The 208,342-nt window shown below is 43.9% G+C and overlaps 3 protein-coding genes across 11 annotated transcripts; all 3 read right to left on the reverse strand.

Annotated features, from left to right (window-relative positions):
- Nucleotides 1-4,633: 4,633 nt before the first annotated feature.
- On the reverse strand, nucleotides 4,634-144,504 carry KANSL1 (KAT8 regulatory NSL complex subunit 1). 5 transcript variants are annotated; one of them, XM_081886217.1, is made up of 16 exons: nucleotides 144,393-144,504; nucleotides 140,293-140,410; nucleotides 104,396-105,782; nucleotides 34,827-34,968; nucleotides 29,926-30,030; nucleotides 25,805-25,920; nucleotides 24,046-24,241; nucleotides 22,383-22,548; nucleotides 18,334-18,519; nucleotides 15,886-16,047; nucleotides 15,347-15,501; nucleotides 11,479-11,606; nucleotides 11,181-11,238; nucleotides 8,790-8,902; nucleotides 6,122-6,368; nucleotides 4,634-4,953 (listed from the first exon to the last, which is right to left on the reverse strand). In XM_081886217.1, exons 3-16 carry the CDS (start codon nucleotides 105,697-105,699, stop codon nucleotides 4,726-4,728), a joined length of 3,306 nt encoding a protein of 1,101 aa, XP_081742343.1. In that variant the 5' UTR covers nucleotides 105,700-105,782; nucleotides 140,293-140,410; nucleotides 144,393-144,504; the 3' UTR covers nucleotides 4,634-4,725. The 5 variants fall into 5 exon arrangements, with proteins under 5 accessions (XP_081742343.1, XP_081742345.1, XP_081742342.1 ...); XM_081886219.1 differs by lacking the exons at nucleotides 140,293-140,410; nucleotides 144,393-144,504 and adding an exon at nucleotides 126,485-127,248 and having other exon boundaries at nucleotides 6,122-6,359; XM_081886216.1 differs by lacking the exons at nucleotides 140,293-140,410; nucleotides 144,393-144,504 and adding an exon at nucleotides 126,485-127,247.
- An 8,538-nt stretch (nucleotides 144,505-153,042) lies between these two features.
- CDC27 (cell division cycle 27) lies at nucleotides 153,043-181,906 on the reverse strand. 4 transcript variants are annotated; one of them, XM_081886248.1, is made up of 20 exons: nucleotides 181,531-181,906; nucleotides 175,733-175,808; nucleotides 174,255-174,402; nucleotides 172,737-172,862; nucleotides 171,420-171,517; nucleotides 168,185-168,339; nucleotides 167,865-168,076; nucleotides 166,345-166,459; nucleotides 164,880-164,995; nucleotides 163,932-164,031; nucleotides 162,621-162,828; nucleotides 161,949-162,118; nucleotides 161,108-161,260; nucleotides 160,627-160,835; nucleotides 159,476-159,593; nucleotides 159,234-159,362; nucleotides 158,123-158,197; nucleotides 155,577-155,761; nucleotides 154,633-154,715; nucleotides 153,043-154,397 (listed from the first exon to the last, which is right to left on the reverse strand). In XM_081886248.1, the coding sequence occupies exons 1-20, from the start codon at nucleotides 181,555-181,557 to the stop codon at nucleotides 154,315-154,317; spliced, it is 2,586 nt and encodes an 861-aa protein (XP_081742374.1). In that variant the 5' UTR covers nucleotides 181,558-181,906; the 3' UTR covers nucleotides 153,043-154,314. The 4 variants fall into 4 exon arrangements, with proteins under 4 accessions (XP_081742374.1, XP_081742373.1, XP_081742376.1 ...); XM_081886247.1 differs by having other exon boundaries at nucleotides 161,949-162,121; XM_081886250.1 differs by lacking the exon at nucleotides 154,633-154,715 and having other exon boundaries at nucleotides 155,581-155,761; nucleotides 181,531-181,903.
- A 3,727-nt stretch (nucleotides 181,907-185,633) lies between these two features.
- Nucleotides 185,634-201,459, reverse strand: MYL4 (myosin light chain 4). Of its 2 annotated transcripts, XM_081885778.1 has the most exons (7): nucleotides 201,263-201,459; nucleotides 196,615-196,642; nucleotides 191,093-191,242; nucleotides 190,422-190,595; nucleotides 188,635-188,712; nucleotides 187,674-187,718; nucleotides 185,634-185,913 (listed from the first exon to the last, which is right to left on the reverse strand). In XM_081885778.1, exons 1-6 carry the CDS (start codon nucleotides 201,377-201,379, stop codon nucleotides 187,690-187,692), a joined length of 576 nt encoding a protein of 191 aa, XP_081741904.1. In that variant the 5' UTR covers nucleotides 201,380-201,459; the 3' UTR covers nucleotides 185,634-185,913; nucleotides 187,674-187,689. The 2 variants fall into 2 exon arrangements, with proteins under 2 accessions (XP_081741904.1, XP_081741903.1); XM_081885777.1 differs by lacking the exons at nucleotides 185,634-185,913; nucleotides 187,674-187,718; nucleotides 188,635-188,712; ... (1 more) ...; nucleotides 196,615-196,642; nucleotides 201,263-201,459 and adding an exon at nucleotides 193,179-193,915 and having other exon boundaries at nucleotides 191,061-191,242.
- Nucleotides 201,460-208,342: the final 6,883 nt, after the last annotated feature.

Here is a 208,342-nt window from a genome sequence, read left to right on the forward strand (position 1 = left end):
TTTACAGCATAGTATTTAAAGCTTGGCAAGGCGTATATTATCTGAGTTTGCCAAACTGATGGTGGTTGTTGGTGACTGGGTGGCAGCCTCTAAGTGAACCAGGTGTCTTGACATGGGTGTAGAAGATTCTGCAACAGATAAGGATCATAGCATGCAGAATTAGAATCACAGAACTGTAGAGTTGGGAGGACAGTGCTCATAGTGATTAAGAATTTCCTCTTCCTGTTCTCTCCATTTCCTCAAATAGTCTTGCTACCCAACTCGTGCATCTGTCTTTGTACTGAGGTGGGGAATCTGTGGCACTGGATGTGGTGCTAGTCCACAGCTCCCATCATCCTTGATCATTGACCATGTTGTTGGGGACTGGTAGGGAGTCAAGTCTACCTTCTTCTGAAAAGCTACTGGCTCTGCACCTCCATATGATGGTGGACTCAACTCTCCATCTGCCCAAGCCAGCAGAGTAAATGGTCAAGAATAATGGAAGCTGTAGACCAGCAGCAGCTGGAAGGCCACAGCCCCACTGCTACCACATAATTATTCCAAAACCCCACACCATTGTGAAACAAATCTTCTGTACCCTAGCCAGAGTAGCCTTTGTACAATGCCACAGACCTAGGCATTCAAGGATATTGGAGGAATGTTTGTGGAAACTGCAGCTGCTCAAAAATACCCCCAAAGTGGTAGAGAATATTTGGGGGGGAAACTTGCAAAGTGGGCTTCTATTTCTAAGTGGTGGTGAAAAGAAAAATCTTTAAAAACTTTCTTTGCATGTTTTTCTGAGAAAATGTCTGATGCGGTGTTCAAATTTCAAGCCAACGCCGGTTGCTAAACTTAATACATTCCTTGTGAGATAAGACACCTTGAAGATGGGCTGTGTGCTTGTGTTTTTGTCCTTGTTAGGCTGAGTCGGGACTAAGGCTTTCTGCTTTAGGAGTACCACCTTGCTGCCTTTGCTTGCTTATTGTTTTGAGCCATGGATAAAATCAGTTCAACTAATTGTTGGGAAGTACAGATTGTCCATTGTTTCTGTAAGCAAAAGTATTTTGTGGAATGAAGTAAAAAAAAAAAGTTGAGTAAGTTGTGACTAAAATGGAAGATGGGATAGCATGGGAGAGGAACCGATTGGGTTCAAGAATGTTACTTTGTTGGCTATATCACTGTACTGCAGTACCAATGTGGTAGGCAGGGTTCTTCAGACAGATCAGCATATTGGTCAACTTTCAACAATTTCCAGTAACTCTATGATATTGTATTTAAAAATAAAGCCTGCAGTTGTATTACTTTAGGATGTGAGGAAGCTTAATATGCCTGAAGTGAACAAATGTGAGATTTTTCCCACTGAGCGCATATACCATGTCACTGAGATTCTTTTCTGTTTGCATTAGGGGATTGAGCTAGGGCTGGAAAAACGTCATCTTTTGTCAGTTTTTGTATTGGCTTAAGCTGTAAATAAAACAATAGCCCTCTTTATTCAGTATGAAGCAACAAAAACAAACACAAAGTTATATTTGAGATCATTTGACTCCCTGATTCTCCTGAATATTAACAGCCCTTGCCTTCATCCATTTATTTCACTGCTCAAATCTTCCCCTTCCCCAAGCATAGGATCATTCTGAGTTATTTTCCCCCACCCCAAATTTAGCCATCTCCCTGTCATAATATCTGTTTTCAAACATGGGTTTTGATTGTCTTTATGGCTCATTTTAGGATGCATAATGGCATCAGTTTTATAGAGGGTTAGACCCATGAGGGTTCCAATCGAGGGCCATGTTGAATTGACTGGCTGGTGTCTTGTCTTGGTATATAAATATACATATCTAGGGGGTTGGAAAAGTGTTAAAATTTGACAGATGAAAATCATGGTTTTGAAAGTTAAAGAGGGAAAAAAATGGGCTTTTTGTCATGATCTTGAAAGTATGAAAAAGGGACAATGGAGTTTGGAAGACCCAACAAATTCCCTTTTAAGTTTCACGGGGGTGGGGAAACGGGGTGGGAGGGGGTGGGAAAGGAGTAAGATCTCCATATGATCATCCTAGCTTAGCTACCTGTCTGTGACTGTCCATATTGTACTTGTGTGTTATAACAACTGGTTTACACCGACTTGCTGTAAAAGTGAATTTGGAAATAAAGAATTCATTACTACAATATTAAACGAGCTTTGCCTTTGTTGGAGGGATATGGTGGAGACTGGGGTAGTGCAGAAGTCACACCGTTCTTGCTGGAACTAACAGACAGATGTTTGTTAGCGCTGTTCCAGTTTCATACACTTAGGCCTTTGTGAATTCTTACCACATCATTAAACTGAAAAATGTTCCTGTGAAGATGGTATTTCCAGAATTCCTGTTTTGCTTTCATTCATTTTAAGCTGAGTTCTCATCATCTGGACAAGACACTCATCCCCCTCTATGGGCATGGCAAGACCTTTTTGTATTGAGGGCTGTATTCACCCTTGGGTAATTCTCCAGGAATCATGTGGCAGTAATGAGCATAACAAAAAAGTGGCTTGCATCTTCACCAGGCTGCTGGGCTAGGCAGAAAGGTATCCACCTCAGCACCATGGCTACCACCATTTTATAATATTCTGGGGGAAAGCCTGTCTTTGAAAATGCTAGTTTCAAAAAAGAAATTTTAAAAATGGTGATTTAAAAGTTTAGTCACATTCTTAAAAGCCATTGCTTGCATTTATTCCTTGATAATTTCAATCGATACCTCTGCATCCTCAGTAATCTCTAATAATAGCACTCATCCAACTGTTATTTCCCAAAGAAGAGATTTAGCACACAGTTTTCTTAACTTTTTAATTTTTTTAATCTTTTTTTTTTTATAAGCACACATTTGTGCTTTGGCCAACAGAATCAAGACATTAAACAAAGATCAGCTTCTCTGAAGAAAAGCGTTTCTATATAACAAGGACATTACACAGCTTGAAGCAGGAAAAGAAATATTTACAAAATACAAGGTGGTTTTTTTCTGGATTTTTCCTTTATAACGCTAAGAGGGTTATTCAGAATTTTCAACCTTATAAATAGAAAAGCACTTAATGCAGAGGGATATGGTAGCATTGGGTTTTTCCTCTTCTTAAAAAGAAATTAACTAGAACAGAACCAAAAACAATAGGTAATGTTGAAAATTGTGAAAAAACCCCAACCATTAAGCAGTTTAGCTACTATTTCGTTACGATTACAAAATGAGAAAAAATGTATTTTTTTCCTTTTTTGGTGATGTGATTAATACAGAAGACAGGCGCAATGCTAACAACAGGACAGGGACCAACAGCCACACCGCTAGGGGTCAGAAAAACATTACAGATGGATCGGTGTGCAGAATCTGGGAGCCACTGGGGATGTGATGTGAACGGCCTCTTTAAATTAAAAAACAAAACAAAGTGATTTTTAAAATTTCCAAACCTGTTGAGCTTATCAATAGCCAGCCCAAGAAGTTATGAGAAAGAGGAAAGAAAACTTGACGGAGAAGTTTACTTTTGAACTAAGGGGTGTGTGGAAGTGGAGTTAAGCAGTAGTGGTGAAAAACAAAGTCCTATCTTTCTCCAGGAAAAAAAAGTTGAAAACAATTTAGATACTCAAACATAGCTTAAAATATAAGATGCAATCTCAAGCAATGCATAGACCATATATTTCTATATAGGGTGGGGGGAAAACAATGAATTTTACGACACTTGCTAAAATATGGCTTGTGAATCTGGGGTGGCAAGTTCCTGAATCCTGCTGACATCCCTCTCAGTATTTTAAGGCTTAACACTACTGTATTGCAACTGAGCAGCAGAAGAAATACAACCTACTGCAACTTTCAGACTAATGGGCAAAGTGCAAAATTAAAAAGGGAATACTGAAGTGTTAATAACTTGACAGCATTTAAAGGGGAGGGGAGAATGACACCCCCCCCCCAAAAAAAAAAATTCTAGATGGGCTGACAGCCTTTTCCCTGCTCCTAACTTGCTACTTGGGGAGGGATTAAGCAGCACAGTATGAGCTGAATAAAACTGATTTTTTAAAAAATAAAATCACATCCAGGGTACTGATAGGGAATTGCCTTTTCTTGTACAAATCTTTTAACATGGAGAGATGGTCTGAAAAGCAGCAACAAACAGCAGAATGGATTAATAAATGTAACACAGGGTGAAGGAACTGGAGGGGAAGAGCTTCTTCTTCTTCTTCTAGCCCACAAGCTTCAGGGAGAGTTTGCATTGCAAGTGCATTCTAGTGCCACTGCGGCCCAAGAGCTGAAACAGATAGTGAGGGAAGTTGTACTCAGAAGACGTCACTTTTCACCACTAATTTCACTCCACTAAAATCTTGGGGGAGGGGCACAGTGATGGTGGTAAGGTGAGGAGAACAGACACCGAACAGAAGAAAAAGAAAAAAAGGAGAGAGAAAGAAAGAAAAGCCTTTCACCAGAGAACCAATTCCAGGGGTCACTTGGCCAGCTTCACCCTCCTGTTTGTGGAGTGTACACCTAAAGCATGGGAAAGGGGAGACAAGTTTGCTCTCCTCATTAGACCACACAGCACTGGATAAAAGGTGTGCGTGACAAGGAAACATGGAAAGAAAGAAAGAAAAATAAAACAGTTTCTAAACTCCTTAAATTCACTAAAAACTGTGAAAATTCCCGGCAGGATGTTTGAATATCAAACGCAGATTTCAGAAGCTTTAATGCCAAGAGTTAGTTTGGTGGATTGCTTTTTGCTCTCATCTTCCTGTCCATCTCTTATCTGTGGGTCGGCCGCTGAACTGTGGCCACAGCCCCTGGATTCCGGCTCTTGAGGCAAGCGAGGGTGGGCGAGGTGGGAGCTCCGTCTGTTTCCCGGGAAGGCTTGCTACCGGAGGTGCGCCGTGTGGACCGTGAGGCCCGGTCGTGCGGATCCAACTGGTCCTCGCACTCTGTCTTGGGGTTGTAGGACAGTGGGAAGTGGCGTCGTTCCCAGGGCTGTACAGTCTGAAAAGCAACCGAAGAATGGTCAGGGGGGCTTCAACATCGATCTGCACGGTATCTGCACATCCTTTAGAATACATCAAACCATTATCTCTGTAGCTAAGTCCCAGACACACAGTTCACTACAGAAATCTGTACGGCAATATTAACTGAGCCGTTTTCCGAGAAACGTGTTGCCTGGTTGGGAAATGAACGGGAGTTGGGACAGTTAGCACCAACCCTGAATTGGGGCCTTTATAGAGTTCTTGCCTTGTCCAAATTTTTCTTGGAAATCTCCAGGAGGTATCCCTCAACTTCCCTGGGCAATGTATACATTCTCTTCCCATACACAAATCTTCCCAATATTTAACCTAAATCCTCCATCCCTGAATCTTCAGGCACTGACAGCAACCTGCTCTTCTTCCAATAAATGTGCAACAACCTTGCAACCTTCTCAAGAAATGTGCAACATCCTTGCAACCTTCTCAAAGGATGGGAGTTAAGTGTCTTGACTGAGGCACCCCTTGCCAACACCTGGAACCAGACTACTACCTATACATCTTTCCTAAATAGTTTTTATCTAGCAGGATAGCTGTATTCCACACTGCTGTGCTCCACTCCACCAGGCTTCAGTTACGCCCACTATATCTCATAGGCTCTTGTCCACAACTAAGCACTCCTATCTCCTCCTGGCGCATCTTGGTTCAGAAGTGTCTGGTAGACCCTTCTGGTACCCTGAAGATGTTGTTCTGCCATTATTTTCCATTGGCCATATTAGCTGGGGCTGAGAGCTGTTGTCCGAAACATGTGGTAACCCTGGCTGGGGAAGGTTGTTCCATTATTAGCATAAACAAGGGATGGAAGCTGTGGCCCTCCAGAGATTGGCCAAGCTGGCTGATGCAGAAGAGAGTTAAGTCTAACACCAGAAGGCCCCTGGCATAACCTCACCTGTGAACACTGACAGATAGCAGTTCCACTGAGAAATTGCGTCCAGTGCTTTTGTTAAGACAATTTTTGCACACAGATGGACTGGGGAAGGGGCCCCTACTTTCTGTCCAGAAAGTAAAAGCCCACTCTAACTACAGGCGCCCTGGAAACCCGTTATTGGAGTTATTGACTTGTCTGTCAACACAACTCATTAATATTACCACCTAGAACGCTAAGCAAAGCCGCAAAGAAACCCACCACCCACCTGTTCATCAAGGCCAGATTCCGGTGTGGAACATCGTGTGTCCTCACTGGACAGATGCCGCATGGAGTCCCGGGACAAAGGGGTGTGGGGACCAGAAAACATGTCTGGGCTGATGGGGCTGCGTGGCGAGTGGGTGTGGGAGACATCAGAATGCGCGTAGCAGTTGCCAACATCGGGTGATGCTGGTTGTGGGGTCGAGGGGTTCCCCAGCTGCGGCGTTGTCCGTCCATCTGTGGATCTGTAAGACCTGGAATGACGACAATGCATTTCTTTTCCCCCCTCTGCTTTAAAAAAGGAAGGTGCCAGCATCACATGTTGAAAGCCACACGTTCCCAATGGCTTACATTCGAAAGGCCACCAGAACCCACCCAATAGTATGCCCTCCCACCTCACTCAATCCAGATTAGTTTCAAGCAGAGCACAGCTGCAGTGCTGGGAAAGGGCCAGGAGAGCAGGTAGATGAAGACAAGCCCTTTCTTCTCCAAGTCTGACGTGCCCTTCCTCAACTGCTGCCACCTCTCTGCTCTCATATCCTGACAGATCCCTGCCTTCACCCTCAGGTCTCCAGCTCCCTCAAAGGGCTCTGCCCTTTCTCCCCTGCTGTCCCATCGGAACAGCCTTCAAATCCCTCCTACGACCTGCTGCCTCTGGCACAATTCCTTTGTCTTCAGATTCTCCTCCAGAAGTGAGGCACCTGCAGTCGGGGAGTCTAATGAGGCCCTTTGGTCTGCTAGGCTGTTTGTGCCAAGCCACACAGATCTGTCCGTCATCCGGTGTCAGGTACAGGGACAGGTTTGGTGCTGCAGCTTCAAACGCAGCACCAAATGCAAGCCGCGGCGGAACAATCCCTTGGGAGATGCAGGTTAAATGCAGCACTGTTTGAATTTGGTACTTTTCGCTGCTGTGCTGCTTCCAAAAGCAGCGCAACAGAAATGCATGAAATCCAAAAGCAAAAGCTCCCGATTCTTTTGTTGCAACTGTGGCTTAAATTCAAGTTGTGGCTGTACAAGGATCAGGAGCTAAGCAAATTCCCAATTCAAACAGTCTTGTCCACCTGGAGCAATAGTCCCGCAGAAGATTGACACCTTCCAGCTCCGGCGAGATCCATTTCCTCACCCCTGCCCTACTGTGCCAAAGCCCAAGCTAATTTAACTGTAATGAAACACCTGTCCTGTCCGTCCCCCGTCTAGCCATGCTGCAGTCTGCCTCCCTCATCTTTCTACTGTATTCCTTGTGTTGAAGTCCACATTGTAACCTCCTGCACGCTTCTACTTTGTTAAATGCCACAAGCCATGCATGCCTGTAAAATTGCAAAACTCGCAGAAATGTTGTGCCAACAATCCCAGGCAAATAATGCCAGTTGCCAGTGCCTGTTAATAACCTGGCTGCCATGTTCTAGGCCAGGAAAGAGGAGGTTGTGGCCTTCCAAATATTGTTGGATCAAAACTCCCATCAGCCCCAGTCAGGATGGTCCATTAAATGGTCTGAGATGATGGGAGCTGGAGTCTTAAAAACCTCTTAAGGGCTGAAAGTTCTTCAACCAGGCTCTGAATGAACCACAGTTCCTAAAGGCAGCCCCTCTTTCTAGCCTCAGACCATTGGTGCCTTGTATCTTCTTCCCACAAGCAAATACCAGAACATTGCCACACTTCCTGTGTGGCAATACAGAGGAACACTGAAAGTAAGTTGCCCACCACCAAGGCATTTGGGCTTGTAGAATCACAGAGCTGCAGAGTTGGAAGGGAGAGTCATCTAGTCCAACCCCCTAAAGAGTGAAACACTGCAAATTCACAATGAAAAGAATGAGCCATTCACTCAAAACCTTTCAGGGTGATTACTGGAACCAAGTTATGTAGAGGGGTAGTTCAGATTTAGCTTCCAAATTGTGGTTTGTAATTTGGTGCCCAAGCCTAGGGCTCAGGCACTCTGTCCTTCCTTTTGGGTGTGGCAGTTCCCCTTCTCATTTCCTGGTTTGAGACAAACCACAGGTTTGTTTTGTTCAAATGGGCAAGCTATAGTTAAACATTCTTCTGCAAACAAGGACTGGTTATCAGGATCAAACCCTGGTTTCCAAAGCAAGTTGCGGTTCAAATGGAATGGTAAACAATGGTTAGTGTCCAATCAGGGTAGGGGTTGAGCTGCACACAACCCAGAGGTTGCACTCACAACTGAGCCACCTCAGATTGTTTCAGCCCCTGTCCTGTTTCCTTCCTGTCTGCTGGCTAACACTGTGGGTTTTGTCTTTGACCTGTTAAGTTCTAAAAGGCTTTTGAATAGTGCTGGCATTCTCCTTTATTGGAGGGTGGCCAACTCTGAGCATCTGCTAGGACCCAGAATCACAGAATCGAAGAGTTGGAAGGGACCCTGAGGGCTGTCTAGTCCAACCTCTCGCAATGCAGGATTTTCAACTAAAGCATCCATGAGAGATGGTCATCCAGCCTCTGCTCAGAAACCTCCAAGGAAGGAGAACCCACCAGCTTCCAAGGCAGTCTGCTCCACTGTTGGAACAGCTCTTACTTTCAGAAAGTTCTTCCTGGTGTTTCGATCTCAGATCCTAGGCTGCAGAGAAGGAGAAAACAAGCTTGCTCCATCCTCCCCCCATGACAGCCTTTTAGATATCTGGAGGTATTTATAGGGACTGTGGTGCTGAAACAGCAGCTGGCCTTACCTGCTGCCCCGCCGCTGAGGCGGCACAGTTGTGCTCCAAAGCCACCTTGCCCGTTCCGACTCCTCACACTTGGCGTGGAGAGTGGCAAAGGCTGAGTCAGACAGATCCTCTATCTGGAAGAGAAATCATGTGAGGTTAGCACTGAGATAGTCTCCAAAGCGTCTCTGGTTTCAATGAAGGAGGCTGTACAAAACACCACCTGGCGCACCATAAAGGTGTCCAGGCACAGCAGCTGTTCTCTGCTCTTCCACCCTTAATTTTCTATCCATGAGCAGCTGGAAGGGACAGTTCAGACAATCCCGCTAGTTTCTGTGAGCACACATTTGAGGCAAGAGAAGTTGGGCGAGGGCTCATTTGTTCCCATTCAAAACTCACTTTGCCCATTCAACAAGCCCCACAGTTTGATCAGGAAACAGTCATACACAGCAAGACCCAATTTTAGGAGGTGATGAGCTTTGCTGCAGCAGAAAGACCCTCCTCCAGTTCTGAAAACTGATTTAGGTTTCTCAGGTGTGCTTTTTATCCGTATCCTGGCAGTGAGAGGCTGGAATGGCCTTCTTGCAAAGAACATCAGTATTCTACCTGGGACGGTACTTATGTAGGGCAAGGAGCACAGTAAGTCTTAATTTTTTAATTTGTAATGAAAGAGTGAATGAATGATGCCCCCCTCTGCTCAGTTATTCCACATACCAAACCCAAACTTCAGAAAGCTGCTATTTTTCAACTGGCAGACCACTTTTGGAAATGAAACGAAATTTTGATCCAAAGAAGGTCACATTCCATATATGAAATGTCTTTACAACATATGTCCTTGTTCGCAGGGAACAGGGAATGGAGAGAAGCCTGTAGCTGGAGTCCAGAACATTTAAAATGTTTTGGGCTCTAATATTTCTCTGTGCCTGGAGGCTCTGCCCTTCCCTGAAATTTGGTGCCTTCCCATTTTTCTCTTTTAAAATATTGTATTGAGTTAATTCATTTGGATTGTTGGTTTTTATTTTGGCAAAGAGCAGAATGTAGTGGCGAAAACAGAGAATAAATGAGGGGGCAATTTTATTTTTTTGCCACAGACAAAAGTTCTCTCCTCACTGCATGAATATTCTCAAACACTACATGAGGAAGAGAAACCTGGTAGGCGCTGGGCTTTATCTTGTTCCTTCTCTATAACAGGAGGTAAGTTTTCCCTCATCTTCTCCAGGAATCGGACTGTACATGCAAGGAACTCGGAAGACAAGAGGCTGAGTTGCTAAAGTAACTGACAACCACAAAATGCCATCACATGGTTTTTAAAAACCAGCTGCTATTCAGTAAAGAAAGCCTGCATGACACAGGCCTCACATGAGTAGACCTAGAACCAGCCATATCCTGAAGAATGTTCAATTTCTTAGGGTGAGGTTAAATATGCACCACCTGGGGGTAAAATCCCGTACGTGGGTAACTTTCCAACCATAAAACGATCACACCATCTGCCAAACACAGTGTCATTGCTTTAAGGAATGAATGTCTAAGCTGAAGGCTACGAAAGCTGCGCTGCCTGTTCACTTACTTCCAGACTCTACAAAGGCATATTAAAGAAATTACACTGTAGGTTTTGTGACCACATAAAAAGCCACTTAAAGGATGGCAGTCGAAGATTAAGGCAAGGCTGCCTTCTCCTTGCAAGAAGGCATTGTTTGCCAACCCGCCAGTATTCACTGCATGCAGCATTGTTTTCATTCTGCTGCAGTTCATCTTTCGAAACAGTTACTTGTCTCGCTCTCTGCTGTGGTGAAATTTATGTAGTTTATTACGTACGTTACACTGTCATTATGTTATTCCACCCTGTTCATTTCAGTGCAAAGAACACAAGGCAAACCAGGGGGGTGGGGAGGCAAGGCAAGGCAAGTCAGACTAATCTGGCGGCTATGTAACTGGACTTTACCTAGTACTTTCGCCGAAAAAGCACCAGACACCACAGAGGAAGTAAAACTCTGCTTTAAGTTCAAATCAATGGCGCGAATGTCCAAGGCAGGTGCTCCCCCTTGCAGTGGATATTCGAAATTGAGACACACACCAGCACAGAGCCGCCCAAGAAGAGAGCTCTGACTTAAGAGGAGCACTGTATGCCTCTCATGTGCACGCTTTATGACAGAAAGTCACCCACAGGACGGATTTTGCCATGCTCCTCTGATGAAAACTGCTTACATGGAATGCTGCCCTGGGCACAGAAGCTCCAGAAGGGCCTATTTATTTTATTACTTTATTTTGGTTAATCTATAACCAGTCTTTCATTAAAACCAATCGTAGAGTGGAATACAATAGGAAAATATGTAACACAAAATGAAATATTGTGGGGGTGGGGAGGGAGAGAGAATCAGTTTCACAGAGGCCATCGAGGAGAACCATTTGGATTACCTCTTCGTTGTCTTCATCGGGGTTCACCTTCAGGCCACCGATATCCACCACACGCCAGCTGCAACACAGGTCAGCAGAGAAGTCAGTCAACTGGGGAATGGGTGGTTATCCTCAATACTCTGGGTACTTTGTACAGCCAGCAAGAAACATGGGGCTTTTTTGGACCACCGTCAATGTCCCCCCCTTCCTCACGATGGGGAAAACCTAACTTTTGCACACTTGTGTCCTTGTGGGTCTAGGGCCCTCCCCTCCTGTGACCTGGAGGAGAGCAAGGGGGAAACGGCGTCCCTGCGCATACCTCGGCGTGAGGATTTCTTTGTACTGCAGTTTCTCTACGCGGGTCGTCGCAGCCACAGACATAGGGATGACAATGTTGTTAATATCGAAAGAGCTTTCACCTCTCCTTCTCCGCGGCTGCTGCTGCTGCAAAACACAAAAAGAAAAATGCTCAGGGAAGGAGGAGGAGGAGGAGGAAGCACTTCCAAGAGCAGGGAGCTGCACGAAGCAAGTAAGGCGATGCCCCCTTTTCGGTGTTAACTCTGCCTAGTGATGGCTGCCCAAAGAGATGGACCAAAAACACTCCAGGGTGGTTTGTTTTGTGCCACCAACCTTCAAACCAAGCCCCAGAAGCCATTTCCCTGTCAAGCTCATCCTATGGAGGTAGTTTGCGCATCTTCTCATTTCCTTATTTAGTATACCTTCATCCAGGGAATTTGGGCTATGGCCTTTAGATACCCACACACTCAAGTCTTCTCCACAATGGACAATTATGTTGCCACTTGTGCGTTTCTCTCTCCCCAACTCAAGTTCAGGCACACATGCTTGTGAATCTGTTTTACCCAGCTGCAAGGATCCTAGGATCAAGTGGTTTAAATATTCGGGGGGGGGGGATGAGAGGTCATTGAGAGTCAGCAACCACTGGAAAGCTCAGAGCTCCTGATTCATGCCTTTTCTCAACCTAGTGTATGTCACCCTGTGAGACAACAGCACAGCTGCCATCGCCGCCAGCCCAAGAAATTCACAGCCACAAAATGACCCACGAGGAAGGGCGTTTGGTCGGAATACATTGGAATTCCTTCCATGTGCAGAAAGCATTAACAGCCCTGCAGTGATTTCTGAAAGCTGACCGACTAAGGCAGCAGAGTGGCGCCTTACTACACTTGGAAGAGCGAGCAGGTAGCAGAGGGAAGGTGGGTGGAGGAGGGAGTAGATGCTTTGCACTACCTCTCAAGCAAAGACAATCCCATGGGAAGGATTACCTGGGCCTACTGTTGTTAAGGGTTAACACAGAGAGAATTACACCCTTTCCAATCTCTAGAATTCTTTTTGCCTGTCTCATAGCAGTGTACACGGGACATTATCAAAGTTCTGGGGGTATTTGAGAATAAATTCTGACTGCAGAAGGCATGGGGAATCTTTGGCTCTCCAACTCCCAAGGCCAAGACTATCAGTCATGTTAGCTGCCTGAAGCGAGAGACCATGAACATCTGAACTGGTTCCCCATCCATGACTGAGAGAGAGAGGGATAATTGATTTGGGGGAGGGGAGCCTCTTTGGCCTGCCCTCTGAACTTTCTGATTGGGTACCTGCCAGGCACAGGGCCACGCCCATTTCAGTCTTTCTGAACGACTAAAGCGCAGAGATGCAACCAAGCCTGAACACCGTGCGCTTCTAAAAATGCCTACCCTCCTCCAAGCACAAGTCGCCCTCTCCTTGAATCCCAACATTTGTGAATGTTCTCCGACACGTCTTCCTGAATATCCATAGCAACAAAGGGCTTTTTAGGTATTCAGCACATCTCACCCTCGCCAGCTTTATGCATTATCTTAGCAGCACATGCCTTGCACACCTGGGGGTGCCGCTTCTTCCCCGAGACGCCACTGCGAGCTTCAAAAAACATTTTTCGTGCACAAATGTGTGCTTAAAAATAAATAAAAAAAAACAAGGAAAAAATCTCTCTTTTTTGCAGCAAAGCCATATAGGGAGGCCTTCCTGGCAGCTTCCCCATAGCTCCCACTCTTCCCTGGCTTCATTCCTAAACAGCTTCCCAAAGTACTGGCATGGCTTGCTGTGTGTGCCACCTTTGCACTTCACCTGTTTGTCAGGGGGGTTGATCAGGATTCCAAGACCCCACCACCACCACCGCTGCCCCACGTGCAGAATTTCAAGACCTGTTCTATTGCCGCTCGGTTATTTTATCCTCTTCACTTAAGACCTGAGAATCTACAGTTTTTCCTCCTTCCCTATCCCTAAAGACACGGTGCAGATCGCAGTCTGTTCGGATCTTATCTCAGAATCGCAACAATCCAAGGAGTGGTTATCTTGCCCGTCTAGAAAAAGGGTCGTGGCTATACCAGGAAACCAGAATCCAAATCTTTGTAGACTTAAAAAAAAAACACACACGTTTGTACCCAAGCCCTTGGGATGGGACAGATTATAGACAAGCAAAACCAAACAAAAACAAATCTTGGCAGAAGCTGCCGCAATTTACCATCGTCTCAATGCTCTCCTTCCCACCCTCAGTGTGAAAAAAGGTGGATGAAACCTGAATACAAACATCTACTGTTGTTAAAACTACCCTTTAATCACAAGATGATTGAGGAGAGGTGATTAGTTGGGAGGGGTGCTGCTGCATAATCTAACTGGCCTCATTATAGCCCTGGTAATGTAGGAGAATAGGATTGTTACACACAGAGAAATCCTGACACTGATTGGCTTAAGCCAAAGTCACTAGATGTACATCAGTGGGCCCCTCTGTTATTTAGGCACCTGAAAGGTCCAATGAAGTATGAAGTAGTAAGAGCCAATCAGGGAGGAGGTACAAACTTCTCAATGGGTTCAGTAGCCTCCCTCTTGTATCTCTTTTTAATCCCCTCTCCTCATTTTTTTTTAAGGGGTGGTATAAAATCCCAAATAGCATGATCATGTGGCAACATGTGAAATAGAAGACTGTGTGAATGAGTTAGAGTGAACAAATTTATTTAATACCTCTGGCTTATTTAGATTTTTACATCTTGGCCTTCTTTGAGGGCCTTGTTTTTAGTATTGAATTTATCTTTTTAACAGTTCAACAGATACTGAGGTTTCCTTGCATGAAGTTCTTCTGCTCTTAGTCCAACAGGATCAACTTTCCATTCTCCTGTGCAGCTGCTTCAAGGCACAAGCACCTCCCTCGTGGATAGAGTAGCAACGGCACATTCAAAAACCCTTTGAAAAGGGGGCACCCTCTCCTGATTCGTGAGCCAAGCCTGCCTTTGCTCTCTTCAGCCCAGGCCTCACCAGTCTTAGAACCCCACCCCCTTTGCTAAAGTGCCTTCCATTGTCTGCTGCAGACTCAACACCATTTCTTGCTGTTCTGTCACACTTAACAACTTCACTCCGGAAACTGATGCCTGAGCAACCAGACTGACTTGGCCCAACAGCTGGCCCCAGGCTCCAAAACCTAGGTGGGAGACCGAACCTCAGGCCTACCCCTCATAAGAGTAAGGAGTTCAAGCAGTGAGAACCACAAAACCCACCTTTCGTATGAAAACTCTGGCACAAAAGCTTAGCTCCCATGCCATACAAGCAGGGAATGTGTCCGTTCCTCTCTATGAAGATGTTGCTGAACTACAACATCCTTGATCACTGACCGTGTTGGCTGGGTCTGATGGGAGTTGGGAGTCTAGTAGCACTGGGAGGGACACTCATTCCCCAACCCCTGGGGCCCTGCTGCAGCTCAGCCAGAAAGCCAGCCCAAGAAATTGCAACTGAAACAGCACATACTGCTTCCCTGTTTACCCTGACTCAGGCTTCCCTCCCCTTCCTTTGTCGATTCCTGTCAAATTCAGCTGGAAGCTCCTTTGGGGCAGGGACCTCTCCTCTTACACCAGGCATAGGCAAACTCGGCCCTCCAGATGTTTGGGGACCACAACTCCCATCATCCCTGACCACTGTAACGGGCCAATGGCTGTAATAAAGATCAATCCAATCCCTGACCACTGGTCCTGTTAGCTGGGGGTGATGGGAGTTGTAGTCCCAAAACACCTGGAGAGCTGAGTTTGCCTATGCCTGTCTTACACTCTGCAAAGCGCATTGTTTAGTGAAGGGGCAAGTATCACAATGGTGACCACAAGGCTTTGCTTTAATGCACTATGTTGGGGGACGGACTCCTGGGAGGTACTTACAGATGCACTGGAGGCTCCCAGTGAGCTCGTGCTGGCAGAAGGGATGGAGTTTTCCGAGGAGGTGGACAGCTGCCGCACAATGGGGCTGTGGGCCGCGGAGGCCATGTTGCTGGAGAGGTAGCTCGGGCCTCCGATATCTGCATGGTGCTTCAATACTGTGTGGGAAGGAAGCACAAAGAGAGGAGGAGAAGAGGAGGAGGTGAATCAAACAGTGCCTATTATCATCACCATCATTGCAAAGCTTTGCAGCAACCTGTAATCAAGCAATCCGTACCAAAAGGAACCAGAGAGCACACTAGAGAGAAAAGGAGAAGAACCTCATTGGGCAGGACTTACTTCCCCAAAGGAGGAAGTTTTAATGACTTCCTCCTTTAAAAAAAAAAAGTGCACAAGAAGACAGACTGCAGCATCTGACACTAGGTGCCCCCTTTAATTCCCCAGAAGCAGCAAGCACCCTTCTCCGAAGCTGGAGGGGAGGACGAGAACAGGAATGCGAAACCCAAGCTCTCCCTGGAAAGACCTGGCTGTGGCCAGCCTACCTTCGCTTCTCTCGGAGGAGCTGTCCCGCAATCGCTTTTTCTCATGAACTGGAGTCAGGATAAGCGAGCGCTCTGGCGCTCTCTCGGCCTTGGGGGCAGCCCTTAGATCGCCTAAGGGCTGCCTGTGTGCCTTGTCTGGCTCGGTTTTGTGATGCGAGCAAGCTGAGGAGTGGAACAGAAAGAGAGCCATGAAAACGCCCTGCTTTCACCTCTCTCTCCTGGCCCGCAGGGCGCAGCCGACACACACACACAAAAAGAGGCACGGGCGGGTGCCCCGCTGCCCAGCTCCAGACAAGACCCCAGGAGCTCACACCAAGCATTGCAGCCGGAAGAGGACAGGAGGCGCTCTTTGCAGAAATTCCCCCCAAGCCAACAGCTGAGTGACGACCCAAACAGGTCTACTCTTTCCCCGTGATGCAGCCTAGTTCATCTTGCGGGCACAGTGCAAACGCAGCTGCACTGCTCATAGCTGCCTGTCTCGACCAGTTCAAGGGAAGGAAAAGAGGCAGGGCGCTTTTCAGCCAGTGTGTTCGGTGTGGCTGGAGGAGCAGGAGGGTGAGTGGGCAGAGGGGAAGGTGAGCATCCACTGAAAGAAAAGGAGAACTGCAAGCCTAGCTACATAGTGCAGACCAATGTCCTTAGACACACCCAGGCCTTACAATGACTTTGAAAGGCCCAGCAGCTTCCGTTTTTGAGAGCTCCTTTGTGGCCCACATTTTTGGAACAGTCTACCAACAGATGCGGGAGAACTTGAAGCCCTCCCATTTGTCGGGGGACTCCAGCACCTGCCACCCCCAGCCAGCATGGCTTATGGGCCAGGATGATGGGAGTCAGGAGTCCAGCATCATTCGGACTCCATCCCCAAGTCTACCAGATGTATTCTTTAGTGGGTCTGAAAAGGCAGTTGCAGTTGGCATTGCGTGACCATAGCAAAACATTCTGGCAAATCAAGAACAGGGCTGTGCATCCTCCTTGATTTTAAGCAATAACCTACCTTTTCAACTGAATCGCCTATGCACAACGCTCCCGGTGCTCAGGCGGCATCCTCCAAACAAAAAGGGTGGAAGGGATATGCACACACTCTGTCCCAGTACATTTAGGGGCATGCAGCCGTGACTTAATCATCATTGTGGCGTATGAAAGATCAAGGGTCTGTGTGAGCATGTGCAAAGCAACTTTCCCATTGACCAACCATGACCAGCACACCCAGACTCCAGCACACATGTGGGGTTAGGGCGAAGGCTGTTCCAGGTCAGGCAGCTCAAGACCAAGCACACCCTCAAAGACCTGCTCTGCTCCTATCCTCTGTGGGGAGGGGGGAAAGCTCATGGTAGAACATAGGCTCTGTCTGCTGAAGGTATCCAATGCTTCCTATTGCCCTTTTAAAGGAGCAGAACGAAGGCCTCTGCTTGAAAGCTGTGGCAAGTTAGAATATGCAAAGGATCAGATCAGGAATGAGGAACCGGCAGCATTCCAAGTCCATCTGGACTACAACTTCCATCATCCCTGACTGCTAGCTAATGGGAGCTGGGAATCCAACACCTGGAGGGCCACAAATTCCCCACTCTTACTGCAAGTGGAATAACCATCTGGCTCAGAATGAAGAGAGGCCCTTGCATCTTTTGAGATGTGCCATTTCTTTCCGATCACCTTCCACTGTGCCGTGTGGCTGTTCAAGAACTGTTGCATTTTAAATCTCTTTAGCGCTTCATAAACTTGACTGTGGTTACCTTCTCAGTCACCCTGTCATCTTCCTAGCAACCCACTGAGGTTAAACTCCCTGTTCCTTACTGAGGGCCAGGGGCTTCCACAAGGCCAGGCAAGGGAGCCTATAGCAGGCAACGGGACTGGAAACCAAACGGCGAAAGTTGAAAGCTTCTCTGTCCCACAGACTGCAACTCTATGCTTTGTTGTCCCATGGCCTTAGTGCTGACTGCACACCTGAAAGAGTCTTTTAAAGTTGGTATTTAATATTTAAAAATTGTATTCTGAAGTCTCTTCTCTACAGTTGTACTGCATTGCAAAATGCTTTGTCAACTTTTTAAAAACCCCACATACTAAGGCTACACAGCCAGCCTCTAGTAAAGCTTATGTGAAACTGGACACATTGCTAGAGGCTGATTACTGAGAAAGAGAGGTTTTTTTCGGGGGTGGGGGAGGCCTGCCTTGGAATTATGTCCTCTAATCTGGAAGCCCAGCCTAAATTCAGAGATGTGGGGAGCCTGCTTGCTGATTGTTTAGGGAAGGGGAAAGTCGTTCACACATGCTCAAAGACACTCCCTTGTTTTCTATTTCACACGTTCCAGGGCTATCCATTCAAACCAGTTCCAAGGCAGAGCCCTGGGTTCACACGAAGCCCTGCATGCAGCTCACTCTGCTGTGGGACACAAGCAGGACCCATTTGGGTAGTTCTTGCCAACACACATCAATCAACAAGAGGACACTTACTGGCTGCAGCTAAGAAGGTGTTAACCAGCTTGTGGCGGTCCTTGCGCACGGAGTCAGGTAAACTGGTGGGAGGCATGGAGGGCCGATGCTTCAGCGTGAGCCTTTTGGGAGGCTTGATCTTCTCGCAGGGCTTGTTCTGCAGCTCGGATTTCAACATGCTCTGGAAATGCAAGCTCATTGGTACATCTGCGGGAGAAAGCAAGAGGGGAAGGCATTGCTACACGCTTGCATGTAATAATGTTGAATGCATGTTGAACGTCGAAGAGATCACAAATCACAGTCATAGGTTAGGGAGGGACCCTGAGCATCATCTAGTTTGACCCCCTGCAATGCAGGCATCTCAACTCGTGGTCCCCCATCCAATCTGAAACCATACTGGACCCTGCTTATCTTTGCAAAGGTGCTAGTGATTTTTTATTGCAGAAGCATCATCACGTACATTTGGTGGCTCACAGGAGACTGTAAAAAGAACTAGTGGTGCACATGGCTTTCAAAAAATGGAACAGGTAACTTCATGCCATCTCAATGCTACCACCACTCCCTATAGAGATGACATTTCTGCTCTGGCCAGAGGCAGCTTGAAATTCCTTCAAATAAGAGAACACCAGACTGCTTGAAAGAAAACCAAGAACAAGTTAATGGAGAAGAGCAGGGGTAAACAGGATTGTGGGTGTCTCACTGGCTGTGTCAGGAAGGGGCGCATGCTGCCTCAATCTAAAGATGGCCCCAATTTAAAGCTTCTGTGTTCTGTGAATGCCAAAAATGATCCCTTCCAAGTTCTGCACCAAGCAATCAAGATAAAGTGTGCTTGTAGAGTTCATGTGCAAAACCTATGCTGCTTCCAGCATACAGTGAGCCATGGGGAGTGCACATATGGAAGATGGGTATGGGAAATAGGCCACTGGGGAATAAGGCACTGTCTGTAGCAGCCAGCACCCTCCCTCCCTTTATAGACAACCAGTATTGCCCCTGCACTTCCCAAAAGGCAGAAGTAAGCAAATAAATATATATATATATTTTTCAACAATCTGCACACCACACTTAATCACAGTCATCTCTAAGAGGCGTAATGAAACTAAAACAGTAACTTCAGAATTCAATTTAAAAGGCCTGCTTGAAAAATAAAAAGGGCTGTTTCTGACGCAACCAGATGCAGAACTTCAGCTCACTCGAAAATCAAAACATTGAAAGTAAAGTGGAAAGGTGACATTTCAGGACACAAGTTGGCGTTCAAGAACAAGAAGGGGAGTTTGCAGTGCCTGCTGAACTACCAACTTCTACCTCTTAAGATGCTCACAAAGGGCTTGGTCCATATTAGACACTGAAAGTCCCCCTTTTATCTTCTGTATTATCTGCAGAAGGTATCTGACTGACGTGACCTGCAGCAGCCAGGTTTATAACTGTGGCTTCACTCCAATGCTATGCCAACCATATTGGCTACCTTTCATTTTTTCTGGGCCTAATTCAAGGTACCAGCTCATAATCTATACAGCCTGGCATCAGCCTTCACAAACTCAGTGCCCTTCAAATGTTTTGGCTCTTCAAGTGGGCTGTCGGATATGGGATGCTGCACTGCTTTCATTTATGATTAAGTGTTTGTATATTTCATGTGATTTTATTGTTACTTGTTTTTTGTTGCTGTGCTTATAAGTTCTGGGCAAGAAACAAATGGTGTTTGTGTGTGTGTGTGTGTGTGTGTGTGTGTGTCTTCAAAACTTGCCCTACTTCTGGCTAGGAGGCAGAGAGCATGCCTAGAGTAGTGGCTCTCAGAGCACAAGGAAAGCCTTTCTAGTCTCAAACTCCTCTATGGTTTCCATCCCACAATCTGTTTCATCTGGTAAGGAGCAACAGGAGCGCTAAGCCAGACAATGAGATCACTCACCAGTTGATAGGGGCAATGACCTCAAACGCTTGAACATTCAGACATGTGGGCATCTTACAGTGCCACTGAGTGATGCTCTATCCGTGTGTTGCTGCTGCTTCAATCTGCTTGCACCCTGCAGATGTTGACGGACTCCAACTCCCACCAGGCCCAGTCAGCATGGTTTAGAATGATGGGAGCTGTAGTCCGAAAACATCTGCTGGCTACCCCTGCCCATAAGCGAGAAGGAATGACTGCTGAAAGCTGAATTTACTTATTTTAGAAGGAGTTGTGTCATAAGACAGTTTTTCAACCCCTCTAACCCTTGATGCAGGGAGCCTGATGGAAGACCCCTGTATATATCTGCATAAAGGGTAAAGGGACCCCTGACCATTGGGTCCAGTCATGGCCAACTCTGGGGTTGCGGCTCTCATCTCGCTTTATTGGCCGAGGGAACCAGCGTACAGCTTCCGGGTCATGTGGCCAGCATGACTAAGCCGCTTCTGGAGAACCAGAGCAGTGCATGGAAACACCGTTTACCTTCCTATTTATCTACTTGCACTTTGACGTGCTTTCGAACTGCAAGGTTGGCAGGAGCAGGGACCGAGCCACGAGAGCTCACCCTGTCATGGGGATTTGAACCGCCGACCTTCTGATCGGCAAGTCCTAGGCTCTGTGGTTTAACCCACAGCGCCACCCGTGTCCCTATATATCTGCATAGATACCATGAAATACAAAGAAAGGGGATTTCATAGACTCATAGAATTGTAGTGTTGGAAGGGACCCTGAGGGTCATCCAATCCAACCCCCTGCAAAGCAGGAATATGCAGCTGCCCCATTCAGGGATCAAACCTGCAATCTCAGTGTTACCAGCACCACGCTCTAACCAACTGAGCTATCCAGGCTTTCCAAGTAGCACGCAGTCCCTCCTCAGGACCCAGCAGAGAAGGCTGAAGCAGAGGCTGCTATTCTGACACAGAGGTCAAGGGCAAAGGCTTAAGGGAGAAAGGCCAGTTGGGCAACCAGACAGCAGGTGAAGAAAGGGTGTGAGCTGGAGACATTAATAGAAAGACGCTTAGGTGCCAGGATGAAAAGGGTGGGGGAGAGAGAAACCACACAGAGCAAGTGTATCCATAACAAGCCGGCAATTACGGCCGTATGCTGAGAAACAAGGGGAGGGGGCAAGATGCGAGCTGTTGGATATACAGGTATCCAAGGGCTTTGCACTGTGGGGGTGCAAGGATTTTATGAATAGGTACAAGCAAGCGCATTGCTGATTAAGTCAAGTAATTCTCTCTGATCTGCCAAGCCCAGCTGAAAACGCAACCGTCTAAGTTTAGTCTTCCTCAAGCTCCCTGCTGCACTGCCAGCCAGCATCTGAATGCGCCAAAACGGCCTCGTCACCTGCCGACAGAGGGAGAGGAAGGGAGAACAGACAAGTTCTTCTCTATCTAGCCAAGTGCTTCCGAGCAGCAGCAGGTCTCCCCAGGGCCCGCAGAGGGCGCAGTTTTCAAAGCCCTGATTAACATCCTCTCTCAACAAGGTTGTTATGATGTTATTACGTCATCTGGAAATTTCCAGTCGGATACCAATTCGTCCAGACGAGGGCAGAACCTCTGACGAACCGACTCGTATGGTGGGGCGACAGAGCCCAGCGGAGGGAAGAGGGAAACAAGACGCCTGCTTTGCCTAAATGTTCAAATGATACCTACGGCTGCTCCAGCAGAGCATGCATGCCGTGCAGCTCAGAAGCCATCAGCAAACTAGGTCAGGAATGCCCGGAAATTGGTGCCAAAGCAGCTCAGCACCGCGGGAGAGCCAAAATCACAAATGCCATTCTCCAGGCCTCTCCCATCCAAAAAGATAAAGGGGTTTGTACTCTGCAACCCAGGTGGGCTGCGTGCCTATCTCTGTGGGCTCAAAAAGACAGGCAAAAACTTACACACACACCTGACCCACTATCATCCATGGCACATCACAGCTTCCACTTTCAAGGGATCACAGTACCAGGCAGAGCCAGCCAACCTCTTCTGGATATACAAAATGAACGCTTCTCTTGCAACCTGGATAGAGTTCCCCAAATTCAGCTGGAGGGAGGGCGAATTGGGGGGTAATCTCAATGTCGTCCTCTTTCCCCACTACCAACATTTAAACATGGTGCCCTTTTAACTGCACATGGTTTGCTTACCGTCTGGGAATGAAAGAACCGGGTGGATGCAGGAGTCCAGCTGAGAGAGGCGCTCCATCAAGGGGGCTTCGTACTGGATTTCCGGAGGCACTGAGCTCCGAGTGCCACAGAGGGCGCACAGGGGGTTCACGTCACAGCTGCACCGCCCCATGCTGTTGCGATGGACCTGGGCACAAGACGGGGATGGGAGGAGACGGTCATTTTTATTTCATTTGTTATGCTTGTATCCCACCTGTCCTCCATTTGACACCCCCCATCCCGTTTCATCCTTGTGAGGTAGGCCAGCTAGTCGCTTCAAAGCCAAGCGGGGATTTGAACCCTGGTCTCTCAGGTCCTAGGCCAACGTTCTTAACCACTGTGCCACACTGGCTATCGGAATGTTTTCAGAAACAAGAGAGCCAAGCACCTGCTCATTTCATGCTCAGCACACACCCTAGATTATCCCTTAAGAGATGGCAGGGCCTAATCCAATCTCATCAATTCTGGTAAACTAAATTCATCAATTTCATCTCCAGGCACACTCTGGGCTTAGGAGGCTCTCAAACATAAAGGCAGGGCACCCTGGACCGCTGCTCTTTGCCTCTGTGGAGGACACCGAAGCCAGTTTAACCTGTCTAGTGAGTAATTCTAATTAAAGAACCATTGTTATGCAAGAGTATAGGAGGCTGTGTGAGAGGCTGCAACTCCAGACTACTTCACCACCACCAATCCTTAACTGGGGAGGGAGGGTTGCTTCTCCTAAATCTCCATGACGACATCATGGACCCATATTAACAACTTTCAAAGGTTTAGCCTTTTTATTTCTTGTGTTTGTTAACAGTCTTTGAAAACACAGTACTTTCTCAAGGTAGCATAGACCATCTGATCAAATCAGTTTACAACATGTAACAAAGCCTTATTAAAATAGCAATACAAGAATGAAAGCAGAAAATAAGAAAGTTCTGGTTTTTATGCTCTTGTGGAAAGCCACCTTCACTCATTTCCTAGAATCAGGGAGCGAATAAAGGCAGGCATGAAGCATGCAGTCTCTATCTGGAGAAACAGTCAAAATTAGAGGGGCCCCATGAAATCAGCATAGGTCAGGAAATATGGTTTCAATATAGCTCCTTGTCTCGCTTTGTTGTAATGAGCAAATATAGAAAGCAGCACATACACGTGAGATCTGTTTAAAGTAGCAGTATTTTAAGAGTTCTTAAAATTCAAGGTGGGGTGCTTTTTTAAAATAATCTGGATAAACTTGGTACTGAATTTTTATTTTATTTTTAGACATAGCCAAGGGAGCGGAAAGCCCCTCCTTGCCCATTTGACCAGTCATCAGGCCAAGACAGCACAGGGCACTCTCTCCCTTCCCATCCACCCACACCCTGCACCTAAGAAGGAAAAGCAATGGAGGAGGAGGCTTATCAGAGTCTCACTGCCACCACCAAGTTTGACAACCTTTGCTTTATCTGCACATCACAGCGGCCCAGAGCACATACTTTACAGCGAGATGGGTACCGATATCAAAATGAAACATGGGCAAATTCTTGCATGGATCCATCCTGCATTCTTTTTTTGCTTCCTGCTGTCACTCCTCTCCCCTGCCACCCCAAATCACCAAAACCAGATTCCCGCCGCCAAGTGAAAGACAAGAGGCGACACACCCATCTTCTTCCACACTGACCTTTTTGGAGAGTGGCACCAGGCTGCTGGGTCGAACAAGCCGCCTCTTCTTGCAGCTGAGGACAGGGCGAGTGCGGGCTGCTACACAGGTTCCATCAGCCGCTGAAGAAGCCACGTTTAGCCTCTGCTTTTTGCGCAACAACTCATCGGCGTCTGAGCTGTCTCCCTGAGCGTGCTCTGTCAAGCCTGGCTGTAGACTGCCCAAGAAGGGGGAAAAACAGAGTGTTAGGTGTCTCTACCGCTTAACCACAACCCCACCATGAGTGAAATGTTTCCAAATCCCTGTTGTTTTAAAACAGAAAGCAAATCCCAGTAATGAGGAACTGAGACCCAGACTTTAATGCCCTAGGATAATATTCTGCTCTTGGCAAGCTAAGTTTCTCCAGCTCTGTTCGAAACGCAGGAAGGAGCCTTGTACCAAGACAGAGCACTGGGTCTCCTTAGCTCAACATTGCCCACCCCAGCCCTCCCCAACCTGGTGCCCGGCAGGTGGTATTGGGACTACAACTCCCACCAGCCCCAGTTAGCATGGCCACTAGTCAAGGGTTATGGGAATTGTAGTCCAAAAAAAGCACCTGGCGAGCACCAGATTGATAAAGACTGGCCTATCAGGGTATGTTGAATTTGTCAACTTTCAAGTTCCCCCAATGAGGGGTGCTAAAAAGTTGTAACATGACTTGGGAATTCAAAATATATTTTTGTTAAAACAATATAATTTAGTTTTGCTTGGTAGGTAAAATGTGTGTAAAACTGCACAGAAATAAATAAAAATGATTGCCAAGAACTTGCAGTTATATTTGTTGTTGCTAACGACGACAACATAGCATTCTGTTTTCCAAAAGCAGTTTATGTGCTTCTTCATCAAGCATAGACCTACCAAGCTAAATGTTATCCGATCACAAAAAATAAAAGCAGATTTGAATTCCTCGCACCCAAAAACATATTTGAAGACACTTCACTGAATTAAATTTGCAAGAATTTAGTTTCACCCCCTAAAATGACACTCCCTACTGGCCTTCACTGACAGGCAGCAGATCTTCAGCCAAGAGCTAATTCACATCTTTCCCAGGAGATGCTGGAGCCTCAACAATGTGGGTTTTGCATGCAAAATATGCCCTCTGCCACTTAGCCATGACCCTTCCCTTTGCCTCTCCTCTCCCACCTGCCCTTCCTACCTTCAACTTCTTGCTCTTTCCTCTGCAGAAGTCCACACCTCTCTCGCACACCCCTGCTGTGCTCCTCTTTCCTGCTATAGCTTTGCTCCTCCTTCAGTCAAAGCTGTGCCTGGGGCAGCACTGTCCTCTTTCACAACTTCCATTCTCCCCAGTCCTCACACAGCAGCACCCCCCCCCAAACTCCCTTCCATGCCAATCTTCCTCTCTAAGCCCTTAAGAATACCCTGGCTCCATTTGCTTGCCTCCAAAGCATTATACCTGACCTGCATAGCATTTCTAAGAAAGGTATGAATTGGCACTGAACAAAAGCTATAAACGTGGGCTGTGTTAATGTTTCTAGGAAAGGTACAGACTGGTGCTGGGAACAAATGCTATAAACTGTTCTATTTGGACCGTGCAACATTTCTCGGAAAGGTATAAACCGGTGCGGAATAAATGCTATACACTTCAGGAAGATTTTGACTCACACACAAGCTGCAGTACATCAAGAGGCAAATTCGTAACCGAGGATGCCCACTGAGGAGCATAAATGTTAGAGCATATATTATCATTGGGGTGGTGGGGTACACTGTGCAAGAGCCTTACGTGTTAATAACTCCATTGACCGGTCTCGGCACTCCACAAGTTTTGGCAGGTAGGGACTCTGGGGTATTGCCAACGGATGAACAAAGGTTCTCTGACGAATGGGAGAGGCATGTGCCCTATGGGTAGAGAAGGAAGGGGTGTGTGTGTCAAAAGTTGTACAATTCCAAAACAGCCAACATATCGTTTTTCTCCTGGTTCTCTTGACACGTCATGGCAGCAAAAATCACCCAGAGTTATTTGGCATTTAGATTATTGTCTTTGCAACTTCTGCATTTCTGCCTCTTAAACAACACAGAACATAACAGGCTGGAACACGGGCTGGCGACTTCAAAGCCCCTCTGACTCAGGGATGCCCAAGAAGAATTTCCTTCAACCTTTACAAATGCTCTTAAAAAGCGAAGGTTTTCTTTGGAACAAAAGGCAGCAAGGCAGGTTTGCCTGTTTTCAATGTCTAGCTTTCTATTATTCATCATGTGATCAGTCGCTTTCTTACAGAAGGTGCCTTGCACAGCTGAGGGCATCTCAGAAGGTATCAATGCACGCATCCCATGACATATCGCAACATACCCTGCAATTTCCTAGGAAAAAAATGTAACCCTCTTGAAGCTGATCGTGAGATTGAACATCTCAGCTTAGAAGTAAAAGTGTGTTACTTTTCCTTTTATTTTCACACATTTTAAAAGATTCTTACGTAGGTAACAAGCACAAAGAATTTAAACCAGAGCTGGGGAACTTCCCTCCAGATATTGCTGGACATCACCTCTGACATTTGGCTAGGCTGATGAAAGCAGGTCCAACACCATATAGAGGACCACAGGTTTAAATAAGGGTCAACAAGTCAATTCTGTATAAAACAGCTTCTTATCCCTTTATATAGCTGTATTGCAGGCAATAGTCCTTCAATTACTGGTGTGTGTGTGTCTAAATACATGCAGGGGGGCCCTTAATGAAATCCACCCTCCCAACTTCTAATTTTTAGCTGAAGCATGCCTCCCCCTTAGACTCCTAAAAGAGCAGACTGCGGGGTTGGGGTGGCCCCCTATCACCCGGTAATGTGAACACGAGTTGCTAGCCAGGGATCACAGAGGCATTTCAAGGACTGGCCCACGTTTCTCCAGAGTGGAGAGCGGCACTGTCAGATTAAGAAAACTGTATATTACATCCAGCTCCACTGCCAAATACAGTCTGCCCTGCATTTGTACTCAGCATTCTGCATGTATTATTGTGCAAATGACAACCTGCATGTTAATGGCCTGCGATCAGAAGCACACAATTAGCAACACCCCTTTGCCGATCACTGCTGTCCGCTCTAAGGAAAGAGGTGGACGGTTACCACCCTGCAAACTGCCTGGGCAAATGCAGCTGAGAGGTCCTATCATAGCACCTGCCACCTTTTCCCAGGCTAGGAAATAAAAAGCCGGCCTTGTACAGGAGCCAAAATGTGGGTATATAAAAAAATATTTTTATCTGCTCCGATTAGCAGGGCCTCTTTGTGGCTTCAAGCAGAGGCCTCTCCCAGCTCTGCTACCCAAAATGCCAGGGAATGAACCTGGGGCCTGTATGCATGCCAAGCAAATGCTCTCCCCACTGGACTATGGGCCCTGCCACACACATCAGAGTGCTCCCCTTCCCTGCCTCTACCCTTACAATAAATTCAGAGAGTGTAATGGTCACAGCATTTGCTTGCTTGCAAGTGCTACGAACTCCTACGCAGCATGGCTGGGAAGGTCTTGGGTTCCTGGGTCATTCACGTGCCTAAATGAAAGCACCTAGGAATCTTGACATTTCCGTCCAAAGACTGAACTGAAACACCTCTTGCATCTCTGAATCTGGGTCAGTCTAGGCCTGGCCAAGAGCAAGTTTGGAGCGTGCTGAAGAACTCTTGTGTACTACTCTGAGCCAACAGCTGAAAAGGTGGGATACAATTTCCCTGCCCATTCCTGGCACCACATTGGTCCTATAAATGTGCTTCTGGCTCCAAGAGTTCGCTGCTTCTCTCTTGTCAATTGCACTGCCGTTTAAACTGCCTAGTTACACTAACACTGTAGATGGTTCCATCTACTGTTATATACCACTGGTTCTGCTGTGAACGTAAATATGGTTTTTAATGACCTCGTTTTTGCAGGAAGGAGAAACAGAAATTCTAAAACATTAAAACAAACAAATAGAAGTTTGGTTCTTATGCCCTGGAATTTTGAAAACTGCCTCTGGCCCTGTGATGCAGTAAAATGTAACGCTGAGCTCACAATCACGCTAAAATCCTGGGAAATGTGTGTGTCCAACTTCTTGTTGACACTGCGCAGCCACAAGTGGAAAGTATGAGTCACAGAAACACAGCCATTCACGCCCACTTGGAAATGGGTTATTATTCACTTGTTCGGAGCCATAAAATTCCAGAAAAGAGGAAGCTTTAGGGGATGGGGTGGAGAACCTCTGGCCCAGCAGTCAAGTGCAGCCCTACAGGCCCTCAGGCCTTCTGCTTCTCAGCTGGCTCTACTTTGCAGCTTTCAATGAGTGGTTCCGCCTCACTGGAATGTGTCCTTAATGCCTCTTGATTAACTAGATCAATCTGTGTTTCCCAAACCTGGGACTGCAGCTGTTTTTGGACTACAATTCCCATCATCCCTAACCAGTGGTCCTGGCTAGCTAGGGATGATGGGAGTTGTAGTCCAAAAACAGCTGGAGACCCAATTTTGGGAAACTGTGAACTAGATGGAGAATGGAGAGGGGCGCTTGGTTATCTGAGCAGAAACTGGCCTACTACTGTATGATGGTAATATCCGCCGCTCTGCCCACTTTTGTCTCTAGCATCACACGCCAGTGGCATGTCCCCCCTCCTGTTGTTCGGAAGGGAATGTGGCCCCTGGACTGAAGAAGGTTCTTGATCCTTGCTTAAGGAAATGTGCCTACTCCTTGGAAAAGCTGGTTTCAGTCAACAATCTAACAGTGGGCGACGAAAGAAAAACGGAGATGGAACTTCCACAAAACATCAATGAAATTCTTAGGGCAGGTCTACCATCTGCACTTTCTGCACTACCTACAGAGTCTGAAGAAGGGGTGGGCCAACCTGTGGTTGGACTCCGGCCCCCATAGGCCCCAGCCAGCATGGCCCAATGACAGGGATTATGGAAGTTGTAGTTTAGCAACGTCCGGAAGGCTACAGCTTCCACAACCCTGGTTTTAAGAGGGGGGAAAAATCATATCTGAAACTGAGAGTCTATTAGTGAACCCTGGAGATTTCTGGATTCTCCGATGTGCTTTGGGTTTGTTAGCTTTTGAACTTCCCTTCAAAACCTTCCATGGAATTTCTTTTGCCTATGCCTTCAAAATTCTCAGAAATATGTACTGGTCTTTCCCACGTTTTGCAAGTGGTGAACGTATTCTGCATATGGAAATAGATTCCGTGCACAGATCTGTGGACAGGGAGAAGGCACTGAACAAGGAGCAGCAGACAGGGCAAAGTCATCTAGGAACATGCACGGAACCCAGAGGCTTCATGCTTCTCCCCATGCTGGAAGTCTGTGCTGCTCTGGGCTCAGCAAACTTGTACAGTGGTACCTCGGGTTAAGAACTTAATTCGTTCCGGAGGTCTGTTCTTAACCTGAAACTGTTCTTAACCTGAAGCACCACTTTAGCTAATGGGGACTCCTGCTGCCGCTGCACGATTTCTGTTCTCATCCTGAAGCAAAGTTCTTAACCCGAGGTACTATTTCTGGGTTAGCGGAGTCTGTAACCTGAAGAGTATGTAACCCAAGGTACTACTGTACCTGCAAGGTTTTGGCTGCTCCCGCAGTTCTCTATATAGATATGCAAAGTATGCAAATTGGGGTTTTCCTGAATGCTGGGTCAAAAACAACAGAAGGGAGAGAGATCCAACAAGCAGGAGATAGGTAGACAGACAGACAGACACACACACACACACACACACTACAGCCAAAGCCTGCCTACTTCTGTTTCTCTGCATGCAGGATAGTTTTTCCCCTGCACAGCGTACAAACAAAGGATCTGTTAAAAGCAAAGAGATTGACTGAAGTAGACAGAGCAATATAATGCTAGCAGAGGAACAGGGGACTGGAAGGAGCAAGAGCCCGACCAGCTCTTATAGCACCCTCAGCACTTACCAGTCTGTCAATCCCGGGCTCCGGCTTGACGTCAGCACTAAGAGTGTGGGATGAGTCACCTAATAAAGGGTCAGAGGGAGGCGCCTCACCAAGGAGTATCAGGCCCTGAAAGAGACAGGGAAGAGCAATTCAGTGGCATCTTTCTCAGGCGGCTTCTCCTTCACACAACTCCCAAGAAATTTCTTCTTTCCCCTTTCACTTTATCTGCAAAGCTTCTCAAGAGACATCAGTTCCTCCAATTTCTCCTACCAGTCAACAGTCCCTTTTCCATTCTTGCACCAATTTGCGCCTAAATGATGGAGAGCTTAAGGGATGAGAGTGAGGGAAGGAAAGCATCAAGGTGTGGTTTTTGTTCTGTTTAAGTTAGCTTAATGCTCCCAGAACAAGATTCTCCTTTTCATTCTCCTTTATTGTTCCGACACATGCTCTTTGTGATGTGTACAACAGCTGATGAAAAGGCAGCTTATGTAACACAGCCTTTGCTTTCCGTAGTTTATTCAAAGTCAGCAGATTTGTCTCTCCAATAAGAAACCTTGACTTTCCTTTTGGGGACAGAGAACTTCACGGACAGGAGCAAAGTGAGTTCAGTTGGAATCGGCATCCACACATCTTTTAAATCTGGATCTTCCATAGGACTTAAGCCTACATAGAGCTAAGATAGTGTCCAAGGTGTATTCTGCTACGGAAAGGTTCCCTTGAAGCTTCTGCAGTGACAGCCAAGGGAGAACTAAGCAAGGCTGTAGGAGCCACGCCCCCTTTGTTTATGTGTACAGAGGGTGGTCCAAGGTCCTGCCAAACTCTAGCCTAGAAAGATGTATTCCCCCAAATGAGGCTCTGTGCCAGCACAGAACCCATAGGCATGTGAGTCTATAGGGAGGGCAAAAGAAGAGTTATATTATTATTCTACATTCCAGATTCCCAAACTACTGACAAGTATCAAAGAATGCTCCTCTTTCAACTGCCTCCGAAAAAATTGTAAACTTATTCAAATGCTAGCAATTTAGAACCAGATGAATAACCAATAGAAATATGCTCAGTTGACATCACTGTTTTTCTGGAGGCCATAGCCTTTTTTTTTTTAAGCTACAGTGAAGAATGCATAAACCCTTTCATAATATATCATACTATGACTATATCTGGGTCTTCACCAACTCACTCTCACAGGGCATAAAACAAGAGTTAAGTTTTTTCTGCAATGATCAGGAAGTAGAAAGTGGGTGCCCAGGGACTCCAATTATTATAAAATTTGAACATGGGACACTTTCACAGCTCCTGCTAAAGGCTCATGACTTATAAGTTTACCTTACAATAGCAGGTGGCATTCTCGCAGAGAACAACTCAAGCCACATATTGGGCTGATTTGGGAGTCTCTTCTTCATAAACTTGAGCCAGCTTTAAATTAGGGGAAGTATACAATAGGCAGGTAGGGATATATGCGCCCTTGCAGAATGCAAGTTGTGCTTGCTAGGACATACTGTATTTTTCGCCCTATAGGACGCACTTTTCCCCCTCCAGAAATGAAGGGGAAATGTGTGTGTGTCCTATGGGGCGAATGCAGGCTTTCGCTGAAGCCTAGAGAGCAAGGGGGGGTCGGTGCGCACCAACCCCTCTCGCTCTCCAGGCTTCAGGAAGCTATCCGCTAGTCGTGGGAGACGCAGCTCTCCCACAGCTAGTGGAGAGCTTGCCTGCACCCAGAAGCTTGGGGCGCGCTGAGCTCAGCACGCCCCAAGCTTCGCGCAGCGCTCCGCTAGCCGTGGGAGAGCCACGCGAAGTCACATGGCTCTCCCACGGCTAGTGGATAGCAGCCTGTTCTGGGGGCTGGGGTCGGGGGTAGCTGGGGCTTCCCCCGCCCCAGTCCCGCACCTGGGAGGGGGAATAATTTTTTTTCTTTATTTCCCCCCAAAAGAACTAGGTGCGTCCTATGGACCAGTGTGTCCTATGGGGCGAAAAATATGGTACTTGTTTCATATCAGGTTAAGAATCTTAGCCAGCATTCAAGAACAACACACACACACACACACACAACGAGGCAATGCCTTTTATTTGGGTCATATGTCTACAAATAAAATAGGCAAGCTCTTCAGTTACACAGATCTATTCTCTTCCAACAAAAACAATGGGCATTATCATTTCTGGAGTACTTGCTGCATGCAACGTTATTTACAGCTCATATTCCACTAATCCTGCAACCCTAAAACGCAAGCCTCATTAGGGTTTGCCACTTTCAGGGCTGGTCAGGTTTTGCAAGCTTAATTAATGGGCTCTCATCTCTGAGACATCTCTGGGACACGGGTGGTGCTGTGGGTTAAACCACAGAGCCTAGGACTTGCCAATCAGAAGGTGGGCAGTTCGAATCCCTGCGACGGGGTGAGCTCCCGTTGCTTGGTCCCTGCTACTGCCCACCTAGCAGTTTGAAAGCACGTCAAAGTGCAAGAAGATAAATAAGTAGCACTCCGGCAGGAACGTAAACGGCGTTTCCGTGCACTGCTCTGGTTCGCCAGAAGTGGCTTAGTCATGCTGGCCACATGACCCGGAAGCTGTACACCGGCTCCCTCAGCCAATAAAGCAAGATGAGCGTCGCAACCCCAGAGTTGGCCACGACTGGACTTAATGGTCAGGGGTCCCTTTACCTTTTTATCTCTGAGACAGCCCACATAAACCTTGTCACTGTCACCCCACTACCCATTTGCTTGGCTTCCACCCCACCTGGACTCAGTCTACACATCCACGTACAGTGGTACCTCTGGTTGCAAATGGGATCCGTTCCAGAGTCCCATTCGCAACATGAGAATAACGCAACACACATCTGCACATGCATGTGACGTCATTTTGTGCGCCTGCGGCGAAAGCCGGAACCAACCCTTTCCTGGTACTTCTGGGACGCAACCTGAAAAAACGTATCATGAAGCAAACGCAACATGAGGTATGACTGTAGAGGGAAAGCTCAAGTCAACTGGAGCATGCTGCTCCTTCTCTTCATTCCTGGCACTCCTGGAAAAAGCATGTGAATCAGAATTGCAGAGCTGGAAGGGCCCCTGAGGATCAGCTTGTCCAACTCCTGCAATGCAGGAATATGCTGCTATCCCATACGGGGATCGAACCTGCAACCTTGGTGTTATCAGCACCGTGCTCCAATCAACTGGGCTGATGCTGGGCATAACATGAACATGCAGTGACAGCAAGGAGCAGGAGCAGCAGCCACCGGGACATGGAGATCCATGAGTTGCCAGTGGCACCTTGCGTAGGTGTGTGTTGTGGCGGCAGGTGCCCTGTGATCCTGACCCCTAAAATAGGCCCTGCCTATTTTACTACAGTAGAACTGCAGCTGGGACGGCACTCGCACCCCAGGCTCAAATAACTATGTGCAATTCACATGCACCTGCTCAGGCACCATTGGCAATAAGAACAAACTCTGCAGGTGTTTCTTCCTTGTGGTAAGGCATTTGGGTGAAGGGGTTTTCACCCCCTTGGGTACAAATATGCTTGACCCACACGAGCAACCACAGCACACAAAATGGCGAGCAAATCCCAGGAGGTATTCATAGCTAATAATGGTTTTTTTTAATCTTGTGAGTTTTAAATTTGGTATTCTATACTTTAAAAATTAAATTGAGTCGCTCCAAGACCATTTTTTGTAGTGACAAAATAAAATGCAAAATATAAAGATATAGAATGTCCACAGCCTTGCTACTTTGGCACAGGTGACCATTTTGGAACAAGCATTATTTAGCAAATGTTCAAATGCAGAAGCAGCCTAGAATTCTCATCTAGCAGAGTGCAATTTCCAACACTGCTCCTCCTGTTCAGGGCTCGGGTTTATGTCTGCCCTGGGACCATTTACACAAGACTCACATGCACCGCCACCCACAGAGTATTTCACCAAAGCAATGCTTCCTGCCTTTGCTCTCTGCAAGGTTCCCAGTTCTTTTGCCAATCTGATGAAGCCATAAAAGCTGGAATTGGACTGTTGCCAGTCTTCGGTCCATGTTTGCTCTTGCATAGTCCTCTCTGTTGTGCAGAATGCAGCTATCACAAGCACAGCTGTAGCTCAAATCCCAAGCCTCTCAGATGAACAGGACCAGGGTGGAGATTTTCCAAGGCACAGATGGAAAAGGATGCTTTGCCGTTATGGATGTGGTTGGGTCCCTATGTGCCAATCTTATTTTATTTTTCTGCATCACACAGAGGCCATGAGGAACCAGAAATATTGGCTAAACCAGTACAATATTATAGGATGGGCAGTTGCAAAGAGAAATCCGGGATACATCAGTCCAAGCTAGGGATGCTTGAGAAATTCAGTCTTCTGATACAAATAGGGCTATGCGTAGATCAACTCTTCAAAGCCCAGCACCATCTATTTCTGCATCCCCAACTCGTATTTTCAAAATGTTGAGCATCTGCAGTGGATGAAATGATAGAACGCTTTCCCACTCTGAGGACTAAAATCATGCTTTTGGATTTGATGTGTAATAATTAAAAGATTTCAGGCCACATCAGCTGGCCCCGAATGACTTGAGCTGTTTTGCATTGATATACTTGGGTTACCGTGAACTAGTCTACAGTTTCTTAATGTAAACCAGTACAGCCTTCAATATTATGTGCTTTATAAATTTGGAACGTGCTAAAAATGTGGTTACCCAAGAGGAATATAAAGCACTAGTGGCTTTTTTTTTTAAAGGTCACGTAAGCAACTTTGACTTACATCCGCCAGCTTCTGCTGATGCCTTTAATCAGCATTCATACACCATGCCAGATTAAGTCATACAATCACGACCCTATATCAAAGGTATTATTTTGCCTTTTAAACGTGTAATGCAAAAGGGAAACACTTGAGGAGATATTTTTTCAGGAGCAGGGACTGAATACCCGCAGGTGAAGACGTATCCTTTTACTTCCCTTACCTTATTGGCTCGGATCTGCTTGTAAATATCCGTTTGCTGCCGGATTCGGTACTCTAGATCCGAGACGTGCGCTTGAAGCCAGTTCCAGCGGCTGACAATGGCTGCTCTGTCTGCTGCCCACCGCCATTCTGACCTTCGCCTCCTGGAAAAAAGAGGGAAAGAAGCATTCTGTGTCAAGGAGTGGACGGACACACGTTGCCCCAGTTTGTGAGTCTCCCATTCTTGCCACTTTGTCTTATTTGTACCTCGGCTTTAGAAAAGGAGGACGGGGACAGGACTCAACCACCATGAATCATTATGGTCCCCCACACACACATCTGGAGGGCTGCCCTAAATGATGGCTGCATTCCATCTCTGATTCCAATTGGTCAGATCGCCCAGATCCACAGCAAAATACCCTACAACTCTAAAGCATCTACACCAGACACTTGTCCAAATTGCTTTTACAAATTTATAGACTTCACAGCCTCTCTAGCCTGCTTATTCCATGGATGAGCTCTTTTAAAACATTAGGAGCCTACCCTGCTCCCTATACATATTCCTAGGTAATGTCAATCTGCTGTTATAGTTTCGCCCCCAAACCCCAACAGAAACATTTGCCCTTGAGCCCTTTTCAGCCTTCTCAAACTTCTGCGCCAGGTTTCCTCAACATGATGCCCCCTCCAGTTGTTTTGCAATACAACTCCCACCATGCCTGGTCATAAGCCATACTAAGTAGGGCTGATTTGGAGTTCAACATGATCTGGAGCAGACTTCCTCAAACCTGCCCTCCAGATTTTTTGGCCTACAACTCCCATGATCCCTAGCTAGCAGGGCCAGTGGTCAGGGATGATGGGAACTGTAGTCTCAAAACATCTGGAGGGTCAAGTTTGAGGAAGCCTAATCTGGAGGGTATTAAGTAGGGGAAGGCTGTTCTACACTTTAAATCACCCCTGTAGCTCTCTTCCATAAATGGAATGGAAATTTCTAGAATGGACGTACAGGGGGGGAGAGAGAAATGCCTTAAGAGAACCAAATACAGGGGAGACTTTTACTCTTAGGAACTGTGTTTGTTAAAAACAGCATGTGTGGAAGGCATCACAATGACAACAGGACAGAGTTGAAACTGGGGAAGGGGCACTTTCCCCTGAAAAAAAGTGCACATATACTTTTGGCAAACTGGGGTGCTCCAGAACAGTAAGGGAAAAAATTGTCCGTAGTATTCCTCCCTGACCCCCATTCAGCACAGGGCAACAATTTCTGTCTCCAGTGACATAATCACAATGGCAAACCTGATTGGCTACATAGTGTCTTAACACTGGCTATGCAATCTGTGATTGGCTAGAACCACAGAGCTAGCAAGAAGAAATGCAATTTTAAAAAATCACACTTTTGCTGAAAAGGGCAGCAAACAGACACAAATAAGCACTTAGGGAATTTTCAGGGAACATTTTGTGGGTGGGTGTGAAAAAGTCCCCATTTTACGCCAAAAACGTTGGGAGAACATTTGGCGCAGCACTAATTGATTAGTCATGTGAAGCTAGGTCCCTATTTCAAAGCAGAAGGACAGCTTATTGTCCTACACCTAATACAGAAGAACAGGGTGGGTGAAGTGGCAAAAGACAAAATGGGGTCAAAGTATTTGTCCGAAACCAAGCAGCAGTGACACTACACTAAGGCAGGGGTCAGCAACCTTTTTCAGCCGTGGGCTGGTCCATCGTCCCTCAGATCATGTGGTGGGTCAGACTATATTTTGTAAAAAATAATAATGAATGAATTCCTATGCCCCACAAATAACCCAGGACACATTCTACTCATGTAAATAAATAAAAGGACACATTCTACTCATGTAAAAACATGCTGATTCCCGGGCCACTCACAGGCCAGATTGAAAAGGCAATTGGGCTGCATTCGGCCCCCGGGCCTTAGGTTGTCTACCCCTGCACGAACGCACCTAAGCCACAAACTGGAAAGAGACATTCACTCTGTAGAAGAAAGTTGTGAATGTGTACACTACAAGAACAACTCCCAACACCCTTTCCTTCAATGACTCAGCAAAGGTGGATCCTCCCTGCTTAAAATGAGAGGCATACTACCCATGCCCAATCAAATCAGTCAAAGGCTGCTTGATTTTTGCTTGAGGGCTGCCTAACCAAAGGTTTCCTGAAGGGGATAAATGCCATCCTAACATGAAAACATATGGAAATAAATATTATACAACACAAACACTCACATATACACTTCTGGCCCTTGACTCTACAATACAACATTACCAGCAGGAGAGACATCCACACTCCTACATTTATAAACAACTATTTTAGAAGGGGTGTGTGTGTGTTTTAAGCACCTCGTCAAGTATGGCTGTCGTCTACCTGAAAGAAAGACCTGTGTAGTGTGAGTGAGCCTGTTAAGATTGTCTTCTGCATTTCTCCAAGGTGTTTTCTTTTTATCCCTCCTCTTTTCGTTTCTCTTATTGTCTCTGTGAGATCTGTCCTGAGAGAAATGTGGGGGACAATCCAACAGGCTCTCTCACACCACACCAGATTTACACAGTTCCTTAGGTTTCTCAGAGAGACCTTGCTCTGGGGTACCATCATCATTGTGGCAGAGTTTAGCTACATCTTGGAGTAGAGGCCAGTCTTGGTAGCTGGTGATCTGGCTTTTCCAAAACATTTTAAATGGGTGCATTCCATCTGCATTGAGAAAGTTTCCATTTGTACTGGAAAACTTTCTGGTGGCCAAGAGCAGGGGTCACCAACATGGCACCGCACCCAGAGGCTTTCTCTGCTGCCAACAGGGAGCACCCCACCTCTCAAAATTAGGCTTGGAAGAAGCATTCTAATATGGGGTATTGACTAGGTTATAATTTCTTATCGACTACCATGAAAAATAGTCTCAAGGGAATTTACAGTTGTGGTGTATACATAGCAGCAGCACTTTGTGTGGGTGGGGGTAAAACCCTGCTTTGGAGGAGGACCTAATTCATAATGTTTAGTTTCATTTGTATTTCATAAACAAAGCTAAACACTTTTAAACTGCCCTGCTTGAAATTGGCATCCATTCATTGCTACTGGTGAACTTATGAAACGGATGTTTTTCCATGGAAAAACGAAGTACTAGATTTTTTTCTGTGGATGTTTTCCCACCTCACATCAGTGTTTGCCACATTTGTAGAACTCTTCAGAGAAAGGTCAGGCAGGATAGCAGAGTCATTTATTATTATTATACAAATTGGAGAAATGTGAAATGCAAATTTAGTGTTGTACAGTTCCATGCCATCCCACTTTAAATCTTGTTGTGATTTCATCGTTTTATCAATATTTTGCACTGCACTTTGTCCTTTATGTTTGCAGATAGCAATCAGACAGATAAAAGCATCCCAGAAGGGCAGGTGTGGACAAGTGATGTGCAGATATTGCCCATCAAGAAGCAGGATGCTTGGGGGATGGGGGCAGTCAGAAGAGATAAAGTAGCTTTACAAAACCCTAACTAAAATCTGGTGTTTTTAAATGACAAATTATGAAGAAGCAGCTCTTACCAGCTTCAACCAACATACATTAAGTCAAACAAAGTATTGCTATTTCTGCCAAATAAGTTCCTCCATCATTTCCTCTACACTCTTCTTTCCTCACCTCTAGGAGAGTGTGGTGGCTATTCTAAGTTCATCCCTTCTCTCTTTCTAAGAATACAGAGTTGCTTTTTTACTAAGCCAAACAACTGGCTTTCCTAGGCTGGTACTGTCAGCAGCAAGTCTTGACCTTAGCATGTTCAGGTCAAAGATCTGCTATTCACGGTCCTTTAAAACTGCAGGTGACAGGGATCAAATCCAGGGCCTTTGACATACACAGCACACATTCTACCAGTGCCTCTCCACTGCTGTATGTTCTGCCAAACTAAAAAAGGAAAAGAAAAAGACCATCTTTATTAGAAACAGCATTGGATTCAATTTCTACAATGGCTACAAACACAAAACTTTAAAGTTTCAGCTTGCTAACAATGAGCAGCCGCTTAAAGCAGATGTGGCCGGAGTGAAACAGAGGCAAACCACAACTGAGACTCAAGACAAGAAAGATGCAAATCATAGCAGCCGTGGCGTTCTAAGACTCTGGCAGCTGTCGCAATATCTGGGAATCATTCTTCCACACTGGAATTGCATGAAAAAAGAAAAACCCTGCATGAGGACTCATAATCTTTAATCCCAGCTGGATTTCCCCACAGCACCTGAGCAGCCCAGTTAGTATCCAAGGCTGAACCTAGGTTGTTGGGTTGGTTTGGTTTTTTAAAAAATCCCCTCTGCCGGTAGAAAAGTAGTGCAGAACAGATGAGTGGGTTAGGCCAGAATACCACCCCCTGCCCATGTACAGGTTAAAAAACAACAACTTTGCAAGGACTTTTAAAAACAACAACAGACCACAGAATGTTCCGAAATGTTGTCCCCCACCTGCATTCTTAATTAGTACTGGGTGGTAACATAGAAACAGAAGGGATAACGCTGACCTGTCTGCCAGCATCGAAGGCTGATCTTTCAATGTTTCTCTCCCCTCACTCCATTACTTGAAAGGTATTTATCTGCAAGTTTTCAATCCTCATTCCTTGTTTTAAACTCTGAAGCCCTGATATTTCATAGGTCTTGAAAGAAAGGGTACATACAGCAGCATCTATCATCTATCTATCTATCTATCTATCTATCTATCTATCTATCTATCTATCTATCTATCTATCATCTGTATCAATTCACTTTCCTTCTGACACACCTTCCCTCTCAGCCTCCAGGTTCTCACCCAGGGTTCAAACAAACTCTCAGCTCACCTACAAAATGTTCCTGGAAACTGTGAACACCACCCTAGTCTCTCACTAGAGGACTTGCTTTTGATAGGGAGGCCCAAGGTAGATGGCACTTCCTCAGGCTGCCCACAACTGTGTCCCGTTCAGCTGCACTCGACATGCCTAGCTGATGCAATTCTGATGCCAAGCAAATTGCCTTTTTATTTTCTCAGGCGTCTTTATCAGCAATAGCTTTCATTTATTTTATCACTGTTGTATATTTTTATGTTCCTTTTTTTTTTTACTGCATGCATTATATGTTGTGCTGACCTTTTTACTCTAATGAAGATGCCCCGAGAACCCAGTTATACAACAATCTATAAATATCAGAAATAAAAAAGCACACAGCCTTAAAACATGGAAGATAAAATTTCACATGGAAAATCAGAGCATTGTGGGAAGTGTAGTTTTGTACAAAGTACTGGAAGAAACCACATGTCCCCAGTTTTCTCCTTTGCTGAGATTTTATTGAGGATTTACTGGGATTTGTTGTTTGCATGCAGCAGGTACTGAAAGAGCATCAAGCTTAGAAATGAATGAAATGTAGGGAAATGGAAGTGCAGAAAAACAGGTGTCTGTCCTCACAAACAGCACCTCTTCCTACGGAAAAAGCACCTTTTCTTCCAAAACATTCTACAGTTCAACATTAACAATTGTAAGCCAGAACAAACTGTACAACCGTATTTCTACCAGCTGGAGACAGTGAGAGCAGACAGTCTTAGACCTGAAGTTCTAAAAAGATATTAGGTGGGAAATAAACATCGAATTCTATGCTACTCTTGCAAACTTTCCCTATCTTCCTTGGCATTTCAGAAATAATGTCTTCTAGATTTGGTTGTTAAAATGCTAAGAAGATAAATACCTTTCCCTGTTTATTATGTCTGAATCACAAGCATCACACACACACACACACACACCCCTTTGGCTTTTGCCAACATTTCTGAATGGCATATTCAACAGTGCTTTCCCACTCACCCATTATTTTTCAATAAAATCTAAGAGAGTGTTAAGTCAGGCTCCCTAAACATCCTCCCGACTTCTGCCCTGTTCATCATCTCATGACAGTTTAAGTCACCCATCAGTCAAGCCCATCACTCAGACTGCTTCCTTTCAACAGGATACACTAGAAGGTGCCTGTAGCTACCACCTTATTTTTAGCATTGGTAACTTTGAGGACTTCTTTCAGGGTAAACAGATCAAGCTGAAGAACTAAGCATCTTTACTCACCCTTCTTGGTTTTCCTCCTCACCAACCTGAAAGGGATTGACCAAATTGCACAACTTGTCTGAAAGACAAAGCCCAGTTCTAAAATGCCAGCGGCCTTCCTTTGTAGCCGGCGCAGAAAGACAGGATACTTACAAGTAAACTAAACAAACTGTGGAGAAGGAGGAAAGAGACCAGTCTCTGTTCTTCTAGCCAAGATTATCTACAGAAGCTAAAATATTTTTTATTGTGATTCTATCCAAAGATGATCAGTATTTTGGAAAATGAACCACCAATATCCTACTTTCTAGCATTAATATATCTTATTATCATGTTGGTTTCTTTGGGTCGAGTGTCTGGGTAGGAAAGAAGGAGATATTCTAATGCAATACTCACCATCTGTAGAGACAGAATCTGTAATCCTATACACACTAACCTGGCAGCTTGTTCCACTAAACTCAATGGGACAAGTAAATATGCTTTGGATTAGGTTGAGAGCATAGAAAATGCACTGGAGAGATTCAAAATCGTCTTGTAAAAGACTCCAGCAAGTTTCATGTTATCTGGTTCCCATTTAGATGTTCTCTATGTGTAGTGAAAGACAAGCACACATATACCTCCCCAATTTAATGTTTATTGCACTATCATGTTTCATTTCGTTTTGTTTACTTACTGTCAAATATAATCATGGAAAATAACACTACAAACGCATGTGTTTATTTTATGTGTGTACATATCCTACACACATATCCGTAAGCAAACAAATGTGTAGGTGGGCTTATAAAAGTTTGACTTTGTTTTCATCTGGAGAAATGATTTCTGCTTTAAAAGTTCGGTGCCTGCTCCTGAATATTTCCATGGAGCAGAATGCAGGGAATCACATGTGTGTATGCATATCTATTTACCTGCACACACGTGTGGCACTGTACACACATGCATGGCAAAGCACCAAAAACATTCAGAAGATGTGTTATCAAGCCTTCGCTGTTTCTAAACAGAGGGCTCCATTTGCTTTAGCTGTCTCTATGTAGGGTTCAGATTAAGAAAGATGACATCATGCTCAGGACACAGCCAGATGGCCTGGCAGGATCTGTGTCACTTTAAATGGGGCTCCGTGATCTACATGCGAAGACATGTCATCCCTGCTTGCAATGACTAACATGCCACGTCTTACTACTCAATAGTGCATGCTAAGAGGAGGCCACAGAAACACTACCGCGACTGCAATGTCAACCACTTGTAAGATCTACTACCCAAACCAAATCCTCCAAAGGGTACACAATCCACTGAGCTGTTTACACGGCAGAAACTGAAGGGAAGCAGACAGTATTCCACTTCTCAGCCCCAAGTTATTCGGAAGGCTCATCCCCATTTAGCAATACTCAACACTTCCTCAGGGTCAAGCAGCTGGCCTCACACTTCTTCCTGGATAGCTCAGTTGGTTAGTGCATGGTGCTGATAATGCCACAGTTGCAGGTTCAATTCCTGTATGGGGCAGCTGCATATTCCTGCATTGCGGGGGGCTGGATGAGATGATCCTCAGGGTCCCTTCCTACTCTACAATTCTATGAAAACAGGCCCGTGATTCTCAAACCAATATTTAGCTGTGGCTGGTGGTGTGGCCCCTGTACAGGTAAAGCAGGAGTCAGCAATCAAAACCAATCTGGGATGGTCCTTCTTGTCACCTGTTCCAAGAGGCAGGGGCAAGAATGTCTCTTCTCAAACTAATGGGTGGTTCAATTACTTTTCAGGGGCAGCTGCCCACTATCATCTCTTCTCTATTATATCTGCCCCCCCCCCCCCCCGGTCTCAGTCATCCCATGCCCTGCATTTGAGAAAGTATAGAAAATATAATCTTTGGTCAGGCTAACCTGGGAGCGTCAGTCTTCTAGTTGCGCAAGTGGCTTCAACCAGGCAACAGAAATAAAAAGCTAGTTGCACACTAAAGGATGTGTGTGTATAAGAGAAAAAAGTTATAAACCATGGTAACTTTAATTACAGATATAAAGGGACTAACACTTCCGCAAGTGTTCATCTGAAAACAATCCCCACCCCCCAAAAAAAACTTCAGCATAATAAGAGCGATGCCAGAGATGGCAACCTGATTAGCACCCGCATGGCAGACACTCACTGCCAGGGCCTCTGAAGTTTTGAGTTTCAGTATGTGGGTATGCTGCAACTTTCCCCTTGGAGAGACACAGCAAGCAGAACCAACACATCAAGCGGCAAAAGATGTGCCCTGAGCCTGCAAACCTATCCAGAGCCCAGAAGGCTGGAATCCTTCATTAGACTTCCAGGGCAGACCACATTCCAAAGGAGAATGTTATTCCCCCCACCTCCAGCTCCAAACAATAGGGCTTGCTAGCAGCCCACAGATCAGATTTTACATAAACAAAGCCAATCTGTGGCATCTTTTCTCATGGCCAACATCCCTCCCTTGAATTAGACACAGCAAAGGGAGCTAACGCGGCCAGCACTGCTTAAAAAAAGCTAAGAATGCAGACTGCTACAGGACCACAGAAGGCCGGGAAGGCACAGACAAATGCCAGGGACATTCTCAGCACCAGCACCAGCACCCAGTGACACACACATACACCCCACTGCCACATTTGCGTGCATGCCAAGCCAGCATCACAGGCTGCTTGACTGACAAGGACAACCTCCTGGAAATCTAAACAGATGGCGGTTGTTGCGAAAAGGGAGCTGCGTGCTCATGCGCACACCAGGAAGGTGGGGGGTGACGATTTATGCTTCTCTCCAATGTCGCATCACAGAGAGAGGAGGGAGGGAAGCGGCTGGGGGGCGGGCAGGGCGGGGAGAGAAATAAACAGATGTATGCTGGGAAGGTCTCAGCCCTTTTATTTATTTACAGAGAAGGGGAAAGCAGAGAAAAGGAATAACCAGGCTGAGGAGGAGGAGACTGGAATGTATGAGCTCAGCCTGGGAGGGTTATAAATACTGCAGCAGCCAAGCAAGCTAAATGGGGCCAACCTGCCCTGCTTCATTTCTTCGAGGGACAGGGCAGCAGGGAATACAGAGTTCCTCTTTTCTCCTCCACCCACGAAACACTGTTAGAATCTTGTGAATCTGAGCTAGGAATCAAAGCATTAAAGACACACAGAAACCCATTTTATTTTATTGCAAAAGTAACAAAAGGCTAAACTGCTACATGACTGGGAGCTGGCAAGCCGGGAGAAAGAAGGCAGAAGCATCAAGCAGCCAAGAATACCCTGCCTGAGTGAGAATGAAATCAGAAAGGCTGGCACAAATATACACATGCCTTCCCAAATATTGAACGGGAGTAGGACAATGCTGCTAGCGGAATAGCAAAAGGAGAAACAAAGGAAAAAGAAAGCCAGAGAGGCAAGCTCTCAGGATCCACCTAATAGCCAAAACAATAGGCCATAATAAATATTATTATGCAGAGGTGTCTAGACTCTGATCACCAACACTAGTAATAAATAGCAGCTCTTTTGGATGCTAAAATGGGAAGGGAATTTGGAGCCGAGTCAATGTGCACACAAATAGAAAGGAAAGTACAGTGGTATCTCGGGTTACATACACTTCAGGTTACATACGCTTCAGCTTACAGACACTTCAGGTTACAGCCTCCGCTAACCCAGGAATAGTACCTCGGGTTAAGAACTTTGCTTCAGGATGAGAACAGAAAATGTGCTCTGGCAGCGCAGCGCAGCAGGAGGCCCCATTAGCTAAAGTGGTGCTGCAGGTTAAGAACAGTTTCAGGTTAAGAACAGACCTCCAGAACGAATTAAGTACTTAACCCGAGGTACCACTGTATACACAAATATACATACACAGGGCAAAACCATGTTCCATTCCTGAATGGGGGGAATCCAAATCAAGAGGAGACATTAATGGAATGCCCAATGTATCCAAACCAAAGATTCAGCAGTCTGCAAGATCTGGTGCTAGTCAACGGAAGTTGAATCGCCATACCAAAGCCAGAGAGAAGGGGTTGAAACCAAATCAAGTGGTGTTACTTCTGTTTTTTTTTTTTTTTTTACAGTGAGTTTTTGGGATAGCTTCCCCACGCTCAGCAAACACAATAAATCATAATACCCACTACTTTTACTATGTATTTTAAAATTCCTATTATTAATTTAAAATAGGAATCTTAAGTGATGGTAAAACCAACAGTGGTTTGACTTTGGCGTATGATGGACACAACTGTTTTGCAGACACTTTCCAGCAAATAGGAACAGGATGTTCTGTGAATACTCTGGTGGTCTCTGGACTCTACAGCAGATGAATCAACTGCTCCACATATCTTCCAGGTGCCCCCTTCTTCCAGACTGACACTACTCAGCTCTTCATTTAAGAGGAAATGGGGGGCACTGGAACATTCGGGTAAGTTTCCCATTTCTTGAATTTATCAATAACAACAAATGGATACCAATTGCAAGCACAGTATTAGACAAGTTTGGCACCGCTCAAGTGTTGTTTTTTAATACAAGTAAACTAAGCATGCTATATTAGAATACTCTCTAGGGCATCGTAAACTTTTAGGTTTCATGATGCAAATTACTGTATGCAAATTACCCTGCTTTGCATAATGACAGCCCTTTCATCATTCATTTTCCCATTCAAAAATTCCCAGAAAGTCCACATCACTGGCTAGAACTCACATTAGCAATGTTATAATGGTGAACTGCCATTTCACCACCACCACCACACACTGCAACTGGACAGTGTTGTCTTGGATAATTTCATTCTGGCCATCTGGGAAGACAGTAGAGTCCTCAACATCCCACTATGACCAGTTGATGGTATACTCACAGTTCCAACTTGGGACACAATAATGAACAACATGGTTCTGAGCACACTTTCTGAACTAGCGCTTGAGACCAGTGATGGGACTGGGTGAGAGCAGAAAAGGCCAAAACTTAATCCAGACAGGGAGGAAGTACTGGGGGCTTCTCTAACCCTGCACTGGGTGTTTGAGCCAGGTCTGAATGGGGTTTAAACTGTCCCTTAACAAACAGGTACACAGCTTGCAAGAACTTCTGGATCCAGCACTGCTCCTGGTTGCCCAGATGACCCCTTTTTGGCAGCTTCAGGGAGGGTTCCAGGTGAGTTCCTTCCTTAGGAAATTGGGCCTGGCCGTGATCATTCATGCTCTGGTTACATCCAAATAAGATTATTGTAATGTGCTGTACATGGTGTTGTCTTTGAAGACTGTTCAAAAGCTTAAATTGGTTCAACTGCTGTCGGGGGGGGGGAGGGGGGAGAGGTATCCCAAATATATCATCTTAGTGTTGTTCCAGCTGCACTAATTGCCAATTTGCTTCCAGACCTGATTCAATGTTCTGCTCTTAACCTTTATGGCCCCAAATGGCCTAGGAACATACAAACCTGCCCAGATATTTCATTCAACAAAGCCCTTAGTTCTTCTTACTAAGTACTGGACTATGTATGTGCATGTGGGTTGGTACAAATGCAGATACAGCTGCAACGTAGGATGGTGGTTTGGTGGTGGGTTTTTTTTTTAAAAAAAAATCTTCACCATGAAAAGCACAGATACTCTCTGTATGCTGAAACAGGTATACAAGAACACTTTGTGAATAATTAGATACAGCCAAGCCATACGTAAAGGCGGGCAGGGGGGAGGGGGGACCACTTGGGTTACACAGGGCCTTCCTGTCATTTTCTATCTAGCCTACAGTGATGAAAGCTGCATTATATACCAGGAACTACATTATCGAAACATGTTCCTCCAGCTGCTTCTGCAGAGTTAACAAAGGCATTCCAGCCAACAAAGATATTATCTATGAAATTCCCCATTCTTCTTCCTCTGTTTTGAGCCTGGAGTGGAGGGAGGGGAAATTTCCACTTCATCTTCATTTCCCAAGCCAGAAATGTAAACGATGGGGGGGGGGGGGGAGAGAGAAAATCCCCTTAAAAGAGCAAATCCAAAAGTCAACTGTAGGAGAATGCCATTATTAGGACCAAGTAAAACAGCACAAGGGACGCGAGTAGCACTGTGGTCTAAACCACAGAGCCTAGGGCTTGCCGATCAGAAAGTCAGCAGTTCGAATCCCCGTGACGGGGTGAGCTCCCGTTGATGGGTTCCTGCTCCTGCCAACCTAGCAGTTCGAAAGCACGTCAAAGTGCAAGTAGATAAATAGGTACCGCTCCGGCGGGAAGGTAAACGGCATTTCCGTGCACTGCTCTGGTTTACCAGAAGCAGCTTAATCATGCTGGCCTCATGACCCGGAATCTGTACGCCGGCTCCCTCGGCCAATAAAGCGAGATGAGCGCCGCAACCCCAGAGTAGTCTGTGACTGGACCCAATGGTCAGGGGTCCCTTTACCTTTACAACGGCACAAGGGCAACACTTTCTAGGATCCTGTGACATTATTACAGTCTAAGGACAGGAAGCAAATGACCATGGTTCGACAGCATTTAGTAAGCAACCTTTTTATCTGTTAGCAGCAACATTCAAACCAGCAGGAGCAGCATTCTGTCAAAGCTGGATGGATGGATGGAATTGGTTTGAAATCAACTAATGTGGAATTAAAGACCACCCTGCCTCAATTTTCATCTTGGCTATCTCAGATTATAATTCCCAGTCCTATGCAGGTCAACTGAAAAGTAAACTCATTGGGATCACTTCTCTCGCAGAGGGTTTTTATTTTGTGTGTCAAGTATGACAGGCCAATACAGTAACCGTTCTGGAAAACAAATGAAAGTAATTGCTTCGTTACTTTAGTGCATTTACTATATACTCACAATCACATATATAAGCCTATCAAATTTGTCTGTGGGCAGCTTTTCCCTGAGCCATACAACCAGGGAAGAGGTAAATGCACCATGTCTGAGTATTTATATAAAATAAAACGTTATCCCTTCTGATTATTTTCAAACTGTATAAAAAGTGGGGAAACACACTTTAGAAGACCAGGAAAAATGAGGCGATGAACAGGAAGGTAGGAACTGTGGTAGATGAGTGTAGCGGTATCAGGGGATGTTGGGAGCTACATAAAACAAGTTTGGGGTGCAGGTTAGGTTGTCTTAAAAGTTCTCCCAACTACAGAGAAGGTTGTCAAGCGGGGAAACCCAAAATGTGCTACCACACCCACACACTGGATTCTTCAGCCTGATTTAGACAGTCAGTCCAGGGTTTTGGTCGAAAAGACAGACCCATTATCCACTGCCCGTTCTGCAACTGTCCAACATGGGACACCCATGTAGAGACTGTGGTGAAATCTACACACATAAAAAATGTTCTGAAAATGCTTTTTTTAAAGTGTTTTTAAAAATACATTGAATTTTCCATAAGGCTCACCATTGGCATCTAGTGTCACATTGTATATTGTACTTAAAACACACTTAAAATGTTTTATTTGCAGCTGTATGGCTGAGTCCTGTGAGTAAAGCACATTTGGAAGGAGGAGGAAGGGAAATGAGGGAAACAGTTGTATCTCTCACCCAGTCTGCTGAAAGACCTTTCTAGATCTCCCCGCATCTGAGAACCTGGAAAACTTATTCTTTTCTTCTCGCGGTGGACCGCATGGAAAGGTACAATGAGGGATACCAAGTCTGTTTTTTAGAAATATGCCTCTGTACACATTACCAAGAAGCAGTCTTGTGTAAATAAAAATATATTCAGTATTCCCCTTTGCATGAGCAAGCAGCCAGATAATGTTAAGTGGGAGCAATGAGAGACTTCCCTTACACTTTCTGCTGACACCATCTGTTTAACCTCTGTACCACACAGACTCCAATATTTTAAATTAAATAAATAACAAAACATTATTGGAGATTGCATCCATCTCAAGGGAGGGCAGCACAGAGAAGGCAAGTTCTTAAGACATTTGCTCTCGCATTGTTATGCTGCAATGTCGCAGAACCATCTGAAAAGGCCTAGCTTGAATTGAAAACTCCCAATAAGATCAAGGCCTATGCCCTAATATAGCTGAATAATCCTAGACTTACCATTCACATTCTGTGAGTGGCAATGAGTTGTTGTTTTGGGGTGGAGTGATTTTTTTTCCTTTAGAAAAAATATGGGGGTGGGAGATACTAATTTCCACATACCACCACTCTATAATCTGAAGAGAAACCAAGCTGGATTCTCAGCCAAGAGGTTGTTTCTTCACACCATTGTACAATGGTGAGAATTATAAATATTAATACCATCAGGCATAAGTTGCTACCTTATGTTCCTTCACAGTCAGCAACCATGGCACGGGACTGGTGATCAGAATGAACTACCTATGTGAGCACCATGGCACTCTGACCTGATACAAGAGGGAAGGCCTATCCTCAAAACATAGCTAACAAAATCATACATTCAAGGATTGCCATATGTCTGGAATCTCCCAGACATAGCTGGGATTTGGCCCTCGTAAGCAGTGTCTGGCAGGTATCACTGAAATGTCCAGGAAAATCCAGACATATGCAACCTATGTTGGTAGTGTAGATTTTGGCGAATTTTCTTAGAAATAGCTCAACAACTTTGCCCGCCACCCCAAGCAGCTCAACAACTTTTGTGTCCAGATTTTCACCTTTTGAAATATGGCAACCCTTATATATTCAGATGCTCAAATATGCCATCGTACATTCAAACCTTGGTTGTCGAACGTAACCCTTCTGGAAGACCATTCGACTTCTGAAACGTTTGACAACCGAGGATCAAAGGGCGGTTGGCAAAGTCAATGGTGAAAAAAGAAAAAAACTCCCCAGAAGCCATTCAACTTCCAAAAATCGTTTGAAAACTGGAGCAGTTCTGGGTTTTTGGCACTCGGGAGCTGAAACGTTCCAAAACGGAGGCGTTCGGGAGCCGAGGTTTGACTGTACCAGAAAAAACACTGCAGATCAGCAACACATCATGATTTAATGGCAACACATAAATTGATATACCTCTCAACCCCCGTTCATTTTATATATACTATGACTGTGCTTAATTGCTCCAAACCCAAACTCTAAAATCCAGAGTAGCTAACCTCCAACCTTAGGTTCACGATGGGAGTTGAGAATCCAACAACATCTGGAGGGCCACAGGTTAGCCACCCCTGCTCGAAAAATGGGCAATATGAGCAGATATAACAAGTCAAAATGAGTAAATGCACTTGGTTGGCAATGTCTCTGTACCTCAAATCAATCAATACATTGTGTTAGATCAAGACTACATGTTGTATCCAACTAAGTCATAATCACAATAGGCTTATTGAGATCAATGAGTTTAAGTGAGTTGTGTCCACTGATTTCAAAGTACAGGTATGACCAGTGTTTGATACAACCCTAAGTCAATTGCAGTAAGATCCTAATGAAATTAATGAGACAAGTTAATCAGGACTCGAATTATGACTCAGTGATTTCAGCGGAAATTAAGTGCAATTAATTTAATTCAAAGCATTGTATCTGATCACCACACCATCGCTGATACACTGATTTTAATTCAAAATCCTTTGGACAGGGTGTTTTATGTTATTTTTGTTTCTGGGTAGAATATTGGTAAAACTTAATACAGTGGTACTGCAGTTCCCAAACAGCTCCGTTGTCATAGATTTTGGCTCCCAAAACACCGAAAACCCAGAAGTAAATGCTTCCGTTTTTGAACGTTTTTCAGAAACCGAACATGCGACACAGCTTCCACTGAGTGCAAGAAGCTCTTGCAACTAATGGGAAGCTGAACCTCGGTTTTCAAACATTTTGGAAGCTGAATGGGCTTCTGGAATGGATTTCGTTCAAGAACCAAGGTACCACTGTACATGATTCCATTCATGTCCATATCAAGTATACACACCTCTCTCTCACACGCACAATGATTATTGTTTACCTCTACCCACTAACAACCCACACCCAATTTTTCTTCATTTCTAACTCACCTGATCAGATAAACTCAATAGGCAAATTTAATGTTTCTCAGACTTGGTTTTCCAATCAATAAAACTGGAAACAGCACTGACCTACCAACAGTATATTTACAGTATAGCCCCAGGCTGGGCAGTTATCACTCAACTAAAAGGGCTAGCATACTATTTACTGCAAAGGTTTTCCCCAGGGGGAGAAGCTTGGATCTTTTTTCTTTTAAACTACTGGGGGGTGGGGGAGTGGAGAAAAAAATACTGGACAAACCTAATATGTTGTTCAGTTATCATCTGGACTATCAGTCTCATTATGATGAAGAATGTGTAGGTTATTAATCTGAATTAAGATTAAGTACCAACTTCAATTTCTAAAAATCTGAATACAGGCCATTGAATACTCCCCCCCCCAACCGCCCCGATGCACCAGCACGCATAAGCATGCCCCAAAGCACTCCCGGGCTGAAAACGGTGTGTGTGTGTGGGGGGGTACACAACTCATGTTTCTAGGAACACAAAGAGTTTATCACTGTGAATAGCAATACAGTAGTAGGGGAATGGAGAACTTTGCTTCCCTTTGAATTCAAAACATCTGGAGGGCATCAGGTTGGGGAAGGGTAGGCTAAACTAAGAGACACCTTCCTCTTTCCTGATCCTATTAATTATGTGAGGCTGGCAATCTAAATGTTTGATGCTAGCATACAGGAATTAGGAAATATCTTTCTAGCTTCAAAAATAAAACAGCTAACATATGGTTCAGCCACGACCAATATTATCTGTTCAAATATAGGAGTTACTACAACTAAAATTTACTGTTTTACATCTCATAAAAGTACTTTGCAAATATATATACATACAGTATATTTTTAAATTAGATTTTAGAGGATCTCTGCTTTGTGATATTTATGCACAGAGGGGGGAAGGAACTAGAGTCCATTGGATCAGCCTGTCTGAGCCTGCCCATTTCGTCTTAACTCTTTTCCATGAAAGCTTTTTCTTTTAAACTGGTTCAATTGCTTCCCCTCCCTCTGCTGTTCCACGCTCCCTCACATAGCAAGGTTTCCACCCTCCCCCAAGTGTCCCAGCTCTTGGCCCCATAGATAAAAGGCAGGAGAACTCTATTGAACAAGTTTTCACAACAACCTCCAGCAGGGCAGGAGGGGGAATCGTTATTTAGAAATGATCTCATTAACAGATTATAATGTTTCTGCTTATGAAGAAACTGAATTGAACAATTTCTACAGCTGAACTCCCTTCCCCACCCTTGACAAAAAAGGAAAGTAATAAAATAAAATATGGCTCTGAAGGCCTCATCTGTGTGAAACGTTCAGCTTTTTCTTCAATGCAGCATCAGTATTATATTTCATAAGTTAATACAGTCAAGAGCACAAAACTCCAGTCCTATGAAGCCTGGAACCAAAGTCATTTCCCTCCCCCTCCACGCGCTATCAGTTCCCTAATGTAAAGTATGATTATAATGGTTGGAAGAAACCTTAAATGTGCAGTAATACTGGCATACTTACTCACCAGTCTGCTGAATGAGTCCAGCACATCCACATAAATAGAAGATTATGTTGAACTAATATTGTTTTGTCAACTCAAGTACACTTGAGGAAAGTGAATGGTACTTACCATGGTAAGTTCCTACCCTGTAGGGAGGAAGGGGAATGCAGCCCTACCAGGTACTGCTGTGCGCATGGGGGGCACAGAGCACAGAGGGTTGCCCAGGGGTCCTATCTTTCCTTCCCCTCCCCTTCCTCCTGCTTTTCAGCGCATATACACACACACACACACACACAATTCCTTCTCCCCATCACCAATTAAATTACACTTGAGGAAAGCTCAGAAAAATAATAATTATTACTATTATTATTTCTGGACTGTGGTCTAAACCACTAAGCCAGCTGGGCTTGCCGACTGGAAGGTTGGCAGTTTGAATCCACGCGACGGGGTGAGCTCCCGTTGCTCGGTCCCAGCTTCTGCCAACCTAGCAGTTTGAAAGCACACCAGTGCAAGTAGATAAATAGGTACCACTGCAGCGGGAAGGTAAAAGGCATTGCCATGTGTTCTGGCACTTGTCACAGTGTCCCACTGTGCCAGAAACAGTTTAGTTATACTGGCTATGTGACCCGGAAAGCTGCCTGTAGACAAACGCCGACTCCCTCGGCCTGAAACAAGATGAGCGCCGAAACCCCATAGTCGCCTTTGACTGGACTTAACCATCCAGGAGTCCTTCCTAAGAAGAAGAAGAAGAAGAAGAAGAAGAAGAAGAAGAAGAAGAAGAAGAAGAAGAAGAAGCAGCAGCAGCAGCTTTGCCTGATGTAATAAGCCTGCTCTACCTCCACTACAGCCTTTAAAAAGTTCCGAGACCTGGGAGAAGAGGTAGTGGAAGAGGACTGGAAAAAATTTAAGGACTATTTACAAAAACATTATAAGTTATGTGAATGTTGAGAATTTGTTAAGTTTTTAGACAACAAGCTTCAGATTTCAAATTTTTGATATTGCTGAATTTAAGTTCTGATGATGAAATGACTAAAGTCTAGGGTAAAGTTTCTATATTGAGGACTGTTGGAATTGTGAACTAACAATATTTCCCCTAAACCTAATATACAATTGAGGAAAGTACAAAACACAGGAAACAAGGTATTAATTTGCTGTAACTTTATTTTATTGAAAAAGATGCAGGGGATGGAAGATGTGGGGAAGTCCAGTAGATCATGAAAAATTGTTTTGTAAAGTAAGATCTCTTTTTTTGCTTATAACCTTTTTCCTTTTCTTTCTGTAAAACTGCCTTTGTTGAATAACTGACGATGTATCTGACCTTGGAAAAAAGCAAATAAAAACATTATTATAAAAAAAAAAAAAAATAAAAAGTTCCGCTGCCAACCTTGGGGCCACAATTCAAAATAAGAGCTAAACATACCCCTATATGCTTGTGGGACTCCAAATTCTCTCTCTTAAACGTTAAACTTAAGTACAGCATAATTATGCAGGCAGCTGGTCCCAAACAGCCTTGATAAGTAAAGCATTGCAGTAGGGCTACCAGCCACCTACCTTCCTCTTTCTCATAGGCAGCATTCTACCCCTCAAAATCTGCAACTTTTTGGAAGTGACTGGAAGGAATCACATGTGAAGACTGAGGACAGGCAGGTTGCAAGGTCAGTGACCAATAGGAGAGGTACTTATGAAGTGCCTATTCCCAACAGCAAGGTCTGGCGAACTGGGCTCCCTTGCCCACTTGCTTGCTTACTCTGAAGCCTCTTCAGTTCCTGGCAACCAGCACCCCCTGACCAGCCCAGAGGCAGCATTTGCCTGAGGAACTTGCAGCCAGGGCTGCTGCAACCAACAGCTGTGCAAGCCTTTGAGAGGCAGAGGTGTGAGAGGGCATCAGAGAGAGGGAAGGAAAGAGGGACAGAGGCCAGTGTTGTCCACAGCACCTCTGACTATCATTTAAGGCACCCCAGGGTGACAAGACACACTGGCTGAAAATAACTGAAGTTGTGCATCAATGTATTTTTTGAGCTTTACTAGGCAGCCTTAAGATCTAGAAGTCCCCTGCCCACCAGCACCACTCACCATCAGCTTAGTATCGTATGATGTGAAAGCCTGCACCAGTTATGCAATTCTATATACTGAATAGTACAGCTATGTGTTGCCTTGCACTATAATCCTTCTGGAAAGGGATCAAGTCACCCCTGTATACAAGCACACTGTTGGCAGTAGATAAATGCTTACTAGTAGTATAAACCACTCATCAACTTGTCAGATTTCTACAGAGATTTGTAAGAGAGACATACACAGATGTCCGTTGGGGAGGGGGGAGGACAAGCCAGGAAGTGCAACATGCCAGCACTCCTTTTTTAGAAAACCATAGCCTTATGCACCCTCTGCCAACTATTCATAAAGTTTCAAAACTAGTGTTCCCGTTCGTTAACTTATATCCTAAACAGCTGCAAGACTGAAGAACACAAGAGATACAGGCATTTGCTGCAAAGTTCAAGCTGTACAGCTCCCTCCTCGAAGAATGCTGAGTCATCCACAGCTTTGCCGGCATCACTTAAAAAAAAAAAAATCATATTCACAATCCCTAACCCAACACACACATGCCGGTGTGTATCACATGACTGCAAAAGTTGTGCCAATGCAAAAAAGCCATCATCTCAAAGTATCTATCCACTGCATGCTCCGCAAACAAACTCAAAACACAAACACAAATAGTTCCTGGTCTTGGGGTGGGGGTGGGAAGTGGAGAAACCTCCGCATAAAACCTCACATATTTTATAAATTTATATTGCTCCATTCCTTGTCATTTCCAGGAGGTAACAAAATCCAAAAATAGCAGAACAGTAATAAAAACGGCAAATAACAGCAAGATAAAAACAGCAGCATCAAAACAGTGCTCGTTAGGAACTAAAAAGCCAAGGAAAATAAAAGAGCTTGCCAAAAGAAAATAAATGTTAAGTGAATCTCCTCAGAGAGAGCACGTAAGAACAAGGCACCGTAACCAAAAAGGTCTTCCCCCGCGTTGCCACCAATCAGGTGGAACAGCTGATGGATCCCCAAAAGATGGTGGCAGGCTCCTGCTGGAGAAGACAATCCTTCATGTAATCAAGGCCCAAGTCATGTAGGATTGTTTGTCCTGAGATAGAATATAGGTGTGAATATTCTATTGAATTACATACCAGTCCTTTATAACCAGACAGAGTGACAATTCAAATGGCTTCTAGGAGCATTCATGGTGATTAAAGGTCTAATGCTTCAATACTAGAAAGGGAAGTCTACCTCGCCCCAACTGTGCAATGGGTAGAGGACATGACTCAGTTGGCAGCGTAGGAGAAGGTGATCTTACCTAGACACAAGCAAGATGGGAAATTATTTGATATCTGGATGCTTTATGCAGCTCTATTTGCTCGAATGTCTGAACATTCAATTGGACTGGACCACCAGCTACCCATCCCCGGACTACTGTCTTCTCTCTGACTTGCACTGCACAGAAGACATCCTGATTTATTACAATTTAGTTTGTATTGTTTGACTGTATTTGCTTTTGTTTCTTTCTTGAAAATTCAACAAAAAACTAGTAAGAAAAAAGAAAAAAACTTCTTCTGTAAAACAAAAAGAAGTATACATCAACATTTTGAATTGTGGTTAGACCAGGAGCCTGTGAAGCTGATTAAGCACATTGGCCTGGTTTATCGGGCAGAGATAGCAGATGTGTTTTTACTTACTGGAAGTTTTAAAGCACTCTTCAAAGGCAGACACTTGAAAGACGTCATAGTAGTCTAACCTGGAGGTCGTGAGCATGGCTAATGAAAGCGAAGTTATCCCTGTGCAAGAAGAGTTGCAGCTGGCTCATCAGCTTTAGCTGGTAGAAGGCACCCAGTATCACATACACACAATCAGAACATCATTTGTGCAAGTTTGTGCTTCTTCACTCCCTTCTGCTTGCAGCAGTGAACCAAAAAGTTAAGTCCTGCAGCAGAAATTAGAATTACAGAGTTGGAAGGGACCATGAGGGTCAATCTAATCCAACTCCCTGTAATGCCTGAATCTCCCCCCACCCCCAACTTGGGGCTCGAACCCACAAACATGAGATTAAGAGTCTCATGCTCTACCAACTGAACTATCCGAGGTCACTTATCACACATCCAGAGGGCTTTTTAGGTTACAAGGTATTTGCAAGAGCCCCCCTAGCACCCTTCTCATGCAGCAGAACTTGATAGCCCTAAAGCATGAGAAGCAACGCAGCAAGATACCAGATTGTATGATCTGGTATCTTGCTGCATTGCTCCTGGAAATTGATTCTACTTTGCTTAGAAATGCAATCGAAGCATATTCACGAAAAGAGCAACACAGAAGAAACGGGCAAAAGCCCATTAGCAGCAAGGGCATGATGTTAGCGGCATGTTTAAACAAGCTTGCTTAACCTTGCTTTTATGCCCTATAGGGCGCACTGGCCCACAGGACGCACCTCATTTTTTGGGGGGGCGAAATAAGTAAGAAAAATTTATTTCCCCCCCCCAGCCGCGGGGCTGGAGTGGGGGAAGCCCGAGCTTCCCCTGACCCCAGCCCCCAGAACAGGCTGCTATCCGCAAGTCTTGCGAGCCCCGTGGCAACTCCCGCCGGGCGCGCAAGGCTTGCGGACACCTGTGCGAAGCACGGGGCATCCTCCAGAGGGCTCCCCGTGCTCCAGGCTGCAGCCCGCAAGCCTTGCGTGCCCGGGGGAACTCCTGCCGGTCGCGCAAGGCTTGCGGATAGCTTCCTGAAGCCTGGAGAGCGGTAATTCGTTCTGGAGGTCCATTCTTAACCTGAAATACCACTTTAGCTAATGGGGTCTCCCGCTGCTGCCACCGCATGATTTCTGTTCTCATCCTGAAGCAAAGTTCTTAACCCAAGGTACTATTTCTGGGTTAGCAGCATCTGTAACCTGAAGCATCTGTAACCTGAGGTACCAATGTATTTTGGAAAAGTGGCTGCCACAGGGTATGGGGCTGGGATCACACCCATTTTCTGCTGAAATTTGCTCCCTCCTGGTTCCTTTTTAGCCCTGGAAATATTACAAACAGTACCTTCAACAGGAAGTAGCAGCCATTTAGGGGTCAATTTTCAGCAGGAAAAAAAAATCTCAAAATGCTTCATGTCTTTCCTGTCAAGGCATGTGTCTGTCTGTCTGTCTCTCTCTCTCTCTCTCTCTCTCTCACACACACACACACACACACACACACAAACAGAGAATATTGGGAAGCCCAGCAATAATGGCAATCAATAACAAAATCAGGAACACAATGTTTGAATATTTACATGATCATTAGGAACCAGGTTGGAGATGGCCACAGATGGCCAGCTGAGTGGCTACGTATGAACTGCCTCTAGGCAATGAGAGACGCCCTTGTTTTCCCTTGTAGCCTTAAAGAGCTTACTAGCTCTTTAAAAGCTTAGATGGGAGAAGCCAGACAGCTATATGCAGAAGGCTACACACTGGTCTGGCTCTTTCCCACTTCCTGGAAGGAGGGAAAGGAATAGCTGCACATACTTTGGGACTCTGCCCTCCTCTTTAAACCAGAAACAGAAGAAAGCAGGTACCAAACACCACTACAACCCCTGTTGAAGCTGCAGCTTGAAAGGGGTGAGTTTTGACAAGTTGACGCTGCTTCTTAGAAACTCAGTGGCCAAATCACCCCCATACTTCCTTCCCAACACTGGATCTGGGGAAGCAGCAAGAATCGCCCACAATGTTATTTTGGGCTTCGGGGGGGGGGGGCCTTTGGAACTACGAGGAACAAGCCCTCCCACCCATCCACCCCTGCCAGTTCTAAGGTTTGGAGGATGACTGTTCTCACAAAAAGCTGAGCAGCCACCCACCCACTAGCGCTTCCCTGCACTATCACTGCTTCTCAAATTTGGCACAGAGACGGCACTGTCGTCCACCTGGCACTCCTTACTAGACCTCAAAAGGTCAAGATGGAACACAGAGATGAATGCAAGTCTCTGAAAGTATATAGAGCTGACGTCATTAAGGACTTTGCAGGTCAGAACTAGCCCCTTGAACTGCAACTGGACTGGAACAGGGGAGCTAATGCAGGCAGTAGAGCAAGGCTGCAACACGTTCCTTTTAACTTGCACGGTTACTCAGATGGTAATCTCATGTGACAGCTCCTTGTTCCTCGTTTTCTTCTGTATGTTTTTTTTTAATGCCCTGATTATATGGGGTGATAACATTTGGAGTTTCATTTGTTCTCACAAATGTTGGGTTACAGAAAATTTTCTGCAGCAATTCAGATTAAACGTAGTAGTACATTTAACAGAATAATGACTAGAAGGGGGGAGGGGAGGGGGAGTTGTAGCCCTCCAGGGGCTAAGTAAAAGTAAAGGGACCCCTGACCATTAGTGGCCAACTCTGGGGTTGCGGCGCTCATCTCGCTTTATTGGCCGGCGTACATGGCCAACATGACTAAGCCGCTTCTGGCGAACCAGAGCAGCGCACGGAAACACTGTTTACCTTCCCGCCAGAGCGGTACCTATTTATCTACTTGCACTTTGAAGTGCTTTCGAACTGCTAGGTTGGCAGGAGCAGGGACCGAGCAACAGGAGCTCACCCCGTTGTGGGGATTCGAACCACCGACCTTCTGATCGGCAAGTCCTAGGCTCTGTGGTTTAACCCACAGCGCCACCCACGTCCCTCCCTCCAGCAGCTACTGGACTACAATCCCCATCATCCACTGGGGCCAAGCTGGTTGAGGCTGATGGGAACTGGAGTCCAACAAAGGTTCCTCACTTGCGGACTAAAATAAGATTTTTTTTTTGTTAAGTATTACAAAATGCAGAGAGTTGTGTAGCTCAATCCTATGCATGTTAACTCAGACACAAGTCCCAATATGCTAGTTAAGGTTTGCTTCCAGATAAATATGTATAGGATTGTTGCCTAAGGCTGCAATCCTATGGCTATTTACCTGGAAGGCAAATCCTACTGTGATTATTTCAGAGCAAAAATGCACAGGGTTACTCTATAAGGCTGCAATGCTATGCACACTTACCCATGATCAAGTCTAATGAAATTTGCTACTAAGCATGCACCCAATCAGGCTCCAAGAAAAAAATAATTATTCCTTCTCAATTTCCCCCAACTTTGATATCTACGAAGTCAGGAGACACAAATGACAGATAATAAAAAACTTTTCCCCCCTGCCAATACCCTGTAAGTGTCATCTATTTATAACAGCATCAGTCGCCCTGAGAGCCTCTGATACAATCAAGTCTATGCAGAGGGCAATGACCTGAGGCAGAAAAAGAACATGTTACAGGATTTCAAGTACAAGACACCTGAAAGAAGTAAGGGAAGCCTCTCCTGCAGACTCAATGAGAATAAGAAGTTATTGATCTATAAAAGAGATTGATGGTACATATTGCGAAACCTAGAATTGGTGTTGAAAAGACCTAAATTTCTGCCCTGCCCTACCTGCTGAAGACACGGTATTAAAATAAGAAATTATTTATAATACTCATATCTTAAAGGTAAAGGGACCCCAACCATTAGGTCCAGTCGTGACAGACTCTGGGGTTGCGACGCTCATCTCGCTTTATTGGCCAAGGGAGCCGGCGTACAGCTTCTGGGTCATGTGGCCAGCATGACTAAGCCGCTTCTGGCGAACCAGAGCAGCACACGGAAACGCTGTTTACCTTCCCCCCAGAGCGTTACCTATTTATCTACTTGCACTTTAACATGCTTTAGAACTGCTAGGTTGGCAGGAGCAGAGACCGAGCAATGGGAGCTCACCCTGTTGTGGGGATTCGAACCGCCGACCTTCTGATCGGCAAGTCCTAGGCTATGTGGTTTAACCCACAGCGCCACCCGTGTCCCTATTCATATCTTAGGCATTATTAAAACTAGTAAGCATATCCACAAGTGTTTCAGCAGACTTTCAAAGAATGAGCAGTCTAAAACTACCACCTTAGTGTTTCCAGCCATCAGAAAAGCCTTGGCTGATTGGCTGCACTAAGAAAAGCATCCTTTAAAAAATAGTGTTAGGCTAAAATCCTACATGTACAATTACCTGGGAGTAAAGCCCACCAAACATACTGCGACTTACTTCTGAGTAAACATGTGTAACATTGTGCTTTAAGAACTTCCACCCACAGCCCATGAGCTAATAGGACCGCTAAGAACCCAAGAAATCAAGATATGGCAGACTAACAATGTAAAAGGCCAAGCACAGTTTAAAACAGTTGGGGAATAGGAAAGAACATACTATATTCTGATTGCATGCTGGAGATAGGGTTTGTGCGTGTGTGTTTATGAGAGAGAGAGAGAGAGAGAGAGAGAGAGAGAGAGAGAGAGAGAGAGAGAGAGAGAGAGAGAGAGAGAAGGAAAACAAGGATAAGTTATATGAAGTATGAATTAAATATGAGGAAGGAAAACAAGAGCAAGTTATATGAAATATAACTACCAGTAAAACAAACAGAAAAGAACAGCACAAACACCACATAAAGACCTAACACTTACTACATTTGCTGTACAGCAGAGTCCTTTGTGTACTTGTATCAACAGAGATTGCCCAGCACCACCTCTCCCACAAAGGGATCCTTTACACAGCAGAACTTCCCAGGTGTACAAGTTTCAGACAATGTGTGCAAAAGCCACCTTGTTAGACTATATGCTCTTGACAGGCAGGAATCTCCTTCAAGTAACCAGACAAGAGCCATTTTCATGAGTTGGAAGAACCTTGTTTAGCCCCTGGAAATTACTAACACTGGTACATGTGAGCATATGGGCCACTTCTTGTCACATCTTTCTATGTTGGCACTCATGGAAAATAAAAAGCAAGGTTGGGCTGCCTTCTGAGCGTTACTAGATGTGGATCAGTCAACTTACGTGAAGACCGAGTGCTCATAATGGACTGAAGTACATTACCACACTGCATGGAGGATGGAGCAAACTTGTTTTCGCTTGCTCTGGAGGCTAAGACCCAAACCAGTGGATTAAATTTACAATGAAGGAGATTATGGTTAAAACATCAGGAATAACTTTCTGAAAGTAAGAGCTGTTCCAACATGGGGGCAGACACACACACCCCGGATGCTCCTTTCTTGGAGGTTTCTAAGCAGAGGCTGGATGACCACCTGTCATGGATGCTTTAGTTGAGAATCCTGCATGGCAAGGGGTTGGACTAGAGCAGTGTTTCCCAACCTTTGGTCTCCAGCTGTTTTCAGACTACAATTCCCATCATCTCTGACCATTGATCTTGCTAGCTAGGGATCATGGGAGTTGTAGTCCAAAAACAGCTGGAGGCCCAAGCTTGGGAAACACTGGACTAGAGGATCCTCAGGCTTCCTTCCAACTCTTTCAATTCTGTGATTCTAGGTTCCAGCTGATGCTCAAGGTGGTCATCCTCCAGTATAAGAGAATGTCAGCATTATTCAAGAACCATTTAGAACCTGACAGGTCAAAGGTGGCACACAGGAAGGAAACAGGACAGGGGCTGAAACAATCTGAGGTGGCACAGTTGTGAGTGCAACCTCTGGGTTGTGTGCAGGTCACCCCTACCCTGATTAGACACTAACCATTGTTTACCATTCCATTCGAACCGCAACTTGTTTTGTAAACCAGGATTGGAAGCCATGGTTTGAGCCTGATAGCCGGTCCTTGTTTGCAGGAGAATGTTTAACTATAGCTTGCCTGTTTGAACGAAACAACTACTTATGGTTTGTCTCAAACGAGGAAATGAGAAAGGGAACTGCCACACCCAAAAGGAAGGACAGAGTGCCTGAGCCCTAGGCTCGGGCACCTAATTACAAACCACAATTTGGAAGCTAAATCTGAAACCACGCCTCTACATAACTTGGTTCCAGTAATCACCCTGAAAGGTTTCGAATGAATGACTTATTCTTTTCGTTGTGAATTTACAGAGTTTTAGTTCTTTAGGGATTGTGTGTTTTTGCATTTCATCCTGAAGTAAATCTACCAAGCCATGCAAGTAGCCTGGCTGTGACCTTTTTGTATGTCCCCTAACAAGTATCAACAAGCAAGGAATAAGATATCTCTGATAAGCTACAAGGAAGGCATGAATCTTTGGAAAACTCAACATCCTTGTCTGCTACATCTGCCTTTATGCAAAAGCAACTGCAATTTAAGGGGGGGGGAATCTGTCTCACATCCCCCAGCACAAAAACAGAAGACAAAAAAGAGCTTTATTCAGTAACTACAACAACTACTGCAAGTAAAATGCCCCCACTAATGACTTATCAGAGATGCCAAGGGCTGAACCAACCATGAAGACAACATGAGGTCAAATCAACAGAATGATGAAGAAACCACACAGCAGCTGTTGCTGTACTAATTCACTAAGCTTTGGGGAGAACAATTTAACACTTCTGACTATTATAACCAGAGGAGTTTGCCTCAGAAACCTAAGTAGCAAACAAACACTCAGTCCCTGTTCTCTCTTCTCTTTCCACTTGTGGGAGAAGACAGCAGCTGAAAGGTATGGGGAGTGGCCTCTTTCTGCCTCCTTATTTTCCTGTCTGCTGGTGAACTATTAGGGGCCAAGTAAGATGCGACATTGTTGATGTATTTAGCCTTGGCATACTGCTTTTAAAACACACACAAGTCAGTGTGGGGAGTCCAAGACAGATGCGGACTGTGACACTGAGGGGGGAGGAATGTAAGGCTTTGCCCAGTTGCTGTCTCAATAGGAATCTTGGCCCCCACCCCACCGGAAACCTACCTGCAAAGCTTTTCTCTCATTCCTAATAGTAGGAATGGGGTGGTGAATGGTTCTGATTGGGACTGTGGAGGGGGCAAAGCCTTCAAGCCACCCTACACCTAGAAACTCACCAATTTATGAGCTAGGCACCAAATGGCTCCTTAAGCCAGGGCTGCAGTCCCCAAAATGCCTAGTTGCCATTTTGGGGCCAGACAAGCTTAAAGGTAGTATTTTTCAATGTGCCTTTTTGGTTCCTGAAATACATTCTGATTGTGCAGATAAAACAGGCATAGGCAAACTTGGCCCTCCAGATGTTTGGGGACTACAGTTCACATCATCCCTGACCACTGGTCCTGTTAGCTAAGAATGATGGGAGTTGTAGTCCCAAAACATCTGGAGGGCCAAGTTTGCCTATACCTGAGATAAAATATAGTGGATAGAATTATACAGGATGTGTTGCTAGTGTGTGAAAACAGTCAAGAGCCCGAGGATCGACAGGCATGCAACTCCAGAATGCTGCCTACACCATGATCCCAATCCAGCTAAAGCCACTGCTGCCACCCCAGATCTATATCTATAATAATAAAAATATAAATATAAAAGCATTTGCTGGGCAAGGCCTGGCATAATGTGACTGACAGCAAAAAGGAAAGCAGAACCCAAAATCAACAAAACAATCTATAGTAAATTCCAGGAAGCAAACACAACATACAAAACCCCCACACATTTACAGCCAACATAAAGCAGAGATCTAAAACTGCCTGTTCCCAGAGGACAAAAATGCCAGGATACGTGCACAGCAAGAGAAGCTCCATTAATTCAATCTGGAAGTGAACAGGAAGTCAATGCAGTTACTGTGAAGTTTTGTTATTATACTCTTACCTCCACACCCCAGGAAGGAGACAGGGCCTAGGATTTGGTGCCAACCACTGCTTCCAGACAGTTTACAAGGGCAACGCCACATACAGCACACTTCAGCAGTACAGCCTTCAGGTTACTACAGAATGGGCACACTGGCCATATCCACCAGAACTCTAGGAAGGGATTCAGCCAGACTATCAGATGCCATGGCTAAAAGACACTCCTGGAATACTCCAAAAATAGTAGACCTAGGTCCAGAAGCAGTAGCCATGTGAGGTGGGAGTGCGGGGGCCGACTGGACCTGTGCTCCAAGGAACAAGGTGAATTGGGGTGATCCAGGTCACGATCTCACATTCCCACATCTGATCGTGCCAATAACAAGGCATTTCGAAGCAGATCAGGGACTCCCTAAGCTTCTGGTTTCTATTTTCCCATTCCTAAAGTGGTAAAGTCTGCCCTTGCAGAAGAACTACTGTACCTATATTCTGAAATCTGGCAGGCTTCTTTCTTCCACTCAGATGGGGAAGCCATGCCTGCAATTTGCACCCAAATCTGGCAGAAAATACAGTACACACTTTAAAAAACAACAACAACTAACAACATTCAAAGTTCCCCTGTACAAGCACCCCTGGATGGATCTGCCTGAAATTTGGCAGGCTTAATCAACTTTGCAGAAGCTCCTTTGCTGGCAAATTTCATCACAGCAGTGTTTTGGAATTAACGGAGGAGATTTGGACCTGAGTAGCAAATGAACAGGAAAGATACTGGGTGGATCTGAAACAAATCCAGCTGCTTCCCAACACTACAGATACAAAGCAAATCTTGTGGTCCCTGTACGCCCCTAGTAGCCACAGGCCAGCCTTCATCAACCTAGTGTGCATCAGATGTCACTGGACATCAATTCCCATCAGCCCCACCCAGCAAGGCCAATAAGTCAGGTGTTCAAAACACCTGCAGGATTGGGAAACAATGCCATAGGCTGGGAAAGCCCATGAACTGCAAGACGGCATGCTCCCTGGGAACACTGGAACTCCCATACAAATAGCACTTCAGTCTTGCCTGGGTTCAGCCTTAAGCCTGGTGTAAGCTAGGAATGCTTGGTGAATTTGTTTATTTCAAAATCTGGTGTGAACTAATCTGCATTTTGCACTTTTCTAAAGTTTGTGATGCAGTTCTCAGTTTTATAAAAATGCATAGGATTAAAAAATTAGAAATGCATAGGTGGAGAGAAAACGCGTCTGGAAAAGCATGTTTTGTTGCAACATATATTTAAAGCACACATTATTTTCATGGATTTTTTTATTTAAAAAAATCTCACAGATTCTTGTGGAAATGGATCAGAACAGACGTCGGAATGGGAAGACATGTGAAAGTGAAATGGACTAGAAACAGGTCGATCCATCCGCTCCTAGCCTAAGCTTCAAATCAGAAATGTATTGAGATACTGCAGGTTTATAAATAAATCTTGAACACTTTGGGGAAGAGACGTAGCTCAGTGGTAGCGCATTTGCCTTGCATGGAGGAGGTCCCAGGTTCAATCCCCGTCATTTCCAAATAGGGCTGGGAGAGACTCCTGCCTAAAACACTGGAAAGCTGCTGCCGGTCAGTGTAGATAATATTGAACAAGCTGGACCAAGGCAGCTTCCTATGCACTTGCCAAAGAACAAAATATCACATCTACACATCAATAATAGGAAAGGGCCACTCCCTGGTAAGCCAAATTGCAAAAAAGTCAATGGAACTTCCAAATGCCAATGGATCTTCTACGTTTGATGGCAATAAATAAAGGTTAGCTGATTTATTGTGACATGAGCTCCATCCACTTACTTGGTTGCATGAAGAAAGACCAATACATTTATTATAGCACAAGCTTTTATAGACAAGAGCCCATTTTTGATGCATCTCACTTGTGCCATAATAAATCATATAGTCCTTAAGGCAGCCATGTAGGTTGGGGTTGATGTGAATTACAGTCCAAAAGATCTGGAAGCTTGAGGGAAGCTGCCTTAATTAAGATGGCACAATACTATCTGTTGTTTTTACTCCCACAGATTAATACAACTGCCTCCCTGGTTGTTGTTGCCATAGATAAGTTAAATGGTTGTAGATATAGCTGCACACAGGCTGAGGTCATTAGACTGATGAATTTATAGGCTTCACACAGATACCTTATTGCTTTGCCAAGCCCAAAAAGGGGCCAGTGGTTTCCAATCATGAAAAGGAAGATCATCAGCTGGCTAGAAACAGTTTCTGCCCCAGAAGAAAAGAAGCATTAAATATGAATTCATATGGCTCCATGGTATGTTTTAAGATTCAAGAGGAATGCAAACCTGACCTCCAGAAGAAGAAATATAAGCTTAATTAACCCAATGCTAGTACATTGGGGCACAAGCAGAACACTATTTTAAATTCCTAGGCGCTAGAATTAAGTTTGTAGGAACCAATCAATAAATATTTGTATGCTAGACGAAAGTCAATTGAATAGTCTTGCCAGGAAGAGAGAAGAGTGCTGACTCTGGTCATATGATTTAAGTTAGAATGAGAAGGCCAGAAAACAAAGAATTAAATTATACCCTAGAGAGAAGGAGGCACAGAGGTTTCCTGGAATTCACCCAACATTGATGCAGAAAAAGTGCAAATGAGACTAGGGACACACATGTGTGGGCACAATTCCCATCCACCTTCTGCACCTAAGTTAATTCACATTATGAAGAGTTATGAAAGCTAGAAGAATTTTATATTTTGGATAAAATGTGTACTGCCTGTCAAAGGGATACTGTTCCACATTGGGCTGGACCCAGCTCTTGCTTCAGAGTTGTATACTAATTGTCACCACAATATCCTATGGCAACGAGTTCAAACGAATGCTTTCCTGATTCAGGTTTTCAAAGGTTTTGGAACTGGCTGGCAAGCACAGGGGGAAAGAAAGATGGAAAAGATACAATAGTGGATGGCTGGGTGAGTGGGCTATAGAGAATAGCAATCTTGAGGACAGGGCAATATTAAATAATAATAATAATAATAATAATAATAATTATTATTATTATTATTATTGCTGGTGTTATTCTGCACATATCACCCAGGACCAGTATTAGGGGCAGACCATGATGACTGCTTCACTTGGCAGTATATCACTGGTGAAACTTTCACCTCCTAAGTCCCTCTGCTACCAGAGCCCAGAGTGCTGAGGGAAAAACAAGCTGAGGCAGAGGGACTCAGGAGAGGTGGCGGTTTCACTGGAGATATACTGCTGAGTGAAACCACCATCATGGCCTGCCCTTACACTGCTGTGGAGGGAGAACTCACATATGTTGGAGGGACATGGGGCTTGCTCAGCTGGAGGAAAGAACCTTCTCTTCCTCTGGCTGAGGAGAACAGACAAGCCCCCCCCCCCCGTCCCTTGGATGTGGGGCTTGCTCAGCCGGGGGGCGAAGAGGTTCAAAGAAGCCCTCCCGCCCCCCAGCCGTATTGTCTATATTCCAGATAAAGCTGACACATCTACTCTACATTGCTATAGCTTACAAGTGCAATTCTCCACCACTAGAAAACTTGAGGAGTATGACCAAATGATAATGGGTCTGGAAACCAAGCCTTTTTGAACAACAGTTGAAAGAGTTAGGTAGGTTTAGCCTGGAGAAGACTGAGAGTTGATATGACAGCCAACTTCAAACATCTAAAGGGCGGTCACATGGATCAAGCCTGCTTTCTGCAGCCCCAGAGGGTAGGTCCAAACCAATGAATTCAAATAGGAAGGAAGGAAGGAAGGAAGGAAGGAAGGAAGGAAGGAAGGAAGGAAGGAAGGAAGGAAGGAAGGAAGGAAGGAGATTCTAACTAAACATTAGGAAGAACTTTCTGGCAGTAAGAGCTGTTCCAGCAGTGGAATGGACTCCCTCGGAAGGTGCTGGACTTCTCCTTCATTGGAGGTTTTTAAACAGAGATTGGATGGCCATCTGTTAGAGATTCTTTAGCTGTGATTCCTGATGACCCTGGGGGTCTCTTTCAACCCTACAATTCTATGATAACTCACTTAAAAGAAATACATTTCAGTTCAAGCCTGTCAGGGGCAAAAACTGCAGACATGACTGCAGTTTGGAACCTAACATATTCCCGAACACAATATGCAATTTGTGATCAACAACAATGGAGGGGGTGGCTAGAATCCATAAAGCTTGCATAGAGTGTGCCATGTGCCTGGAGATGGCTCATCAGTTGCCCAGCTGTGCACCTGTGTTGAAAGATTTATACGAAGAGAATGGCCCATGCCTGTGTTTGGCAGGAAGGAAAAGCATGCTTATTTGCACGCAAGCGCAATGGTGATACTGGATCATGCTATAGGATTAGTTTCACAAGCTCCATGTGTATATGTGTATTAATGGTCAGGATGTTTGCTGTAATACACACTAAGAAAAAACTAGACACAGTATTCCTTTCAGGAGAACCTCTGCCCTGACGGAGGACTGACAAAAGCCTTAATGTTTAAACCCACACCACAGGCTCCCATTTCTCAGCAGATACTCACATTCTGAGAGTAATCAAAATAAGAGGAAAATGACACACACCAAGGAATGAAAAGTAGTTGCAGAACCATGAACACAGTTGTAGTGAGATTTTTTTTTTAAAAAAGATGTTCTGTTCAGCAATGTGAATTCACATTATTGCTTACCCAGACTGGAAAAGACCAGCTCTGGAGAATGTGGTCCCTCCTTCATTACAGATTTTAAGTAGATGCTGGATGGCTGTCAGGTTTGTTACAGTAGTGGATTTCCTGCACTGGCTGGAATTGGAGTAGATGACTTCTGACTGATGATTCGAAGTTAACCCTTTCCTACTAATGTCACGTTCTGCCTGCCCAATTCCGTCCACTCCAGTGCAGGAAATTTGTAATGCCTGAAGCTGCCCTTTAGTCTTATAACCTTATTTTTTAAACACATTTATTTGTTAGGAGGCCACAGCTGCTTTATACAGAGTCAGACCACTGGGCCCATCCAGCTCACTACTGCCTACACTGACTGGCAGCAGCTCTCCAGAATTTCAGTCAGGTTTTTTGCTGCCCTCCCTGAAGATGCCAGCAACTGGAACTTCTGCATATAAGGCAGGTGCTGTACCACTGTGTGACAGGAATCAGGCATGACAAAATGTAAACAAAAATGTAGTTTTCATTCACAGTGTTTTTCATATAGAAGAAAGTGTTGAAGAGAAAAGCATGGCGTTGAAAAGGTACCATCTTTTTATTTATTTTCCCCCTTTGGCTTACATATCTCCATCACTTCATGTGCACAAAGGCAGCTGGGAAGTTTACAAAGGAGTCACAATGGAGTTCAATTTCCACTCACTACATATGCCAATTGTTTAACCTTCATCCTACTGGATGCACTTCTGTTTAAACAAGGCAGCAACCTTGTCCTATTAAGAAGTGCCTGTACTGGAGATATTTCACTTAAGCAGCCCTGCATTGGTGCACCTGTAAGACTTACTCTCTCCCGCGTACACACAGACAGGTAACAAAGCAAAAACAGACAGCACCAGTTGCATAAGCACAGTCTTCAATGGGATAGAAATGGTGGGTGTTCTGTAATATGTTTCTAATGTTGTACACTGCCCTAAGATCTTTTGATTAAAGGGCAGTATATAAATTGAGTAAATAAATAAATAATAAATACAAGTGGTTGTTTTATTTATTTATTTTCAGCACGGCAGCCGAAATCCTGTGCACATTTCACACAAATAGAATACCGAATACACGAATCTGCACAGAAAATACTAGGTGAATGGGAATCACAGAGTCTACTTTCACCTAAAGGAGGACAGGTGTATTTAAAGGCTTGTTTCAACAAACAACACTGTCTCAAGACTTGATGCTATTATAGAATTCAGTAAAAACAGAAGCAAATAGCAAGAACACATTATCAAAGTCAGCTAGCACAAAAGGTAAATACAGATTTTGTTTTTAAGGTAGTAACTAGAGAAACTACCCAGGTTGTTTATGCCAAAGATGGACATGTGAATAGCCAAAATGGCAACAAAGCAAAACTTTCAAACTGCACAAATGTCACCCTCTTAGGATATTTTCTATCCCCAAGTGAAGGGAAAGAGTTCTCTTTGTATTGGTTTGGTTTGTATTGGTTTGCTTGAACGACTTTCCAGTTCAATAGTTCCAATACAAAAGGTATCCCCCAAATAATTTTTGATCCTACAAGGACCACTTTTGTACATTGTGGTGCAGAAAATGCAGCCAAATGCAACTCCCTAGCACATTTACCTGTAGAATATACACAACTGAACACACACCCCTGTCATGTACAGATGTTTTAGAGTTATTCTTAAAAATAGAGTGCGTAGCAATCCTTGGCATTATTTAAAAGGAACTCTTGGCAGCAGAGGGTGGAGGAGACACATTCTAAAGGAGGAGAAAGCAGTTGTCTTGGCCCTATTAAGAAAACTTCCAAAATCCTTGTTAGGGCAACAGCCTTAGGCCAAGCAAAATGCCACAAGTTAGTGTGAAACCTTTTGAATTCTCCAGAACACTTTTGGGAGCCAGCTGGCTGGCAAAATCACGGAGCCTGAACCTGGTCACTTCAAATAAAATGTAGAAGTATACAGAAGTCCTTCAACAGAAGCTCTGTTTGTGCACCTATGTACCTGAAGCCTTCACAGCACTTAACAAAGCCCAGTCTGGGTGCCTGCTACCCCCTCCCACATTCCACCTTAAAACTGTGACCAGATGTAGACTCTATGGCTTCAACATGACAAACATTTTCTCCTCACTTCCCCACCCCTCGCCTGCTTATCGTCCACCCTGATTATAAGTTCTGGAAAACTCAGAAGCTTGCACACTATTTTGTGGCATTTTAGCTGGCCTAATAAAAGCTTTGTGCCAATACAATTTCTAAAAGAAAGATAAGGCATTCGAGATAAACTCAGTTATGTACTTCCTTCAAACCCATGGGGATAATCTTGGGCACGTCGCTTCTGCTTAATTTTCGCTGTTTTGTCATTTGCCGCAGCTGAACAGAAACATGTACCTATTCCATATTCACAACCCGGTCAGGGAAAATATTTTGAATTCCTAGACAGCAGCATCAAATTCCTAGGAACCCAAGCTCTCTGGCGGTGCTGCTTACATTTCATCTATGTGGCACAAGGCATAATTGTGGGCGGAAAGACACACATATTTCCAAATACTGAACAAGATTCTTTTATAAAATACATAAGAACGTTGCATGTTGCATCTTTCTTTTCTTTCCCCTAAGGCACCTAAAACTTTGCACTTGAGAACACACGTCACAGTCCTATACTCCGAAGTCCGAGTTCAATGGGGTTTGCTCCCATGCCAGAGGATATAAGACTGCAGCCTAAAAGATCCAAAGCGAGACAGCACAAGCTAGCCTTAAAGGTTTAAATTTAAAGGTGAAAAACAATAGATTTTCTTCTTAAATAAAAAAGTCAATTAGGTTGTCTGCTATCTTTAAAAAAAAACAATTAAAGGTGAATACTGGGGGAAAGAGGAAATAAAGATCCACCAAGTCCAACATTTATTTAGCTCAACACACCAGCTTGTTCCCCCCTTTCCTAGCAAAGTGGTACAGCCCTTTGCTTGTAGTAACTGGGAAGCAAGACCCATTGTTTGAGATTGCATTAGCTCAGCAACAGGATGCGTCCTCTATTCAAAATTTAAAGGCATTGAAATGTTCAGCTCTTCCTGAGCTGCAATTGGTTGAGAGTATGCAACCCAGTTTATAATCCCCTCCCCCCTTCAATTACATTCTTCTCAGTGAAGCTTTTGCAAAGGTGGGGGGAGCAGAGCATGGAAGGGGGGAAAGGGGGCTGTGACCAGGGACAACAGATTTATTTCCACCACTCAAGCCACATGGTCGTCTTTTACATTTCATTTTGCTCCTCTAAATAATATCTTCCAAATTTATGCTTGCTCTAAAGTCTGCATTCATTTGGTTAACAGGCCAGCTCCTCCTCCCAATTATTTTTTTGGCACAGCCTGCAGATCCAAACCCAATCATTTAATCTCATCCTCCTTGCCAGCTCAAGCTTCTCAGCTCCACAAGCAGTTGTATCTATGCTTACTTGCTTCAAAGGCTGGAAAAACAGTAGCCTTAAAAACAATTTCCAAAGATAGCCGCAGCAAGCATTGAAAACCAGGAAATGAAATGAAATTCCCGAATACTGTGATCATTTCAAAAAACAGATGGTGACGGTTATATAAAAGCAAAGCTCTAGCGCCATGCTTTAAAAGGCCCAAGCGGCATGCTTGTACTCCCAAAGCCATCAGAAATTGTGACATCTTTAAATGAAAACCCACATTGTCAAAAGTCACAACTTGAGAACAATATTTACTGGCAAGTTTTAAAGCTCTTTGGACTGAAGAGAAGATAGCTCTCACAAAAGTCCCTTTGTGAGGGAAAACAAGAAATGTCAAAACTGGTAAGAGTATTGCCGGAAGAAAGGTTCTCCACTTTGAAGACCTCAAATCACAAATGGCCAAGAACCTACAACACACAAAGAGCACCCTCTCAATACCCCTGTGCTGTTTTGTTTACAAGAGACATGTTGCCCATCCCTGAAACAGATACAGGACAATAGGAAATGCACCTGTCAGGAAATGCTATGGGTTTTCTTCCTCTTCTTTCCTTTTCTTCTCTCTCTCCCTACCCTACACCCCTGTTTTGCTTTCTTTTTTCCTTTGGTATCCCCTCTGCTCTGAGCAGTTCTTGGAGTCCAAGGATTGCACACAAATGAAGGTGATAGCTGGTTGGTGGGTAAGAGGCAGGGAAGGGAAGATCTCCCAGGGTGAGAGTCTGGGAGAATAAGGAATGCTCCCAGTTGAGAGATGGGAGGGTCCATCACTTCCTGTGTGTTATAAGGGTTAAGAACTACGTTGAGAGAGAACTCAGTTATCTTTTTCTCTTTTTATTTAGATTAGCTTATTTCATCTTACTGTATTATGAAAAAGCTTTAATAAAATCTTATATAAAGGAAGATATCCTGGATTGAGGCCGATCTTCCTAATGGAAGGAGGGCAGGGAGAGGAAGATTCTCCTCTTCTAGAGCAAACAAAATGTATTGATCCCCTTATACCACATTTTAGATGCATTTTCAAAATGCACATTGGCAAGCCTAATATCTTAAAGAAGTATTCAACGCCAGATGAAGTGAGCATACAAGTCTGATTAAACGAAGAGGGCGTGCTCATTGCCATTCTTTGCCAGAAAACAAGGTAGTCTGAGCCTGGGTTGCTATGGTAGAGGATGAAGCATTCCTGTTGTCCAGCCATTATTGGGTGAGCAAAAATCACCAGCTCCGAAATACCACCTTGTAAATGCAGTTAAGTGCAACAATAGTGACCTGCTCTAGATTTACAGTGAGATTCTAACCTCCAGTGGACTCAGTCAATGCCATGGTATCAATAGTCAAAATCCCTATAGGGAATGGATCTCTCTATAGGTGAAAACTATACATGTACAGGGTGGATAAAAATCAATGGTTTAAATTTTTTATTTTAAAAATTGGCTTTCTTTTTTAAATTGGATTTTTAAAATAAAAAGATAGTTTTCTATTTAAGTTGCATTATAGCCCAAAGGCTATTCATCAGGAAATAAGAATTTGTTTAAGTTTTTCATATGTGCTAAAACTCAGTCTAAGTTTTTTCTTTTTAAAAATTGTTTAACCAGATCAGTTAACAAACATGAATACATATGCTATAATGTTATTGTTTTAGTTAAATAAATTGTTTAAATTGTTATTAAGGAAATGATTATTTTTCTCCTTCAAATAAAGTACAGCAGAAACGTTGTCCAAATATAAACAGTAAACTTACTAAGCCTCACAATGATTTCCTAATTATGTCTATGTATTTCTAATAGTATAACCAAATCAGTAATTTTTGATATAACTAAAAACTACTCTGAAAATTTATTATTCAAAAATGAAACCTTCATCTGGTTGTAAATATTAAGATTCTACCAGCAAGAATGAGTCTGTCTGTAAAAATAAATAAATAAATCAAATCCACCCTGACAGATATCCACACACGTGTATATGTACATGTGAGCCAAGTCAGTGGAAGTCAACATAGTACCCTCCTGACCGTTGGGCCATGTTGGCTGGGACTGATAGAAGCTTAGAGTCTGAACAGTAACTGGATGAGACACTGGCTGTACCTGCACCAAGCCTTCCAAGCATAACAAAATCTAAAAGTATGCCAATAACTCCCAGAAGCGAAAGTGAAGGAAGAAATGGGAGGTACTGGACCCAAGATGAGACATTTCCATGGCATCCTATTATGTAAAGAAGGTTCTTCTCTCATGACTAAGTCAGTGAAGTGCAAACATAATGATAAGCAGATAACCATTGCATGACAAAAAATAAGTTTAGAAAGTTGATGGCCTCCCAAAACGCCCATCTAATCCACTCCTTCAAGGGTGGAGATTTGATCTCTATGAATTGTGCTCTCTATAACTTGCAGAGAATATGCTAGGACTCTGCAGCATGTCCAACCTTTTGTCTTTTCACATAAACACCCTCCCTCCGTGGCTTGCTAGTCTATGCTTTATTGTCCTCACACATCTTACCTATTTGCACCTGTCTGTTTTCATGCAGCATTTAACAACTGGGATACCTAGATTTATATAATTTCATTTATCTGCTTCAGCTAGATGATATCATAAAGAACCTTTCTAACTAGAATTAGGACTTCTGAGCAAAGACCAAGCGATTTTCTACTGCTTGTTACTCGAAGTTGAAAACACAGGCAGCGGAGGAGTTTCTTTTCAGCTACTGATGGTGGGGCCTTCAGTTATTGAGATTCCAGGCCCCTTGTTACTCAGGGCCAAACATAACACGGCGTTAATTGCATGTAAACAATTACTCTGCATGTTTTACAAGCTGCTATTAGTCACAGGAGGAAAGCTGCGATGCCAAGGGAAAATAAATTAATGCTAGGACATAGGAATTTTGATGCCTTGGCATCAAAGAAGTCAGAAGTTTCTCCAGACCAGGGGTTGGCAAGGTTTACCTTGCCTGGGCCAGATCAGTCCTCCAGAGCCCCCTCCGTGGGCCGGATACTCTGTGCAAGTCTGCACATGCGCAGAAGCAATTTCCGGCATCTGCGTGTGGAAGCGAGTCCCCACGCCAAGCCGGTTAGCGGTGTGGCGTGGGGACTCACCGAGCAGGCAGCTCAGTTCTGGGGAAGTTCGTGGGCCGGTTAAACAGCCTCCACGGGTTGCTTCCAGCCCATGGGTCACAGGTTGCTGACACCTGCTCCAAACCAACCATGCCTCAATTGATTAGTCTCCTCTGTTTATGGTTATTTCAATAAATTGGGCACTATAAGAAGCCTAGAACATGACTGAACTAGTCTTGGAACATATGCCTCAGTGTTACTGGTCAAGTCAAGGACAGCACTTACTTACAAGACCGTATATGCACGGAGACTTCAAACTGTTAAGGCCAACTGGTGAGTCAGAATTGGGGAAGAGCATTCTAGCCAGGAATGCAAACTATCATGGCAATGCATAGTCCATAGAAACTATCATGGCAATGCAAAGTCCATAGAAGTGTCTCTCTTCTTTTTCTCTATAACGATCAGACCAAAGAGAATGCTTCACACAGCAAGCAGCAAAAAGCTGCACCACCATTAAATGAAATACTTGGTGGTCTGAACACAGTCCAGTCTTATAGGCTTCTGAAGCTAGTCTACAAAATCACAGAAATGCAGAAGTATATGTGAAGTGTGTGCATGCCAAAGCCATGGGACAAAAATGATGCAAACAACAGGAAAAATTAATGCAGAAATGAGGTTCTGCTTAATGCAAACAAACCAAGAGAGGGGGCCATTTAAGGAAAGGAATGAAATGGAGCCCCAGCATAAAGAGGTGAAGGTGTTAGGAAGATGGAAAAAACGGGATTAAAACCCAGTCTGTCCCCTAGATTTGTCTGGTTCTCCTCCCCACATCTATTTCGAAAATAAAAATGGGGTGGTGGAAAAACTGGGTTTTCCTAATTTTTCCATTCATTTTTCCTCCAACCCCTTTGCATCTCTACTCAAGTGGCAACATCCAACCCTGCTACTTGTATGGAAGATAGAAAAACTGGAGGGAAAAATAGAAGGTTTACATGAAGCAGAATTGAAGGTCAGTAAATCAATCATCATGGGTCCAGTCAAGCTGTTAGCTCCCCTACTACGAGGAGGATTCCAGTTCAATTGCAACCACCGTTAGAAAGCACTGCCAGTCAATGTTTTTAGGCCATGTCCAGTTTCAATAAAGCTTTCAAATATTATCAAAAGGTCTTCATCAAAAGATCCTCCTGTTGAAAAGATCAAGCATGTCACTTCACTGGAATGATCAATACCTTGGGAGGTTTTGAAGATGGTCCCATAAAACATCACATACAAGACAAGTAAAAAGAAACCTTTTAAGTAACTAGTTGGCATTGCAAGCAAAAAGTTGCTCTGATATGGATACTATAAAAATTAAACAAATATATCCATTACTGCAGCTTTAGTTCCAATATCTGTCACTATAAGTGCCCAGAAGGGGTGTTATTTAGGATGCAGGTTTCACTATAAAAATTCCTATTATCCTCTTAAGAGTAGTCATTGAGCTGCATAACACAAGGGCCAGTCAACATAAGGATGTGTGTTTGGCGCCAAAACTTGAGCGCAACAGATACCCTTATTGCCTTAGCCACTGTGACTAAAACATAATGAGAGCCATTCCTCAGCAACCTGCGGTAAAAGATTCAATTGCTACCGCCACCACCATTCCCACAGTAAGCCGCCTTTTCCATATCAGACAAAATGGTACAGCTCCGCAGAAATAACTCCAAGAATCCTTCTCAAAAAACTTTGGTGTTCTTTCTGTCTACTCCCTCCCAGAAAGTGGAGCCAGTGCCGTTTGCACAATTTTTTTTGGTCAAAATCAGAGGCTTTAGTCTGCTTCACGGGTCAGGTTGACTTTGGTCTTCAGAAGTCCAAGGCTTACTGCTTTTCTGTACTACTAGAGTTCCACAGTGCCTTTTTCCTCTTCAGACTCTTTTCTCTTGGGAACAGTGACTTTCTCATTCAACAACTTCCTGTCTTCATTGAGGGGGGGGGGATGTTCTTCTGTTCATCCCCGTCAAGTTTACTTGGAGTCAACCAAAACCTGACAGTTCATTTCTTCACACGAATCCAGGTCCAAAGAAGATTGAACCAGCCCTAAATATTAAGGCACCTATAGCATTCCCACTGAACAGCCTCAGCCCAGTTGTTAGTCACAGTAAGAATGACATAAGCACAGGTGAATTAAGTTGTTGGCAAACTTGGATGCAACAGTCTTGAAGGTGGGGGAGGAAATGTGTGGTCCTTCAGATGTTACTTAACTGCAATTCCTATTAGCCATGACTGGTCATGTTGGCTTGGGCTGATGGAAGTTGGAGTCCAACAGCACTATATCTTTTGAAATCCAGAACAGGGTACTTAATCAGATTCCTAACTTAACTCTAAATTCTGGAGAGGACCTAACTGGTCAACAAAATGATTGCACCAGTTAGAGGAAAGCATTACCTACTAGGCGCTAAACCTCTAAGCACTCAGGACACACAACTGATTATTTCCATGCTCCAATAATACATGAACAAAAGCAATAAGGCACATGTGGCTGGAAAACTTGATAAGGCATTGAAGTTAATACCCATTATTTGTGTATCCATCTTGCAGCAAGGGATAACTTAAAGAAAATGCAATGTGCAGCTTGCCTATTCTATTGGTGTTCCACAGTTGAACATTTTCCCACTCATGTCAAGCTGCAACTTGTTTTATTTATTTTCTTTCATAAAATGTCTCTGTAGATGTCAGCAGCAGCACTAAGCACTTGCAAAAGCCTGCAAGCCCAACCCCAGGAGACATTCATTGTCTTAGCGTCTTGTATCTTAGGTAACTGACGCAGCCAGGCAGGGGTGACTGCTAGTCAAGAGTGCAGCAAAGTTCAGCCTTGCAATGCTCAACTATTGTTCGCCATCATTTTTCCTCAAGACTACAAGGAACAAAGCGTTCCTTCCCAAATGAAAGGAATACACTCAACTAACCTGTGTAAGCCATATCATATCCCAGTTGACATAACAATATTTGAGGAGCCAGAAGTAATCCTACTATCATCAAGCCTAAATCTTCTACCTGGAGGCAGGGCTAGGTGAATTGCACCACAATTACATCACACAGTAACCCCATTCTACTGGCACAATCCTGATATAACATCAACATGCAGGGCCTTTGACAGTAGTAACAACAAAAGACAGGTCTCAGCCCCATGAAACTTGCTTTCTGAAATTCAACACAAAGGAGACAACAGTGGGAGAGAAGGAAGAAGGTGGCATGGGTAAATTAATGGATAAATAGTTCAGATAAATGTTCAACTCTGTTTCAATGGATGCCTGCCAAATGTTGGTGTACCACAGCTCCCTCTGACATGCTGGCTGGAGCTAATGGGAGTTGGGTGTTCAGCAGCAACTGGAGGATACCTTGTTGGCTATAGTGAATTAAGGGGTTGTACCAAAGATTCAATGAGAAATGGAGTCTGAAAAATAATTGGATGGGGGAAAGAAGAGCCATCATCTAGGAGGTGTTATGGGAGGTAAAGGGACCCCTGACCGTGGCGCTCATCTCGCTTTACTGGCCGAGGGAGCTGGCACTTGTCCGCAGACAGCTTCCGGGTTATGTGGCCAGCATGACTAAGCCGCTTCTGGCGAACCAAAGCAGTGCACAGAAACGCTGTTTACCTTCCTGCCGGAGTGGTACCTATTTATCTACTTGCACTTTGACGTGCTTTCAAACTGCTGGGTTGGCAGGAGCACGGACCAAACAACAGGAGCTCACCCAGTCGTGGGGATTCGAACCGCCGACCTTCTGATCGGCAAGCCCTAGGCTCTGTGGTTCAGACCACAGCACCACCCGCATCCCTGTTATGGGAGGTAGTTGTAGGCATAAGGTGGGGCAAAGGCAGAGCTGTTGCAGGAAGTAGAAATCCTTTACACACTTCAAAGTGGTGGTATCAGAGAAACAAGAGTCATGTGTAGAGATAGATGGGATAGGATTAGGGTGAATCCATGGACGGGTTTGAAGCTAGAACTAGGGGTCTGTAGTAGACCCAGAAATGGACCTTGTGTAAGGATTTTAGGGTAGTCATGTGGAGTTAGGAGTTGAATTATTTTGGCAGCAGAATTCTCAATAGGGTGAAAGAAAAAGCAAAGTTGGCAACTTGATGTCGGAGGGACATCCTCAAGTAAATGTCTTAAGGACATTTCAAAATTCCTAGGCACCAAGATAAAAGCAACCAAGACTTTGGGTACCCAATATATTTCTAGCAAGATTCAATGTAGAGTAATATAATGGAAGACAGTTGGTATCCATCTGTCTCAGCAGATGGAAGAGTGTGCATTTTGGGGTGAAGTCAAACTGTTTGGACACATTCAGGTTGGTCTCTTCCCCACCAGATACCTTCTATAGAGAGTAACTCAATTTGGAGTTGCCAGGTAGGTGAAATTCTGACCCAACTCACTTAAGCCTAGGCAAAACAAAACCTACCCTATTTGATTGTTTTACTTAAGTCACCTTAGGTGCCTCAACGGAAGCAGAAAAGCATGGCACAAATCATGGATGACCTATGGCCCTCCAGACATTGGGACTCCCAACTCCCAATACAGTTAATCATCAGGAGTGACGGAAATGAAAGACCAGCAGCAACAGCCAATCTCAAGAGTGGCCGACTTGTAGCCACGCTAACTTATGTGCACTTCAGCATAAGCAGACTGCCCCAACAGAAAAAAATGAGTCAAAGTAACTTAAGTGGTACTGCTTGCCAAGTGAACTTTCAGATACTTTCACTGCCTAGGGGGAAGGGGCAGGAGATAAGCGGTGGTAAAACTGGCCAGAAAGAATATTTAGCAATTGCTACACACTTATAGGCACATGGGTCGGGGGTGAGGGAAGATGCTATCTAAGCAATTGTGCAAAAAAACTAAGCTCTCACACCACCACCACAGCATTTTCTGGAACAGAAGCCACATGAAAGTTCAGGAAAACATGCATATGCCTATGGATTAAAATTCTGTCAAAGGAAAACAATATTAAAATCAATGATTGAGCTCTGGAAGCATATTGAGGTGTATATCTATAGGGAAATTATTGTGGCGCAGTGATTAGAGGATTAGGGCCCCTCTAGACTAGGTTTTTTTCTGACGGTATACTCTGCAGCCTGTCTTTGAAAGCGCATTAGCGGTGGATTTCACTAGATCGCATATCATTCCACTTTATTACTTGTTCTGCAATGCTTCGCTAATGTTACTGTGTTACTGCTGCCTGAAGGGAAACTCCTGCACTACAGCACAATAAAAGTAGGCCAAAAAATAGACCAGAACACTTGTGGTATAAAAATATTGCAGAATTTCTGTCAGAAGTTACGGGACATGCACTGACTGGAAACAAAGCAGTATGACTGCTCTGAAACTCTTGCAGGCAGGAACAGTATTGCATATAACTGCCCCGATAATGGGGATAAATAATCATGAAATCATAATAAAAGCGATGTCTGCAGGGGTAAGGTGGGGGCCTCAATATTTCTCAGCCTCATCTTTGCCACAAATGGCTCTTTTGAAGAAAAAGTAGGGAGAGAATTCCATATTCCACCTTGAGTTCCTTGGAAGAAGGGTAGGCTATAAATGCAATAAATGGATAAAATATGAATGGTGTAGAGTGTATGACCCCATGTGTTTCACTCTTACCCAGTATGAGAATTCAGCATCTCCTGTTGAAATTGATGGGGAGGGGGAGGTCCACGACAAACGGAAGTAATTACTTCTTCCCACAACGTATTAGAATTCATTAGCACATGGTGATGATCACTGCTTGAAGTGCCCAACCACTCCTAAAGTGATTAGACCAGGGGTCAGCAACCTAAGGCCCATGTGCCAGAAGTGGCACATGGAGGTCGTATGACCAGCCCAAGAGCCCCGAACCAAGCCACGCCGGCGCAGGGACTTGGTTCTACGGCGCCGGAAATCGTGTCTGCACATGTGCAGATGCCAGAAATCACAGATGCCAAAAATCATGGGTGCAGGCGCTCATGTGCACGTGCGATCCGGCCCATGGAAGGATCTCCACAGGACCCATCCGGCCCAGGCAAGATAAACCTTGCTGACCCCTGGATTAGACAATGGAAGACAGAACCAAAAGTGGAAATGGTTTCTCTATTCTTCCACCCCCCCCCAAAAAAAAAAAGAGAGAGGAGGAGGAGAACACCAAGGAATGGGTATCATATCCATGCTTTGTCAGTGAATTTCTATACAGCATCTGCCTAGCCACCGCTAGATGGTCTCCTGAAACCAGCAAGGCGATTATATGCGTTCTTGTGTATCTCCAACCTCTATTAACCACAAAAGTGTTGCCCCAACTCCATCCTCCCTCCTTACTGTGGTGCCCCATTCCTACACCCTCTAAGAGCCCCTCTATCAAGGCCGTACTGCCCTTAGACTCACCCCCCCACCCCCCCACAGCCCATGCCAAGGCCAAAAGGCTAGCTGACCCCAACATGCCAGAGACACCTTGCAGGAGTTTATTTTGCCTGTCCCTCCACCCTCTTTTCAGAGAGACAAGGGTGTGTTCCCAGGTACCAGCTGGTTAGGACTCACCCAGACCTTGTCCTTCAAGTAGCAAATCTGTGGCTCACCTGGGACCCACTACGAGCTCTACACAGAGAGGCTACATGCATGCCATACATTTGAAGCACATTTCCCCATTCACCCCAAAAGAATCTTGGGAACTGAAGTGTGTTACATGCACTGGGAATTGTAGTTTTGAGAGTAAACTACAGTTCCCAGGATCTTTTGGGGGCAAGCCATGTGCTTTAAATGCATAGTGTGCACGCAGTCATCTGTAACTAGGGCTCTGCTAACAGCATGCAGCCTCTGCTGTCCCTCAGACATATGAGAAGCCCCCCTACTTCTGTTACAATCACACACCACAGGCAGTATTTTATGTGCAACATTCCTCCCTGAGCAAATTTGGATTCGCATGAACTTTACATGACATCACAGCAGCTCAGCCAGTGGTGGGAGGGAGGGAGAGCATAAGCAGCCTTTCAGCTTATACAAGTAATCGATTTAAATCACAATTTAAATCACTAGTCAGTAAGATTTGATTTAAATCATTCATTTATTTATTTACTTATTTATTTATTTAGACAGAAAGACATTCCTGCTGGTATAATCTTAATATTTACAGCTAGATGGAGGTTTCATTTTTGGAACAATAAATTTTCAGAGTAGTTTTTACAGTTATATCAAAAATAACTGATTTGGTTATACTATTAGAAATACATAATTATGAAATTATTGTGAGGTTTCATAAGTTAACTGTTTATATTTGGACAACTTTTCTGCTGTATTTTATTGGGAGGAGAAAAATAATCATTTCCTTAATAACAATTTCCTTAAAAACCAACTCAGACTGAGTTTCAGCACAGCACACATGAAAAACCTAAAACAAATCCTTATTTTCTGATTAATAGCCTTTGGACTTAAATAGAATACTATCTTGGGGGGGGCGGAAATCCTCCAAAAGCATTTTATTTTAAAAATCCGATTTACATTTAAAAAATAATTTTTTAAATTTTTTTTTTTAAATCATTGGTTTTTATCCACCCTGTTTTGCCCTTTTCCTAGCGACAACAGTTCAGCCTGCTAGAGCCAGCATCCTGTTCAGGGTTACTGCACAGAGCAAACAGATGCCATGATTCTCAGGTTTTCTACCTTCACTGTAGGTGAATAAGATATTTTGATTAGGTTTTCAATTTTAATCTTATTAGCAGCACAAGCCTGAATGTTCCATGCTGCCCTGCATGGGCCCTTCCCCGGAGAGCAGTGAAAAACATCTCCATGGCCCATTAAGCCTCCATCCTCTTGGCCAATTCCAAATAATTAATTCTGACATCTCAGTGTCACTCTGGAATATACATTTTTTATCAATCTTGCTTAACACACATGCAAATATGTATTATTTGTTTGTAGAAGAGCCCAGGAAAAACCAAAAAAGAGCTACAATCCAAAGAATCAAAGCTTTTAAAAAACAAAACACTGGTAAAACACTGCTTACATTAACCGGATGTCCCAGTGATAGATAAGAGCAGGAACAACATGTGCAAGAAAAACACGAAGGCCAAAAATAGTGGAAGAGTAAGTAGAACACACTGAATTGTAGCCAACTACATCCTTCTCAGAGTAGACCCATTGAAATTAATGAGCACAAGTTAGTAGTGCTTGTTAGCTTCAATGGGTCTACTCAGACTAGGGCTAAAGGTAAAGGTAAAGGTACCCCTGCCCGTACAGGCCAGTCTTGACAGACTTTAGGGTTGTGCGCTCATCTCACTCTATAGGCCGGGAGCCAGCGCTGTCCGCAGACACTTCCAGGTCACGTGGCCAGCGTGACAAGCTGCATCTGGCGAGCCAGCGCAGCACATGGAACGCCATTTACCTTCCTGCTGGTAAGCGGTCCCTATTTATCTACTTGCACCCGGGGTTGCTTTCGAACTGCTAGGTTGGCAGGAGCTGGGACCGAACGACGGGAGCTCACCCCACCGCGGGGATTCGAACCGCCGACCTTTCGATCAGCAGATCCTAGGCTCTGTGGTTTAACCCACAGCGCCACCTGCATCCCTAGACTAGGGCTAGCACTGGATAAAACCCAGTCCCAAAATAATCTCTTAATTCTGAACTCTGTTTAGATACTGCAAACCAACACCAATACGTTACAGCATTGCTCCATGTTCTGGATTTCCCACAATATTAGTCTGGCTGTTGCAGCTGATGCAGAATAAGTCATTCCTTGGCTTCAAGGCAGCTCCCCCCTTGGCCCCAATGTAAATATATTTTGCATGTTTGCTGAAAGGAGGACTAGCTGCCCTTTTACTACCAGACTCCATTCAAGGTTTTAGGCCATGTGCCTGAGTCACTCTTTTTTTTTTTTTGCACTGTGTGAGTCATGCACATGAGGATAAGCAAGAAGCACCCCCTCCCACCCCTAAAATTGCAACTATGCAATGTGATCCATCTCAACCTTCTGCCATTGCTGATTGTTTTCAAGTAGGATACAAAAAAAAATGTTCTCAGGCGGATTTGGCAACCATTTGCAGCTTATAACATTTTTTGCAAAGCAGCCCAGTCCCTCCTCTGATGAGCCTATCAGCTCAACAGAATGGGCTGCACTGTCCCTGACAGTCTGTGCAGGTTAAAAAAGGCTTGCAAGCGGCAAGCACTACTTTTGAGATCTGCTGAACATCAGGGTTTCAAGTTCCTGTCACCGTTGCACATAAAATAGTACATACACACACTTCCTACGAAGACCTCTTAACAAGGCTCATCGAGTTCCCAGGTAGTTTCTCATCAAGCTGTTCTTCAGGCTCAGACTTGCTTTCTTTCAGATATGCAGCTACAGCAGTGGGCACATGCAGAGTTTTAAATGCTTCTGTAGGCACATGAAGGCGCAAGAGCCCAGGGCAACTCTTACACAAGCGACAACAATATGACCCAATTATGGGCCCACAGATTCTTGAGACCCTTTCCTAGGAGTTTGGAGGTGCCCTAATTAGCTGCCTCTTGCTCTGGTATTACACTCTGTACTCGATGCTTTTCAGCTAAATCCTTCTCTGCCCCTTTTCTTGGAAGGCATCATAAACTCTACACCTTGATGCACTATAGAATTACGCAGTTATTTAATATTTAGCCCAAACCTGCCTACCTTATCATTTAACTAAAACCATTGCTCTTAGAGCAAATAATCACTTCCCCTCTTCTAAAGTTCTTTTAAATGTTTAAATGTCTCTCCCCCCCCCCCAGCCCTTCTTAATCTTCTGCGTCTTCAGCCTTTCCAAATAGGGTTTTCCCTTTTTTCACATCACCACACTCTCGGGGTCTCTTCCAACTGTACAATTCCATTTTTATAATAATAATAATTTTATTATTTATACCCTGCCCACATGGCTTTTCCCCAGCCACTCTGGGTGGCTTACAGCATATATAAAAACACGATAAAAAGTCAAATATTAAAAACTTCCCAATACAGGGCTGACTCCAGGTGTCTTCTAAAAGTTGAAGGTGTCAAGGAGATAAAGAACTACAAAACTTATGATTCTATGATTCTTCCATCTTTGCCAACTTATCACCGGTCTGTGGTGCCTAGAGCCACACAGAGTACTCTAAATGAAGTAAAGCTTACTGCATCATGCAACACGAATTACAAGTTGCTGGTGAACATGGGAAGAGCTTTGCTTTTGCTAAAGTTACAGCACATACTGTGAAAGGGAGGAGAGCAAGGGTACATGTTTGTGTCCTTGAGTTCTCCATCTCTTCCCTCCCTTGGAGCTCTCAAAAATTTCTCCTGATTAGTAAGCTGCACAGAGCTGACATACGTGGAGCAAATATTTGGATCAGAATCTGCCCCTTCTTAGCTACATCTGCACCACACACAATTAATACACAAGGATGCTTCAGAGAGTTACATGACTAATTATGCAAAACGGATATTGTAGAGTTGGAAAAGTTTCAGAAAAGGGCAAGCCAAATGATCAAAGGGGTGGAGAGACTCCCCTATGAAGAATTGCTGCAGCGTTTGGGACTTTTCAGTTTATAGAGAAAAGGCAAGTGGGAGGTGGCATGATAGAAGTTTATAAAATTATGCTTGGCATGGAGAAAGTGGATAGAGAAAAGATCCTGTGTCCCCCCCCCCCCATAACACTAGAACTCATGGCCTTCCAAAGAAGCTGAATGTTGGAAGGTTCAGCAGCCAGCGTTCAAAATTTGCCATGTGCATTTTGTACCTTGCACTTGCGATCCAAGTGAAGATGCCTGGGAAGCAGGATGTTGCCTGAGGTCTCCACCATCTGGAGGTGCATGCCTGGATCCAGACTGTTTTCACACACTAGCAGCATATCCTATACAATTATATTTATCTGTATAATTCCCATGCGCTCTGGTTTCCGTCACAGTGTTCTGTTGCGCCAGAAGCTGTTTAGCCATGCTGGCCACATGTCCTGGAAAGCTGTCTGTGGACAAATGCTGGCTTCCTCGGTCTGAAAGCAAGATGAGCACCACAACCCCATGGTCACCTTTGACTGGACTTAACCGCCCAGGGGTCCTTTACCTTTCTTATATAATTCTATCCATTATATTTTACCTGCATGATGAGAATGAATTTCAGGAATCAAGAAGTTGTAATGAAAAATGAGACTTTGGAGCCGTCTGGCCCCCAAATGGCTACTAGGCATTTTGGCGACTGTAACCCTGGTTTAAGAAGCCATTTGGCACCTAGCTTATCTATATGAGTTTCTAACACTGCTCCCAAGAGAGATGGATGCCAACCACCAGAAGAAGGGGAAGAGATATGAAGTCAATCCTCAATTTCTTCCAATTCAAGTCTGCATTTCCTTATCCCACTCTATCAATATCACTTCTGGAAGGAAAGTGGACACAATTATACAGGCAGGTTATATAACAGCCTCACATTCCTCTTAACTACTACAGTACTACCACCCTACTTTTCACTATGTCATGTCTGGGACTCCTTCAAAAGTGCTTCTGATATGAGGACTGTCACATTACAAAGAACTTTATGGTTTCTTATTTTTTAGATTCTCTTGATTTCAGGACAAAGAAGTTCAGGGGGAAACTCTGGACATAAAACAGTTAAGTTCTGTGCTTTTACCATTTACACGCAAAAGAGGAAGAAAAGAAGCACATGTGAGATTCAGAAAGGGGAAAGCTTCCAAAGCCTACTTACATCTTAACACGCCTAAAGGCCAGAAACTTTCGCATGAAGTAATTTTCCACCCATTACAAACTCAAACCCTCCCTCCCACCAAACTTGGGAGATTCTAAACAAACCTGCTAAAACAGATTACTTATCTTCCTTCCTCAAGCGCTGTTTAAAGGGACCTAATATTTTATATGATTTTGTTTGCTTTTCACACAGTGACATTTTTAAATTTATTTAGCTACAGCAAATTACTGTTCTGGTTCGCCAGAGTTTATTATTGTAAAGAGGAAGCTAAGCGACCTAAATGTGTAGAAAGCAAGCCCTGAAGAAAAGCTAGCACAAAACTTAGCGCTTCACACACGTTTTCCTCCAAACTTGCACACAGCATCATTCCCAAACGGTGATTCAGAGCCTGACGGCTGATCATAAGTGTCGTCACATATGCCGATGCGAATGTAATCCATATGCCCACCTAAGCCCCTGTAAAAACCACAAGTAGTTACGTCCTTAAGATATCTCTAGATTTTCCCACAAGGGATCTAATATACACCTGACCTGTCTCATCAGCGCCGTTTGTTCACATCTGACAGTTGCTATCTGCTCTGACATCTCTGCAGGTGCACGGATGAATGGCCTGACCAAAATGAAAGTCATACTGGTTCAAGGAGAGAATGGGTACTTTCTTCAAGATTATCATGCTCTTTGACATATGCAGATGGTAAACGAACCAAGTTTACCTCCAATCATCTCCATGACGAGGAACTAGAAATGAAGGCTGAAATTAGTGCAAGGCAACTGCTACTCTCAGGAGTCAGACTGCATGTCTTTTACGAAATTATCTCTCCCACCCCACCCCCCCGGATGGGAAGTTGGGATGCTGGAAGAAAGGGCCTGGTAGAGTGAAGACTAAAACCAAGGTATAATGCTAGCGTCAGCAGATCAATATCCATCCCATAATAATACAATGGCAACAAATACATCATAGGTCAACCACACAAGCACAGAACTTGGAATAAGAATTCCAAATATTTAAAGGCAGATGTCACGGAGCTTACAATGAACTAGATAAGCTCCAACACACAATGACCACAGAAATTGTGTGGGGAGCAGTATTCAGCAACAAGGAATGAGAGACTTCACAGTGCCCAAAGTAACTCTGGACTCAAATATTCAGAAATGGCTAATTAGGCTGTGTTGCAGGAGTCAACTGTTCTTGCAGAATTCAACTTTTCTTAGTACAGGTTTTTCATTTTTAAAGAACCCTACATGCAATATCTTCCACTGAGTCTAACACAGGAATGCCAAGTATGGACCCTGTACTAATTGGTAACCAACAGTTGACCCAAATGTATCATAAACCACACACGGACATAAATTTACCAAATAAAAGCAAGGGTCACCACTGAAATTACAGGACATGGTTTTCATGTTGGAAATGAAAAGGCCTGTTGGAAAGCAATCTCAAAATGGCCGCAGAGACATTCTTCGTAATGTCTGAATGAATTTATGCAAACAGGGGACCTGTAAAATAAGGTGATTTGTTCCTTTAAAGAGAGTCATTTTCTGAGATGGGACACTTCCCTACAGAAGAGTTTTGAAAAATTTAAGCAAGAGAATAACATGTCTCAAGAAACACTGAGCCAATGACTAATAACCCTCTTTTATTTAACAGACTATATTGCAGAATATATTATAGCTGAAATGTATGCTTCTGGACACACTGATACAATTCTCATGGCCAGTTAAAGTTGCAAAGTCATACCTGCACTTATGTACATTTCCACCAACTCCGCACCAGAGTTCGAAATTCGCCAGATGCATTTTGCACCTGGCTATTGGTCAGTTGCGACCAAGTGAAGATGTCTGGCTGCCAGGAGGGTGCCTCACGTCTCCACCATCTGGAGGTGCATGCCTGGGGATCCTTGGATCTTGACTGTTTTAACACACTAGCAACACATCCTGTAGACTTCTATCCATGACGTTTTTATGTCTGCACAATCAGGACGTATTTCAGGAACCAAAAAGTTGTATCGAAACTTTCAAGCCACCTGGCCCCAAAATGGCAGCCAAACATTCCAATTTGGCAATTGTAACCCTTGTTTAAGGAGCCATTTGGCACCTAGCTTATATATGTGAGTTTCTAACACTGTTCAGTATTATTTCTACTAAGAACATTTAAGCTCTAGATGTTACTTCTTAAAATAAACCATACAATTATCAAAAACAAACTGATGTGCTTCGTGGGGGATTTCAGTTCTAACAGGCAGTTTGGACATCAACATACTTCTGCCCAACTCCAAGGGGTCAAAGCATTTTTCTCCAAAGAAAGATGTCAAACATGTTGAGCCAGTCAGTCAGTCACCTATAACAAATGGCTAAAGCTAGCAACCTGCCCCACAGTTACAGAGCAGCACGGCATAAACTATTAAGTCATGATGGGCACATAAAGCAAGTGTCATTTTAAAATTAATTAGCCAGTGATTATCTAGTTCCAGATATGTATAGTTCAGCAAGTTCAAAATCAGCTATTAGCAATGTGTGTTTTCCAGCCCTGCTGCAATAAAACACCCCCTACCCACTCAGGCTCTAATGCCAAGACAAAGCTATTTAATAGATGGGAAAGAGTTTGAAGAACATAATTAAAACACACACACACACACACACACACACACCAACAACAACAACAGCAAGTGCTCTTGCTGTTCCATTTTTGCTCTTGCAGTTCATAAATGATCTATTTCAATGACAGGAGAAGTATTTTTGGGCACTCAAGGACTGTTGTCAAAACCAGGAACACGAGACATTGAACCAAAGTACAACAGCCTTGCTTACATTACGCAATGCATGAACCAAGAATCTCACCAAGCTGTATGAAGGAGGGAGGATTGAAAATACAACAACAATGGCTCCAGACAGATTTTTATTCTGTCTCAGAATTAAAATGTGCTTCAAGCAACACAGAAATCAAATGGGATGATCGTGTTGGAGAAGCTAGGCAAGGCACGTTATTCAAAAGGTATCGGCAAAGACCCTTTTAAGTCAGGAAAGGAGCAGTCAACATATGGCCAGGCTTCGTATTGCCCTGTTATCAAGAGGCATTATATACGTGTATATATAGCACCAGAAACTTCAGACATCTTTGTATTGCTTTAATACAGCAACTGCTCATTGGATGCTTGACACCATCCTGTTAATGTAATATTCTAATATGTAATATTACATTGTAATATGTAATATTACAAGGCTGTAATATTGTCATAGCACTTGTGCTGTGTCAAGGCAGAAACTGGCATAGGTGCCATGTTATTCCTCCTCACGGTCATTACCATCTTACATTTCATCTAGCAATAATTGTGGGAACACAGCTTAAGTGTGGGTGGGCTGCAACTCCTTGTTTATCGGTAGCCGGGGAAAATAATACATGCCTACATATATGGAAGTGAACGATACTGCAATGCCAAGAGAAAAACTGAAGAAACTAATTATCAGGCCTGGAAGGATTCCAAACAACTGACCACCCACATTCCTACCCATCTGACGATTTACAGGTTTGAAATATTTAGCTGAACATATGCAAGGTTGGCACCTAAAGGTCCAGAGCTTGCTTCTAATAAAGCAACTTCCATAGGATTTGAATTTTTCCCCCCTCTCCAACTGCATGAATACAATTAATAATATAACTATAGAAAGCAATGAATAAATGTTAATAATAATCATCATACTCTGCACTCTTCAGGGCTAGAAATGTCTCTGAAACCGCAGTCAGGATCCTCAATTCTGCACCCAGAACTAATTTTTGCATTTGTGCAGTGTTATTAGTAAAATGCACACACAGCCCTGCTCATAAGGCACTACCAGTAGTCACAGCGCCCTATGTGAAGAACCTGCTTGGAAGACACACCCTATTACCTAGGAACACTATCCCATAATCCTATGTGGGCCGACATGAATTCTGAATGTGCTCAAAGGCCCTCTTCATTACTACTTCACACATTCTAGGACTGAGACTTGGAATTGACAGCAGGTACTGGGACTGAGCCCTGATATCACCAGCCACCATTCCTACACCACCATTTCAAACTTTTGAAGTGCTTTGTAAGTTCATACCTCATCTAATCAAGACAGTTACCCTGTGAAAAGATGGCCAGATGGACTTGCATAAGACCAATCAATGCACTTCATGGTCCATTACGAATGTGGCCATCACTAAAATGTTAGTCATCACAGCCCACTGACCTCATTTCTGCACATGACACAGTGGTAGCACTTGCAGATACCCCCCCAAAACACAGAAATCACCCTAAAATGTAGAACCTATGCATCTCAATTTATCATTAGCGACAGTTTTATCAAAGGGGGAATGGTAAATGTATTAAGCATCAAATTAGCTAGCTACATACCTAGCTAACTTGGGCAATGTTGATGGACTCTTTGTGCCCTTACTTCTATCAAAAAAACTGATATTAACTGGAAAGCTAATACTATGGATAGAAGATATGACGACTCTTGAAACAAATGAACAGATTGCTTTTAGTTGCAGATTGTATATGCATAAATATAATGATACTTGGAATGATGACTTGTTAATAACTGTATAGCCATTAGAATAATAGCATTACTTATATACCTTTATATCACATTGTATTACAGTTTTGAGCACCTTTTTCTTTTCCTGCCACTTTATTTGTCCACTGAAGTTTTTCAATAAAATATCAATATAAAAAGCAGCTGTACACAAAGCAATGTGCCTGGAGAAATGTAGCCCACTGTATTGTTTATTTGTGGCTCTCACTTCCTCCATCTACCTCTCTGTGTCTATGCTATAGGTCAAAGGGGTACTCTTAATTCAGTTAAAAGCGAAAGACTGGAACAAGGAATAGGTGTAAATGTAGTGTGTAAGTCAGATTAAAACTCAACTTCATTTGACCCAAACTATTACCATTGCCAAACGTCACTTACACTGACCAAAACTCTTAATCCAATAAATACTGATTATCTGCTGCCAGTGGCATCTACTATATTGGCATAACATCATGTTTTGTGCCAAAATATACCCCGGTACAACTCGTGCCAGTGTACAAACATGGGCTGTTGAAGGGGAAGAGCCAGACAGATTAACCCAGGCTCCCTCAGACCCACTCACAGCAGCAGCATAAAGAGTAGTTTATATATATTTTTATATGTGCTGAACTCAAATCAAGAAAACCTCACTCCAGCTACACAAGCACTACAAAGCATAGGAGTTTAGCTAACTCTGCAGTCCAGCAGAGCATAGCAATAACAAAACACAAACCCCAAACAGAGACCCCATAAGTCAAATAATAGGCTACCCAGCACCTGTTGTTGTCCTGAGGCAGACAGGACTCTTTGTTCCTGCTTTATGATCCAGGTGGGCTGTGGTCCTTCAGTCCAGTCCTTCTGTTTGATCTAATCTGCCTCTTTCTGGAAATAACATGGGCAAGTTATGTGTATCCCACCACTCTCTGCAAACAAAATCATTCTCTCAATGGAGCAATCAGGGTGCATTGACTAGGTCACACTGGCGGCTGATTTGTATCTGTTACCTCCTACTAGCCATAAGAGAGGGTTTTGTATGGTTATTAAAATACATTTTAGTACACACTTCTTATGCACCAGAAATGCACTGCAAAATCCATAGATTTTTTCCATGCAAAAGTTCTTGAGTTTCCATGAAATACTACTATTAAGAGACCTTTATAAAACTAGTCCATTTCCAGCAAATATAAACACATGCTGAATTATGCAAACCAGTCTTGGTTTATCTAGCTCAGTACTGTGAACACTGATTGCCAGTGGCTTTTCCAAGATGTCAAGCAGGGGTCTTTCCTAGCCCTACCTGCAGATGCAAGGGACTGAACCTGGGAGCCGTCCGTGTGCAAAGTCACTGATCTATGGCCACTCCCCATTTAAAGTGTTCATACGAAAGCTTCTCTTTACATAGCTCATCTCTAATATCTTGACTATTTGCTGATCACATACACATTCCATCAGATCCATCTTTGACAATTCTTTAAAAAGCACAGCTCCTCTCACCTTCAGTTTCTACATCTTTCTTGGCATATAAGCTTCTGAGCAGTGCTCAAAATTCCCCAGTCCAACTGCAAACACAGGGGAGATTTCCAGATGTCAGATTGGTGACTGACATCTCCATCGAGCCAGACAACTCGCACACAGCAAAAGATACATGCCTTGGTGCTTCTGTGCTGCTGCAAGGCAGCAAACTTTGCTGTGCTTCCACATGGGCTGCAATCCTAGGCATACTTTCAAGAAGAAGAAGAGGACGAGGAGTTTGGATTTGATATCCCGCTTTATCACAACCCTAAGGAGTCTCAAAGCTGCTAGCAATCTCCTTTCCCTTCCTCCCCCACAACAAACACTCTGTGAGGTGAGTGGGGCTGAGAGACTTCAGAGAAGTGTGACTAGCCCAAGGTCACCCAGCAGCTGCATGTGGAGGAGGAGTGGGGAAGCGAACCCGGTTCACCAGATTACAAGTCTACTGCTCTTAACAACTACACCACAATGGCTCCCTTGAGGGTAAGAAAGCCCCCCTGGACACGGAAGGACTTACTTCCAAGCGAACACGCCTAGGGAGAAAGGGGGGGGAGTGCATTTGCCCTTGTGCCTACATAACCAAGCTTGCCCAGCCCCACATTGTCGGCATCTCAGAAAGGCCAAGCTGGCCTGGCCAGCCTGCCGCAAGGAGTGTCTCCCGTGTTGCAGTATTATTATTTTTTTTTGGGGGGGGGGGAAGAGATTACTGTAATTGGTAAATTGGGCAACTGAATTGTTAAATATATTAACAATGTTAATATACACAATTCATTTTTTGCTTTCCAATCTTGGGGGTGGGGTGGGGGTGGGGGAATACCGCCTAGACATTTCATTGTGGCGACCGTAACCTACATATCTGAGTTTCTAAATTTGCTTCTGAGACAGGGGCTATCACTACTGCATACTATGTACAGTGGTACTTTGGTTCTCGAACATAATCCATTCTGGAAATCTGTTCGGCTTCCAAAACATTCAAAAACCAAGGCGTGGCTACTGATTGGCGCAGGCGCCCCGGAAACAATAACCGACAGCAGCATCGGACGTTTGGCTTCCAAAAAAACGTTTAAAAACCAGAACACTTACTTCCAGGTTTTTAGCATCCAGGAGCCGAAAAGTTTGAGTACCATGGCATTTGAGAACCAAGGTTCCACTGTAAGGCCTAACACTGCTTGTGCGAAGTAAGTGATTCTGCTGGGGTGAGAGAGGAACCAACATGTTAGCTGACTGGAAAAACTTGTTCAGTATTAATTACCGTATTTTTTGCTCTATAAGACTCACTTTTTCCCTACTAAAAAGTAAGGGGAAATGTGTGTGCGTCTTATGGAGCGAATGCAGGCTGCGCAGCTATCACAGAAGCCAGAACAGCAAGAGGGATTGCTGCTTTCACTGCGCAGCGATCCCTCTTGCTGTTCTGGCTTCTGAGATTCAGAATATTTTTTTCTTGTTTTCCTCCTCCAAAAACTAGATGCGTCTTGTGGTCTGGTGCGTCTTACAGAGCGAAAAATACGGTATTTATGATGATGTTGTTGATGATGATGATGATGAACTAGTCACTTACCAGAGAAGTCTAAGCAACTTACAATTAAGAGCCCCAAAGGCACAGTGCAAAATAAAAAGCCAAGCATTCCAGTAAAAACATTTCAACAAAAGAACTACCAAAAGGGGGGAAAAATTCAACAGGAAGAATTCAATTAAATAGGCCATCAGCCAACTTATCAACACTCGATCTAATACCTGTGAGGGATGTATGGAGTGTTAGGAAAGGAGTAGTACCTCTGGTGGGAGATATATCATGCTCCTTCTGGGGTAGTTTGTTTACCTTTGGTCTCCATTCTGCACTCAGCTCTCACCTGTGGCTTCCAGAAGCTATCACCATGCGACAGCAGTCATACCCTGAGAACAGCTTCAACTGGTCAGCTAAACCAAGTGAGGGTAGCCAATGTGTCTCAAACTCCTTGATGAGCGAGGGACTTCCCCTGCATGCAAAGACAGACATCTGGTGGATTGAGTAGATGAGACCAACAGTGGGCCCAACCCAACAGTCAAGAAGGCGATTTCTGCATGTGCTGTAGAAGGAAGTGAGGCAGATGGGGTTCATCAATCTGGAAATACAGTCTTGTACAATATCTCTGGAAGATGAAAAGGCTAAGGAGTAAACCCTACACAAATCCGGAGTGGAGTCCCTAAGACAGTTGGATGGTGCCTTGTATGCCTCCTTCAGGCAACACCTGCAGCCAAGCTAGCGCCAAATGTATGGCTCTGCTTTCCTTTAGATCACATCTGCGAGGCAGACCAGGTCCTCCATATACATTGCCCAGGCTTGTGTCCCAGGGAGGTCACTTCACTGCTGCTAACACACTGTTGGACTTCACCGCTGCGGGCGCACTCCAGTCTCTTGAGACAGATGGATGCCAAAAGCAAAATAGCTGGAAAATAATATATCTTTTTGGCACCAGGCTAAAAACTAAATAACACCAGACAGACATCACTGGGAAGAGCATTCCACAAACGGGGCAACAACTGAAAAGGCTCATTTCCCCAGCTGTTACCCTCCAAACAGAAAAGGATCTCAGATAAAGACCAAAGGGTACAGGCAGGTCTATATTAGGAGATGTGCTCCAAAAGATATGGGGAGTTATAACTCTCCCAATACCCTACAACGTATCATTATTATTTTGCTAACAATGAACCACTGATTGGTACTGATCTTGGGCATAACCAAGGAATTTGTTTCTACATCAATGTTCGGGGTGAGCTAGTTAGACGTCTAGTTAAGCTCTCAGGAAGATGCGCCACTGCTCCCCTATTCAAATTTAGAAAATCTAAATGTTATTTATAGAAACAACATTTTATGGACACATATAACAGACAGCATATGTGCTGAAAGATGGGACTTGATAACATGTCCTGAAATGGATTCCGAGAAACCTTTCTGCAAAGCTGTCTCCTAAAATGAAATAAAATTTAAAAAATCAGCAACTCAACTACACTACAGTCACTTAAAATTCCCTCAAGAGCTCAAGTCCCTTAAGGGCACAATAAAGGCAAATGTTTTATTCCAAGTATTTTGAAAATCACACTTCAATCTCCAATTTGAAGTAATACTAAGATATTATTTAGTACTGACGAAGTGGAAGATGATATACAAAGTACCTTTGGAGGACTAACAAAGCTCATTCTTAGCCATTCAGAAGAAATGTATTTGCAGTATCTTTTAACTTACAACATCTGTGCCATAGCTACAAGAAGCGTGTGGTTTTTTTTCAGCTGGAGCTCATCGGAACTCAGTTCCAGCACCTCTCAGTGTGGGTGCCATTGGCATTATAAGAGAACAAGGGAGGTGTTCGTGGTGAGTTCCGTCACCTCTATTTCTAGCTGGCTGCAAGAGATATAGCTGCAACATAAACCTCTACTATTGCCTCTTTCAGTTACTATTTGCATGCAAAGTTCTACTGCAGCATATTAAACCACTAGATAATTTCAGGGGTGTTAAAAACAACCACCACTGGCACTTAAAAAACACCCAAGTCAGGAAATAGGTACTGGGATTGCTGCAAAAGGGAAGAAGCAGAATTTCCCTCCTGTCTCCTGGAAAAATCTCATTGGCTCTATAATTTTGCAGGCTTTGTGTTTTTTTAATCCCTGGTAATCCAAGTATGCACCATTTATGGTTATGATAACTACAGGACGTGTCAGAAGCACTACATGAAATGAATGTTAAAGGGGCACAAACTTAAAAAAACAAAAAGGACTAACAAAGGGAACAACCCACTCAAAGTCAAGGGTTGCAACTCCCATTGTTTTCAGTGAGAGAGGATTAAGCACCTGATTAGGCCTCTCACTTAAATAAACTTTGTTTTGATATTAAATTTGGCAGGGTTATGTCTACCATATCTTAGTGTCACAGCATCAGCATATTTAGCAAAAATGAGTAATTCTATCTCTGTCATGTTTAGTCATATTTCAGTGCTTTATTACCCAAACTGTGCCAAATTTCTATCCAGCTTTTTGAGACCTTATAATTAAACTAGCTCAGGGTTCTCAATCAGTGTTAGAAACTGGGATAGAAAGGCTAGGAACCAAATGGCTTCTGGGGCCTGGGGGTTGTGGGTGCCAAAACAGAATGTATAATCGCCACGGCATGGTGTGTGGGTGTCAGCAACATATTTTACTTATTATTTTGATAAGTATGAACTAATACACAATTCACATAAATGACACATTGTTAATATCACATTTTTTGCAGAAACTGTTAATACATATTTAATTTGGTGTTTACAATAAAAATGTTGGTACCGTACTTCAGTTTTCAAAACACTCATTATTGTTAAACGCCTTAAAAATATTGTCTGGCCTTAATATATACTTCGAGGCTTCAAAGCACATACATTTCAGTAATCCTTGACTGTAAGCCAGGGGTTAAAAAATGGCACCGACTTTTTGAGGTGCTCACAAATGGTGAATCTTTAGGTGCAAAATGGTGCCCTGCTAATTTCGAACCCTGTTCTCAAGAACAGAACCTTCATCTTCACTAAGTCTTTAAGGTTCCATTGGTTTTCCCAAAGACAAGATTTCATCTTGCCCAAGAGTTACTTGTCTGTCTTAAAAAAAAAGTTTTCCCTCTGAAAACATCACATCTGACCAAATGCCATACCCAGAAAGAAGCCCCTTTTTACACCTTGAAGTTCATTCTTGCCTGGCTATACAATATAGCATTTTTCCCCTAAAGTTATCCTGCTCTCACTAAGGAGAGAGACACAAGATTATATGCAAAGTGGCAGACAGACATTTCAAGTGGGGGGGGGAGTGGTCTGAATGCATACCCCCTGAGAATGCAACAAGTGCAACAGTCACCACTCCTTAGAAAACCCACCATTCGTCACCTTTCGGGGGGAGGGGGAGAGAAACATCTCTACAAACCAAATAGCAAATTCAATACCACAGCTGAGCTAGTACATCAAAGACCTAACTGCTGGAGAAGGGAATAAGAGATGCATTGTAAAGAATGAGCCAAAAGATGAGAAGAAATAAATCACTCAGCGTGTCATGATTAAGATTCCTCGATGTCAGTAGTAGGCAACTTGCTCAGCCTTAAGAGACATATTCAGACTCTTCTGGCGAGTAGGATATGCTAAAATTCACCTTCAGTTTGCATGTTTTTATTGCAGGCAGTTTAAGTGGTTTGCAACATTTCCTTTAAAAGGAGTAAGAGGAATCTAATTTTTATTCCCATTCCAAATCCCCTTGTCCCTTCCCACACACCTAAAAATGTGTATATGGAGGAGCAGGGGAACTCTTCAATTTCCTGGAACTTGACACACAATGGCAATTTGGGATGTTGTTTCCAGATGTTTCGTCATTTTAATTTCAACCGTCTACCCATTGAATAGAACATGGTGGGATACAACCCAGTGTATTTGGACAAGCAAAGCAGGACTGTTCTAAATCAACCATTACAAGCTTTAACTGACTAGAGTTTGTGCTGCCTAGCAAGTCAAATATTGCTGTTATTGCTACAGCACATTTCAGTGCACAAAGTGCATCACAATCCTCAAGTGAGTCTCGTGACAATCTTTTGAAACAGGCAAGGGCATGAGACTCACCCAAGGCTAGCAAGCATGATTCCTTGGTCAGCAGGCATTTGAACACACTCTACCCTCCAGAGGCTGTTGGACTAGTTTCCAGATTTCCTGACCACTGGCTATACAAGGCTGGGCCTGATGGGAGCTGGAGCCCAGCACCATCTGGAGGGCACAAAATTGGCCATCCTTGGCTAGCCTACATCAAGACTGAACACCTGTGTGCATGTCACAACAGGGGCTCCAATTTATTGAACCCAACACCTTCTATCTTTAACTTTATTGATGTATTCTAGAATACAAGTCTCATTTGATAATAATTTTTAATAATTTTCAATTACAAGTCAATAATAGCCTCATTATAACAGTACCATTTTATAATACAATTATTAATGCCAATCATTCGAATACAAAATTATATAATTTAGATAAGGTGCTAGAATTGATGGTTAGATGGTTTATCATATTCTGCTACCAAAACAGTCTTGTATCACACTGCAGATGCTTCTACAGGTAACTCTTTCAGAATGGGAGATAAACAGCTATCAGATTGTTTCCATTTATAACCAAAAAATTTTTCAAACAGTAAAAAAAGTCATTGATGCATGTTAAACCTCGACTCCCCTCCCCCTCTTTTTGCGGTTCCTTAAATTTACTCTCTTTTCCCTTTATATTTATACCTTTTCTCATCTATTTCATATAAGTTTTAGCAACTGCGCGTTTTTACAACAATCCCGCTAATGTCTTAATTTGTTTACAATTTGTTTGTAAATATTCAATAAAAGATTCCCATTCCCTATTAAAGAGTTTGTTGTCTTGGTTTCTTGTTCTTCCGGTAAGATTCGTCATTTCTGCATAGTCCATTAATATCTGTATCCATTCTTGTCTTGTCGGGCCTTCTTTCCATCTTTGGGCAAATACAATTCTCGCAGCTGTGGTTGCATACATAAATAAATTTCTATATTGTTTAGGTACCGCTGATCCCTTATTTTTGAAAAGAAAAACTTCTGGTTATTTTTAAAAAACAAATGTTATCTTAAACATCTTTTTAATTCATTATATATCATTTCCCAGTAGGCTTTAGCTTTATTGCAAGACCACCATTTATCTACGAATAGTATACCAAGCTATAATTGACCTCAGAAGGAACTGCAGCAATACACCCTATTTCTATTGTTTTATTTAATCATGTGAACCACTGTGATATATAAAGATTTCTAAATAAAATAAAATAAAAGTCTACTCTTACTCTTTGATCCATTATCATTTGCCTTACCCGATTAAGAATTGTGCACACCCTGATTTAAAGATTCAGTTGATTAATCTACCAATTAAAGCTTGCATGGCTACTAAAAACCTTGGCAATACAGAGCTCATTAGGGATAGCACACAGGGGCAAACCACATCGTTTCCAAAATAGCATCAGATCAGTCAAGCTGAAAACAGGCCAGTAACGGAATGCTACTATAATGAGAATCCAACCATCTTAAGTCATTCTGCCTCCACAAAACTACCAATAGCTACCACAGCCAATGAGAAACAGCAAATGTCTCTAGGTAACAAGGGCGGGGGATCCAGAAATCCTTGTGCTGGAGGGTAGAGAAGAGACTATGTGAGTCTGAAGCATTGTGACCTCTCCCCTATGGATTCCTAGGAAAAGAGGTAAGGAAAAAGCCACCTATATCCAATAGGTTATGAAATGCAAATGCCAGGAGAACAAAGAAAGGTAGCAGCAAGCAAAGATAGTAGTCAATGGGCATTGCTGGAAAGGGCAGCACTACTTTATTTTGGCTAATTACTATATTTTAATGCTACAGTTACAGCACATTACTATCTAGGCCTAATAATGTGTGGCTAGCAATTTCTAGCAAGACTGAAAGCTACCTTGGCTAGAAAAGCTGCCAACTGAGCGAACACACAATGCTACAACAGGGTCACACTATCGAAAGGAACTCAAATGCTGTTTTGGAGCTTGAGGCAGAAAGACAAAAGGAAAGGGCACTAACATTCCAGAATATCCAGTTATTAATTCTACTGCCCTGTTAATTTTACACACTAAAGAGGCTTACAGTGGTACCTTGGTTTACAAACTTAATCCATTCTGGAAGTCCGTTCTTAAACCAAGGCGTGCTTTCCCATAGCAGCTGGGAACTCAATTTACAAATGGAACACACTCAAAAAGTTCTGCTTCCAAGGCAAAGTTCTCAAACCAAAACACCTACTTCCGGGTTTGCGGCGTTCTTAATCCAAGCTGTTCAGAAACTAAGCTACAGATAGGTAGCCGTGTTGGTCTGCCATAGTCAAAACAAAAAAATTCCTTCCAGTAGCACCTTAAAGACCAACTAAGTTAGTTCTTGGCTTTCGTATCTGAAGAAGTTTGCATGCACAGAAACTAAGCTGTTCTTAAACCAAGGTACCACTGTATTTCCTTTACCTGTAAACAGAAGCAGGTGTGCTTCTCCAAGGTGCAGATTGAGAATGCATCTCTCTGAAGGCAGTTGACCCCACTACACCAAAATATAAACCCCTTCCCTCAAAAGGCTCTATGGTTTGGAGACCATCACTTCTGACCCAAAGAAGTGAAAATATGAAGCTATGACCAATGAACAGTTAAGACTTTAACTCAAGGGCAATGTCAAAATGACAAATTTCACATACTAAATGAACTTACATTAATTTCATGATACCCCAAATACTCTGTCACTTGCTTCTAGTAGTCCGGGGTGGAGGGAGAGTGGTAAACCTTGGAGCCAAAACATTATTATTGGAAAGGTACTAAGCATTTTTATTCCATGTTTGCTTTTAACCAACTAGCAACATGAATATGGTCTCTAAAATAAAATAAGATGATTTTCAGAGATCGAACTAAAATCTCGCAAAGCAGAATCCACGTAACACAGTACTTTTTCTTTTCTTTTCATGAAACAACAGTAGGGCATCCACAGCAGAAAGCATTTGGACTGCTATGAAAAGTAATTGATCAATTGCAAATAATGGGGGGAGGGGGGGAGAAAGCACGGGTGCCTGGTACAAAGGCATCTTATAAGAGCTACAGTGAAGTCGTAGGTTACCACAATGAGGTTACATGAGGCTATGCATGCAGGCAACAATTGCAGGCATCCCCTGCAACGAATGGGAAACACTCCTCTGCCTGAAACCCTGGCGAGCCACGGGCAATCAGTGCAGACAATACTGAGCTAAACGGACCACTGATCCGATTCCATATAAGGCAGCTTCGCATGTCCACACAACAAGTTCATGGTTGTCTGCCAGACATATAGATGATTATGGCAGCAGGCGTAGGCTCAGCCACGCTCAGCAGAAAATCTGCAGACCGTGCATGACACCATTGTATCACATTGGCTTTGTGAGCAGTTACAGCAAGAGCCCAATGGTAAGGTCAAGGCTTTTTAGCTTAGTTCAGATTCATGCCCCTTCTTGTCTCCCTGCAGGAAATGCCACCTCCCAGCAGGAAAGCCAGCACTGGGACAATAAAGGCTATGATTTCACAGAATTTGCTGCAAAAATGTAAGAACAAAAACACTGCCCCGAATACTGAACTGAACAATATCCAAAACACGCAGAGGTTTGTCAGATGCCATCCATGCTATAAAGACACTGACCCAGCAGCTGAATTTTGCCTATACTTCTCATGGTAAATAAGATCTTATTTTTGCCGAATGTGAAATCTACCCTGCACCCATTCCTCAGTCTTCAACTCAGTCATTCTTTCGTTTCAAAGTAAGTATCTGTCCCTCTGAAAAATGTCTGTCTGTGCAACCAGCCCCTAGGCCTGGGGCTACAGCAGGGGTCAGCAAACGTTTTCAGCAGGGGGGGCCGGTCCACTGTCCCTCAGACCTTGTGGGGGGCGGGCTATATTTTTTGGGGGGAATTAACGAATTCTTATGCCCCACAAATAACCCAGAGATACATTTGAAATAAAAGCACACGCTGATTCCTGGAACTTCCGTGGGCCGGATTTAGAAGGCAATTGGGCCGTATCTGGCCCCCAGGCCTTAGTTTGCCTACCCATGGGCTACAGGAATGCCAGTTGCAATCCACTGGTTGACCACTCGAATCATGTATGCATGATCAGCACAGGAATTAAGCTGTAAATTTTGCTTTTTATTCTCATCCCCTGCTCTCCTTCTTTCTTTTGCATCCCTGCATTCATGAGCGCCTTTGCATGGGGAGAAGAGTTCTGGTCCCAGCCACACAGCCCAGGGCAATGCTGTTTTAAGAGCAGACAGTTGGGCTATTTTCTTTCCAGCCAGCCTCAGCGCAGACACTGCTCTGCATGCTGGGGAAGCCTCTGCTCTACAGCTTCACTACACAACACCATCATTACGCTCTTCATAAGGGAGGCCACAGCTGCCAGAGCAGCCTCCCGCCTCCCCATCTCTTTGCATTTTCTGAATTCCTTCAACAATGCAATTAAGTCTGTCTGTCTATATGTGCAAGAGTTATGTTATACATGTGACTTGGAACATTTGGTCTTCTTTATGTTAACTTATCTACATTGCCTACACTTGGTAGTTCTTGATTTATACTGATGACACAGTTGTGCTGTGTTTATGTTAGGTTAATATGTAGCCTCACATCGTAAGTGGGTGGCATTGTGAGACAACAGGGGACTTGTAAACAAGTGCAACGGCTGTGCACACATGCACCCAGCCTTTCCTGTGAGCGCAGACTCTGATGTACCTGGTCCTGCATCTTGAGCCACCATTTTGTGACTGGCTCCATTCTCCCACAATGCCACTTCCTTGTAAACCCTGGATCTCTAGCTAATTAAAAAGAGAGTGCAGGACCCACAAGGCTGTAGTCTGATCACCCCTACCAGACAAGACTTAATCCATTGTAAGACCCTGACATAGTCTGTATTATCTTGATAATCAGAAGACCTGAGGCAGATTTTCTGTGTTGCATAGGGAAGAGACACTTGCACAAGCAAGGCTAGCTCCTGGAGACACTGTAACGTTCAATGAATGGCCAGACAGCAACACCCCCAATTTAATTTATCACAAGGCGCTGATAAGATGAAGGCGCAGCCTTTTCCAATCCACAGCTCTAGTATTATTTCATTCACAAAATAATTAAGGCATTGTCTCCAGCCGATCCAGGGCAATGATAAGCACTGACCCAGGACGGAAGGATTTTAACTAGCACATTATTTGAGAGAGCTTTGGACCAGCTCAGGGGTAAATACCAGACAGCAATGTCTACACAGGAATTCCTATTAAATAGAGGGGGGACCCCAAATGAAAGCAGAAACAAAGAAAAGGGCACAATATGCTGCTCAGTTGCATTTTACTGCTCCTTTAACCAGTTGTTACCACTTCACAGCCATTACTTTCAACACCTAAAGCCCTGCCTACCCCATTTCCTTCCACGCCTTCTCCAATTCTAGAGACAACTCTTGCTTTCAGCAAGATCCCCCACACCCTACTTACCCCCTCCCTCCCCTTCCCCATCTCCAGTGAAAGACATAATAGATCTTTGATCCTATCTCTTGCTATTTGTTTAGCAAACAAGCTGTAGATCCCTGGTTGCAAAAGGAATTCCCACATCTCATAAGTCATTCATGCATCAATATTCCCCAAGTTGCCAGAGAAAAGGCCTCAGTTTTCACCAAACAGGGCTGGAATGATTTTAAATTTGTACCAACCAAAAGCCTGGATTCAGACAGCAGGGACAACTTCACACCAACAACCTCTGTCTTGCCCTGAAGGAGCTATTTCTAGAGACCACCTTTGCTGTTCCAGCAGGCAGAGGCATGGTCCTATCTCTGAACAAAACTATAAGCAATATTTCACAATGTATGTTGTGAAAGACCAGGGAGCTGGAGTAGATGGGAGCAAGTAGAGAACAAAGAATTTAGCGCTTCCTGCCTTTGGTAAAAGGCAGATGAGTGAAGGTGGCTGGAGTTCTTGGCGGCCTTAATCCCTATTGTGGAGTTAAAGATGAGGAGGTGATGCTATCCCTTCCAGTCAAGCATAATTAATTGAGTTTATATCAGATACCATCACTCTCACACCTAATCTTCCTACTGCAAAAACAAAAAGTATTGTGGCACCTTTCAAACTAACCAATTTATGATGGCATAAACTTTCCTACTGCTTCTGGCTTAAGTTTGAAAAGAACAAAAACCTCTGTTTTATCCCTGTCTGGTTAATTTTTGTTGCTGGTCCTTCCTTACTTGGAAGTAAATACACCAATTGCTACTCACAGTGGTACATGGTGCTGTTCAGTGTCTGCTTTGGTCAGTTCCTCCTCTTCAATATCAGACTCCCCACCCGAGCTGCTGTCCGTCACGTCGGAGTCAAACGCCTGCTCACAGGACCGCAGGTTAGCCATCCCACTGGCGGTAAACCTCTCCAGTTCTTCTGAGATGGAGTCACTTTTTAGGAAGCTGCTCAGGCCCTCTGAGGTACTCGTCTCGCTGGCAGCTTTCCTCAAGGCAGCTTCCGCCTTGCGGGTCAGCATCAGCTGACTTCTGTGTCTCAGGGAGTCCAAAGCCGGCAGCTTGCTCAGAGTCTTCTCCAAGAAGCCGCCCAGCTGCTGCTGGATGTGCCGCTCCACCTGCTTCGCCTGCACCACCTGCAAGCGCTTCTGCAGCCTGCGAGCCCGGTTCTCAATGTCCGCCTGCCGCCGCAGCAGCACCCTCGTCCTCGTATCTGAATCAAGGGTGCTGAAGGAATTGCTCGGCAGGGAGATCTTCTGCTCTTCTGGTTTGCTGCTCCCCAGATTGGAGCAAGCAGGCACACCAGATAATGGCAACAGCCTGTTCTCTCCACCCCCTTCAAGCCCATGCTGCTGCTCCGGGGAACTGTGGCTCCGCTTACTTGCAGTGCCATTATTGCTAAGGGGAGCGGTATGCTCTGCATCAAGGCTTCTGTGTGGAAGAGTGCAGTTGGTAAAACCAGATTTCAGGTCCCCCAAATCAGACCCCCCAGGGCTACTAGAATCAACATCCTGGAGGGTCGCAGCAGGAGGAACACGCTTCCCGCCGTTGAGCGAAGCAGAGTTTTCATGATCGGAGCTGTTGCTCTTAGCCAACTTTTTAGCCAAGCCATTGACAGGTGCTTGCGGCAGAGGAGTTGGGCTACTAGTACTCATGGTTTTTAGGTTTTCCAAGGACAGCTCCAACACAGGTTGCCTCCCCAAGAGGTCGCTAGTTTTCAAGAAGGACTGAGACAACAGAGAGTGAGACTTCAGGACTGTCTGTTTGTTGAAGACCCCTTGCAGCTTCAGAGACTCCTTCGGAGGAACCGAAGTCACATCCGAGCAGAGGTAAGACGTCACCAGGGGCTGCAGCTTTCCCAGCTCCTCCTTCGCAGAGTTATTTCGGAAGTCTAGGCTCGAATCCTCGGCTTTCCTCTTGGTGCCGTTGGTGGCGACAAGGATGTTGTTGGCGTTGCCGTTGTTTTCGGCACTGCCAGGAGACAGGGCGGAGGACGGGGGAGCCAGTTTGAACCGGATGTGGTGAGCTTCAGCTGCTGCGTCAGTGAGAGCGGGCGCCATAGTAGCCATTCAGCACAGAGAGACGGGAAGTCCAGCCTCTCCCGTTGCAGAGGCCAGCTCTGCTGTTTCCAACTGCCTCGCCAGAGGGCAGCCTAGAAAGAAAGCAGGGAGAGAAAGAGAGAGAAGGGAAAGTGTTAGAAGCACAGAAATCAGTGCAGCTTCAGCATCAAGTCAATTACTGTGCATAATGATTTTTTTTTTGCTAAAGCACAATCATGGCACAAGAACGTATTTTCTCCAACCCCAGCAGGTCACACCTCAGGTTCCACTGAAAGGGTATGCACAGAAGTAGCACAGAAGTAGCAAGACCTCATGGTGTGGCAGACACAGTGAGCAAAAAGAACAGCAGTGTGATAAGCAGGAACAAAGAAAGGGACAACCAGCTACTGGGTAAATGCAGTAAGAATGGGTAGCCAATAGGCTGGGGAAAATACAAATGGAGAGGCAGACTGTGGAGTAAGGAGGGGGGCAAAATATAGTGTGACACCACAAGGGAGCCCTGCAATGCAGGCAAGCCTCAAAGCTGATACTGCTACTACAGGAATGTGGTGATAAGCAGAGTCAAAGGTAAACCCAACCACAAAACCAGTCCAGGGATATATATTTTTCTTTCACCCAGTGAATCAGAACCAACCCCACACCTAAAGCCTTTCAGTTGTCTTGACCCTGAATCAAATCACAGAACACCAAAAGCAGTTGTATTTTGGGGGTGGAGGGTGGAATTTGTTCAGTTATCAGAAGCTCAAGCCAATTCCTTTAAAGGTCTCTTCCCTGGCTGCAAGCAAAGCATCTGTACTGCCCATCTCCTACGTTTAGCTTGATCTAATTACATACTATTATTTATTGATACTCTGCCTTTCCCAGCAAGGAGCTGAAGGCACAATATACTGTTCTCCCCCTTCTCCCAAGGTAATGACCTAGTCCAAGGTCATATAATGAGCTTAACAGGTGAGTGGGGGTTTGAACTCGAGTTAGTCCGACACGCTACCCACCACTGCTTCATTCTACTTAGATGCAGGGTAAGAAAGAGACGTTCGAATTAAGGCTTTGAGTTGTTTTGGAATTTTTGGAAGTCTTGTGTTCCAAAAGTATGAACTTAATGAAGCTGTTCCTCTGCTCCCCCAGCCAAAATTAGAGTGTCTGGTTAGTTCAGATCATGGCTTGTGATGCCCCTCAGAATCTGAAAATTCCATGAAATGAAACATCACACACACATGGCCTTGATAAATAAGATCAAGGTCCTTCAAATCCAGCATCCTATTTTCCAGTGGCCAACCAAATGCTGACAAGAGGATCATAGATCATAGAGTTGGAAGGGACCCTGAGAGTCATCTAGTTCAACCCCCAGCAATGCAGGAATATGCAGCTGTCCCATACGGGGATTGAACTTGTAACCTGAGCATTATCAGCACCACGCTCTAACCAACTGAGCTATCCAGCATGAGGAGGACAGCCATTCCATTTTATCCCAATTATCTCATATGACTCCCACTGAAAGAGAAGGTTCAATTTAATTATTAGGGCCTTTGATAAGACTTGATCTGCTATGAAACAGAACCTACTATCAATCAATATAATTAAGTGTCCTCAAGTTCTAGTATTGATCAACCATTTTTAATCCAAACTGCTTTTACCAATCTATCTATAATTCTATAAATCTCTATCACTGCCTTTCTGAGGAGGAGATGCTGAAGAGTTATTAGGGATTTTCATTAAGGGGGAGGAAAGCAAGAAGGGAATATGACAGAACACAAAAGAGAACCTGTGGCTCTCCAGATGTTGGACCATAATCCCCATCATTCCCGATTACTGGCCATATGTCTAGGGGCTGATGGCAGTTGTAATGTAGTCCAATTTCGGGAAGACCAGTTTCCCCAACCCTGCTCATCAAAGTTCCTTTAGTGTGTCCCTCCCTTTTGATAAAGCCCTAAAAACTCTTTAACCTTTCTTCATGGGAAAGTGCTCCAAGCCCTTGATCATTTTAATTGCCTCCCTCTCCCTTTTTCAGCTCTTTGTTTAGATGGGATGACAATACTATGCACAGTATTCTAAAGATAGTTCTGCCAGAGATTTAAATAATGGCATTATACTTGGTTCTTCTCTACTGGGAGACACAAAGCAGGTTTTAAAGTTGCTTGTTCCGTTTCTATTATGCAAGTGGATGTAGAAAAGAGCAGCATCAATCCTGCTTCCGTTGCAAACAGTTAGATAACACAGGTGGCCCCAGATCCACATTTCTTTTTAGGTATGTCAAGATGCAACCAACCAGCTCAGCAACATTCAAGATGAGCATCACAACAGCAACGTGTGCAAAAGGTTGCTTCCATACACTTACTAGATCAGGGGTCAACATTTAGGACTTACTTTGTTCTCTCAACTGGACAACTGTGGACTGACAAGATATAGCACGCCACATGGAAACAGCATGGTGGGTGGGTGGGGAAATGTTTTTATCATTTCCCCAAGCTAAGTATTTGTCATTACATTCATTCATCTGCTTGGGAGGTTAACTTTACTTAAAACAACAATTTGCACCACTTTTATATTTGTTTCACAAACACTCCCAGTACACAGTTTTCAGGTAATCCATTTTGAAACTTTTCTGGAATGGAAAAAGTCACTGGGTACAAACTTTTATAGAAGGCCCATCATGGCTTAGCAGCAATGCCAAATCTTTTCTATTATTGTTGGAATAATTGATGAAGTGGGGAAGGACGTCATCCTCAGTACAAAGTCAGACTAAAATTCAGTCCATTCTAGACACCCCTTGTTCCTTGGGAGCTACAACAAGGCCTACAATGTGTAGTAAGACCTGTGGATCTAACAGCTGATTACAGAGATGTCTGGCATAATAAGCACCTCTCCTGGAAAACACCACCAGCAGCAGCAGCCTGGTTCTTGTAGCACGCACTTTCATTCAACCAATCTTTACCCTAGGTTAAAGCACATCTCAAAGGTTTTATACATCTGTAACAAAAACCACTTACTATCACCAAAGACTCCTCATCAACTGAAATACTTGCAAATATGAAGTCATAGGGACAGGGGGAGGCTCATTAAGATTACAGCTTACTAAATCATTTAACATTGTATGCGTGCTTGTTTCAACAGGCTAACACAGTCAATAAAGGACAGGCATTTTATTTACATCCTTGTCTTCTTTCCAGAACGGAACTCAAGGTGCGTAACAAAGCGGAAAATTCCATGTGGTATTTAAAAATCAACCTTAAACCCTATTCCTTGCAACCATAATAAAACCACAATATTTTATAAACTAACAACAGGAGTCAAAACACGGAACAGGATTGAAAAATAAACCGTGGGGAGGAATTTCAACCAAAAGCCTTTTTGAATAGCCACATTTTTGGCAATCTCCTAAAAACAAAAAGTGCATTGCGATCTGACAGATTGCATCATGTATTCCAAAGGGCAGGTGCCACTATGGAGAAAGCCCCACATCTCACAAACATGATAGCAAAGCAAAAGGCAAGGCCGATGGTAGTGGGATGGAGGGGATGACAGAAACTAAGTTTGTTGGAACAGGACCTGAGACCAGGATTCAAATCCCCACTTGGCCATGAAGCTCACTGGGTGACCTTAGGCCACTCACTGGCTCTCAACCTAACCTAACAGGGTTATTGTGCAGATTAACTGAGATAAGGGAGAACCATACTCGCCACTCTGAGCTCCTTGGAGAAAAAAGTTGGATATAAATATAATAAAAAGATAAAAGATTATGAATAAAAGTTGAATTTTGATCTCTTAATAATGGCATGGTGTTATATTAATTCTGAGACTATAAAATGCTTCCATAAGAAATTAAATCAGAAATGTGTTAAATGCCTGCTTGTTTAGCAATGGCACAAAAATTGAAATCTATCAACATGCCATAGTTGGGTACTGGCTTACAAAATTTGGGATTTATTACTAATGGATTATGACTTGGGCACTGTTATTCAAATGTTAGGTGATTTAACTGAAATAATTATATGCTGTATTTCTTGTATTTTTCTTTGAAATATTAATTTAATTTAACGAAATAATAACATGTAAACATCTGTTTACATGTAAACATCTGTTTACAGAGGCAGTTCATACAAACTGCCTCTGTTTCTACTGTTTTACAAATACAAATTGTGCAATCATAAGGTGTGGGTGGGTGTAAGCAAGTCCCACTATCTTCAATGGGACTTACTCCAAGGTAAGTAGGTATATAGGACTGCACCCAATATATGGACATCTGTACCGAAGAAGCACCGTGCTTAACTGTGGCAAGCTGAGCTGAAATGAAGGCTGAACATTTAGATATTTATTTCAACACTTTTAAACATCTGCTTTTTCGGGGGGAGCTAGGCAGGCAGCAATTTCATTTGACAGCAATATTTCCCTTCTTCAACACAAGAGGAATTACTGAATGAGAATAATGAGGGTCAAATCCCACATGAGGGCCGTATCAGTCAATAATACTTGTGTTACATTGCAGTGTGTATGTCTGTACTCTCAAGGAAATGTAGTATTAAGAGCTTGCACATTCATCCTGGTCTACATCTGATTCCAAATGTTTATTAACCCCAAAACATACACTTATCCAGTCGCTTGTATTAAACATGCACATTTTTGTATACCAGTATGAATTCCAGCAAGTGTGTGTCTTTTGGGGGGGCTGTATTTTAATTTTGGAGATGGTTAGTATGGTTAGATGGTTAATTTGCATTATCCACTCACTAGCAAGATAAGTGTAGCATGTTCAGTTGTAGAAGCAGGGGTGGCAAACTTGGTGCCTGTCTGATGTTGCAATACCCGCAGCCAGAATGGCCAATGGCCGGGGATTATCGCAATTGCAGCCAAGCATTTGGGCAGGAGTTGGGTGGGGAAGAACAGCTAGTTCCCCAACCCTGGGCTCAAGGGCAGAATCTTTCCTTGTTCAAGCAAAGGCAACTTATTACTTTTACTTCCTCCTGCCCACACTTCCCTCCATCCAGAGTTCAACCTCCTCTTTTTTCTCTCTGCAGCCTCCTCGGGCAACATTACCTGCTCTGGGGACTGCAAGTCATCGCTTTAATCTTGCAACGAATTGCCTTACTGAGATCTCTTCCTGGATGACTCATCAAAAGTTCAAACTCTAATATGGCTTGTCACTCTCTCCTTTGTGGGGGTGGGGCAGAGGGACCTGATGCCAAAATCTGCCAGTGCCAAACATTTCCTGCTTGTCCATCTGCAAAATGGGAAACTTCATAGCAGTAGGGTGTGCAGGGGCAGCCGGTGTCATGTTTAAGGACTATACAACTACCACCCTCCCAGCTAACTAACGCTCATGGGTGTTGCTTTCCAGCACCATACTGGCCACCCCAGCACAGTGGATCAAGGATAAAAAGGTGAAGGTAAAGGACCCGACAGTTAAGTCCAGTCGCAGACGACTCTGGGGTTGCGGCGCTCATCTCGCTTTACAGACCAAGGGAGCTGGCATTTGTCCGCAGACAGTTTTTCCGGGTCACGTGGCCAGCTTGACTAAGCCGCTTCTGGCGAACCAGAGCAGCGCACAGAAACACCATTTACCTTCCCACTGGAGCGGTAGCTATTTATCTACTTGCACTTCTTGGTGTGCTTTAGAACTGCTAGGTTGGCAGGAGCTGGGACCAAGCAACGGGAGCTCACCCCATCGCAGGGATTCGAACCGCCGACCTTCTGATTGGCAAGCCCAAGAGGCTCAGTGGTTTAGACCACAGCGCCACCCACGTCCCAGCCGGATCCAGGATACCTGGACTCAAATCCCCACCTCTGCCATGAACTAAAGTTTAAGCCAGGCCCTCACTCTTTGAACTCAACCAATGCTGTGAGGATAAAGCTGTGGTGGCCCTGAAGCTACTCCTGTGCTCCTCGGAAGCAGTGTTTGAAATTAGCCAGGCGCCAGACACATTTTTCACCTGACTAGTGGCCACTTGCAACCAAGTGAAGATACCTGGGTGCCAGGATGGCACCTGACATCTCCACCATGTGGTGGGGCATGCCTGGGGATCATTGGACCTTGATTGTTTTCACACACTAATACCCCATCCTATAGAATCTGCACAATTAGAATGAATTTCAGGAACCAAAATGCTTTTTTCTGTGCAGCCTGAGGATTAAGAAAAAGAGGTAGGAATCGGCCAATACATGTGGACTGTCCCTGGATCAAGTGACTTTTCTTATTTAAGTTCTCAAAGCTCTTAACCTAGCTCAAGGTTGTCATCCGAACTAGCCGGATGTTTAACTGAGAATCAATCACAGTCAGTGAATGCTTGTGAAAACAAGACTTTGCACCAAAATGGCAACTAGGCATTCAGTTTTGGCAACTGCAACCTTGGTTTAAGAAGCTATTTGGCACCTAGCTTACATACAGGGTGGATTTGATTTAAATCAAATTGATTTAAATCACTAGTCAGTAAGACTTTATTTAAATCACTAGTCGGGAAGACTAAATCATTTTTTTTACAGAAAGACTCATTCTTGCTGATATAATCTTAATATTTACAACCAGATGAAGATTTCATTTCTGGAATTTCATTTCTGGAATAATAAATTTTCAGAGTAGTTTTTAAAGTTATATCAAAAATTACTGATTTGGTTATACTATTAGAAAAACATAGACAGATAATTTTGAAATAATTGTGAGGTTTAATAAGTTAACTGTTTATATTTGGACAACTTTTCTGCTGTACTTTATTGGAAGTAGAAAATTAATCATTTCTTTAATAACAATTTAAACAGTTTATATAACTAAAACAATAACACTATAGCATATGTATTCATGTTTGTTAACTGATCTGGTTAAACAATTTTCAAAAAGAAAAAACTTTGAGTTTTAGTACATGTGAAAAATTAAAACAAATCCTTATTTCCTGAATGGTCTTTGAACTACAGTGGTACCTCGGGTTAAGAACTTAATTCGTTCTGGAGGTCCGTTCTTAACCTGAAACTGTTCTTAACCTGAAGCACCACGTTAGCTAATGGGGCCTCCCGCTGCCGCGCAATTTCTGTTCTCATCCTGGAGCAAAGTTCTTAACCCAAGGTACTATTTCTGGGTTAGCAGAGTCTGTAACCTGAAGCGTCTGTAACCCAAGGTACCACTGTATAATGTAACTTAAATAGAAAGCTATCTTTAGAAATATTTTTCCTCCCGAAGCATTATTTTAAAAATCCCATTTAGATTTTTAAAAATCCGATTTAAAAAAAATAAAAATCACAGATTTTTATCCCCCCTGCTTACATATCTGAGTTTCTAACACTGCTCAGAAGAAATCGGGAATAAATGTATCCCAGCATTCACACATTCAGTTTCACCGAAGCGGAACTAGAGTCCCCTCCCTAGTGGTGTTTACACAGACTGCCCTGCGTTCAATATAGATCAATTAATTCAGGTCAGCCCCAACAAAAGTTTTCATGCCTAGAAGCATGCCTACTCTCCTTTTTGCCAGCCAGGCAGCACAAGATCACTTCCGAGTATTCAGTTGCAGGAAGAGGGGGAAGGAGAGGTAAAAAACAACAACGCACAATACAGGGCTAGACTGCTTCCAAAGAAAATGGCAGAGTGCAAACTACGCAAAAAAACACACAACCCAACTTATTTATCTTGTGTGATTAGGAATACTTAATTTATAATTGTAAATGTACACTAAAACCAAGTGCTTAACACATTTTGTAACAGGGTATGTGCTGCAGAAGTACTGCTCAGGACTTCAAAGCAGAGGTTTTAAAAGAACAGCTGGTGCCATTACAGTAGCCCAGAAAGAAGACCACCACACTGCTCCGGAGATGCCAAAGGAATGAAGCTTGCACTTCAAAACATTGGAATGACACAAACAGGCAAAAGCAATACGTGGAAATTGTCTGATGCCTTCGTTCTGGAGACACAAAAGATGCCTTGTATGCAACCCTCCATCCTTCTGGTTGAGTATCATCGACACTGGCTGGCACTGCCCCCTCCTGTGTTTCAAACAATTCTTCCTCCACCCTACCTGAAGACTGCGGCAGCCGATGACGAACTTTTGCATGTAAAGCTGAGCTACAGCCCTCCCATTAAAGGAATGGCTCCTCTTTCACCTGGTACACAAAACAGTCTGTGAAGTGAACCCAAGACTTTTTGCACACAAAGCAAGACTGGCGCCTCAAGACCAGCAAGCTGGCCACAATTGGCATTTATGCTTTCTGAGTGCCCAAACTGATTAATGCGGGAATGATCTCAGGAAACTTATGACTCCCTGTAAAGTAGGTGAGGTGCAGTTAGTATCCTTATATTGAAGATGGGGTTAGTAGCAGAGTAGCAGGTTGCTTAAGACTACCAAGTGCAGGGATGTTCAACCAGTAAGTCGTGATCTACCGCTAGATCCCCAGCTGATCCTGGTAGATTGCAGGATCCTTATCATGTACAAAAAGTTACAGGGGAAAAGCTAAAAAACTCTGTGCAATCCTCCCCCACGCACGCTCCTCCTCCCTCCAATGACAATGGATAGAAGCTTTCCAGTTGCTCTGTACCACTTTAAAGAAGAATGTGCAAGATGCTTTCAACAACCAAAAAAGGATCCCAAGAGATCTAGGATAAATTAGGCAAAGAATTCACCGAGCATTCTGACACTTGTCAAAAAATGCAAGCCTTCTTTGCGAACACCAAGACTCAAGAGACAAAGGCCTGGTTCGCATGTCACAACTGTATTTAAAAGCAACTATGGCTGAATGCAACTATGCTGTGTGCTGCTGCATGCCCCATTAACAGGAAACGAGCCAGTGTGGCATGTTGCAACATCTGAACCCCAACTCATTGATTGCTTGTCTCCAAACAAACCACAAGCAGTAGCCAGGGTTCGCTCTTGGGATTACTATTTGTGATTTGTTTAGAGAGAAACAAACCATGGAGTTTGGGTTCAGACAGCAAGCAACAGCAGCCAAGAGAGGAGCAACTAAGTGGGCCCTTTTAAGCAGTGCGCTGGTTCACATTAAACCATAGTTTGTTTCTAATGTGAAATGCAAATTGAGCTAACTAACATGAATACTGGATGGATGTGTTATTTTCACTTTGAATTTTATTCATGTGCTACCTTCAAGCATCAAGTCCTCTGCTTCAGTAGGATCAGTGCATACAGGTATACTGCAATTATACTCTCATACCCATTTCCTACCGCCACATAGCTAACCCATACCAGTGCATTTGAAAGCACACTCTATTCCATCGTCAGCACAGAAGCAGCAAGTCCAAATCCTAAAACTGTCCACATTATACTTTTTCACAATGGCCCTCCTTGGATACAGAGAGTGCTTGCTGGAGAAACATGAACTCCACAGTAGCAATGTCAGTTTCAGCCAGATTACCCACACCATATTGCTGCTGAAGCAAAAAGTGATTTTATTAATTATAAAACTTCTATTTCAATCTTCAAATACATTTTTCCCAAGAGAGCTTATATACAGTCCATTAATAATATAATCCAATAATAATAATAATAATAATAATAATAATAATAATAATAATAATAATTTATACCCCGCCCTCCCCAGCCAAGACCAGGCTCAGGGCGGCTAACAATCAATAATAAAAACAAGTTGGTTAAAATACAACTTAAAAACAAGATTAAAATACAACATTAAAACATTAAAATGCAACCTCTTCACAGGAGGAGAAAGGAAAAAAGAAAGAGAGGGAGGGAATCAATTTGATTCCAAGCCAGAGGCCAGGCAGAACAACTCTATCTTACAGGCCCTACAGAAAGAAATCAGATCCTGCAGGGCCCTGGTCTCATGAGACAGAGCGTTCCACCAGGCTCCGGAGCCAGTGTTGAAAAGGCCCTGGCTCTGGTTGAGGCTAATTTGACTTCCTTAGGACCCGGGACCTCTAGGGTGTTGCTATTTATGGACCTTAAGGTCCTCCGTGGGTCATACCGGGAGAGGCGATCCTATAGGTACAAGGGTCCTAGGCCATGAAGGGCTTTAAAGGTCAAAACCAGCACCTTAAATCTGACAGTTTGTTTTTAAACAGCAACAACTCTAAAACCATGTAAATGGAATAAAACAAATTCCAAAGGAAGCAAAGCTCAGAAAATAAAAAGTTTTCTTCCCGACACCAAATAATATCAAAACAGGCATCGGTGGTCCTTCCAGTAGAGGGCCTATCACAACCAGCTGCACCTTCCTGGGACAGTGTTAGAAACTCAGGTATATAATGTGATAGCCAAATGGCACCTTAAACCTGGGTTGTGGTCACCACAATGGAATGTCTAGGCGCCGTTCCCCCACCACCATGGGATTTATCATTATTATTCATTCCATTTCTATACTGCTTTTTGTTTTAAAGAATGAATCTCAAAGCAGTTTGCAACACATTAAAACATCAAATAAAACAATCCAGAATAGAACTAAGCTTTAATGAAAATATTTCACCTCCTTCTCTAAGTGACATTTTGTTTTCCTCAGTCGCCAGCCCGACATCCGGAGATCTCCATGTGGTCACAACTGGACCTTTTCCAGTTACAAAACGTGCCTGGCTAATTTCTAACACTGCCCTGGGGAGTTCATATCACCGCCTCTGAGCAGGTCCTTCAGATGCTAGGGTCACCCAAGAGGAAGGCCTCCACAAATTTAAAAATCCAGGGAGGCTGCTATATGGAGACAGGTGATCCTTCAGGCATTTCAATCCCAGACCTTACAGAGTTTTGGAGACAAGCACCAGCAACTTGTTTTGGTGCCAAGCAATGTTATGTTCCCATTGCTTGGTCCCAATTTGCAGCATAACAGCTGCAAACTATACTGCAGCTTCCAGACAGTTTCCAAAGGCAACTCCAAACGCAACAGATTACAGTAATCTAACCTGCAGAGTGCCAGAGCATAGGTTACTCTCGCCTGGCTGCCCCTGTCCATAAAGGATTACCAGCCACAACCAAAAGACACTCAATGCCATAGAGGTCACATAGGCCTGCAGGGACAAAGCTAGATTAATGAGCGCTCCCTAAATTTTAAACCTGATTTCTCCAGGTTTAACCCTGTCGGAATCAGGCAAACACCTACTGACACAAATGGTGCGCCTACCAGCAGTAACCCTGTCTTGTCAGGATGGAGTTGCAGTTTACTGGCCCTCATTCAGCTCATGATTAAGCCCAGCCACCCGTTCAGCACTTCTACTGCCTCACCTGAATCCAATGTAAAAGGCTGAGAAAGAGATCTGGGTGTCAACAGCACACTGACATGGATGACTTCATGTAGATATCCACAGCATAAATGCCAGGGAACTGAGAAACAACACACTCAGCACCAACTTCTGGAATCAACCATCCAGACAGGGACAAAACCGCTGCAATGCAGTGAACCTCAATCCTTAAACCAGATGAATACTATCACAATAGTGAAAGCCAGAGATGTCCAAGAAAAATCAACAGGGCATCACTTCCCTAATCCCTCTCTCAGCATAGATAACCCACACTGTAAACAAGGCAGTTTCTGTGCTAAACCAGGCCTGAAACTAGACAGAAACAGATCCAGATAATCAGCCTCAGATAGGCAATCCCAGTTAATAACCATCACCCTGATCTAAGGAGGGCCTTTTCCAGAAACCACATCCTTTAGGACATCTGGGGCTGCCCCTCTCACAAATTACAACACAAAATGCAGCAAGAGACTAGCAGTTTACACAAGCAATGCATGACAAATTGCTACATTCCCATTATTATTTTTATTATTAACTGAATTTATATACTGCCCTCAGGGTGGTTCACAGAATAAAATCAAAAAATAAAACCGCAAAATACATAATCAAAACAACCACTCAATACCACCCCCAAAAAAGACATTTTAAAAGGGCATAGGATGTCAGTCAAGGTCTGGTTAAAAAGGAATGTTTTTGCCTGGCACCTAAAGGTATATAATGAAGGCACCAGGCGAACTTCCCTGGGGAGAGCATTCCACAGACAGGGAGCCACGTTCTCGTGTAGCCACCCTCCGGACCTCTCAAGAAGGCGGCACACAGAAAAGGGCCTCAGAAGATGATCTCAGAGTCTGGAAAAAGGCAGTCCTTGAGGTATTGTGGCCCTGAGCCGTTTAAGGCTTCATAGGTCAAAACCAGCACTGTGAATTGAGCCCGGAAACTAACTGGTAGCCAGTGCGGTCAGACCAGGATTGGTGTAACATCCTCGAACCATATTGCTCCGGTGAGCAACCTGGCCGCTGAATTCTGCACTAGCTAAAGTTTCTGAACTGTCTTCAGAGGCAGCCCTACGTATAACGCACTGCAGTGACCTAACCTTGAGGTTACCAGAGCATAGACAACAGTAGTTAGGCTATCCCTGTTCAAATAGGGCATAGCTGGGTCACCAGCCGAAGCTGATGGAAGGCACTCCAGGCCACTGAGGCCATCTGAGCCTTGAGTGACTGCAAAGGATCCAGGAGTACCCCCAAGCTACAAACCTACTCCTTCAGTGGAAGTGTAACCCCATCAAGAGCAGATCTCCCACCCGTCTAGGGAACCACCCACTAACAGTGCCTCAGTCTTATCTGGATTGTGTTTCAGTTTGTTGGTTCTCATCCAGTCCTTTATTGAGGGGCAAACATTTACCATTAAGGATTTGCATGGGCTGCTGTAAGGATGAAGCCTTCTACTCCTCCCATTATTCAGACATATGACCACAATCCTAAACACCTTTAGTATTTGAATTACAGCAAAATAACTGTGTTTAATTGGAAAAGTGAAGCCTCTTGACTTTCATTCTTGAACTGAAAAGTGCTACAGGCCAAGAGCACATAGCTTATTGGATATTCCATCCTCAAAAGTTTTTTTTAAAAATCCTATACAGTATTTATATAGTCAGTTCAATGCATTACTCTTTTCCAGAAGCCTCAGGTTAAGAGTTACATTTGGATAAATGTACAGGCTGATACTTACAAAATTAGCACATCAAAAACGGCAATCAGAGAGTGACCACAACTGTTTCAATAAGAAATAGCTTAGCAACATTGGAAGGACAAGTATGGATAAATGCATGGTTGAATAGAGGAAGGATGTCTAATAACACTCCCTAGCCACTCAGAATCATTTAAACAGGTATTACCAACTTCTAAAGAATATAAGAGGGTATATCTCAAAATTATATACCTAAATGAGAAAGATAACTGGGAAAAGAATAACCTAAGAATACCTATGGGTATGTGAAAAGTCTGATAAATGTTTCACGCAGAGAGTCTTAAAGTTACAATTCAAGTGGTATTTGAGCCACTTCATTTGAAACATATACTCAAGGAGAATTACTTATTTAGCAAGATTTATATATATATATATCTTGTTTTTAAAAATCTTAAGATGTTTATATAACATTGCATAAAATATTTGTTTTTAAAACAGGAATAAAAACAGAATTCAAAATATGGATAAAACCAAGAGTTTTAAAAACAGATATACATGCGAAAATTGCCTGTCTAGGTAGAACTGCCTAAACAAGGTGCCACTGAATATAATACCCCAGTCTTAACTGTGTTCTTTATCTTAATTTGAAATTATTTTGGTTGAGAGCTTTCCCATTAAAAAAGTGATGAATCACAGATTTGTAGAGTTGTAAGGGACCCGGCAGGGTCATCTAGTCCAAGCACCTGCAGTGCAGAAATCACAACTAAAGCATCCATCCACAGGTGGCCATCCAAGCTCTGCTTAAAAACCTCAAAGGAAGGAGAGTTCACCACCTCTCGTGAGAGTCTATTCCACTGTCAAACAGATCTTCCTGGCAGAAACTTATTCCTGATGTTTGACTGTAATCTCCTTTCTTGTAACTTGAATCTCTCTTACCCTCCAAGGTAGGAAAAACAAACTTGCTCCATCATCCATGTGACAGCCCTATAGATATCTGAAGATAGCTATCATATCTCCTCTTAGTCTCCTCATTTACAGGCTAATCATACCCAATTCCCTCAACCCTTCCCCATAAGGCTTGGTTTCCAGACCCTTGATCAACTTGGCCACACTCCTCTGCACATTTTCCAGCTTGTCAATATCCCACTTAAATTGTGGTGCCCAGAAATGACATTGATCCCTATTGAAATTCATTCCGTTAGTTTGGTCCCAGTTCTCAAGGTCATCTTGAATCCCAATTCTGTCTTCAGCAGCATTGGCTACCCCTCTCAGTTCGGTGTCATCTGCAAAATTGATTGGTATCCCCTCAATATCTCATCCAAATTGTTTATAAAGACTATGAACAACGGGCCCAGGACAGAACCCAATGGCTCCCCACTTGTCACTTTTTTCTAGGATGACAAGGAACCGTTAGTGAACTCTTCAGGTTCAGTCAGTCGACCAGCTACATATCCACCTATCAGTTTACCATGTCCAGTTCTCATTTCACTAGCTTCTCTGCAATATCATCATGAGGGACTTCGTCAAAAGCCTTACCGAAATCAAGATACACTACATCCACAGCATTCCCCTTATCCACCAAGCTTGCTAACTCTTATCTAAAAAATAATACTTGTATTTCAACTGAAGACTAAAGATTGCTGTGGCACCTTTTAAAAAAACAGACCTTTTCTACCTGGATTCAGGGCTGGATTTAGGTTTGATTACTGTACCCCATTACTGGTACCCCATTACTGTAGGTAATGGGGCCCTTTATATGTCCAGCTGTCCTTTGTCAACAACAAATTGTCTCTGGTTTTTGTGTTGAATCTATGCTTTAAGGTAATGGACCTAATGGGTATCTAAAGCCATTTGCACATAACAAAATATGTACTGTATCAAAGTAATTGTTGAACTGAAATGTAATTAAGTAGTATATTAATTGTGAAATACTTTTTTAAAAAATTGGGACCCCCAAGAGAGTGGGGCCCTAAGCTATAGCTTGTTTAACTTATGCACTGCCTGGATTTCAGAATACTGTATGAAGGTACCAGTTCAGACACCAGGTAGGGTCATGCCATTTCTGAAGTCTCTCTTGCATAAAAAGAAGCTAATGCAGCAGTGTGGGGTTGAGATAGGACCCATTCATCCCAGTATGTCAGGTTTTTACTTTCAGGTCGATTTCTATCTAGAGTATTCAAAAATGGTGTGTGGTGTGCACACCCTTCCTCACAGCAGTGCAATCTATTCAACAGCACATGTAGACAAGTTGGAAGCCAAAACTGAGGCCCTCTTCACTTGCCCACACCCAAGAACAGCTAGGTTGTTCATTACCAATTGTGCTCATTATCACATTACCAATTGAGCTCTGTGAGGCCTCGTCACTCCAGGTGTTTATGATGAAAACCCACTTGTTTTTGCCTGCTTTCTGAGTAATTTTATTATTTTGCTGATGAGTTTGGTTACGGTTACATATCTTGATTTATTTCTTCTGCTAAATGTTTGTCTTCATTAATGTTTTTATGGATTTAGTTGCGTTTTACTATGTTTTGTTTGTAAACCAAACTTGTTGTTACCCTTAAAGGCAACCTAGAAGCATTTAAAAAAAAAAATAAGAGCATGAGCTACAATATTTTTGTAATTCTTCATTCCAATTAAGATTCATTCTACAGAAGGACAGCTCTGTGTGACATCTATTTGGGACATTAAGACTGATGGGATCCTGGATCGATTATTTTCATTTACAATGCTTATCCTCTAGTATTCTCTCTCAAGCGAGGCCTACACAATTCCTTCCTTATCGGTGCTCAGGAGGCAAGTGAAGATGTCTCCTTTTTGTGACATTTGGACTGTGAGCTGAATTTTATCTCTGCATTTTGCTGTTGGGGGACATTTTATTTTATACGTTTGATTTTGACTGAATGGCGCACCACCTTTGAGCAGATGGAAAGGCAGGTGATACGTTTAAAAACAAAGCATATATTGTATATTGTATTTACAAGCCAATTATCCCAAACAAGGCAACATACAAGTAATTACAGATTCCCACTCATCCAGCAACCTCGCCATGGACTACTCACCAGTTGCCTCTCACAGTTGTGGGGATAAATGAAGAGATGGATAGAGAGACAGGAGAACCATATATATACCATGGGTAGGCAAAGTAAGGCCCGTGGGCTGGATGTGGCCCAATCTCCTTCTAAATCCGGCCCACGGACGGTCCAGGAATCAGCGTGTTTTTATATGAGTAGAATGTGTCCTTTTATTTAAAATGCATCTCTGGGTTATTTGTGGGCCCTGCCTGGTGTTTTTACATGAGTAGAACGTGTGCTTTTATTTAAAATGCATATCTGGGTTATTGTGGGACACAGAAATTTGTTCATTCCCCCCCCAAAAAAAAATATAGTCCGGCCCCCCACAAGGTCTGAGGGACAGTGGACCAGCCCCCTGCTGAAAGTTTGCTGACCCGATATATACAATATGTAATTGTTAATTAATAAATTAGGCAAAGCCCTCATCGTCTTCTATATTTTTCAACTGGATCACAGAATAACAAACCAGGAGGGAGTCATGTCGACTATCTTAAGGCCATGTTCAATCCAGAGCCAGAGCACCCTCTGGCTAATTAGTTCCACTGTCAAACTGCTCTTGCCACTGAAGTTTCTCTGATATTCAACCAAAATCTGTCCTTCTGCAACATGACTTTACCCTCTACATGACAGCCCCTGAAACAGCACTGAACAGAAAGCAGCAGGGCCTCCACCCACTGACTCACTCCTACAACAGAGACACCAGACACACAGGCAAAGGGTTCTTGAACCCTTTCCTCTGTTGCCATTCATGCTGGGGAGGCTTGGCAGAGCTCCACGCTTCCTTTGGTTGCTTCACTATCATGTGACTGTGGCCGAGGTATGTAACGAAAAGAAGACTCTCTGTACCAAAGCTTTAGTTTCTGTACACACCAGAGAGGAGGGAGTTAAGGAGCCCTTTGTCCTTATCGTAGCTTGGGAGAAAGTGAACAAGGGGTCGATAGTAAGAAAGGTCGTTGCAACACCAGGTTATGCTTTGGGGGCTGGGCTGGGCTTCCAGGCTGCTAGCTGCCTGACCCTACCATAAAATAGGAGTGAAAAACTTTTAATACACGCATGTTTCTCTTGACAGTTGTCATTGGTTGATTACAAGGGTCTTTCAAATGATTGATTGGTTGATTGAAAGGGCCTTTCAAATGAGATTAAAAACAAGTTGTGAGCAGCAACCTGCATGTACTATTAAGTCGACAGAATTTAACATCTATTCACCATTAGAATTCACCATATATTTCTTTTTAAAAGACCTTTTTATTATATATTGGGCACCCAAGCCTTAACTCTTAAACAGGCATCACATTGTTAACTAATTCTAGTTGGGAAGCCATCTGCTGAGGCAAAAATGAACCCTCTGGCACTTCCAACACGAATTTATTGCTGCTTCAGCTTTTGTGACCAAATCCCACTTTATGTATTTGGCAAAGTAGGCCCTCACTTATTAAAGCTTATGATACAAGAGTGCAATTCTGTATAAAGAATTAAGTTCCGATAAAAGTTCAATGGAACTTATTCCCAGGTAAGTGTGTATGTTTTAAGTTCCAGGGGACTTATGCAGACTATAGTGGAGATACCTAACAGAAGTATAGTTTCTCCAAAATAATTTATTACAAGTCCATGAAAGCAGTAACAGAATTTTATGAATTCAAATAATTCAATTTGCCTATAGAAACAGACTCTCAGCAGATTCCCGTGTACGTAAAAGATTGCTTGTTAAAGGGGGGAATGACACTATCCATGAAACGCATGAATACATGCATTCATAAATACAGTTTTAATAAATAAGAATCCCCTTGCACCCCGAGAACGAGCACTCAATCCTGTTTATCTGCACATTGCCTTCCAGGACTCCTATGGGCTGAGGTCAACTTCTAATTGAAACAAAAAACTTCACACTTCCTCAGATTTCAAGCTCTTAATTTATGTAATGCCACTGTCCTACAACCAACACTATTGTGACATTATGAAATGTAAATAGAGACATTTTAAACCATATATCACACACCATAATACACACATAAAATCCAGCCCAAGCTGTCACTTATTTCACTTTTCCATGCCTTCATTACCTAATTTTCACTATATATTCCCCCATATTGTAGACAAGAACCCAGAGGTGTTTACTGTATCAGGCTTACTTGGTTGGCAGAATTTTTCCTGCTACACTAGATTCTAGCAGAAGTTTAAGTTAAACAGTTTTCAATGACAAGTAAACACCATTTTATTAAATGTCTGACTACAGCAACCACTCACAAATTCCTTTTTTACGACAGCCACTAACTCCAATTGCTGTGCAGCACTAGTCTACACATATTTACTCAGAAGTTGCACTCTGGTAAGTGGGACTTACTCCCTAGTAACTGCCTTTAGGATCACAGCCTTAATGTCTAATCTGTTGATACAGGGGTGTTACAGTATTTTTCCAACAAAGAGTAGTTCTTTTTAAAAGTCATATATTTACCTTACCCCACACAGAGAGAGAAAATTCTATGTAGATCAGTAAGCCACAAGGATTGACTTCTAGAATTTTTGTGAGCCTGTCGCAACCAGAAGTACTCTCCTTCACTTTCACAACATGTTTTAACTTCTAAGGGAGAGCTTTTTACCTAAGCCTTATTTTTAGAATTACGTATCATAGACACAGAGCAAGCATCACATGACATGACGCAACAGCTTGAGAGAAAGAGGCCCAAATTGTTGTCAAATTAACATTCACAACATAACCATAAAAAATGGGAAATGTTATTTCAATTAATTTCATGTGATAAAAAATAGAATTCTGTAGCACTGAACAAGGTTATCATCAAAGTACAGTTACAGTACAGATAACCCCTACTCCCCCCCAAAAAAAACCATATGGGTAACCTTGTTTTTAACTGACACCTCATTTTAAGATGATTCTGCAGCAGACCAGTCAACCAACAGCATCATTATTTACAAAACATTCTTTAATTTGACATCTTTAAGCAAAAAAGTTTAGTGAACTGAAATTGTTTACAGTTTAAGGGGGGGTGGAAACATTCCCGCCAATTCTAAATCATTAGTGATAAAAGGCAGACAAGCAACATCAAATGCCAAATGGCTCACTAAGACAAAACCAAGTTTGTAAATGAAACAGCCACTGTGCAGTTCAAACAAATGGGGGAAGGGGGAGGTATGTTAACATACACTAAGCTGTTACAAGTAAGTTTTAGAGTAAGTACACTGAATAGTGAGATGGTGACAGAAGCCACGTTTACTGGCATAACTATCATACCACTTACTACACGTGACCCTACTCTACACCTCATCTACAGGCCCTATTAAAATAAAGAGGCAAATCCCACGGGTTAAAGATTATGCAAAAGAAGTGTTATGCAATTTGTGCCTGCTTTCTTCAAAACGTATACAAGAGTTTGTTTGACTAGACTGTCCCCACCACCACTAACATGAAAGTCGGATTAGAAACGAACCGACCAAAAGGACAGAGAGAAAGAATAGGGGGAGGGGAAAACAAATTCATTGTTGTTGACCGTAGTAACAAAGCTACCCATACAACAGCAAGCAGTCACCACAACGCGCACACAAAAAAATGACTGCCAACCAGCCACGTGACGGCGAGATCTCCAACACAGGCGCGCGCACACACACATACACAGGCGCACACGCGCAAGATGTTTGAGAATGGAAACTGGGGATGGGTTTAGAAGGCTGTGATGGAACTTCGGGCGCGCCGGCGTTCGAATGCTGGTGAGAAGTAGCAAACTGGAAGGCGTGCATGTTTTATGAATAGGGGGAGGGGGGTAGAGGAGGAGAGACACACTAAACACAAAGAGAAAGAAACTCCAGTTGGGAAGCTCTCTTTTCTTTGCTAAAGGAGGGGGAAGCCTTCAATTTAAAGTGGCGCCATCAGAAACCAGCCTCTCTTCTTCTTCCCCCTCCCCCTCGCTCATGCAATGGAGCCGCAATACTTCGCCTAGGCGCGCACACGCACATACAAACACCAGTCTCAAAAGAGTCGGGCTAGGTTTTTTGTTTAAAGCCACTTAAGCGGGGGGGGGGGCAGAGAGAGAGAGACGCGATTATGGTGGGCATTAAGACAGCTCTTTGACTGTGCAAAGTGCTTTACTCTATTGTAAAGTGAGCACTGCGGGAGTGGTCGTCTCTATTCCCAAACAAAGTCAACCCACCTCCTTTTTCTCGCTTCTCTCCCCCCCCCCACCGTAAAGAGACCGGCTAGAGTGCTCGTATTCTGCCATCCCCCTTTTCCCACACTCAACTATGATCGATTTTAAGGATTGAACGTTCTTTTGCCACCTGATAAAGCGCGATTACACCAAACTGCATGGCTTTTTAAAGCACCGCGGGGGGGGGGCAAGAGAAGGGGAGCTGCATTTTAGGTGCAGGACACCGCAAACGCCTCGGACTGTTGCGAATCCGTAACACGCAACAACAACCAACGACGGCGACGAGAAAGTAGCAGGGCAAAAAATAATAATATTCGTCATGGAGACTTGGGAGCCTGGCTGCGCCTGGCACCGGGGGCTGGAGAAGAAGGAAAGCGGGCAGGGAAGTTTATTATCATCGCTGTTATGCTTAAAGAAGGGGGGGCGGGAGGAGAGGAATAAACATAATTAAATAGAGGGTACATCTTAGGACCAGAAATTAAAAGCAACGGTATAGGAAACATAGGGCAAAGGTGTTGGCGGGGAGAAAGGGGGGGGGGTAAAAATAAGTTGTTTTCTGGCCGCCGAGGGCGCTTCCGAGGGCGCAGCCAGTCAGCCGCGCTAACAAAGGCAGGGAGAGAAGGGCCGAGCAAGGGCAACGGGGAAAGCCAAGCCAAGCCAGCAATGGAGCAAGGCGGGCGAAAGCAAAGCAAGCAGGCGGCGGCACCTACCACGTGATGGAGCCGAGAGCAGAGTCCGGGCGGATCCGGCCCGGTGCAAAAAAAATAAAAAAAATAAAAAGGGCGCAGTTTGCAAACAAGGCGAGTGAAGCCGAGTTCTCTTCACTGCCGCCGCCGCCGCCTCTGCTTCTCCCACCGCCGTAGTCGTCTTCGTCGCCACTGCTTTTCTTTCTCTCTCGCCCGCTCCCCCTTTTTCCCCCCCTTCCTCCCAGCCCCGGCTCCCCTTTCCCTGCCCGCCTGCTCCCTGCTCTCCTGCAGGCAAGGAGGGCGGGCGGGCAGGAAAAGGGCTGGGGAAGGAAGGGATTTGGGGAGGGGGGGAGAAGGTTGTCTCCTCTTTTGCAACCACCCCCACACCCCACACCCCGGAGAAAAAGGAGGAGGAGGAGGAGGAAGAAGAGGCGGCGGCGGGGGAGAAAGAAGGTGCTCCTCTTTCCTCCCCCCAGTGGCGGCGGCGACTGCTGTTGCGGTGCCTCCGCCTCCTCCTCCTACTGCAAAGGAGGGTCTCTCGCTCGCTCGCTCTTCTTCAAAGTGGGGCACAGGGTGCAATAATCTCTGCGGCGCTGCCTTCTCCCCGTCTTCGCCCCCTTTTATCCTGTGCCTTCGCGCCCTACCCTCCGCCCGGGCACGACAGCAGGGCAGCCGCAGCGGGCGCGGAGGTGGCGCTGCCGCCGCTGTTTTTCTGCTGCTAAATTCTGTTCGGGGAAAAAAATGGCGGCCAGGCTCCTTCTCTGCCCTCCTCCTCCTCCCTTTAATCGGAGAATGCACCGGGCAGGCAAGGCAGCGCGAGGCGGGGGGAGGAGGAGGGAAAGCGAAAAGAGGAGGGAGGAGGGGAGGGAAGCGAGAGAGAAAAAAAGAAAGAGCCAGAGAAAGGGAGGCGCGAGCGCCACCGCCGGTTTCCCGAGCGCACTGCGGCCGAGCTTGCAGCCTCTGCAGCTTAAAAAAAAAAAAAGAGGTCTCTTTTTTTTGCGCGCGCGCGAACAAGCGAGCAGACGCGAGTTAAAAAGGCGCGCGCGCGCCTCCCCCGCCCTCCCCGCACACAAGCAAGCGAGCGAGCAGATGAATGGGAGGGCGGCGCGCGACCCACGGAGAGGGCAGGCAGCGGCACGCTCGGAACAAGCTGAGGAGTTAGAAGGGCACGAAAACAGCATTTTGAATATCTCTGGGGTTGGCGAGGTTGAAAGCCAGTCCTGCTGTTTGGCAGAGTGAGGCGGCAGCAGCAGCCGGTTCTGAACTTTCAGGAGAGGCAGGCGAATTGTGGTTAAATATTTTTATATCATATAAATACACGCGCATATTTACTGCTCAGTTGGGAGGAGAGGCGCTTGTGGGATTCTTCTACCTCAGGTGCCAAAGCAGCAGTCTTGGGTACTATACGATCCTCGGCTTGTGTGGGAAAGGGGGCACTATTTTCAGCTCCGCCTCAGGCAACAAAATATATTGGACTGGCCCAGCAAATGTCTTAAATGTTGACCCTTATAAACCTCTAAATGCATGGAGCTCAACTGTACCTTTGTATGTGCAGCACCCAAAAGGCAACTTCAGGAGAACGGCGCATATTCAGAACTGCCCTCCCTTAATTAAGAATTTGAATCAAGGCCTCCAAAACTGTGCTTAATATTCTAACTGCTCAAACACTTTCACAATAGGCAACCATTGTAATAGATAATTTACCTTCCTGCAGGTTATCCTACCACTGTGGTGTTTGCTTTCACTCTGATCGGTTTTACGCTGCACTCTGAAACACCGTACTTTTAAAGCCAGATCCGCAGAAATAGAAGCAACACTGAGGCTTCTTTTCACCCAGTTCTCTGCAACTTAAAATTACTTGGCGTTGATAATTATAAAGCATTTGCACTAAATATGTCTGCCTGCAAAAATAGCATCACAATGCAAGTGCAACACTGGGTTTTCTAATGCAACATTAGTGAGGCTCTGGTATGCCCAAAGCACTTAAAAGGGAGTTGGGTTCAATATGAACTTTGTTAGAGACTTGCAAAGCTGTTAGATTGAAGCTGCTCAACAGAAAACACTGCAAGCTAGCAATAGCCACAGTCAAGACAAGCCATATAAAATGATTGCATTACTTTCAGATATAAAGATAATTGATCTACTGTCCTCTAATGGATTACCGTGAATATGCAAGTGGCTGCTGCTTTGCTCAAATCTTGCCTTCACATCAAGGGTTTTTTTTGCAGCAAAACTAACCATGACCCCTGGTTTGGACTAAGCCTAAAGTTATGGTTTGTTCCTCCCACTCATGGTAGAGGAGGAGGAGCAGAGCAAGAGTATTCACTGTGCCCATGGTAAACTATTAACTATGGTTTAGCATGCTGTGTATACTTGGCCATAGGCAAAGAGTCTAATGAGATGTTAGTCTAGGAAATAATCCTATTGCTCACCTTTGGGATGAGAGCAAATACAGTTTAAATGTATGATTATGAAAATTTATTCACACACCCCAATATTTGAATAATTTCCTCCTCCTATCATTTTATTTAACTCACCTCCCCCGACAACCCTAATAACCCCTTCAGTCCTAATGACCTTGTGCATTGGATGGGAACTATTTGCAGGAAAAATACATTTTTTTATCTTATTTAAAATAATATTATTTTATTTGTTTGTAGAGTCTTCCCCTCATCAAGATTTACCCTCTGATCTGCCGGGCACCATCCCCTGAGTTCCCATACTTCACCTTGTCCATCTCAGGACCTGAACCTTAGGAGACATGACAAGCCTAGAGGAAGCAGCTTCCTTTAAGGAAACTTATGGATCCTTCTGACATCACCCAAGCTGCATGGAAGTCACTGCAGTTTCTGTCATTCATGTGCTACGCTAGCACAGAAGCTCCAGGACATGTGGGAGGGGTCTCCAGCATTACTACTTCCCACTCCCAAGGGACTGGCTGGAATGGCCATCACCTGCACCCCCAGCTTCCAATGTGAAGGCCCCCATTCATTGCAGTTGCTCCTATGCTACTAAGATTGCATCCAAAGGGTCCCTGGTGAGGTCACCAAGGAAGTCAAGTCAGGATTTCCTATCTCACAGCACATACCCTATGCCAGGGGTTCCCAAGCCGTAAATGAAAGAAGTCATGAAAATGCCATGAAAAACCACACAGCATCTAGCACAGCATGATACAATTGTTAAAACTGGCAGAAAAATCAGTGGGTGACCTGCCACAGTGTTTGAAACTCCCATTGTTCTAGGCGCATTTTGCGAATGGGAATTTCATTAGACCAAGCAGTTTCTGAGCTCTAAGCACAGTACTGCTCTGCGCCTGAGATTTCAGATTAAAACTGCAGAGTGGAAGGAAAGGAGGGCCTTTTTTGCCTCCCCACTTCCAGCTACTCTCTGAAGACTGGAGAAGAGACCCTTAAGAACATTAGTGCAGTGGGCAGGGGAAGGACCAGACCATGTGAAAAATGAACATAGTATTTTAGCTACAGTTCATTCATTTTCAACTTTGTATTCTTGTTATAAAAAATGTGCACTTAAACATTCCGTTGTTGAGCCCATAACCAAGGTTTAAGGTGCCATTTAGCTCCTAGACCCTCAGCAGTTCTCAAGTGGCCCATGGCAAACAAAAAAAAAAGTTTGGCAAAAACTGTCCAACACCAAATGGGTTTACACCCTGCAGCACCATTCCTAGGGTCTTTTGATTGTCACTGGGATAGCTCAGTCGGTAGAGCATCAGACTCTTAACCTAAGGGTTGTGAGTTTGATCCTCATGTTGGGCAAAATAGTTCTGCATTGCAGGAGTTTGGACCAAATAACCTTTATGGTCCCTTCCAACTCTACAATTCTATGATTATGAGTTCTTACTACCCTGATGTGGGAGGGATCTGAGCAGGGCTAAATCCTGCTATTTTGGCTGTGCACACCAGAAGTGCACCCTCCCACATCAGCTGGTATCACCCAGTGATGTCAGCTGGCTGACAGGTGTCGTTTGGGGGAAATGGCCTCATGGACTAAACTGATGGACCAAGACTGGCTCCCCACCCCCACCCTGCCATGGGTTAAAAGAGAATCCCCTCTGCTCAGAACACACAAGTTTAAATTAACCGAAAAGCTAATGACCCCCAAACAGAATTACAAGCAGGAAAGAAGCAGGAAAAAGATGTTGGCTCGAACCTTTGGTACTTGCACTAGCTGTTCAAATAGGCAGGTAGGTCATATCAGAGTAACAGGGAGGTGGTTTGGGTTACGGTTAGGTTAAGTCAAAAGTCATTTCTGCTCTTTGGCAGAAAATGCAGCATGAACTCCAGGGAGCACAGCTGGCTAACTCCAAACTGACGACCTGGAACACAACACTTGGTTGCATGTTTATAGAAACATGCTTGCAAAACTGGTGCAATGGGATGCTGCTGCTTGGGGTAAAACAGGTTAACCTGTGGCTGCAACATACACCCCTGCCCATTTGGAAGGCAGGCAGGCAAGTTCTGGGTAAAAGCAAAGCTCTATGAAGGATCTACCATTTAACCTGTTGTATCCCTAATTCTCTGTGACAGCTGTCTTTTTTCCTTCTTGCGCAGTGAATTATTTTTGTGAATTATTGTGACACCCACTGAGATCATAGCTCCCTACATCTTTGCTAGCACACCTTTCAAAGATTCCACCCACCACCCAATGATCTCAACACCTGTCAAGCCATTCATAAGACTGGGGGGTGGGGGCCACCAGCGTCTTTCATTGCATCAAGAGTAGTTCCTGTCACTTCCAAAGCAATTTTACCTTTAGGAAGGGAGGGAGCAAAAAGGTCCTTTCCCCCTCATCTGCTACTATTCACTACCAATTGGTATCATATAGTACAATTGATTTGCTATGTGCATTTTTTATTATTATTATTATTATTATTATTGACTTAAGAAAATTATACACATTTGCTATGTGTATTAATGCCCTTATTGGTCTGGAATTCACAACACCTCTCTGAAGTAGGCGAATGCTATTCCCAGTTTACACTTAAAGAACTGAGGTTGAAAAACTTAACCCAAGCAAATACAGGCTAAATGTAGGTTTTACAACTCTCCATTTACACCTCAGCAACTCTCTTTCATTTATGCAGAAGGAGAAAGGGGTAAGATATTCCTCCTGGCGCCCCAAAGAGTTTACTAGAGCATGCATGAGCAACACGAGAGGTATTTATTCTACATCTGGGTATCTGTAGCCAGCTACATCCCTAGCTTAGACTACCACAGTGCATTCTACATGGGGCTACCTTTGAAGACCACACCAAAACTGCAGTTCTTCCAAATTACAGCAGAGGGGATACTGACTGGGACCCGTTAGGTGCTGTGTATCTCACTGACTGGCAAAAGATGTATTTTCAAGCATGATTCATGATAGCAGTCGCCTTTGTCTTTCTTCCCTTGTGTTAACAGCCTGGACATGCTTAAATATAAGGACCTGACTATGAGACGCTTCAGATGTGAGACAGGTGGTAACTGGGGAGCAGAACCTTTTCTGGCACCCCTATTCTAGACCCGCTTCCCCAAGAAGACCTTCCTGTCACTCACTCATGGTAACTTCTCAGTGAAAGATGAAGAGCTTGCTCATTTTCGCAGCTCCTTTAGATGTTTCAGTTTTTCACTTGCTGCCTTCACTGAAGGCAGCCCTTTTAAGGGAAGTTTTCTTATGTTTTTGTATATGCTGGAAACTGCCCACCAGCTGCCCACAGTGGCTGGAGCAGCTCAGTAACATGGTGGGGTACATATAATAAAATTATTCTCATTATTAAGATCGCTTGCTATGCTGCTGGTTGAAACCAGTTTTTTTTGCTACTGCTGTTTATACATCATTGGAGTCTTCAGACTTCAGGATAATATGGCAGCAATAAATACTATAGCTCTAACATTTCTCCAGTGAAAATAGGGACATGCTATTCAACAACAACAACAATTATATAATTAAACATTTTAAAACCTTCCCAAGAAACACAATTTAACGGGTTCCGAGTAAACATGCATAGGATTGTGCTGCCAAAGCAGGCCTATTTATTGAGGCTTAATTACCATTCAACCTCAATAACTTACATGAGGTTCCTGCAATTACAATTCTAAAATGTGCAGAACTGTGGTTTTTTGGAGGGGGGGGCAATGAGCTAGCACTGTATTCCTAGCCTGTTCTGGAGCTTCCAGCAGCATAGCTCCATAAGACCCAGGGCTAGAAACTTGATAGCTTTATAGATCTCTTTGAAGTGCACAGTCCTGATTCTGACTTTAAACGGTTTAGGTTGTGAAAACACTGCAGCTTGTGCCCTCTGTTTCCTCCACACCCATTTGGATTTTTGTTTTGTTTTGTTTAATACTATTCTGTTTGAACAAGGGCAGCTTTGTGAAGAAACCAAGATTCTGTTAGATAGGGAGGGGTCTGAGCAAAAAGCAAATGTCCTGTTTAGATAAGGGACAGCCTATGAGCCGAGCATAGATATATAAGGTGTTTTGAAACAGGCTCATTATTCTATAAAGGGCAACAAACACACAGAGTTTTCTAATAAGCAATGTGCAAGGGAGGAGTGTGTGGAAAAGGAAGTGACTGGGGCGGGGGGGGGCCACCACTCACGGACAGAGCACGTGCTTTGCATGCAGAAGGTCTCCAAGCAGCCCAGTATTGGGAAGTTTTTAATGTTTGATGTTTTATTATGTTTTTATATGTGTTGAAAGCTGCCCAGAGTGGCTGGGGAAACCCAGTCAGACGGGCGGCATATTATTATTATTATTATTATTATTATTATTATTATTATTATCATCCCAAATCCTGGCAAGGTTCTCCACCCAAATCTATTGCCCATTTCCTGCCCCATTGATGTTAGGACAGGGTGGGAATCTCCAAGTTGCAACATGAAAACCCTATTGCCTTCACTCTGAACTGTAACATGAAGTATTGAAAGTATTGTCCACCGTGTGAAATGTAGACATTTAAAGAAAATAAAAGTGTACATATTTAGGCACTGTTTGTGAACAATTTTGCAGAACTAGAGGCAGGCAGAAGTAGGGGATCGCTCCCATCTCTGTCCACCTCTCCCCAGTGGCATAGGAAATGGGGTGCGGGGAGGTGCAGTCCACCCCGGGTGCCAACACTGAGGAGGGGTGTCAAAATGGCAAAAACATGTGTTTTTGAAAAAAAAACTCCTCCACCCACCGCATACCCCTGCCTACACCACTGCAGGAACACTCTCCCCTCGAGCGATTTCCAGAAACCAGAAGCATTGCTGCCTGCAACTTTGCAGGCAGAGCACAGTTATGGCTAGTAGCCTTTGACAGCCCTCTCCTCCATGAATCTGCCTAATCCAGAGGCGTGGCTAGGTGAGGCGGGGGGGGGGCACTGGACGTCACACCGCAGGGGCTGCAGCGTGCCTGAGCCACATGTCTCTCCTGAGGGGGAGGTGGCGGACGGACTGCCTGCAAGCTCCGCGCTGCTTTTTTGAGCAGCGCGGGGCTTGTGTCTGCCCACCACTTCAGCCACCCTACAGCTGAAGGGGAGGCTGCGGAGAGACTCCACGCAGCGCGTCCTGCCTTGGCTCACCCCGCCTCCATGGGTAGCTTGCCCCGCCCCCATGGGCGGCTCACTCTGCCCCCAACTGCAGGACGCGCACAATGCCCCGGGCACCCAAGCGGCTAGCTATGCCACTGCCTCTCCCCACTGCGGTTTAACTGGTATCTGGGAGTCCCTGTATCCAATGCTGACAGTTGAAGAGGCCATTTTAGAGGAAAGGAAGTTAAGGGAAGCATGATAAAAGGCTACACCAACACAGCCTCTATGCACGCAGAACAGGGCTACACAATGCAGCTTCCCCTCCGCCAAACTGCTTAAGAAAACTACAATTCAGGAGAAGCGGGGAGTAAAGATTATGTGAACCAGACACGTTAGTATAAATGTGGAGTGCACCTGATGTTGCGAAACAGTTAAACAGTTAATGCTGATGTTTTTGTATTCCTGTGTTGGGGGGGAGCCTGCTGGCATATGTGGCAATAAGTATGACAACTAAATAATAAAAAGTGTATTTTAAAAATATACACAACAGGTAGAAGATCATCTGTATTCACTACAGCAACACCTATCACCTTCTGGCTGCAAAAGAGTCCTTCCTTGCAACACCTTATGTAGGCCCAATAATAAAGAGGCAATCACCTTAAACCAATTTGAGTGCATATCATATGCTGGAGCTGATAGAAGCGACAGCATGTTCCTGCTCTGCTCAACACCACAGATTGCAGTGCTTCAGACAGCCACAAGGCGGCATAGCTACCCCTTGAGCACCTCCCAATCCTTTTCCCTAATGCAAGTTAGCAGCCACTCTGCAAGTGAAGGTGAGGAAGGGAAACAATGCTGTCAGTCACTGCAAGGCCTGCTGGGAAGTGTAGTTCACTATTTAGATCATGCGACTCCATCAGTTTGCACAGGCTCTATCGCCGCCGCCAGGGCAAACACGACAACTACTTTCATATGCATGTACGCAGTAGGGGATCCTAAAATGTCGCCTGGCTTAAATTTAACGGAGCTGTATTTTTAGTACAACTGTAGTCAGTGAACATTTTAAGCACTGCCCACTGAATATACTCTCATGAGTATACAAGACAAAGAAAAAGACAATTAACTGAAGATTGTTTTATATAAAAAAACCTCATATACAGTTTTATATTAAAGAAACATATTATTGAGTATTAGTAGTTCTCAAAAATACATGTTTAAAATTAAGCTGCAATTACACTCTGCAATTACACTCCCCTCGGGACGGGCTCTTGTACCTGAGAACCAGGATCCGAATTTCTAAGTAAGTAAAATAAATACAGTATATAGAGCTTTAAATAGTGTGCATTGAATTGTGGGGTCTCTGCTTCATTTTCTCTGTGCTAGTTTTGTTCAACAGACGCACTGAGTATAACTTAATTGGATGCAACCAGAGTAGGCACATTGAAATTAATGACCCCAAGTTAGTAGTCTCCATTAATTTCAATGGGTCTACTCTGAGTATGATTAACACACTACAATCCATTCTCTCTCTCACTTCACACAGAGGCAACTTCAGTACCATCCTTTGCGATTTTAGGTTTTGAAGCTGTGTGTATCCCTGCTCAACCTATCTCCCAAGTTTCCTCCAGACGAACTGGTTATTTAGCATTCATCTTGATTTGCTTGCACAGACTATGTCCTGTCTTTATTGAGCAATTGTTCTGATTTGTTTCCTGGACTGTTATATGAAAATGAGCATTTATTCTGCATTCATCCTCACTTGCCTGCGGATCTTTACATCCCTTCGCATTAATCATTTGTTCACCCTGAACTTTTCATTGCATTTCCCTGTCACCTTCAAAACGGCAAAAGGTCAGCTGTTGTTTTTGTTAAAGTAGATCAGTTATGCTAGGGCAGGGGTCCCAAGCAGCCCATGGGGGTTGTTTAACCGGCCCACGAGTCGCCCCCGAACTGAGCCATCCGCTCAGCAAGGCCCCACACACTGCGCTAAACCAGTGCAGTGTGGCACGGGACTCGCTTCCGCAGCACCAGAAACCGTGTCTGCGCTGACGCTGGAAATCACATCTGCATAGAAGCAGATGCCAGAAATCGCGGGTGCACGTGCAATCTGGCGCATGGTGGGATCTCTGCTGTAGTGAACCGGCCCAGGTGAGGTAAACCTTGCCGACCCCTGTGCTAGAGCAACAAACCTGAGGTTTCAGTACGGATTGAATCCCTCCTGCAAAATAATGACAGCCAGCAGGAACCCTTAGTCTTCCGCTTCTTCTTCTGGGCTATGCACTTATGGGAGACAACATACACACTCCCATTTTCCAATTTCATCTCAACAATGAATAGACTTCTCAGGACTCTCAGCAAGGAAGGAAGTAAAGTCTTGTCAGCGTAACCTCTGCTATCAGGACCTTTCTATGTAAAACGTAATTATGGACATTTGTTATAGTGATGGTGTGCAAACATGCCCCTCCTCAGAAGAGAAAGCCCCAAGGCAGTTCCAGATGCCAACCTATGAAGCATCCCTAGAAAATATTTTATTTTTCCTATGGAACACTGGGATTTGGGGGCAGGGGAAGACAGCAGAGTTAGTTATAAAGTGTTTTTAGATATGCTGTAAGCCGCCCAGAGTGGCTGGGGAAGCCAAGCCAGATGGGTGGGGTATAAAACAATAATAATAATAAATTTTATTTTATTTTATTATTCAATTCTATTTTTTTATTTTTACAAAGGAAACATTCCATAATAAGCAAAGCAGAAACAACACAGTTTGAAAAGGATGGAAGGAAGGGTGGATATGTCCTTTGAAGAGAACTATAAAAGAACCGTTTGTGATTTCATTTTGTCTTTTGGGGCAAGATTTCTCTGCACAGATAGGGTGCAGAGTATAGTGGGCACCACACTACAAAGCTGGGATGGTTTTAAGGCAGGGAGCCAGACCAGTGATTTTATACACACACACATTCAAGCTGTCTCAGAACAGCCATGGAATTTCGTTGCGTGCCGATTAATAGGTGCAAAACAGACATGTCTGTTACGTGAAAGATGTCATTTCCAAACGTGTAAAAGACGAAACATGCAGTTCAGATAGAAAGCATCTGCCCACAGGTGAACAAAGAACACCACAGGAAGTTTGGATGAAACTGTACACCCACCTCCCTTCATGACCTCCAATCCCTTTACGAGGACCATACAGGCACATTTAAAGTTGCATTTCTGCCTTTCATTGATGGGCACTAACAGCGGGAGACACGCCTTAGGGGAGTTGGCGCATCTCTCAAGCAGTTACTTAGTTTCCCCACTTTCCATGCTGTGAGGAAACTAGCTATGAAAACAAGGATGATGAGCTGATGATATTCAGAGGTCAGAAATGGCACCGGAAGCAAGATGGAGAACCATTGTCCGCGTTATGAAAAGAGACAGCATGACAGAGCAAGGAGGTTGTTAAGCATACAGGAGCTCAATGACCCTTTTCAAACCTGAAAACAGAAACAGCCACTTCTGGTGAGGGTGAGAGGGATGCTTAACCCTTTCCCCACTCCAAATGGTGCTTGAGAGCGCCACAAAGCTTTCCAAGTGATGGTAGCCTTAAACCACTCACTATTTCTGTGTCTAGCCTACTTTATAGAATTGCTGCAAGACTAAAATGCTTTTCTGAACTCCGTGAAAAATGATCCAAGAGTAGGACAGCAGGCAATGCTGTTAAAAAAAAAACTACAGGCGGCTGATTTCAAGTTAAATACTAGAAGGAAACCTGCTAGCCGTAACATCCGCAGCCAGAAAACACCTTTATTAGCATGCTTTAACTAACAAGTTGCTCAGTAATCAAACAACCTGGAAAGTGAGGCTATGGGGTTTCTTTTTTTGGAGCTTTTCAATTAAACACTAGACAGGCATCTGTCAGGAACTCTTTAGGTTTATGACAGTCTTCATGAAGAAACCAGACTAGACTACGTAACTCTCTGTAGAAGCTTCTACTTTGTCAACATGTTGGATTAGTCCCCTCTGTGCCAACATTTTAGCACATCCAGCACTTCACTCTAGCAAGTGTAATCTATGTGGAGAAGTAGATTGCTACTGGCAGATTAACTATCTGTCAACCTAGTCTGGATGCACAGAATACTGCAGCGTCAATGGAGGGGGGGGGGAAGAGAGCTTTCAGCAACTCCTGAACGCCAAACCTAAGGGTAGCCAACAGTCCCTTCCAGATGTAATTCCCATCATCCCTGACCATTGAACATGCTGGCCAGGGCTGATGGGACTCCAGCAACTGCTAGAGAACATCACATTGGCTACCCCTATGTGCATTAGACATTCTTTATCCACAACTGCACGCTCTCTTTATTCTATAATCGGAACTATGGTAGCAAACAGGTTGGAGGCAATGCACTTTGGGTATGCATATAGACAGTGCTCAGTAAGATAATTCGTCAACTTTAAGTTCATTTAGTGTATTCCAGGTCTTTAGCTGTAGTGAAAAAACAAAAATAATGGAACAGAACAAAACACTAGTGGAGAAAGACATTTTGGAAAGCGCAGCATGCACTCCAGGTACCGTCTCTCTCAACTGCTCTGCTTACGAATGGCCCAGTGCTAACTTAGCAAAGTGGCAGCATGTGGAAGTGTGTTGTGCTACACATTCATGTCAGAAGTCAAGTTATCTTGTTTCTCCCAACAGCGTACTGCCCAAGAACTTTTAAGACCACCAGGTTATTTGTTTAAAGGGGAAAGACCCCTCTCAAGAGAGACAGAAATAAACACTGGCTCAAACCAAAGGCCAGACCATAGTGTGAAACAGCAGGTGGCAATCCAATTCCCAAGACAAGGTGCACAGTACTCAAAAGGGCAGCCAAGTTATTTTGTTAGAAAAGTCTCAAAAGCAACCTCTACACACTTCCTGACAGTGAAAATTAGTTAACAAATGCTAACAATTTCATGACGCCAAAAATCAGCTGCCTTTCAGCAGCCACCTCACTCAGCACAACTCCAACAAAGACCACTTACCACTCTCTGAGTACTTACTAGTGCCATTTTATGAAATTCATGAAATAAATTTGTTTGTTTGTGGACCAGGGCTAAATCCATTTGAAATTAATTTTATTCCACCCAACGCATTTTCTTACTTGCATTTTCATTTGTCAACTATCTCTGCTGTTTGCATTTTGCTCGTTTCACATTTCTGCACAAAGAGAACATTCCAGTTCTTGCCTTCTACAGCATATGCACATTTTACCTGGCTTGGTAATATTTATTTAAAATAGAGGGCAGGGGATATACCAGAGTTTGTGAATTCAAGCTACAAGTTTGCATCCAAAATGTCAGTTCTGTAAAACACAGAACTTTGCTATGTGTGTGTGAATGGCACCAAAACTATTACAAGATCAAAAGTAGCCATTATCACATGGTCTCATTGAGTGCAAGGTGAGAAAAGCATTTTGTGTGAACACAATGTTGTAGTGCACACAACTCAGAGGAAGGTACCACAAGTCTTAAACTAGGAATACAGAAAAACAGAATTCTCTAACACCGCCTCCATACAATATGCAGTTCAATCAAAAAACACAAATAACAAGCTGCTTCTTATGAGAATGGACTCTCCAAATGGACAAAAACAATGTATAATTTGTTAAAAGATTGAAACTTCGGGCTTCCACCATGCAACTGGTTCCCTGATGCAGGGCTGAGGAATATGTGGAGGCCACCAGATGTTGTTAGGATTACAATTTCCATCATCCCTGGCCACTGGCAATGCTGCTTGGGCCTGATGAAAATTCGAGTCCAACAACACCTGGAAGGCACTAGGACTGCCCTAATGCAAGGGGTGGGAAGGCTATAGAGAAAGGCAATATAATAATAATAATAATAATAATAATAATAATAATAATAATAATAATAATAATAGTCTTTCTGCAACTTATGCATGACATGGAAAGGTTCCAGAACAGAGACAACAGGAATGACCAGATGAATAATCTTTCAGCTGGTGGTGTGCTTCTGAAAAAAACAAATTTTCAACACTTGACTTCTGCAACATGTGGGGTGAAAGAAAAGTGATCTAACCACCTAAACCAGATTAGAAAATATTTCCTGGGCATTAACCAACATCAGTAAAGAATGAATCGTATTATATTTTCCTGTTAAATAGTTGTAGTGTTGACTGGAAAAAGACTTGCAGACCATCACTCTCCTCTAGCAGGAGATAGCACTGCAAATGTATCTCACTTTGACAACTGAATCCAAACAGCTTTGAGGGCTGCACCCAGATTCAAACTAACCTCTTCTGAACTCCACCCCCCCACACACACACACTATTGACAAACATAAAATCTTACCTTATAGCACACTGTGGCAGAATCCATAGTGTCCAAGAGTGATGTGGAATCCCGTAATCAAGGAGTTTCTTTAACGCTGTAAGATCTCTCTTATTTTGAGAAAGAAGGAAACTGGCGCCTGCAACAAAATGAATATAACAATAGAAATAAATGGGACACATAAAGTATACATGACTGTATCTAGCATATGAGAGAGCAGGAGGGGAAAGGAGGGCAAAATTGGAGAAGATGGGAAGAAATGGACACACACTATACTGCTAAAATTCTGATGGGGTTTTTCCAGAATATTTTCCCTAGTTTTGCAAACAATAATTCAGTAAGCAATTGTCCTTCCCCTCCTCCACTTGCTTGCTAGCCAACCAATCAGCAGTTGTGCTTTCCAGCAACCCTGGGGTGGGAAACCTGTGGCTCTCCAGATGTTGTTGGACTACTACAACTCCCATAATTCCCCGCCCATTGGTCATACTGGTTGACGGCTGATGGGAGATGAAGTCCTGCAGGAACCTATCTGAAAGCTAATGCAGCAAGCCAAGAATTTGTTAGGATGTTGCTGAGGATTGCTTGGGAAGTCTGAAAAAATTACTGTAAGATAAAATGTTTATAGTGTACTGTTTAAACTGAAAATGCATGTGCATGTGTGTGTGGAACGTATCTTAAAGCTGTGTGAAACCATACTCCATCCTTTGTTTGCAACCCCAAACTACAGCACACAGTTATATAATGGCTACACACACAGCTATGCTCATCTCTGTCTTTTGCATCAAGTGGACAAGCAGGGAACTAGGATGCAATTGCCTTTTGCCAATGGTCTGCTCTTTATGGGGAAATTTTTACTCACTACAAACAAGTGGGAAATTATGAGGTCCAGCGTCAATGGCCTTCTGGCGGTTCCCTCATTGCGAGAATCAAAGCTACAGGGAACTAGGCAGAGGGCCTTCTCAGTAGTGGCGCCCGCCCTGTGGAACGCCCTCCCATCAGATGTCAAAGCGATAAACAACTACCTGACATTCAGAAGACATCTTAAAGCAGCCCTGTTCAGGGAAGTTTTTAATGTGTGACATTTTAGTGTATTTTTGGTCTCTGTGGAAGCCGCCCAGAGTGGATGGGGAAACCCAGCCAGATGGGCGGGGTACAAATTATTATTATTATTATTATTATTATTATTATTATTATTATTATTATACAAGTGATCTCATAAACACTGGTGGAATGCTGGTGTAACAAGGGGATTAGGATACATTAATCATATAATGCCCTTACTGAAAATGAAAATAAATGTTTCGTTAATTAAGAAAAAGACAAAAGACGAAAACACTGTTGTAGAAATATACAGCAGCAGCTGCAACCTTCACTTCTGTAGTGCCTAGCCCATACACCGATCTTATTGGAGTAAGGCACAGCAGTTACTTATGCATTACCCATTGTTATCCCCACCCAAAATACAACCTGGGTGCCAGATGTGTGCACAGAAAAATGTTTACACACAGAGTTAGTGTGCTAGCTTAGAAGGAGGTGGGTTTGGAATATGATGTTTAAAATGCCATGTTGAATTAAAAGAAGAGTTAACATATACTTAAAATAAGAAGACTCCACACCCCACTCTAAGTTGTGGCATTCAGGAAACTTCCAAACATTTGTCAACCAAATCCCATGAAACTCACAACAGCTTATTGTTGCCCTATCTTGCTGCTGCTCCCCCCAGATCATTCACACTACCAATAACAGATTGATTAAAGTGAAGTTTTAATTGCAAATAAAAAAGAATCCCAACTGATATAGCTAACAATACATAGTTATGAATTTTTGAGGGACCTATTGCCGCATAGACAAAGCAGAAGCTTCCTCCATATAGCAAAATTTATAACTATAGTTTTATTTCCAGATTGTATCCAAAACTAAGCTTTCCGAGCAAACTACTATTTTTCTTTAAATGGTAGGAACCATGCACAACTGAAATTGACACTGCTCAGCTGAAAGCAATATCCATGTTTTTAAAATCCGACACTTCCACACTTCTGATGTGTCTTGAATTTGCTCCTGGTTGTTTTTTGTTTTTGTAAAACATTTTTGTTCAAATCAGCAACCTTTTATATTCCATAAAATTTAATTTTAAAAGTTAATGTCGAAGATCATCTACCCTTCTGACCATAAAGGGTTGCAGCTCTTGTTTGTGAAAATTTCATACTTGGGAAGACACTGCTTTGTACTCCACTGAATTTGTTAAAATTCATAGCCCGCCTTGCAATGAAAGGTGCCCAAAGCAACTAACAACAATAAAATCCACAATGGAAAATAAACTTTTGCTATTCAGCTAAGTGCCTATATCATTAAATATTTCCCAGCGTCCAGGGATTATTTAAATGATAAAGAAAATCCAAAGGCTTACTAAGATTATAGAATATTACAAAATCTTGGATTGGCAGCCTTAAGATTTATTTGTAGTAAGCAAACATGCCTACAAAACTTTTGTTTCCTTTTATAAGGAAGACAGTTCACCAGGGAAGTTGCAACAGATCAGCTGTAAAAGAGCAGTATCAGTCCACATTACTAGTACAGTATTCCATATTACAGGTATTTGCAGGTGTGATAGGAGAGAATTTCGCCACCCACCCAAAAGTCAGGTGTCCAGTTTCTATACACCAGAGCAGATGCAGCTCTAAGGTACATGTAACATTTCAGAGAGGTTTAAAAAAATTCTGAAACAAAACCCTACTTTTGCAAGTTCTTCTGACTACTCAGAAACTACCAATCTTACAAGTTCTTCTTCACTCTGGCTGTGAATGCTTTTGCGCTCAAAGGAAGTGTGCCTGTGTGCTCTCATATTGTTTCAGGTGAAACAATGAGGAATCCAAAACATGTTAGCACCCAATAAAAACCCCTCAAGGGATTAATCACCTTAAAAATTCAGAGCAACTGGCTTCTCCTTGGGTGCTACAATGTTTCTTTCTGCAAGGCACAATCTGTTGCAATAGAAGGGGGCAAGGAGGCGGTATTCCCCTGACCCTTCCTCCAAAAATGTGTGTGTGTGTCCTTTGGGTGGTGGGGAGGGGGGCTAAATTAATTCCTTTAGTTTCTTAGTCCAAATTTGTTTTACGGTGGAATTCTGAATTTCACTGGAATTTATTAGACTGAACTACCACAACTATCTTTAATGTTTAAGCTCCACCTTCCCCCCAAAACCCAATGCTTCTGTCTGCACAAACACAAAATTCCATCACTGCACATCACTGCACATTTGAGGGAATGGTAAGAAGACATTTAAAGTGAAGAACATTGGAGGTTACCCTGTGATGAGGGGTCCATAGGCTGAGATCAGACTTGCTGTCTATCTACCTCAGTATTAACTACTACATTGACTGGCAGTAGCTCTCCAAGAAAAGACGGCAGTCCTTCCCAACCCTACCTGGAGATGCCAGCGATCGAACCTGAGACCTTCTGCATGCAAAGCAGATGTTCTACCACTGAGCATCTGCCATTTCCCTATGCCACATTCCCCTTGCTTTTAAGATTAAAAAAAAAATTATAATACTTTTTGTGATGCTTCTCCTACTTCCACAATTTCCTAGAAATGCTCCCCCACCCCCCACTCCACCTAGGACCACAACTTTCAAGTAGCTCTTATTGCCAAATGGCAACTATACTCATTAAAATTCATTAAAGACACCCAGATTCTTTCTTTCATTTTCTTTCGAAGGGGTTTCCGAGTTCCCTGACAATCCGCAACAGCTCCAGCATAAGTTCCAAAAGGAGAGGCATCAGGTTCCAACCCCACCAAGACGCTGCACTCTCTGGCCCCAGAGCCCCCAGACCCAGACCTGTAAGAGGAAGGCTGCCCTTGTTCAGTGGCAAAGGAAAACCAGTGAAAATAATAATAATAATAATAATTAAAAAATCTCACATTTTTCCAGGACTGAAGGCCAGCAGGGCAAGACTCTGGGACAGACCCTGATTCAAACCCAGCCTGGCCCAGGCCACAAGGAAACCGCCTCCTGAAACTGCTCAGATCCCAACAGGGGCCCAGCAGATAACAGGGAGGTCAGGTCCCTCAGTCTGGCCTGCTTTGAGTAGCCAGTTGCCTACATAGGTATATATATATACACCGTATATACACCCCGCTGTTACGTGGGGCAGAATGGACGGGCGGGTGGGCACAGAGGCTGATCGGGATCCTTCAGCTACTCCTCGCAACGCACTTGGAAAGTTGCTTACACTGCGCCTTATCCCACGGGCCAAATGCACTTCTGTGGGGTCCGGAGTGAGTGGCGGCGTTGAGGTGGTGGTGGTGGGGAGAGAGGTCGCACCATTATAACCATGCCCACCACTGCCCCTCTCCCCCAACCCCCCCCCAAAAAACCCCACATCCTCTCCTTCCCCCCCCCCCATGGCCTGCCTCGGAGTAGTTGCAAGGGCTAGAGGGCTGCGCACTCCGCCTCTCACTCCCCATTTTCTCTTCCTGCCCGCTCAAAGTTGCAGGCGCGGGGCTCCCACCAGCCACTTGGCCCTGCGCTCTGTGGACGGGGCGGAGTGTGCATGCCCGCGCGTGGATGCGAGAAGAACTCGCGCGGGGAGGGAGGGGGTCCCCCACCTCCCCCTCCCCAATCTCTCTCTCCCCCCCTCCCCTCTCCTCCCTCAGCTACATTCCTCCTCCTGCTTCTCCACCCGGTAGCATGCATCTGCAACGTCACGCCCCCACCCCCTCTGCCCCCCCAACTTCCTCCCATCCCCGCCTGCTCACCTGCGCCCCCCACACCCGCTGCGCCCCCTTCACGCACCCCCCCTCTTGAATTTGGGGCTCCCCGGTGTTTTTCCTCGCACGGCCGTCGGAAGCTGCTCGCAGACCCCCCTCAGCAACCTACCTGCACAGCTCAACCAGCCTTGAAGTGGAAGGGTGGGTGGGAAGTCTTCCGCCCTCCTCCGTTCTCATTGGCCGCGAGGAGGACCTGGGCGGGTGTGGTTGGAGGAAGGAGCGTCAGTCAGGGGCGGAGGGGTGGGGCTGGAGGACGGGATTGATGCTGATACCTCGGGTTTTTTTATCCCTCCCTTTGCTTGTGTTTCCCGGAGATGTTGGGAAGGGAAAGGGAGAGATGTAGAAATTGGGGGGGGGGGCTTCATCCTCTTCCTCCCCACATTAAACCACATTCCCCCCACACGAATGCACACTATACCACAGTTATTTGCATCTGCCCCCCCCCAACTCTCTCTCTTGAGAGCAGCTGGAGGAGCCCACACTGAATGCAACAGTCCACACACAGGAGGAATTCCAATAGGCGAAGCCTGTGCAACTATTCTGTCAGATAGGCGGGGGGGGGGAGGATCGGAGGCAGGAAAGAGGGCGGCGTATATTGCCCCTGAAGAAAACAAAATAATAATAATAATGTTCCTTAAGGCTGTTATGGGGTCCCCTTGTTTGGGGCTTTGCAATTAAAGGCCTCCCGGAAACAAAACCCCCCAAAAATTAAAAGCTTCACTGGAGAAATGTTGCATATTCCGTCACTGCGCTCCAGCAGGGCCCAAAGAGAGGAAGTGGAGAGGAATGGGGTTTGGGTGCGATTTGCAACTAAAGCTCGGGGGTCTTCTCCAACCTCTTAAGGAGAAGGCATTGTGGGTGGGGGAGGCGAGCAGAAAGATTTGTGATGGGTGTATGTCTCGCTGGCAAGGATCCTAGTTTTGGTTTGGCCTGCCTTGAGTGTGTCTCCCCCCCCCCCCAAAAAAAAAGCTGGAAAGGTGATGGATATTCCTTTTGTTATTATTATGTTTGTTTTTTAATCAGCTTACACTTTGTTTTTTTAAAGAAAACTGTTGCTAGGTGATCTGCAAGCCAACGAGGATATGTAAAGACTGTCAGCTTTCTCAAGGTGTGTACCCAAGGCATAAAGAAAGAAAGAAATGCTTGAGGCACACTGTTCAATGTTCTCTCGTGCCATATTTTTTTATATATAAAAAGATTTAAAATGCAATGTGTTGACTTGTCGTCCACACAAGATTTTAATTTAAATGTCGGAACGTGCAAGTTCACCTGATCTGAAAGCAGCATGTATGCATGTAGATTCACAGTGAGTAGAGCTCGAAGCTGGAACAGAGGGAGCCACAGAAACCTTATTGTAGATAGAAGGCAAGTAGTTTGACAGTTCGTTTCTCCCATTGCTTGAAATCAGATTATTTGGAGGGGGAGTGTAGCACAGCTTTATAAAAAAACCCCACAAAATTTGCTAGCCTCCAAAATATATATGCACCTGCTAAGGAACCAGAGGTCTGCATTGCCATCTTGGCTGCAAAGGAGGGAAAGTCTCCTCTTCTGCATCCACAATGAACACTTGGACCATTAACTTTTTAGCAACTTACTTTTAAAAAATTGCCTTCTAGTAGGAAAAAATTACTTTCTCTGCAGCTAGCATGGAGACCAAGCAGGCTCCCAAAGAAAGAATCCATCCTTCTATCAGCTCATCTTTCCTCCGCCATGTGCATGGAATTCTTGGTCACCTATGCTTACCAAGTAAGTTGTTCGATACAAAGCTAGGATGAATTAACATCTGCCAACGTATAGCAGATTCATAAGTAGACACCTGTTTCAGAATAGGGAGTTAATTCAGTCACTAAATTGAGATGGTTTATTCTTATTGTGTTTAACATAGCTACCTAGCAACACAGAGTTCCTGTGTGAACATCATCCATTTAAAGCACACACCCTCAAAGAATCCTGGGAGCAGTAGTTTGATAAGGGTGCTCAGAATTGTAGCTTTTTGAGAGGTAAACTGCAATTCCCAGTATTCTTTCAGGGAAGCAATGTGCTTTAAATATTATTGAAATACTATACTGAGGAGTGTTGCTTGGTACTTTCAAGACTTGGGGTAAACGCCAGTGACATATAATTACCTCTGGGCAAATTAGGGTGGTATGTAGGTGGCTTGGTCATGTCTACAGAATGGAAGATGGCAGGATCCCCAAGGACTTGCTCTATGGCAGCCTTTCTCAACCTGTGGGTCCCCAAATGTTGTTGGACTACAACTCCCATCGCCCCTAGCTAGCAAGGCCAGAGCTCAGGGATGATGGGAGTTGTAGTCCAACAACATCTGGGGACCCACAGGTTGAGAACCACTGCTCTATGGGGAGCTGGCTTCAGGCACCAGGCCCGTTGGGCAGACCAACTCTGCGCTACAAAGATGTTTGCAAACTTGACATGAAAGCTAGCAACATCAACCCTGGTGTGCGGGAATATCTTGCAAACAATCGCAGTGACCAGAGGAGGAATGACTACTAGGTGTTAGGCAAAGAGAATAAATGCAATGGTGCATCTGCAGCACCACAATCAGACACATTCATCTGCCCTAGCTGCAACAAAGCATGTCTCACCCATATCAGTCTCTACAGCCACAGGAGACATAATCTTCCAACAGGTCATCCCCAAAGGCGCACTCCTCCATTGTCTCTCAAGACAGACAGATGCCAACCAACCAACTTCCTGGGTGGGATGTCACTAGCTGCGGTTTGCAGTGTGCCCAGTCACTGTATAAGCAAAGTATTTGTTTTGTTTTTTTTAAGTGGTTTATCGGAAGGAACAGGAGATCTCAGAAGAAGCACAAAAGACCCAGGTCTCAAGCCCCATGGGCCAATCTTAACAAAGATCCTAGTTACAGAGGATAAGTTCTTACCTTTTCCTTTGGGGCATTAGATATTCTCTTGCTGAAGGTTCCGATTAAATAGACTCTTCACACAGCAACTCCTGCAGAAACAGCAATGGATTTAGGGCTAAAAACAAACTGAAGTCCTCTGGCTATAGAAGATAATGAAGTTAAAGCTGGAAGACCTAGGGGGAAAACATGCTTCCAACATCTTCTAATTTAAAGGCTTCCTGTGAAAAGTGGTCGCCACAGACCTTGGCTGTGTACATACCATAACTTGATTTTAATCTGTTCTAAATAATCCGGATCCAGCTTTGTCAGTGGAGGCTCAGGTGGCCTCAGTGGCTAGAAGTGCCTTTTACCAACTGCAGCTAGTTAAACAGCTATGGCCACTCCTGGACCAGGAGAGTTTGACCACAGTACAATGGTACCTCAGGTTAAGTACTTAATTCGTTCTGGAGGTCCGTTCTTAACCTGAAACTGTTCTTAACCTGAAGCACCACTTTAGCTAATGGGACCTCTGATGCTGCCGTGCCGCCGGTGCACAATTTCTGTTCTCATCCTGAATTAAAGTTCTTAACCTGAGGTAATATTTCTGGGTTAGCGGAGGCTGTAACCTGAAGCGTATGTAGCCTGAAGCTTATGTAACCCGAGGTACCACTGTAGTTCATGCACTGGTTATTTAAAGGTTGGACTACTGCAATGTGCTGTATGTGGGGCTTCCTTTGTGCCTGACCTAGAAGCTGCAGTCAGTGCAGAATGCTGCAGCACGATTGCTGACAGTAGTAAGGCCTTTTCAGCACATACTGTAACACCTGTGCTCAGGGGTTGCCAATTTGCACTGGTTGCCAATTTGCTATTGGGCAGAGTTCAAGGTGTTTCTATTAGCATACAAAGACCTTAACAACTTGGGACCTGTTTACCTACGATATTGCCTTACCCCAGATGTGCCAGATGTTCCGCTTTGATCAGCGGAATGGTCACTTTTTCAAGTGCCACAGAATACCCACACCACATCTGTAAGAACTTGTTTAGATTGGAAACACCAGCACTTTGGAACTTCCTGCCTACCTTCCTGCCTGAGACCCCTGGGTATGGGGCGGTATATAAATTCAATAAAAAATAATATTATTGATACCAGACAGGTGCTTTCCTTTTGGTGCCTGCTGAAGACATTCTTATTTACATAAGCCAAATCAGTTGTTCGGAGTTGTAATCTGTTTTAGTATGTCTTACTGTGGTTTTATCTTCTTCAAGTTTTACATTGCAGTGGGAAATTTTTAAGTGATAATTTTGTTATCTTTTTTTGTAAATCGCTTTGAGGTTTTTTCCTACAATCAAGCGATACCTACATTTTATGAAATGACAAACTTACATACATAATTGCCATTTTAAAAACATAGATTCAGTACCAGTGGAGGCTTGCCCATGAGGGAAAATGGGGCACTGTCCCACCAACCTCAGTTCACCTCCAGACAGCCCCACCTTCCTGTTTCATTACTTCCTGCCTCAGTCCAAGGAGTGGCTCTGTCTGCCATTGTCTCTGGCTCCACCTACTGTTGATCTCCCTGCCTTTCGCCCTCCCAGTTTCGATGGGCACCGACTACTACTGTTCACTGATGCACAGCACCCATTTTGAACTATTATCATTTCAATATAAATACATTGGGTGGGTGATTCCCAACTAAAAGATTCGAAGCAGACCCATTGAAATTGACTGGAGATACTTAAGCCTTTGATTTCAATGGATTTACTCTTAAGTATGACAACATTGTATTAAATAAATAAATAAATAACCTTTTTATTTCCATTTATGACTCTTAAAAATATCCCTGGGATTTCAGGGAGATCAGTGAGGGGCAGAATTGGTGAGAAAGGAGGTGCCCAAGGCTTCCAGCCTTTTTTTCTGTATCTTTGGCATGGGGGAGTATAAAAGGGCACAACCAATTTAAGTTGCCTCACTGCCCGCCACCTTATTTACAATGAGGCGACTAAGGGGGTTATGAAAAGGCAGCAAACTGCTAGCCATTCAACTGATTGTTATTGGCATTTCTTATTGTGAGGGTTTTGCCGGGTTTTCTGCCTCAGGTGCCAAAATAACTTGACCAGCCTTGGGTACTGTTCACCTTGTCTCGATGACGGGAACACCATTAGCTCCTCTGCCTCAGGGAGCAAAATGTGTTTGGCCAGCTCTGGCGCTTTCTGAAATCATTCACTTTAGCCTGGTGTGCAGCAGGCCCAGCCCTGAAATCCTGAGGATTTGCCCTTTCTTCCCAGTTCTCTCAGAATTTCACTAAGGATTTGATCAGGGCCTGTGGTAAATAGGAGGGTAAAGTCACCGACTTTATGTTCCACATCATTACAGTGGTACCTCGGGTTACCGACGCTTCAGGTTACATACACTTCAGGTTACAGACTCTGCTAACCCATAAATAGTACCTCAGGTTAAGAACTTTGTTCAAGATGAGAACAGAAGCGGCAGCAGAAGGCCCCATTAGTTAAAGTGGTACCTCAGGTTAAGAACAGTTTCAGGTTAAGAACGGACCTCCAGAACGAATTAAGTTCTTAACCTGAGGTACCACTGTATCAGCCAGTTTATTTTCTTTCTCAGAGAGATTGGTGACATTTCTCTAGAGAAGGTGAAGAACAAAGGTGAGAGACAGGAGGCAGAGCGGCCTATAGAGCAGAGGTGGGGAACCTCTGGTCCAGGGGCCAAATGTGGCCCCTCAAGACCTTTCCATCTGGTGAAGTGGTGGCTAGTCCATTAGGGAGAATGGGGCACTGCCCCACTAACCTCAGTCTGCCCTCAGCCAGCCCCCAACCCAGATTAGAAAGGTGGCACTGCTTGTCAGCTTCCTCCTCCTCCTTAATCTTAGCATTGCCCTTATAAAACTCAGCAAGGAGGATGGGGACAAAACTGAAATTAAGATGGCTCTGGTAATTACTGGCTCTGGCTCCACCTACTGTGTGTCTCCCCAATTTCTGCCCTACCAGTCCTAATGGGCACGTCACCATTAATCTGGCCCTCAGAACTTGCCCCAGACCTCACCCACTCTCCCAATTGTATTTATGGCTGATGAATCCCATCCATTCATGATAAAAAAAATATTATTTGTACCCTGCCCATCTGACTGGGTTGCCCCAGCCACTCTGGGCAGCTTCCAACACATATAAAACATCAGACATTAAAAACTTCCCCATACAGGGCTGTCTTCTGAAAGTTGTATAATTATTTATCTCTTTGACATCTCATGGGAGGGTGTTCCACAGGGAGGGCGCCACTACCGGGAAAGCCCTCTACCTGGTTTCATGTAACTTTACTTCTCGCAGTGAAGGAACCGCCAGAAGGCCCTCGGAGCTGGACCTCAGTGACCTGGCTGAATGATGGCGGGGGAGAAGTTCCTTCGGGTATACAGGGCCAAGGCAGTTTAGGGCTTTAAAGGTTAGCACCAACACTTTGGATTGTGCTCAGAAATGTACTGGGAGCAAAGAGAGATCCTTTAGGACCAGAGTTATATGGTCTCAGTGGCCATTTCCAGTCACCAGTCTAGCTGGCGCATTCTGGATTAATTGTAGTTTCTGAGTCAGCTTCAAACGTAGCCCCACATAGAGCGCATTGCAGTAGTCTAAGCGGGAGATAACCAGAGCATGTACCACTCTGTTGAGACAGTGCACAAGCTGCTGTTGACTGATATCATGCAGGATTTGGAGGCTCCAACCCTTTTGTAGCCATTTCTTAATGAATTACTATTCCAGGTCTATAATGTGTAACAAGGAAGAAAGAAGCAAGAATGTGAAGTGCTTTTCAGATAGAGTGGCCATATGTGCTACCTCTGAACTCAGCAGCAATGCTTAATGAAAGTTTAAAATTAAGGCTTCTGCATAGAGCACCTGGGCAATAGCATAACTCGGCTTATTGAGGGAATTGGGAGATGTTCTCTAAGGAGATGGCAACTGTGCTGTTCACATATGACCCCCATAATATTGCAGCAGAAGCAGCATGAACATCTACAGAGAAATAGTACCTAAAATACAAGTCTGGGGCATACATGTGGTATTACAAGGTTGCTGGACATGCGTACTCCTCTTTTGCACTAGGCCCCATATCCGACAAACTAAAGTTCTTTGTGCACTTGGGAAAGGAATCTAACTGAAGGCTGAAGTCATTGGACTAGGCTAAATTAGCAGCAATGATTGAATATAGGCTATTGTGAAACATGAATTCAAACATGTAATGCAATAAAAAAGAAGGTAACCAAGAATCCTCATTCAACGAATAAACATTTTACATTTGAAAAAATAAAATGAGGCAGGGTGGGCTTTGGCTAACAAAAATTTCCTCTGGGAAACTTAATTGCTTGTTATTCATCCAATTGTCAATTTTGCTCCACTTTTTGTCAGCCATTAAGCCAGTCTGCTGACCTTATTTTGTGATATGTGAAAGCACTCCCGTACCAGCAGTCATAGCAGATGATATAATTAACAACTTATTTTTAAAATATAACCACTCATTAAATGGAAAACGTAACAGATGACCTCTTATTTTTAAAAGTATTTCTGAAAAGATCAACTTCTGCATAGCCATTGTAACTTTCTACAATCTCCACGCCTACTTCTAAAACAAAACTAACTGCGATGTTCTGTGCATGTCTAACTGAATCCTATTGAGTTAAATGGGACTCACCCCAAGGTAAGAGGGTATTGAATTGGAGTCTTAAAACATTTAAAAAATGAGCACAGTAAAGTACAAGCGGAGCTTGCAACAAAAAGTTGCAGTGTGGAGAATTTTGGGTTCCTACTACTTTGTTCCTCCTCAGTCCATCTCCTACAGTGCGCCTAATGAGCATGTTCTGTCCTTACCGGGCTGCTGTTAGGTCATCCCTTTATTTGGTTTTTTTTTTTTGAAGCTGCTTGTTATTTAACCTTGCAAACCTTGGGGTCCCCCCAAACCTGCTAATACACCTTCCTCTTTTGTATGGACGGTGCTGCTTTGGCTACATAAGGACCATTGCCGTCTGCCTGACTCCTGCAGGTCTGTTCAGGAATTGAGCTCATTAATTACAAATACAACAAAGGCCCTCAAAAATATATGCTGAAGCCTTTAAAAGATGTGGAAACTGATCACAATACATTTCTGTGAAATTTAAACCATTTTATTGTGCATAATTTGCTCTTTAAAACTGTAAGGTTATCATACACTTTCTTGATGGTCACTGCACAAAGGCCATCCAACCTTTGTTGCAGGAGTGCTACAAAGGAGGAAAATTTTGGCTTCTTTAACACAGCCTAGCATCCTTCCTCACAGAAATAGCCTCCTGGGGTCTAAATTCCTACAAGACATCGGAAGTACTCAAACTTACAGGATTAAAAAAAAAAAACAAACAAAAAACAAAAAGGAGACAGATAATTGCACAATATTTTTTTTTGCATCTGTTCATTCAGACAACACTTTACAAAATAGTTTTGAAGGGGATACTGCCGCAAACAGGTGGGGGGTGCACCACCAGTGTAAGGTTTTGATTGGATTAAGGCTTCCATTGTCTTCTTGGCATTCTGTTGTTGTGGATATATTTCATTGCATTCTTTCAACACTGCAAATCTACACACTTATTTTCTCTAGGAGTTTACAACTGCGATAGCATTTTTATATTCCCAACTGCCAAGTGCAATCGCAAGGAGCACCTGACAAGCAACCAACATCCGGTTATGGACTTGTGTTGCCTACAAATACCGGCAAATGATGTTGTAGAAGTTAGTTTGGTAACGTTAACTCCTGGGTGGAATACTAAAGTATTTTATGGAAGTCTCTATCCTGGCAGATTGACAAATCTAAAAGCAGGGACGCTGGGCTTTATATATTCTGTAATGTGTTTGTTCACAGGAGACACTGTTGTTTTTAAGGTCATTTACATTCTCTGGCATTTAAGTTACACTCTAATAGTATTCAGAAATGTCTTTAACACATTCCAGTCCTGTACTTCCACACTTGTCTCTGAAGAACGTGGAAATGGTCTCTGCTTACTGAAGAGGAAAGAGCCAAAACTAAGACACATTTCTGGGGAAGGAGCAAGAAACTGCTTCATCAGTTACTTTCCCACAACTCTCAGCTCCCATATAGCAAATCTTTTTTTCCATGATAGGTTTCTCAACAAAAAGGAGGTTTAAAAAAAAAAGTCTTTCCTCCTCAAAGAATCATGTTTATAAAGATGAAAGAGCCAAAGAGTCAAATAATGACCCAAAAATGCATTTCCATTAATTCTGTGTCAATTAAAATCTGATGAATGATGTGCCTGGGGTGTCGGTGGAGCATGAGAATGATGCTGTTTCTGTGGCAGGAGGAGAAGGGAAGAATCCAACAGTATCAGTCAGACACACATCCAAGCTCAGAATCCACCTTCTGAGGTTAAAATTCATCACTTTCTACTGCATGGAGCTGTGTGTCATCCGCGTCAGTCATGCTGCTTGCCTGGGACTCATCTGTGCCAACTTTTGGAAGAAAAACAAAATACACAAACAAATTAAGCCATTTCTAGAATTCTTGCACATTTCACAAAGTATGGGCAAAATCTTGTATGAACAGACCATTCTATAGCAGACCTTAAATAGTATGTTCCAATCCAATTTATGGGATATATTATATTATTATGTAACCACATATTAGGTCTTTTTTTACTTGCCAACCTGCCCTCCCCTTGCAAGGCTCAAGAGCACCATACAGTACCTCTCCATAAGCAAACTGCTCCTGCCTGAGATGTCCACAATTCAGTTTCCACACTCTCAGTCTCTATGTGGACATGGCCTGCACTACCTATAAAACTTTCAGTCAGTTTGTGATGCTAATAGCAGAAAGAATTTAGCATTTAAGCCAAGCATTTAGTATTTAGTTGTTAAAGTATTTCATATACATTATCCAGTTGAGGCCATTCGTTCGTTCATTCATTCATTCATTCATTCATTTTTACATTTACAGCCCACTTTCCCTTAAAGTAGCTCAAGACACAATGTACACTGCTTGCCCTTTATTACACCCCTGTGACTTAGACTGAACAATAGTAATTGACTCCAAGGCTACCCAGTAAACTTCATGGCCGAGGGAGAATTTGAATCTGGGTCTCTCTGGTCCTAGTCCAAAACTCCATACATTACACCACAGTAAAAAAAATCAACAAAACAAAACAGAAAACTCTGAGACTGCAAACATATTCTGGAGCTGACCCAACACAGCTTATATTCATCTGTGGCCTTATGTAAAAGCTATAATTTGCACAAATACATCAATACTATGTATTTGTTTTAGATAACAGTGGCCGAGAGGAGGATGGCAGGAATAGCAAGGGTACTGTATGGAAGTAAGCAAAATGGCAGTTATGTACCAGGAATGTCAGCATGTCTGCTCCCCTTGAGACTCAAGCCTCCTCATTTGGTTTAGGCTTATTTATGCTCATTTATTTATTTTTTAAATATCAATTTCCAATCATAAGAGCTGCAAATTGCTTTAAAAAAAAAACCTGAATAAAAAGTTGGAAAATGGCATTTTAGACTCCATGTTGCATGAAGTAACAGCCATGCTAAGTGCTAAGACCGCTACAATTACAACGCTTTCAAGTTATCCAAACGAGAAGCCTCTCCATTTGCCTCAAAGGGGGGGGGGGACATCAAGAAGACCTGCCTGACTCATATGGGCAACATTCGCTGATCTGCTCCTCTTGTGTTACAGGCTCTTCATCATCTGGAAGGTACCGCTTGTCAATGGCCTCTTTGATCTGGTTGTTGGCTCCTTTGGGATCCAAGTCCATTGCCCAGGAAAAGTTCATCAGTGCGAGATGGGTCTGCCCCAACTTTTTATAAACCTAGGAAAACAACAATCATCAACGCCAATGTAAGTCAATAAATTAAATGTTTGCAGCAATACATGCTTGCCTCTACCAAATGGGAATACAGTGGTGCCTCGCAAGACGAAATTAATTCGTTCCGCAAGTCTTTTCGTCTTGCAAAGCACGGTTTCCCACAGGAATGCATTAAAAATCAATTAATGCGTTCCTATGGAAACTGAAGGTCTGGGGACAGTCTGTCCCCCGACCTCTTCTGAAGGCTGGCGGGGGCGAAAGTCTTTGCTTCCCCCCCGCCTGCCTTCCCGGGACAGTCCCGGGGGCTTTTAAAATGCTGGCGGACGGCAGCGAAGCCTTCGCTGCCGCCCGCCAGCATTTTAAGATCGCCCACGGACAGCGGAAGACTTTTCCGCTGTCGGGGCGATCTTAAAATGCTGGCGGGCGGCCCGGGGCTTTTAAAATGCTGGCGGGCGGCAGCGAAGCCTTCCCGCTCTCCCGAAAAGGCAGGCAGGGGGGAGCAAAGACTTTTGCCCCCCCCGCCCGCCTTGGAAAGAGGTCCAGGACCTCTTCCCAAGGCGGGCAGGGGGCAAAAGTCTTTGCCCCCCCCCCGCCTGCCTTCAAAAGCCGTCCGGGGGATTTTAAATCGCCCCGGACAGTCCCGGGGCGATTTAAAAGCCCCTGGTTAGGCAGGCAGGGCAAAGACTTTTGTCCCCCGCCAGCCTTGGGAAGAGGTCCTGGACCTCTTCCGAAGGCGGGCGGGGGGGCAAAAGTCTTTGCTTCCCCCCTGCCTGCCTTTCCGGGAGAGCGGGAAGGCAGCGCTGCCTTTTCCGCTCTCCCGGAAAGGCAGGCAGGGGGGAGCAAAGACTTTTGCCCCCCGCCCGCCTTGGGAAGTGGTCCAGGACCTCTTCCCAAGGCGGGCGGGGGGCAAAAGTCTTTGCTCCCCCCGCCTGCCTTCAAAAGCCGTCCGGGATAGCGGGAAGCGCTTCCCTGCTATCCCGGACCGCTTTTAAAATGCTGGCGGTGGGGAGCAAAGCCTTTCGCCCCCGCCGGCCTTCCTGGACCTCTTCTGAAGTCCGGAGGGGGGGAAAAGGCTTTGCTCCCCACCGCCAGCATTTAAAAAAAGGTCCCCGAGATTTCCCTATGGGCTTTCGTCTTGCGATGCAAGCCCATAGGGAAAATCGTCTAGCGAAGCGTCGCAAAAACCGAAAAACCCTTTCGTCTTGCGGGTTTTTCGTCTTGCGAGGCATTCGTCTTGCGGGGCACCACTGTATTTAGAGCTCTACATAAATGTCAGAGTTGCTATTGGAGGGTGATTTGTCCATCCAGGCAACAATGTTCAACCTGTTCTTTATGGGGCTGAACAAGTTGGTAGTTCTGAGATATTGGATGCAGCTTTGTCTCCCAAGACCCAAGCTGGCCATGGAGTGCCTTCCACAACAGAACTCAAGCTGCATGTTAACTCCAACCCTTTCTGGACAGAAACAACCACCCTCAACTATCCAGTGCTCTGGCTGCCTCCAAGTTATAATGCACTATACATGGGCCTGCCTTTCCAGATAATTCAAAGGAGGCGTACAAGGCACCATCCAACCATTTTAGGGACTCCACTTTGGATTTGAGTAGGGCTTACTCCTTAGCATTTTATTTTCCTGAAGACATCTCACAAAGCAGCAGGTGTTTAGGATCAGTTTTCCTTTTCCTAGATGGCCTACCTTCCAGCTGCATTAACAGCTAACTGGGATCAGGTTGGAAACAGCTTAGTTTCCTGTCCATTTATTGGCCCAATTCAAAGTGCTGGCACTTATTTTTAAATCTTTTCACAGCTTGGGACTAGGGTACCCGAATATTTGCCTATCTCTGTGTGCACAGATCCACATTTTGGGGCTTGCCTTTCTAGCTAAGCCAAAAATTATAGTCACCAGCCCCTGCCTAGCAAACCTCTTCTCAAGCCTCTCTGTTTGTACAGTGGCAATCAAGGATTCCACATTGTTCCACTGCTTCACAGTGTTGGGGGGGGGTGTCAGTTTGGTCCCACTTGGCCAAGATGCCCCAGGTTCCTTGGCAGCATACCTGTCAAAATTACAACTTCCCTTCCAACTTTGGAGGTGAAGAGAGGGTGGAGATTGGCACGCAATTGCCAGGATGGTCTTTGCCCCACTCTGCAGCTTCAAAGTTGGCAGGAAGGCTAGTCACTCATCATATTTGCCTTATGGCACCCCCATTGTTAAAGCCTGGTGCAGCATAATCTATGAGCACAAACCTGTATAGCAAAGCCCTTCCCATAATCATCAACAATCGCCTTGCTTTTCTTTGAATCAGAAAATGCAAGGGAACCCATTTTACAGCTGTAATTCAGAAGGTTATTCTCAGGCTGGTTCTTACCTTTCCTATTAAGAAGTAAACAAGAGACTCTTTGGGAACAATTTGCTTCAGTTCTTCAAGTTCTTGTAAAGCATACTGAAATGACCCAAAAAGACCCCAAACCATTGAGCATTTTTTTCTGAGGAATATGAACCATATAAATAATAATAATAATAATAATAATAATAATAATAATAATAATAATAAATTTTTATTTATATCCCGCCCTCCCCAGCCGAAGCCTGGCTCAGAGCGGCTAACAGTAAAATGATATAACAATATTAGAGTTGATACCTTTGGTCACGAAGAGTCGGACACGACTGAACAACTAAACAACAACAACCTTTGGTACAATACAAATAAATATTTCTTCTGGCAATCCTAGTTAATTGTTTGACACATGTATTTTCTACGGGCTTAGAATTTGTAATATTATTTGCTAGAAAACACCGAGGCTTTGGGTTTCATGTGCACCTAGCCACCTGAAACACACCCACAAGGGACCAGGAATGCAGGAAATTAATAGATACTGAACAGAGGGGGGAAAGACAGATCTCTCCTCCCCAAAGCGGGATGACAGAAATATAACAAGGTTCAAGAAATAGACAGCAAGCAGGGCAAGAGAGCTGGTATAATTACAACAAAAAGGAAGGTGGGTTATATGAACAGCTGGGGGAGTTTTGAGGCACATGACTGTGTGAGCGTCAAAGATTTTAGTGTCAGCTTGTAGATGGTCAGCATATTTTGTTGAGAAGGATTAAATGATCCAGACTAATTCAATATATCCATTCTCCCTTTCTCCCAAACTATGAATCATATTATACCTTAAACACTTGCTAAAAGCAATATGACTGGGAAGGAACCAATAGATAAAGCGAGATCTACTGATACTGTGGAACACAACTTGTACGAGGCGGCAATTAGATAAGAACAGACCCCAGAGCCCACAGAATTTATTAAAGAAAAACCCCAACAAATTCATAGGAACTTACTCCTAAATTAACATGTTTAGGATTGCCCTACAGGTGTTATGCAATGGCTGTAGAGTGTGTCCAAGCTTTCAAAGGAAACACAAAAGGTTGCTGTCCAAGAAACTCAAAAGTGCAGTTCAACCTCATTGCAATTTGCTCACCTTATACTTCTCATTTGCAAATAATACTGAGGCTCTATGGAATTTGCAGAGGGGGTTCTTGGGATCAATATTAATAGCTTTGTTCAAAGTATCCAAAGCCTTTTCAGATTTCTTCAGGGCATGCTGAACCTGAAAAAGAAATGATTTATTTCTTTGTTTTAAAAGGACAGTAGTTGCTCATTGTTTGGATCTGCCAATGTCTATGTTCAGGCCAGGGACAGAATGAAGCATGGTTTACTTACAACTCCAATGTGGCACAACAAGACAGAGCTCTGAGGGTTGATATGAAGTGCTTTCTGGAAATGCATTTCTGCAAGGCTGAATTTCTCCTGTTTGTAGTAAATCATTCCCAACCCATACCTAGCAATTTTAAAACAAGACTGTATTAGGCACCAAGCTTGTATATTATTAGGAAGGACACTTTCTATAGGCTGAGAGTGTAAGTGCACAACATTAATTGAGTGGTTGATTTTGAGCAACACAGGTAAAATGAAAAAGATTTCATAATTCTAACAGCATCTACACAAGTATGTTAATATTCTGCTTCCATATTTTGAAGCAAAGCCTTTATATGATTGTTTCAGCACCGTCTAGTTCAAATACACTCTCCCTGTTACAATCCAAGTTAAGTTTTTCTCTCCCTACCCTTTATAAGCCTATAAACCATGGCAGCTGCTCAGAACTGCTTTAACATGGTAAGAGTTCCATCCTATTACCAGGAATATAATATTTTGTAAGTCATTTGTCAAATAAAATGTAGCACAGCAGCAACCCTCACGTAAGTGGGGAGGTATGGTTATATATTTTATAGTGCAGTGGCATCTAAGGTGTATTGCACAATGCACAAGATTATGTTTCAAGAAACTGCTTGGGAGCCCCAAGGGAGGTGCAGTGCTGATACAGAGGTTTTCCCTGTTCTCTCCAACATCTCACATGGGAAATGTTTGTCAAAGCCAAACCCTTTTGAGTTTCCAAAACTTGGTAGAGATAAAGACTGCTTGAGGATGCAATCTTTATATGGTGGTTTCATGCCAATTTATCATTATAATTATTATTGACTGTTTTATTGTTTAAGGCTTTTTTTTGTTTTGAGCTTTACACATTTGAGAATGTATAACTGGGGGAGAATGGCATAATCAACTTTTCACGTGCTCCTGGCAGTGGTGTGGAACCCTAACGATGCCACAGCCATTTCCAGAGGCAACTATGTCAGGAAAGATGCATGTCAACTGGATGCAAGTCAGGGGTAGGTAAAGTTGGAGACAAAAAGAGAGACTGCAAGTAGACACCTAAAGTTTTTATCATTGGGGATATTGTAACTCATACATTTTTTGCTTCTTCATTCGCTCCTTCTCCCACTCCTGGTTTTTAACTAATTAGAAATATTTCTTACCAGGCATTATAGTGTCGAGGATTCATTCTAATTGCATTCCTAAAGCAGGCTAATGCTTTCTCAAGTTCCTCTGTCAACACAAATTCATGCCCTAAGAGAGTGTAGGCGTAGGCATAATTTGGATCAACTTGTATAGCTCTCTGAAAGAACTTGATGGCAATGTCATGTTCCCGTTGCAAACTGAAGCAATTTCCTGCCGCACACCATGCCTGGAAAAAAGAAAAGCAAAATGGTAGAAGACATCCGATAGTATTTTTCTCCTGTTTTTTGAGGAGGTGCTGCAGTAATGGAAAAGACAGAGTGCAACAAGTCTGGATTTGACAGGTGCTCAAGTGCCTGTTTACATGGCAACACCTTTGTGGATACTTGATTTTTTAAAAAATAATGTCAACCTCTAATTTGCCTTTTCCACAACCAAGAGGTGAATCAGAGACTGAAGTGTGTTTCTAAAAATGCCACAACAAAATGACCATGACGATACCTCTGGTGAATTTTTATCCATATCAGTTAAGTCTTTTGAAAGCACCGAAAGAGCCACATCTTTCTGCAAATGCCACAGTGTTGTTGAGTAGATTTCCATCCCTTCCACTCGGTAGTTTTCAATCCTTCTTACTTCAGAGAATATCCTCTCAGCCTACGAGAGAAATTAACAAGTGGCATTTCAACAACATGAATTAAAAGACTTTCTGCATGATCACATTTGGGTGATAATTGTGTGTGCACAATTCATCCCTATGGCTTCTCATCAGGGCTTTATTTCTTAGAATCACAGAGACCTTGGAGGTCCTTCTGCACAATGCAGGATGTAACCATGGCAGTATCCTTGACAGTTATCCATTCTACCTCCACCTCCCAAGACATACTGTTGCAGATCTTACCTACATGTAGTTTCCCCTAATACTTAGCTGAAATCTTTCCATCCATTAGTCCTGCCCTCTAGAGCACAAAATGACAAATTTGATCCCTCTTCTGTGTGACAACCCTTCCATACATGCACAGAAGATGCTGCCTTCTCATATGTTAATACATGACCACAAATTTAAATCTACACCAATAGATAGAGCATATAGGCTGCCCAGCACCAGAGAAGCCCTGTTGCTGTTAAGCCCGCTTGGGGAATGGTCTGTAGGAGAGGGTCCCACGAAAGGCACTAACTATGCAGAGGCCTCCTCAAACTAGGAACTGATGTTGCATAGTTCAAAGATGAGAGAGTAATCCAAATCTATGTTAAGTGATCTTCAAAATATATGGGGGAGCACTTTTTTGTACAGTACATTGGCAGACATGCAGCACAGAACAGAAGCATTCCACATCATGCTCACCTGCATATATTCCGCAAGCTCAAAGTAAGCTCTTCCAATATGGCACAGTACCCAGCCAGTGTTGTAGTGGTGAGAAGGCAAATGACTCAGTATATGAATTGCTTCTTTACAGTTGTAAGAACACAAGGCTAAATAACCTTTCCCCATGTCACGAAGAAGGCTCATCAAACCTTCTAGGAGAAAAATGCAATAAATACACAGGAGAACAAAGGAGATTAAGAAAGTACAAGCCTAAAAGCCCTATAGTTTCAAATACGGAACATATTCTCAAGAAGCCAAAATGAGAAATAGAAAATAAATAAAATGCCAGTATGTGGTCTAATGAATAAGGTGTTGACTAGGACCTAGATCAAATCCTGACTGAGCCAAAGTTACACATTACAAGAAAGTGCTAACTGGATTATTCTATATGTCTGTGAAAAATTGCAGTAAGGATGTACAAAGAAGCATTCTTGATTATTTCCTTGCTATTACAGAATTCTCTTTCACTGGGAGAGTATAATGAACTTGGACATCATTTTAATTGTATCAGAAAGGAAAATGGTTTTAAATGCACACTATTTTGCCATGATTCTAACTGCATTTCCCCCCTTGCTTTTGTCTTATTCTCCACCCCCAGCCTTTGGGATGGCTTTACTACTACAAATGAATTCTTAGGAACAGTCCACACACCTGCTGCTGCTTTCTGTAACGTGAATGCCTGGATTTGTGGTGTTACGGAGGCAATCTTTCCTTCTGAAATGATGGACGAATCAAGTTTGGTGATTTCCAAACTGTCATTAATGTTTGGCTGTGTGATCCCTCCCTTATTGGTTTTACACTTTGTCTTTCGGTTTGCAATTTTGGGCGGAAACTTCATTTTTAACTTTTTACTATTTTCCTACAAGAAAAGAACAAATATATTTAAGAACTCATAACCCTGCAACCAAAACCAACAGAAAAGCAGAATATTCAAGGACAGAAATCTAGATGTTCTGTTCTTTCTGGAATTTGAATCACTAAACTGGAAGGGAGAAAAGGCAATCCAATCCAACCTCCTATCATAGAGAAGAGCTCTCAAGTGACCTGTCTGCTATCCAGAACACAGTGTGCAAGAATGAGGAAGCAGGAATCAAACTAAGCATCAGCACACAGGGGTTTGGAAGAAACTTAGTCACATTTTAAGTATGATGTCTTTGGACTAGTCTGCGATTTTGTGCAGTACATATATATATTACTGAATACAAGATACAAAAAATGACGACACATTTATATTGCAGTATTAATCAGGTGACCAATGGGGTCTGTGATGCCCACAACAGCTTTGCATCCAGCTTCTATTGTCGTGCCCTTTGCTCTCATCTCCACTGGGAGAAGCTGCACGAAAAGGAGTATTTGAGTTCAGTTCTGCATACCAAGCAGTTCTCACCCAATATGAGCTGCTCAACAATGAAAAGAAATGCATGACTCTGGATAATGGTAGAAAAACCCATGAGCTTAGGAAAACTGGCAGAAAGTAGAACTGTTTGCAGAACATTTGCAAGTATGGCTTGAATACATGCTTTCTAGAAATGATCTTCCCCATCAGGGAATAAGGGTAAAAATCCAAAAAGCCAGCTATGACCAGGGATGGAGGAACAGATGGAGCAGCAGAAAAGGCCAGACCTCTATGATCTTTATAACTGAAGAAGCAAAGTGTTCTCTGTAATGGTATTGTTTTCATAGTTTACCATGATAATCTGTTTTGCAGCAAAACCAGGGAATCCTTAAAGTCTGCCATATTTATTATGGCACATGGTTTCATGGTCCACAGTTTCTACGCCGAAATAAATTTGTTTGTATTCTAATTAGATTTGTAGCCCTCTTAAACATTTCTGCTTTTCATGTTAGCCCTTGTTAATTCCTTGTGATACTATTGCAATATATGGATTCTCCAACTGCTCTCCATCCACATATGAGATATTTGATCACCAAGGGCATCACAGCAGCTGGAGTCCCATTTACCTTTGTTGTAGAACTATCACTAGAGAATAGGCGTGAACTTCTTCGAGGCAGCACATTAGGTGGAGCAGCAATGGTTGGGCTCAATACCTGAGGGGTTGTACTGAAGAGAGAATAAACAAAACTTCTTAGCGTGAGCGTCAACAACTCCTTGTGGAAATTAGGGCACGCATGGTATGCGCCCACCCCACTCCATTCCAATGTCTAAGTAGAAATGTGGGCAGTATGACAACAGCAAAAGAAAACGATAGAGAGATAAAATTACCTAGGAACAAGAAGACAATACCAGCAAGTCTGCCAAGGCCCTAGTCTCACTACGGACTGGTTAGGCATTGTGGACCACTGATACTCGATTGCTCTCTCTGGCAGTGTTATGGTTGGGCAGCCCCTGGTTTACTGGGGACTCCAGGCAATAAAACAAGTTGTGACATAGCTGGGGTGCAAGCCTTATTGTGTGATCAAGTCAATATACATAGAGCGAATAATTGTGCCTATAATTGGCGGTGAAGAGAGTCTACTTTATCACCTCCATGCCATCCTCAAGTATACAACTTAGGTCCAGGATACCTGGCAGGCTGCCTCCCCCAGTACAGATCAAGCTGAGCTTTAGGATCTTCTGTGGAGACCCTGCAGGTAGTTTCATGACCAGTGAATTGTCACCTGGTGACAATGCAGAAGTGGGCCTTCTCAATTATAGGACTCACCTTCTGAAATGCCTTCCCTCAGGTACACTGTGAAGAAGAGATACGTTTTCCTGGACTCAACGATTTTTATTTTTATTTATGTATAAGTTTGCTTTAAACTAGTTTTTAGGAAATGTTATTGAATGTGATACTTTTATTATTAATTTTTTATGTACGCTACATAAATAATTTTATTCTATGAAACATATAAAATGTTTATAAATAAATAAATAAAATCATGATCCAGGCGTAGAAAGACATTTCCTACCTTGTCTGTGGGCCTGAACTCTGTGTTTGTGCAACAAGGATTGGCGTTACTTCTCGACTATTTCCGCTTTGTGAGAAGACTGATTTTGTTCCAGCTTGGCTTATTCTAGTGACAGTCTATATGTGGAAAAAACAGCACATCAGACCTAGTGTTATTAAAAACCACTGGTATTGCTACTTGCAACTCATAAAGCTAAGAGGAGTTATCTGCTAAAATATCAATAAATAATAATAGTAATATCCAGTCATTATGTGATCCAGAGTACTGCATAATTAACAGAAAATAGCATGTATTTCTAAACACCAGTGGCTATCTTATCACATTGCTAGGCAAAGTCTTTCCCTTTCCTCACACCATAGGCAGACCCAGTGCAACCCAAGAAAAACCTATTTCCACACTATATTCATAGATCAGGGCAACTGTGCACAATCCTGTGCACTATTAATTCCAGTGAGATTTTTTGGGGGTGGGGAAACTTAAATTTATCACATACATTATCTCTAAACCAGGAAACAGACAAAGCAAAGTTATTTTGAATTAATCCACCTTTTTAGGAAGGCTGAAATTTGCTAACCATCTCAATACTTGTGGCCAACATTGGGGCTGAAAAATAGTCAATGAAAAATAGTCAATGAAAATACTAATGCCTGATTCAACTGTCCCATTAGCTTCCACACCAGTCTATGGAGAAGCTCCCATTTTATGTAGTAGAAGCACTATACAATGACCAGACTGGCAAATAAAGCAACTAATACATTTAACAGACATTAACAATAGGAGACAATGGTGGTAACCATTTTATAACAACATTGCAAAAGTTCTAGTTTTAAAGACAACCCTAGAAAATAAAAGAAATATTTGCCAATGTTAGCATTCAAAGATATGCAAAAGTTATTGTATCGGAGATGAAGCAATCAGACAGTGCCTACCACTTCTCTCTGTGGTAGAGAGTTTGCCTGCAAAATAATTGGAGACGGGGCGCCAGTTTGGAAGGGCGACGGGGGGGGGCAGGGGGGCAATGTCACATGCGTGATGCCACGCATCCCGACGTCATGTGCATGACATTAGAATGCCGGGAGAAGCCAAGGGTGGAGCCAAAGCAGCAGCTACATGGCTTCAATGGCTGGCACTGCTATTGGTGGGAAGATGCTTCAACCCTCCTTCCCCTCCACAGCAGGAGGAGGAAGAGAAGAAGCCAGCCACTGGAGCTACTCCATGCTTTGGCCCCGCGCTCTTTGGAAAGGGGGGGTAGGCCCTCACCCCCAAAATATTGGGGAGGCCCAAAAGGGCTCGGCCCCCAGGAGCTGGTGCCCCTGACTGGAGAGCAAATACACAGAAATTGAACACCCATCAAGTTGCTTTGACAAAACTAAAGTTTCCTTCTTGCGACTTTTTAGAACAATTATCCAGATTTTTATATTTCCTTGCCTTCAATCTCACATGCACACCCTTGAATGCAAGGTACCTTCTTGGAAGGGGCTCCTGGAGGTGGCACATCAATTACCGAGGAAGAATTTGTGCAGTTTTGTAAATAGGATCCATCTCCCGGGCTAGGGGTTTCTAATGGTAAGATTCCAAAGCTGAGAAAACATACAAGAGTGTTTGAAAATATGCATGATTCCTCAAAGAGAGAAGTGAGCGGGCAAGGAGGAAAGAGAGAATCTTACTTTATAAACTAAGGACAAATTGCAGGGCAAAGGAATTTATAAGCCCCAGTGGAAATAAGTTTCTAGACAAACAGTTTCCTCATTGTTACATACACAAGCTTGAAGACGTAAAAGCAAGAAGTTCTAGTGATCAACAATAATAAGGTATGTAAAAAGAAGCTCTAATACTTTGAGGACAAACACACATTTTCCACATATATCCCAATACTTTCATATAATATTGCAGTATTCGTATACAGCTTGGTGGCATCAACCATGTTCAAAACAATGTGCATGTGTGGTTTTAAATAGAGGAAACTAACAAATTTAGCACCAAAACAATCACATGTGGCATGTTAGGTCAAGAGGACAACTCTCCTAAGCATACCTTCATGCAATTCATGGTCAAGCAGGAAAGCCCTATGTGCTTGGGTCTCCCATACCAACACTTCATACACTGTAACTTATTTTGTCAAATAGTGCTTCTAAATGCTCACAAGCCCCGCTTCTTATATCAATTCCTGAAATGTAGCTATATTTTTCTATTACAGCAGTAACTACTACTAAAAAAATGTGAATCCTTCCAAATTAACAGACTCAGACTGCAATCCTAAACTTAAAGCAAACTCCCCTGAACAGTGTGAGGCCTGCTTCTGAATAAACATGCACAGGACTGTTCTGATATTGCATCTTAAGCATTTGTACACGTCAGCAGAGGCATAAACACATGAAAGCAGGGGAGAATATAGAAATGGATGTTTTGATTTATGCAGGCAGTGGCAAGACAAACTTTTCTGTCTCTGTCCAAGAGAATAAAAAGTGACACACATATCACTTAAAAATGGCAGCGTTTATAAATCGGTGGAATAACATTTCAAATCTCTCCAAACATTATCCTACTGACTTGAAAGCCACCAAAAGAGTGCAAAGGGAGTTCTCAGAGAAATAGCTGAATCAGAGTTTGTCAGCAAATTCTACTCTAGTAATTTAGGTCTTAATCAGACCTATGGATTTATCTACCACCTAGCAAATCTGGGAAGAATATGTAGTCACCAATTACTGCTGCTGTGAATGGTTATGGTTCTTGTACACATTTAAACTTTATATACAGATGTCACAGATCCTCTGGACCTCTAATATATCATAGCCCCTACTACAAAATATTTGGCTTTTCCTGCACCAATGTGTGTGATTATGCATCTAAAATAGTGAGCCCTAATCCATGAAAGCTTATGCCACAGTAATTTTGCTAATCTTTACAGTGTCACAGGACTCTGCTGTTTTTCTTATAGTCATCTTCCGTAGGCAGCCTTGAGGATACTTCAGATTCTTTCTTTACCTTGGTGTTAATGGACTCAGAGCAGCCGGTCCACCCAGAAGACTCCGGCCAGTTTTTGGTTTGTTTTGAGCCTGTTTAGTTAAGAAGGCAGTTCCCGATCCAAGAGGTACAGCATCTGGTGAAATTACAGCCGAATCAATATAAGAGATGGAGGAATCTGTGTTGGAGGAATATTTGGAGTTGGAGGACTCCAGGTTGAGTCTGTTTAATTCCTGAAATAGAAAAAAAATAAAATAAGAAAAAGCAGCACGCTTTTTTCCCCCCCAATGATCACTCTCAGTGTAAGCAATGATGGTAAAATATGGCTGATAAAAACTTACAAGCGTGTCTTGCGGCGTTTCCGTAAGAACTGTCTCTGGCGGCCTGTGGGTTATGCTGTGATTAGACACCACAGTTGTGCAGGTGTTAGGCAAGCAGCTGCTGAAGTTCTGTATAGATGTTAACTTGAATGTTTGGTCAGGGTCTGGCTTTTCACCTTTGTGAATGAAGAGAAAGGGATTTGGGGTAAGAGAAAAGGCTTCTTTTCAATGTGACACAAATGAAGAGATTAAAATGTTATGTGTTGCCCCCCCCCCCAACAACAACACAGTATGGAACTGCTGTCTGAACTTATTGCTACATGGTGCTGTTAATATCCAATTGTTCAATATGCGTTTTTTAAAAAGGTACCCATCAAGTATAACAATTAGAGCATGGCATACATCTTCACAAACACATCCTTAAATACTTTTCACATTATTACTGAAGACTTTCTGTTACAGAAAAGCTGGTAGAGACCTAACTGCTGATGTTACTATTTCCACCGGGGGGAAGCTATTTTACTATGCATCACTAACAATACATGAAGTGCCAAGATCCATCTAGTCCTGCGTTAATCTTTCTCCAACAGTGATCAGCCAGATGCCTGCAGGTAGAGATCTAGTCTAGGGCACTAAACCATGGGTTGGAAATATATTTTGGGCCTGTGAAAGATTTTGAATTTTTAGAAAGTGCTTTGGGCAACCCTGCCCTCAGTTGCTTCTCTCCCTCCAGTTTACTCTCCAACACAGACAGATGGAGTGCACATACACACACATTTTGCTTTCCTACCATATCTGAGTAAAAGTCAGGATCCAGCAGAATTGAACAGGCCTTATTTTGCAAGCCATCAGATTAGAATTTACATTGGTAGACTGTGTGGTAAAAATCACTGATACACTACTTGCCAGCACCACAAAGGCATTAATTGAAGGCATGGATCTTCATGACTTTTTACAAAGTGTAAGACCATACAAAATTCCCAGTGTTTGCCTCCAAGTTACCATTCCATTCACGGATAATATTTTTCCTATCCTTCCCAAGCAGGTCTCATTAACTAATGCCTCCAGGAAGATCACAAGTGGACAAGGCAGGAATGGCAATCGCCTGTTGTTGGTTCACAGTATTATGTGCAATGAAATGGATTTCTTCCAAATGTTTCATTTTGCTATTATGACTAATAAGCATTGACAAGTCTATCCTCCAAGCAATATCCTAGCAGGAGCTGTGCAGTTTGGAAGCATCATGATCTACTTAGTTTTGTTAAATGTACAGTCCAACACCAATGTGCACCTTTCATCTTGGGCCCTTTTATATAAATTATACATATTCCATAAAAATGAAATAACCCACCTAAACAGGGCTGACATGACTTTAAAAGTTTTCGTCTTGCATTTTTAACACTAATTTGTCCAGAAGAGAAGATATCTAACTTTCCCTACATGTTATGCTAGTAGTAGCAGCAGTGTTGCTTTAAGTCTTTCTTTGCATTTGAAGCAGAAGCAGATATGCATACATCTGCTTTTGTTTGTAAATGGCACAGATGGAAAAGATGTACAGGACTTCAACCCATGGAGTTTCCAGAGGGCCAGTACAGTTTGCATCCAGCCCAGACACTCCACAACATTACATTTCATGTTAACATCTTCCAGGTTTTCCCCATACTGCTTTAAGCAACAGCAGCACACTTCAACTGTTTTAAGAAGACCAAGATTACCATGCATCACAGTCTGCAGCAACTGCCCTTTTCCACAACCCTATCAGTATTGGCAAGCGTGACTTATGGCCCACATCTTACACACCATGAACACAAATGACTGGCAATCCATAGCAAAATATTCCTAAATTAGGGCCAGCATATGTCCAGATTAACCAGACATTACTGGGATTTCGAAGGCGGAATTGACATCTGGGGGGAAAATGCTGAAAAATCGCGAGTTTTAAAATATATTTTTTTGTAAAAATAATATAAAATTGGGGGGGGGTCCCCTAAAAAAATCTGTACAACTTTTGGGGTGTCCTGGTTTTTACTTTTTGAAATATGGCAACCCAATCCTAAGTAGGCATAAACCTGAATATTTGAGTCAGAAACTTGCAGGAGGCATGCTGTGATAGCACACTCAATCAAAGAACAGCTCTGATGCAAGCAAGCTCAAGACAACTATGAGACAACTCTTCCTGGCAGAAGCAAGGGTTGAGAGGGCATCAAGTAAGAAGGAACCAAATGCACTCCATGGGTTGCCGCCAGCCTGCAAATGCCACAAAACCACTCTCACCTTTCCGTCTGAAACATAGGCATGCATGCCTCTAGTACAAAAAACCAACAGAGGTGCCAAACAGCTGCATGGTCCCAGCTTAGCCCTGGTACTGCCAATGAGGCTGTTATGCCCTGCTTGTGGCCTTGCCCCTTTTGCACCTGTCACAACAAAACTACCGCTTCAAGTCACTTCATGGTGAGTTTGGCTCCAGGCAATGGGAAACAACTCAGGGGGGTTGAAGAGCTCTTAAAAGATCAGCTGAAAACCTGGAACACAACATTTCTGTTTTGTTTTAAAGAGTCATATGCTGATAAAGTGGTAACATGGGGATAGTCAAGTTTATGGGAAAAAGAAGATGAGATAGCATGAATTCTCAGGCTCCAGAGAAACCAGATACTTTGTCACTTTTCCAGAACAGGAAACCAACTATGTGCTACCAAAACAGATTCCACAGTCTGGTTGGCAGGCACAGCAGCTGCCTGGTTTCACTTTGTATGATATATTTCATTTTAGTGTTTGTGAGGATCTGGTTCTATGTTACTTATCTATCCGCCAGTCCCTTGAGGTGGGATACAATGAAACGCCAAGTTAAAAAAAATATTCAGATTGCACAACTGGCTTCACCACTGGAAATAAACCAGAAAGAACCCTGAAAGGCATGGAGTAGACACTGGGAGTTGAAATATACATACTCCATGCTTGTGTGGAATACATTAACAAAAACAATGAAGCCATTTCTGCGGAGAAAGGAGGAAAAGCAACCAGAAGTATCCAGTCCCATTCTTGCTCAATCCCAGGTTCAACGGTAATCGCCAAGGAAAAAGTTTTTGTAAAAGTGTTTTCACATCATATGCTGCTGCCGTAAGAGAATTCAATTGTTGTAGACCTGGATGAAATCAGTGAGATGTCTCCTTATACCTTCCCTCCAACCCAAACCATGAATTCCAAAGGATGGTAAAGAATACATCTATTCCCAGGGAAGGAGTTAAGCAAAACCTACCTATTTCACATAGTGATTCAAAAGGGGACCAGAGGAAAGGATTTAAACTAAGGCTCTTTTGGTAACATTCAGATCCTTTGGCAAGCCGATCTGTCTTGCTGTTGAGAGAGAAAGAGGGAGGGGGAAACAATGAGGAGAGATTCTGCAGGAAAATGAGAACAACGAGCTATTTCTACAGCTTGCATAAATAACCACAGAAATATCTCCTGCAATCAGCTACCATTATTTTGTTAGGTGGTGTGGAAATGGGGGCATTTGTATTTTTCATTGAGCATCTCCCATACACCATATGTAAACTGTACATTTCTACATGGCTTCAGTAAAAACAAAAGGAAAACAGGTGTTTTGGGTTTTTTTTGTTGAAGAATGGTACTGCTTAAACTGCTTCACATCCATTCTGGCAGAGAATTTCTTACCTCAAAATGAGCAGGAAGCCCAAGGGAAGACATCTTTATCAATCCTTGTACTTTAGCACCAGGGACCAGAAAGGGTCCAGAAATATTCTATCCAGTGATGAGAACATGATAGCTACTCTCTGAACTTGCACTGGACTCTGGGGGCATTTAGAAGATTCCAAATACCTCCAAACCAGATTGCAAGATCACAGACCACACATTTCCCTAGACTCTGCAAGAGGACAGTAGCATGCTCTGACCTCCTGGTTGGCTCTCAATGCAGCTGTCAAATAGCAAGCCATCTTACTGCTTGCAAATGCCTCTGAAGCTCAGAGGGATGTCAAGGATGAGATTTTGTCCCTTCTCAAAGTTGGGGGAAGAGAATGTTCAAAAGCAATCATAAATCTTGACTAGCCATTTGTGAGCCCAAAACATACTGAAATGCAGGACAAAAATGCAACAGAGTAAAACTTGCAACTCTTCCTAAGGTCTTTGTGCAAGACCGCTCCTGTATTTTGAAGTACTGACAGTCTTTAAAAGCTGGGAATGTGTTCATCCCATAGGACATGATAGTTCTTAGGATGTGTATTCTAAGGAGTAGCAAAGTTCTGCAATAAGACAAAAAAATTCTAAACTAAATATAGAGCTGCCTCATAAAATCAGGCCACAGGCCCATCTAACAGACTGGTGCTTTCCCGCATAAGTAGATTTGCTCAAGCATAATTATATCAGCCTGTAGCTTTACATCACAAATGAAGGTGCTGATTCAGAAGTAATTTTAATGCTTTTTGCCAGGGAAATTTGTATGTCTCCAAACTGAGGGCTAAGAACTGCACACCTACAAGCAGCAGTGCAAGAACGTTTTGGGAAAAGGAGGAATCTAGGGGAGATAGCTTGTCCCTAAAAAAAAGAAAAGTCATACCAGTATACATGCCCCAGGAGCGAAAGCATGAAGCATGCAGAGTCACCAAACTCTGTCACAATGTCATCGTGGCTTTTCTGTTTGTTGAACACACCACCAGACAAGATTTGTTCTCCTTCTGCAAGTCTGTTTAAAGATAATAAAGGAATAAAAATTACAGAAGCATTGATGGTGTGGCCCAAAACATTTCACAGCTCTGCCACAGACAAGGTGGGTGCTCTCAGATACACAACTTCCTCACATGGTTTTTGTGAGTATAAATGCTTCAGATTATTTAAACATTCCACTCCACCTCCAACAATCTATCTTGCTTATCTAGCTCTAACATGATCTAGAAACAGAAACCATTCTAGGGAGTGAATCTCTACATGTTGGACCCACAAAAATGTGCACCCTATCAGTGGCACTGCTGCTAATAATGCATTGGGTAATCAGGATGTCTGTGTGGAAGCAAGCATCCCTGCTTTCAGGGACAAAATGAGCAATATGAATGGATCACCTACGGCATATCTGCCAAAACCAACTGGTTATGGATAAAGCTGCCTTCTTTTTTTGAAAAAAGAAACAAAAACATAGTTAATATTAACTTGATTTTGTCTGGTTTGGATGACAGAATATCCTGCAATTAATTCAAAATTCTGGGTATAGGGCGATATACAAATTCAATGCAGAAATAAACAAAAAACAAAAAAACCGCATGTGAAACCATCTGAAACCATGTGACCACACCAGAAAAAGGGGGGGGGCACGCAAGCGCAAGGCCTGTGGCTGCTCTCCCCCATTATGCTAAACCATGATGGTTTAGCTAGGCATCCAAACCAGGCCAATTTCTTTTGCATTGCTATGGGCAATGTAATGGTAGAGGTAAGCATAAAATCTTTGTCTCTGGCTCTTGCATGCTGTTTTCCTACTGGCCTCTCCTTTCTTCAACTTCACTGATATTTCCCATGCCTCCTCTCTTCCTATCCTGCTCCCTTCGCTCAAAACACCCTGTCTCTAGATTCTCTGTTCTTTAAATTCCATACCACCTGGCTCTCCTGCCATTTGGCTCCCCATACTTCAATAACCAAACACTTTCTTCATTAAATCTATGGTTTGTCAAAACTGTGTGGCTAACATATTCATCTTTAGAAAATCCATGATATCACAACAGCTCAGTGAGAGAAATTTGCTGATGACAGGCATCAAACATTTATCAGTTTCATAGGACTGTTAAGTGCCCCCAGATGCTTAACACTTACAGCTCATCTAATTTAGCATTTTAAAAGTCCTAGCTGGACACTTGTATAAAATTTCATTCTTGATCTAGGAAGAAATTTCTATATTTTTTCACCATTTCCTTTACAAGACCTTCAGCATGTTTAGTGATTTCTAGCACACTGGCCACATCTGAAAGTGAAAATGAATTTCATTATGCTATTATCCCAAGATCTGATGGGACAATAAATGGCATCGGGCTCTCTTAAAAACATTAACTACAACTTCCAGCAGCACCAACAAACCAATAAGACAACTTACTTGCTGAGGTCAACACAGCACTTGGCAAGCAAATATTTACACTGTGGGGTGGTACAACTGTGTCCTTTAAGAAGCCTGTATGCCTTGTATGCTTTTCCTGAGCGATAGTAACAGGTTGCCAATAGGAACAGGGCATCTTCTGAGTGCACTGAAGAAACGGGTGGGGTGGAGAACATTAAGATCCATCATTTAAACCTCTGAGTGCAAACAGTTTATCTAAATATCTATTCCTGGCCATAAAAATATGATTTCCAATGTCAAAGAAAACTGAAGGATTAGTAACATCAATTATAATCTTTTACTAGCTAGTTAGTGCATAGTATCTCTGTGCATCCGCATTTTATGAGGGACAATAAGATCTGCTGTATAACAGACAACCACTGATGTACTTCAGCCTATTCAAGGTTAAGAGGTGTGCAGTGATTACAACCAATGGAATAAGTTTTCAAAACATATTCCAGGTACTCATAGACTCAACCCCTTTAACCAGGTGCTATTAGTATTGATCTCAAAAGCCCCCCCTGCCACTTGTGGCCATGCCCCTTTTCAAAAGGAGCAGATACAAAATATTTTAATAAAATAAAGAAAGATATCCCTAAAATTGTCATTTGGAATAAGGAGCAATACTTTCTTCCAAACAGAAGGCAGAGCTCCCAAACAAACTAGAATCCTGACACACCTTTTAAAAATAAAAATTAAGCAATGTCTCCACCTTTAAGATAGCAGTCTTAAAATATAGTTCATTTTTTTTTTAAAAAATGTATATTTCATTTTTTATTTAACCATTTAAGCATATTGTAAGACATACATACCACTAGCCAACTTTTTGTTGACACTCTGCACCTAACCATACCTGCTTATTTACAATACAGTCATACCTCGGGTTAAATATGCTTCAGGTTGAGCGTTTTCAGGTTACACTCTGTGGGGACCCGGAAGTAACGGAACGCATTACTTCCGGGTTTCGCTGCTCGCGCATGCGCAGACGCTCAAAATGTCATGCGCATGTGCGGAAGTGGCGAATCACGACCTGTGCACACGCAGACGTGGGTTGCGTTCACTTCAGGATGCGAACGGGGCTCCAGAACAGATCCCGTTCGTATCCAGAGGTACCACTGTACAGTCGTACCTTGGAAGTCGAACAGAATCCGTGCCAGAAGTCCGTTTGACTTCCAAAATGTTCAGAAACCCAAGCACGGCTTCTGATTGGCTGCAGGAAACTTCTGCAGCCAATCGGAAGCCACGGAGGCCCCATCGGACGTTCTGGTTCCAAAGAACGTTTGCAAACCAGAACACTCACTTCCAGGTTTGTGGTGTTCAGGAGACAAAATGTCTGAGTACCAAGGCATTCAGGATCCAAGGTACGACTGTACTGACATCCACCTATAGCCAAATTAACAATGCAGAAATTGAAGCTCTTCAAAATACACAGATAAATTCACAAAAAGTGCAGACCAGTAACCACAGCGGATGCATACCTTCTGCGTACAATCTCTCTGCCAGGAACACGGCATCCCGGTAAGCATAGTGGTTAAGTGCCTGCCATATAGCGGCCTGTATGAAAAGGGTGGGGAGGAGGGAGAGAGAAAGGAAGATTAGCACTATAAACCAAAACTAAATGCAGAGAAAAACAAAACAAAAAATAAACACTTTTCTATCTATCTTGTATCTCTTCCCTTGCTGATTATTGTCCTTCCTGTTCCCAAATACTCATTATTTCACAATATATTATTCTACAACCCTGAACAGCATTTTATATGGGAATAGTTCTACTCCTCTGTCGGTGTTGACTAGAAGGGCCTACACTTCATTTCAGAAGTGTGTCCAATCAATTACCCTCAACAAACCTATTTCCACCATCATAACACATTACAAAAATCAAGAATACCACATACATTTATTAACTACAGTGTTAGTTGGAAAATTCAAACTTTGTCAGGGATTGAAAGACCACATATGACACACAGCAGGTAGGTAAGTGTTTCAGCCACATAGATTCACACTCCCCCATTAGCCATTATGGTTACTTGATTTTCTTCTCCTTTTAAAGAAAGTGCGATAGAAGACTACTTTGGCGGTATTTTGCAAGAACGACCAGATTTTGTAATCTATGCATAAACTAAAAATTCTAAATTCACTAGCATAAAACATGAGGTTGGGCCTCCTACACTAGAGTATCATAAGAAACTGCAAGTGTGGCTACAGATGGAAGTCAACAAATGTTAATATTTTCTCTAAATACTCAAGAAAAAAATAAAATAAGGCAGAATAGCACCTAGCATATCAATTCCAAGCAGGGTTATAGAAGTACAGTTATGAACTATCAATAGTACTATCCAAGTACTGGATGGTCCAAAGTAACATGAAAAGAAAGCCAAACATTTCAAGAATAATGCACCTCAAATCACAAGAAAATTTAAAAGGGTCTTTTAGTGTGTGCAGTTGAAATGAAACAAAAAGATGATTTGGCTGACATGCTCTCCTCCTGTCCTTGGGGCAAATGTTAACAAAAAAGAAAATTTGGGGGGGGGGGAAGGAAGAGGAAGGGAGCACAGAAAAATAAAATCATAGTATGTTTTATGATCCAGGGATAAAGATCATATCAGATCTTTGGGCAAAAAATAGGGCACAAATGTGTTAAGATATTTGTACCCCACATTCCCACTTTTAAAATGGAGGCGTTTAAAGTAGTACACATGACAAATTAATAAAAGCAATAAATTTATTATATTATGCAAGAAATACTAACAAGTACATAAGAACACTTTTTAAACCAGCAATTCAAAAAATAAAGCTAACAGTAAAAAAATAGCCAAGACTAGAACAAGGAGAATTTTACATGCATAAATTAATAGTTTGCCCGAAAAGAAACTCAGTGATGGAACACTGGCAAAGCTACAGCAAATGAACCTGCCAGGGCATGGAGTTTCACATTCTGAATAAATGGCCTTCCCTCATATCCTCACTAATAATACTCTCAGAAGGTAAAGGGATGTGCAAGAAGGCCTCACAAGACGATCTGAAAGGATGGGCACATCAGTAACGGTGGAGGACGTCCTTTAGATATTGCAAAGGCAGCAACCATTTTAGGCATGTCCGACACGTGCACAATTGCACCAAACCCGGAAATGCCCTGAAAAGTCACAAAAACATCACCAAAAGGGGCACCCTTCCATGGCCCCGCAGATGTGTGCAGGGGTCCAGAACATAATCCCTGCGCAAACCGGTCGCTGCCTAAGTCCTCAACAGCTTTAAAGGTCATGCCTAGCACCATGAATTGCACCACAAAATAGACTAGTAGTTAGTGCTGTAGATAAAACACTGTGACATGTTCCTGAATTCTGGCACCAGTCAGAAGTCCTGAAGCAACTTTTCCACTAGCTTGTTTCCAAACAGTCTTCAAGGGCAGCTCCGAATACAGTAATTCAGTGTAAGACATGATGTGACCATGAGCAGGTCCACTCTGGGGCAGTTGGCAGACCAGCTGAAGCTGAACAATTGTGTTCCTTGCCACAGACACCTCCTAGGCATCTTAAAGCAAGGCTCAGCTTTGTAGCAGTGCATATCTGATTTGTTAAGGAGCATGCAAGTTCTTTGAGAACTAGGGATGTAAGGAGGATGCAATTTCTGTCCCATCCTGTGCTCACCACAAGCAGCACTGATTCTATTCCACTACAGTTCGACTTGCCTATATTGATCTCGCTATCTGCTGCGGCCAAAACTAACGTACTTAATTATATACTTAGTTTCAATGCATTTCAATGGAAGGAAAACATCAATAAACAATGTAGGAAACAATGTAATTATTTATAGAACATTTGCAGACTTGCATGACTTCCATCCTTCGCCCCAGATGAGTATGCAAATTGATGCAATTTCTACTCCCATTTTGAGTTTCCAACATAATTTTTCGATGCCCCTATCCAGAGCACACTGACACTCACTGGTTCAGTTGGCAAACTAATCAAGAGCACTTCTGACTTGTCTAGATTGTGTTTCAACTTGTTTGTCCACATGCAACCTATAACTGACCTCAGACAACAATTCAGGACCTGCCTGGCCGTGTAGGTAAGATCATACAGAGTTGTGCATCATTCACATATTACTGATGATAACCAACACCAAACACAAATGATTTCTGAGAAGTTTCACGCTGATACTAAATAGCAAATGGGACATGATGGAATACTGTGGAACACCATAGGCCACAAACAAAGTCACTTCACTATCTTCTGTAATCTGCCCTCTGGGAAGGACCAGACCCACTGCAATATGTACCCCTATAACCCACCCCAGCAAAGTGACCCTGGTCAATGGCATCAAAAGACAATCATCCAGCAGACCCAAAACAGATGCACTGCCCTTGTCTAGTTAAGAAACACAAGAAGCTGTCTTATAATTGGTTCATCTAGCTCAGTTTCGTCTACACTAACTGGCAGAGGCTGTCCAGGATTTCTGACAGGGCTGTTTCCCAGGCCTACCTGAAGAAGCGATGAGCTGAACCTGGCACTGTGCAGATGTACTATCACTGAGCTACAATCATCCATCAAAGCTATCGAACCCATTTTCGTTCCAAAACCAGGATGGAACCCACAACGAAAGGGATCAAGATAATTAGTCTCCTTTAGGTAGGCCACCAAAACATGCTCAAACATCTTACTGAAGAATGGAAAGTGGACATTGCCCTGTAACTGGCCAACACAATGAAATCTAGAGTGGGCTTCTTTAGCAGAAAATGTACTACACTTTCTAAGCTATATGACGTAGCTTCCTTCCCGCCTCCTGCTCACTAATGCAGCCAATCCTCCTTGGATGCCAAGATGTGCAAAGGTCATGCGATCAACTGAACACTCCCAAGAATCCTGTACACATTCCATAATGAAATAACAAACAGTTGCCAGAAATACAGCAAGTGGATCTATCAATGAGTTCAAATTTGACTCGACAATCATTGCATTGCCATTGGCTCCTCAGAAAAACAAAAAGTCAACCTGGCAGTTCGATATGAGAGGACACTCAGAAACAACTGTGTCAATGGAAAAGCATTTCCCCATTCCAGAGGTCAACCAGAGTCTCAGCAAGGCTGTCCATCAAAATCCTCTTGTAAAGAACAGATTGGCAAAGGCTGACTCTCATACCTTTCAAGCAAATGCCTATGCCCTGCAGTATGACAGTCACTGTGGTATGCACACTTTAAGTTAGACTGAATGCTTACTTGGGCGCATTACTAAATACATGCTTGGCAGCTGCCCACAATTCTCAGTGGAGACCTGAAAAAATATGAGCACAAGCATCTTTGGCATAACCTTTTCCTTTGGCATAATTTTTGGAGGTCAGAGTGAAAGAAGTGAGAGAAGAGGACATTTCTAAGATTTTCCATCTTAACAGGAATGCATGGTTTTACCTTGCTCAGCTCTACGTAATAAATAATCAGAGAGTCATTTTATGTCAGCTTTGAAGGTGCTTTCACCTTGCCATTCAGAAAAGATGGCACTGAACTATAAATAATTAAATGAGGAACAGTACAGAGTAAATAAGGAGACCGTGCAACAAAATAGAGAAAATGCATTATGTGGAATATGTGCACATGGTTTCAAATGATTCCATGGAGTTAGAATATTTGTAGGGCTCCAGGGAATAAAACCCTATAGGATTAAAAGAACATGAGAGAAGAGAACAAGAGGTCAGCACTGTTGTAATAAAGAAAGGGAAGGCAGAGTACAGTCATACCTCATGTTCCGTTCTTTCAGGTTACGTCCCATGGCGACCCGGAAGTACCGGAAAGGGTTACTTCCGGGTTTCGCCGCTCGCTCATGCACAGATGCGCAAAATGACGGCATGCGTATAAGTGGCAAATCACAACCCGCGCGTGCACAGACACGCTGCTGCGAGTTGCGTTCTTTTCATGTTGTAAATGGGCCTCTGGAATGGATCCCGTTTGCAACCAGAGGTACCACTGTACACTGAAGATTTTAAAAATCCCAGCTGCCTGGTCAGCTAGGCGTCTAACATTTGGATGACATGACCTAATGCCTGCAGATAGGTCCGACTCCATCCAGATATGTCATCTGAAGATCTCATCAAGGCTTCTGGACTCATGAAATATTGTTTCGATCTGGCCCTAGTCAGTTTTCTTCCTGCAACGGAGGAGCTGAAAACATGTGGATGTCTTTAGATAATTGCAGAAGGTTATGCTCCATATAGGCAGGACCTCCTCAACACAGCCCCAACTCAACAACAGCTCTTCCAGGTAGTGTTTTTGGGAGGGAGCAATCAGTGTCTGTATGTTAACATTCTGATTGTCAAAGATGATAGGGTAGGGGAAAACAGGAGGAGATCTAAGCATGGAATAGAAGTGTGTATGGGAAGAGAATTCATGGGAAAATTGAAATGAAGAAATAGTTATATGAAGCAGAAGGAACGAAAATCTGGGAAGAGCACCTCCTTTGTGTGCAAAAGGTCCCGGGTTCAATCCCCTGCATTTCCAGGCAGGACTGGGAAAGACCTTGGCCTAAAATCCTGGAGAGCTGCTGCCAACAGGCAACACTGTATAACCCAATGGTCTGACTTGGTAGGAGGCAACTTCCAGATCCCCAATGCTCAGCTCCCTGGAATGAAGACCACTGGGCGTCCCATGTAAATGCATGATATTCATATGACTTATTGCAGTATATGTTCTAACGAGAGAAAGGGCGACTGATTGAACAGGGGTTCTTACTGGGAAGATGAAGTGGTGGGGGGGCGGGGAGAAGAGAGACTGAAGAGGGCTGAGAAGAGGGGATCTCTCTTAGGAAGGAGCAGTCAGCTAAGAATGCTGGGGGGGGGCGAATCAGTGGTAATTCTTGGGGTAGGTGGGAATGCAGAGAGGGTGGCTGGTGGGAGGTTTAAGGATCTGGAAGGAAATGGGGTTTATCTAAAAACAACACCACATGGCACGTTCCAGGGAAAGGAGTGGGGGGGGGAGAATGACAAAATTCGGGGGTGAGACGCGTGAACAAGTGTGTGTGCGCGACACCCACAAAGGGGGGGGAACGTTAAGGAGAGTAAAATTTTAAAAGGAGAAACCCCTCCCCCCGCTCCCAGCAGAAAGGGGTTTTTTGTTTGCTTGTTTGCTTTGCTTGATTTTTTTCGGTTTTGCAAAGGGAGCCCTTGCCCTGTCAGGGCAGAAAGGAGAGCGGGCAGGAACCCAACTGCTCCCCTTCCGTCCCCTCCCACCCGGCCGTCCTTCCTTCCCCCGCTCCCCCATATACAGGCCCATCGCCACCGGGGTCCTTACCTGGACGGGTTCTTGCAGCACAGTCATCCTGCCCCGGCTCCCCCCTCAGGGACAGGCCCCGGATGAGGGAGGTGGGGAGAGGGCGCCCCCTCTCTCCTCTCCTCTCCCCCTCCTCCTCCTTCCTCCTGACAGACTCCGCCTCAGTGGGTGACGCGGCGGCGGCGGCGGCCCGGACCCCGTCTCATTTAAACTGGTAGCGACCGTTAACCGGGCCGTGGAGGAGGGAAGCGAAAGGAAGGGAAGGCCCCGGCCCGTCAGGAGCCGAGTCTTCCCGAGCGGCAGGCGGAAACACCCGACGGCGTGGACCTCTTCCTCTCTTTCTCGAGCGGCGACGGAGAACGGCCCGAGCGGACCCGAAGGCCTGGAGCTCTCTCCGCTTCTTCCCGAGCGGCGACGGAAAGGAGCCGAACACACCAGTCTGATGCTCCGCCTTCTTCCCGAGCGGGTGACGGAAGGGGCTGCCGGACGTGCCCGAAGAGCAAACTTCCTTTTCCACGGCTCTTGACGGAAAGAGCCGAAAGAAAGCGAAAGCACGCGCGGCGTCGAATTGGCCGGCTCGGCGGAAATCACCCAAAACTTCACCCCGCTTCCTCTCGGCTGTTGACGGAAAGAGCCGAAGCGGCCCGAAACAGTCCTTGATTTGAGGCGAGAGGGGTGACCTCCATCATGAAACTTATTCTCAAGTATTATCAGCTCAGAATTTGGGAAGAATATACTGTGGGGGAAGTTCATACCTGGAATAGACGAGAAGCTGGCTGCTCTCTGAGATTTGTGTACTCACTGATTTTGTTTTTAAGGGAAATTTTTCCTTTGACCTCTTAAAGAAATATTTCCCCAGATTTCCTTAAAAGTACTGTAAACAAAAACAAAAACCCCCCAACACTGATGAAAGTATGGAGAATTTCTGCTGAAGCCTCTGAATCTTCTTTAAAAATTTTTAAAATAAACTTTATTTTTGCAGGAATAACTTTATAAAGGACTGAACTGCAAACAGATCAAGCCAGAGTACGCTACATATGTAGGTGCATGGTGTTTCAAAATACAGTGTGAAATCAGGACAAAATTGCAGCTTATTCTTGGAGCAAAGAGATGGGCAGCAATTCTTCCATCTGGGCTAGTGGGCTTGATCCCTGTCTGTTTCAGTTGCCCTATATATATGTACATGGGTCCCTTGTATCTAGTAATAGATATAAGGTTGGGAGGTGTGTGTGCTTTTTTAAAAAACAGCTGCCTTGATCGGTACGTAACATCAGGAAAATAACATATTAATAAATAGTTCCCCTCCAGAACGGTGTCTTATTGTGGGTGTATTCTGAAACGTGTTCTTTACATAATAATAGTGCAATAGTGCTGGGTATATTAGTTGTTCTGTGCTGCTTCATTGCCCCAATGAAAAGTTACGGGATTTCACACACAAACAGAAATACTGTGGTACCTCGGGTTACATATGCTTCAGGTTACAGACTCCGCTAACCCAGAAATAGTACCTTGGGTTAAGAAGTTTTCTTCAGGATGAGAACAGAAATCATGCTCCGGCGGCGCGGCAGCAGTGGGAGGCCCCATTAGCTAAAGTGGTGCTTCAGGTTAAGAACAGTTTCAGGTTAAGTACGGACCTCTGGAACGAATTAAGTACTTAACCCAAGGTACCACTGTAAATTGCAGGAAACGAAGCAGCATGACTGACTGCCCCATCACTTTTACAGTGCAAATAGTGTTGAAAGTGCAGTCACATATGGCTGCCCTGACAGCATCATAAAAGGGATATCCAGAAGGGCCCTTAACCTGTGTTGGCAAAGAGTGCTGAACAAGGAGATTTGTACAGTCAGCATACTCTCCCTGTTTCTATCTAAACTTGAATTGTGGATCAGACACTTCTAGGAACCAAACTTGGCCTTGCTAGCCTCCTCGGCCCCCTTTCTTCATCTCTTCCCGTTCCCTGGACTGCATGGATGATGCCACCATCCAAACCATCTTTGGTATGGCGTGCTTTCTTAATCTTAGGCAGCAGGACTGCCACCATCAGCTCTCCTTGGGCAAGGATGCTATTTTTACCTCACTTCAACCCCCCTGAGCCATCCCCCACCCTGGGAGCCGGGGAAGAAAACTTTAAAAGGAAGCAGCCAGGCACTGGCCATTGTCCTGGGAGGATTCACCTAGATTAAATTTCTATTTATATAGACCTTCTCCAGCAGTGGTGGGTGGTTATGACGAAAGGGAGAACAGCTGGTGTCAACCAAAGCTTTTTATAAAACACACTGTGTGTTTCTAAGACCACCTATCTTCTGGGAGAAGCTGTGTCCTTAGCAGGTCAGGCAAGAGGTGCAATTTTGGGGTAGCCGCAAAGCCATTCAGGTGCAGGGCCTGGGCATTGTTGGGTACCCAAGGAGCGGCCCAACACCATTCTCTGGAGATCCCCAGCCCTCAGCCTCTTTGCTCTTGCTGCCTGTGTTCACCTCTGAGCATGTCAGCAATGACAAGAGTGAGGCGGCAAAGCATCTCTCCCTCTGGGTGGTTGTATAGATTGGACATAGAGGAGCAGCACAAGTGAGTGGTCAGCAGTGTCTTGGAGCGGGACCCTCAGAGCCTATTGAGGGCACCGTACCCAAGGCTCCCCCCAAAACCTAGAACCAGCACTGATCAAGTGGTCCAATTTATATAGTCAAGGTAGTGGCACCACTAAAGTGACCTAATGCCCATGGAAGACCTTATCATAATGGAGTCATGATGATTGATGATTGGCATGTCTGCACCAATTTAAAAAGAACAGACATTGTATTTTATCCCTACAAAAACAAAAGGCTCCAGATTCTCTTCTTAAAACACCATGATACTTAAATTGATTGTATGTGCTGATTGTGTGTGGGGCGGAAAATATTGAAATTTTAAAAAAAAAACTGTCCAGATGTATGCTGTAAAAATAAGTAATAAATTCACAGACGTAGTGCTTTTAAAAAAATAACCAAAGGTTTCCTATACACAATTAATTTTAATTGGAGTAAATATATGACTAGATGCGACCGAGGCCCCATAATCTGTAGCAGGTGAATGTTATACTGCCACCAGAAAAATACACTGTTTCATGTACAGAAACGTAATCCACTCATATTATACCAACACTGATATCTCCTGTCAGTAGTAATATTAATGTAATATTTGTAATGTAATATTAATGTACTAATATTAAAGTAGTAATAATGGAGAATGGATGCCCCGCTGATGTTACTGATTTACTAGGTAAATTCTAAGTAGTATTAATTTTCTCTGCTACATTGTGCCTCTGCAGCAATAGCGCTGTGTCCTTTGGGATGCATCTCTCATCATGTGCACAGTGCAGTAAAAATGCCAGGCGGAAAAAAGGCAGCAAACCCAAAGACCGCTGTTGCTCTGCATGATCTCAGAAATGTGCATCTGCCACCTATCCCTGCTCTTGCATTCCTTTCTTCCTGTGCTGACGGTTAAACCTGGTCCACCCCCCCTTCAAGTGTCATTATTTTCAGGTGGGGCTCAATCACATACTGTACTGTCAAATTCAGGTTGTGCAGTTATAGTTGGTTGGGAGGTTCCCCAAAAGACAGGACAGAAGCAGACGTAGAAAACCCACTAGGAACATAGCCGTCAACTTTTCCCTTTCCTTGTGAGGTATCCTATTCGGAATAAGGGAATTTCTTGACAGCTTAGACTGGGAAGTGTGAGATAGCATTTGTTTAAGTATAATGTTATCTAACCTTTTCTGCAAGCAAATCAGAATTAATGCTCATTGAAAAGCCAGTTTTGTCAAATGTCCCTGCAAAAAGATCAGGATGAATGTTCAATGAACAGGTCATCTGGAAGCACCCACAGAGGTTTCCTCCTGTGTAAATAGGTAGAAGATTGCAGCCTTAATCACTTCTGTTCCTGTTATACCAGGACAGGGCGAACACTACTGTAGTTAAAAGTTTCCGCAAATAAGGAGACATCACGGGACCATGTATAGGACCACTCTTTTGTTCTTTGTGGCAGTGACATTCAGGAAGAAGGGGTCATCTTTCAAGTGATGGAGTGGCTTTGAGGGGGAAAAATATGTATTGATCTCACTGTAGTTCGAAATAAAATTTAGGCAGAAGTTAAACGGAAATGGTATCTGTGCGCGCAGACGTTTTAATTTCAATGGACCAAATGTAGCAGAAGGAAAGAAGAATGGACACAACCGAAATAATAAATAAAGGTTTAAAACTGATGCAGGAGCATGCATTCTTTATATACAGAGGCTGTTACACTGTGGAAATGGAGAGTCCCTCTTACATGCCTTGTGGCAAATGCAGCTCCTGGGCAATGTAGAGGTGTGTGCGGGATATGAGGTAAGAAATTCTTGCTGGATGGATTTTTCCCCCTCCTCCCAAGAACCTGGAAGGAAAGCAGACGATAATTTTAACGCAGTCATGGGGAGCCAATATGGAAACCACATTTGCTATCCCTACAGGAACAGATTCTAGACATTACAAAAGCATGGATCAGCATGGCAAGAGATGTCTTCTCCAGAAACGGAGGCAAGAAAAATGCCAGCTGGGATTAATAAAAGGCACTTGTGGCTGTCACCGGCACCTGTGAGCTCATAACTGGATCAGAGGAGGAATTTTCCACCGCATTTATCACAGTATCTTTATTTTACGGTTATCTTAATTTTGTTTGGATTCCAGTTTCAGCTTGTTTAATTTCACCCACTCTTCTCAGACCTCCAGCCATTTATTTAGAACTGAGATAGCAGCTCCCAGTTGCTTAATTAAAGAAATACAGAGCTGGATGTTCTCAACATATTGATGACTGTACTCCAAAGTTCCTAGTGGCTTCATTTAGATATCATGCAGCATCCACAATAACATGTTTTGCATTAACTCAGCGCCTCCCTCAGTTAGTAATCTTTCCAAATAACTTAACAAAAGTAATAAAACTTCACATGTGAGCTTAATTTATGAATTGTTGTGCTCTGGGCCATGTTCTAACTAAGATTTATAGGGGAGCCACCAACAGTACCTAAAATCTACATTACACTTTTCACATTTTCAGCACAGAAAGCAGTCTTGGTTTTTTTCCATTGCTGTTAGTTGGACACAATGGTTGCAGTTAGGGATGTAAGACGACAGCGCTTTCCATTCCGACCTGCATTCATCACAAACAGTGCTGTTACCATTCTGCTGCAGTTCAGTTTCTGCTGAATACTGTTACATAAGTTAAACATTGGGCAGGGGTAGGAATATGTAACTACGGTATTTAAATAGGTTAGGGCTCATCTGCAGTTAAACTCCCCGCCCCCCACACTTTCTAGACAGAGGTTTGCACTTTCCTGGTCTGGGGTTTTATTTGTTTTTGGCCCCACCACTTTCCCCAGGAAAACCCGCTCTTTAAAGCTGAATCAGAACAAATGGCAATTTTCTGCATAATTTTTTCAGCAGTAAAGAGCAGATTTTCATGGGGAAAGTGCCATGGCGAAGGTGCTTGGACATGGAGCTTTAAAGCACGGACCTGTGCCTATAGATGTGGAACAAAAGGAAGTCTGGATGAGCCCTCACACAACTTACAGTTGTTTCGATATAAATGGAATGATGTAAAAAAAAGAAAGAGTCCTTAATTGTGCATCGTTTGCAGATTTGAAAAAGGCAACAATGATAATGTGAATGAGGATCAATTGTATTTACTTGACTGATTTCCATTTCTTTCTTTTTTAAAATAGTTTTTATTGGAGATTTTATTGGGTTACAAAAGTATGTGCATTGTGTCTTATTTTCAGGTCATAGAGTCTTTTCTACAGATCAGTTACATGTGATGTGGGATGTTAATGCTGTTTAAAGCTGGGGGAGAAGAGATGTTGGAAGAGAGAGGGAGGGAGGAGAAGGTGTGTGTGGTAAACTTAACATTTGTTTACTTAGTGTATGTGTGAGGTTTTTGTGTCAGTGTCACTTGGGTAGGATCTTTTTCTATTCATTTATTAGTCTTCATTGGCAGTGGGGGAAGGAGCCCAGGGCATGGTTGGTTGCCTTTCGTTGACTGCAGACTGCAACTGTTTCTGCTAACTTTTCCATTTTTGTAGGAATTCTCCAACATCCCTAGTTGCAACACACACAGGTATCTGGGATGTTTGAAACAAGGAAAGGTGAAAAGTGACTCACTTTAAGGATTCCATCTTCAACCAGACATGATGTGCTTGACAAAAGCTGAGAACACAAAAAAAGAGTTGTTAATTTTCATAAAATCAGAACCTTATGCATGTTCACTCAGAAGTGAGTCCTCCTGTCTTCAGTGATAGCAGACTCTCAGCTCCTTGCTGCCACTATTGCCTCACCACCGCCGCATAGAACAACCACCACCACAACAAATTTAAAGGTGTTCAGCACAAACCCCACAAGACTATTTGTTTGGAATCGGCAGGTTTTATGCACTCTGGAGAGGCTTCACTACCTAAAAATACAATCCAATTCTGGGGGAAATAAAATATTTATGGCTTAAATAAATAAAAACCCATAATACCAAACCTTGGATTTTCCTGAACTAGTATTCAGATCTAAACCCAAACTGAACAGTTCCCAAATCTGTCTGAACTGAATCAGGCTGTTTGCTGAAGTGCCAAACTGTCAGTCGCCAAACTGAATTTTGCAGTCAGTCCAGTTTCCACCTCTATTTCAGATTATCTGTGCAAGTCAATCAAGTTAAGCATCCGATGCAAAGCATGAGTACAGTGGTACCTCGGGTTACATACGCTTCAGGTTACATACACTTCAGGTTACAGACTCCTCTAACCCAGAAATAGTACCTCGGGTTAAGAACTTTTCTTCAGGATGAGAACAGAAATTGTCGTCCAGCAGCGCAGCAGCAGCAGGAGGCCCCATTAGCTAAAGTGGTGCTTCAGGTTAAGAACAGTTTCAGGTTAAGTATGGACCTCCAGAATGAATTAAGTACTTAGCCCGAGGTACCACTGTAGTAATGTATTGCTCAGCGACTACTGGTCAAGTGCACATCATACAGCAGTAGCAGGTGTCCCAGGAGCGAAAGAAAAGTGTGGGCAGATCCAGAGTTTCCCAATAAGTGGAAGTTTTGTTTTGTTTTTCAAAAGAAAATGTGGGTTTGTCCTACCTTCGTAGTTGATGCAGCCATTGGCATCTTCTTGCCCTGCCATTAGCTGTTCTACTTCAGCCTCTGTCATCTTCTCCCCTAGGAGCGGAAATCAAACATCAAGCTTTGTTTCCCCCCCTCCACACACAAAAATTGTTCTTCGAATAGACTAAGCTGCATCAAGCACTCTGCATATTTGCATCATGATCCAGGGATTTTTAGGAGCAGCAGAGGCTTCTGAATATTAGGGGAAACAGCTATAGCACCGTAGTAAAGCATATTCCCTGTGTGCAGAAGATCCCAGGTACAATCCTGACATCTGCAGTTAGATCTGGGATAGAATCAGTGTAAACCAGGGGTGGGGGACCTTTGGCCCTCCAGACATTTGCTGAACTACCATCTCCCATCAGCCCCAGCAAGCACGGCCAATGGCCCTGGGTGATGGGGGCTGTAGTTCAGCAACATCAAGAAGGTCTTTAAACCAGGGGTGGTACTAGGCTTTATTTCAGCAGGGTCAAAGACCTGGTTTGGCACACCCACACACATTTCTGCACACCGACACACAGGCTTGGAGCCTCAGTTGCCCCCCTCTGGAGGCTTCCCCCAGGGCAAAACCCCAGATAGCCCCCCTGTAGTTATGGCTCTGTGTAAACAGTACTGAGCTAGATAGGCCAGTAGGTCTGACTCAGTAGAAACCAGCACCTCATCTTCCTGCCGTGCTCCCATGGGTACAGTGCCTAGTACACCAGCCAGCTGTGTATAGGGATTAATGCAGAAATCCCACATTACCCATTGACAGTGAGAGCCAGTGTGGTGTAGTGGTGAAGAGCGGTGGACTCATAATCTGGTGAACCGGGTTCGCTTCCCCGCTCCTCCACATGCAGCTGCTGGGTGACCTTGGATTAGTCACATTTCTCTGAAGTCTCTCAGCCTCACTCACCTCACAGAGTGTTTATTGTAGGGGAGGAAGGGAAAGGAGATTGTTAGCTGCTTTGAGACTCCTTAAGGGGAGTGAAAGGCGGGATATCAAGTCCAAACTCTTCTCCTCTTCTGCTGCTGTCTGTTGAGCTCAATAGAATGTGTGTTTTGCACAGCTGGCACTGCAGAACTCGTGTCCACACATGAATTGCATTCACTCAGTATCAGTGATGGGAGGAATGCTTGTGAGAAATGTTCCCCCACTCCTTCCTTTTCACCTTGAAGCAGGAGTGGGGAACTTGTGACCTTCTGGAAGTGATCAGACTCCAGTTCCCACCAGCCCTTGCCACCATGACCCAATAATGGCCAGGCATGGCTTTGATCTACAGTTCCCTTCATCATTGACCACTGATCCTGCTTAGCTAAGAATGATGGGAGTTGTAGTCTAAAAACAGCTGAAGACCCAAGTTTGGAAAACATTAATCTAGTTCCTCTCACACGCTTTAAAGGTAGGCAGAGATGGTGTGCAGGATGCTGAGGGCATAAGTCAGGGTGGGGAATCTTGGGCCCACAGGATGTTGCTGAACTAAAACTCTCATTAGCCCCAGCAATCGTGGCCAATGGCCATGACTGCAACTCTGAGGGGTAAACTACAGTTCCCAGGATTGGGGGGGGGGGACTGGTGGGTACCAGTGTGCTTCATTGAATGGTGTGTTTGCCCTCTTACTCTCCCTAAAGTAAATGTATGTGTGATTTGGGAGAAGTTATTCCCTAAGATAGATGGACCACATGTTAATTATCTAGGAAGGCTGAGGCCTGCTAAAGCAGAATACTTGTTGCACAATGCTCTCACTCCACCATCACGTTACAAATTTTATGACTTCCTCTACCTAAAGTAGCAAGGACGTGGCGCAGTTCAGCCCCCATGACGGTGCCATTCCCTTCCTTGTCGAAGACGCGCAGCCCTTCCACAAAGTCCTCATAAGTCCCCTGGTCCTTGGATCGGGCAATGTGCTGCAGCATTGGGAGGAAGGTTTCAAAATCCAGCATCTTCGCGCCCAGTTCTGATGAGGAAGAACACAGAGATGAAAGATGGTGGGCGCAGCCTTCATAATAGGCCATTTGCAACAAACCACAGCACACAACTGAGGGATGAGCTTCAGTGCACCCTTCTCCTGCTCCCTCCTTCCTTCCCTCCATCTTCCCTTTCATAAACCTGGCTGCCTCCCTAGTTGCTTAAACTACAGTTCCTTGAAATATCTGAACTGTGGGTTCAAGGATGTGCTCCTTACAAATCAGGAATGCTAATCAGGATCTGATTTGGGAGAAGTGCACATTTCAAGTTTAACCCAGGCCAAGAGAAACAGCGCTTGAGCATTGCTTGCATTATTATTACTATTATTATTATTATTATTATTATTATTATTATCTGCCCATCTGGGCAGCTCCCAACAAAATATTAAAACCACGACTGAACCCCATATGTATAATTTTAAGCTGTAATTTTAAGGAACCTTTGGAAGCTGAAGAGGGCCAGATCCACCCTATTTTGTAAACTTGCCTTCGGGTGTTGGTTTCCCCAGCACCTTTAAGACCTCTGCGTTGGTTGGGTTCTGTCCCAGGGCTCGCATGACATCGCCACACTGGCTGTATGTGATCTTCATCTCTCCCGTTGGGGTCCTGTCGAACAGCATGAAGGCCTCTTTGAACTCTGCGCAAAAGAAGGGACCAACTTATTTCTTTGCACAACGTCAGGAAAATATACCCATGGTGCCCTAGAGATCCCACCCTAGGTCTGAGGAGCAGAAGAAGAATTACCATACTTTTAAACATGAAGAGTCTGAGAATTATTTTTTTACATACTCTTAACAGTGACTGGGGAAGGTTTTTGGGTTTTTTTTAAGAGCCATTCTGGAGTTAGGTCTATTTTTCCAGCTTCGCAAAAGAAAGAATACACTGCAGGAGTCCTGTTCAAGAGTTTTGCCTCCATCGCATGAGGGCAAGCCCAGAGTTGCACGGATGGCGGCTAACAGATTGAAGTTGAATCCTGACAAGACAGAATTACTGTTTTGGGGGGACAGGTGTGGAAGACTCCCTGGTCCTGAATGGGGTAACTGTGCCCCTGAAGGACCAGGTGCGCAGCCTGGGAGTCATTTTGGACTCACAGCTGTCCATGGAGGCACAGGTCAAATCTGTGTCCAGGGCAGCTGTTTACCAGCTCCACCTGGTACGTAGGCTGAGACCCTATCTGCCTGCGGACTGCCTTGCCAGAGTGGTGCATGCTCTGGTTATCTCCCACTTGGACTACTGCAATGCGCTCTACGTATTGGGCTTCAAAGGGCTACCTTTGAAGGTGACCCGGAAACTACAACTAATCCAGAACGCAGCAGCTAGACTGGTGACTGGGAGCGGCTGCCGAGACCATATAACACCGGTCTTGAAAGACCTACATTGGCTCCCAGTACGTTTCCAAGCACAATTCAAAGTGTTGGTGCTGACCTTTAAAGCCCTAAATGGCCTCGGTCCAGTATATCTGAAGGAGCATCTCCACCCCCATCGTTCTACCCGGACACTGAGGTCCAGCACCGAGAGCCTTCTGGCGGTTCCCTCACTGTGAGAAGCCAAGTTACAGGGAACCAGGCAGAGGGCCTTCTCGGTAGTGGCGCCCTCTCTGTGGAATGCCCTCCCACCAGATGTCAAAGAAAACAACAACCACCAGACTTTTAGAAGACATCTGAAGGCAGCCCTGTTTAGGGAAGATTTTAATGTTTGATGTATTACAGTATTTTAATATTTTTTTGGAAGCCGCCCAGAGTGGCTGGGGAAGCCCAGCCAGATGGGCGGGGTATAAGTAATAAATTAATTATTATTATTGTTATTGTTATTGTTATTGTTATTATTAGCCTCATCCCCCTCTCATATCGCTGTTGCCCTTCTGTGCCACAGTCCACACACATTGTTGATAGAAGGTCTGAAGAGGGGAGCCTGCTCAATCTGTATAAGCTTCTCATGTGGTCTAGAACCCTTGATCATGCAAGGGGAGCCTATACAGTTCTCTCTCAACTCTGAGCTCACTGGGCAATATAAATATTGGGTGCACCCCTCAGAAAGTGAAGTTTTTTCTCAAACCATTTAAAATCACCTTTACAAATATTCACAGCCACCAACTACCTTCCCTGGCACAGCCCTGGACAGGCCATAGCATCGCTGGTTTTCAACAGCAGTTAGAACCAAATGACCCGCAAGTGATGCTTAAAAAAAAGATAAAAATTGCTGAACCTCTCCACTATTTTAAACAGACAGAAGCTGTGGACCCCCAACCTGGATTTCCCTGCCAGGTTCACTGCTGAGAATCGCTCCCTCCACCCCCGGCTGCTATTTGCCACAGAAGGAGCAGCTTGCAGTAATCTGTATCTTCATCAACAGGCAGTAGTAGTAAGGGCTGTAGAGGGAGTTATTTCCTGCAGAAACTAATTTGCCACAGGCATTGTGTCTTCAACGTTTTTATGTACACTGCTAAGAAATGCTAATGTAAATGCCTTAAATAAGAGCGGCGAGTTTGAGCAAACTTATTTAAAAGGTGTTGTTTTGCCTAAATTAGCATTAGGTTTTGGCCCAAGGTTACAACCCAGTGACCTTCTATTTACCTTTCAGGAGGGGTGTATCTGGAAAAATAAAGATTGGTTTGTTTTTATACGTGATGGGTTTCAGCTTCTCAACTTGCTGCAAGATCCTCTCTTTATCCCTTAATTCCACTAGCCGAGCGACAATAGGCCTGCACAGATCTGCTTTTGCCACCTTCTGTCGTTTGGCAGAAACCCTGTAGGCTCTTTCCACCACAATGGGGTCATCTCTGGTGTCTAACATCAGGATACCCGGCAACCACTCCTCCAGGAAGGCTACCAGGTCCTGGCCCTCTTCTTCCTCTGGCAAGCCACAGATCCTGAGGATATGGGGCTGCACTTGGTCCTCGATCTTCTGCACCCGGTCGCTGAGGCGTCTGTTTTCGCCAACCAGGCACCCAATGTCCCGGTGGCAGTCCTGTACCTTTGCTTGCTCGTTCTTAATTGTGAAGCTCGTTGCCGTGGCTGACCGGACCAGGCTCTGGATCAGCCCTTCCAGGGTGTCCATACGTGAATTCAAAGCTAAGATCTTACTATCAAAGGCCTTCACTGCCTCTATGGTTTGCTCCATCGTTTTCTTGATCTCCAGCAACACCTCTTTCATGGAGGTGTCTCCACTGTTGAAGGAGGTCAAGGGCTCAGCACCAGTGTGCAATGCTGGAGACATGGAGGCCCAAGAGGCATCATTTTGAAACCTATGGAAATCTTCAGGCCTATTCACTGGCGGAGTTAGCTTGTTATTCTGCATTTTAATGCCAGGTGCAGCAGTGCGATGGCTGCCACATATGAGGAGGTCTCCTGTGACATCACAATGAACCTTCCTGAACCTAGGGCTTTATGCTGTGCTGAACTTTAGGGTTGCATGGGTCCTGCTGCTGCGTCTTTCTGACTTCTTGAAAAAAGGGAACTCTCAACATGACAGTTCCTATGGATCTTAACAGAGGGATGGGGAACCTATAGACACTGTTGGACTCCCATCAGCCCCAGGCCACTGCTGTGTAAATTCTCAAGGTCTTCTCTACAGCTTCACTGCTTTCTCAAACATGCTCTATGGCCACCACTGTTGATCAAGCTGTAAGGATGGGGGCGAGAGTGAAATCAGATTCTCGATATAGATATAATCGATGGTATCTAACGCCAAAAATGTATAAATCAAAATCAAATAAGTGTCGGAAATGTAAAGAGAAAGAAGGTTCTTTTTATCATATGTGGTGGTCTTGTAGTAAGGTTAAAGCTTACTGGGAAATGATATATAATGAATTGAAAAGGATGTTTAAAATAACGTTTGTAATAATAATAAAAAAATATCCAGAAGCTTTTTCTTTTGGGAATTATAGGGACAGAACTACTTAAATTGTATAGAAACTTATTCATGTATGCTACTACAGTGGCAAGAATATTACTTGCCCAAAAATGGAGAGAAGAAGAAGTCCCAGCAAAGGAAGAATGGATACTAAAACTCATGGAATATGCGGAAATGGCAGAAGTTACCAGAAGAATTAAGAAAACAAGATAACAAACTTTTTCAAGAACGAAAAGAATGAAAATGGTTTATTGAATATTTGCAGATAAATTGTAAACAGGTAAGAGCATTGGCAGGATTATTGTAATAACCTGCAGTTTCGTAAGAGTGTATATATATATATATATGTAGATGAATAAATTAGCTAATTAAGTTAATTTGGATATGCTGAAGATATTAAAAATAAATTTAAGGAACCACAGAATGGGGGAAGGAAGTCAAGTTTTGAAATGTTAAAATTATTGTAAAATTAATGAAACGTACAAACCTGAAAAGCATATATATATATATATATTTATATTTAAAGAGTGAAATCAGATTCTGAAGCCTGTAAAGCAGGGAGGGAAATTTGTAGCCCTTGAGGTCTTAGCAGCTCCAGCCAGCATGGTCAATAGCATAGGATGACAGAAATGAGACCCCAGAAATACCTAGAAGACGCAGGTTTCCCTGTCTTAACAGACAGATTGTCTCACACAGAGACAAAGGGTTGTATTCAATATAGTGCCAAGGTGAATGTTCTGTTCCGGAATGTTCTCCCCCCCCCTCCAGCCACATATCCCCTAAATGTGTTCTGGGTTCCCCCACCCCAATGCTCTGGAGAAGATTTTGGGATGGCATGAGGCATGTTCAGGGGGAATAGAGGGGGAGAAATCCCTTTGTGCTAGTCCTAATCCTTGTGGTAGCACGAAAAGTTAAATACCGTTCATACTCGCTAAGCCAAAGGCATGCTGGGGCCTAATGCATACAGGCGTAATAACCTTTCTGTTCCCCCACCATGTGGCATTTGGCAAAGTAGCACCAAGCTTAAGGCAGAGAGAGGGGGAAGTTTGGAAGGCATGCAGTCACAGAGACTACAGTATATGTAGGCACTACAGTGCTATCTCTACTTACAAAATTTCGCTAATGGGGCCTCTTGCTGCCGCTGCACCACCGTTCTCATCCTGGGGCAAAGTTCTCAACTCAAGGTAACTCAGGTTAGCGGAGTTTGAAACCTGAAGCGTTTGTAACCTCAGGCGTTTGTAACGCAAGGTACCACTGTAGAGCTTATTGTTACAAGCCATCCCAATCTCTGCCAAATGGTAGCAAGATTCCAGGGGTCTTGGCAATTAACCAGGATTTGTGTTTGTTTGGAATGAGGCACAGCAGTAGGGTTGCCATATGTCTGGAATTTCCTGGACATAGCCGGAATACTGTAGTTGTTAGTGTCTGGGTGGAAATGTTGAGGGAAATCCAGACACATGGCAACCCATGTCGGAACTCTAGATTTTGCTGAATGCCCTTAAAACTAAGACCAGAAACTTGTAGTTTAATGGTGAATTTTGGATATAATGGAGATGTAAAAGATTTGGATTATTATAAAATATGCAGGAGGAAATGACCCACAATAGGACTCACAAAGGGAAAGAGATTCTCTGGAATCTTTTTTTCTATATGTTGGATATGTGATTGTAAAACTTTAATTTGAAAAACATAATAAATAATAGAAAAAGGTCTAAAACCTCTGGTTTTTTAAAGATGTATCCAGACCTTCACTTTTTGAAATATGGCAACCCTACACAACGGAGACTGTAGTGTCTTTAAGAAATACGGTTTATTCACACATATTTACACCAGAGTTTTATGGAGGGAGAGTTCACAGCATTTACATCCCCAGAGGGTCTTGTCGTCTGCAGCAGCGCAGCATTGGATTCCGTGGCATCCTAAACACCATCCTCCTGTCTCTCTGTGACAGCATGCTGTAGCCAGCCAGCAGGTCTGCTGCCTCCTAAGGAAGCTAACCAGTATTCTTTCCAACCTTTGCTAAATTCATTAATTTACGAGTTTGCTCAAATTCTAAACCTTCACCAAATGTAGAGATTATTGGGGGTGGGGTTGTCCTGCCTCCCCAAACATATAGAGCAACTATCTATGAACACTCCCCCACACCCCAGTGCTTACCTTCAATCTGTTCAGAATTGAATTCAATCTGCAAGAGAAAGAAAAAGCCAGCAGTTAATGATTTGCTTTAACCACAGTTTTTGCAAACACACACACAACAACCTGTGATGGCTGCAGGAGTCAGTTATATATGCTCGGGTTTAATGTGGTTTGTAGACTTTGGGATATCTGGAGGCTTTCGGTTCATAGGCAAGACCATTTAGCTGTGGATCAGTTAAACTTTTAAACAACCTCTCATACCCTCCATCAGGTAGTTAGTGAGTGTAAAAGGCTGGATTGCCCCTTCCTCCCCCTGCCAAACTATACTTTCACTGCACTCCTGATGGAGTATTCCATTCCGTGCATGTGCACAAAACGAGTGGAAGGAAGCCAATTCTGGATGAACAGAAATGCTAGTTTGTTTTCAACCTCGTTGCCCCTCATACCTGGAAATGCCTTCTGGAACAGGCACACAATGGCGGCTTCCAGACCACTTGTTGATTGAGGATTCGTCCCAAGTGCAAAGCTTCTTGCAGTTTGGGTTAGATGCTAACATTTTCCTAACATGATAACTGGGCCAGCCCATAGGATCACACTCTTTCTGTGGGGCCACCTTTCTGTTTCTTTCAACTCCCTGCCTGCCAACTTCCCTACAACCAGTCCAGGGGAACGCAGTAGCTTGTTGGCTTCCTCCTCCATCTCTGTGTTGCCCTTGTAGAACTCAGCAGGGAAGAGAAGGAGCTCTGCCTGTTATTGGCTCTGCCTCCACTTCTTCTTGGTGTCACAGCCTTCCAGCCTACCAGTTCCAATGGCCACTAGCCGTGTGTGTGTGTGTGTGTGTGTGTGAGAGAGAGAGAGAGAGAGAGAGAGAGAGAGAGAGAGAGGTTTCTAGGCATCTTCCCAAGGTCAAAGTGTCAAGTGGCTAAACCAGTTCCATACTGATTTGATGCTATTAATAACCCTCTCCAGCTACGAGAGGCTATCTTGAAAAGAACAGGGACAGTATCAAAGGAAAGGAGAGGAATGGAAAAAATTCCCTCCCTGCATGATAACTGAAGAGACAAAGGACTGATGTTGTTCGTTTGCTGGGCGGGTGGTGGCATAAGGCAGATTATAGAGGGGAATGGGCATGGAACCCATCTGCATTCATGAAGGGTATGCCTGTCCCCTGCCACGACAAATGGAACCTCCATTTGGAGAGGCAGTATATCTTGTTAAGTAATTTGTGTAGCATAGTCATAGGCTGAAGTTGAACCTGGATATTTCTCACACTAAATATATACATTACACATTTTTAAACACTAGTGCATACACGTCTATTTTATCTTAGTTTTCCTTATGTGTGCACTGCTGGCATTTAAGTGATGTACGCACACACACATGTTCACACGTTATGTGTTTCCTGCAGGGAGTTAAGTGCATCAAGGCGATTTTAGACCCTGGGCATTTCTTCAAGTAGGAAGAAACATTTGACATTTATTTTCTCTATGTGTCTCCTTCCTTTCCCAACTCTTTCAATGTTCCTTATACGTTGGGGGGGGACCTCAAAACATTTGCCAATCCTGACCAGAAGAAGAAAAAATTCTCTGAGCATGTTCAGTTTCACGCGTTAAACTCAGTAAAATCGCAGCACCCCCCTGACTACATGAATAAAAATGGAGTTTGCTTTCGATGCCTTGAACCTAAGCACATAGACTTGGGGATAAGCACCAGTAAAGGAATATATATAATATAGAGTAAAAAAAAATAAAATGGGTATCTGCCACAGTGTATATATCTAAATGATTTTGCAAATAGGAGCGAAAGGATGTTGCTGCGACCAGCGTCAGTCCCACTTGCTGGCCAAGAGGGTGACATGGTGACTGTTTGCTGCTGCCCCATTGTCTGCCGCTCTCTAGGCGGTCATTCAGTGGGGGCCTGGGCTGTGGACTGCTGCCCTTGAGCACCGAGGTCCAGCCCCATGGCACCATTGTTCAAAGGCATCTCCTTCTATGCCCATGTATTCGCCAAACCTTTATTACTTTTTAACATCTCCCAACCTCCGCTTCTCTAGGGCTGCAATCCCATGCACATTTCCCTGGAAGAAAGCCACATTTGAATTCAGTGGGGCTGAGTTTTGGGGAGGCACATGTAGATTTGCACTATGAATCTTTTTTTCTCGTGCTCTATGCCTGCTTCTTCTTGTTGATCGTCTCTGCTGGCCTGGACCCAAACCCATCTTTCTGCCACTGGGCTTTGAAACCATAGCCTGTTTCCCTTCCTCCTTTCACAGTAGCTCCCTGTTGCTCTGATTTTACTTTAAATTTTTTAAAAAATATTTAATACATTGATGCTCTGTGTTTCACCACAAGTCTTCCCAAAGCAGTTTACTTACAATCGCGTTTCAGCATACAATAAAATACTGTGCTATAAAAACCTTGTGAATTAATGATAGGACAAAGAGCACCAGAAAGCCTAGAAGCCAGCATTATGCCAGCAAAATATAAAATGTACCAAACTCAGGCCAAAAATTGTATGTACAACACATACTTAGGGCCAAGTCTCAGCGATAAAAACAGGCTCAACAACTGCCAGTGAACCCTCGTACCCTTGAGATTTTATATGAGCGTTTTAGAATGAAGACACAAATGGACATTCTGCATGAACTACAAAGCTCTCCCTCTCTTATCTCCCTGCCCCACATAATATTGTCACTGGCTTCTGTGTCTCTTTCCTCCTCCTCGTTTCCTCTCTATGCTGTTGCCTATTCCCACAATGGTCTCTCCCTCTCACCTCTCAAAGCCTCATCCCTCAAGTCAATTCAGCAAAATTCCTGCCATCTATTGTGGTCTCATCTCACCTGGTCCTTTGCTGCCAGTTCACTCTCCTCTACTGTGCCCTCATGACTCATTGCTGTCTTCTCCCCTTGACTACTGGAGAGCCCATAGCTCAGTGGTAGAGCCTCTGTTTTGCATACAGAAGGTTCCAGGTTCAATCCCCAGCATCTCTGGGTATGGCAGGGAGAGGCACCCTGTCTGAAACTCTGGAAAGTCAGTCTCTCTACTCAGTCTAGATAATACTGGTCCAATGATCTGAGTAGAAGTTAGCAGCTTCCTGTCTTTCTACGTCTCTAGGCGTGGGATTCCTAAGGCTTGTACAACATCCAGCATGCTATTTAAACCAATGTTATGTGAAGCAGGAGCAGCAGCAGTTTGGATGGGATGAGGCAAGGCCTTTGGGGCAGATGCAGATATAGGAACTGGGGGGAACCGCTGAAAGGTTTCGGTTGTGGTGAGGTGTCTCGTTGCACTCTCTCTATATAGGAAAATGCAAAATTTATCACAATAGGTGCCCAGCTTTGTGCATTCAGGGCCTGAAAAACACTTGAGCCACACTTCACACCAACATCAGAAAGCCAATTTGCTCTTACGCAGAAATGCTATACTTGCAGGAACGTACTAATGTGTTCAGAATGAACAGTGCCATTCTGCAGAGGGAATCTGCAGATATCCTATCAACTTTCGAAAACGGGGAGATTTTCAGCTGCTGCAAAAACCAAGGGTGTGTATGTGTTGAACACAGTTTGAAAGAGCGATCGCTGACTTGCGGTGTGAATACTCATTCCATTTTCACCTCTGGTAAATAGGCTTAGTAGGATTTTGTACTGTTTCAAAAACCTGCAGAACTCATTTGACAAGTGGCGGTGATGGCACAAAAGAAATAAGCGTTACATCATAGGATGTGAAAGCTCCCTCAAATGTTTTTCAACTCTAAAAAACAAACCATCAGCTCTCTCCAGCCCAAGAAACCTGTTTTACTGATTAATGGCAATATTAATATTTCCATTCATTCAAATCTTATTCTACAACTATGAGAAAAACATTGAGGCTTCATAGCGTTATTTAGAGACTAAACAGTAGATTCAAACCTTTACTATTCTACTCCACTTGTAACTTCCAACACAGAGCTGAGCACTTGCAAGCAACAAAGCAAAGGTTTCGGAAGAACTTGGGGCTTTTGTCATATTAATGTGACCTTTAAAACTAAGTTACGGAGGAGTTAAGATTTTGCAATAAGGTTTCTTTCAATCTAGCCATTCAGCTCCTGCGAAGTAGATTTAAATGCCCTTGAAGAGAAGCTGTCTTGCAAAGTAAGTGGGTAAGCTGAGCTCTTGCAAAGCTTATATTATTTAATGGAGAAGTAAGATGTTTGAAGTCTTACTGCTGGAAGCTGCCCAGAGTGGCTGGGGTAGCCCAGTAAGACGGGCGGCATATAATTATTATTATTATTATTATTATGGAGTTAAGAAACAAATATTTTGTGGCAAATGAGATGCAACTAATTTGCGAATGGAGGTAGGAAAAAGAAAAGCAAGCAAGAAAGTTGGAGTCTAGCAGACCAGCTTTCAAAACAGTCTACCATTAGATTAATCTTAGAATTGTAGCACTGTTGAGTTGGAAGGTACCCAAAGGACCATCTAGTACAAACCTCCTGCAATGCAGGAACCACAACTACCTTGAAATGGCTTCCATCATTTGGAATCAGCAGGTCTGGGGAACAAGGCTGAGATTTAGTAATTACGCCTTGGGGGCTACTGGATGAGTCTGTGCGACGATAAGGGATCTGACCACAGGCCTTGAATTCCAAGCCTGTAAGAAAGGGAATTACCGGGCACCTCCCTGTTACTTACCTTCACACTCTTGGGGTCGAAAGCAGGCTCTTTTGGTGGTTCTGGGGCCGGGGCAGGAGCAGGAGCCGCAGCTGGCTTGGCAGCCTCTTTCTTGGGTTCCGGCTTTTTGGGGGCCATGGCTTTGGTTCACTTGTGGCACGAGCTGGGATGAGCAGCACGGTGGGGAGGCAGAGGGCCGAGGAACAAAAGGCGACCCTGGCTCCCACTCCTTATATACTGAGCTGGCGGGTCTCGTACCAGAGGGGTGGGCAGAGCTGCAAGGGCAACTGCTGTTTACTATAAAAGGAAGGTGCTCCCAAAAAAGCAGCCCCCACCCTCCCCACTCGACAATTGTCCTTTGTCATCAGCACATAGTGCAAAGACCTGGAGTCACCAGCACCAAGGTCCTCCAGCCTCACAAGGCGGCTTTTGTGCACCTGGGCTGGGAAGGGTTCAGAACGCCTGCAGTTATTTTAAGATAATAAAGGGTTGCCCTGGAGGCTCTCTATAGGGGGAAAAAAGCAGCAGCTTTGCTGATCAAACTGCCCCAATACTCAAGGGGGGACAAAGTGTGCCTTTTTATAGGCAAGCCGACGAGTGCAAATGCCATAGATTCCTTTTAAGTGCTGCATTTACTTCCCGACACTTTCCCAGAGGAATAGGCTTCAGACCTGCAGATACGTTTCTAAACTGACTGGCTGATCCAGCTGCATAGCCTTACTTGGTTCTCTCCCCCCTCCCCTGCCTTTTATCATCATTGGCACTTCTTTTTTTTTTTGCGTCTTATCTTTCCTCCAAGGAGCAGTGGCGCATCTAGGCAATTTTAGACGTTGTAATGGCGTTACTTACACACTTCAAATGGCAATGTGCTTTGCCTGCACTAGCAGGGGGTGGACCACTAGATTATCTTGGAGGTTTCTTCCAATGTTATGATTCCACTTCAAGATTCAGTAAGCCAGCACTGCTATGGGGTTGTTTCTCCCCCAGTTGGAGGGAGGCTACCGGTTCTTCTGTTGAGTGCAGCCCTGGATTTCGACCCACGAAGGCATGCCCTGGTGGCATTGTCGTCAAAGAGCCCGGGATGGCATGCACTGAAATAATCTTGTTTTATCCTCAGAACAACGCTATCGAGCAGGATAAGCTGAGAACCTGTGGTTTGCTGAAAAGCAGCTTGCGTGCTTCAGGGCTGAGCGAAAATTTCAACCCCAGTCCAGATTCTGTGCATTGTATGTGTGTGTGTGTCTATGTCACACCGTGGCTTTCAGCTTCGCCTTCATGTCTCTCTTTCTCCCTCCCCAGTTTTCACATGTGCTGTTTTTTCTGAGCCTCCTCCACCACTGCACAATCCACAAGCCAGATGGGAATATGCACAAACGTGCAATGGACCAGCAACCTATCCTACTGTAATGGAGCACATATATGAGGCATATGTACTTGTAGTGATCTCAGCTCTCCGGTCTGTATGTACACAAAATGGCACAACTCACACACATCAGTGGGAGGTACCAGAGTGAAGACTGGGTGGTGGGCACGCTCAGTGACTACAAAATGCTGAACAACTGTTGGCAGAATGGAGTATTCTAAATGCTGGTCGGCTTAGGATTGGAATGAAATGGAGTATCCTGCACAAGAGCACTCCAGACTACAATTTACTTATTTTTTGCAAGCTCCCAGTTGTAATTTCTGAATTAAATTATGTTGTCCTTTGTATGCGCAGACTTCTATACATTTCTATTGACTAGTTAGCATCATGTTTATTTTCTACCTAACCCGTGATACTTAGGAGATGCTCTGTGGTAACTTCAAGTGGCAAAGATTTGTTCTTTTGCTAAATTTGATTATGGCACGGGGAATGGCGATAAAGCAGTCTGCAAATCACTGGAGCTCTGCCCTTCCCCCATGGAAATTCTGTAGAGCAGGCACCCCCAAACTTGGCCCTCCAGCTGTTTTGGGACTACCCTGTACAATTCCCATCATCCCAGACCACTGGTCCTGTTAGCTAGGGATGATGGGAGTTGTAGTCCCAAAACAGCTGGAGGGCCAAGTTTGGGGGTGCCTGCTGTAGAGCTTCTTCCTCCCCACCCCCAGAAATTGGGCTGGTGATCAGTTCATGGATCATCATCTACCTTCTGTCCACCCCTGTGACTGGTGTTGGGGAAATTCACCTGTGTGTGTTCATTTCAAGCCACGACAAGGTGGGGTGGAGATAAGCTCTCCGTATGGAGCACCTCTCTTCCTGAGCCTGTCTTCCTGTTTCAGAAGCTGTGTCTGGGCACCACATTGGGCTGGGATTAAACAGGGGCCTTAATTTTATTCATAATTAAATGTCCACAGCCCTGAGGAATAGGATGGGATCAACGCCTGGATTTCAGCCAATAAACCATGCCCCTATGCATTCTTTTACACCCCCATCCCACAATAATAATCCCCAGTGAAACTGCTAGACGACAGCTGGATAACTTCTTTGAGTGGCTCTTGGCTGGCTGGCCATCCGTCAGCTGTGTCCAGCACCAGATGAGGTTTGGCTTAGCTTCACAGTTTTCTCTCCATTGTCTGTAGCAAAAGCATGGGCTGAGAGAGCAGAAGTTGAGCATATAATTTCCTGTGCCAACAAACACTACTCGCTTGTGTAGGTTGGAGAGAAGTCAGGAGCAGAGTACATCTGCCTGGCTTTCCCAGAAGGGACATATTAACTATTAGGTAAAGAAGAAAGTGCTACCGATAATTTAAAAGTGCTTTCTTAAAGGGGGTACTCAAGGATATGCAGTACTGGGACCTCTTTTTGTTGTTAAAAAGTGCAGCACTTAATGTAACAACTTCATGGTGAGTACCAGCACTTATTTTTATAGGGGGAAAAGCAGTATGTGTGTATACACAAACAGAGTGCTTTTTCTGGGGGGGACGCAGGGGTACACATACTCCTAAACATTTTGTGAATCTTTGTATTTTTGACCATTTGCTGTATTTATTTCCCCCAATTTGAACTATAAATGGTGATTTTCTTGAGTCAAAATGAGAGTACCCCAACATTCTTTTTAGAAAAAAGCAGTGGTTTTGTGTGTGTGTGTGTGTGTGTGTGTGTAATTAAGGACACATTCACACCATATGTTTAAAGCGCTGTGATGCCACTTCATGGCTTCCCCCTCAAATAATTCTGGGAGCTGTAGTTTGTGAAGGGTGCTAGGAGTTGTTAGGAGTCCCCTATCCCCCTCACAAAGCTACTGTCCTCAGAGTGGTTGAACAATCCATACCTCTTCCCAGGTGAACTCTGGGAATTGTAGCTCTGCGAAGCGAATGGGGTTTACTAGAAATGGCATGCACCTCCATGGGCCCAGGTGCTGTTGGGGGCAATACGTACGACACTGGACGCAGGGAGTGCCCAATGCTTTACCAAACCTCTTGGTCCTCCCTCTTTGTATGTGTGATTAGCATGAAGTCACAATTGTACCTAACCAAAGAGATGAGAGACATTTGCAGAAGTGAGGAGGAACCTGCGGCCCTCCAGATTTTGTTGGGTTACATGCCCATTGACCATGACGGCTGCGGCTGATGGGTGCTGGACACCAGCAATAACTGGAGGGCCACAGACTTCTAATCCTTAGTTTGCAGGCATTAAATGCGATTCCACCCTTGCCTAGATCCAAATACAGTACTTGGATCAACAGAGGTGACCGTGGGGCAAGGATGGAAAGACCTGTCTGTTCTGGTTCTCCTGAGTTCTCATTTTTCCCATCTTAAATTCAGTTCTCCATGTTCCTGCAGCAATTTGCTATTTATTTTTTAAAATCCTCATGAGAATTATTCAGTATTTCAGCTCAAATTTCTCCTTATAAACATACCTTTGTAGCTCTGACCAGTGCACACTTCCCCCACCCAAACAGTGTTTCCCAATACAATTCAATTTTGTACGTTCTTTTCCCCTCCAAACGTTTTCCTTCACCCCCTAATACATGCATTTTTGTAAACAATGGTTGGAAAAGTGCATCGCAAGACTAAGAGGAGTGTGAACTTGAAGGACTGCCCGTGTTTCTGTTGCCATGTTGTGTTGTAAAGTGTGGATTTGATCAATTCAGCTGTAAATACAAACAGGACCAAATATCCCCCCCCCCATTCCCAGTTGAAAGGAAAGCAGTGAAGCCACAGAGAAGGCTTTGAGAATTTGCATGAACCCAGCAGTTCCAACTGTCAGTATCTGCTTCTGTTTTGAAGCCTGTGCTTGGGCAGTTCAGCTCAGCAACTGCTTGAGAAACTTGACGATTCTCTTGAGAGGTGCCAGAGTCAGAAATACCTCTTGGGCTGAAGCTAGACTCTTTCCACTTCAGGATATGCAGGACAAACGTAGCTTGTTAATAAGGCAGCTGAAAGGAGAGCTAATACAAGGACAATTGTGGAGGCAAGGTACACCTTGCTAAATTTTTTTTTTAAAAACCACAGAGCTGAATCAGTACATTAATGTTTTTATAACATCGTTTGACCTTGTGCCTTAGCAGTTACAACAATTCTTGGGGACAGCACAGGGGGGAAGAGTCCCCAGTGCATAGCTAGAGTGGGGTATATATGAGAGTTTCTCTTCTGGCAGACTCTCCAAGTGTCCCTATTTTCCAGGGACAGTCCTGATTTACAGAAGCCACCCTGGCTTCTGGTTTGGTTCCAGAATGTCCCACTGTTCCCAATAACGTCCCTATTTTCATCAGATAAATGTTGGAGGGTACAGAGTTATGTGACTCCCAAGCCAAGGAGATTAGAAGACATTGGAAGGCAACCCTGTGTTGGGAAGTATTTTTTTTTTAAATGTTTAATGTTTTATTATGTATATACACAGTATATGTTGGAAGCTGCCCAGAGTGGCTGGGGCAACCCAGTCAGATGGGCAGGGTATAAGGAATAAAATTCTTATTATTATGGAATAAGACATCCCTATTTTCATCAAAGAAATGTGGGAGGGTATGTCTTTCGGGGGTCTGAGCTAGAGACAACACTCATACAGGAATTGTGTGAATGGCTTTTCTATAGCAAACAGCAGTTGTGGTGGCCTAATCCAGTTTCAGGCAGAGCACAGCCTGCAGGCGCCCAAGCCACCACGTCACTCCCAGGAGACACGTGTGGCTTGGGCACGCTGCAGGCCCGGTGGTAATTGCTGGCCCCCGTGATGTGGCGCCCAGTGCCAGTCGTGTTTAGCTACGTTTGTTGACAGAACTAAAAAGTTTTGTGAGCCCAATTTTTATTTTTTAAAACTCACGTTTTTGTCATTTTGTCACCCTTCCCTCAATGATCTGCACTCCCCTTCCTCCGCCACTGGGAGGAAACTTTCCTGCTTCTTTGTGTTACCATCTAGGGACTGTTGCCCCCCCCCCCCCCGCCACCCCACCTGTCATTCATGCTGTTGAAAGAAACATGTCCTCAACCCCTGGCCTACCTGGCAGCAAGTCAGTATGCCAAGTCCAGAGGTCAATTCACACAAGCAAAGTCCAGAGGTCAGGAAACACAGTCCAAGGTCAATCCAAGTAGCCAAGTCTGAAGTCCAGCAGTCAAGATACAGTCCATAATCAAACCCAAAGCACAGTCCCATAGAAGCCCAGGAGCATCCATGCTGAGGTCCCTCAACATGGGCAGCTGAGCAGGCACAGCCCCTCAGCTCTGCTTCCCTTGTGTACTTTGCATGCTGATTGCAGCATCTGGGCTTGAAGAAGCAGGTGACCCTCACCTGCTCCAAGCCTACTTCAGCTGAGGAGTCACACCTCTCCTCCCAGAGCTAGCAAGCCCCAGGTGGCCAGCTAGGGAGCTGGGCTGTGGCCCTTTGTTTGCCCCAGCCTTCTAGAAGGCCACTCCTGCAGCTCCTACACCTCACAGCGCATGTTCATGGGGACAGGGCCCCCTCTGGTTCTGGTGACGGGTCTTGCTGTTCTGGTTCCGGTGCATTGATCTCCTTCCCTTCACCATCCTCCATCACCTTGTGAGTACTTCCTTCCTGATCCCCGGCTTCGCTTGGTGTGTCCCAGTCCCAGCTACATCCAGCTCTGAAGCCCTGGCCTACTGGGCAGCGAGTCAGTTTGTCAAGTCTCCAGTCCAGAATCAATCCACATGTCCAAAGTCCAAACTAAAGCACAGTCCCACAGACCCTAGAGCATCCAATCTGCCCATCAACATGGGCAGCTGATCAGACCCGGCCCCTCAGCTCTGCTTCCCTTTTGTACTTTGCATACTGATTGCAGCACCTGGGCTTGACGAGGCAGGTGACCCTCACCTGTTCTAAGCCTGCTCCAGCTGAGGAATCACACCCCTCCTCCAGAGCTAGCGAGCCCCACCTGGCCAGCTAGGGAGCTGGGCTGTGGGCCTTTGTCTGCCTCAGCCTCCTAGAGCGCCACTCCCGCTGATCCCCACGCCTCAGAGCCTGACTCACAATAAGGTCTCACACTTAATTGTAGCTGATACTATGAATTGACAACAGAGATGCTGTATGTACTTTTGTTACCCAAGAAAAATCTTCTAGTGAAAACAAAAAATAGTTTAGCAGCAGTACTTACCAGAAAACACCAGGGGAAGTTGAAGTCCCGAGCACAGAGGTTCAGGCATTCTTGCTGTTTTCATTAAATCCAATGTGGCTCCGTCCAGGTCTGTGGAGCGCAAGACTTCTGTATGCAACTGGGTGCTGGATTTGGACTTGGGGGAGGGGGGTCTTATTTAACCAGCGCCACCTTTGCTGTAATCGGGTGTGTTGTGGGGGCTGGGTTTGGGCTGAACATCCTAACCAACCAATAGCGATGGCAATGTAGTTTGGCCACGCACCCCAGCAGACGGTATTCTGAGACATACTGCCACCAAGGCCACATGACATTTAAAGCACTATGATACTAGTTCATGACACATACCCCCCCAAGAATTTTGAGAACTGTAGTTCGTGAAAGGCAATGAGAATTGTTAGAAGACCCCTATTCCCCTTACAGAGCTACAATTCTCAAGAGTCCTGTACGGAAAGGGATTACTTGTTAAACTGCTCTGGAAATTGTAGCTCTGCAAGGGGAAATATGGATACCAGGCAAGTGTGCTGGGTAGGAAGGCTGCGGCCTGGGCAGCTGAGAGTGGAAGGCAGGCACCAAGGAG

Source organism: Podarcis melisellensis (assembly GCF_964234715.1).
Source record: "Podarcis melisellensis genome assembly, chromosome: 13".
Taxonomy (NCBI): domain Eukaryota; kingdom Metazoa; phylum Chordata; class Lepidosauria; order Squamata; family Lacertidae; genus Podarcis; species Podarcis melisellensis.

Coding starts and splice junctions, on each gene's coding strand:
- CDC27 (XM_081886247.1), bottom strand. CDS start 181,557: ATGACTGTGCTGCAAGAACCCGTCCAG. Junction 172,863..174,254: donor TGCTGTGTTGACCTCAGCAA/GTAAGTTGTCTT, acceptor ATCTTTAAACAG/ACTTGCAGAAGGAGAACAAA. Junction 162,829..163,931: donor GTGATAGTTCTACAACAAAG/GTAAATGGGACT, acceptor CTTTTCTTGTAG/GAAAATAGTAAAAAGTTAAA.
- MYL4 (XM_081885777.1), bottom strand. CDS start 193,902: ATGCAGAATAACAAGCTAACTCCGCCAGTGAATAGGCCTGAAGATTTC. Junction 191,243..193,178: donor AGATACACCCCTCCTGAAAG/GTAAATAGAAGG, acceptor TCTTTTGCGCAG/AGTTCAAAGAGGCCTTCATG.
- KANSL1 (XM_081886217.1), bottom strand. CDS start 105,699: ATGGCTACTATGGCGCCCGCTCTCACTGACGCAGCAGCTGAAGCTCAC. Junction 24,242..25,804: donor GTCAATGGAGTTATTAACAC/GTAAGGCTCTTG, acceptor CTTCTTGGGCAG/TCTACAGCCAGGCTTGACAG. Junction 16,048..18,333: donor CACCTTCTTAGCTGCAGCCA/GTAAGTGTCCTC, acceptor TCCACTCCTCAG/CTTGCTCGCATCACAAAACC.